Below are 288,358 nucleotides of genomic sequence, written 5' to 3'. Positions count from 1 at the left end.
TTTTTAGTTAAATGCAGACCGTCCGCGGGCTGCCCGTCCATCACCGGTTTTATTTTCACAACTGAAAAATATAGAAAACAGTAACACACATACAAGTATAATAACATCTTCTCACATCGGGAGGTACTCTTACTTAAACGTTACTTAACGGTTACTTAACGGTTACGGCTTCCGCTCTCTCCCACCCAAGCAACCTGGCCCTGATGCTGCCCCTAAGCAAACAGGCAGCACCCCTTGACCCCAGTCCAGCACAAATTGCCCGAGCGGGTTCTGTCCTTTTCAGGGGACCCACGTCCATGGGGAGCCCCTAAAACCCCCAGAGGATCGCCACCGGTTCCGGTGGTGGCTGGGCCCCAGCCTGCTCCACTGTGGGCCCTTCCTCCAATCTGCCTCTCCGGAGGCGGTAACGGTAGAAGCCACAACAACACATTTATTTACATGCCACAAGTTTGTGGTTGCCCTGCTAGTTCTCGGGCCTGTTCATAAGGAGTTCCTTATGCAAAATGGTGAAGGGGGTCCCAACGGGGACCAGTTGCCGGCAACGACCAGTTCTAAATCACATTGCAAATCAGGTGACTTTTCATTAATTATTCATTCTTTTCATTTTCAAACTTTCAAACTTTAAACACTGGTGGTCCCAACGGGGATGGTGACAACGGCATTCCGCTGCCCTTACTCCGACTCTTCGGTGTCTGCTGGGGGAGGGGACGCGGTGGACACCTGGGCCTCTTGGCTGCCCCTCAGCTTGGCATCCAGCGCAAACCACCCCCTCTCCCCACAGTGCCGGGTGTACTGCACCAGGTCGCCCGGCATCAGGTTATGGCCTGGGTGCTCCTCCGGCAGGTGGGCATTAACATCCCACCGGGCTATGAATACTTCGGCCTCCAGGCCCGGTTCGTATATGAAGCCATAGCCCCGGCGGACATCAAACCGCCTCACCTGCCCTTCATACAGGGGGCCCCGGACACGGAAGGTCGCTTGGCGGAGACTCTCCTTCTCCCGGATTGCACGGGCCACCAACTCCGCCTTCTTCCTTTCCCTTTCCTCTATTTCTGGGCCCAACGGTACCGGCTCCCTATCCCAGTACGGTGCTGCTGCGAGCTCCGGCGCACGGGTCGGGCCCTGCGAGACCTTTTGGACACTGCCCACTGCTGGTGATCTGGGCAGAAGGTCCCGCGGTGACTTGGCCTTGAACGCCGCCTTGCAGCGACAACCCGGCGCAACCTCAGCCGAGGTGTGGGGGATGGGCACAGGGGCTTTCCTCCGCTGGGCCTTCGGCATGGAGCGGTCTGTCGGCTCCGGCTCGGGGAATCTCTCAGGGGATGCCTCCGGTTCAGGCTTCGGGGCTTTCCAAGGTAGCACCTCCGGTCGGCTACGGGCTACGGCTACAGGTCGGTCCGCATGGGCGGACATGCGGGGTATCGCTACCGGTTGCGGGGGTAGCGGGCCTAGTGGCGGGGTCACGGCAGCCAGGACGGGTGGCGAGGGAGGCAGTAGGGTGAGGGGGTTCAGACTGTGTCCCGCAGCCGCGATGACCGACCCACTAGGGGTATCGGGGCGTGGGTCACTCACCCTCCCTTCCGCAACTTCCTCCTCGCGTCTCCGCACGGTCGCTATGACCTCCGCCATGTCAGTCTCCCACTCCTCCAAGAGGAGCTGCATTTTGACCTGCAGCCGTTGTTGGAGCTGCGCGGTCCGGATCTCCACCCACGCCGCGGTTCCAGGCGCGGGGGCTACGGTGCTTCGAGACGGCATGTACATCTTGCTGGCGGCCTCTCCCAGGAACAAGATGGCCGCAGGGTCCTGGCGTCCCAGCTTTTATAGCTGCGCTCACATGCGACCAGCCGCCATTTCGTCCCCCTAGGTCTCTTTTTGGTTCCTCCTCTATAGGGGCGGGGTTTTGGCCTTCGCGCCTCCACTACTTGAGGAGACGCTCGAGCGGGAATTTTTTGCGCCCAAGATGGCGGCTTTTCAAATTTTCCGGCCGGACACCTCCGGCGGTCACAAGGCGCCCCTCTACCGGACGGCAGAGTGGTAAGATCCTGTTCGTGACGCCAAGTTGTCGCGGGTGGAGGAGGGGACGCTGCGCTCTCTCACTGCTCGGGTCCGGCTGCTGATGCTGCTGCTCGGTGGTGGCTCGAGCGGTGGGCCGGATCCCGGGGACTCGAGCGGCATTCCTCGCCCGTGAGTGAAAAGGGGATTTGATGGTGGGGGTTTTGATTATTGTCCGTGACGCCACCCACGGTTGTGGTGATATTGGTGACACCACCGCTGCTCTAGACGGGAATCCCGGGAGCGGTGACAGGGAGCAGCTTTGTTGTTAGTTCTCTCCTCCGTGGGTAGGGGGTTGGTTGTCCCGGGGCCCGGTGATGGGGTAGGGATGGATGGCAGGCGGGTTACGGGGCCTGGAGAGGTGCAGGGTTGCGGGGGCAGCGCTGTGCCGCACGGTACGGTGGTACTCACTCAGCCAATGATGAGGACACAGTTCTCGGTAAAACACACGGCTGGATGGACGGGTCCCACAGACAGCTGCGGTGGTTTCTGCTCCCGGCAGGTTGATTGTGACTGCCTTTCCCTGCACCTAGATACGGTAGATGGTTCCAATGGGTTCCCACCGGTAACCCGCTCCCCAGCTTGGATATGAGCCGGAGGAGCCCCTTTTGCCCGCAGGCTCTGGCCCTGAGAAATGGTTGCCTTGGCAGTGGCGGTGTCTCCCTCACTTTGGTTGGACTGTTGCCTTCTGTCGGGACTTGGCTGTTGGGAAACCCAGGAGGTTCCCTTCACTAACGAATTTGGCAAATTCACGGCGACTCCTAGCCTTGCCGGGGTCCATAAGCCCCTGCCAGATGGTGCTGGCTTCTCTTTGCGTACCGGTCCGGTACCGCCGGGCCACCGCCCGTCCACGGTCCTTACAGTAGACTCCGATAGGCCACTCCTGCAGACGGTCACCACCGTCTGCCAACCTTGCTGATCTGTCCGGGCCACACACCCGGACCAACTTCAGGCTGCTTAACTGCCACTTTCCTCCTTCTACTTCAAACTCCACAACGAATCTGCCTGGTTTTCCCGCCTCCAGGACTGTGAACTCCTCGGTGGGCGGGACCAACCGCCTGGCCCACCCCCTGGTGTGAACATCAGCCCCTTGAGGAAGGCAACAAGGGTTTTATGTCTGACTTCGGTGTGCCTGCTGGGAGTGTGGGGTGTGTGGATGTTGTGCTCTGTGGCCCCTGGCTTTTCCAGGGCGCCACATAAGTATTATTGAGTATATTTAATTGAGTTAGGTATCTCATTAATTCAACAAAAGATATAAGAATTATCTATATTAAACGTTAGAACTCACATAACTGACTGAGACTAAATAGATTATAGTTATAATACATTATAACTGAGATTGACTGAACTAAATAGAAAAACTCATATAATAAATGAATACAATAATATCCCTTACCAATATATCCAGTGCATTGTACATATATACCGCAGTTAGTTTACTTTATTACAAAGAGGTTAATATTGTACTATTAGATCATGTCTGTTGTTCCAGCCTGCTTATACACAGCTTTCCAACAGAAATATCCAGTATTTTCCCTGTTAAGTAATTTACGACTGATATTATTTTATAACAGATTTTATCATAATATTCATTGCTTTTATCAACAACTTATATTTAAATCTATCATATACATATACAGTATATACAGTTAGGTCCAGAAATATTTGGACAGTGACACAAGTTTTGTTATTTTAGCTGTTTACAAAAACATGTTCAGAAATACAATTATATATATAATATGGGCTGAAAGTGCACACTCCCAGCTGCAATATGAGAGTTTTCACATCCAAATCGGAGAAAGGGTTTAGGAATCATAGCTCTGTAATGCATAGCCTCCTCTTTTTCAAGGGACCAAAAGTAATTGGACAAGGGACTCTAAGGGCTGCAATTAACTCTGAAGGCGTCTCCCTCGTTAACCTGTAATCAATGAAGTAGTTAAAAGGTCTGGGGTTGATTACAGGTGTGTGGTTTTGCATTTGGAAGCTGTTGCTGTGACCAGACAAGATGCGGTCTAAGGAACTCTCAATTGAGGTGAAGCAGAACATCCTGAGGCTGAAAAAAAAGAAATAATCCATCAGAGAGATAGCAGACATGCTTGGAGTAGCAAAATCAACAGTCGGGTACATTCTGAGAAAAAAGGAATTGACTGGTGAGCTTGGGAACTCAAAAAGGCCTGGGCGTCCACGGATGACAACAGTGGTGGATGATCGCCGCATACTTTCTTTGATGAAGAAGAACCCGTTCACAACATCAACTGAAGTCCAGAACACTCTCAGTGAAGTAGGTGTATCTGTCTCTAAGTCAACAGTAAAGAGAAGACTCTATGAAAGTAAATACAAAGGGTTCATATCTAGATGCAAGCCATTCATCAATTCCAAAAATAGACAGGCCAGAGTTAAATTTGCTGAAAAACACCTCATGAAGCCAGCTCAGTTCTGGAAAAGTATTCTATGGACAGATGAGACCAAGATCAACCTGTACCAGAATGATGGGAAGAAAAAAGTTTGGAGAAGAAAGGGAACGGCACATGATCCAAGGCACACCACATCCTCTGTAAAACATGGTGGAGGCAACGTGATGGCATGGGCATGCATGGCTTTCAATGGAACTGGGTCACTTGTGTTTATTGATGACATAACAGCAGACAAGAGTAGCTGGATGAATTCTGAAGTGTACCGTGATATACTTTCAGCCCAGATTCACCCAAATGCCGCAAAGTTGATCGGACGGCGCTTCATAGTACAGATGGACAATGACCCCAAGCATACAGCCAAAGCTACCCAGGAGTTCATGAGTGCAAAAAAGTGGAACATTCTGCAATGGCCAAGTCAATCACCAGATCTTAACCCAATTGAGCATGCATTTCACTTGCTCAAATCCAGACTTAAGACGGAAAGACCCACAAACAAGCAAGACCTGAAGGCTGCGGCTGTAAAGGCCTGGCAAAGCATTAAGGAGGAAACCCAGCGTTTGGTGATGTCCATGGGTTCCAGACTTAAGGCAGTGATTGCCTCCAAAGGATTCGCAACAAAATATTGAAAATAAAAATTTTTTTTTTGGGTTTGGTTTATTTGTCCAATTACTTTTGACCTCCTAAAATGTGGAGTGTTTGTAAAGAAATGTGTACAATTCCTACAATTTCTATCAGATATTTTTGTTCAAACCTTCAAATTAAACGTTACAATCTGCACTTGAATTCTGTTGTAGAGATTTCATTTCAAATCCAATGTGGTGGCATGCAGAGCCCAACTCGCGAAAATTGTGTCACTGTCCAAATATTTCTGGACCTAACTGTATTTTGTCTACAATGACATCCTTGTGACATAGTATTTTCTTTATTCCCAACTAGAGATGAGCGAACCGGTCGTGGTTCGGCTCGAGTTCGGTTCGTCAAACGGAGGTCCCGTTCGAGTTCAGTTCGTCGAACGTTCGACGAACCGAGCTCGAACCGCATAGGAAACAATGGCAGGCATTCACAAACACATAAAAACACCTAGAAAACACCCTCAAAGATGTCCAAAAGGTGACAAACAACTCACAACACAACACAAACACATGGGAAAGTGACAAGGACATATACTCATGCGAAAACAAGTAAAAAAGAGGAGGAGACACAGATATAGGCATGGCACGCCCTTCTAAAATCATGTAAAACACCGCAAGGTGACTCCAAGCGGAGTCTCCCTTTTTTCCAAAAATTGGGCCCCACACACACCCACCCCTTCAGTGGCAGCAGTTGTGCCCCAGTTGTACACTTCACAGCTAGATTTGCATCAAGCACATTCAAAAATACGCCATTCTTAACCGTCCCCAGGATGACACCAGGGTAGGTAGCAAAGTCTTTCCTGATCCCAGCTCTGTTCATCTTGGCTCCTTTTTAAAAACACTGTAAGCAAGGGTTACTCCAAGCAGAGTCTCCCTTTTTTCCAAAAATTGGGCCCCACACACACCCACCCATTCAGTGGCAGCAGTTGTGCCCCAGTTGTACACTTCACAGCTAGATTTGCATCAAGCACATTCAAAAATACGCCATTCTTAACCGTCCCCAGGATGACACCGGGGTAGGTAGCAAAGTCTTAGCTGATCCCAGCTCTGTTCATCTTGGCTCCTTTTTAAAAACACTGTAAGCAAGGGTTACTCCAAGCGGAGTCTCCCTTTTTTTAAAAAATTGGGCCCCACACACACCCACCCCTTCAGTGGCAGCAGTTGTGCCCTAGTTGTACACTTCACAGCTAGATTTGCATCAAGCACATTCAAAAATACGCCATAATTAACCGTCTCCAGCATGACACCGGGGTAGGTAGATAAAGTCTTTGCTGAACCATGACTTGTTCATCTTGGATCACTTTTAAAAACAATGTAAGGAAGGGTTACTCCAAGCGGACTCTCCCTTTTTTTAAAAAATTGGGCCACACAGACACCCCATCAGTGGCAGCACTTGTGCCCTAGTTGCAAACAGGATGTTTTGATTTGCATCAAGCACATTCCAAATCCACAAGCATTTACTCTCCCCAGGATGACACAGGGGTAGTAAATTCCTTGTGGATCCATGACTTGTTCATTTTGATAAACGTTAGTCTGTCCACATTGTCACTGGACAGACGCGTGCGCTTATCTGTCAGCACACACCCAGCAGCACTGAAGACACGTTCAGAGACAACGCTGGCAGCTGGACACGACAAAATCTCCAAGGCGTAACTGGAGAGCTCTGGCCATTTTTCAAGATTTGAAGCCCAAAATGAGCAAGGCTCCATTTGCAAAGTCATGGCATCAATGTTCATTTGGAGATACTCCTGTATCATCCTCTCCAGCCATTGACTATGTGTCAGACTTGTTGTCTCTGGTGGCCTTGCAAAGGACGGTCTAAAAAAATTATGAAAAGATTCCATAAAATTGCTGTTACCAGCACCAGATACGATGCTACTAGTACGGGTAGACTGTTGAAGATGACGAGACTGTCCCATGTTTGTCAAGTTACAACTGGGAGATTCACTTCCTGCACCTGCACGGTTGTTTGGTGGAAAAGCCGAGCTAAGATCGAGTAACAGCTTCTGCTGATACTCCTGCATATGTGCGTCCCTTTCTATGGCTGGAATTATGTCACAAAATTTGGACTTGTACCGGGGATCTAATAGTGTGGCAAGCCAGTAGTCATCATCACTTCTAATTTTGACAATACGAGGGTCATGTTGGAGGTAGTGCAGCAAGAAGGCGCTCATGTGTCTTGCGCAGCCATGCGGACCAAGTCCACGCTGTGTTTGTGGCATAGAGGTGCTAACCGTTCTTTCTTCCTCTGACATCTCCCCCCAACCTCTTTCAACTGAAATTTGACCAAGGTCTCCCTCATCCGCTGAGTCTTTAATATCCATGGACAGTTAGTCATCCATTTCTTCATGTTCTCCTGCACCTTCCTCAACATTTCGCCTGCTACCATGCGCCCTTGTTGATCCCTGTCCCCCATGGTCCCATGCCTGCCGCGTTGGTGATGATGAACGTCTGGACCTTGGTGATGTTGTTGTCCCTTGCGCATATGAATCCTCCTGTAGTTACTCCCCTTCCTGTTGTCCCACCCCTTGACTCCGAATAGTGTTTAGCGTGTGCTCCAGCATGTAAATGACTGGAATTGTCATGCTGATAATGGCATTGTCAGTGCTAAACATATTCGTCGCCATGTCGAAACTGTGCAGAAGGGTGCATAGGTCCTTGATCTGAGACGACTCCATCAGGGTGATCTTCCCCACCTCTGCATCTCGTTGGCCCAGGCTATACGTCATGACTCGCTCGGCGGTGCTGCCACAGTCGCTGTAACATGTGGAGAGTCGAATTCCAGCGTGTCGCCACATCGCATTTCAGGCGATGAACCGGCAGGCCGAAAGACTTCTGGAGCAATGCAAGTCGCTGAGCTGCGGCGGTTGAACGGCGGAGGTGAGCAGACAGTTTTCGTGCCCTGGTCAGAAGGCCATCTAGGCCAGGATAGTGTGTTAAAAATTGCTGGACAACAAGGTTTAACACGTGAGCCATACAAGGCACGTGTGTCACCTTGCTCAGGCGAAGGGCCGCACCCAGGTTTGCAGCATTGTCGCACACGGCCTTACCAGGCTGCAGGTTGAGTGGAGACAACCATTTATTAAACTCTGACCGCAGAGCTGACCACAACTCCTCAGCTGTGTGACTCCTATTCCCAAGACATGTCAAGCTAAAGACCGCCTGATGCCGTTGCGCTCTGCTGCCAGCATAGTAATGAGGGGTGCGTGATTCCTTCTGTGCAGTGAGAACGCTGGTGGCCTGACCAGGCAGGCTTGGGGCGGAGGTGAAGGACCCAGATGAGGTGGAGGAAGCAGAAGCAGTGGCGGAACTTGGACAGACAGAGGATTGACACACAAGTCGTGGGGACGGCAAGACTTGTGCAGCAGACCTTTCACTATCTATCACCATAGTTACCCAGTGCCCAGTCAGCGACATGTAACATCCCTGTCCATGCTTACTGGTCCAAGTATCGGTGGTGAAATGCATCCGTTCACACAAAGAGTTTCTCAAGGAAGGGGTGATGTTGTGTGCGACATGCTGGTGTAGCGCGGGCACACCTTTCTTAGAGAAGTAGTGGCGACTGGGCATCTGGTACTGGGGCACAGCGACAAACATAAGGTCTCTAAAATCCTGTGTGTCCACCAGGCGGAAAGGCAGCATTTCGGTAGCCAAGACCTTACAAAGGGATAAAGTCAACCTCTTAGCTTTGTCATGGGTCGCAGGAAATGGCCTTTTATTTGTCCACATCTGAGGGACAGAGATCTGGCTGCTGTGTGTAGACGGTGTTGAGTAGGGTGTCCCTGGAAAAATGCAGCTTTGTGAGGAAAGTGCAGGCATAGACATGATGTTGCCTTCATCCAACGTTGGTGCTATCGATGTCTGAGAGAGCTGTACACACGCACTTGTTTCCCCTTCCAAACCAACTGACGACCTACCAAGCAAACTGCCTGTTGCGGTTACAGTGGTGGAAGTTGTGCGTGGAAAACCAGGTGTGACAGCTGTCCCCACAGTCCTAGAAGATGAAGAGCGCGCGGATACACTAGAAGCGGCAGGCGGTGGATGGTTCGCTCCGCTAGGCCGCATTGCAGCACGGTGAGCTTCCCACCGGGACATATGATATTTATTCATGTGACGATTCATGTAAGAAGTTGTCAAACTGCTGAGGTTTTGACCTCTACTAACAGAATCATGACAAATTTTACAGATCACATAATTTGGGCGATCTTTTGCTATGTCAAAAAAGGACCAGGCTTGGCAAGGCTTAGAGGGCATGCGACCTGTTGATCCACCCCGACTAGTGCTCAGAGGCAGAGTGGTGGCTGAGGATGCAGTTGTAGACGCGCTACCAATACTCCGACTTTTTCCAGGAAGGCGGAAGGTAACTTCGTCATCAGTTGCATCCTCCTCCACCACCTCTGTTGACCTCCTCGAGTGCCTGACTGTGGGTTGACAGTAGGTGGGATCTAGAACTTCCTCATCAATTGTTGTGTTTGCACTCCCCTCACCTTCAGACCGAGCCTCTTCTTGCCCTGACAGAATATTTAAGTTGTCATCCCAATCTGGTATCTGTGTCTCATCGTCATCAGTATGTTCCTCATTGTCTATAACAACAGGTGTTACAGTTGGTGAAAAAGGGTCAACATTATGCTTAGAAACTTGGTCCTCACGGACTGAATCAGAGTCACAAAGGTTCTGGGCATCACTGCAGACCATTTCCTGGTCTGTACTCACTGTAGCGTGGGAGCAGACCTCTGATTCCCAGGCTATAGTGTGACTGAACAGCTCTGCAGACTCAGCCATCTCAGTTCCACCATACTGTGCAGGGCGGATGGAGACTTCAGAGCTGGGAGAAAGCAAGTTTGATTGGGATGACAACTCAGAGGAATGGTGTTTTTTGGATGCGGTAGTTGAGGTGGCGGAGAGGGCACTTGTTGGACCACTTGAGATCCATTCAAGCATTTTCCTTTTTTGGCCATCATCTACCTTTGTTCCAGTTGTCCGTGTCTGTAAAAAAGGGAGCACATCGGATTGTCCATGGTAAGTAGTAGACATCTTACTTTTGCTGGAAGATGGTCTATCTTCAGCAGATGTTAATGGAGCTTTGCCACCTTCCCCACACACAAATCCTTTTTTTCCTTTTCCAACACGCCTCTTACCCTTTCCACCAGCATCTGTCATTTTGCCACTCATTATGATTGCGACAAGATTGTCAACTTAAAATGTGGTAGTAAAAATTGAGAGGTGGTGTAGACTGCAGCGGTGGTCTAGCTTTATTAACAGCAGAATAAACAACAATAATTATCACTGACAATGCAACTACGGCCCTTAAACTGGCAGCAGTGTTTGCTAGTATAATGGCTTAGTTACAATGAGTTTCAGTGTGCATTGCAGGCAGACGTGCTGCAAATATCTTTGCACTTGTGGGACGATACAGAAGTCCAACAGCCACGTTTAGGATGCCACTAAAGCTGGTGTCACACTAAGCGACAGCGACAACGACGTCGCTGTTACGTCACCATTTTCGGTGACGTAACAGCGACCTTGTAAGTCGCTGTTATGATCGCTGCTTAGCTGTCAAACACAGCAGAAGCAGCGATCATAACGTCGCTGTGCTACATGTGCAGAGAGCAGGGAGCCGCGCTTAGCGCTGGCTCCTTGCTCTCCTAGGTACAGTACACATCGGGTTAATTAACCCGATGTGTGCTGCAGCTACATGTCAGTGCAGAGAGCAGGGAGCCGTGCGCACTGCTTAGCGCTGGCTCCTTGCTCTCCTTGCTACAGTATACATCGGGTTAATTACCCGATGCATACTGCAGCCACATGTCACAGTGCAGGAGCCGGCACTGGCAGCAAGAGCGGAGGCTGGTAACCAGCGTAAACATCGGGTAACCAGGGAAAGGTCTTCCCTTGGTTACCCGATGTTTACGCTGGTTACAGCTTACCGCAGCTGCCAGTGCCGGCTCCTGATCGCTTCATTTCGTCGCTCTCTCGCTGTCACACACAGCGATGTGTGTGTCACAGCGGGAGAGTGACGACCAAAAAATGAAGCTGGACATTCAGCAACGACCGGCGACCTCACAGCAGGGGCCAGGTCGTTGCTGGATGTCACACACAGCGACAGCGACGGGACGTCGCTGCAACGTCACAGAAAATGGTGACGTAGCAGCGACGTCGTTGTCGTCGTCGTTATGTGTGACACCAGCTTTAGTTCACTCAGTGTTTGCTAGTATAATGGCTTAGTAACAATGAGTTTGAGTGTGCAATGCAGGCAGACGTGCTGCAAATATCTTTGCACTTGTGGGACGATACAGAAGTCCAACAGCCACGTTTAGGATGCCACTAAGTTCACTCAGTGTTTGCTAGTATAATGGCTTAGTAACAATGAGTTTGAGTGTGCAAAGGGCAGGAGGGTACAGTAGCAGGGTTGTGGGTCTCTGGGTAGAGGAAAGGAAGCCTGCCTTTCTATCCCTCCTAATGGGGAAATGCAGCGAGGAAATCCCTGACCTTAGCTACACAGACGCTGTCATCTTGTGTAGCTGTTAAACTCTGTTTTCACGAACCTGTCACCTATGGCTCTGACCCTGCCGGTATGAGCCCTTAAAAGGACTGATAGAAAGTGCTATCCCTATGCTGTACAGCGCTGTGTATGGAGCGTACACAGCAGTATCGGCGATAGGAGCTGCGCCAGTGATGACTGACACCAAGTACGCAGAAGGCAGATAATGGCGTGCTGGAGGAAAATGTCCGGTTTTATAATGCAGGTACATGTGACATGGACATCCTATCACACATGCCGTTGCTTCTCTGGCTAAAAGTCCACTTAGCTGTGTGTGTGTCTGGGATTGGCTGATATGCTGGCCCGCCCCACTTCACGCGCGCGCTTAGGGAAGGAAGACAAGGAAAAAAAAAAAATGGCGATTATCCATACAGCAGTGATCGGAATGCGCTGTTCCCGCACACTATACACTGAAATGTCATAATAGTGTGAGTCACAGAGTGACTTACACTATTACAGCGGAAAGCCAGCTAGTAATTAGCTGGTCTTTTTGCTGCTAGAACCGTTCTCGAACGTATCTAGAACTATCGAGCTTTAGCAAAAAGCTGGAGTTCTAGTTCTATCTAGAACAGCCCCCAAAATCACTCGAGCCGCGAACTGGAGAACCTCGAACCACGAACTGCGCTCAACTCTATTCCCAACATACAATGTGGGTTTTTCTTTTGTCTATGGTAGCATGTGAATGGTGTCAGCAAAGTCCAGTGACACACATGAACCGACTGATTCATTCTGTTCTTCATTAACCCCTCCTCTTCCTGTTTCCTTCCCCCATACCTTGCAATTTTTGGTAATGCTTTCTATTTTATATAGTTCTGGATTTTAAAGACATTAGGTGTCCTGATTAAGGGCTGGCAGAAACGCGTCGACAGGACCTAGGACCTAGTGTCTATGGATTGATTTTTATCATTGCTGATTTTAATCGTGGAAATAAAGATGATGGTTTTATTCTAATCTTCAATGGATCAGCTATACATTGATGCTGTCTGACTTTGTTTTCTATATTATACTGTCTTCGGCAGCACGGGAACCGGCCTGGCCTTTTCCGAGCACCTCGGAATGGATTAGAACATTTCCCTAAACAGTGAGCTGATGAGATGATCTCTTTGCCAATAACAATGGACTTTCCCACACTTTACCAGCCCCAGTTGTCAGCTTTACCTTGGCTGGTTATCAAAAATGAGGGGGACCTCACATTGTTTTTTTATTATTTATGTAAATCATTTAAAAAATGGAGTGAGATCCCCTCTATTTTATGATACCCAGCCGAGGTAAAGCAGACAGCTGGGGGTTGCAGTCCATAGTTGTCTGTTTTCCCTTCTATTTTTGATAACCGTCCAAGGTAAAGCAGACAGCTGGGGATTGCAGTCCATAGTTGTCTGTTTTAACCACACTAGATATCAAAATTAGGGCGGGAGCCTCCTCATTTTTATATTATTTTTTTTTTCCACGTGGTGTTCCGGCCAATCACAGCCATGTCAATACTTGACGTTACGGAAGTGCCCACACCGGTTAAGCTTGCTGACTGACTTCTCTGTTGCCTTTCAATGTGCTTTATTTGGATGACAAACCTGAACAAGATCTGGATGTACAGGTAAAGGACCATGTTTGGGTCTATGAACTTGAAACTCAGTGTTCGGTACGAACCCCAAACTTTACAGTTTGGGTTCACTCATCCCTACACCTAGACTGAGAAGTATTGCAGTTGAGTGCCATTACTTGCTATGTTCTCTTTAGTCTCTAATTGTTGCATATATTTGAATAATAAATAGTTCTATCCCATTGTAAATTGTTTAAACTGTTTGTCAAAGGTATAAGTGGACACAAACTGCTGCACTCATCTTGTTAAGTGTCTTGTAACTTCTATATTTGTGAGGAACATGTGAGTCACATAATCCTCTCTCTAACAAGAAGCATTACAATAATGAATAATGATAGCTGGAGACCACCGCTGGCGTCAAGCCAAGGACCTATTGTTTACAGCTACCTGCCTTATGCATTATACATCATGCGCTCCTTCCAAATGCTGGCTGGCTCTAAAATATCTTACAGTCTGCTCTTAACCCTTCCCTACACAGCCAATTTTTTTTCCTGTTTTTTTTTTCCCTTTCATCCAAGAGACATAACTTTTTTATGTTTCCATTCTAATATTTATATGACGGTTCTTTTTTTTCAAGACAAATTATATTTTTAAATGAATGTTTATTCAGTTTTCTGTACAATTTACTGAATTACAATTTTACAAAAAACAAATAAACACAATTCTGACTTTGTTTTTATGGAGTTCATTGTGAGTTAAAAATGACCTAGAAACATCATTCACTATAGCAGTAAAATTATAGCCTCTAATTTTATTTTATTATTTTAGAGGTAAAAAAGTGTAAAGTTGTAAAAAACAATTATTTTGTTTGTTTCACCATTTTGGGGGACCTGTTCCTTTTTTATGATCCCGTTGATCTGAAAATGCAGTTGTCAGAGATTCATAGTGGCATTTAAGTGGTTAACAACAGTTATTGAGCTACCTCCATACATAAGTGGACATTAAAAAAGGGCAACAGATGGAAATTCAAAAATATGTAAATGGCCACTCAATATAATGATGCAAAGAAGGAGGAAACTGAGTTTCATATGGCCACACATAATAAGAAACATGAATAATGCACCCAAATATGTATACAAATATTTATTACAACAATAATTGTACAAATAGGGGCACTGTTATAAACATGGATTATAAAATTATAACAGTAGTTGGAATGCAGAAAAATCAGAGATATCCTAAACTAGGACCTCAACAGCAACATGATTATTAGGGTAGTCCCAACATTAACAAGAATGATACACAGTACAAAAGTTAATATATAAAGAAAGCCCTACAAGGCATATATAAGGAACAAGGTCCATATCCTGTGTAAAATTTGGAACGAGTGCTTACCCATATTAAAGTGCTAGTGCAGCCGCCGTATCAGAGGTCCAGTGAAAAAAGAGGGGAAGCCCCGACGCGCTGCCTGCAGTCTCGCGCGCACTGAGGAGCTCCGTACGACGTGAGTTGACGTCCCCTTTGTGAACGTCACTTCCGCCGGGAGACCCGGAAGTGACGCGCGGGACGCAGGTATCTTCACAGCGCATGTGGCGCTTAGACGGCGGCAATTGTGAATGATTGTCTATGAGTATATATATATATATATATATGGGGATCACAATGCAGGGTCACACTGCCCCCCGAGGAAGCACTTCTGCGAAACGTGTCGGGGCTTCCCCTCTTTTTTCACTGGACCTCTGATATGGCGGCTGCACTAGCACTTTAATATGGGTAAGCACTCGTTCCAAATTTTACACAGGATATGGACCTTGTTCCTTATATATGCCTTGTAGGGCTTTCTTTATATATTAACTTTTGTACTGTGTATCATTCTTGTTAATGTTGGGACTACCCTGATAATCATGTTGCTGTTGAGGTCCTAGTTTTGTATATCTCTGATTTTTCTGCATTCCAACTACTGTTATAATTTTATAATCCATGTTTATAACAGTGCCCCTATTTGTACAATTATTGTTGTAATAAATATTTACGGAGCTGGCAGTGAAATATAACATTGTAGGTGATAATATCACTCCCTACATCCCAGCAGCAATCATTGATTTAATGTGGATAATTGGGTATGGGGAAGAGATGAATAGTATGATATCTACCTCATGTGTAAATTGATCTAACCCTAATCCTGGCAAGGGAATGACCATTAAAGTGCATAATCCCTGATACCTTTTATATACATTTTAGAAGGCTTAATAATAATAGGGATATTGTGGGACCCAGTAAGTGTTAATCGACTTCGGGAGACAATAGATCCCTATTTAGTATATTAATGAGAGCCATTGGGACTCTTTTCCCTGTCATCATGAGGTATATTAAACATTAATATACTAGCCTCCAAATAGGTACAACAGGCAAGAGGGATCTATATAGCCTGTAACAGTGGGCACATTTGGTTTTCCTTATAGTACCAGGATAAAATTTAGATTTATGTGTCCTGATTGACAATGCAGTGATTTATATGAGTCTGCATAAGAGTAATTACTCATTTAGGTTTGGACACCCTTTTTATATTAAATTATAGCAGTTTTGACTGAAGTGATAATTGCCAGTCTACCTGCTAATCTAGTATCTGAACCCAGTTATTTTTAGCTGTGTGGTTCAGATAGGCTTCAAATATAAGTGTGGAATTGACTATCTAAGTTTTAAAGAATTCATTAATAAAGGTTCAATTTTATATACTGTCCACACAGCCAGTGATTTTTACTATTAGTAGTCACATCAATAGGTCGCTACAGTGATAGAGTATCTGCAGGCTGCTATTTTTATCCTGGGGGGGCAATATGCATGGGTCTCCTCAGCCTACGAATACCAGCTCCCAGCTGCCTGGCTTTATCTTGGCTGTGTATCAAAATTGGGGGTGGACCACACATCAATTTTTAGAATGATTAATTTCATTTTTTAAAAAAAAAGCCTCATGTGGACCCTCTTATACACAGCCAAGATAAGCACACAGCTCGGGATTGCAGCCTGCATGAATATGCTTTATAAGTGCTGGGTATCATGATATGAGGTTTTTATTTATTTATTTATTTATTTATTTATTTTTACACCACTATAGGGTCTGTGATTGAAAGCAATCAGACACTATCACACAGGCTGGGGGCACATCTGACTGAAACCAATCACAGACATCAGGACTGCCAGTGGGCGGGGGGAGCAGTGAATATGTATGAAGCTAATGAGCGGCCCCGGAAGTAGAATTAGCAGCTCGGAAGCAGTTACAGCTGTGTCAGAGACTTGGTTGCCTGCTTTATTCTTCTTTTTTTTATTTTTCCTTTATTTATTTTTTTATTACCTGATTTGCGAGACCTGGTTCACTACCTGGAGTTCCCTGAGAACTCTGGGACTGATGCATAGGTACTTTTGAACCCGCGAAGATCCGGACTTTCCAAGTCCGCCCATCTCTATTTTTTTTTTATTTTTTATTTTTTTTTATTTTTTTTGGTTTGCATCTTCTTATTAACATTTTACAAATTTTAATACAAGAAATAGAAGGAATAAGTTTTGACTGAACCAGTGTTGAACTCTCAGCTATTGCAGGTATATGTCTACCTTTACACACACACATTTAATTCATGAATTGTCTGTATGGCTCTTCCCTAAGAGGTCAGGAATGTTGGGAAGAATATTACAGCACTCCTCCCATTTGACCCAGGGATTTTCAAATTAGTAGGACACTGCAAGAGGGGGTCCACATCATTTGCTCCCAGCTCACAGTCTGAGAACATGTGGAAAAAGAGGGTTTTTTATAACTCTTCACTTGGTGTTCATGATGTGTGGTGACCATTGTTTCTGCGTGCTGTACTTGTGGGGTGGTGCAGCCTGGAGTTATGGGGACTTGGCATTGCAGCATGGGTGCTGTGGTGCACCAGGTCACCGCCATGCTGGGGCATTGTCACTGTGACACTGGTTGCCTTTTTGGCTAGGGATCACTGTCACTTTGTAGTGGACTTCATACAGTCTGATGACAAATTTAAACTAAGAATTTATTCAGTTTGGTACATTTTTGCTTAGCGGCATTACATTATTGTATAATTTTTAGATGTGTGTTCCATTTTTGTTTAGTACAGTTCTGGCAGAGTCATGTAGAACCTTTTCTGTATGTATAGTGTAGCTTTACCAAGGCCTCGAGCAAAAACCTGTCATTCAAAACCACGTCTTTGACTGATCCTGACCTAGTCTAAAGAGTAAAGGCTACTTTACACGCTGCGATATCGGTACCGATATCGCTAGCGTGGGTACCCGCCCCCATCTGTTGTGCGACACGGGCAAATCGCTGCCCGTGCCGGACAACATCGCCCAGACCCGTCACACATACTTACCTGCCCGGCGACGTCGCTGTGACCGGCGAACCACCTCCTTTCTAAGGGGGCAGTCCGTGCGGCGTCACAGCGACGTCACTGAGTGGCCGCCCAATAGAAGCGGAGGGGCAGAGATGAGCGGGCGGAACATCCCGCCCACCTCCTTCCTTCCTCATAGCGGCCAGGAGGCAGGTAAGGAGAGCTTCCTCGTTCCTGCGGTGTCACACGAAGCGATGTGTGCTGCCGCAGGAACGAAGAATAACATCGTTACCGCTGCAGTAACGATAATTGAGATTGGACCCCCATGTCACCGATGAGCGATTTTGCACGTTTTTGCGACGATGCAAAATCGCTCATCGGTGTCACACGCAACAACATCGCTAATGCGGCCGGATGTGCGTCCGCATTAGCGATATCGTAGCATGTTAAGCCCCCTTAACCTGACAAGTGAGCTGCAGAAAGCAAGAACTGATCATTTATTTTATGTTCGAATGGACTGTATGAAAACTGGAATATTTCCAGATACTTTATATTATACTTTTTCATTTCATTTCACATTCATAATACAATTTTTATGTGAGTATTTTCTTGATATTTTTTAAAAATTCTTAATATTTGTTACAGTTTTATGTAAATTAAAAAAAGATCCAATACAAGGATATACCCATGCTTGAGACAAAAGATCATTCATATGATGAAAATGAAATACTCATTCCCATTGAAGACATGCGGAGTGAAGGTCATTTAGAAAACAAAATGAGCAACAAAATATATTTGTATAGGAGATATTCTTTCACCCTTAGGATATGTTTACACAGAGGTTTTATTATGGACTTTACACACTAAAATCCATGTGAAATATTCCAATAGAAATACTGTGTGGCCAGGGATCCAACTCGCTTCATTAAGTGATGTTGTTTCTGGGCTGAACACTGCATCCAGTGATGGCACATGCAATTGTCTCATGGAATTGGGCTAATTTTTAGTCAGACCTATGGCAGATTACATGGCAAAACCACAGAAGAAGCCAAAGAATCCACCTCATAATTCTATTGTGGGTTCCAGAGTAAATACATGCTGCATTTTCCCATTAATTTACTTTGTGTGGATTTACATTTAGATATGCACCTAACATTTCTTTTTATGGTGACCTAATGGATCATGAATCAGTAGGTCTAGTAGATCTTTCTGGGGCTGATTTGCTAAAGCTGTCTAACCTTCAGTGCTCATTAAGATGTCCATTTTTCATGTACATGTTCCTCACAGATAGAACATGTGCTCATAGTTTGTGGTGCTATCCGATTTTGATTTGAATCACGGATTAAATCCACCCATTCAAGCAGTGACATATTGGCTGGCAATTCTGGCAAATACCACATGGGCCCGGTCTGATTGCAACATTTTAAGTGTATCTGTTTCCTCAGGATACTGTTATCAACTATACACACGTGGTCAAAATTGCTGGAACCTCTCATTTAATGAAAGAAAAACCCACAATGGTCACAGAAATAACTTGAATCTGACAAAAGTAATAATAAATAAAAAAAAAAATCTATGAAAATGAACAAATGAATGTCATTTGCTTTTCTGCTTCCACAGAATTTTTAAAAAATAAAACTCATGAAATCGGCCTGGACAGAAATGATGGTTTCCTCCTTAACTTAATAGTTTGTTGCACATCCTTTTGAGGCAATCACTGCAAACAATTTCTGTAACTGACAATGAGACTTCTGAACCTCTTGACAGGTATTTTGGCCACTCCTCAAGAGCAAACTGCTCCAGTTGTCTCATGTTTGCAGACTGCCTTTTCCAGATGATATGTTTCAGCTCTTTCCAAAGATCCTCAGTAGGATTTAGGTCAGGGCTCATAGAAGGCCACTTCAGAATAGTCCAAAGTTTGCCTCTTAGCCATTCTTGGGTGTTTTTAGCTGTGTGTTTTGGGTCATTATTCTGTTGTAAGACCCATGACCTGTGACTGTGACCATGCTTTCTGACACTGGGCAGCGCATTTCTCTCTAGAATCCCTTGATAGTCTTAAGATTTCATTGTACCCAGCACATATTCAAGACACCCTTTGCCAGATGCAGCAAAGCAGCCCCAGAACATTACTGAGCCTCCTCCATGTTTCACAGTAGGGACAGTGTTCTTTTCTTGATATGCTTCGTTTTTTCGTCTGTGAACATAGAGCTAATTTGCCTTGCCAAAAAGTTCCATTTTTGTCTCACCTGTCCATAGGACATTCTCCCAGAAGACTTGTGGCTTGTCAGCATGTAGTTTGGCAAATTCCAGTCTGGCTTTTTTATGTTTTTTTTCAACAATGGTGTCCTCCTTGGTCGTCTCCCATGAAGTCCACTTTGGCTCAAACAACGACGGATGGTGCGATGGTGCGTTCCTTGAACTTATAATTCATCTTTAACCCCTTAGTGACGGAGCTAATTTTCACCTTAATGACCAGACCAAATTTTGCAATTCTGACCAGTGTCACTTCATGAGGTTATAACTCTGGAACGCTTCAACGGATCCCGGTGATTCTGAGATTGTTTTTTCGTCACATATTGGACTTCATGTTAGTACCAAATTTAGGACAATATTTTTTGCGTTTATTGAAGAAAAAAATTGAATATTGGCAAAAATTTTGAAAATTTAGCAATTTTCAACTTTTGAATTTTTATACCGTTAAACCAGAGATTTCTGTGACACAAAATAGTTAATAAATAACATTTCCCACATGTCTACTTTACATCAGCACAATTTTGGAAACAAAATTTTTTTTTGTTAGGAAGTTAGAGGGGTTCAAAGTTTATCAGCGATTTCTCATTTTTACATCAAAATTTACAAAACCATTTTTTTAGGGACCACATCACATTTGAAGTGACTTCAATAGGCCTAGATGACAGAAAATACCCAAAAGTGACACCATTATAAAAACTGCACCCCCCAAAGTACTCAAAACCACATTCAAGAAGTTTATTAACCCTTCAGGTGCTTCACATGAACAAAAGCAATGTGGAATGAAAAAAAGCAAAAATTAAATTTTACCTAAAAATGTTGCTCTAACCCAAATTTATTCACTTTTAGAAGAATTAACACAACAAAATGGACCCCAAAACTTGTTCCCCACTTTCTTATGAGTGCGCCGATACCCCACATGTGGTCAGAAACCTCTGTTTGGACAAATGGGAGGGCTCGGAACAGAAGGAGCAATATTTGAATTTTGGAAAGCAAATTTGGCTGAAATAGATTGCGAGCACCATGTTGCATTTACAGGTCCGCTAAGGTACCTAAACAGAAGAAACCCCTCACAAGTGACACCATTTTGGAAACTAGACCCCTCAAGGCTTCTATCTAGGGGTATAGTGAGCATTTTAGATCCACAGGTACTTCACAGATTTTGTTAACGTTACGTTGTCATATTGAAAATTTTAATAATTTTCTCAAAAATGTTGCTTTAGCATCAATTTTCTCACTTTTTCAAGAGGTAATTCCAAAAATTTGACCTCAAGGTTTGTTAACCACTTTTTTATGAGCGCGGTGATACCTCACATGTGGTCTGAAACCTTTGTTTGGACAAATGGGAGGGCTTGGAACGAAAGGAGCAATATTTGAATTTTGGAAAGGAAATTTGGCTGAAAAAGATTGCGGGCACCATGTCACATTTGGAGGACCCCTAAGGTACCTAAACAGCAGAAACCCCACACAAGTGACCCCATTTTGGAAACTAGGCCCCTCAAGGAATTTATCTAGATGTTTGGTGAGTACCCTGAACCCCCAGGTGCTTCACAGAATTTTATAACGTTGAGCCATGAAAATAAAAAAATAAAATTTTACCACAAAATTGTTATTTCAACCAGGTAGCTTTTTTTTTTACAAGAGTAAAAGGAAAAAATTCAGCATAACATTTATTGTGCAATTTCTCCTGAGTTTGGCGATACCTTATATGTGGTGGAAATCAACTGTTTGGGCGCATGGCAGGGCTCGGAAGGGAAGGAGTGCCATTTGACTGCAAAATTGGCTGGAATCAATAGCGGACGCCAGGTTGCATTTGGAGAGCCCCTGAGGTGCCTAAACAGTGGAGGTCCCCCACAAGTGACTCCATTCTGGAAACAAGACACCTCAAGGCTTTTATCTAGGTGTATAGTGAGCAGTATGAATCCACGAATACTTCACAGAATTTGATAAGCTTAGGTTGCCATATTGAAAATTTTCATTTTTTTCACAAAAATGTTGCTTCAGCATCAAATTTCTCACTTTTTCAAGAGACAACAACAAACCGTGGACCCAACAGGTTGTTATCCAATGTCTTATGAGCACAGGGATACCCCACATGTGGCCAAAAACCTCTGTTTGGATAAATGGGAGGGCTTGGAATGGAAGCAGCACCATTTGAATTCTGGAAAAGTTGAAATAAATTGCGGGCACCATGTCACATTTGCAGGGCCCCTTGGGTACCTATACATTAGAAACCCCCACAAGTGACCCCATTTTGGAAACTGGATTTTATTCAGGAGTATAATAAGCATTTTGAATCCACAGGTACTTCACAAAAATGTTGCTGTAGCAACCAATGTCTCACTTTTAGGCTATGTGGCCATGAGCCAGCGACACGGCGTCTAGTACACAGTGTCAGCCTCCTGCAGAGATGTGAGTGTTGTCCACGGGAGAACGCAGCTGCCCATGCCCACGATTTGGGTTCAGGCCGCTGTGGAGCTCTATGCTACCTGCAGAGAACACTCATCTCCGCAGCATAAATTGACATGCTGAGGCTCGGGAAGCTGCGCCACAGGTCAGTTTATGTGGCGGAGAAAAGAAGCACATTGGGCAAGCACATTGGGCATGGGATTTCTAAAAATCCTTCCACTGTGCTTCTACTGCACAATGCAGCGTTATGGACGCAGGGAAAACACTCTGCGCCCAAAACGCTGCAAATCCTGATTGTGGGCGCACAGCCTAAAATGCTACAATGGATGAATGGATACATGTCAAACATATATAACGTCCCACCCCCTGCATATTCTAAGCTGGCGCCCTTTAGTGCCTTTCATGTGGCACTAAAGGGTGCCTAGCCTTGTATTTAGCCCCCCAAAAAAATAATAATTAAAATAAACGACGTGGGGTCCCCCCCATTTTTGATAGCCAGCTAGGGTAAAGCAGACAGCTGTAGCCTGCAAACCACAGCTGACAGCTTCACCTTGTCTGGTGATCAATTTGAAAGGCTCCCCAGGCGTTTTTTTTAAAAAAAAAAAAACGTGGGGTCCCCCCCAAATTAGATCACCAGCCAAGGTGAAGCGGACAGCTGGGGTCTGGTATTCTCAGGGTGGGAAGAGCCATGGTTATTGGACTCTTCCCAGCCTAAAAATAGCAGGCCGCAGCCGCCCCAGAAGTGGCGCATCCATTAGATGCGCCAATCCTGGCGCTTCGCCCCAGCTCATCCCGCGCCCTGCTGCGGTGGCAGACGGGGTAATATATGGGGTTGATACCAGCTGTAATGTCACCTGGCATCAAGCCCTGGGGTTAGTGATGTCACGGCATCTAAACAGATACCCGACATCACTAACCCAGTCAAGTAATAGACAAAAAAAAAAGACAAAAAAAAATGTATTTGAAAAAAAGCTCCCCGAAACATTCCTCTTTCCCCAATTTATTGAAAATAAAGAAATTACGGTCGCTGTAATCCGCTGTAATCCGTGAGGTCCCACGCCGACTCTGGATCTTCTAGAATATGGGGGGCACGTTCAGGGAACGTATCCCCCATTTTCTGGAAGAGCAAGCTCTCCATGAGCAGTGTGGGTGCAGTAATCTGAGAATACTGCACTCACACTGCCCCGGTCCAACTTAGGGCAGAGTGACCTGCAGTAACATCATTCCAGAATATGAGGGGCACGCTCACAGAACGTACCCCCCATTTTCTGGAACAGCAGTCTCTCCATGTGAGGACCACACTCCTCACATGGAGAGACTGCTGATTACTGCACTCACTCTCCCCCGGTCCACAGTGGAGCAGCCTGTGCATCAGCGACGTCAGCGTCCCTGCAAGACTGACGTCGCTGATGCACAGGCTGCTCCACTGTGGACCGGGGGAGGAATCCAGCTGACAGCCGCTGTCTGCGCATGCGCCGTCAGCATTCAAGAAGGAGGCGGCGTGATCGCGGGACGGATCACCAGACAGGTAACGTATGACCGGGGGCTCGGGGGCTCGGGGGCTCGGGGGCTGGGGGGGGTGATGGGGGGTGACCTAGTGGGACCTGGGGGGACCTGGGGACACCTTTCTGCCGCATGTGACGTGTCACATGCGGCAGAAAGAGCAGAATGAATGCGGGGGAGGGGGGGTGGCTCTGGAGACCCGGAGGGGGCTCCGGTGACCAGAGGGCTCCGGTGGACCGGAGGAGGGGTCAGGGGGAGGACATTTCCCTCCGATCTGAAATGTTTGATCATTTCAGATCGGAGGGAAATGAATGCAGAGCCGGCGGCGGCAGTTTTCAGCGCGCGTTGGCGCCATCTTGCACGCTCCGGAGGGGGGCTCTGAAGAACTGGAGGGGGCTCCAGGGACCAAAGAGCTCCGGTGTACCGGAGGAGAGGTCAGGAGGGGGACATTTCCCTCCGATCTGAAATGTTTGATCATTTCAGATCGGAGGGAAATGAATGCAGAGCCGGCGGCGGCGGGAGTTTTCAGCGCGCGTCGGCGCCATCTTGGATTTTCCGGAGGGGGGGGGGGTTGGATGGATTTCTCCGGTACCGGGGGCTTTGGGGGCACTAAGGGCTCACATTTATTTCTCATCTGACATGTTTGATCACGTCAGATGAGAAATAAATAAATTTTACCAGCCATTTTTTTTTTTTTTATGTTGTCGCCGGTATACGGTGTATACCGGCGATCGCATTAACGGGGTGCATACAAAACACCCCGATTCATAATCTGGGGGGTCTCAGCTACCCCCGGTAGCTGAAACCCCCGAGATTTTTCGTCACTGGGGGGCGCTACAGGGTTTTTCCGGCCTGACGTCTCAAGACGTCGGAACAGAATAAGTACCCTGTTTTTCCGACGTCTTGAGACGTTAGGCCGTCGCTATGGGGTTAATCTGTTTGTAAGTTTTTCTGGGCTCTTTTGTTATCATTCTTATTATCCATCTCTTTGATTTGTCATCAATTTTTCTCCTGCAGCCACATCCACGGAGATTCGCTACAGTCCCATGGATCTTCAATTTATGAATGAATAATATGTTCAACTGTAGTCAGAGGAACATCAAGCTGCTTGGAGATAGTCTTATAACCTTTACCTTTAACATGCTTTTCTATCATTTTCTTTTCAATCTCCTGAGACATCTCTTTCCTTCGCTTCCTCTGGTCCATGTTGAGTATGGTACACACCATGTCCCCAAACAGCACAGTGAGTATCTGTAGCCCTATATACAGGCCCACTGACTGATTACAAGATTGTAGACACCTGTGATGCTAATTAGTAGACATACCTTGATTAAACATGTCCCTTTGATCACATTATTTTCAGTTGTACCATCATTTCTGTCCGGGCCTGTTTCATGAGTTTTATTTTTTTTTAAATTCTGTGGAAGCATGGTTGAAAAGCAATGTCAGACTTTCATTTGTTCATTGTCATAGATTTTTTTTATATATTACTACTTTTCTCAGATTCAAGTTATTTCTGTGATCATTTTGGGTTTTTCTTTCATTAAACGAGGGGTACCAACAATTTTGACCACGTGTGTAGCAGAGCAGAAAGTCATAAGCTCCCTGCTCCGCCACCTACCCAAACAGACCACAGGCCCCCTATAGCTTATGGCCTGCAAGAGGCTGGCACCATGCAAGGGATGCCAGGGTGGCGTAATGACATCACTCCTGTGAGAAGGAGCACATCACTGCTCAGTGTTGGAGCAATGTGACAATGTGAGGTGAATATTAGTTTATTTTAATTCTTTGCCAAGAACAAGGTAAGTATATTATTGTGAAAGAAGAACACAATCAGATCACCTGTCTAGTGCATGGAACTAATACTCTTTATGCAAATGGGAATTCACAAAATTAGCCAACACTATCAATAAAAGAAATGCTTCATTAAATCTTCCTAAAAGCATAGGTGGTTGAAAACAGCAGCTTAACAATATATGCATAATGGCAATAAAGAAGAAAAGCCCACACTCCCCCAGGCATCGCGTTTCTGACGTGTGCGGACCTTATACATAGAAAATGGGAACGTTAATCTCAGTCTGTGAGTAATAGTACTGTATATAAATTCCAGTGATAGGGAGGCGCTGGACCTGCAGAGTCTGTGTGACTATGAATTGATTGATTGACTCCTTTATAAAACGTTTTCTAGCTGCCTGTGAAATTAGTGAGAAAGAAGAGCAGAAGTGTGCAAACAGGAGGGATACACCAATTTATATAAAAAGGCAATCTTTATTACAAAAATGGACACGGGATCACACACAGTTAAAATCATTTAAAAGGCATACAGCCACATATATCTACCAATCCAATCCTCTGTTGAGGTTTGAAAAACCCCTGCTCACCAAAGGGAAAAAGACAATGGTGTGACACAAGGCAGTATAATATATGTACGGGAAACACCAAACAGTTTTGAGTATAAATATACATATACACCATGCAAGGTCATACAAAATTGCAAAATAAAGATGGTACATAAGGCATATAAATATGCAGTAGTGTTATGTTATACAGAGCCACCATTAAACCACAAGGGACTCTGCAAAGGATACAAATCCCCAAACAAGGTTCCCCATAAGAGTAACCTATAGGTATAAGGATGTTATGCCCTAATCACCAGCCATTGCCAAGTTACCCATCAAAAGAGTAGCAGAGGGTATAGTCCCCACGCGTATCGTCACCAGCTAGGGTGACTTCATCAGGGGTGGGTTCCCTGTGTCCACCAGATACAGGTTTTAAATACCTGAAGATCCAGATATCAGCTGTGTTGATGTTTTCAAAATGCGCGCCTCAGAAGCACCCGGCGTCCTGGAAATAGCAACTGCGCATGCGCGAAATCGTTTAGAGAGGAAGTACTGAATAACGGAGTACCGCGCATGCGCGGGACACCGAAAAGATGGCGGCCGCCATAGGAAGAGACATATTTTATCGAGAACAACATATCACAATCGTCCGAAGATACAGAGTGAATTTGATAGAACTATCACATATAGGGCAAAACGGATCCAAGTTTAAGGATAGGAGGGTAGTTCACATATTGTAAGTTACATATCTTAGGGGCCCAGCTGCATGCATATTAGGATGCAACACATCCGCATAAGGAACCGCATATATATACACGTGCACACATATATGTGTGCACATACATGCAAACCCCCATAGAATGCGTACATATATATATCATCACTCAGGGCAACAAATCCACCAACCTACCCATAATAGGGCATATTGAGTAGAATTCATAATGCATATACAGCTGGAAAGTATAGCTATAACCACTCATTATACACAAAATCCCTACGATAAGTACACATAATTTTACAGATATACAACATAGATAAACAGACCAATTATAAACGAGGTTTAAGTGTATTACCCTACATATTACATGTTACATCCCAATATGCATACAACTAGAGGGTGGCTTCTCATCACAAATCCTCGTGATAGACACTCCCATGCAAACTACATGGATAGGGGAAACCCCCCCCCCTCCCTTAATATGGTACAATATTAAAAGCCTAGAATATTATAAAAAACTGGGCATTGTACCAAGAGGATTAATGGTTCAAATCTTCCCTGCATGGGAGGTTGACCCAGTTTTTAAAAAAACCTTGGAATCTGGTCTGTTAAAATGCTCATCAATTATTTTGGATATGTTGTTGGCACATGATCGAGAATTACTTATTACCACCAGGGATGAAATCAAAGATAGGGAGTCTAAATTGAAAGACTTTGATCAAACTCGGGTGCTGGCGCCATTTCAGACTAAATTGAAGGGAATCATTGATCTCTTTGAGAAGGAGGTTATTAAACGTAAACGCAGTAAACTCCTTAGAGACAAAAAGGATTTCCAGATGGGGGAAACCTTTAGATGGAACCATAGGGGTAATGTAAGATCTAAACAGAATATGAAAAATAGACCTCAAGCGTCCTTACCAACCAATCCCAATAGGGAGAATCAAGCGTCCTCTAGCGAGGATTTTTTATCATCAGATCCAAGCGATCAAGAAAGCGATGCAGGAGGGGTAGAAGGAAACGGCCGATTTCTGAGAAGCGGACTAAGGAGAACGGGATGGTCACCCCATCACAAGGGGAGCAATTGGAGGAAGAAATAGGTGGAGATCGGGAGCTTGGAGGTAATCTGAGTGTTATTAATCTTTCGGATTATGTACTTGATGAGGTAGAAAGGAGGGTCCTCTCAAAGGGCCTATCCTTTTCCCCTATGAATACTCTAAATAAGTTTACTTTCATTAAGGATGTTTATTTGTTTTGTAGACAGATTACCTTCAAGCTCTTATACCATAAACCCCAATTGATTGACACCCTCCCCCAGGATGAGAGACTGGCCTTCCAAACCCTGTTGGATTTGATGGACGAACAAGCTACCATTGGTAAGAAAACGTTTCCGGGTAGATTACCCTCACAGGCCACCCCTAACCTCTCACTATTTCCAGTGGTTCAGGTCTTTTTTGATGCTATATGCAGAGATATCCAGTCCTTAAAACTGGATAATAATAAACAGGACAATATTTCAACTGTGGAAAGAAGGGCATTACAACGTTTGAAGGAAAATGGGGATTTGATAATCAAAGAAGCAGATAAGGGGGGAAATATTGTGTTATGGCCCGTGAAACTATACCTTGAGGAAGCACAACGCCAGCTATCTAACAGGACGATTTACCAACCCCTCCCCTCCGAACCCACCAGTATTTTTAAATCTAAAGTGGATCGCTTATTGACGGATGCACATCTGAGGGGGATTATCACCAAAAAAGAACTGGAATTCCTCACTGTGAAAAGTCCTATAGTACCTATATTTTATATGCTCCCGAAGGTGTACAAGTCTCTCCTAAAACCACCTGGGAGACCAATTGTGGCGGGGATCGGGAGCATATTTGAACAGTTATGTTCTTACTTGGACTTTTATTTACAGCCTCTCGCCCCCCGTCTTGAATCATATGTCAGAGACTCCACGGACCTCATCTTACAACTTGAGGAATTGAACATCCCCGAAGGTACCATTCTAGTCACTATGGATATAGAATCACTTTATACCAGCATATCACATGACTTGGGTATGGGGGCAGTCTCTTACTTTTTGTTTGGACAGAGCACAGGTACCAGGGACCATGATGAATTTCTTATGAATTTGCTCTCCCTTGTCCTCAACCTGAATTATTTTGTTTTTGACAGAACCTTTTACAAACAGGTGTCAGGAACTGTAATGGGGGCACGCTGTGCCCCATCTTATGCCAACATTTATTTGGGTTGGTGGGAGGAGACCAAAGTGAGGAACATGCCCGCCTACAAAAAACATGCTTTTCAATGGTTCCGGTACCTGGACGATGTTCTAATGTTATGGACAGGTTCGTGGGAAGAGTGTGAGGAGTTTATCTCCGAACTAAATAACAATATGTTTAACATCTACTTACCATCATACTTGTCACTTACCTCGGTAGATTTTTTGGATCTAAAACTTTCCCTGGAGGGATCAAGGATTGCCACGGACTTGTTTAGAAAACCGACTTCAACAAACAGCTTTTTACATTACAGCAGTTTCCACCCAGAACACCTTCGAAAGGGGATCCCGAAGGGCCAATTTTTGCGTCTCCGAAGAAACTGTAGCAAAAATGTGGAATTTCATGAACAATCAAAAGAGCTGACGAGACGCTTCCAAGCAAGGGGATACCCCAGAAAGGTAATTTCTCGGGCCTTTCAATCTGCAACTGTGAAAGAGAGAAAGGAGATCCTGACTAAGGGTAGAGAGCAGAAGACCATATATAGTGATATTGGAGTGGTCACAACCTTCAATAATCAATGGTCGGATTTACGAGGGATCTTGAAGAAAAATTGGGGGATTCTGCGGAGTGAATTGGCTTTACAGCCACATATTGCAGATGCCCCATGGATAATTGCCAGGCGGGCTAGAAACCTCAGGGATGTACTCTCTTCTAGTCATTTTTATAGACCTTCTAGAAGAACGGAGGGGGGCTGCCTTCTGGAGGGGTCCTTCCCCTGTGGTAATTGCAATATCTGTCCTCTGATGTTGGCAAAAGACCCTATCTTTCATAATATGTTCTCATCCCTACAGAAACCCAAAGGATACTTCAATTGCCGGACCAAAAATCTAATTTATGGCTTAATCTGCAGTTGCCCCAAGATATACGTAGGGCAGACTGGACAGGAACTGAGAAGAAGAACCCAACAGCATATCTCCACTATCAACACAGCCAGAACAGACCTTGAGAAAGGCAGGACCCTCTCCTCGGTAGCAGCACATTTTTTACAACATCACAATGGAAAAACATCTGGGATTAAGATCCTTGGACTAGAAGATCTAAAGACTAATGTTAGGGGAGGGAATCTGACATTGGGTTTACTCAGACGGGAATCCACTTGGATATATAATCTAAATAGTCTGGCACCCAGGGGATTAAATGAGGAACTGCTGTTTACGGGTTTCTATAAACAGAGACAGTGCCTGCATGTATAGCCTTGATTGGCTATGTATGTATGTTTTGGGTTCCTCTTCTTGGATTATAGTATATGTGGGGGATAGGGAGGGAGGAGAAAAAAGAAAAAAGAGAAGGGGGGGAGACCCCCCCTTTGGAAGGGAGGGGGGGGGTTTCCCCTATCCATGTAGTTTGCATGGGAGTGTCTATCACGAGGATTTGTGATGAGAAGCCACCCTCTAGTTGTATGCATATTGGGATGTAACATGTAATATGTAGGGTAATACACTTAAACCTCGTTTATAATTGGTCTGTATATCTATGTTGTATATCTGTAAAATTATGTGTACTTATCGTAGGGATTTTGTGTATAATGAGTGGTTATAGCTATACTTTCCAGCTGTATATGCATTATGAATTCTACTCAATATGCCCTATTATGGGTAGGTTGGTGGATTTGTTGCCCTGAGTGATGATATATATATGTATATGTACGCATTCTATGGGGGTTTGCATGTATGTGCACACATATATGTGTGCACGTGTATATATATGCGGTTCCTTATGCGGATGTGTTGCATCCTAATATGCATGCAGCTGGGCCCCTAAGATATGTAACTTACAATATGTGAACTACCCTCCTATCCTTAAACTTGGATCCGTTTTGCCCTATATGTGATAGTTCTATCAAATTCACTCTGTATCTTCAGACGATTGTGATATGTTGTTCTCGATAAAATATGTCTCTTCCTATGGCGGCCGCCATCTTTTCGGTGTCCCGCGCATGCGCGGTACTCCGTTATTCAGTACTTCCTCTCTAAGCGATTTCGCGCATGCGCAGTTGCTATTTCCGGGACGTCGGGTGCTTCTGAGGCGCGCATTTTGAAAACATCAACACAGCTGATATCTGGATCTTCAGGTATTTAAAACCTGTATCTGGTGGACACAGGGAACCCACCCCTGATGAAGTCACCCTAGCTGGTGACGATACGCGTGGGGACTATACCCTCTGCTACTCTTTTGATGGGTAACTTGGCAATGGCTGGTGATTACGGCATAACATCCTTATACCTATAGGTTATTCTTATGGGGAACCTTGTTTGGGGATTTGTATCCTTTGCAGAGTCCTTTGTGGTTTAATGGTGGCTCTGTATAACCTAACACTACTGCATATTTATATGCCTTATGTACCATCTTTATTTTGCAATTTTGTATGACCTTGCATGGTGTATATGTATATTTATACTCAAAACTGTTTGGTGTTTCCCGTACATATATTATATTGCCTTGTGTCACACCATTGTCTTTTTCCCTTTGGTGAGCAGGGGTTTTTCAAACCTCAACAGAGGATTGGATTGGTAGATATATGTGGCTGTATGCCTTTTAAATGATTTTAACTGTGTGTGATCCCGTGTCCATTTTTGTAATAAAGATTGCCTTTTTATATAAATTGGTGTATCCCTCCTGTTTGCACACTTCTGCTCTTCTTTCTCACTAATGTTGTATTAAGTGTGCTGAGGTGAACCCATTGACCCATTTAGGGTATAACTAATCCTGTTAGGTGGTGCCCTCCCCACTCTTTACTACTGCCTGTGAAATTAATTTCAATTTTTTTTTCATTATTGACACACTACAAACCAATAAGGCTGTTAAGAGGGAACTTATCACATCCCCAAACACAATAACCTGCAGATATGGGGTTAATCTACAGGCTAATAGCATTCCAAAGATGCCCTGCTGCTGCACTCAAAGACTGACTACCGGGAGGAAATTAACTTTATTCCTCCCAGTAGCCTTCGTCTTTCAGACATAGAGGCATGGCTAGTGTGACTTTAATCACCGATTAGTACACAATGAGTGTTTGCAGTAATCATGACCAGTTACTTACTGACAGCCGACTCAGCCGGGGCGGAGTTACAGCCAAGACTCACTATGCCTCTACGACTGAAAGCCCAAGGCTGCCGAGTTGAATAAACTTCACTTCCTCCCTTGAGCCTGGCTTTGAGTGTGCTGACCACACGACCTTAGAATGCTATTAACATACAGATTACCCTCATATCTGCAAATTAATAGCATTTGATGGCATGAAAGATTCCCTTTAAGTCCCCTCATCTCTACTCTAATTTTTTTCAACTGAAGAAAAATAATACTGAAACTAAGGCTAGATTGTTTGAAAAAGAGAATGTCATGGCCTGTGACATTGACAAGTCATATGCAACATCTTTTTGCATCTCTTTTGCATTTTTTTTATTTTTTTAAGACAAAAGACATTGCCCAATATTACAGAAATGTAAATCCAGCCATTTTTATTTAAAAAGTTTAAATGGTTTTGCCCATTTGTTTTATCATTCTGATATAACACAAATACACACCATTCAAATATAATGGCTTGTTGTAGTTGTTGGTTATTGGGACATGTTCCAATGTAGGATTTATTGTAACTTCCTTCCTATAAAAGGGTGTTGTTTATTTAGCTCACCAAAATAAAAAAAAATATTTAAAAAAGTACATTTTTTTTCTTTTTAAATACCTGTTTTACAAGTTCTATTAAGCAATCTCACAGCCCACAACAATATTTCATGCTGTTGTCGTATGCTCCATTCTGGGTGTGTACCTACCTATGAAGGTAGATTTCATTGGTTATAGATTTTTTTGTGAAGAAAGCAAGAATTTACAATAAGAAAAAAGTAAAAGAAACAAAAGTGAAATAAAGACTATGCAAAGACTACAGTTCTTCATCAGCATGTGATGCAACATTACCAGCTCATTTGTAAAAATCAAAAAGCATAAAGCTTCAAAATGTCTTCCTTTTCTTAATGCTCATCTTTCTGTCAGTCAGGCCAATTTCTCCAGTTGTACCTGGTTAGTGTCATTATCACCATCACAGTCATCCGCCACTACTGCAAATTGTACTATGAGTGCCGTTCTTGCTTCTCCTTCGCACCACCACATACCCAACCCTAATTGTATGTTGAGGAAATGCGTATGCTACCAGTCTTTCATTTGTACGCAAACTAAACTCTAACCCGGTCAAGTTGCTGGTGATGCAATTGCAGCCATTACCAGCTGGTGGAGTCGGTTGGCTTTGGGGGAAAAGTGTCTTGTGCTCAGCCTCACTGTAAAATAATCATCCACCATTATTTCTTACAGAGAAGGGTCATGTCCAGGAGAATGTGGGCTATTCTTTAGACTTGTCTTTTAGCTCCAAAGTGAACTCCACCTTGAATACCTGGAACAGCAACTATGGGCAGAGACCATACTTGAGTTTCATAGTCCACTGAGTAAATGTTTGGAGCACCAGGATTCCCCTCAAGCCTTTCAAAGAGGCTACTAAATTTGTAAGTACACAACTCTGGCATCAACACTATAATTCCCTTCATATTTATCTTGGAAACAAATACTCATTAGGATGCAAAATGGGGTGGAGAAAGAACAGCAGAGAGAACAGCAACTTATAAATATTCATCACCACTCTGTGGTTGTTGGGGACCCTAAAGCCCACTTTACACGTTGCAATTAGTTGTACAATCGCATTTGCGATGTGACACGCCCAGGTTGCATACGGGATCTATGAGACTTCACGTTGGTCGTTCATTTGCTGTCACACGAGCGTTAGTAGTCTATGTTAAATTGGTCAATTTTGTGTGCGATCCTTTAGATCATGTGTTCTGTGACGTATGCATTGAGCACCTTTTTTTTTTTTTATTTATTGACTTGCCAAGCGTGTGTAATGTGTAGGGATGCGTTTTTACTATGTCATCTGCCATTCAGCTCTGCTACATGGCCGCTGACAGCAGACACAGACAGCCATGTAGCAGCGGTGAATGGCAGATGACAGCAGACACAGACAGAGCCGCACTGTCAGAATGAACTCGGCAATTCTGGGCGGCTGTTGGCTGATATTGTTAGGGTGGGGGGCTCCCCATAACGTCGAGCTCCCCATCCTGAGAATACCAGCCTTCAGCCGTATGGCTTTATCTGGCTGGTTTTAAAAATGGGGGGAACCGCACGCCGTTTTTTTTAATTATTTAATTATTTATTTCACTACACAGTATAGACACGCCCACCGGCTGCTGTGATTGGGTGCAGTGTGACACCTGTCACTCAGAGTGGGGGCGTGTCTCACTGTAACCAATCATAGGCGCTGGTGGGCGGGGAAAGCAGGGAATACGAAATTGTTTAATGGGCGGCCGGCTTTTTCAAAACAGTAAAAGCCGCCGGAGCAGTGTGAATGCCGTGCAGCGCCAGGGATCGGGGATCGGTGAGTATATGAGAGAGGGGGATAGATTGACATGGACTGAGAGTGAGGGACAGAGATAGTGATGGACTGACAGAGATTAGTGCATGACAGACATTGTGAGGCGCTTCAGAACGCAGCTTTTCAGCTGCGCTCTGAAGCAGACCTTTTTTAAGCTGCGGTGCAGAGCGCACACTTGCGCACATAGCATCAGACAACAAAATCGTATGAGGGATGTCACACGTTACAATTGACTAGGTTCGTGCAACAAAACGCTCAATTCTAGAGAATGATACGATGTGTTTGCGATCAACGGTTTTGCGTTCAATCCTGATCGCATGTAGCTGTCACACGCAGATACCTCACAAACGATGCCGGATGTGCGTCACTTACAACTTGACCCCAACGACGGATTGTGAGATATATTGAAGCGTGTGTAGCGGGCTTAAAGGTTCATGTTACATGCAACAGGAAGAAAGAAGAAGAGCAGACGCAGGTTGATGTGGAGGAGGACATTAAGTTCCCAGATAAAGGCGGGAGATGAGGCTGACCGAGGGAAAAGGACAACTACTATGTGACTCTGGCTATGACGCCCAACATTTGTAGCAGCATGCAAAAAGTATACCAACAGCACCCATAGTTGTGCTGCGAACATGTCAAGTTTTATATTGAAATGCTTGTGAAATGGCTGGCATATTGTTACCATCAAGTAAAGGTATAACTGTTGGATAGCTAGCTATCTGTTTTTGACACTCACTCCTTTTTGACAGTCACTATCAAAACACAATGGGGAAAAAAAATTCTGGCTTCTGAAAAAGAGTCCTAATTGGCACATTACCTGGATCAATTGTGTTCTATGTTTGGCAAAGCTTTCGCCGAGCAGATGCCTGTTGACAGCCTGGCTCTTAGATTCCCACAGGGGCAACACTCCCCTAATTATGCCAGTGCTAGGGTAACGCCCCTGAAGCAATCAGGAGCTACAAGGAACTGCATCCTGTCAAAGATGCAGGGCCTACCCCCAGGGACCCGGAAGACCAGTGCCGGTAACACCAAAACACACATATAATCCCTGTTTTTCCCTTCCCCAAGGACTGGTGACAGGCTAGGATTGGACCCAATGGATGGCCACCTAGAGGTGGAGCCGATCCAGTCCACTAGACGACAACCAGGGGAGGAGAGGTCAGAGAGTCAGTAGGAGTCAGTAAGTGGAAGTGAGAGGAGATGGACATACCATACTGATGGGAGTGTGTAACAGTGACCTGTCTGGCGCAGACGTGTGGTTGCCGAAGGAGTACTGTGGAGTACTCTCGGAACTATAGCACCAATGGGGTACAGAGCCCTAGATCAGGCAAACGCTTCAGGCAGACCTGATAAAATCTGCACGGTTTCCCATACTGGCCATCGATTGTGCTCCTATCACACAGAGAAGTTTCTTCACAAGTCGCGGAAAATGTGAACTTGCGCACAGGGACACTTCACAAGGAAATTCTTTGCTGCTACGTCTTGAAGAGTCTACCCACTCTCATTGTTTTGAGGTTTCCCTGGCTGATGAAACACAATCCTGTGATTAATATGATTAATGTTTGGTCTAGAGAAGTTGTCAGTTTGGGCAGTTTTTGTGAAAGCAACTGCTTGCATACGACTATCTCTACCATCGTTATACAGTCTACAATCTTTTTTCCGTCCAAAGGGTCTAAGGAACTTTTGGAGAGAAAAGGCGGTTTTCTGCTTTCACGTCAAGTTAAATTCGAGACTTGGTGTCCCCAGGGAGAGGTGGCCAAGGGAGGGAGGTCGTTCCCACTGAATGTCTGTCTTGTTCCTGAGAGTTAGATTTTGAAGGTGCGTGGGTGCCTCTGTTATCTGTCCTTTAGGAAGTTTTTCCATTCCTATCAAACTCATGGCTGGTAGTAAACGTTCAGGTATGGACCTGTGTGGGAATGACTACGCATGGATGTCCACTAAAGAGATCAAGTGGAAGTGTTCATCTGGGGTTCTGGGCTCAAGGTTTATCAGTCCTTATAGAGTAACAGACGTTATTAACCTTATGATCTACCCCTGTCCTTAATGTCCATAACATTTTCCACAGGTTGTCGCTCAAGAGATTTGTCATGTCTCAGGAGCCTACTTTATTACCGTCATCCTCCAATTTGCATTTATGATAATCTGGAAGGTCAGGTGACAACAGAAGTGATCACAAGTATGTTGGTGTGTTCCTTACGCTTGTCTTATCCTGACAAGTTTGGTCTTGAGAATCCTGAGGAGCCTTGTACAAAGGGGATACTGTCACAAGGCTCTCCCATCCTTGGGAGTTATGTGACAGGTTTGGGATCGAAATCTCTCATTGCCTTTTGAGACTCTGGGTTTTAAACGTGTTTTCTTTCTTTTGGTGCTGCATGGGTTAATGACTCGTTACTTGCTTGTAGTTCCTTGTCAGTTCAATCTCAGGTGCAGCCGGTTTGTGACCAGTGCCTTTCCCTTTAAATAGTCACACATTCCATCACCTGATGGCAAGTATAGAATATCATCATGCTGAACTGACTACCGTGGAGGTAGGAAGTCTCTTGATGACGTTGCTGAAGCTAATATCTTGCAGCCCTGGAGTTTGGCTGCAATGGTTGATGTATATCCTTTTTGTCCATGTTACCCTGTTTGTCTTCCTTTCCCTGTGTCTTATTATTGTAGTGGTGAAGTCCAGTGCACTCCCAACCTTGGTACTATTCAGGGTGAGTGGAGTGACAGTTAGGGACTAGGCACGTTATAGGCGACGAGGGGAAGGACTCATATAGGGAAGTTAGGGGAGCTCAGTCTTCAAACACAAGTTAGTGTCAGGAGTTAACCTGTCCCCAGCTCCCTATGGTTTGGGCCTTCCTCTACCTTTCCATGCCCGTTGTAAACTCTGTGTTATGCCGTGCACTGGATGTTCCTTTGGCCGAGCATGACATTAGCTTTCTCAACTCTGCTTCATCCTACATCTAAAACTTTGTGTCAAACTACTTTACCCAATACACTAAGTGATATGTTTGTTAGAATCAGGGTTTCTTTTCCTACATTATGTTGTTCAAAGACAAAAAGACAAAAAGAAAATGTTGGGCACTGCTGCACTGTGCTGTTTGGCTATGCCGTACTCACGGAATCAGTCGATCAGCTGTTCCAGAACTCTTGTATGCAGCAATTCCAGGTGGTGCTCTGCTGAAAGCACGCCAAGATAATCCAAGAAGGAGAACGAAGCGGCGACTCAACCTGGTGGTTGGCAAACCTTTAATCTGTATTTACAGCATACAACATAAACGGGGAGTGGAGGGGGGGTACGGGGACTGCAGACGGACGCCAGCCGTTTTGCGTCAAAGCACTAACCACAGCGCGAAATCTGCCGTCCCCGCTTCATCTCCTTCTTGGACTACATTATGTTGTTCTCAGATGAGGTAGCAAAAATATGCTCATAGATTCCCCTTAAAAGACTGTTTGTAATAAAGAGCTCGAAAGAGGTTCAATACAGTTCTACTAAAACTTAGAGTGTTGCGTATTGTTTCTGCCGAAATAAAGTCTTACCTGTACATGCAATTTGCAAAAACATTTTTGGAAAAATACGTCAAAGCTGGCAAATTTGTACTTCAAAAGATTTCATCATCTGTAACTACTATGTAATTATTGTTAAACTAGAAATAGGCCAGATGCTATCACATCGGGAGTACAGTGAAATGAACATCTGTCTGTGCTTAGTGGTGCTGAGAGGAGCAGTGGACATGTGTCACACTGTTTGCGCTTTCCAATATATTTGTTGTATGTCATCCCTCTACATTTGTGTATTGTATGTGTTGCGTCATTTGACCTCTTTCACCCCTGTGCACTGTCTCTTCCTTGTTGTGTGCTGTATATTGGTATCTGGTGCTGTGTTTCTTGAGCTGTGTTCACTATGTGGTGTCTCCCCTGTGTGCTGTGTGTGTGTTTATGCAGCACCCTGGGATATGCTACCCCAGTGATCTGCAGGATCCTAAGGATTTCTGGAACACCCTATGCTGACAACCCACACCTCACACACAGGTAGGGGCACATTCCCTGAGACCTGGGCGCAGCATGTAGAGGGTTAACAGTGGTCAGATGTGAGAACCAATCCCTTAGCTGTTAGCCTGGGAAAGGGGTGTGGCTTGTGGTGACTTCCAGGGTACCACACCCCTCATAGGCTCAGGGACACAGCCTCATATATAGGACCCGGGAGAGGGCACAGAGAAGTAGCCTACCCCACAAGAGACCGCAAGGCCTGTCATACTGGGCCTGGAAAGACAAAGGAGCGGAGCGCCGCAGGTCACTAACAGCTTCAGGCAAGGGGACCATCAACTCTGCATGTGCACGGAGGGCTCAACTGGGACTCACGTCAACAGCGGGACAATGGAAAGTCGGTTGACCAGCCGTACCAAACTGCACTTGCAACATCAGTGAGTAAATACCAGTTAATCTGCAAGAACTGTGTTGTGTTTATTACTGGCGCACCACAAGGCGCAGCACACCTACATGGGACTTAAGCCCCTACTGGCGGAGGGTGCGAACACACTTGCTGCTATACCATCTGTCCCTAAAACCACAGCAGCGGCGGCACATCTTATTACCACAACTCGCCAGTGGCGTCACAAGTGACATACAAAATTACCCTGTTACCGAGCGCCCCCAGGTAACGGAACCGGGCACGGCTACCTGTGACGGTGATCCCCATTATCCACCACCCGGAACCGAGTATCCCAAGGGCCTGGGGTGTGGCAGTGCTCTACAAATTGGCGTCACGAACAGGATACAAACTAGGCCCAGCAACCCTGGGTGCAGTGTGCCTTAAACCGTTTAAAATTGAATATAGACTTTTGTCGCCATTTTGCCTCAGTAAAAACTACTGCGCCATCACTCTGGCTGTAAAAGAGTGCAAAGTTTGAAAAAGTGCGCAGGAAAACCTGGCTCCGCCCCCCCACAGGGAATCTGCAGTGAAGCCAAACACCGAGCAGTAGCCTGACTTCAGGAGCTCCTGAGCCGCTCGGGATCCCCATAGAGAAGGTTGCTGAAATTAACCAAGGGAGACTAAAATGGAAGCGCAAGAGAACGGAGACGCTGCCGGACCGAGTCGGAGCGCAGACGCTGCGGCGGTGGCACCGATCATGCCGCTCATGCTACACTACCTCCCAGGCGCGACCTGGATGCCACAGTACAATGGCAAATCGGATACCTTAGCCGGGTTCAAAAAGAAAATAACTACTTCAATGGACATGTATCCCTTAACCGGCAAGCAAAGGGCGTCCATTATACTGGGTCAGCTTAAAGGGGCAGCGGAGCTAGAAGCAGAAACTTGGTCAGATGCTGAACGCGAGTCAGTAACCACCATCTTTGACAAATTGAAACTTGCATTTGAGACCCGCACTGAGGCAGAACTGCGGATGGAGTTCTACAACTGCAGGCAGAAACCGCAGGATAACATCAGGGAGTATGCCCTGAGACTCCAAGCAGCAATAAGGACATTAAAACATGTCGATCCTCTCAGTGCCAGAGAGGAAAACCGGATGCTAACGGAGCAGTTCATACAGGGCCTGTTGTCATCAGAGGACCGCAAGCAACTGCGCCTGTGGTCCCTTGAACATGCTGATGCAGACTTTGCAACTCTAAAAGACTGGGCAATCAAGGCGTTGCAGCCCCCGGCAACCTCAGACTCTACCCTGATGGTGCTACCTGCCAGTGTCCCTTCCTTGGAAGTGGAACCTGCCTCCTCTACTCCAGCAAAGGCCAACGGGCAGGTTGCGACCCCTAGTGCACCAGAGGACCTGCGTTCCCAAGTGCAGTGACTCAGCGAGGATGTAGCAAAGATCCTCAAAGCCATGCAGCTTGCTCCAGAGCCCAAGCCACCAGACCGTATCCTGCTTGCTGACTGCCCTGAGGACGTCCCATGGATGAGCAACCGGAGGAGTCCCCCACTGCGAGGAAGACCCACCGATCGCTATTGTTCTTCAGGACAACCCATCTGCCGGCATTGCGGTAAAACAGGCCATCTTGCAAGAAGGTGTCCTTTAAATATGCAACCCCTGGGGCCAAGGGCCAATCCCCAGGTGTAAGTCGACAAGGCCCAATGGAATGGCGTGACCGGTATGTGGGTGGACGTCTGATTCTGTCCATTACCTTGGACGGGATCCCCACTTCTGCACTGTTGGACACCGGTTCACAGGTAACCACCATTCCCTATGAGTTGTACTGCCGATTCTGGTGTGATGAAGAACTCACCCGACCTGATCCAAGCCTCACCATATATGCTGTAAACGGGTTACCGGTAGAGCAGATAGGATTTAAAGAAGTAACCATAAAGGTGGGGAGGGTGGAGCTTAATGGTCAGGGATTGATTGTTGTTAAAACTGATGCAAACGATAGAAATCCCCATGTGATCCTAGGTACCAATGTAATCGAAAATTGTTTGGGAGAAGTATTGTTCTTGCTCTAACAGATCGCCAAGACTGCCGATGCCAGGCAGCAGAGGGTCCTGCAGAAGGAGATTAAAGCCCTCTTGCGAAAACAACAGGTAAACCAGTCTGGTGGAGAAGTGAGTAGTGTGCGGGTAATGGATTCTAACCCCATTGTGTTACCTCCAAGAAGTGAAATGATGGTGTGGTGTCGGGCATCCATAGGTCCTAGAGGGTGAAATTACCAGGCAGTGGTAGAGCCTGTGTACTCAGGGGACTGGTCCACAATCCTGACAGCCAGGGGGGTAGTCAATGTACACAAAGGGAGAGTTCCTGTACGTATATTAAATTGTGGGGACGAGGAAGCCAAATTGCCCAGGTATGCTACCATTGGTAAATTGTTTACCGTCACTGAAAATGCCATTCAAGCAGCAGAAAAACTTGCCCCAACAGACCTGGAAGATGAGCAATTAGCAAACTGGTGCCAGGAACTCCATGTTGGTACAGACTCCACGCCTTCTTACCAGAAGCAAGGAGTATGCCGGGTTGTGCAGGAATAAGAACCAGTCTTCAGTAAGCATCCATTGGATTTTGGGAGAATTAAAGGGGTACAACACCATATCCCCACTGGGAACCATCCTCCCATCAGAGAGCGATACAGACCTGTTCCACCAAAACACTATCAGAGGGCTAAAGAAATGCTACATGACATGAAGGAGGCTGGGGTTATCCGAGATAGTTGTAGCCCTTGGGCAGCTCCACTAGTCTTAGTGAGAAAAAAAGATGGCACCATGCGGATGTGTGTAGATTACAGGCAGATAAATCGCATTACACATAAGGATGCTTACCCATTACCCCGCATAGAAGAGTCACTAGCTGCACTCAAGACTGCTAACTACTTTTCCACCTTAGACCTTACTAGTGGGTATTGGCAGGTCTCTGTAGCAGAGGAAGACTGGGAGAAGAATGCGTTTGCCACCCCGATGGGCCTGTGCGAGTAACAGTATGCCGTTTTGACTCTGTAACGCACCTGGAACCTTCCTGCGCCTGATGGACTGTTGTCTGGGGCATCTGAACTTTGAAACTGTACTACTTTATTTAGATGACATCATTGTGTTCTCCAAGTCCTACGAAGACCATCTGGAACATCTGGCAGCGGTGTTTGAAGCACTCTCCAAGTACGGCATGAAGCTGAAACCATCCAAGTGCCATCTACTTAAACCCAAGGTTCAGTATCTGGGACACGTAGTCAGTGCTGAGGGAGTCGCGCCAGATCCAGACAAGATAACAGTTATCAAGAGCTGGCCAAGACCAAGTACTATCAAAGAGGTACATCAGTTCCTGGGCCTGGTAGGACACTACCGAAGATTTATCAAAGGTTACACCAAGATGGCTGCCCCCTTGCAAGACCTCCTGGTTGGTCAACCCAAGAAAGGCAAGAAGTCTGATCCTCCATTCGAATGGGGCGAAAAAGAAGAAAGTTCCTACAAACAAATGAAGTGGGCTCTGACGGGGGAAGAAATTCTTGCTTACCCAGACTACAGCTTACCCTTTGTGCTGTACACAGACGCCAGCAATGTGGGATTAGGAGCAGTGTTGTCACAGGTCCAGAATGGGAGAGAGCGAGTAATTTCCTACGCTAGTAGGAAGCTTCGGCCTACTGAGAGAAATCCGGAAAATTGCAGCTCCTTCAAGTTGGAGTTGCTGGCCATGGTCTGGGCTATCACTGAGAGGTTCAAGCACTATCTAGCAGCTACTAAGTTTACAGTCTTCACTGACAACAATCCTCTTACCCATCTAGACACAGAAAAGTTGGGTGCATTAGAACAACGTTGGGCAGCTCGGTTATCCAACTATGACTTTACCATCAAATACAGAGCTGGACGTAAGAACGCAAATGCAGATGCGCTGTCAAGAATGCCCTATTTGCAAGAAGAGGGAGAAGACATAGATGAGCTAGAAGAAATAGAGTTACCTGCCTTCCATCGCAAGAGAACATGCCAATGTCAACAAACTGGTTCTAGACCAAAAGAGGCAACCTTGAAACCCTTATTACATTTTAGTTGGAAAGAGACACAGGACAGTGATCCCGCTGTCAGCTTAATCAAGAGACTGGTAAGCCAAACCGATACTCGTCTTGCACCAGAGGCTCCACAAGAAGCCCAACATCTGTGGAAAAACAGAAATAAGTTGTTTCTCCACCGGGGAACACTCTGTAGACGATTCATCAATCCAAAAACTCACGAGATGAGGTGGCAAGTGATAATACCAAAAAGAGACGTCCCAATAGTGTTAGAAGCGTACCACAACGACGCCGGTCACTTTGATTGGAAGAAACTTGAGATATTACTCCGTGAAAGATTCTACTGGGTTGGAATGAGATCTTCTATCGAAGACTGGTGTAGAAATTGTGGTCCATGTGCTTTAAGAAGAAAAGACAGAGATAGTCAAAGAGCACCACTGCAGCCTATTGTTAACAAACAGCCTCTAGAACTAGTCGCCTTAGACCATGTGAAGTTAACACCAAGTACCAAAGGTTATACTTATGCCCTTACCATTGTAGACCACTATTCAAGATTCCTTGTAGTAGTACCAATCAAGGACCTAACAACACAAACAGCAGCAAAAGCGTTTCAAGCCTACTTTTGCAGACCTCATGGTTATCCAGAGCAAGTAATTGCAGATCAAGGACCAGCGTTTGAAGCAGACGATTTTCAAGAGTTCTGTAATATGTATGGTTGTAAAAAGATTCGTACAACATCCTATCACCCTCAAGGAAATGGAATGTGTGAGAAAATGAATCAGATCATCATTAATATGCTAAAGACCCTACCACTGGAAGATAGGAACAAATGGCCAGAAAAATTGCCTGACCTAGTGGATATGTATAACAACATCCCCGTAGGGTCTACAAACTTCACCCCTGCTTATCTTATGCGAGCAAGACCAGGAAAATTACCCGTCGACTTAGACATGGGAGTCCTAAACCCTGAAGACCATCCACAATGTGATTGGAATACAGCTCATCAAGCTCAATACATGAAGGTTCAAGAATGTGTTGAAAGGAATTTAGACCAAAGTAGAGAAAAACAAGAAAGAGATTACAACAAAAACGCAAAAGCTGTACCATTGACACCTGGAGAAAAGGTACTAAAAAGAAAAAGAAGACTGCACAAACTTGATGATCAATGGGAAGAAGAACCTTACATTGTCCAAACATCTAACTTTGACAACAAAAAAATCTGTATTATTAGCAAAGATGAAGGAAAAACATCAACAACTGTTTTTAGAGACCATTTAAAGAAATGCCCAGAACAGTTAGACCAAAAGAAAGTACAGAAAGAATTGTAAATCTACCTCAACCTGAGCCAAAGAAGAAAATGATCCATACTGTATTAGGAGATTTCCCAGAAGATTGGCCGCAATACAATGGAGCCATAGTCATACCTTGTATCAACTTTCCACAAGTACCAGAAGAACCTGTACCACGACAAGAAGAACTTGTACCAGTACAAGACCCAGAAGAAATCTCAGGGGAAGTTGAACCAGAACGTTCTGCAAACATTGACCTTGTCAATCCTACAGTAAGGGTAAGAACACGTAGATACTTACCAAGTCAACCTACCGTACCAAGTGTAGTACAAAACACAGACAACATTGACACACCAGAGTTGCGTAGGTCAAACAGAAGCAACATTGGTCATCCCCCATCCAGACTAGGCGAGTGGGAATACTACTAAAGATGGTCATTAAATACATATTAACTGTATGAAAAATGAAAATAATGTATATTAAGCATGTTGACCCTACAGAGACTGACCTGTATGGACTTTTGGGTCACTAACAACTGTTCGTAATGTTTGTTTAAGAACTGTGCCTCCCTTTGAGAATAATCCAGGTTTTCCCCCATCCTTTGTTTTTATGGACCTAAGCCACAGGACTGGCGTGGCACAAAAACATTTGTATATAGTTGCACACGTGGTGCTTTTCATTGGTATTACCCAGGAACTGAACTTTTGTTGCCAACACCCTAAAAGGAGATCTGGAAGTCGCAGGGAGGGTCTGCAGTGGAGCAGGCTGAGACCCCCATCACCATCATAACCAGTGATGTGCTCCCTAGGACAGTCCCCACAGGGAACAGTCACCAGGATGTTCGGAGAAGTCCACCGGATAGTGGCCTCAGAGACTGTGGGTGGTGGGAAGAAAACTGTACGGAGTACTAACCTGTTACAAATGTATATTTGTTATTTATTGCCGTTTTAAAAATAATATATATTTTGCAGATTTTCTTGTTTTGCAGCCCGCGGACGTGCTGGTCTTAACCAAGGGGGAATGCAGCACCCTGGGATATGTTACCCCAGTGATCTGCAGGATCCTAAGGCTTTCTGGAACACCCTATGCTGACAACCCACACCTTACACACAGGTAGGGGCACATTCCCTGAGACCTGGGCGCAGCATGTAGAGGGTTAACAGTGGTCAGATGTGAGAACCAATCCCTTAGCTGTTAGCCTGGGAAAGGGGTGTGGCTTGTGGGAAGCAACAGGTGTTGCTAGGCAGAGTTGGGAGAGAGGAAAAACGACAGTTGAAGGAGCGACAGTTGAAAGGAGCAAGTGAGTGAGAGGAGTGTGAGGATTGTGAGGAGACCCCCAAAAGGCAACTAGGAGGTAGTAGCCTGAGGGTAGACAGATCCCAGGCACTACGCACGAGGGGGTACTGGACCCCAGAGTAGATGACAGCTGCAGGCAGTCTGCTGATCCAGCCGTGTGTGGTGACTTCCAGGGTACCACTCCACCTATAGGCTCAGGGACACAGCCTCATATATAGGACCCGGGAGAGGGCACAGAGAAGTAGCCTACCCCACAAGGGACCGCGAGGCCTGTCATACTGGGCCTGGAAAGACAAAGGAGCGGAGCGCTGCAGGTCACCAACAGCTTCAGGAAAGGGGACCATCAGCTCTGCATGTGCACGGAGGGCTCAACTGGGACTCACGTCAGCAGCGGAACAAAGGAAAGTCGGTTGACCAGCCGTACCAAACTGCACTTGCAACATCAGTGAGTAAATACCAGTTAATCTGCAAGAACTGTGTCGTGTTTATTACTGGTGCACCACAAGGCGCAGCACACCTACATGGGACTTAAGCCCCTACTGGCAGAGGGTGCGAACACACTTGCTGCTATACCATCTGTCCCTAAAACCATAGCAGCGGCGGCACATCTTATTACCGCAACCCGCCAGTGGCGTCACAAGTGACATAACCCTGTTACCGAGCGCCCCCAGGTAACGGAACCGGGCACGGCTACCTGTGACGGTGATCCCCATTATCCACCACCCAGAACCGAGTATCCCAAGGGCCTGGGGTGTGGCAGCGCTCTACATTTACACTATATGGTCTCTCCCTCTCTTCAAGAGGTTGTAGCAGATCATGGCCTGCTCTAAATTATCCACAGATATTTTTTGGGGGCTAATTAAATGTGTAAAAGGCTGTGTGTATTTTTATTGTAAATAACATAATGTGTATGTATTTTTTTTCTTTCTCTCTCTCTCTTGTCAGTGCCGCCATGTCTCGTCAGTGCCGCGCCATGTCTCGTCGCTCGCTGCAACATCGGTCAAGGCATGGCGATGTCAGGCAAGGGCGGACAGACCCGGCCATGTCTCCTTACTGCTCCATGACATCGCAAATATGTAATTTAAAACACCAACACCTCATTATACCTGGATGTGGTATAGTTAGCACAATGTTGGACTGGGAACAGAATTGTGCTTACTCAGCCGGCAATTTGGGTTCCGCCTGCACTGTTGTCCCTGGTTACCATGGCTATGATGTGGGCGCACACTGCAGCTGCGCAACTGACAGTGCTGCAGTGTATTGTGGGATACAGTTACATCCGCAACTAGCAATTATGTATGTAGATATTAAAGAGGACACACCTATCATGTTCTCCCTAATAATATCTTATATATCTTTGTACACAAAATTTGTTTTCAATATACTGCAATCATTTCCTTTTTTCTCCCTAAACAGATATATGTATACCTCTGCACTTATTAAAGAAAGTGCAAGATTCCCATCTAAAATTAATAATATTCCAGTTCCAAGCATGTGCTTACTGCAGTACACTTATGTTTTGGTCAGATTTCTTTTACCAACATATTGCTTTCCTTGACTCATCTTTAATCTGCAAACCACAACAGACTGAGTATCACTGGCAGTCATCTTCATCCTTTAATGTGATTGGTTACTGGATTACAGAAATATCATGTGACCATTTAAAATGATCAGGGTAATCCCCATTTCACCTTCACTATTAGTGGAATAATGCTGGCCTTGCTAAGAATCATCTTACACGAATGCATCCAAATCAGGCTTACAGCTCAGAGCAAGGAGATGGCAAGAGCTCGTTCTGACCCCCTGAAGGAGAAATACCCAGGGGATATCTGAATTTCCCTGGGTTTCCATAAGCTTCTAAGTTTTTTTTTATCTTAATGTGTTGGATTCAGAGGCATTCCTTGAAAGGTGCAGTCTGATCCGTAAGTACTGTACTCAACATGAGTGCCCTCACGGAGGAAGCAGTGGAGAAGTATTTAGACTCCAATCCAACCTTTGCCAAAGATTACTATGATAGTAAATTTAGATCTGGTGTTATATTTGAGCTTCTGAGCTCCGACAACACCAATGTGGACTTCAAGACATATCATGACCTGAGCAGTGTGGAGGAAAGTGAAATAGTCTTTGACCTCATTAGAGGATTCCAGGAGAACATCAATGTTGAAAGATGTGTTTTCAATGTCCTCAAGAGGATATCCTTTATTATTCAAGCAGACCGTATGAGCTTGTTTATGTACCGCATGAGAAATGGTACTGCTGAATTGGCCACCCGACTCTTTAATGTCAATAAGGATGCTGTCATGGAAGAATGCTTGGTACAACCAGACTCTGAAATTGTATTTCCTTTGGATACTGGAGTATTGGGATTTGTGGCACAGTCGAAAAAATTAGTTAATGTTTCAAATGTCTTAGAGGTGAGTAAAACATAAGTAAAATACTTGAAATTGTGTTACTTATTTTTTTGACCCTGTAATTTCTTTATTAACTATGTTTACTATTGTTTCTTTTATAACTGAGCCTGCATACTAAAGACAATAATAATTCAGTGCAGAAGTTCAAGCAGGTCATGTACAATTCACAAAGATATTTAATCCGGGATTAAATCCTTCCTTTGAAATGTGGTTGCACCTTCCAAGATAAGCTGACATTCAGTATTATCATGTAACATGAAAATGCTTTGATTACAGATAGTAAGAGCTTGTATTTTTCCTGCTTTGTAAAATAGCCCGATATCTCCTGACCCAATTAGATCTGTCACAAGTAATAGATTTCACAATATTATAAATGTACTAAACACACTAACTAAACATTTACTCATAGAACGTGAAGGCATTCCTTCAGAATTCTTTTGTGTCTGAGAGGATAATCCTATTAAGATGATATAGGTGGAAGACATGTCAAGGAGAGAGATATATTTTGTATGTATTTGTAAACTTTGTTAGTTATATATAGTGATGAGCAAGCACTATCATGCTCGGATGCTTGGTGGTCCTAATGAGCAGACGGGTTTGACTCGAGTAGCCAAATATAATTGAAGTCAATGGCGAACTCAAGCACTTTTGCGGAAAGTCTTATAGAAAAATGCTCAAGTTGTCTTATGATTTCTATTATATTTGATACACGAGTCAAGCCCATCCGAGCGTCCAACCTGCAGAAACGCCTCATCCTACTGCCAACTCAATTCTTTGCCTTTTTGGATCCCAGTAACATCAGAGTGTTGATACAGTGGGGGAGAGGTTGTGTGACCTCAGGATTTTTCTATATCAGAAGTGCTGGTATATATTAGGGTTTTTTACAGCTGCAGACAGTTGCTCCTTCCTATCCTTTTCTATAAAGATAGTTTGGGCCTCACCTTTGCTGAATCTGTCTTTTCTAGCTTTGTACAGTGTTTTTCTATATCACTGTAGGTCCGTAGCCTTTACATGTGGGGGCTATCTATCTTTGGGGACTGCTCTGAGGCAGATTAGCTTTCTTATATCTCTATCTGTGAGAATATTTAGTTCTCTGGCTGTGTCGAGACAACAAGGTCATCGTAGGCTCGTCCCACGGCTACTTCTAGTTGTGTGTCAGGATTAGGTCTGCAATCCATTAAGGTTCCAGCCACTCTGTTACCATTTGGGATTCCGCATTTTTTGATCCTCCTCGGTCCCTGAATCATAACAGTAGCACCGGCCAAAACGTATTCACAACAGCTTTCATTTTTTCCACTAGGAAGTATCAATGCTTCCTATGTTCCAGTTTGACAACTACAACACCCTAAGTGCCTCTATAATGTAATAATGTCCCCTAAAAGCAATATGTGAGCAGAAACTTGCAATGTAAGATGAGGACAACATGCTGCAAGGGTTAAAAAAAGAAAAAACAACTGTGCTTCTCTTATCTATGTGTGAGCTATTGTTCACATATAATAAAGGGTTTATTACCTTGTGATTAACATTACAGTCTCCTTCCACTTTGTCTGACATGCCCCCTGCTGTGACTGACATCTCACAGTGAGTGCACAATCTCTATTGAGAGCCTGGTGTGGGTGGGACAGCTTTCCCAGCTCAGATAAACTCATTTCTTTGATAATGTCAGAAGGGCTGAACTCAGTAATCTAAGTTAAACATGGTTAGTTTCAGAATCTCTTTGCCTACAACATACTGCTCTCAGATGAAGTAGCAAAAACCTGCTGACAGATTCCCTTTAAGTGCCCACTTAAAATGTAATATTGTCTTGTGAGTGGCCCTAAAAAGTAATATTGTTCACTGATGACCTCAAAGCTTCACACACATAGTGTGACAGCCCCAACAGCCCTCTACAATATGATGATTGCCATGGTCCCACCATACAGTATTATGCCCCTAAAACACAACACAAAATATGATTTCCCCACAGCTTCCACACAATAAGATGGTCCCCACACCCTCCTATACCTAAAATGATGCCTCCACACAGTTAACACACCACAGGCAGTATGATGACCTCCACAGATCCTGACACAAAATGATGACTACATAATTGCCACACAGTATAAAGACCCCCACAGTCCTGCATACACAATATGATGATACCTACAGTCCCCTCACATAGTATGATGCTCACCACAGTCCCCACACAAAAGAATGACCCCACAGTTTAAGACAGTGTGATGTTCCTACAACCCTCTGAACAGTAGGATGCCCCTACAGTCCCTACATGTATTGACTAAAGTAAAAAAATAAATACTATATTCCCACCTATGCCTGGATCCTGAGTTAATGTCTTAACTCTGACGCCCAGCTATTCTGCAGGTTGACTTGTGGCCTACAAAACAAAGTGTGGTAAGGCAAAAAGACCATGTTTTTTTAACTTTGCAGGCCAATATAGTTCAGCAATCACTCCAGATAGGCCCCACCTTGTGAGTGGGCCTGGAGCGATCATCTCCTCTGCCCATCCAGTAAGCTAAATTACTGCTTAGATGACAAGTAAATATCTGACAATTTCTAAAACTTTACACATGTTAGCTCATTATACCGTCATAAGTATACAAAATGATAGTAATTTATCAAAGGCAATCACTGGTGCCACTGGTATATTGTTTACATTGGCTGCAAATTTTATATTCTGCTTAACACATCTGTTCACTGCAGCCAATCACTAATCTCAGCAGTATTTTGCTATTTCCCCCTATGGCCAGTTATTACCAGCAGTGATATATAGACTATGATGTCTTCAGATAATGTAAACAGTATACCAACAGGAAGCATTGGGGACACAGATCAAATTAGAGGTTGGGTATATATTTTTTACATTTTTATTTATTTTTTTTTTTTTTTAACTTCCATGCCACTAATGTTGTAATTGGGATGGAGTTTGCATGTGCACTGTGATTGTATTGATGGTCTTCAATAAAATGGCACTAGAGGTAGCACATGCGCAGATAGAGAAATCTATTGAGCTGAAGTCTCCTCTGCTCATGCGCCACCTCTAGCACCATTTTATTGAAGACCTTCAGGCCAGCCATAGGATTACACTGCATATGCACCATCCACCCTAATGATGGTGGCGACGGAGAGGAATTTTAAAAAGCAGGCAGGTCCCTGACGAGCGGAGAAGCAGAAGACCCTACCCCCAAGTCTCGCCTGATGCACAGTATACGTCATTAGAGAAAGATTATTCAGCAGCCACAGATCAGATTCCTTCACCGCAGATATCAGTTTAATCAGCATCACAGTGCTATCATGGACGTGGATTTACTTTATATTGTTAAATCCTGCCGACAGGTTCTGCAAAATTGAGTTCTTCATGGATTGAATTTTCATATATCATATCCAAGTCAGAGATCATGATCTGCAAAACATGAAGATTAGAGTAGTTTAAAGCTAATGGAGTCTTCTCTGGCTGATGATGCACACTTCACCACCCTCTAGCTGAATAACAATGAATGATACCTGTAGAACACTTAGTGGATATTCACATGTAACCGAAATTTCTGGTTGAACACTCGATCCAATCGTCTGAGTGGGGTTGTTTTGGTGACAAGTACATGAGTTTCTGCAAGGCCCATTTAGAAAAATGGAACTGATGCAAATGTTTTCACAACAAATATTCAGATTGCTATTGGCACCTAAAAAGATTGGAATAAAAAGATTTTTGGCTAATTCTTTGCAGCTGTTTTATATAGTATTGGATAGACACACTAGTTCAACTGAAGAGTAATCTTAATGCTACTGCTTCCAAAACCCTTAAGAATGATGTGATTTATGATTTGTATATTCAGTTTTTGAAGTGTCCTTTTCATTTTCGAAAACTTAACACAACAAACTTTCACATCCAAACAACTAAACATTATCCAGGCCAATTGCCAGCAGAAGCCAATTTTATTGACTTCCACAATCCATACCACGCTTTCTCCAGGATTCGCATTCTTGACAGAGTCCTCTGAAACTTCTATGATGCCCCTTGACTATCAGGTCATCACAGGGTACTGCACGCTCTCTCTCTTTAGTGCAGTATTCAAATCCTTCATGGTTCTGGGTCCCCATCTTATAGTGCTGCCTCCAACAGCAAATAAAATCCTAGATACACCCTGCACCACACCCACACCAGTGGGCGGCTTGAGTGGAATAGGGTCGTCCACCTAGGGGTTAGGAAGGGGAGGTGAGGAATGTAGAGTAGTGAAGTGGAGTAGTAAAGTGGAGGAGGTGAAGTGAGGTAGCCCTCGTGCTTTGAGATGCTCAGAGGAGGCTGGGAGTAGTGGCTTCCAGGAGAAGCTGACTAGGTTGCAGACGGTGGTCTGGACCTAGAGGAGTCGGACCCCCAGTTGCAGGGGATTTAGGCTAGGTACCTGGACCTAAATTCAGCATATAAAATACACCTTTATTCCTAAACTTGTAGGAGCAACAGATTCACTCCAAAACACACAAGTCAGGTACTGAAAGCCATCACTAAGAGAGGTGAGTTAACACCCTGGTCATGTAAGTTAGCCCACAAAGGCAAGCGCCCAGAGGGGTCGCATATAGTGATGGCCACTAGAATAACAAACACATGAAAAAAACCAAACAAACATAAAGGAAAATCAATGTTGCTGTATGCAAAGGACAGTGGTCCAATTGACAAAAAAACACAACATACAAAATAATACCTAAAAAAACAATCAAGGTGCAATGCACTCCATTGACTGACAATGGTCAGTCATACAAATACATGAAATGCAATAAATTTTAGGCATTAAAAAAGGAATGGTTTCACCCAATCCCTTTTGATGGAGGGACACGCAGTCTCTTGATCCTGAGTAGTGGATACGTCCGCCATAAGCTGGCCCTACCACCTACCAGATGTAAAATAACAAATGACTGCTGCCCCAGACTCCCGTCCTAACAAGGACGGACCACAACTAGGTCTCAAGCTGGACCCCTATGCTGACCCTGATGACATCCCGGCGTCCCGACGCGTTTCGTCACTAAGACTCCTCAGGGGACATGATAGTCTTCAGTCAGGTCCTTGCTGCCAGCCCTCACCAAACCATAGTGTCAGGATCAAGAGACTGCGTGTCCCTCCATCAAAAGGGATTGGGTGAGACCATTCCTTTTTTAATGCCTAAAATTTATTGCATTTCATGTATTTGTATGACTGACCATTGTCAGTCAATGGAGTGCATTGCACCTTGATTGTTTTTTTAGGTATTATTTTGTATGTTGTGTTTTTTTGTCAATTGGACCACTGGCCTTTGCATACAGAAACATTGATTTTCCTTTATGTTTGTTTGTTTTTTTTCATGTGTTTGTTATTCTAGTGGCCATCACTATATGCGACCCCTCTGGGCGCTTGCCTTTGTGGGCTAACTTACATGACCAGGGTGTTAACTCACCTCTCTTAGTGATGGCTTTCAGTACCTGACTTGTGTGTTTTGGAGTGAATCTGTTGCTCCTACAAGTTTAGGAATAAAGGTGTATTTTATATGCTGAATTTGTACCCTTGATAATTGGATTGCTATTTTACTAGGTACCTGGACCTGTCAAAGAGGACGGTCAGCAGCCTGGTCCTATCACCGGTCCGGGACCGAAGAACGGCGGGGTACACGGACCCTAGGTCGGGGAGAAGCTTCAGGCAACAAGGCAATTAACCTGCGGAGAACGGAGCCTTTATGGACTGTTCCCACTAGCTCCAGAATTGGGGAACTAACGCAACGAGGAGGCTAGGGCCTTTCATACAAGCAGCCCACTAAAATCCCAAGCGTGAGCCCTGAGAGCAGGCTCCCAAACTTAGCCACAGTGGGGAGCGGGGCCCAGCAAGTTCCAGACTACTGGGCCACTACGGTGAATTTAAACTTTGTGCCAGGAGGCAGGTCACGGATCACCAGGAAGCACTGCAGGGGACGGGCTCCGACGAGCTCCACTTTGAGAGGCAATGGCACCCAGAGACTTGGTTTAGCCGGTTGTCAGCGTCTGCTTATTGGCTGAGTGAGTATCTGAGTGATTTCCCTTTCATGGCACCCAGTAGCACTATCCAGAGTCCCGGGGCCTACCCCTACCCGTGGAGGGCAACGACACCTTGCTGCCCCACTCCATCACCCTGGGTACTCAAAACGGCAGCACGGGTGGCGTCACGAACTATAGCTCCCCTGTAAATATCCCCCTTTTACTTTAGAGTGTGGCCCCTGAGCCACCGGGTCCGGAGACCCTCGAGCCACGAACGGACACTACCCCCGGATTCGAGCGGTTCAATCCGCTGCTGGGGCGGCACACTTCCTTAAAAGTATCTATGGGTATGCTCCTTCTACTCTCTATACCGTACAATGGACTTCTACCAACTCACATCCTGGAAATAGGTGTACAGAGAGCTAGAATTAAACATATCAGTAAACAGTCACATTGGTAAGAGTTGGTAAGACATACCGTATTTTTCGGATTATTTGACACACTTTTCTTCCCAAAAATTTGGGAGGAGAATGAGGGGTGCATCTTAAAATCCAAATGTAGCTTATCGGGGGGTGATGGAGAGAGGTCACAGGAGGCAGGGGCTCTGAACGGCGGCAGATCTTCCAAAAGATCTTGGAATAATAATAATTTCTACAATTATATGGGTTTAATAAAATGTTCCTGTGCCTAGGCCATGTCTGACTGTACAGGGACATGGTCTGACCACACCACATCTCCTAGACAGGGGAGGAAGTAAACAAGAGTATACAGATAGCACAGCATGGGATCACAGCTGTTTTTTTTGTGAGGTAAAACATTTCCCTGCCTGTTTTTTTACAATTTTTTTACCACAAAAAAATAATAAATTGCAATTGTGTGCTGTCCAGTCTGTATATTTTTTTACTTTCTCCTGTGCCCAGGAGATTTGGTATGATCAGATCATGCCCCTGTATGGTCAGACACAGACATTACACAGTACAAAGCAGGGAGACACATACATAAGATTATCTCAGCACAAGAACATTTTTTTATAAAACACATCTGTGGCGCCCCTCCAGCATTAGGGCGTAGTACTTATCCTGGGTCCAGGGAAGGTTGGTGCCAGTTTCCACCTACACAAACATACAGTAAGGGTGGCGTCACACACTACGATATATCGGGCAATATGTCGTCGGGGTCATGGATTCTGTGACGCACATCCGGCATCGTTAGAGATATCGTAGCGTGTGACAGCTACGAACGACTGTGAACGAGCAAAAATACTCACCTTATCATTGCTCGTTGACACGTCGTTCATTTTCATAAAGTCGTTCCTCCTTCTGCGCGACGGTTGTTCGTCGTTCCCGAAGCAGCACACATCGCTCCGTGTGACACCCCGGGAACGACTAACACAGCTTACTTGCGTCCCGCCGGCAATGCGGAAGGAAGGAGGTGGGCGGGATGTTACGTCCCGCTCATCTCCGCCCCTCCGCTTCTATTGGGCGGCCGCTGTGTGATGTCGCTGTGACGCCGAATGTCCCTCCTCCTTCAGAAAGAGGATGTTCGCCGCCCACAGCAAGGTCGTTCAGGAGGTAAATACGTGTGACGGGGGTTAACGACTTTGTGCGCTACGGGCAATAAATTGCCTGTGACGCACAAACGACGGGGGCGGGTGCGATCGCACTATATATCGTCCCGTTTAACGCCGCCCTAACACTGGGTTGCCCTCCCCAATGGGGACCGGGCCAGGATCGGAGCACAATAGGGGGTCACTACAGCGGTGGGTTTACAGGATGCCACCGCACCAGGGGCCCCCCAGATCCGCTGGACTGGGGACTCAGGGTCAAGGAGAAGCAACCACCAGGGGGAGTCAGGAGAACACAGTGGGAAGAGCAGGTTGACCTGGTGAGAGCAGTGAACCAGCGGGTGGCAGCGGCTGGGGGCAACAGCTCAGAACACACAACTACCACAAGAGGAGAACAGCTTCAGACACAGAGCAGAGTGGATGTGCTGCGAGCCCCTGCCTCTTCTTTACCAGCACCGTCGCCCAGCGCTGCGGCGCCAACGGGGACTACCATCACCCCCATCATCCTCCCCGGGGTAATCCCACACTGCCTGTGGGGAGCGACACCATCCCGGCTGCACCCAACATCTGCCCTGGTGAGAGACCCTGCAGCGGTGGCCCCCATCCCTGGCCGCATACCACAGGTGGCGTCACAATCCTAATAGACTTTCCTAACCATCACTACCACCCCCATTCTCCATCCTGCCTCCTTACCACCCTGCAACCCTCCAGTCTGTACGCCTCGGGGTAACGGAACCGGGCCAGGCCATCCTGTGACAACCCAGAGAATCTGCACCCCCGGCCCAGCAATGAGTAGGTTAAAACACCTGCCCTGTGGGGCGCTACACATCTAATTGTGGAATTTGTTATTATTCCAAGATCTATTGATTAAAATGAGTTTTGTTCATGTGAAAACCCATTTAATGTCACAATCAAAGCAGAATCCATTCAGAAGTTGTTTTTTTACACTTACATAGTGCTATTAATTCCATAGCGCTTTACAGATGTAATTAGCACTATCCCCATTTGGACTCACAATCTAAGGTCTTTATCAGTATGTCTTTGATGTGTGGGAGGAAACCAGGGTATGCAGAGGAAACCCATGCAAACAAGGGGAGAACATACAAATTCCTTGTAGATGTTGTCCTTGGTGGGATTTGAACCCAGGACCCCAGTGCTGCAAGATTGCCATGTTAACCACTGAGCGACCGTGCTCTTATAAACCTCTTAGCAGTAGAACCAGAACTTCCAACAATATCTCCTCAACATCAACTCTCTTATACAGTAGATGCCTTAGTATCTGGATGACAAGTTACAGCAGGATGTACTCTTTGATACAGCAGCTCTCTGGTCACACTGGCTATCAGCTTCTGGCTGCAGGGGTCAGATACCTTGGAACACATGGTGTGCGGGCAGGATTTTTCTCTGGGATAGCCCAGGCAGCGGTGGACATCTCCTGGTAACCTGGCGTGTCTATAGATGTGGTTCAGCCCCAGGATTATTTTTTACTCTCACACACTGAGCTGCGGGGCCATTAGCACTATGCCTGTCTTCTCTGCTCTGCAGTGTTGGGCTCTCACCAGTCTGCAATGGAGGATCACAGATATTTCCTTGTGCCCAGCTAGCTTCTTCTTTCTTCTCTCACTTGCCCAGCCAATCAGTCTATTCCTCTCCTACTCCTCTATCAGGAAGTAAAGAGTAGCAAAGTCTGGGGAGCTGAAGTCCAGGACAGTGCAGCAAAAGAAGCATTAACATCTGATGCTGTGAATGTTTGTTTAAAGGGAACCTGTCAGGTACAATATGCACCCAGGACCAGGAGCAGTTCTGTGTACATATTACTAATCCCTGCCTAACCGTCCCTGTATACACTAGCATAGATAAAGAGATCTTTAGAAAAGTATTTCTAAAGATCCTTTATTATATGCTAATAAGCACAGACACTAGTCACAAGGGCCTTAGCTCCTGCTCTCCTTACACTCTCTTAGCATGTTGGCATGCTATTCATTGCCCTTGGCCCAGCGTGATCATCGGCAGTGATGCGCATACCTGTGTCCATTGCACCATCTCAGACGCCGATCTTAGGGTCAATGCACATGAGAATGCCCCACACTTCCGGTCATGCCCACTATGAAGCCAGATGTACGCTTCCCGGCTTCAGAGAGGTCTACTGCGTATGACCAGAAGTGCGGAGACTTCTGATCCATGAGCAATCACCCTAAGCTCGGTGTCTGAGGTGGTGCAACGGATACAGGTACGCACGTCACTACCGATGACGATGCTGGGCTATGGGCATTGAATAGCATGTTAGCGCACCCCTGTGGGCATGTTAACATGCTAAGAGAGGGGAATGAGCTCAGGAACTAAAGCCCTGGCGACTAGTCCCTGCACAGCATCGCTGCTAAGTCGCCATTTTTTGTGACGTAGCAACGACCTCAACAGCGACGTAGCTGTGTGTGACACATAACAACGATCAGACCCCTGCTGCGAGATCGCTGCTCGCGCTTGAATATTCCAGGTCATTTTTTGATCGCTGCTATCCCGCTGCGCCACATGCATCCTTGTGTTTGACACTGAAGCAGCGACGGTCGTGACGACACTGAAGGCAGTGACGTAGGACTGAAGGCAGGACAAGGGCGTGTTTTTGTGGTGTATTTTACAACGCCCCCTCTACTCCGATTGGTGGTCACAACAGTGTTCCGATTGAGTAACTTACTGAAGGCATTACAGTGATTTCATTCTTTAAGTTCCATTCTTTGTTCCACGTAGTAGAGTCTCTGTCTGGTGTCGCTAGTGTTTCGTTCATTGTGTCTTCCTTTGTTTGACACGGTCACCCAATCAGGCGCCGCTGTAGTGATCACCAATCGGAACAGAAGGGCGTGAAAAAGGCAACGCAAAGGCGCTGTAGCGATCACCAATCAAAACAGAGGGGCGTGAAAAGAGGCAACGCAAAACATGTCTAGGGGTAAACACCACGCCTCTATCAAGGTCTGAGTCGTCGCACAGCGATGCATGTGACACGTCCCAACGACCGTCGAGGTCGCTATGATCACTGCTTCGTCGCTGCTTAAAATTACATGTTTGACAGCTAACTAGCGATCATGTAAGGTCGCTGTTACGTCACAGGAAATGGTGACGTAATAGCGACGTCGATGTCGCTGTCGTTGTGCGTGAACCCAGGATAAGTGTTATACATAAATTCAAAGTCCTCAGAATTCTTCAGAATAAAGCAGAATATTTTTTAGTACTGCAAAAAAGAGTTAAAATTGTATGTTATGAGGCAGTCTATATGGGCTTAAAGTCATTAAAGTTGAATAACATGATAACTTGCCTTGATATCTACAGTCTGATGTTTTATTTCAGAGAAAGTCATGATGTTCCTAATATCTAAATGAGCCGTTAAGATCTATGGGCTGGACACAAACGTCCCTGAGAATCTGCTTCACCTTAAGAACTTATTTTATATAAATGTTTGTTACCAGTGTGAAACCCGTAATGACTGAGAGTCCGCTCGTCTGACTTCATTGCAGAGCTGGGTGCAATTACAACACAGTACAGCACAGCTGAGCTTTGTCTCATTATAAACACATCTGAAGATGCAGCTCTAGTCTCATATTACTATTAGCTAAATATAAATCTGTGCTTTATTACAACTAACACTACATTAGCTTTAATCTCACAAAACCAGAAAAAAACACTTTACAGCAGAAGTTTGTCGTTACAAATATATCTGCAGTTGTAGTTCTCATCTCACATTGTTGTCAGCTCGACTGTACTGCTCCTTCCACCACAAGTGCTGTGTCAGATGGAAGCTGAAAAAATGTTAGTTGTAATCAGACACAGCTCTGCAGTGAGATCAGACTCTTTTGTGACATGAAATAACAGTCTGCTCTCCTCACTGAGCTTTGTCTCATCACTCATGCTTCTAGCAACTGAACTCTTAAGGTGGTGTCACACATAGCAACGCAGCAGCAATCACGACCAGCGATCTGACCTTATCAGGATCGCTGCTGCGTCGTTACATGGTCGCTGGTGAGCTGTCAAACAGGCAGATCTCACCAGCGACCAGTGACCAGCCCCCAGCCAGCAGCGACGAGTGGGAGCGTAACTAAGGTAAATATCGGGTAACCAAGGAAAGTACTTCTACATAGCGACGACGACAACAACATCGCTGCTAAGTCACCATTTTCTGTGACGTAGGAGCAACGTCCCATCGCTGTCGCTGTGTGTGACATCCAGCAACGACCTGGCCCTGGTGTGAGGTCGCTGGTTGTTGCTGAATGTCCTGCTTCATTTTTTGGACGTTGCTCTCCCGCTGTGAAGCACACATCGCTGTGTGTGACAGCGAGAGAGTGACGAACTGAAGCGAGCAGGGAGCAGGGAGCCGGCGTCTGGAGCCTGCTGTAAGCTGTAACCACAGTAAACATCGGGTAACCAAGAAGCCCTTTCCTTGGTTACCCGATATTTACCTTAGTTACTAGTGTCCGCCGCTCTCACGCTGCCAGTGCCGGCTTCCTGCTCCCTGCATACGTAGCTGGAGTACACATCGGGTAATTAACCCGATGTGTACTCTGGCTTGGAGTGTAGGAAGCCAGCGCTAAGCGGTGTGCCCTCACGCTGCCAGTGCTGGCTCCCTGCTCCCTACACACGTAGCTGGAGTACACATCGGGTAATTAACCCGATGTGTACTCTGGCTAGGAGTGCAGGGAATAGGGAGCCGGCACTGGCAGCGCGAGAGCGGCGGACGCTAGTAACTAAGGTAAATATCGGGTAACCAAGAGAAGTGCTTTCCTTGGTTACCCGATATTTACCTTAGTTACGCTTCCACGCATCGCTGCTGGCTGGGGGCTGGTCACTGGTCGCTGGTGAGATCTGCCTGTTTGACAGCTCACCAGCGACCATGTAACGACACAGCAGCGATCCTGATAAGGTCAGATCACTGGTCGTGATCGCTGCTGCGTCGCTATGTGTGACACCACCCTTAGTTCTGTTGGAGATGAAAGCTAAAGAAGTGTTTGTAATTACACTTATATCTCCTCTATTCTGAGCACATAGCTTAGCAGTGAGGTCAGGAGAGCAGATTGTTAGTCATTACATGTCTCACACTGGTAATGCCCCCTTTAAATTAAAATAAGCTCTGGAGTCAGATTCTCTATGACCTGCATTGCTCATATAGACAGCTTAGGAAGTTTATTCTTCTGACAGATTCCCATTAAGGAGGATTACTTTTGTCACCTTCCATAGGCCTATTCTGCCAATAGATCTAATTTTACTTGTCTAAATTTTCTGCTTTCTCCTCCATGATTACCCTCCATGTATCAAACAATTCCATTTTACGTTAAAACCATGGTCACCAGGAAATAAAAAAAAATTACTTAAGAAGGCTGGAGAGAATATTTCTTTTTGGATTGTGTTGTGAGAGTGTACCGCCCCCGTGCGAGCAGCCGGGCTGCTGCCGCCGCTCGGATCCGGATCCGCAGTGGCTCGAGGGGTTTCCGGACCCGGGGGTCGCGCGGCCACTCGATTAAAAGAAGGGGGGAGATATGTAAAGGGGGATTTTGGAAAGTTTGTGACGCCCCCACAGTGCGCGGCAATGTGAGGGACCACCGCTGCCATTGGGGAGCCCGGTGACGATGGTATGGCAGCCTGATGTTTAACCCCTCCATGGGTAGGGGGTTTGTGTCCCGGGGCCCATTGGTGATGGATGGTGTTTTGGTGCCGTTGGGGGATAGGTGCAGGGGGTTTCCAATGTACTCACTAAGTCCCAGAATAACTATACCGACAACTTGTAAACCAAAGTTCTGAGCACCACTGTAGTCTGTGAAGAGCACACCTGGATCCGTGCCCCTGGTGTTGTTGTTGGTCTGTAGCCCTATCCCTGGCACCTTGGTCTTGATTGGACCCGTTGGTATGAAACTCTCCGGGTCCCGCTCACCCGTATGGCCAATGGAGTGAGCCTGCTCTCAGGGTTCACGCGTAGGATCTCTTTGGACTGTAGTGGGAAAGTCCTATCCTATCGGTGCACTAGTACCCCGATTTTGGAGTGGGTTGGGGATGACACTTGAAGTCTTCACCCCCGTCGGGTAAATTACCGGAACGCGTGAAGACACTTTTCGGCCTGGGGTCCATGCACCCCGTCATGCCCTGGCCCCTGCCCGGAGATAGCTCAAGGCTGCCGGCTGCCCTCCTCGGCAGTCAGTGCCCCTTAACACTGTCCCCTGCGACCGGGTTCCAGCTCCTACCAGGCCCAGACCAACGTCTGCCACCTAGTATACAGGAGCTCTCCTCCGTGGCCTCTCCTCACAAGAGCCACTTCACCTCCTTTCTCCTTCACTCTCAACTCTCAACTCTCAGCTGTCACTGTCCTCACTTTCTCCTCACCAACCCCCCATGTGGGCGGCCCTATTCCCTTCAGGCCCCCAATGGTGTGTCTGGTAGGTTCAAGTGGGAAGTGTTCCTAGGATTTTGATTGGACTAGCTGTTAACAACACCAGAGGACTGGGATCCGTTAACCAAGGAGGGTGAATACTGTGCAGAAGGGCAGATTGCACAATACCCTGTGATGACCTGATAGGCCAGGGCGTCACAAGAGCACCACTGAAACACATAGCTCGACCATGGCATAACTTCAAAAGTTTTATAGGACTTGGGGTTGGGGTACTAATTAATTTATTTAATGATTGTATTTTAGATTCATAGTAGACTACTTAGTAGTAATATAAAGTATAAGGCAACAATAATTTAGTAGATAGTATTATTCTTTAGGGACAAAAAGGGGTATCGGGGTTTTTGGACACACTGTACCACACAAATTAATTTATGGGGCAGATGGGACAACACGGAGACAAATAGTTCTACCAGCAGGATGGGGAGTTTGTCTGAGCTACCAAAATAGGTAGAAAGAGTGCTGGAAAAATGAGAAACCAAATAGTAAGGGATCTAAACTCTGCAAACAGGTTGATGCCACAAGCAGTCTTCATAGTGGTCTGTATGGATAGAGAATAAAAGGAAAAAGAACATCCATATTCAGAAGTGAAGTCAATTATTATGTGATTTTACTGTAATCAGTTTTATGACCTGCAGAGTGCCCATAGAGCTGGTATTTGATGTTGGTATGGTTGTCATATTGATGTGTGTATTCAATAACTGTCTGGTGGTAATATTGAATGGTAATTTGTATAGTGATTGTAACTAGAGATGAGCGAACCGGTCGCGGTTCGGCTCGAGGTTGGTTCGCCGAACGGACCTCCCGTTCGAGTTCGGTTCGTCGAACGTTCGACGAACCGAACTCGAACTGCATAGGAAACAATGGCAGGCAATCACAAACACAGAAAAACACCTAGAAAACACCCTCAAAGGTGTCCTAAAGGTGACAAACAACTCAAACACATTGGAAAGTGACAAGGACATATACTCATGCGAAAACAAAACAGCTGGACAAGGAAAAAGAGGAGGACACACAGATATAGGCATGGCACGCCCTTCTAAAATCATGTAAAACACCGCAAGGTGACTCCAAGCGGAGTCTCCCTTTTTTCCAAAAATTGGGCCACACACACACCCACCCCTTCAGTGGCAGCACTTGTGCCCCAGTTGTACACTTCACAGCTACATTTGCATCAAGCACATTCAAAAATACGCCATTCTTATCCGTCCCCAGGATGACACCGGGGTAGGTAGCAAAGTCTTTCCTGATCCCAGCTCTGTTCATCTTGGCTTCTTTTAAAAACACAGCAAGCAAGGGTTACTCCAAGCGGAGTCTCCCTTTTTTCCAAAAATTGGGCCACACAGACACCCACCCCATCAGTGGCAGCACTTGGGCCCTAGTTGCAAACAGGATGTTTTGATTTGCATCAAGCACATTCAAAAATACGCCATTCTTATCCGTCCCCAGGATGACACCGGGGTACGTAGATAAAGTCTTTGCTGATCCATGACTTGTTCATCTTGGCTTCTTTTAAAAACAATGTAAGCAAGGGTTACTCCAAGCGGAGTCTCCCTTTTTTTCCAAAAATTGGGCCACACAGACACCCACCCCATCAGTGGCAGCACTTGGGCCCTAGTTGCAAACAGGATGTTTTGATTTGCATCAAGCACATTCAAAAATACGCCATTCTTATCCGTCCCCAGGATGACACCGGGGTAGGTAGCAAAGTCTTTCCTGATCCCAGCTCTGTTCATCTTGGCTTCTTTTAAAAACACAGCAAGCAAGGGTTACTCCAAGCGGAGTCTCCCTTTTTTCCAAAAATTGGGCCCACACACACCCACCCCTTCAGTGGCAGCAGTTGTGCCCCAGTTGTACACTTCACAGCTAGATTTGCATCAAGCACATTCAAAAATACGCCATTCTTATCCGTCCCCAGGATGACACCAGGGTAGGTAGCAAAGTCTTTCCTGATCCCAGCTCTGTTCATCTTGGCTTCTTTTAAAAACACAGCAAGCAAGGGTTACTCCAAGCGGAGTCTCCCTTTTTTCCAAAAATTGGGCCCACACACACCCACCCCTTCAGTGGCAGCAGTTGTGCCCCAGTTGTACACTTCACAGCTAGATTTGCATCAAGCACATTCAAAAATACGCCATTCTTATCCGTCCCCAGGATGACACCGGGGTAGGTAGCAAAGTCTTTCCTGATCCCAGCTCTGTTCATCTTGGCTTCTTTTAAAAACACAGCAAGCAAGGGTTACTCCAAGCGGAGTCTCCCTTTTTTCCAAAAATTGGGCCACACAGACACCCACCCCATCAGTGGCAGCACTTGGGCCCTAGTTGCAAACAGGATGTTTTGATTTGCATCAAGCACATTCAAAAATACGCCATTCTTATCCGTCCCCAGGATGACACCGGGGTACGTAGATAAAGTCTTTGCTGATCCATGACTTGTTCATCTTGGCTTCTTTTAAAAACAATGTAAGCAAGGGTTACTCCAAGCGGAGTCTCCCTTTTTTTCCAAAAAATTGGGCCACACAGACACCCACCCCATCAGTGGCAGCACTTGGGCCCTAGTTGCAAACAGGATGTTTTGATTTGCATCAAGCACATTCAAAAATACGCCATTCTTATCCGTCCCCAGGATGACACCGGGGTAGGTAGCAAAGTCTTTCCTGATCCCAGCTCTGTTCATCTTGGCTTCTTTTAAAAACACAGCAAGCAAGGGTTACTCCAAGCGGAGTCTCCCTTTTTTCCAAAAATTGGGCCCACACACACCCACCCCTTCAGTGGCAGCAGTTGTGCCCCAGTTGTACACTTCACAGCTAGATTTGCATCAAGCACATTCAAAAATACGCCATTCTTATCCGTCCCCAGGATGACACCGGGGTAGGTAGCAAAGTCTTTCCTGATCCCAGCTCTGTTCATCTTGGCTTCTTTTAAAAACACAGCAAGCAAGGGTTACTCCAAGCGGAGTCTCCCTTTTTTCCAAAAATTGGGCCCACACACACCCACCCCTTCAGTGGCAGCACTTGGGCCCTAGTTGCAAACAGGATGTTTTGATTTGCATCAAGCACATTCCAAATCCACAAGCATTTACTCTCCCCAGGATGACACAGGGGTAGTAAATTCCTTCTGGATCCATGACTTGTTCATTTTGATGAACGTCAGTCTGTCCACATTGTCACTGGACAGACGCGTGCGCTTATCTGTCAGCACACACCCAGCAGTACTGAATACACGTTCAGAGACAACGCTGGCAGCTGGACACGACAAAATCTCCAAGGCGTAACTGGAGAGCTCTGGCCATTTTTCTATGTTTGAAGCCCAAAAGGAGCAAGGCTCCAGTTGCACAGTCATGGCATCGATGTTCATTTGGAGATACTCCTGTATCATCCTCTCCAGCCGTTGAGTATGTGTCAGACTTGTTGTCTCTGGTGGCCTTGCAAAAGAGGGTCTAAAAAAATTATGAAAAGATTCCATAAAATTGCTGTTACCGGCACCAGATACGGTCCTACTGGTACGGGTAGACTGGTGAAGATGACGAGACCGTCCCATGTTTGTCAAGTTACAACTGGGAGATTCCCTCCCTGCACCTGCACGGTTGTTTGGTGGAAAAGCCGAGCTAAGATCGAGTAACAGCTTCTGCTGATACTCCTGCATACGTGCGTCCCTTTCTATGGCTGGAATTATGTCACAAAATTTGGACTTGTACCGGGGATCTAATAGTGTGGCAATCCAGTAGTCATCATCACTTCTAATTTTGACAATACGACTGTCATGTTGGAGGTAGTGCAACAAGAAGGCACTCATGTGTCTTGCGCAGCCATGCGGACCAAGTCCACGCTGTGTTTGTGGCATAGAGGTGCTAACCGTTCTTTCTTCCTCTGACATCTCCCCCCAACCTCTTTCAACTGAAATTTGACCAAGGTCTCCCTCATCCGCTGAGTCTTCCATGTCCATGGACAGTTCGTCCTCCATTTCTTCATGTTCTCCTGCACCTTGCTCAACATTTCGCCTGCTACTATGCGCCCTTGTCGATCCCTGTTCCCCATGGTCCCATGCCTGCTGCGTTGGTGATGATGAACGTCTGGATCTTGGTGATGTTGTTGTCCCTTGCACATATGAATCCTCCTGTAGTTCCTCCCCTTCATGTTGTCCCACCCCCTGACTCCGAATAGTGTTTAGCGTGTGCTCCAGCATGTAAATGACTGGAATCGTCATGCTGATAATGGCATTGTCAGAGCTAAACATATTCGTCGCCATGTCGAAACTGTGCAGAAGGGTGCATAGGTCCTTGATCTGAGACCACTCCATCAGGGTGATCTGCCCCACCTCTGCATCTCGTTGGCCCAGGCTATACGTCATGACGTATTGCACCAGGGCTCTGCGGTGCTGCCACAGTCGCTGTAACATGTGTAGAGTTGAATTCCAGCGTGTCGCCACATCGCATTTCAGGCGATGAACCGGCAGGCCGAAAGACTTCTGGAGCGATGCAAGTCGCTCAGCTGCGGCGCTTGAACGCCGGAAGTGAGCAGACAGTTTTCGTGCCCTGTTCAGAAGGCCATCTAGGCCGGGATAGTGTGTTAAAAATTGCTGCACGACAAGGTTCAACACGTGAGCCATACAAGGTACGTGTGTCACCTTGCCCAGGCGAAGGGCCGCACCCAGGTTTGCAGCATTGTCGCACACGGCCTTACCAGGCTGCAGGTTGAGTGGAGACAACCATTTATTAAACTCGGACCGCAGAGCTGACCACAACTCCTCAGCTGTGTGACTCTTATTACCAAGACATGTCAAGCTAAAGACCGCCTGATGCCGTTGCGCTCGGCTGCCAGCATAGTAATGAGGCGTGCGTGATTCCTTCTGCGCAGTGAGAACGCTGGTGGCCTGACCAGGCAGGCTTGGGGCGGAGGTGGAGGACCCAGATGAGGTGGAGGATGCAGAAGCTGTGGCGGAACTTGGACAGACAGAGGATTGACACACAAGTCGTGGGGACGGCAAGACTTGTGCAGCAGACCCTTCACCATCTATCACCATAGTTACCCAGTGCCCAGTCAGCGACATGTAACGTCCCTGTCCATGCTTACTGGTCCAAGTATCGGTGGTGAAATGCACCCGTTCACACACAGAGTTTCTCAAGGAAGCGGTGATGTTGTGTGCGACATGCTGGTGTAGCGCGGGCACACCTTTCTTAGAGAAGTAGTGGCGACTAGGCATCTGGTACTGGGGCACAGCGACAGACATAAGGTCTCTAAAATCCTGTGTGTCCACTAGGCGGAAAGGCAGCATTTCGGTAGCCAACAGCTTACAGAGGGATAGAGTCAACCTCTTAGCTTTGTCATGGGTCGGAGGAAGTGGCCTTTTATTTGACCACATCTGAGGGACAGAGATCTGGCTGCTGTGTGTAGACGGTGTTGAGTAGGGTGTCCCTGGAAAAATGCAGGTTTGTGAGGAAAGTGCAGGCGGAGACATGATGTTGCCTTCATCCAACGTTGGTGCTATCGATGTCTGAGAGAGCTGTACACACTCACTTGTTTCCCCTTCCAAACCAACTGACGACCTTACAAGCAAACTGCCTGTTGCGGTTACAGTGGTGGAAGTTTTGCGTGGAAAAACAGGTGTGACAGCTGTCCCCACAGTCCTAGAAGATGAAGAGCGCGCGGATGCACTGGAAGGGGCGGGCGGTGGATGGTTCGCTCCGCTAGCCGGCATTGCAGCACGGTGAGCTTCCCACCGGGACTTATGATATTTATTCATGTGACGATTCATGGAAGAAGTTGTCAAACTGCTGAGGTTTTGACCTCTACTAACAGAATCATGACAAATGTTACATATCACATGAGTTGGGCGATCTTTTTCGATGTGAAAAAAGGCCCAGGCTAGGCAAGGCTTAGAGGCCATGCGACCTGTTGATCCACCCCGAATAATGCTCATAGGCAGAGTGGTGGCTGAGGATGCAGTTGTAGACGTGCTACCAGTGCTCCGACTCTGTCCAGGAAGGCGCAAGGTAACTTCGTCGTCGGTTGCATCCTCCTCCACCGCCTCTGTTGACCTCCTCGAGTGCCTGACTGGGGGTTGACAGTAGGTGGGATCTAGAACGTCATCATCAATTGTTGTGTTTGCACTCCCCTCCCCCTCAGACCGAGCCTCTTCTTGCCCTGACCGAATATTTAAGTTGTCATCCCAATCGGGTATCTGCGTCTCATCTTCATCAGTATGTTCCTCATTGTCTATAACCACAGGTGTTACAGTTTGTGACAAAGGGTCAACATTATGCTCAGAAACTTGGTCCTCACGGCCTGAATCTGAGTCACAAAGGTTCTGGGCATCACTGCAGACCATTTCCTGTTCTGTACTCACTGTAGCTTGGGAGCAGACCTCTGATTCCCAGGCTATAGTGTGACTGAACAGCTCTGCAGACTCAGCCATCTCAGTTCCACCATACTGTGCAGGGCTGATGGAGACTTCAGAGCTGGGAGAAATCAAGTGTGATTGGGATGACAACTCAGAGGAATGGTGTTTTTTGGATGCGGTACTTGAAGTGGCTGAGAGGGCACTTGTTGGACCACTTGAGATCCATTCAAGCATTTTCCTTTTTTGCCCATCATCTACCTTTGTTCCTCTTGTTCGTGTCCGTAAAAAAGGGAGCACATCGGATTGTCCACAATAAGTAGTAGACATCTTACTTTTGCTAGTAGATGGTCTATCTTCAGCAGATGATAATGGAGCTTTGCCACCTTCCCCACTGACAAAACATTTTTTGCCTTTTCCACCACGCCTCTTCCCCTTTCCACCAGCATCTGTCATTTTGCCACTCATGTTGATTGCGACAAGATTGTGGACTGAAAATGTGGTAGTAAAAATTGAGAGGTGGTGAAGATTGCAGTGGTGGTCTAGCTTTATTAACAGCAGAATAATAAAGAATAAATATCCCTGACAATGTAACTTAGTTATAATTCGTTGGAGTGTGCAACGCAGGCAGACGTGCTGCAAATGTCTTGGCACTAGTGGGACTATAGCAAAGTCCAATAGCCACGTACAGGATGCCACTAGGTACACTGAGTGTTTGCTAGTATAATGGCTTCGTTATAATTTGTTGTAGTGTGCAACGCAGGCAGATGCGCTCTGCAAATGTCTTGGCACTAGTGGGACTATAGCAAAGTCCAATAGCCACGTATAGGATGCCACTAGGTACACTGAGTGTTTGCTAGTATAATGGCTTCGTTATAATTAGTTGTAGTGTGCAACGCAGGCAGATGCGCTCTGCAAATGTCTTGGCACTAGTGGGACTATAGCAAAGTCCAATAGCCACGTATAGGATGCCACTAGGTACACTGAGTGTTTGCTAGTATAATGGCTTCGTTATAATTAGTTGGAGTGTGCAACGCAGGCAGATGCGCTCTGCAAATGTCTTGGCACTAGTGGGACTATAGCAAAGTCCAATAGCCACGTATAGGATGCCACTAGGTACACTGAGTGTTTGCTAGTATAATGGCTGAGTTTAAAAAACTTGGAGTGTGCAATGCAGGCAGATGTGCTCTGCTAATGTCTTTGCACTAGTGGGACTATAGCAAAGTCCAATAGCCACGTATAGGATGCCACTAGGTACACTGAGTGTTTGCTAGTATAATGGCTGAGTTTAAAAAACTTGGAGTGTGCAATGCAGGCAGATGTGCTCTGCTAATGTCTTTGCACTAGTGGGACTATAGCAAAGTCCAATAGCCACGTATAGGATGCCACTAGGTACACTGAGTGTTTGCTAGTAAAATTGCTTAGTTTAAAAAACTTGGAGTGTGCAATGCAGGCAGATGTGCTCTGCAAATGTCTTGGCCCTAGTGGGACTATAGCAAAGTCCAATAGCCACGTATAGGATGCCACTAGGTACACTGAGTGTGTGCTAGTATAATTGCTTCGTTATAATTAGTTGGAGTGTGCAACGCAGGCAGATGCGCTCTGCAAATGTCTTGGCACTAGTGGGACTATAGCAAAGTCCAATAGCCACGTATAGGATGCCACTAGGTACACTGAGTGTTTGCTAGTATAATGGCTTCGTTATAATTTGTTGTAGTGTGCAACGCAGGCAGATGCGCTCTGCAAATGTCTTGGCACTAGTGGGACTATAGCAAAGTCCAATAGCCACGTATAGGATGCCACTAGGTACACTGAGTGTGTGCTAGTATAATGGCTTCGTTATAATTAGTTGGAGTGTGCAACGCAGGCAGATGCGCTCTGCAAATGTCTTGGCACTAGTGGGACTATAGCAAAGTCCAATAGCCACGTATAGGATGCCACTAGGTACACTGAGTGTTTGCTAGTAAAATTGCTTAGTTTAAAAAACTTGGAGTGTGCAATGCAGGCAGATGTGCTCTGCAAATGTCTTGGCCCTAGTGGGACTATAGCAAAGTCCAATAGCCACGTATAGGATGCCACTAGGTACACTGAGTGTGTGCTAGTATAATTGCTTCGTTATAATTAGTTGGAGTGTGCAACGCAGGCAGATGCGCTCTGCAAATGTCTTGGCACTAGTGGGACTATAGCAAAGTCCAATAGCCACGTATAGGATGCCACTAGGTACACTGAGTGTTTGCTAGTATAATGGCTTCGTTATAATTTGTTGTAGTGTGCAACGCAGGCAGATGCGCTCTGCAAATGTCTTGGCACTAGTGGGACTATAGCAAAGTCCAATAGCCACGTATAGGATGCCACTAGGTACACTGAGTGTGTGCTAGTATAATGGCTTCGTTATAATTAGTTGGAGTGTGCAACGCAGGCAGATGCGCTCTGCAAATGTCTTGGCACTAGTGGGACTATAGCAAAGTCCAATAGCCACGTATAGGATGCCACTAGGTACACTGAGTGTTTGCTAGTATAATGGCTTCGTTATAATTTGTTGTAGTGTGCAACGCAGGCAGATGCGCTCTGCAAATGTCTTGGCACTAGTGGGACTATAGCAAAGTCCAATAGCCACGTATAGGATGCCACTAGGTACACTGAGTGTGTGCTAGTATAATGGCTTCGTTATAATTAGTTGGAGTGTGCAACGCAGGCAGATGCGCTCTGCAAATGTCTTGGCACTAGTGGGACTATAGCAAAGTCCAATAGCCACGTATAGGATGCCACTAGGTACACTGAGTGTTTGCTAGTATAATGGCTTCGTTATAATTAGTTGGAGTGTGCAACGCAGGCAGATGCGCTCTGCAAATGTCTTGGCACTAGTGGGACTATAGCAAAGTCCAATAGCCACGTATAGGATGCCACTAGGTACACTGAGTGTTTGCTAGTATAATGGCTTCGTTATAATTTGTTGTAGTGTGCAACGCAGGCAGATGCGCTCTGCAAATGTCTTGGCACTAGTGGGACTATAGCAAAGTCCAATAGCCACGTATAGGATGCCACTAGGTACACTGAGTGTGTGCTAGTATAATGGCTTCGTTATAATTAGTTGGAGTGTGCAACGCAGGCAGATGCGCTCTGCAAATGTCTTGGCACTAGTGGGACTATAGCAAAGTCCAATAGCCACGTATAGGATGCCACTAGGTACACTGAGTGTTTGCTAGTATAATGGCTTCGTTATAATTAGTTGGAGTGTGCAACGCAGGCAGATGCGCTCTGCAAATGTCTTGGCACTAGAGGGACTATAGCAAAGTCCAATAGCCACGTATAGGATGCCACTAGGTACACTGAGTGTGTGCTAGTATAATGGCTTCGTTATAATTAGTTGGAGTGTGCAACGCAGGCAGATGCGCTCTGCAAATGTCTTGGCACTAGAGGGACTATAGCAAAGTCCAATAGCCACGTATAGGATGCCACTAGGTACACTGAGTGTGTGCTAGTATAATGGCTTCGTTATAATTAGTTGGAGTGTGCAACGCAGGCAGATGCGCTCTGCAAATGTCTTGGCACTAGTGGGACTATAGCAAAGTCCAATAGCCACGTATAGGATGCCACTAGGTACACTGAGTGTTTGCTAGTATAATGGCTTCGTTATAATTAGTTGGAGTGTGCAACGCAGGCAGATGCGCTCTGCAAATGTCTTGGCACTAGTGGGACTATAGCAAAGTCCAATAGCCACGTATAGGATGCCACTAGGTACACTGAGTGTTTGCTAGTATAATGGCTTCGTTATAATTAGTTGGAGTGTGCAACGCAGGCAGATGCGCTCTGCAAATGTCTTGGCACTAGTGGGACTATAGCAAAGTCCAATAGCCACGTATAGGATGCCACTAGGTACACTGAGTGTTTGCTAGTATAATGGCTTCGTTATAATTAGTTGGAGTGTGCAACGCAGGCAGATGCGCTCTGCAAATGTCTTGGCACTAGTGGGACTATAGCAAAGTCCAATAGCCACGTATAGGATGCCACTAGGTACACTGAGTGTGTGCTAGTATAATGGCTTCGTTATAATTAGTTGGAGTGTGCAACGCAGGCAGATGCGCTCTGCAAATGTCTTGGCACTAGTGGGACTATAGCAAAGTCCAATAGCCACGTATAGGATGCCACTAGGTACACTGAGTGTTTGCTAGTATAATGGCTTCGTTATAATTAGTTGGAGTGTGCAACGCAGGCAGATGCGCTCTGCAAATGTCTTGGCACTAGTGGGACTATAGCAAAGTCCAATAGCCACGTATAGGATGCCACTAGGTACACTGAGTGTTTGCTAGTATAATGGCTGAGTTTAAAAAACTTGGAGTGTGCAATGCAGGCAGATGTGCTCTGCTAATGTCTTTGCACTAGTGGGACTATAGCAAAGTCCAATAGCCACGTATAGGATGCCACTAGGTACACTGAGTGTTTGCTAGTAAAATTGCTTAGTTGAAAAAACTTGGAGTGTGCAATGCAGGCAGATGTGCTCTGCAAATGTCTTGGCCCTAGTGGGACTATAGCAAAGTCCAATAGCCACGTATAGGATGCCACTAGGTACACTGAGTGTGTGCTAGTATAATGGCTTCGTTATAATTAGTTGGAGTGTGCAACGCAGGCAGATGCGCTCTGCAAATGTCTTGGCACTAGTGGGACTTTAGCAAAGTCCAATAGCCACGTATAGGATGCCACTAGGTACACTGAGTGTGTGCTAGTATAATGGCTTCGTTATAATTAGTTGGAGTGTGCAACGCAGGCAGATGCGCTCTGCAAATGTCTTGGCACTAGTGGGACTATAGCAAAGTCCAATAGCCACGTATAGGATGCCACTAGGTACACTGAGTGTTTGCTAGTATAATGGCTTCGTTATAATTAGTTGGAGTGTGCAACGCAGGCAGATGCGCTCTGCAAATGTCTTGGCACTAGTGGGACTATAGCAAAGTCCAATAGCCACGAATAGGATGCCACTAGGTACACTGAGTGTTTGCTAGTATAATGGCTTCGTTATAATTTGTTGTAGTGTGCAACGCAGGCAGATGCGCTCTGCAAATGTCTTGGCACTAGTGGGACTATAGCAAAGTCCAATAGCCACGTATAGGATGCCACTAGGTACACTGAGTGTGTGCTAGTATAATGGCTTCGTTATAATTAGTTGGAGTGTGCAACGCAGGCAGATGCGCTCTGCAAATGTCTTGGAACTAGTGGGACTATAGCAAAGTCCAATAGCCACGTATAGGATGCCACTAGGTACACTGAGTGTTTGCTAGTATAATGGCTTCGTTATAATTAGTTGGAGTGTGCAACGCAGGCAGATGCGCTCTGCAAATGTCTTGGCACTAGTGGGACTATAGCAAAGTCCAATAGCCACGTATAGGATGCCAATAGGTACACTGTGTGTTTGCTAGTATAATGGCTGAGTTTAAAAAACTTGGAGTGTGCAATGCAGGCAGATGTGCTCTGCTAATGTCTTTGCACTAGTGGGACTATAGCAAAGTCCAATAGCCACGTATAGGATGCCACTAGGTACACTGAGTGTTTGCTAGTAAAATTGCTTAGTTTAAAAAACTTGGAGTGTGCAATGCAGGCAGATGTGCTCTGCAAATGTCTTGGCACTAGTGGGACTATAGCAAAGTCCAATAGCCACGTATAGGATGCCACTAGGTACACTGAGTGTTTGCTAGTAAAATGGCTTCGTTATAATTTGTTGGAGTGTGCAACGCAGGCAGATGCGCTCTGCAAATGTCTTGGCCCTAGTGGGACTATAGCAAAGTCCAATAGCCACGTATAGGATGCCACTAGGTACACTGAGTGTTTGCTAGTATAATGGCTGAGTTTAAAAAACTTGGAGTGTGCAATGCAGGCAGATGTGCTCTGCTAATGTCTTTGCACTAGTGGGACTATAGCAAAGTCCAATAGCCACGTATAGGATGCCACTAGGTACACTGAGTGTTTGCTAGTAATATTGCTTAGTTTAAAAAACTTGGAGTGTGCAATGCAGGCAGATGTGCTCTGCAAATGTCTTTGCACTAGTGGGACTATAGCAAAGTCCAATAGCCACAGATAGGATGCCACTAGGTACACTGAGTGTTTGCTAGTATAATGGCTTAGTTAGAATGAGTTGGAGTGTGCAGAGGACAAGAGGGTACAGTGGCAGGATTGTGGTGCTCTGGGTAGAGGAATGGAAGCCTGCCTTTCTATTCCCTCCTAATGGTGAAATGCAGGGAGGAAATCCCTGACCTGGGCTACACAGATGCTGTTGCTGTTTGCAGGACCTGTCACCTATGGCTCTCTGACCCTGCCGGTACGAGCCCTTAAAAGGACTGCTAGAATGTGCTCTCCCTAAGCTGTCTAACGCTGTGTATGCAGCGCATACAGCTGTATCGGCGATAGGACAAAGGACGGAACTGCGACAGTGATGTCTGACACCAAAGACGCAGAAGGCAGATAATGGCGATCGTGAAGAAAATGTCCGGTTTTATAATGCAGGGACATGTGACATGCAGATCCTATCACACATGCCGTTGCTTCTCTGCCTCAAAGTCCACTTAGGTGTGTGTGTGTCTGTGATTGGCTGACATGCTGGCCAGCCCCACAAGACGCGCGCGCTTAGGGAAGGAAGACAAGAAAAAAAAAAAAAAAATGGCGATCGCCATTATAGAAACAGCAGTGATCTGAAGGCGCTGTTCACGCACACTATACACTGAAATGTGATAATAGTTTGATTCACAGAGTGACTTACACTATTACAGCAGAAACTAAGCTAAGATTTAGCTGTTTTTTGGCTGCTAGAACCGTTCTCGAACGTTTCTAGAACTATCGAGCTTTTGCAAAAAGCTCGAGTTCTAGTTCGATCTAGAACATGCCCCAAAATCACTCGAGCCTAGAACTGGAGAACCACGAACCACGAACCGCGCTCAACTCTAATTGTAACTACAGAATCTAGAAAATTATAATGTTGCTGATGTGATATACCTGCATGTAGGGCTCCAAATTTAATTTTGTCCAAGGGCTACATTTTGTCTAAATGTCCCTGTTCCTGCTGATAGGTTGTAAGTAGTGACAAGCAAGCACTACCATAAAAAAGCAGTCGGGCGCTCGGATGGAGGTGACTTGCATACTAACTATAATGGAAGTCAATGGCAAACTCGAGTATTTTCCAGAAGATCGTCAGAAAAAATGCTCGTTTCCCATTGACTTCCATTATGCTTGGTTATACTTGCATGCTTTCTTTATAATAAATCTTTACTCATTCTTTTAATTACTTTGCCTCATTTAAATCTTTGATGCACTACCCTTACCAATATCACTATATTTGTCAATGAAAAGAAAACCAAACACACCCATTAAGGCGGGCTTTGCACGTTGCGACATCGCAAGCCGATCCTGCGATGTCGCACGCGATAGTCCCCGCCCCCGTCGCAGGTACGATATCGTGTGATAGCTGGCGTAGCAAAAATTATCGCTACGCCAGCTTCACACGCACTCACCTGTCCTGCGATCGTCGCTCTGGCCGTCGCCCCGCCTCCTTCTTAAGGGGGCGGGTCGTGCGGCGTCATAGCGACGTCACACGGCAGGCGACCAATAGCGGTGGAGGGGCGGAGATGAGCAGGATGTAAACATCCTGCCCACCTCCTTCCTTCCGCATATCCTACGGAAGCCGCGGTGACGCCGGTAGGAGATGTTCCTTGCTCCTGCGGCTTCACACACAGCGATGTGTGCTGCCGCAGGAACGAGGAACCACATCGGACCGTCGCGTCAGCATAATTATGGATTACGCCGACGCTGCAGTGAAGATACGATTACGACGATTTTGCGCTCGTAAATCGTATCATCTAGGCTTTACACACTACGATGTCGCATGCGATGCCGGATGTGCGTCACTTTCAATTTGACCCCACCGACATCGCACCTGCGATGTCGTAGTGTGCAAAGCCGCCCTAAGAATAGAAATTGTACCCATTTCTGCCAGTAGGCTCCAGCATACAGTGCCTATTCCTGAATCTGCCCCTGAATCTGCCAGTCTTTTAAATCTATTGTAAATGTATGTTTATTGTGATATATATGTTAAGACATAAGGGCACTTTACACGCTGCGATATCGCTATCAATATCGCAAGCGAGTGTACCCGCCCCTGTTGGTTGTGCATCACGGACAAATCGCTGCCTGTGGCGCACAACATAGCTTACACACGTCACACGGACTTACCTTCCCTGCGACGTCGCTGTGGCCAGCGAACCGCCTCCTTTCTAAGGGGGCGGTTCGTTCGGCGTCACAGCGACGTCACACGGCAGCCATCCAATAGAAGCAGAGGGGCGGAGATGAGCGGGTGGAATATCCCGCCCACCTCCTTCCTTCCTCATTGCCGGTGGACGCAGGTAAGGAGATGTTCATCGTTCCTGGGGTGTCACACATAGCGATGTGTGATGCCGCAGGAACGACGAACAACCAGCGGCATGCACCACCAACGATATTATGAAAAGGAGCGACGTGTCAATGATTAACGATTTTTGACGTTTTTGCGATCGTTGATCAACGCTCCTAGCTGTCACACGCTTTGATGTCGCTAACAACGCCGGATTTGCATCACAAACACCGTGACCCCGACGATATATCGTTAACGATGTTGCAGCGTGTAATGCACCCTATAGTCATGCAAAAATAGCATATCACTAAAATATCTGTGTAGTTTTGTTCCTCTATTGTATGGCTATCTGTTTTCATTCTGACTGCTAGGCTGATTCATTGGTTCACAGCTAAGATTAGTGTCTGCTGTATAAATGCTCAAAATTATTAGGTATCTTTATAAAGCTTTGAGTGTATAATGGTGTCCTGCTGTGAAAGCGTATTTGATCTGATTGGCTTAAAGGGAATCTGCCAACAGGTTTTTGCTATGTAAGCTGAAGACAGCATCTTGCAAGGGTTAAAACATAGAATTCAGGGATGCTTGTCTTGTCGAGGTCCAATCTGTTGTTTATTCGCTGTTTGTCTAACCAGCAGGACTTTTCATTGTTCACACTATAATATCACATGCACAGCGGTTCGGCACGCCCCCTCTGACACCTCATTATCAATATACAATCTCTATAGAGAGCCTTGTGTGGGCAGGGACAGCTCTCTCAGCTCTGCTAGATGGCTAACTCTAACAATTCTAATTATGTCAGAACGGCTGCATCCAGTAATCTAAGTGATACATCGATGGATTCAGGCTCTCTTTGCCTACATCAAGCTGTGCTCAGATGAGTTAGCAAAAATCTGCTGACAGATTGCCTATAATAATACTTTATACCCTCCCGTTAGTTAGATGTGCTTCTAGCCTTTATGCTGTCTGAAGAACAGTTTAAGGGGTCTATCAGCTACTTACCCTTCTTAAATGCAACAGTCCCGCAAGTAAAATAAAGAAAAAAAACATATATTTTACAATTTTTATATAAATTGTAATTTGATATTACAATATACATTGTTATATCACAAGAGCAGTGCAACCCATCAGTGCTGTGCATGGGCTGCAGTGTTCACCCTTCCCTAAAAAATGCTACAGATTATCAGGGGCCACAGATGGGGTACATCAGTGGCCAGTGAAAAACTGTAGCACTCGAGACATAACTGTCACGCTGGGTGTGGGGAGAGACACCCAGCAAGTGGACTCCTGGGAAGAAGGAAGGCTGAAACACAAAGAGGGGGGGTAACCACGGGCTCCTGCGCTGACCCTGAAACCGGGGAGCCCTGCGCTTGCCCTCAAACCACAGGTACCTATAAGGTTAGGAGGCATGGCCCGCCAACGTGCCCCTGTCTCCTAGCCAGACCCTAGGACTAGATCCCACCACCCACCAATCCAAGGAGGGAAAAACAAACACAAAAATAAACAGCAAAAAGGGGAAAAAGGAAAATCAATAACTTATCTTGAGAGGGAATCTTCAGAATATACAGCAACAGTAGTCTGAAGCCCCATGCACTCCTGAGCAAGCAACTTCTCCAAGTGAAGAGTATAACCCGTACTGGAGGAGTGAGAGGCCTCACGTTATAAAGGCCCTTAATTACCAGCTCAAGGAAAGGGTCCTCCATCCTGGCAAGGAAACAGAAAAAAAAAAAAAATCAAGCCCTTAAAGGGACAGCGGCCATTAACGTCTGGACGATCGCTGGGCCCTTCTGCACCTGGTCCCAGCAGCAGCACCTGAAGGTCCAGACACATCTATGACAATAACAATGTCACTCAAGTGCAGGCAGACACAGCGCCAACATTGTTGGAATGGCACCAGTGATTTTATATATATATATATATATATATATATATATATATATACAGTGCCTACAAGTAGTATTCAACCCCCTGCAGATTTAGCAGGTTTACACATTCGGAATTAACTTGGCATTGTGACATTTGGACTGTAGATCAGCCTGGAAGTGTGAGATGCACTGCAGCAAAAAAGAATGTTATTTCTTTCTTTTTTTTTTTTAAAATTGTGAAAAGTTTATTCAGAGGGTCATTTATTATTCAACCCCTCAAACCACCAGAATTCTGTTTGGTTCCCCTAAAGCATTAAGAAGTATTTCAGGCACAAAGAACAATGAGCTTCACGTTTGGATTAATTATCTCTTTTTCCAGCCTTTTCTGACTAATTAAGACCCTCCCCAAACTTGTGAACGGCACTCATACTTGGTCAACATGGGAAAGACAAAGGAGCATTCCAAGGCCATCAGAGACAAGATCGTGGAGGGTCACAAGGCTGGCAAGGGGTACAAAACCATTTCCAAGGAGTTGGGCCTACCTGTCTCCACTGTTGGGAGCATCATCCGGAAGTGGAAGGCTTATGTAACTACTGTTAGCCTTCCACGGCCTGGACAACCTTTGAAAGTTTCCACCCGTGCCGAGGCCAGGCTTGTCCGAAGAGTCAAGGCTAACCCAAGGACAACAAGGAAGGAGCTCCGGGAAGATCTCATGGCAGTGGGGACATTGGTTTCAGTCAATACCATAAGTAACGTACTCCACCGCAATAGTCTCCGTTCCAGACGAGCCCGTAAGGTACATTTACTTTCAAAGCGTCATGTCAAGGCTCGTCTACAGTTTGCTCATGATCACTTGGAGGACTCTGAGACAGACTGGTTCAAGGTTCTCTGGTCTGATGAGACCAAGATCGAGATCTTTGGTGCCAACCACACACGTGACGTTTGGAGACTGGATGGCACTGCATACGACCCCAAGAATACCATCCCTACAGTCAAGCATGGTGGTGGCAGCATCATGCTGTGGGGCTGTTTCTCAGCCAAGGGGCCTGGCCATCTGGTCCGCATCCATGGGAAGATGGATAGCACGGCCTACCTGGAGATTTTGGCCAAGAACCTCCGCTCCTCCATCAAGGATCTTAAGATGGGTCGTCATTTCATCTTCCAACAAGACAACGACCCAAAGCACACAGCCAAGAAAACCAAGGCCTGGTTCAAGAGGGAAAAAATCAAGGTGTTGCAGTGGCCTAGTCAGTCTCCTGACCTTTAACCAATTGAAAGCTTGTGGAAGGAGCTCAAGATTAAAGTCCACATGAGACACCCAAAGAACCTAGATAACTTGGAGAAGATCTGCATGGAGGAGTGGGCCAAGATAACTCCAGAGACTTGTGCCGGCCTGATCAGGTCTTATAAAAGACGATTATTAGCTGTAATTGCAAACAAGGGTTATTCCACAAAATATTAAACCTAGGGGTTGAATAATAATTGACCCACACTTTTATGTTGAAAATTTATTAAAATTTAACTGAGCAACATAACTTGTTGGTTTGTAAGATTTATGCATCTGTTAATAAATCCTGCTCTTGTTTGAAGTTTGCAGGCTCTAACTTATTTGCATCTTATCAAACCTGCTAAATCTGCAGGGGGTTGAATACTACTTGTAGGCACTGTATATATATATATATATATATATATATATATATACAATATATGGGTCTAAAGCATTTAAACCCCGATCTGAAGAATCTAACCTGAAACGCGTATCAGTGGTGATCTGTTGTGCACCTTGTCTCCTTTTTGGTATTATGAAGTATATATTGCTTTTCTTCAATTCTGCTTGGCTTAGGTGGGATATCCTATTATTATGCCATTCATTCCTATGCATCATACTTTTTATGTGATGATTTAAGGACTTTCTCCCTCTTGTACTTGCACTTTGATTTTAAAACGACTAATCATACATTTTGGATGTATACATCCACTGAGAACGGTATATGTAGTTGTGCACTCACAGCAATGACATTTTGATAATATTATTCGTTTGCCACCATACTTTATCCTGTATCATGTTATCCTTGCCTTCTATTTTATGTCTTTTTATTGGAGTTGTTTTAATGTAATTATGACTGAATAAAGATTTTTTTTGTAGCATTTTTAGTTTGAGTCTCCTTGTTTTATAGGAGTGCATTTAAGAAGAGTTTGTTAAACATTGGACAACTTAATTGTGTTGTATGTGAGATTATATGTACAGATCAAGGGAAGAATCCAGGAAATTAAAACAAAATATGAGATCAAAGAACAGAATAAACAGATAGGTAAAATGGCAAATAACGCTCAAGAATTAGACTGGTTACAAATGGGCCTAATTATGCAGTGTTTTACATTTATTTAGAAATATATTATAATCTATTCATTCACATTTAGGGGCACTTTGCACACAATGACATCACAAGCCGATGCTGCGATGCCGAGCACGATAGTCCCCGCCCCCGTCGCAGCAGCGATATCTTGTGATAGTAGCCGTAGCATTATCGCTACGGCAGCTTCACATGGACTCACCTGCGTTGCGACGTCGATTTGGCCGACGACCCGCCTCCTTATTAAGGGGGCGGGTCGTGCGGCGTCATAGCGACGTCACACGGCAGGCGGCCAATAGAAGCGGAGGGGCGGAGATAAGCGGGACTTAAACATCCCGCCCACCTCTGACCTTCTGCATAGCCGGCGTGAGCTGCAGGACGCAGGTAGGAGATGTTCCTCGCTCCTGCGGCTTCACACACAGCGATGTGTGCTGCCGCAGGAGCGAGGAACAACATCGTACCTGTCGCAGTCACGTAATTATGGGATTCCCAGACACTACACCGATGATACGATTACGACTATTTTGCGCTCGTTAATCGTATCATCTAGGATTTACACACTACGATGTTGAGTGCGACGCCGGAAGTGCGTCACTTTCGACATGACCCCTCCGGCATAGCACCTGCGATGTCGTAGTGTGCAAAGTGCCCCGAAGACTACATAGGCTCCTATAGAGCTATTGTTATTGAAAAATTCCTCAGGACACAAGGACGTCAGTGCAATTGCATTTTGGACCAAGGATTTTTTTTTTCTAAGCGTGAAAGGGAGACCTCTCACTAGCTTTAGGACATTAATCTGACCAAATTATGCAACAGTGGCTGCAGACCTGAATAAAACCCATTTTTTTATTTATCATCTCTGTTGTGGAGATATTAGCTTGTAAACTTTAGATTCCAATTCTTGCTAAGAGCATTACTGAGATTTGTCTTTGGGACAACTACTTTTATCCAGGAGGTATTGGGTAGGGGTAATAAAAATTGTGATTACAAGCAGGGAGGAGAGTAGAGCAGAGGTTTGTGTAATTATAAATGCCTCTGCATCTCATCTCACAGCAGTGATCTCTGCCATACTCCTCTCCCTCTAAGCTAATACTGCCCTGAGAGCTGCAGATGCAGGTGTTTGCAATGATACACAGCTCTCCACTACTCCCCTCCCCAACCCTAAAACTTCCCTGAGAGCTACAGATGCAGGTGTTTGCAATGATACACAGCTCTGCACTACTCCCCTCCCCCAACCCTAATACTTCCCTGAAAGCTACAGATGCAGGTGTTTGTAATGACACACAACTCTACACTACTCCCCTCATCCAACCCTAATACTTACCTGAAAGCTGCAGATGCAGGTACTTGCAATGACACACAGCTCTGCACTACTCCCCTCACCCAATCCTAATACTTCCCTGAAAGCTGCAGATGCAGGTGTTTGCAATGATACACAGCTGTGCACTACTCCCCTCCCCCAACCCTAATACTTCCCTGAAAGCTGCAGATACAGGTGTTTGCAATGATACAGAGATGTGCACTGCTCCACTCACCCAACACTGATACTGCAGGTGTTTGTAATGACACACACGCTCAATTTCCCTCCCTTAATACTAATACTGTCCTCAAAGCTGCATATGCAGGTGTTTGTAAAGACAAACAACTTTATTCTACTTAACTCCCAAAACAATGATACTGCACTGAGAGCTGCAGATGCAGTTTTTCTAATGACACACAGCTCTGCTCTTCTTTCCTCCCATTGTTGTAATCAAAGTAGATGCCAGCAATCAAATCAGTGAAGTGAGTAGGGCTGTGTGTCATTACGTTTGAAAAATCAGGGTCTGCCCATCTCTTGGGGTGTGTTCATTGGTTGAAACTTTCTACCTATGTCAGCTATAGAAAAGCCAAAATAAGAATAATATTAAGATATACCCTACTGTAACTAATAAATAAAAGCATAGCACATATAAATAAACATAGGGTACTTAGTAAACCCAATTTTGATCAAAAAAGCATAAAGCAATCCCACCACAACAAGGTGTACCCAAATTGGGACGGTACCTACACTCTCTAATATTAAAACCTCACCATTTGTCAACAGATATCAATCTGAAGGGCAGAGAATGGCTGGGTTTCGACTATAGACTGCCATGGGATACAATGGATGAAATGCTCAGCTCACTGGAAATGGGGGCCATACCTTATTTGTACTAAGTACAAAACATGAAAGAAAACAAAAAAAAAAAAGTCTTTGTTTTATGGCCAGTGTGAATATGCACTTATAATGTGCAGTATACCAACTCACACTCCAGCCCATTTTTTTTTGTTTTTTCTTTAGTGTTTTAGTGTTTTGTACTTAGTACAAATAGGGTGTGGCACCCATTTGCAGTGAGCTGAGCATTTCATCCATTGCATCCCATAGCTGTGTGCCTATAGTCAGGACCCAGTCACTCTCTGCCCTTATTCAGATTGATGTCTGTTGACACATGGTGAGGTTTTAATATTAGAGAGTGTAGGTACTGTCCCGATTTGGGTACACCTTGTTGTGGTGGGATGGCGTCACGCTTTTTTGATCACAATTGTGTTTACTAAGTCCCCTATGTTTATTTATATGCACTATGCTTTTATAAGTTACATTAGGGTATATGTTAATATTATTCAAATTTTGGCTTTTCTTTGTCTTATGGCCAGTGTGAACATGCACTTCTAATGTGCAGTATACCAACTCACACTCCGGCTCATTTTTTTTGTTTTTTCTATATTAGCTATAGTATATTCTAAGTTGGTGTGTGAGGTGTAGTGTCCCAGAATTAAGGCCACGTCACACTAAGCAACATCGCTAGCAACATCGCTGCTAAGGAACAACTTTTGTGACGTAGCAGCGATGTTGCTACCTATGTCGCTGTGTGTGACATCCAGCAACAACCTGGCCCCTGCTGTGAGGTCGTTGGTTGTTGCTGAATGTCCTGGACCATTTTTTAGTTGTTGCTCTCCCGCTGTGAAGCACACATCGCTGTGTGTGACAGCGAGAGAGCAACAGCTGAATGTGCAGGCAGCAGCAGCCGGCTTCTGCAGACGCTGGTAACCACGGTAAACATCGGGTAACCAAGAAGCCCTTACCTTGGTTACCCGATATTTACCTTCGTTACCAGCGTCCGCCGCTTTCACGCTGTCAGTGCCGGCTCCCTGCTCTATGCACACGTAGCTGGACTACACATCGGGTAATTAACCCGATGTGTACTGTGGCTAGGAGTGCAGGGAACAGGGAGCCGGCACTGGCAGTGTGAGAGCGGCGGACGCTGGTAACGAAGGTAAATATCGGGTAACCAAGGTAAGAGCTTCTTGGTTACCCGATGTTTACCATGGTTATCAGCGTCCGCAGAAGCCGGCTCCTGCTGCCTGCACACGTAGCAGAGTACACATCGGGTAATTAACCTGATGTGTACTGTGGCTAAGTGTGCAGGGAGCCAGCGCTAAGCGGTGTGCGCTGGTAACCAAGGTAAATATCGGGTTGGTTACCCGATATTACCTTAGTTACCAAGCGCAGCATCGCTTCCACGCGGCGCTGGGGGCTGGTCACTGGTTGCTGGTGAGATCTGCCTGTGTGACAGCTCACCAGCAACCCGTGTAGCGACGCTCCAGCGATCCCTACTAGGTCAGGTTGCTGGTGGGATCGCTGGAGCGTCACTTAGTGTGACATCTCACCAGCGACCTCCTAGCAACTTACCAGCGATCCCTATCAAGTTGTATCATTGTTGGGATCGCTGGTAAGTTGTTTAGTGTGACTGGGCCTTTACGGGTGAAAGTTGTGCTCATTGCTTGGTGCAGTTGTGGAGTTTACCCCTGTTGTTTTGTAGCTTGCCTCCTGTTCTTGTTTATCCTCTTGAATCTCTTATTGTCTTTGTGTGTGCGTGCTGTGTGACAGTTTAGGTTTTCCCTTGTCTGGCTTTATCTCTGAGTTTCATCACACACTTGTCCCCTCCCTCCTAAAGGGGAAGGGGAATCAGATCAGGACTGCTTAGGAACAGGGCCAGAAAGGAAACTCAGGCCTCTCCACCATCAGGAGTATCACTGAGGTAAGGGATAGCATAGGGCCCCCTAGCTTGAGGATCAGCTTAGGAGCCTTGGTTCCCTGCTATCCCATAGTCATCATAACAATTAGTATTTAAATTTCTCAAGATAATATTTTTACAACCAATATGAAATGAAAAAAAACTAAATTTTCTTCATCTCAGAAGAACCTGGTGAAAGGTCTTGTTTAACTAGTAATGTTTATTTTGTGCAGCAGGGGTGCTTTTTTCTCTCTTCAAACATGTGCCTAGTATAGTAAAATGTTTACACAGGAGGGGTGGTAATCTTTAGTGGAAGCTTTGCCATATGGCCTGAGGTTCATATTAGTATATGTCATATTTTAAATGTCACCTTACAACTATGAGGCAAGAGCAGTGAAAGCAAAGAAGTGAACTTTAAGGTGTTGGCCACTTTCTCTTGTGAGTGCAACTTTCCTCACAAACTGACATCACTTCTGACCATAAAATGGCTGTTGGTGGAAGGTCATGTGATTGTCCCTCAGCAGCCATCAAGAAAGAAGCAGCTTTCCCATGAGGCGTTTTACAATTGGAGGAGGCAGATGGACCAGTCTGGTCACCCGCTCCTTCACCTGCAGCCATTTTATAAACAGAAGTGTTGGTCAATTTTTGAGCAAAGCTGCACCTTCTTAAAGGTATTGTCCACTACTCAGAGACCTCTTTCTCAATCTGTATGTTCGCTTAAGCTAAAGCTCACTTCCTCCAGATGTATTTGATTTGTCTGAAGATGGGGAGAGGGAATCGGATGCTGATTGGCTGCAGGAATAGTGGGCTAAAAAACATCAATAGAATATAACTTGCAATCGTGTGATCAATATATGCAGTGTAAACTGCAGAAGTGCTGCTGATAACATGATACTGTAGCGGACAGATTGATCTGTTAGTGATCGTCCTGTGCCCATCATTCTTTGTCAACCTATCTTAACAGGCAAGGAAACAAGTACCGAACGACTTCAATATTGTTGATCGCACTGAGGGATACTTTGCACACTACGACATCGCAGGTGCGATGTCGGTGGGGTCAAATTGAAAGTGACGCACATCCGGCATCGCATGCGACATCGTAGTGTGTAAAGCCTAGATGATACGATTAACGAGCACAAAAGCATCGTAATCGTATCATCAGTGTAGCGTCGGCGTAATCCATAATTACGCTGACGCGATGGTCCGATGTTGTTCCTCGCTCCAGCAGCAGCGCACATCGCTGTGTGTGAAGCCGCAGGAGCGAGGAACATCTCCTACCGGCGTCACTGTGGCTCCCGTAGGATATGCGGAAGGAAGAAGGTGGGCGGGATGTTTACATCCCGCTCATCTCCGCCCCTCCGCTCCTATTGGCCGCCTGCCGTGTGACGTCACAGTGACGCTGTACGACCTGCCCCCTTATTAAGGAGGCGGGTCGCCGGCCAGAGCGACGTCCCAGGACAGGTAAGACCATAAGAAGCTGCCGTAGCGATAATGTTTGCTACGGCAGCTATCAAAAGGATATCGCAGCTGCGACGGGGGCGGGGACTATCGCGCTCGGCATCGCAGAATCGGCTTGCGATGTCGCAGCGTGCAAAGTACCCCTGAGTGTCGGACTAGCTACCGGAGGAACCGCCAGTAATAGCAGTCCTGGCTACGGTTACCTGGGTTGAACTCCGGAGCTCTCACCTGAGGCCGGAGTTCAGCCCGGCCTGTCCGCAGCTGTGACATGAACTGAACCGCAATCGCCGTGGAATCATGCGGCGATCGCAGTTCAGTCCTGCAAACCCTGAGTTCAGTCCAGGCTGCACTCCAGAGCTCAGGTGAGAGCTACGGAGTTCAGTATAGGTAACCGTAGCCAGGACTGGTATTACTTGCGGTTCCTCCGGTAGCCAGTCTGATTCTGGTCACATTCATTTACTCAGTCTGAACTCAACGCATGTAAATGCAACTTAAATGTTTGAGTGTGATGGTGTGTGTGTTTGCAAATAGGACACCACTTTAATCTTTTGCCCAGGGTACACCTTTGTCTAAAACTGTCCCTGATCACACAACAAAAGCCTACCTCAGGTATAAAATATGTAAGATTTGTGGTGTAATGTACATCACAGGTCATCATGAATTATAAAACAGACATCACCAAGCCCCATGCAATCCCCAGCTCTGCTCTTACCTGGGTGCAAATTCTGCTTTAGGTTAAATACCTTTTTGCTGTACAATAGGACCATGCGGGTGACTTTAAACATACTTGCGACCTTTAACTGGTTTTACAAGTAGCCCACTATTCACTTTTCTTTTAAAAATCTTTCTGTATGGCTGTGAATCTGTTTGGTTGTAATTCAAATAGCTAATGTGATGCGCCTTGGCCAGTTTTTGCATGAAAATTGGCCATCTTTATCTTTGGCGCCTTCTTTAACATATGCACTGTATACTTGTGCGCCGTCCCTGTGCCAGCAGCCGGCGCTGCTCAGATCCAGGCCTGCTGAGGTAGTGGCTCGAGGGTCTCCGGACCTGGGGGTCGAGCGGACACGCCGAATAAATGGGGTGACGTAGATGTACAGGCTAGGCCGTAGTAGGTTTGTGACGCCACCCATGGTGTGTGGTGAAGTGGGACACCACCGCTGCTGTTGCAGGGCACCCGGGGGAGATGTTGTGCAGCCAGTTGTTAACCCCTCCGTGGGTAGGGATGGTGGTCCTGGGACCCAGTGACTCTGTGCAGGGGATAGCGACCGCAGGGAGTGTTTGTGTACTCATTGTTAATAAACCACACAAGTCTTTGGTAAACCAAGGTGATGGTGGCCGGTGCCGCGGCCGGTTGCATTCGGGTCCCCCACCCGGCTGGTGGTCTCTATCCTTTTCTCGGCACGGTTTTGTGTAAGGTGGACTTCCTAGCGTGAAACTCAGGAGTCCGCTCCTGGCTGGATGTGGCCTAAGGAGCCGTGCCCGCAGACGCTGGCCCGTGGGATCTATGGGCCCTGGCGGTGACCTCTTATCCCTATCGGTGGGCTGTGGTCTTCTATGAGGGACTTTGGGTGGGACAGGACCTCTAGTCCTGGCCTCAATCAGTGAATAACCAGTCCTCTTGGTTCCGGTTCTGGCTTCAGGGTCTGAGTACCCCCCTTTGTGCTACGGTTTCCAGGTCAGTTCCCCGTGTCGGTACCGGCGGGCTACAACCCTGTCCTGGTCCACCTCGGATCTGCCGAGCCGTCTTCCCATCTCCTGCTGACGGAGACCACCGTCTGCCTTCTAGCCAGTGGCACCAGGGCTCCTACCCTGGTACCGTTCAACTTGAACTTTGCTGCTGGAGCTATACTTAGCTCTGGTCCACACTCCTGAACCACAAACTAATCTGCTTGTTTTCCCACCCCGGGCTGTCTAGACCCCTGGGTGGGCGTGTCCCAATGGCCTGGTCACGCCCACTGGTGTGTATATCTTTCCCTAAGGGGGGGTGACTAGGGTTTCTGGTCGGCTGTGTGTTTCCTAGTGAGGGAAGGTGTTATGCGGGGGCCTAACTGTGACTACCTGGTTTTGCCAGGGCATCACACTTGCAGCATGTAAAGCCAGCTTTACACGCTGCAATGTATCTTACAATATGTCGGCGGGGTCACGTCATAAGTGACGCACATCCGGCATCGTAAGGTACAGTTAGGTCCAGAACTATTTGGACAGTGACACAAGTTTTGTTATTTTAGCTGTTTACAAAAACATGTTCAGAAATACAATTATATATATAATATGGGCTGAAAGTGCACACTCCCAGCTGCAATATGAGAGTTTTCACATCCAAATCGGAGAAAGGGTTTAGGAATCATAGCTCTGTAATGCATAGCCTCCTCTTTTTCAAGGGACCAAAAGTAATTGGACAAGGGACTCTAAGGGCTGCAATTAACTCTGAAGGCGTCTCCCTCGTTAACCTGTAATCAATGAAGTAGTTAAAAGGTCTGGGGTTGATTACAGGTGTGTGGTTTTGCATTTGGAAGCTGTTGCTGTGACCAGACAACATGCGGTCTAAGGAACTCTCAATTGAGGTGAAGCAGAACATCCTGAGGCTGAAAAAAAGAAAAAATCCATCAGAGAGATAGCAGACATGCTTGGAGTAGCAAAATCAACAGTCGGGTACATTCTGAGAAAAAAGGAATTGACTGGTGAGCTTGGGAACTCAAAAAGGCCAGGGCGTCCACGGATGACAATAGTGGTGGATGATCGCCGCATACTTTCTTTGGTGAAGAAGAACCCGTTCACAACATCAACTGAAGTCCAGAACACTCTCAGTGAAGTAGGTGTATCTGTCTCTAAGTCAACAGTAAAGAGAAGACTCCATGAAAGTAAATACAAAGGGTTCACATCTAGATGCAAACCATTCATCAATTCCAAAAATAGACAGGCCAGAGTTAAATTTGCTGAAAAACACCTCATGAAGCCAGCTCAGTTCTGGAAAAGTATTCTATGGACAGATGAGAAAAAGATCAACCTGTACCAGAATGATGGGAAGAAAAAAGTTTGGAGAAGAAAGGGAACGGCACATGATCCAAGGCACACCACATCCTCTGTAAAACATGGTGGAGGCAACGTGATGGCATGGGCATGCATGGCTTTCAATGGCACTGGGTCACTTGTGTTTATTGATGACATAACAGCATACAAGAGTAGCCGGATGAATTCTGAAGTGTACCGGGATATACTTTCAGCCCAGATTCAGCCAAATGCCGCAAAGTTGATCGGACGGCGCTTCATAGTACAGATGGACAATGACCCCAAGCATACAGCCAAAGCTACCCAGGAGTTCATGAGTGCAAAAAAGTGGAACATTCTGCAATGGCCAAGTCAATCACCAGATCTTAACCCAATTGAGCATGCATTTCACTTGCTCAAATCCAGACTTAAGACGGAAAGACCCACAAACAAGCAAGACCTGAAGGCTGCGGCTGTAAAGGCCTGGCAAAGCATTAAGAAGGAGGAAACCCAGCGTTTGGTGATGTCCATGGGTTCCAGACTTAAGGCAGTGATTGCCTCCAAAGGATTCGCAACAAAATATTGAAAATAAAAATATTTTGTTTGGGTTTGGTTTATTTGTCCAATTACTTTTGACCTCCTAAAATGTGGAGTGTTTGTAAAGAAATGTGTACAATTCCTACAATTTCTATCAGATATTTTTGTTCAAACCTTCAAATTAAACGTTACAATCTGCACTTGAATTCTGTTGTCGAGATTTCATTTCAAATCCAATGGGGTGGCATGCAGAGCCCAACTCGCGAAAATTGTGTCACTGTCCAAATATTTCTGGACCTAACTGTACATTGTAGTGTGTGACAGGTACGTGCGATTGCGATTGAACGAAAATCCGTTCATTGCATGCACGTCGTCCATTCCTCATGAATTGAATGTGAGGTTGTTCAATGTTCCCGAGTCAGCAAACATTGCAGTGTGTGACACCCCGGGAACATTGAACAGATCTTACCTGTGTCCTGCGGCTCCCGGCCGGTAATGCGGAAGGAAAGAGGTGGGCGGGATGTTTACGTCCCGCTCATCTCCGCCCCTCTGCTTCTATTGGCCGGCTGCCGCGTGACATCGATGTGATGCCGAACATCCCTCCCACTCCAGGAAGTGGACGTTCGCCGCCCACATCGAGGTCGTATGGACGGGTAAGTACGTCTGACTGGGGTTAATCGTTTGTACGGCACGATCAAATAATTGAACGTGCCACACATACGATGGGGGCGTTGCAAATCGCATACGATATTGTATGCGAAATTGCAACGTGTAAAGCAGGCTTAATACGTGAACATAGCGCTGGCACAACGACAGTATGGCGCAGGAGCTGTAGATACCTCTCTTCACTGTAGAGTTTCCTCACCATGGCTACGCACGTGTGCAGCTAGTGAGCATACTTCTCGTGTACTTGCGCATTTGAACTCTGTGTAACACTGCTGCGCCTCCCCCTTCTCCACAAACTTACTGGTTATCATCGGCAACCAATTTCCAATAATATGACCCTTTTTATATGACTCATGCTATGTTTGGAAGATACACGTCTCCCTGACAAAGCCACGCCATGCAGCGACATGCATTGGGTGTCTTTCTCTTCTGACAGACTGGCCTCTGCCTACCCCTGTTTTGTCACTTACCTGGGTATCTTATTTCATTGTAGTGTAGGAAGCTTATGCCTGCAACCATATTTTTGGTTCTTGGATGCTATTTCATGCCTTTGGTCTTTATCAGGTATGACATATCATATATTTATTTATCTTACCTGGCTATGTTTTCACTTGAGGACACAGTTTGTCCTTAATGTGTCCCTTTCTTTGTTTTATTAGCTAAAGATAATAGAGATATGTTTTACCATAGGAACCTTAAGGTTCTCTTAATGGGACTCTGTTACCTATGTTAATTGTTACATCTGTATGGCACTATTTATTATATGCCAGGTCACACATTACATGTTAATAGTGATATACTGATAGGGGTATGTGAGAATATAATTTTGTGTTTGTGTTATTACACACTTTTCTGTCACCCTTTACTGTGATGTTAATGGTTTTTAAAAATTGTGTATTTTTTTAGATCAATAAAACTAATTGTTTATATCATTGTGTGCAAAACAAACAATTTTCTAGATATGGCTATATAGGAGGACACTGTGTGATGTGGGAGCCAGGGAGGGTGAGTATAATGTGGGGGTTTTTTTGTGTTTGCCAGAACGGAGACATTTTTACCAGGATCGGGACAGTATATACTAGGAGGGCCCCATGAGAAGGATAGTAGATACCAGAAGGGGGACAATATATATCAAGAGGTGGATAGTATATTCTAGGAGGGGCCAAGGAGGAAGACAGTATATACCAGGAGGGTCACAGAAAAGGGACAGTATATACCAGGAGGGGCCCAGGATGAAGGACATATATACCAGGATGGGGATATATATACCAGGATGGGGAAATATATACCAGGATTGGGAATTTTTTACCAGAAGAAGACTATATATATACCAGGATGTGACACAAAAATTCCAAAAAGTGCATAGTCAAGTAAAGCTGTGTGTGAACAATCTCAAACACTTACAGCTACAGTACATGTAAGACCACTCCATGAAAATTGTAAACCAGTAGGACAAGGAGTTATAAAGTCAATAAAAAATACAAACTTTATTGGAACAATATCATAAAAAGTCCCAAAGGACTGACCAAGACTGACCAAGGCAATCACAAACAATACGTATACAATAAAATGCATGGGAAAATGTAATCAGTACAAGTACCCATGCAACACACTACAAGGAGGACAAAAGCACTTAACAAGTCTGAATCTTTTGTAAACAGTAATACCCTTGTAATGGGAATAGTGACTAAATAGATGGACAAGTCCAGGGATATCGGAAAGTATAATACATACCAATAAAGTGCTAAGTGCTATAAAGTGCAAGCAGTCCGTCTCAGAAGTGGACCCAAGGGTGCTTGAGAATTCTCCAGTGAATAGACCTCGACATACGTTTTTCAGGTCATCGCTGAATCATGAGTGAAGGGGTTAATACTTTTTAAGTGCTTTTGTCCTCCTCGTAGTGTGTTTCCTGGGTACTTGTACCCATTATATTTTCCCATGCATTGTACTCTATATAAAAGAACATTTTCACAAAAAAACACAAAAAGGTCAATCTAATATTACATAGAATTTGTATTGGTATGTATAAATATATATATTAGGGATGATCAAATACCTTAAAAATTCGGCTTGTGAAGTTGAACGAATTTATTGCTTATTTTAAACTTTTTTAAAGAATAAATAACTGAAAATTGGGGCGTGCAATATTATTCATCCCCTTTAAGTTAATACTTTATAGTGCCACCTTTTGCTGCAATTACAGCTTCAAGTCGCTTGGGGTATGTCTCTATCAGTTTTCCACATCGAGAGACTGAAATTCTTGCCCATTCTTCATTTGCAAACAGCTCGAGCTGAGTGAGGTTGGATGGAGAGCGTTTGTGAACAGCAGTTTTCAGCTCTTTCCACAGATTCTCGATTGGATTCAGGTCTGGACTGTGACTTGGCCATTCTAACACCTGGATACGTTTATTTGTGAACCATTCCATTGTAGATTTACTTTATGTTTTGGATCATTGTCTTGTTGGAAGACAAATCTCCATCCCAGTCTCAGGTCTTTTGCAGACTCCAACAGGTTTTCTTCAAGAATGGTCCTGTATTTGGCTCCATTCATCTTCCCATCAATTTTAACCGCCTTCCCTGTCCCTGCTGAAGAAAAGCAGGCCCAAACCATGATGCTGCCACCATCATTTCTGACAGTGGGGATGGTGTGTTCAGGGTGATGAGCTGTGTTGCTTTTATGTCAAACATATCATTTGGCATTGTGCCCGAATAGTTTGATTTTGGTTTAATCTTCCCAGAGCACCTTCTTCCACATGTATGGTGTGTCTATGGATATCTTTGAGAAATGGCTTTCTCCTTGCCACTCTTCCATAAAGGCCAGATTTGTGCAGTGTACGACTGATTGTTGTCCTATGGATAGACTCTCCCACCTCAGCTGTAGATCTTTGCAGTTCTTCCAGAGTGATCATGAGCCTCTTGTCTGCATCTCTGATCAGTCTTCTCCTTGTTTGAAATGAAAGTTTGGATGGACGGCCGGGTCTTGGTAGATTTGCAGTGGTATGATACTCCTTCCATTTCAATATGATTGCTTGCACAGTGCTCCTTGGGATGTTTAATGTTTTGGAAATCTTTTTGTAACAAAATCTGGCTTTAAATTTCTCCACAACAGTATCCCGGACCTGCCTTTTGTGTTCCTTGGTCTTCATGATGCTCTCTGTGCTTTAAACAGAAAACTGAGACTATCACAGAGCAGGTACATTTATATGGAGACTTGATTACACACAGGTGACTTATATTTATCATCATCAGTCATTTAGGACAACATTGGATCATTCAGAGATACTCAATGAACTTCTGGAGTGAGTTTGCTGCACTGAAACTAAAGGGGATGAATAATATTGCACTCCCCAATTTTCAGTTATTTATTTTTTAAAAAAGTTTAAAACAAGCAATAAATTTCGTTCAACTTCACAATTGTGTCCCACTTGTTGTTGACTCTTCACCATAACATTAAAATGTTTATCTTTATGTTTGAAGATTGACCTTTTTTGTCGTTTTTTTGTGAAAACGTTTTTTTCTTGTGCCTTCGATGGTCACTATAGTGATGGTTTTATTACATCCCTGTACTTGTTCTTGAATATATTTATTAATATTACTAGTTATCATTATTTATTATTGAACAGGGCTACTTTTATATTGCTTTATTTTATCCATTGTATTCTATATGTATTGTTTGTGATTGTCTTGGTCAGTCCTTTTGGACTTTTTATCCTATTGTTCCAATAAAGTTTGCATCTTTTATTGACCTTATAACTCCTTGCCCTCCTTGTTTACATAAACCAAGATGTGGCCCAGAATGGGGAACATATATAACAGGATGGGGACATATATGCCAGGATGCGGGACATATACATCAGGATGGGGAACATATATATATCAGAATGGGGGGCATATATACCAGGTTGTGGGACATATTTGCCAGGAAGGAGCCGAGGATAGAGAACATTAGAACAGGATGGGGGACATTACTACATAATGGGGAGGTAGGGCAACTCGTATGTCTATAGGCTTTAAAACTCTTAATGTATACATACATCTGGCCACCATCTGGGGTGGAGGCCAGGTCCAAATTTTGCTCTGGAGCCCATCGAACTTTAGTTATGCCATTTGGTAGGGCATTGTAGATCATCATACTTTGCTGGGTGGCATCATATAGAATGGATGCCGTGTAAGTGGTATTGTAGTAGTTAATAACACTAAGGGGTACTTTGCACGCTGCGACATCGCTAGCCGATTGTAGCGATGCAGAGCACAATAGTCCCCGCCCCCATCGCAGATGCGATATCTTGTGATAGCTGCCGTAGTGAACATTATCGCTGCGGCAACTTCACACGCACTTACCTGCTCTGCGACGTTGCTCTGGCCGATGACCCGCCTCCTTCCTAAGGGAGCGGGTCGTGCGGCATCACAGCGACGTCACACGGCAGGCGGCCAATAGAAGCGGAGGGGCGGAGATGAGCGGATGTAAACATCCCGCCCACCTCCTTCCTTAATGCAGGCGGGACGCAGGTAAGGAGATGTTCCTCGCTCCTGCGGCTTCATACACAGCGATGTGTGCTACCGCAGGAACGAGGAACAACATCGTATCTGACGCAGCAGCGAAATTATGGAAATGACCGACACTACACAGATCACTGATTTTCGATGCTTTTGCGATCGTTTATCGGTGCTTCTAGGCTTTACACGTTGCGACATCGTTACCGGCGCCAGATGTGCGTCCCTTTCGATTTGACCCCGACGAGATCGCAGTAGCGATGTCGCAACGTGAAAAGTACCCCTAAGGCACTATTTCTGTGTGGGACCACAAATAGACCTGCACAGGGTTAGATATATCACTTTTAAAAATTGGAGCACCCTACACTAGGTATCCCTATAAATATTTCTGTTGCAAAGTACATCTGAGCTGCAAAATATTCATGTATTCATGGAAATTGTATTACTTGTCAGACAAATAATCATTTTCCTTATGAAGTAAAGCTCCTGAGGAAAATGTTTGACTGAATTGTATTAGGGATGATCGAATATCACAAATATTCGGCAATATTCGGCTTCGCGAATATTTGATGAGTAGGTCGCCGCTATGCGAATATCTGATGCACAATGTAAGTCTATGGGAAGCCTGAATAGTTGCTATTTGGCAACTATTCGGGTTTCCCATAGACTTACATTGCGCATCAAATATTCCAAATAGTCGAATAGCGGCGACCTATTCGTCGAATATGGGCATTAGCCGAATATTTGAAGTATTCGGTCATCCCTAATAATGATCAATTTATGGTCATCATTCCAAGCTGAAAACAGACCAGTGCATAAGGAAAAGAAAGGGATTCAAAACCCATACCTCTCTCAGCGTAAACCACAGCACATGTGATGCCCACCAGATTTCTTTATTGATATGATAAATCAATTAAACCAACAATAAATTGTACTTTCTTGAATCCAATGTATTGATATAGATTCAAGCAGTCATAATACTTTAACATTCCACCAAGTTTACAGCCTCCGACATTTATCACGGTGGTATCCTGTCAATAAGAAATTAAAATGGAACCTGTCACTAGATTTATGATGCCTGAACTATGGGAGGCATGAATCAGAGCTTGGCTGCGCCTCTCACTGCAGCCAGGTATGTTTATTCTGAAGTGCTATGGCTTTTCAGAGAAAACATGGCCAATCATGGACAATATTGAGAGGTGTGACTATAGAAGGATTAGGTAAGGACTATGGGCAAAATCCTGTCCAGTCTGGAAAGACCTGTCAATGCTGTAGGGTTTCAGGCTATGTTCGCACGTTGCATTTTTTCCCACGTTTCCGCAGCGTTTTTAGCGACAGCGTTTTTGCGCTAAAACGCATGCGTTTTTGTTTTCCAGCAAAGTCTATGGAAAAAGATGAAATCCAGTCTGCACTTTGCTTTTTTTTCTGCAGCATTTAATTTGCATATTTTGGGTCAAAAACCATGCTGAAAAAGAAGCAGCATGTCAGTTGTTTTTGCCATTTCTGCAGCGTTTCCTTAACATTGGAGTCAATGAGAAAAGGCAAAATGCAACCAAAAGCACAATTCCTGCGTTTTTCATGCTTTTTACCTGCTTTTCCACTGCGTTTTTGGCTCCAAAAACGCATGCTTTTCTGGCAAAAAAATTAAAGGGTTCTAATGTTCCTTTACACACACACAATAACCGAAAATTTAAATGTTATAAAATAATAAATTTCACCAATTTTTCGGTTAAAATGTGAATAACCGCTATAATTTCATTATAATTGTTGATTTTACATATAGTTATATTAAAAGTGAATATAATTTTTTTTTCCTCTTTTTTCATTCTTTTTGACTAATCAAACTTTATTTCTCAGTGTCTTGATCAACAAAACGCATCTGCAGAAACGCAGGTGAAAAAGCAGGTAAAAAGCGCTGAAAACGCACTAAAAACGCGGTAAATACGCATGCGTTTTTAGTGCTAAAAAATGGGCAAAAGCCATTTGGTCAAAAACCAAAGGGCAGGAAAACGTGCAGAATAAACTGCAGGTACTACGACGCAACGTGCGGACATAGCCTCAGAGTAGAACATTCCCACCTGCAATCATTCAACGGACTCTGATTTATGCTGCAAGTTGTTCAGGCAACATAAATCTAGTACCAGGCTCCCTTTAAGGCTGCTGTCACACATCCATTTTTTGCCGTGCGGCACAATCTGGAAAAATCGGAAAGAACGGATCCGGCTTGTGTTGCCGCCGGATTCGTTCTTTCCCCCATAGACTTTTATTAGCGCCGGATTATGCCGCATGGCCTTGCGTTGCATCCGGCTTTTGCCAGATCCGGCGTAAATAGCTGATTCGGCGGACAGGATGGAACGCTACTTGCAACGTTTTTTGTCTCTGGCACCGGATCTGGCACCGTGCAGCGTGAGTTAAAATGAAAGCCCATGGGCGCAGGATCCGTCATCATCCGGCATATGACGGAATCCAACAACGAATCCGTTTTTTTGAACTGCGCATGCTCAGTAGCACAACAGATCCGTCAAAAAACGTAAGGAGCACATGGAAAAAAACTGATGCAACAGATCCGTTTTTTTGCCGGATCTGTTGCATCAGTTTTTTGCAGGATTGTGTCGGACGGCAAAAAACGGATGTGTGAAAGCAGCCTAAGAGGAGAAGGCAAACTAGAACACCCAGTGCCACAGAATACACGGTAGTCTTTAGGGTTGTGTGTTTCTCTTCTCCTCCTAAAGGAATTGTCTGGGCTGAAATAAGATATCTGCACTCCTTCTATGTGACTGAAAACTGCCGAGTCATGATTTACACACAAATATCCTTTCTCCACCAGTTATGCATTCTCTATATCTAAATCGAGAGAAATAGGAGATTTTGTGGGTAAAATACAAAATAAACTATTGTTTACAAAAAAAAATAAACACTTAAAAAACATATGCAAAGACAGACACCACTACTTCTGGCAACCATAAAAAGGCATAGTTAAGGTACATACAGTTTAGTGCAAACAAATTCTAGTGTGAACATGTACCATGCTGGCTCCACTCATATATCTATTTTGAAGAGACAACCTCTATATATGACACTGAGCACATGCGCTCAACTTCTTTGGTCAACCATGGAGAGGCCGGTTCTGAGTGGAACCTGTTGTTATACCACTGTATGGTCTTGGCCACTGTGCTGCAGCTCAATTTCATGGTTTTGGCAATCTTCTTATAGCCTAGGCCATCTTCATGTAAAGCAACAATTCTTTATTTCAGATCCTCAGAGAATTCTTTGCCATGAGGAGCCATGTTGAACTTCCAGTGACCAGTATGAGTATAAACCACAGAAAGAGACAGACAAGGGAAAAACCAAATGTCATGCAGCACGCACACACACAGGATAAGACAAAAAGAGATTTTGGAGGAACACAAGAGCACATAGGAAGTATAAAGCATAAAGCAACAGGGGTACACGTCACAACCGCACCAAACAAAAAGCATCACTAAACACAGCTTTCACCAGAAAGAGTATGGGAGACCACACCTCACAGACTAACACAGAATAAACTATAGCTGGCAAAGGTAGAAATATTCCAACAGTATAAATAGGAGGTAAGGAGATGTGATTGGTCTCCCCACATCATGTGATTTAAAGAGCAAGCAGATTTGCAGAGATTAAGGGGTGCTTTACACGTTGCGACATCGCTAGCGATTGCTAGCGATGTCGCGAGCGATAGCACCCGCCCCCATCGTTCCAGCGATATCTGGTGCTCGCTACCATAGCGAACATTATTGCTATGGCAGCGTCACATGCACATACCTGTGACCGCCGAACAATCCCTCCCTCAAGTGGGAGGTGCGTTCGGCATCATAGCGACGCCACTGCGGAGTCACTAAGTAGCCGGCCAATAGAAGCGGAGGGGCGGAGATGAGTGGGACGTAACATCCCGCCCACCTTCTTCCTTCCTCATTGCCAGCGGATGCAGGTAAGGACATGTTTGTCGTTCCTGCGGTGTCACACACAGCGATGTGTGCGGCCACAGGAACAACAGACAACATCATACCGGTGGCAGCAGCGATATTATGGAAATGAGCGACGTGTCAACGATCACCGTTTTGGAATGATTTTGCGATCGTTGATCGTCGCTCATTAGTGTTACACGCTGCAATGTCGCTACCGACGCCGGATGTGGGTCCGTAACGACGTGACCCCCGACGATATATCGGTAGCGATGTCGCAGCATGTAAAGTACCCTTAACTCTTCCTAGCCTGTCTATCTATGAATCAGCATACAGTACACTGTGCAGAGTTATTGGGCAAATGAGTACTTTGATCACATGATAGTTTTTATACATATTGTTGTACTCCAAGCTGTATAGGCTTGAGAGCCAACTACCAATTAAGTAAATCAGGTGATGGGCATCTCTGTAATGATGAGGGGTGTGGTGTAATGACATCAACACCCTATATAAGTTGTGCTTAATTATTAGGCAACTTCCTTTCCTTTGGCCAAATGGGTCAGAAGAGAGATTTGACGGGCTCTGAAAAGTCCAAAATTGTGAGATGTCTTGCAGAGGGATACAGCAGTCTTGAAATTGCCACACTTTTAAAGTGTACAATCACCGTGACACCGAACAATTAAGCGTTTCATGGCAAATAGCCAACAGAATCGCAAGAAGCGTGTTAGGCAAAAAAGGCGCAAAATAACTGCCCATGAATTAAGGAAAATCAAGCGTGAACCTGCCAAGATGCAATTTGCCACCAGTTTGGCCATAATTCAGAGCTGCAACATTACTGGAGTATCAAAAAGCACAAGGTGTGCCATACTCAAGGACATGGCCAAGGTAACGAAGGCTGAAAAATGACCACCTTTGAACAAGAAATGTGCCGCCCCCGTGTCAGCAGCTGGGCTGCTCGGATCCAGATCCGCGGTGGCTCGAGGCGCGTCCGGACCCGGGGGTTGTGCGGCCACTCAAATGAAGGGGGTAATTACAGGAGATTGTATATTTAGAGTTTGTGACGCCACCCGTGGTGTGTGGTAATGTGGAGTACCACCGCTGCAGTTGGGAGTACCTGGGGGCGATGGAGTGGGGCAGCCGGATGTTAGAACCCTCCACGGGTAGGAGGGATACCCCGGGACTCGGTGATGGGAGCTGGTGAGTGCCATGGGGAGCGAAGATGGACACTTTCGTACTCACACAGTCCACAGAGCTGACACCGACAACTGGATAAACCAAAGTTCTAGACACCGCTGCCACTGAGAGGAGCTAGTTTGGGTCCCGTCCCTGATGGTGTTGCCTGGTGATCTGTGACCTTCCTCCTGGCACTTAGTTCTCTTTTTAGTTGGCCCCAGTAGCATAAAACTAGTCGGGTCCCGCTCCCCAGTGTGAATAACTGTGGGATCTTGCTCTCAGGTTTCACGCTGGGGATTTTCTGGACCGTTTTAGTGGAAAGTCCTATCCCCCTCATTGCACCAGTACCTCGATTTTGGAGCGGGTGGAGAACGGATCGTGAAGGCTCTGTCCTCATCGGGTAAATTGTCAGGTTGCCTGAAGCTACTCCCTGACCTAGGGTCCACATACCCCATCATGCCCTGGTCCCAGCCCGGTGATGGTACAAGGCCGCCGACTGTCCTTCTTGACAGTTCTGTGCCCCTTGTCACAATCCACTGCGACCGGAGGTCCAGCTCCTACTTGGCCCAGGCCACCGTCTGCCACCTAGTTACTTTCAAGAAGCCCGGTTCCTGACCTACTCTCTCCTTCACTCCTTACACTTCACTCTCCACTCTCCAACTGAACTACTCCTGACGCTCCTGACCTCCCCTTAACCAACCCCCCAAGTGGGCGACCCTATTCCACTCAGGCCGTTCACTGGTGTGTCTGGTGGGTATGGTGCAGAGTGTACCTAGGATTTTATTGACTGATGTAGGGAAGACCGTATAGCTGGGGACCCATAACCAAGGAGGAGGTGAATATTGCACAGAAGGGCAGATTGCACAATACCCTGTGACGACCTGATAGTCCAGGGGCATGACATTCCCCCTTGGTTAAACGTAGCTCGTCCTCGAGCTACAGAACATCAGAGGTTTATTTATTTATTTTTTTTAACTAGCAAAGTAGAAAAGGAGGAACATTTTTATTTACAAATACTTCCCACATTAGGGAGGCTGGACATTTGAACGTTACGTAACTTTATAGAGTTCATCGTTCCAACGATGGAACGCTACCGGTTTAGTTAGTAGCGGAGGCTCAACCTGCTCTGTTGCAGCCTCTTCCTGCAATAGTCCAGTCCCAATGTCCCGGCTCCCATTAACCCGCCACCTAAACAACCTGACCCGCTGCAAACCTATTGTGGGTCCGTGACCAGGTTAAGGTCCCGGGTGTTGTACTAGACAACTCTGCACAGGAGGTGCAATAATTGCACAGGGGGTGCAATTATTTACAATAACACAAGCATGTGTTGGTCACAACCATTCCTATGCCTTTCCTGTTCTGGTTCTTCCACAGGTTGTGGGAATGTAAACACAGGGACTATTACTGCTCCATTTTGCATATGCCAATCTTCCGGAAAGTCTCCCAGAATAGTATGGATCATTCTCTTCCTTCTTTGCACCACTTGAGGTTGGGGTTGAGGCTCATCTGCTACTCGTAAGGGATCTTGACATCTTTTCAGGTGGTCTCGGGAGACAGTAGCCATGGTCCTTCCCTGGTCCTTGCTGATGAGGCAGGTCTTCTGGTTGTCGAAGTCGGATGGTTGCACCACATATGGCTCCTTTTCCCATTGGTCATCTAATTTGTGCAGCTTTCTTTTTCTTTTTAGCACAATCTCGCCTGATGAGAAGGGGGTTGCTTTGCTTGCTTATTAAAATTCCTCTCTTGCCGTTCCCTGGTTTGATTAAAACTGTCTTCAACACACTTCTGAATCTGTTTGTACTGGATCTGGCGGCGTGAGTCCCAATCTACTCCGGGCAAGTAGGTTTCAGGCAATTCAACCTCCATCTCTAAGCCCACAGGAAGTCTTCCAGGTCTAGCCCTCATCAGGTAAGCCGGAGTACACTTGGTGGATCCCACTGGAATGTTGTTATAGATGTCCACAAGGTCTGGCAGCTTTTCAGGCCACTGGTTCTGCTCCTCAAGGGGAAGAGTTTTCAGCAAATTGATCACTAGGTGGTTCATCTTCTCACACATCCCATTTGTCTGCGCATGCGTGGCGCCCTGGCCTAGCCAGGTCGTCACAGATAACATACAAACACCCCCTACCCCCACTAGACAGGGGCATCAGCCAAACAAAAACCCTTGTTGCCTCCCTCCAGTGTCTGATGTCCACACCAGGTGGGGCGGAGCCAAGAGGTTGGCCCCACCCACCGAGGCGTTCACAGGTCTGGAGGCGGGAAAAGTGACAGTTTAGTCCAGGAGGTGGAAGAGTGAGGAGTAAACACTTGGGTGTCTGGGTTTGTGGCCCAGGCACTGACAGCAAGGTTGGAAGGGGGTGGTGGCCGTCTGCAGGAGTGGTGGAGCAACGCGGAACCGTAGGACCGGGGACGGGCGATGGCCCGCCAGTACCGACCGGGGAGCGAAGTGAAGCCAGCACACACAGGCAGGGCCATTGGACCCCGACCAGGCTTGGAGCCGCTGACAATAGTCAGATCCGAATGTGACTGGAACCCCAGGGGTTTCACAACAGCAAAAGTCCCGATTGAAGGCAACTGCCCACACCGTGAGGGTATACAGCTACCGCCTAAGGCTAGAGACCCAAGGGCCAGCGTCTGCGGGCAAACGGGCTCCTCCGGTACTCATACACCGGGGAGCGTACTACTGTTGGGAATCCATAGTAGTCAGAAAGAGAACATCAAGGTGCAGGGAAAGACAGCCGCCATCACCTGTCCGGGGAGAAGCACTGCAGCCGGCTGCGGGACCCGTCCATCCAGCCGTTTGGTTTACCGAGGACTTTGTACCTTTCTTGCTGAGTGACTACACCCGTGCCATCCGGCACCGCGCCGCGCTGTCCCTGCAACCCTGCACCTCACCGACCCTGCTTACCTGTCACAACATAACCGGGCCCCGGGACAACCGACCCCTACCCACAGCGGGGGAAAACAACATCCCAGCTGCTCCTTACCATCGCTCCCGGGATCCCCGTCATCAACAGCGGTGGTGCATATCTTCACCACGACCCGTGGGTGGCGTCACAGACTAAATCTCCCAAACCAACCACCCCTTTCACTCACGGGCGAGGAGCGCCGCTCGAGTCCCTGGATCCGGCCCACCGCTCGAGCCACCGAGCAGCAGCAGCGCCGGACCCGAGCGTTAGCGAGAGCGCAGCAGCGACGGCGTCCTCCCCGCCCGCGACACATGATAGGGTGTGGTGCGTATCTTTTTGTGCCCGTACAGACTGCAGAACTCCTGGAAGATTTCAGCCTTGAATGAGGGACTTTGATCAGTAAGGACTCGATCGGGATACCCATGCGGCCTACAAAAGTGTGCTTGGAATGCCTTTGCCGCGGTGCTGGCAGTCAAATCTTTAACGGGTACCACTACTAAGAACCGTAAATAGTGGTCGACTATCGTGACCGCATATGCATACCCACTCCTGCTGGGGGTTAACTTGAGATGATCTAGGGCCACTATCTCCAGGGGCTGTTTGGTGACAATCGGCTGAAGTGGTGCTCGCTGGCTGGTGCCATCCTACCTTCTCAAGGTACAGGGACCGCAATTCCTACACCAGGCTTCTATTTAGTCTCTCAATCCTATCCAGTAAAAGCGACTTCTCAGCAACATTTCCAGCTTCTTCCATCCGAAGTGCCCAGCTCCATCATGATACGCTTCCAGCACCACCGGGACATACGCCCGAGGTATCACGATCTGGCAGATCCTCTCATGGGTCTTGGGGTTGGTTAAGCTTCTGCACAATTTGCTTTAGTGGAGATAAAGCCAACTTCGGTTTTGCCAAAGCTTCTTGGCTTCTTCCGGGGCGCCCGGCTCAAGGCGAGCACCAGTTCTGCCCAGCAGTGCCTTAACACTAGAAGTCCCAGAAATTTCGAGCTCCATAGTGTTTCAATGGTAGAAATGTTAAATGACCCCTCTCTGGGACTTCTAGTGTTAACCAATCTGATTGCAGGGTCCCCATCCTGGGCTTCCTGCCAACCATGATGAGGCAAGGGATCACAAGTCATTTCTTGTTGATGGGCATATGGTCGAGGCCGCTCCGTGGGCATGGGCTGATGAAAGGCAGATAGTTCAATCTCCTCCAGGTCATCTTCGTCTCTCCCGTCATCAAACAGATGGGGCATTTTTGACAGTGCGTTAGCATTAGTGTTCTTGAGGCCAGCCCTGTATTTTCTGATAAAATCATAATTTGCTAACCTTGCGACCCATCGTTGTTCCAAGGCTCCCAGCTTCGCCATATCCAGGTGAGTCAATGGGTTATTGTCCGTGTACACAATAAACTTCGCGGCAGCAAGGTAGTGCTTAAACCTTTCCGTCACAGCCCATACAAGTGCCAAGACCTCTAGTTTAAAAGAACTATAGTTTTCTGGGTTCCTCTCCGTGGGCCTAAGCTTCAGGCTGGCGTAGGCTATCACCTTCTCCTTGCCCTTCTGCACCTGTAACAGGACAGCTCCAAGTCCCACGTTATTAGCATCCGTGTACAGGATGAACGGGAGGCCGTACTCAGGATACGCCACAATTTCATCCCCTGTCAGGACAGACTTCATCTTCTCAAAAGATTCTTTTTGTTCTTTGCCCCATTGGAATGGCAGGCCTGAGGATTTGCCATGCACGGTTTGTCCCACTAGAAGGTCCTGCAAGGGAGCCGCCATCTGTGTGTATCCCTTGACAAACCTTCGATAGTACCCCATCAAGCCCAGGAACTGCCGCACCTCTCTGACGGTTTTGGGCTTTGGCCAGTTTTGGATAGCTGTAATTTTCTCTGGATCTGGTGCCACACCTTAAGCACTGACCACATGCCCCAAGTACTGTACCTTCGGCTTTAGCAGGTGGCACTTGGATGGCTTGAGCTTCATCCCATACTTAGACAGTGCCTCAAATACCTCTGACAAATGTTCCAGGTGCGCCTCATACGTCTTCGAGTATACAATGACATCATCCAGTTACAGCAAGACTGTCTCGAAATTGCAGTGGCCCAAGCAGCACTCCATGAGCCTCTGGAACGTTCCTGGTGCGTTGCACAGCCCGAATAGCATGCTATTAAATTCACATAGTCCCATCGGGGTAACGAATGCGGTCTTCTCTCGGTCTTCCTCGGCAACAACCACTTGCCAGTATCCGCTAGTGAGATCAAGGGTAGGAAAGTATCTAGCAGATTTTAAGGCAGCTAATGATTCCTCAATTCGGGTTTAAGGGGTGAGCATCTTTGTGCGTGATCTTATTAATTTGTCCGTAATCTACACACATTCTCATGGTATCATCCTTTTTCTTCACAATTACCAGAGGGGCAGCCCAGGGACTGCAGCTGTCACGAATTACTCCAGCTTCCTTCATACTCATGAGCATATCTTTAGCGCATTGGTAATGGGCAGGTGGTATGGGCCTATACCTCTCTTTGATAGGTGGGTTAGTGCCTGTGGGTATGTGATGTTGTACCCCTTTTATCCGCCCAAAATCCAATGGATGTTTACTGAAGACCTGCTCATACTCCTGGACAACCCTGTAGACCCCCTGTTTATGATGTGCGGGTGTAAAGTCGGTCCCCACGTGTAGCTCCACTGTTCTAATGGTTCCTGGGGACTGGCACTGAAGGACTGATGTGGGGAACCCGCTGCGTGGATGGCATTTGCATTAACTACAAATAGCTTGGCAAAAGTAGCATACCTGGGTAATGTGATCTCCTCTTCCCCACAATTCAACACTCGCACGGGCACTCTACCCTTCTGGATGTCAACTACCCCCCTGGCCGTAAACACGGTGGGCCAATGCTCTGAGGGCAGGGGCTCTACCACTGCCTGGTAATCCTGTCCACGGGAGCCTACAGCTGCCCTGCACCATATCATCATTTCACTTCGCGGGGGCACTATAAGAGGGGCCACATCCATTACCCGCACACTACCTATCTCACCTCCAGAGAGATTTACCTGTTGCCGCTGCAGAAGGGTTCAGATTTCACGTTGCAGGACCCTCTTTCGCCCTGCTCCTGCAGTCTCAGACAGCTGTTGAAGCAAAAACAATACTTCTGCCATAAAGTTTTCAATCACATTAGTGCCTAAAATGATCTTAGGGTTCCGATCACTAGGGTCATTTTGTACGACTATAAGGCCTTGCCTCTCCAACTTTACTCGGCCCACCTTAATGGTCACCTCCTTGAACCCGATTTGAGTCACTGGTAACCAGTTGATGGCGTAGATGGTAATGCTGTCGCCTGGTGGGGTGAGTTCATCATCAAGCCAAAATTTCTTATACAGTACATAGGGAATAGTTGTTACCTGGGAGCTGGTATCAAGGAGTGCAGAGATTGGGATCCCATCCAAGGTGATGGAAACGATGGGCTGTCCTCCTACATACCACTCCCACCAGTCTGCTGGGCCTTGAGAGTTTATTCCTGGGGATTGGCCCTTGGCCCCAGGGGTTGCCCGTGTAAAGGACCGCTCCTCGCGTAGTGGACAGTCTTGTTACATTTATAACAGACACGTGGTCACAACCGGTCACTGCTCCATCCTTTGTACCCCGGGGTCCTCTTCCGCATCCAGGGGACGTCCTCCGGACAGTCAGCTAGTTGGATCTCTCTGGGCGGGATGTCCTTGGATTTGAGCTGCATCTCTTCCAGGATTCTTGCAACGTCGTTACTCAGTTGCTGTACTTGGGCAGATGAATCACTTGCTCCTCTCCCGGGTGCTATGGTAGGGATCAGTTCTGGCAGCGCTAATGCAGGGGGCTTCGCATGCAACAGAGATGTACCAGCTTGCCAGGACGGGAGCGGAGAGTCAGGAGTCTCCAGGGGCTGCAGGGCTTTGATTGCCCGCTCTTTTAATGTGGCAAAGTCCAAAGCAGGATGTTCCAGGGCCCACAGCCGGAGCTGCTTATGGTCCTCCACTGACCCTAGGCCTTGCAGAAATTGCTCCACCAGGATCTTGGTCCCCTCCGGCACTTCAATATCGTTGGTCAGTCTCAGGGTCCGCAGCGTCGCTTGTAACTTCAAGGCATAATCCCTAATGCTGTCTTGGGGCCGATGTTTGCAACTATAGAATCTCATCTGCAACTCAGCCTCAGTGTGCGTCTCAAATGCAGCTCCCAGTCTCTTAAAGATGGCGGCTACCGAGACCCGATGCTCATCAGTCCATGTCTCCACTTCCAATTTGGCAGCGTCGGTCAACTGCCCCAGGACTACAAACGCCCGCTGCCGTCCAGTCAGGGCGTACATACCGAGGACGTTACATATCTTCCTCTTGAATCCCTGCAGCGCATCTGGTCGGCCATCATACTGCGGGAGCCAGGTGGCGCCAGGCACGTAGGGCAGGGTTATCGGCATTATTGGCGCCGTCCGCCGCATCGGCATTACCCTGATCAGGTGGAAGCAGCACCGCCATGCTTCCATCGTCTGGCGCAGACATTCTCGCATTCCCCCTCGGTTTTTACTCAGTGCTCCTCTTGATGCTGTGGCCCTCTGGGAACTTCCAGCTCAGGACTCACTCTAAGGACGAGGGGCGGGGCTTCTGCTTCATGCACTTTTGGAGAGAAGACAGTGTTTTGGCACCAAAAGATGGCGGAAGATGGCGGAATTGGCGGGAAACGAGGGTTTTAACTCGCGGTTTCTGTCTTCAAGGCACACGTCACCCAGGTAAGTGGGTCCTGCTCGTATCCTGTTCGTAACGCCAGGAATTTGAAGTGTGCTGCCCCCGTGTTAGCAGCCGGGCTGCTCGGATCCGGATCCGCGGTAGCTCGAGGGGCGTCCGAACCCGGGCGTTATGCGGCCACTCAAATGAAGGGGGTATTTACAGGGGATTGTATGGAGTTTGTGACGCCACCCATGGTGTGTGGTAATGTGGAGTACCACCGCTGCAGTTGGGAGTACCTGGAGGCGATGGAGTGGGGCAGCCGGATGTTAGAACCCTCCACGGGTAGGGAGGATACCACGGGACTCGGTGATGGGAGCTGGGGAGTGCCGTGGGGAGCGAAGAGGGACACTTTCGTACTCACACAGTACACAAAGCTGACACCGACAACTGGATAAACCAAAGTTCTGGACACCGCTGCCGCTGAGAGGAGCTAGTTTGGGTCCCGTCCCCGATGGTGTTGCCTGGTGATCTGTGACCTTCCTCCTGGCACTTAGTTCTCTTCTTAGTTGGCCCCGGTAACAATAAACTAGTCGGGTCCCGCTCCCCAGTGTGGCTAACTGTGGGAGCTTGCTCTCAGGGTTCACGCTTGGGATTTTCTGGACCGTTTTAGTGGAAAGTCCTATCCCCCTCTTTGCGCTAGTACCCCGATTTTGGAGCGGGTGGAGAACGGATCTTGAAGGCTCCGTCCTCGTTGGGTAAATTGTCATTGGCACTTATTCACATTAGAATTTTGTCTTCGACATGCAGTATTATGGAATATTTAATGCCTTTTTGATTAATGTGACTATTTTGTCTTTATGTTAAGGCTTATTATTCTTCTTCCATACCATTCACACGCTTTAATTCAGTAAATATTCATGTACGAGCTGGGGCCATTCTATGTCCATCTAAATCTGATTATTTAAATATACTTAATTGGTGTATATTCACACCTGGACATTTCTTACTTCTTAGTAAATTGTATCAGCCTTACTATGATACATGTTCAGGTGGTGCGCCTGAGGCTCTGGTCGCCACAGGGTACTGCACCTCAGTTAAAGTGTGGTATCCATCTCAGGTAAATGGGGGTTAATCAACGATGTTCAACATTCACACTCTACATACAGATTAGGAGCCTTCACACAAGGTGGGATGGCTCAGGGTAGGCAGGGGGGGTGGCCATCATGATGCATGGGATTTCACTGAAGGAAGCCACCTGGGGGGCAACACACTCACATCAACAGAGATGAGTCGGGACCATCGTTCTAAAAGAGACACCTCTGGAATCCTTTGACTTTACTAGGCTCAGGGCTTGGAGTGGGAGCTCAGCCCGGGTACTTTTACCTCTGGGGGAGCATCCTAGGAAAAGGACATTCTCTCTCTCTTTTTCTCTCTCTTTTACACACCGGTGGTGGCCCCTTACTTGATTGGGATTCACCAGAGCCCACGACGGCAGAGTCCATCCAGCACCTGGGTTCAGCTTTAAATCAGTGAGTAAAAGAATATGGAACCAACTCAGACTCTGATTAGTGACGCCGTTGCCCCGCGCTTTGGCGCCTCCAAGGAACTGCCATTTCCCCGTCACCCACCCGTGGCCTGCTCCGCCTGTGGGGAGCGATACCATCCCGGCTGCCTTAACACCTGCCCCGGTGAGGAATTCAGCAGCGGCGGCTAATCCCTGGCCGCATACCACAGGTGGCGTCACGACAAACTCTCCCAAACATCCCACGACAAACTATCCCAACCACTTGCCCCATGGGGTGCTACATTCACACTAGAAATTTTTGTATTAAACTGTAGGTACCTTAACTATGCCTTTTCTTGGTCACCAGAAGTAGGGAGTCTATTTTTGTATATGTTTCTTAAGTGTTTTTTTCTTTGTAATCATTAGCAGTTTTTTGTATTTTAGCCACAAAAACTCCTATTTCTCCTGATTTTTCATTCATATTTTATTGAGTGGCTTATATGGGTTTAGAAATATACTGTTATTGTATTTGTAATACCCATTCCTGATAATTCAATATGTACCTGTTGGAATTATGTTTTTTCATTCTTTTTATGGGGGAGTCTGCTGCATCCTGCTAGTTCTTTGGTAGTCTGCCCTTGTATTGATAAGGTTGTATATTTTCTGTGAGATTTTTTTTTTTTTAAATGAGGACCCCAAAACTGGATCCTATATTCAAGATGTGGCCTTACAAGTGATTTATAGAGGGGTAATACATTTGGATCAGAGGATTTTCTCTTTCTTTTTCTTTCTTTCTTTTTTTTAACTCCCTAAAATCTTTCCTTTAGCAGCTGCTGCTTGACATTGAGTGCTGCTGCTCAGCTTATTTGTAAACAAAATCCCCAAGTCCTTCTCCAGTTCTGTAGTCCCGAGTTTACTTCAAGAATATCATTAATAAAGAGATTAAAAAGAATTATTCCTAAGGGTACATTCACACTGACATATGACTCGCACGAGTGCAGTGAGAAAATTTTGCATTGCACTCGTCCCCATGTTAGACAAGGCTGCAGCTCAGATCTGCGAGATTTTCCTCAGCCCTAAATGGACTGAGGAAAATATCACAGCATGCTGTGATTGCGAGAGCCGTGTCACTCGCACCCCTACAAGTCTATGGGTGCGAGAGAAACATCAGACTGCACTCGGATGTCATTCGAGTACAGTGCAATATACGCAGAGGCTGACAATGGAGTAGATAGGGATATTAATCCCCCCTCTCCTCTGCAGCTGTGATCTATTCTCAGGAATGGATCACAGTTGCATGACACTTAGCTCACTCTCGCACCAGAGCCTGAGCTGAGGGTCATTAGCACATTGCAGCCTATGCTCTTGCATCTGTAGCGCCCCTGAAGCCACCAGGGAGCTAAAAAGTACTGCATTCCCACCAGGATGCAGGGCTTACTCCCTAGGGACCCAGAAGACCAGTTCCGGGAACAACCAAACACTCCAGATAATCCCTGTTTTCCCTTACATATCCTCCATAGAATGGTACCAGGTTAGGGTTGGACCAATGGATGGCCGCCTAGAGGTGGAGCCAGTCCAGTCCACTAGACAACCAGATGTAAAGGGCAGACAGTGGTCAGACAGTGGAGAAGAGAGTAGTGTGTCAGTGACAATGAAAGAGAAAGGAAGTATAGGGACCCCAACGTAGAGAAATACTTTGGCATAGTGTTGGGGCTCTGTTGCATTGATCAATTCAGTAGCTAAATTTCTCTTGATTCATATGTTCATGGCAGTATTGCAGATTCCATTTTTCACATATTCACTCTTGCATATAGCTATTGGATTTTTCAAGTAAGTATTCACACAGCAGTTTCTGCTATTTCATGTATTCCCCTTACATAGTCACTGGTGTGCATACCTTATCTCCCCATAGTGATGTTTTTTTAGGTTTTTGCACCCAGTTCGGACTTAGAATGGTGTTCCAAACGTTATTCCTATTTGTTAGTATTTTTTCGTTTGTGAACCCTCCCCAACCACACCTATTGCCAATCCATATCATACGCATAAATAGCCTGGGTCTCAGCTTCCCATACACGGTAGGTTTTTTAACTGCATGAGAGGACACACACAAGCTAGGGATCCCAACGTAGAGAAATACTTTGGCGTAGTGTTGGGGCTCTATCGCATTGATCAATTCAGTAGCTAAATTTCTCTTGATTCATATGTTCATGGCAGTAATGCAGATTCCATTTTTCACATATTCACTCTTGCATATAGCTATTGGATTTTTCAAGTCAGTATTCACACAGCAGTTTCTGCTATTTCATGTATTCCCCTTACATAGTCACTGGTGTGCATACCTTATCTCCCCATAGTGATGTTTTTTTAGGTTTTTGCACCCAGTTCGGACTTAGAATGGTGTTTCAAACGTTATTCCTATTTGTAAAGAGAAAGGAAGGACTGTCCATAATGTAACAGTGACCTGAGGGCCCAGGCGGTTAGTTGACAGAGGAGTACGGTGGAGTACTCCCGGAACTACACACCAACGAGGTACAGAATCCTAGGTCAGGAAAACGCTCCAGGCAGACCTGATAAAATCTGCACAGTGAGGGGACCATCAAGGACCTCACTGACCTTGAAGTTCGGGACACAGTAGCAACGGGAGAACTGGGGACAGGACCAGAGATTCCAACCCCACAGGGTTCGCGCTACCGTCATACGGACTAGTATAGAAGACAACCAGAAGGGGACCCCCAGCTGCTCCAAGCCACGGGGATCCACCAACCAAAGACAGGTGCAGGGGAAAGAAGCCACCAGGTCACTAAACCGGCACTGGAACAAAGGGGACCTGCGTTTAAGACCAGCCAGCCTCGGGTGACTAGTTACCAGCTCACTGTGAGAAAAGGATCCAATTACACTGCAACCCCTTGTGTGGCCTACTTTCTTTCAACACTCATCTACCTCACCTATCCTCTGGGGCCTGGCCCTGCTTGTGGAGGGCCTAATGTACCGCCCCCGTGCCAGCGGCCGAGTTGCTCCGACCCGGAACCAAGGTGGCTCGAGGGGTCTCATGCGGTCACTCGAGTTTGAAAAGGGGGGTATATACAGGGGAGTTAGAAGTTTGTGACGCCACCCACAGTGCGTGGTAAGATGGAGTACCACCGCTGCTGTTGGTGGGGGAGCCCGGTGACGGTGGTATGGCAGCAAGGTGTTTAATCCCTCCGTGTGTAGGGGGTGTGGAAACACGGGGGTCAGTGGGTGCTCTCGTCCGCTGGCCCGGCTGCCTTTAGAAAGACAGCACTGCCCAGGGCTCATCCCAACTAAACGCCCGACTTCCTTAACCGTGGGCGGAACACTACTCAGACAACACAGGGTGAGGGCATCACAATTTTAAGACTTTATTGGATCCCCAAAAAATTAACGGCACATAGCACATAACCAGCAAAACACACAAATGTAACAGGCAACAGAGTCTCATCCTTCCGCTGGCTCACCAGGGATTTAGAATGTCCATGCCTCATAGCTTCCAGGGCTACTTACTCCAATCCAGCAGCACCCCGCTTTCGGCGGGCACCCACCGAGAATGGGATAACGCCAGATTTAGGAAGCTGGCTGAGGTCCGCAAACTCTGTAGTCAGATGACTGGGTTGTCCCAAGCTGGATTCCTTCCTTATGTAGTCCTTGATATCAAAGCCGAATCCTTGCATTCGATGCTGAAGTCCATATAGTATTATAATACAGGTTTGGTTATGGCTTGCCAATCGGATCCGCAGGTCTTAGATTGGTAGTATGTAGCAAGAGTCTCACTGGGTAATGGACAGTCCTCCTTCTTATACCCCTGAGCTCTCCATTCAGACCATTGGGGTCTTCACGATTGGTGGATAAGAATGGGCTCTTATTGGCTAGATTTCAAGTCGTATACAGAATATTCCAGTAATGATGGTCAATGGCATCGCATCCAGCAAACACATCTTAATACAATGGGTGTCGGGCCTTCAGTGGCCAAAACAATTACATGAGTCAACAAAAACATCAATACTAAACTCCCAAGAGTCTTGTAGAACAATGAGGGATTATCCCCCATCTATAAACAAACTGTCTTCATGTCTGGCTGAATTTTAAGAAAGTTAACCCATGCTAGGCAGTGAGTGTCCATGTCGTCACAGGGGGTTTGTGCCCCGAGGCCCGGTGGTGGTGCAGGGGGGTGCCGTTGGGACTCCCCAACTCCGTTGGGAGTACTCACTCAGTCCAAGAATACTGACACTGACAGCTTGTAAACCAGAGTTCTGAGCACCGTTGCAGCAAGGGAGCACACTTGGATCCATGCCCTTGGTGTTGCTTGTTAGCCTGTGGCCTTTTCTGTGGCACCTTCTCACTTGTTGGACCCTATAGTCTGGAACTAATTGGGTCCCGCTCACCCGTATGGCTAATGGAGTGAGCTTGGTCTCAGGGTTCACGCTTGGGATTTGGTGGACTGTACTTTGGGAAAAGTCCTATCCCCTCGTTGCGCTAGTACCCCGATTTTGGAGCGGGTGAGGGATGAATCTTGAAGACTACACCCCCATCGGGTAAATTACCAGGACGCTTAAAGCTACTTCCCGGCCTAGGGTCCACATACCCCGTCGTGCCCTGGCCCCTGCCCGGAGATGGCTCAAGTCCGCCGGTTGTCCTCCTCAGCAAGTCCGTGCCCCTTGACATGATCCCCTGCGACTGGGGTTCCAGCTCCTCCAAGGCTCAAACCAACGTCTGCCACCTAGGATTCTACTCGGAGCCCAGCTCCTCACTCTTCGCTCTCCACTTCACACTCTGCTCCCCTTTTACACTTCTCACCTCCCCCTACCAACCCCCAAGTGGGCGGCCCTATTCCCATCAGGCCCCCCAATGGTGTGTCTGGTGGGTATGGTGTAAAGTGTTCCTAGGGTTTTGACTGGCTCTGATCTTAGCAACACCAAAGAACAGAGATCCGTAACCAAGGAGGATGCGGATACTGTGCAGAAGGGAAGATTGCACAATACCCTGTGATGACCTGATAGGCTAGGGCATCACATTCCCCCTTGGTTAAACGTAGCTTGTCCCCGAGCTACAGGACACCAGAGGTTTATTTTTGTTTTGTAACTGTAGACGAAAAGGAACATTTTAAACATTTCACACTTTTATTAATGGGTTCCATCCCACACAGGGGAGGCACTTTACTTAAACGTTACTAACATTTTAAGAGTTCATCGTCCAACAGTGGGACGCTACCGGTTTCAATGGTAACAGAGGCTCAACCTACTCCATTGCAGCCCCTTCCTGCGACAGTCCAGTCTCAACGTCCCGGACCCAGTAACCCGCCACCCAAACAACCTGTTCCCCCTGGAAACCTATGGTGGGTCCGTGACCAGGTTAAGGTCCCGGGTGTTATATTTAGACAACTCTGGTTGGCACAGGAGGTGCAACTATGTACTATACACAAGTTCTTGTTGGTCACGCCAGTCCTGTGACCATGGTCCATGTTTAACTATATATAAAACGTTAACAGAGTCCATGTACCGGTTGTACACATTTTAACAATCTTCTTGCAAATCTGGTAAAGCCTGCTTTACACGCTGCAATTAATCGTGTGATCGCATTTGCGATCGCACCCGCCCCCATCGTTTGTGCGGCACGGGCAATTTGTTGCCTGTGTCGTACAATATTGTAACCCCCCGTCACACGTACTTACCTTCCAAACGTCCTCGCTGTGGGCGGCGAACATCCACTTCCTGAAGGGGGAGGGACGTTCAGCGTCACAGTGACGTCACACAGCGGCCGGCCAATAGAAGCGGAGGGGCGGAGATGAGCGGGACATAAACATCCCACCCACCTCCTTCCTTCAGTATTGCCGGCGGGACACAGGTAAGCTGCAGTTCATCATTCCCGGGGTGTCACACGGAGCTGTGTCGCCCTGGGCAAGCCAGGGGACACAGGTCACAACACCACCACACCCCACACTCCAGGTAGGCACATCTGCTAACCAGAAATCCTTGTTGCCTTCCTCCAAGAGTCTGTTGATGCACACCAGGGGGTGGGCCAGGCGGTTGGCTCCACCCACCAAGGAGCTCACAACTCTGGAGGCAGGAAGTTACCAGGCAGAAAAGCTCAGGGAGGAGGAAGTGGAAGGAGTGGGAAGGCCCAGGCAGGGCAAGTGTGAGGAGCAAAAGTAAGAGTAAACAACAAGAAGTGAAAGTAGGAGAAGTGAAAAAGGAGGAAAGCAAGAAGTGGTGACAGCGCAGAGAGAGTGCAAAGCCTGAGAGCCCAGCTGTGTGTAGGGCTAGAACAGCAAGGTCAGCGACGGCGGTGACTGTCCGGAGGGGGACCGTTTGGAAGTTCCTGGAAGGACCCCGTTGGCTGTGTGCCCGGTGGTCTGGAGCAGTGTTCCGAAGGACAGTCAGCACCAGGGCAGGGGCCTCTCGGACCCCGGCAAGGCTAGGAGTCGCCCAATTTGCCGAATCCGTCAGTGAAGGGGACGTAGATCCCCCAGCAACCAAGTCCCGATTGACGGCAACAGCCCGACCATTACAGGGGAGACACCGCCACCGCCAGGGCACCAGTTTCCCCAGGGCCAGCGCCTGCGGGCAAAGTGTAGAGCTCCTCCGGCCCAGATTGCAGTCGGGGAGCGGGTAACCGGAGGGAATCCACCGCTACCATCAGTCAACACAGGTGCAAGGAAGAGAGACATCACCGTCACCTACCGGGAGTGCAGGTGCAGCCGTCTGTGGGACCGTCCTACCAGCCGTTTGGTTTACCGTACAAACTGTGTCCAAGTCTCAGGCTGAGTGAGTACCACAGTGCCGCAAGGCACCGCGCTGCCCCCGCGTCCCTGCGCCCTCCAGGCCCTACACTTCACATCTCTTCACTGGGCCCCGGGATCACCAACCCCTACCCACGGAGGGGCAACACAACACCTGGCTGCTCCGCATCACCATCCCCGGGACCCCCACACCGAGCAGCGGTGGTGCAATCACCACAACCGTGGGTGGCGTCACGAACTATAACCATCCCCACACCCAACAAACATCCCCCTTTCACTCACGGGCGAGGAGTGTCGCTCGAGAAACCCCGGGATCCGGCCCACCGCTCGAGCCACCACTGAGCAGCTGCCGGACCCGAGCAGAAGGGGTGAGCGCGGTGTGCTGACACCCTCCTCCCCGCCCGCGACAGAGCGATGTGTGCTGCCTCGGGAACGATGAACAACCGGAGCACAGAAGGACGTTCGATATTCGAAAATGAGCGACGTGTCAACGAGCAACGATAAGGTGAGTATTTTTGCTCGTTCACAGTCGTTCGTAGCTGTTACACGCTACGATATATCAAACGATGCCAGTTGTGCGTCACTAACGACGTGACCCCGACGACATATCGCATGATATATCGTAGCGTGCAAAGCCCGCTTTACTTTCACATTTTCATTAAAACTGGTTGATTAGACACTTATTTACTAACAGTTTTATATGAAAAATAACAAACTATGAAAAACAATAATCGAAAGCACCGATACCTAACAATTCTATGGCATCGCAAAACTATTGGTATTATAACATTTTTCAACATTCTTCTCTGTACCTCTCACTGGGAGGCCGGTAGTTGACGGCGGCGGCTGGTACCACTGGTTCATCAACCATAGCGAGCCGCTTCCCTTCCAGGCCGTACCAGCCCCGTTCACCCCAGTGCCGGGTGTAGCTGACCACTTCTCCGGCCTCCAGGTTGCGACCTGGATGGCCACTTGGGAGATGTTGCTCGATATCTCTTTGCGTGACAAACACCTCCTCTGAGAGATCTGCTTCCCAGAGGAAACCCCATCCTTTTTTGTGGTTCAACCGCCTGACGTACCCCCTGTGCCGCCGCCCACGGACATGGAATGTAGCTTTCCTCAGATACTCTTTCTCTTTCCAGGTTCGGGCAAGCATCTCTTGTCGTTGTCGTTCTTGTGTGGTCCTCGCTAGCATCATCTGTTGCTGGTGTTGTTGTTGTTCCCAGTAGGGGGCATCAGCGTACAGCTTCAGCTCCTTATCTGGCTCTGGCTTTATTTGAACTCTGGTGGCCCCAACAGCCGTCGGGATGCCGCGAGATAGCGAGATAGGTGAACTCCTTGGTTCCGCTTCTGTGGTTGTTAGTAGATAAACCGACTGCTCCGCAGCTGGGGTTGCAGGGTCCGGGTGCTCCGCATCTGAGGATGGGCCCGATGAGGTGTCTGGTCTGGCCGGTGTCTGGATGACCGCTGCCGTGACTGGAATGAGGGTCGTGGTCGGGATCTCCACAGCTGGGACGTTCTGTAAATGCACCGAAGGTTCCGCTGCCGGGGTTGGTGTGGGCAGCTCGGTGTCTGCTGAGGAAGGGGTAGGTGATGGTGGAGTGCTCACCGCGTGTGGTGGCGGTCCGGATCCCTCAGCCGCTGTGGCTGGATTTGAGCAATCAGTAGGGACTGGGTAACCGCTTACCCTCTCTTCATGTGGGATTTCGATCTCACGGGCTCGCACCGCCACCGCCAGGCTCCGCATCTATTCCCTCCAGTGGTTCAGTATAAACAGGAACTGCGTCCGCATTCTCCTCCACAGCTTCTCCGTCTCCTCCTTGATCCATGTCGTGGTCCCGGAAACAGCACGTTTCGGTGACCAGTCTCACTCTGCCATCTTGCCACTGCGTCTTCCAGGAACGTTGTGACAGAGTCCTGGCATCCATGTTCCACTTCCGCTGGTATTACATTTCGGCACGCCCCCTTGGTCTTTTCTCAACACTTTTTCGTGCGCTGTGGCCCTCTGGGAACTTTTGGTTCTGGCCTCAGACGCAAGACGAAGGGCGGGGCTTAGGCTTCACGCGCTTTCTCGTAGAAGACAGTGTTTTGGTGCGAAAAGATGGTGGACAATGGCGGAATTGGCGGGAAAAGGATTCTTGACTCGCAGTTTTCGGCTTTCAAGGCGCAAGTCACCCAGGTAAGTGGGTTCTGCTCATACCCTGTTCATGACGCCAAGTTTTTCGAGGTGTACCGCCTCTGTGCCAGCGGCTGAACCGCTCGGATCCGGAACCGCGGTGGCTCGAGGGGTCTCCGGACCCGGGGGTTCGCGCGGTCACTCAAGTTTGAAAAGGGGGGTATATACAGGGGAGTTAGAAGTTTGTGATGCCACCCGCGGTGCGTGGTAAGATGGAGTACCATTACTGCTGTTGGTGGAGGCCCCCGGTGGCGGTGGTATGGCAGCAAGGTGTTTAACCCCTCCGTGGGTAGGGGGTTTGTGCTCCGGGGCCCGGTGGTGGAGCAGGGGCGTACCATTGGGAAAAGAAAGGGTCACTGCGTACTCACTCAGTCTAAGAATACTGATACCGACAGCTTGTAAACCAGAGTTCTGAGCACCGCTGCAGCAAGGAGGGAGCACACTTGGATCCGTACCCTTGGTGTTGCTTGTTAGCCTGTGGCCTTTTCCGTGGCACCTTCTCACTTGTTTGACCCTATAGTCTGGAAGTAATCGGGTCCCGATCACCCATATGGCTAACGGTGTGAGCTTGGTCTCAGGGTTCACGCTTGGGATTTGGTGGACTGCATTTTGGAAAAAGTCCTATCCCCTCGTTGCGCTAGTACCCCGATTTTGAAGCGGATGAGGGATGAATCTTGAAGACTTCACCCCCGTCGGGCAAATTACCAGGAGGCATGGACTGAGTAATATTTCTGGATTGAAATGAGGTTTATTGTACTAACAGAAAATGTGCAATCCGCATTTAAAAAAAATTTGACCGGTGCAAAAGTATGGGCACCTCAACATAAAAGTGACATTAATATCTTGTAGATTCTCCTTTTACAAAAATAACAACCTCTAGTCGCTTCCTGTAGCTTTTAATAAGTTCCTGGATCCTGGATGAAGGTATATTTGACCATTCCTGTTTACAAAACAATTCCAATTCAGTTAAGTTTGATGGTTGCCGAGCATGGACAGCACACTTCAAATCATCCCACAGATTTTCAATGATATTCAGGTCTGGGGACTAGGATGGTCATTCCAGAACATTGTAATTGTTCCTCTGCATGAATGCCTGAGTAGATTTGGAGCGATGTTTTGGATCATTGTCTTGCTGAAATATCCATCCCCTGCGTAACTTCAACTTCGTCACTGATTCTTGCACATTATTGTCAAGAATCTGCTGATACTGAGTTGAATCCATGCGACCCTCAACTTTAACAAGATTGCCGGTGGCGGCATTGGCCACACAGCCCCAAAGCATGATGGAACCTCCACCAAATTTTACTGTGGGTAGCAAGTTCTTTTCTTGGAATGCCGTGTTTTTTTGCGTCCATGCATAACGCCTTTTTGTATGACCAAACAACTCAATCTTTGTTTCATCAGTCCACAGGACCTTCTTCCAAAATGTAACTGGCTTGTCCAAATGTGCTTTTGCATACCTCAGGCGACTCTGTTTGTGGTGTGCTTGCAGAAACGGCTTCTTTCGCATCACTCTCCCATACAGCTTCTCCTTGTGCAACATGCGCTGTATTGTTGACCGATGCACATTGACACCATCTGCAGCAAGATGAAGCTGCTGGTCTTTGGAGGTGGTCTGTGGATTGTCCTTGACTGTTCTCACCATTCTTCTTCTCTGCCTTTCTGATATTTTTCTTGGCCTGCCACTTCTGGTCTTAACAAGAACTGTACCTGTGTTCTTCCATTTCCTTACTATGTTCCTCACAGTGGAAACTGACAGTTTAAATCTCTGAGACAACTTTTTGTATCCTTCCCCTGAACAACTATGTTGAATAATCTTTGTTTTCAGATCATTTGAGAGTTGTTTTTAGGAGCCCATGATGCCACTCTTCATAGGAGATTCAAATAGGAGAACAACTTGCAAGTGGCCACCTTAAATACCTTTTCTCATGATTGGATACACCTGCCTATGAAGTTCAAAGCTCAATGAGGTTACAAAACCAATTTAGTGCTTCAGTAAGTCAGTAAAAAGTAGTTAGGAGTGTTCAAATCAAGAAAGTGATAAGGGTGCCCATACTTTTGCACCGGTCAAATTTTGTTTAAATATGGATCGCACATTTTCTGTTAGTACAATAAACTTCATTTCAATCCAGAAATATTACTCAGTCCATCAGTTATTAGATATATGAAACAGAAATAGCTGTTGCAAAAACCCAAATTGTTATAAAGAAAAAAGGTTAACATTAATAGGGGTGCCCAAACTTTTTCATATGACTGTATCTTTCATGAATCCAGACTGGTTGTTATTTACTATATTATTCTCTGATACATATTTTTGCAAGTCAGCTCTGATTGTGCTCTACAAAAAAATAACCTCCAGTGATGTCAAACTTACATTTTTCATAATTCCCCTGTATTTCCTGTGTGGGTGGGTAGTCACGTGACCCCATGTATGTGGTTTGCAGAGTTACCAAACTTCTTTCACTATTGAGCTTAGCCGGTGAGACTAGTCGGCATGTGACTACAAGTATACAAATCGCATATATGAAATCAAGTGATCAGTCAATTGTAGAGGGAATACAAGGGAATCGTTGACAATGCAGGCCAAGTTGCCCTACAAGATGATGCCCCTAGTTTACAGTGGAGTTTTGCAATTGCACACTTTACTTGTATACCTTCAGAAACATTGCACTGTAGATGGAAGGTTCACAAGGTGGACAATGTTGCCACCTTCTGGTAATACATTATAAAGACAGTCATTTATACTTCAATATAGCAAGCGTCACATAGCCTGTGCTTGTTTGACTACAAGAAAGTTATGGAAGAGCACAGTTCTTAATCATATCATGAACTATATCAATTTTGAGCTAAGTTGGTCTCATTAAACCCCTTCACACCCGCGCGATTTTCCGTTTTTCATTTTCGTTTTTTAATTCCCTTCTTCCAAGAACCATAACTTTTTTATTTCTCCGTCAATCTTGCTATATGGGGGCTTTGTTTTTGCGGGATGAGTTGTACTTTTGAATAAAACTTTTAGTTTTACCATATAGTATACTGGAAAATGAGAAACAAATTCCAAGTGTGGTGAAATTGCACGATTGTTTTGGGGTATTTTATATATGATTTTAATTTCCAGATAGCATTCTAAAGCTGTTTGGCCACCACATTAAGAGCCTGGCTACCAAAAAGAAACAACCTTTATTTTTCTCAGTTTTCAGTCATAGAGCCGCAGACAGTGCGGCGTTAGTCATTGCTCAGTACATAGAGTGAATGTCAGTAACCATACCCCAGCACTGACTGACAGCTGTTTCAGCATTGCATCAGTGCTGAGCAGACTATCAGTTGCTGCCATGGTGTGGTTGCAGCCGCCACTTACTATGTACTGAGTGATGACTACTGAGCCAAGTGTTTCACAGGAATTAGAACAATATGGAAGAAAAAATGAAAATGTTACTTTTCCCCCACAAAAATGTTGCTATAGCCTCAAATTTTGCATTTTCACAAGGGTAACAGGAGAAAATGTGATGCCCCTGCATCCTCTCTTTCTATGATGCAGGACCTACCCCCCCATGGTTCCAGGTTCCTGAAAACCGGTATCACTCCCAGCAGCACAACAAATCCCAACCACACCTTACATCTTGACCTGTCAGACACATCAGTGGGTTGGTCTAGCTGGAAAAGGGCCACCCACCTAGGGGTCAGGCAATCTGGTGGGAGGGACATAGTCAGAACAGTGAGAGCTCCCAAAGAGTGAGAAGCTGGGAGTTGTAGCTCCCTGGAGTGACCTAGGTTGGGTCGCAGATGGTGGTCCGGGACCAGAGGAGTCGGAGACCCGGTCGCAGGGTATTGGGAGAGGGTGCCCAGACTTAGGGGTATTTTGCACACTACGACATCGCAGCTGCGATGTCGGTGGAGTCAAATCGAAAGTGACGCACATCCGGCGTCGTTGTCAACATCAGAGTATGTGAATCGTTTTTACTACGATTAACGAGCGCAAAAGTGTCGAAATTGTATGATCGGTGTAGTGTTGTGCATTTCCATAATGTCGCTGCAGCGACAGGTACAATGTTATTCCTCGTTCCTGCGCCAGCACACATTGCTGTGTATGAATCCGCAGGAGCGAGGAACATCTCCTTACCTGCGTCCCGGCAGCAATGAGGAAGGAAGAAGGTGGGCGGGATGTTTACATCCCACTCATCTCCACCCCTCTGCTTCTATTGGCCGCCTGCCATGTGACGTCGCTCTGACGCCGCACGACCCGCCCCCTTACAAAGGAGGTGGTTCGCCGGCCAGAGCGACATTGCAGGGCAGGTAAGTGCATGTGAAGCTGCCCTGCGACGTCGCTCTGGCACACAAGATATCGCATGTGCGACGGGGGCGGGGACTATCACGCTCGGCATCGCTGCAATCGGCTTGCGATGTCGTAGTGTGCAAAGTACCCCTTAGTCTTGGAGGACGGTCGGCACCGGAGAGTCCAGTAACCAGACCGGTATCGTGCACGGCGGGGTACAGGACCCTAGATCAGGGAGTAGCTTCACGCAACCTGATAATTAACCTGTGGAAGACAGTCTCTTTATGAACTTTCCCCAAGAGCTCAGAAATCGAAGGCACCAGCACAACGAGGGGGATAGGGTTTTCCAGATTATGCAACCCACTGAGATCTCAAGTGCCATCCATCGAGAGCACAGCTCCACTACATATAGGGAGAGAGACCCTGACAGCTTCAGGCCAAGAGGTCACAAGAACAACTAAATTTGTTCATGGAGGCAGGCTCCGGACCATTAAATTGATACCGGTGGGAGCAGACACCCAGACGGGCTCCCCAAAGTGGCAGTGGTACCCAGAGACTTTGGTTTACTACAGTGTGTGAGTCTGCTTCACTAGCTGCATCTTACATCACAACAACCTGAGTGAGTACACTACCCCTCTCCCTGCATTCTGCCTGCCCAGCAAGCCTGCACAGCAACAATCCACCAACCCTGTGGAGTCCTGGGGCCTCCCTACCTGCGGAGGGAACTGTAACCTAGCTTCCCTCACGTCATCCGCCCCGGTTCTCCCCTTGGCAGCGGTGGAACTCCCTTCTTACCACAACCCGCAGGTGGCGTCACAAACTAATCCCCTGTAAATATCCTCCCCTTTCAATCAAGTGGCCGCTGAGCCCCGGGTCCAGGGACCCTCGAGCCACAGCAATCCCGGATCCTAGCAGTTCGCCTGCTTAGGGGCGGCACAAAAATACATCCTAAATTTTGTTGTGCAATTTGTCCTGAGTATGCTAATACCCCATATGTTGTGAAAAACTACTGTTTGGGCAAATGGCTTCCACAGTCACGCCATTTTACTTTTGGAATGGAAAATCAGATGGAATTGATAGAAGACACTATGTAGCGTTTGCAGAGACCCTGAGATGCCTAAACAGTAGAATCCACACAAGTGACCCCAGTTTGGAAACTAGACCACGCAAGGAATTAACTACATATGTGGTGAGCACCTTAAACGCCCAGATATTTCATAGAAGTTTATAACGGTGAGCCAGCAAAATAACCAAATCACATTTTCCCTACAAAAAACTGTTTTAGCTGCAAAAAATTTTTTCACAAGTGTAACAGGAGAAAAAAATACAGTACAATTTGTTGTGCAACTTTTGAGCATGCTGATACTGCATATGTGGTGGGAAGCTACAGTTTAAGTGCAGGGCAGTGCTCAGAAAGGAAGAATCACCATTTGACTTTTGGAACATGAAAACGGCTGGAATCGATAGTGCCCCTGATGAACCTAAAAAGTAGAATCCCCCAACAAGTGACCCCATTTCGGAAACTAGATATCTCAAGGAATTAAACTAAAGGTGTGGTGAGCACCTTAAAGTGAGAGGTGCTTCACAGAACGTTATAACGTTGAGCCATGAAAATAAAAAAATCACATTTTCCCCAAATTGATCATTTTCAGAAGAGTAAAGGGTACTTTACACGCTGCAATATCGGTACCGATATCGCTAGCGAGCGTACCCACCCACGTCGGTTGTGCGTCATGGGCAAATCTTTGCCCGTGGCACACAACATCGCTAACACCCATCACACTACTTACCTGCCTAGCGACGTCGCTGTGACCAGCAAACCGCCTCCTTTCTAAGGGGGGCGGTTTGTTCTGCATCATAGCGACTTCACTAAGTGGCCGCCCGATAGGAGCGGAGATGAGCGGGCCAAACATCCTGCCCACCTCCTTCCTTCCTCATTGCCGGTGGGACGCAGGTATGGTGAGTTTCCTCATTCCTGCGGTGTCACACATAGCGATGTGTGCTGCCGCAGGAACGACAAACAACCTCGCTACTCACCTGTCAAGGATTTTTGGTGTTGGAGCGACCTCTCCAATACCAACGATTTTTACCTCTTTTGCGATCGTTTTAGGTCGCTCAGAGGTGTTACATGCTGCGATGTCGCTAACGGCGCCGGATGTGCGTCACAAAAACCGTGACCCCGACGATATATCGTTAGCGATGTCGCAGTGTGTAAAGCACCCTTTACAGGAGAACGTTGGCCACATAATTTGTTATGCAATTTCTCCTGCACACCAATGTCCTATATGTGGTGGAAGGCTACCGCTTGGTCTCACAGCAGGGCTTGGAAGGGAAGGAGTATTATTCAAAGAACAGGCAGGAATTGACTACAGTAGGCACCATGTGGCATTTGAAGAGCCGCTATGGTGCCAAGACAGCAAAAACCACCTACATGTATCCCAATTTGGAAAGTAAATCTCTTGAGGAATTTGTGTAGGGAGCATTTTACACCTACAAATGATTCACAGAATTGTGTAACATTGGGCTGCATAAATTAAAAATTATTTTTTTCCCATTAAAACTGTGTTTTGGCTCCAAGTTTTTAAATTTCAAGATTAAAAGGAAATGGACCTCATAATTTATGTAATTTTTTCTGTGTTCACTAATTTCCTATATGGGGGTTAAAAACAAACTTTTCAGGCACAGCGCAAGGCTCTGAAGGGAAGGAGCACCATATTGGAATCCATATTTTGCTCCAATGGTCATGTCAATTTGGAAGACCCCTGAGCTGCCAGAACATCAGAACCATGTATAAGCGACCACATTTTGAAAACTGCAGCCCTCAGTGAATACATCTAGTCATGCATTGAGGATATTGACACCACAGGTGTGTCAAGGAAGTCAATGAATATTATACCATTCTGTGGTTAAGAGCTAATAATTACATTTTTATACCTAAAATACTGTTGCAGTCTTAGATATTTTTATTTTTACAAGGTAAAATGGCTAAAAAAGGCCCCATAATTTGTTATACAATTTCTCCTGAACATGGCAATACCCCATATAGGGCTGTACAGTACTGTTTGGCCACAGGGCAGGCTCGAGAGGATAGGGGCACAATTTGACTCTTGCTGCGCAGATTTTTCTAGAATAGTTTGTAGACTCAATTTCCAGAGCCCCTGATGTGCCTAAACAGTGTAAACAACCCTCTCAAGTGACCCTTTCTTAGAATCTACACCCTCTGGGTATTCATCTATGGGTGTAGTGACCCTTTTTATGCTATGGGCATTTTCTTGTAACAAATATGCAGTGGAAGTTGCAGAGTGAAAATTGCAAATATGCCAATGTAGTGCCCAATACATTGTAGTACCCAATAATTTGTGCCCAGCTTGTGCTCTGGAACCATACACCCGTAAAATAAGTTGGCTCTCCTAACTACAAAATGTCAAACATCTGGATATGAACTGCGGTAAGGCACATTGTCGAACTCAGAAGGGATGAGGAAATTTGGATTTAGGATATTTTTAATGGAGCCTTGTCGTTTTCCAAAGCCTTTTTGCTACTAGAAAATTGGACACTCCCTATATTTCTGTTAACCGGTCATGGACTCAAGTGGGGACCTGTTTTTATGTGGGTTCAGTTGAAGATTTTATTGGTGGCATTTTGGGGTACAAAAATTTTGTATCAGTTCACATGTATATGGTGCTTTACGCTGAGCACTTACATCTAAGTTTCCATCTAAACATCTGAAATATGTGATACAGATGAAGCCCTTGATGGATCCATTCACTAAAGTGGTAGACAGAGTTTCTGTTTAGTGATGTTTGGCTTTTCAGAGGTGCACAAGCTTTTCGCCGATCACGCTTTTGTGCATGCCAAAAAAAAGGGACACCACTGGATCACAGGCCAGACAGTCCACAGTGACTCTCTCTGCCTCATTATAGGCAATCTTCCATCAGGGATTCTGTTTGAATCACATATTTTAGAGATTTACACGGAAACCCTGGTGTAAGCCGGTGCTGCTCGGATCCGGATCTACGGTGAGGCTCGAAGGGTTCTCCGGACCCGGGGATCGCGCGGACACTCCGAATAAAAGGGGGACATATTTATACGGGATTGTTTGTAAGATGTCTTTGACACCACCCACGGTGTGTGGTGAGATGTAGCACCACCGCTGCCGTTGCAGGGCTCCCGGGGACGTTGGGCTGGCAGCTAAATGTTAAACCCTCCGTGGGTAGGGATGGATGTCCCGGGGCCCAGTGTCTCTGTGCGGAGGATGATGATTGCAGGGGCTGACGCACCTGGCCAGGCCGGGGATGTTACTCACGGTCGAATAAAGCACACGAGTCCCGTGGTAAACCAAGGGGATGGTGGCCGGCTGCCGCACACGGGTGTATCTGATCGCACACCCGGGTTGATAGTCAAAGCCTCTCTCCTCTGCACTTGATGTGTTGTAGATAGGACATCCCGGTGTGAAACACGGGAGTCCTCTCCTGGTCCTTTGGTTGGGAGCCGTATTCGTCTGACGCTGACCCTTGGGATTTACGGACCCTGGCGGTTGCCCTATCCCTCTCGGTGGGTGGTTGTCTACTTTTCAGGACTTAGGTTGGGGCAGGACCTAAAATCCTGCCCTCAAGTGGTTAATTAGCTAGGTCGTCAGTGCCGGTCCTGGCTTCAGGGTCCAAGTACCCCCTCTGTGCACACAGTTTCCTGGTCGGTTCTCCGGTGTCGGTACCGGCGGGCTACAACCCTGTCCCAGTCCACCTAGGATCCCCAACTTCGTCTTCCCATCTCCTGCAGGCTCTGGCTACCGTCTGCCACTTAGCCAAGGTGTCAGGGCTCCGACCCTGGCACCTGTCAGACTTCACCTCCAGACTTGAACTCAACCTCCACTTATCTGACTAAGAACTCACTGTTTTCCAACCCCGGGCTCTCTAGACCCCTAGGTGGGCGTTTCCTAACCGCCTGGTCCCGCCCACTGGTGTGTCTGTCCTTCCCTGAGGGGGGTGATTAGGGTTTCAGGTCGGCTGATTTAACCCTTCATGGGATTGGTGTAATGCGGGGGCCTATATGTGCAACTACCTGGTTTTCTAGGGCTCTACATAAGCGATCAGCATAGCACGCAGGATAAATGTGAGCCTTAATGCAATCTTTTGGAGGAAGAATGGAAAAATCAATCAACCGCAAGCAAAAAATTGATGTACCTAGAATAGCCTGGGCCTATGCCTCTACCAGACATTGATCTTCTATTCCTTAGATAGGTGACAAATGTCTAATGTGGGAACACCCCTTTAATTCAGGAAAGTTTTAATTTTGCTGCTAAGGAGCAAATGAGAAGCAGTTACAAGAAAGATGACAAATCCCTTAGAATCTAATGTTGAGTATTTTGCATGTCTTTTGGTTCTTGTATTGTTCACATAGTTATGTAAAGAGCAAACATAGGCACTGTTAATCTGTTAATCCTAATTTAATTAGAACAGTCCTAGATTAACCTAGGGGTACAAGTTGATTTAACAGTTTCTTTAGCTTGTTAGAATCTGGTTACAAAGCTTAATTTATTTTCTTATTTTTATCAATAGCATGCTGTATATTGTACAGTGATATACATGAAACATTTCTTAACCATAATATCCTGGAAAATAACACAAGGAATGTCTAATATTTATCACAAACGCAAGCATGGGGTAAATTGAACACGTCTCACTTTGTGCTACATCTTTTAACATTTAGGTCACATTTTACATTATACCTTCTTTGACCTCACACATTTCTGAGATGAATGGTAGATCAAGGCATCTTGTTCTTATTATTGTAATTGACTTACATTAGATTGTCAGATCCAGAGTTATGTGACAACACAAGATTTATTTTCACCTGTCATCATGTGCTAGGTATAAATCGTTTTGTATTTAGGATATTATACCCTGTTAACAATGCAAAATACAATTTCTATGTTGGACTGGCCAAGTACCAGGGACTGATCTAGAAGACCTAGGTTATGACATAGTGATGGGCACTAAAAATCCAGCAGAAGACAACCTTAACTGACGCTGATTGGAGACCAATTGGTTAATTCTTAAAGTTGCTGTATATTTTGGATTATAAAATGCACTTTTCGTCTCAAAAAATTTGGGAGGAAAATGAGGGGTGTGTCTTATAATCCAAATGTAGCTTACCGGGGGGGGGTGGAGCGGGGTCGGAGGAGGCAGAGGCAATGCTGCGGGCTGTGCGGCAGGGGCTGCCATTCTGAAAATGTGGCTCCCAGAGTTGTCTCCCAAATAATGGCTCCCAGAGTCGGCGTTTGCGCAGATGGAGCTTTCGGCTCAGGATCTCATCTGTGGACGGACTGTCTCCATCCCATTGATCTCCCTGCAGCGAACTTAAGGAAAATGGCACCCGAAGGTAGTGCATGCGTAGACAAGATCTCGGCTTGTCATTGAGCCGATAGCTCAATCGGCGCATGCGCTGACTCTGGGCACAATTTCTTTGAAGCCCGCACCGCCAAAGGTTTCTGGATGTTCCTTCCGCCTCAGCACCCACAGCAAGCATCTGTGACACCCACTGCAACGCCCGCAACATCACCCCACTCCACCATTGCCCCTGCCTCCTGTGACCCCACTCCACCACTGCTGCCATCCCCCTTCAAGGTAAGATACCACCAGATTATAAGACTGACCCTAGATTTTTTTCCCCTTTTTTTCTCTAAATTTGGGGTGTGTCATATAATCCGGTGCGTTTTATAAAACGAAAAATACAGTAATTTACAAATAACCCAAATAGAATTTATTGAGTGTGAACAGTCATACTAACATAATATGAAAAAGAACTGAAAGTGGTTAGGCGAATAAAATTAATTGATAAAAAGGATGGCAACCAGCCATGGCCAGTGATTGACTTAGTAGGCATCCCAGATATTTTAATGTGTTTTAACAGAAATAGAAAGTAGAGCCTGTGGGGAAATAAAAAAATAAAAAATAAAAAAAATAAAAAAATCAATTTCGGCAGCCAATCTTTGCCCAATCTTGACCCTGGACAAAGAATCCCATACAAGTCAATGGAGAAGAGAATTTCTGGGCTGTAAAATTTCCATAGTAAGCGATAGGGGGCTGTGGTGGAAGTTAAATGGTAGTAAGAGCAGGATAGTTATACATACTGTGTTTCCCGGAAGCTCACACTTCAGTCAGACTCTCTTCTGGGCCCACTAATGGTCATCAATATGCACTGCTTCCCCTGCCCACCCTTTGTGCCAGTGTCTTTGATTGGTTGCAGACTGCTATACATGCCCCCCCATCCTTTGTCCGCGTCTGTAATTGGTTGCAGTCAGTTTGCTGTATGGTAGTGGTAGTGTAAAAAGATATAAATAAATAATTTAAAAAAAATGTCTTGTGCTTCCACCCTATTTTGATAGCTAGTGTGGGTAAAACAACAGATACATGCTGTAGCATCAATTTTGATATCCAGCCATGGTAAAGCTCAGGTGAGGACCTGTGAGCTTTTCCATGGCTGGATATCAAAATTGAGGGGATCCTACAGCTGTTTTTTTTTTGTTTTTTTTTTTTAAATTATTTTAATAAATAATTCTGTTAAAAAGTCATAGGGTTCCCCACATTTTTGATAACCAGCAACGGTAAAGCAGACTGGTGGGGGCTGATATTATTTGGACGGCAGGAGCCATGGATATTGACCCCCCCCAGCCTACAAATAGCAGCCTGCAGGTGCATAGATTTGGCACATCATATTAGATTTACAAATCCTGGTGCTTTACCTGCCTCATCCCAATTGCCCTGGATGCGGTGACAATTGGGGTAATATAAGGGGTTAATGACAGCTGTAATTTTTTCAAAAACTTACAGCTGTCATCAAGCCCTGGATTAGTAATGGGAGGCGTCTATAAGACACCCCCATTACTAATCCTGCAAGTGAAAAAAAAATAAAATACGAACACCAAAAAAATCCTGTATTTGAAATCAAAATCGCACACCCTTTTCTTAACCCCCAAAACACCCCTGCAGATCCGACATAATCCATACAAAGTCCCACGATGATCTTCAGCTCTGATACATTTAGAGGCTGCAGAGAGAAAAAACACGTCTGCTCCCTGCAAGCTCCGGGAATCACTGACAGCCGATGGGGACACGGCTGTGAGTCCATGTTGTTGATCATTAAGATAATAGTAGGTGTATGTCCTAAGTATTCTTCCACAATGTATAAGGGCTAATGATTCTGCTGAAATCTATAATCTGCAACAGCAGAATGTTGAACATGTTTTCCATTTAAAATTGTGCGGAACCCTCGCACAAGATAAAAAACAACTAAAGCATATTCTCTAATACAATGGGAGTATATGGATAATTCTGGTGTGCTGCTGGTCAAAAAGGACATCCAGTGGAGAGGACTGAGAATTAAAAGATCAGTTATATTAATCTACACAAGGGAAAAATGTCACACATTGACTTGTAACAATGGTGGCATCTTATTACTTTACCAGATGCAATTCAGTGAGCTTTTTAAAAAGGTCCATTCTTTCACCAATGTTTGTAAAGGCATACTACATGGATTGGGGCTAGATTTTATACACCTGTATTAATGCGAAATCTGAATTTAATGATTCCGAGATGTATCCCAATACTTTTGTCCGAATAGTTTAAATGCAAGTTATGAACTGATCTTAGTTCTTCTATTTGTTTTATAAGACACACCGGATTATAAAATGGACCCCAAATTTGAAGGAGGAAATTAGAAATAAAATAATTTTTACTGTTAAAATGAGGGTCCGTCTTCTAATCATGGTGCCTCTTATATTAGCTCACCAGGGGGAGCGTCTATGGTGGAGCGGCTCAGGAAGGTCACAGAGGCAGGGTAGGCGATGCTGTGGGCTTGGAGAAGGGGTAGTTGCGGCTCAAGAGGGTCAGTGTACGGAGGGTTGGCAATACTGCGGGCTCGTGCGGTGTCACGATGACAGGTGTGCAGCAGCGGACAGTCGGCAATATTGCGGGCTCGGAGGAGTCTCAGCGACGAGCCCCATTGATCTTCCAGCAGAATGCAGGATCCATTCAATCGCCGTCGGACTTCAAGAAAATGGTCGCGGAGGCAGCATTTGTGCAGATTGACAAATTGGACTTAAAGAAAATTGCCCGCAGTTGACGAGATGGACTTCAAGAAAATGGCCACGAAGGTGTCACTTGTGCAGATAGGACTCTGCGGCCATTTTCTTGAAGTCCATCTCATCAACTGCGGGCGATTCAAAACAGCCTGCAGATCAATGGTGCCCGCCACAGTGACACCCCACGGGCTAGCAGTATCGCCAACCCTCTGCTGCCACAAATTGACCCTCTTGTGCTGCTACACTCTCTCCTCCGAACCCGCCGGCAGATCAATGGTGCCCGCAGTATCGTCGACCCTGCGTCACCACTGCCGCCCTGCTAAGCTATATGCGGTTTGTAAGACACACCCCCATTCTCCCCCCCCCATTTTGGGGGGAAAATGGTGCGTCATACAAACCAAAAAATATGGTAAATCAGAAATCCCACTACTACAAGACATTTCCCCAATAGTATGGGGTGCAAGATAGACGGCAGGTTGTGTCACTTGGTAAGATTCCTATTGCAGCAGTAGTGTTTTTATGTGTATAAAGGTGATGTTTATACTGGTGTGACATTAAACTGTCCTTTAAGAATGCTGAAATAAGGTCACTGTTTGTATAGCAACAAAGTGCTGTCTTAAAATGACTATTTATTACTTATCTGCTTATACTGCGCAAACCATTTACCTAGAATTTACATAATAAGTTGAGTTAAATTAGTTAACAACTTATAAACTACTTATTAAAAAAATATCAATTGCATAGTGGTGTAACTTGGTGTGTGGTCGAGCCTGCACTTTCTAGATTCTAGACAATGGAGGAGATTTATACTTGTTTGACATAAATCAGTCTATGTATTGTAAAGTGGATGGAGTCTGCTACCTGCTGGTAACAAATGGTATTGCAATAAGTGACAGGTTTAGATTTGTAGTAACTTGTGTTGAGCGGACCCGGATCTGAAAAATCCAGATCCGCACGGTTCGAGGTTCCGATCCGAGTCCGACCAGTCCCCGGGATCCGGAGTGCACGATCCGAATCCGTTTTTTTATTTTTCTCTCTCTCTCTCTAACATTTCTTTTTTAGGCAATACATACCCACTCATACAGGGTTGATGTCCCTTCAGCAACCATGAAAAGACAAGTAATTAGAATAGACGCAATTAATTAAAGCACACTGCTGTAACAGCCTAAACCAGGGGTGGGAAATTAATTTTCCCCAGGGGCCACATAAGAGACCATGACAGTTGTGGAGGGCTGAACCATTAAGCTGACATTAATTTTGCTCAATATTTAAATTTTAATTATATTTCATATTAATATTAGTTGTATCACTTATTATTGAGCTGAATTAAAGAGGTTATCGAGTCTAAATCCATACGTTTGCAGTCACTGTATGTAACTGCAGACTTATGATTTCTTACATCGTGCGCACTGTGTACTGTGAGGATTCACCAGTTCTAAAGCTGGGAACGGCAGTTACTTGGCCGAAAGTGTGCAATATGAATACTCTAAGGCAAAAAATGACCAGATGAATTGAGCGAGGTCTGTGCCTATCTAGTTGGAATGTGGTGGGACGTAATTCGTGGCCACATGACCGCTATTCCAGGCTCTATCACCAACAACTTCTCATAGAGTGACTGCAGTCATGTGGATTTAAACCGGACAACTTCTTTAAGTATGCTGACTGCCCCCTATATACCGCATGAGCCCACACATAGCCCCCTATATATAGTATGAGCCACCACACAGGTCCCTACATACAGTATGATCCCCCATATAGGCCCTCTATATACAGCATGAACCTTACACACAGCTACCCTATTTTCATCATGAGCTCCTACAGAGCCCCTCTATATATAGCATGATCCTCCACACAGTCCCACTATGTACTACTATGTGAATCCTCACATATCTTCTTAATACATAATATGAGCCCCCACATAGCTTTCCTATATAGATAATGAACCCCCACACAGTCCCTTTATATAGAGTATGAGTCTCCAATTAGTCTCCTTATCACAGTATGAGGCCCCACAAAGCCCCTTAAATTTAGTATGAGTCCCCACATAGCCCTCCACTATACAGTATGAGCCCCCACATAGTCCCCTATATACACACAATGAGTTCCCACATAACTCTCCAATATACAGCATGATCCCCTCAAATAGTCCATATATACAGTATGATCCCCCACATAACCCTTATTTTGCATAGCCACACATCTCATATGTATAGGAAAAAAACAAAAATGACAATACATACTCACCTCGCTCCCATTGCGCCTGTAATGCATTCTTCTCTAGTTTCGAGTGCACTCCAGTGATTCCAATTGCACATGGTAATTGGTGGAAGAAGTAGCTGATGGCTCTGTCCTCCAACATTGTATTTGTGCCGCCCCTGCAGCGGTCAAACCGCTCGGATCCGGGGGTGACTACTCGTGGCTCGACGGTCTCCGGACCTGGGGGCTAGGGGCCACACTCAAATGAAGAAGGAGCTATTTACAGGGGAGATATAGTTCGTGACGCCACCCGTGGTGTGCGGTAATAGGGAGTACCGACGCTGCTCTTGGGAGTACTGGGGGCAGCTAGATGACGTTACCCTCCACGGGTATGAAAAGGCCCCGGGACTCTGGATGGTGGGATGCAGGGGAGCGCAGGCTCGCTGGTTGCAGGGGTTAATCAGGTACGCACTCAAAAAGAAAGCAGATGCTGACAACGTGGTAAACCAAGTCTCTGGGTGCCACTGCCCTCTTGGGGGAGCGCGTCCGGGTCCCGTCCCCTGCAACACTACCTGGTGGTCTGTGGCCTGCCTCCGGGCACAGTATTTTAGAGTGTCCAAGTGGCCCGTAACCTTGGAGCTTTCCGGGCCCCTCTCCCTACTAAGAGTAGCAGAGGAGCTTGCTCTCAGGAGATCATGCTTGGGATTTCAGTGGGCTGCTTTGATTGGAAAGCCCTATCCCCCTCATTGCACTAGTGCCCCCGATCTCTGAGCTTCGTGGGAACAATCCATATAGGCCCTGTCTTCCGCAGGTTAATTGCCGGGTTGCTTGAAGCTTCTCCCCGACCTAGGGTCCATGTACCCCGACGTGCCTTCAGTCCCAGCCCGGCTATTGAACTGCGGCTGCTGGCTATACTCCAAGACTAGCCAGGCACCCAGTCCCAATCTCCCGCGACCGGGTCTCCGATTCCTCCGGGTCTAGACCACTGTTTGCGACCTAATCTGCTTCTCCCCTTGGAGCTCCAACTTCCAGCTTCCTCCGAGCTCCTCACAGCTCAAGAGCTACCACTCAACTTCCTCTCACTTTGCTCCCCTGGAGCCGACTGACTTGTCACCTCCCACCTCCCTGCCTGACCCCTAGGTGGGCAGCCCTATTCCAGCTTAGCAGCCCACTGGTGTGCCTGACAGGGTGTTGTGCGAGGTGTGACTAGGATTTGTAGATGCTGGTGGAGGCAGTACTGCAAGATGGGAACTCAGAACCATGGGGGGTTGAGTCCTGCACTGGGAGATAAAGAGCGTGCAGTACCCTGTGACAACCTGACTAGTCCAGGGGCGTCACATATTCATGCAGGATTCATGTAGCGAGTGGCGGGCGGCCCTGTTTGTTTTCAGCCCTCTGGTTATCTCGGTCCATGGGCCAGACACTAACAGTCAGATGGCCAGATGTCGCACTGTTAACAAGTCTGGCCTAGACTATTTATTAAATCTTTAGGTAAAACACAGGTTTTTAAGGGGTTAGCCACTACTTGGACATAAGATTCTCAATCTGAATGTTTGCCCCCATTAAAATAACAACTCTTACACTTGCCTCTGTTTTTGGTGCCATCCTGCGGTGTCAGTACTCGCTCTCCCATTGCTCATGTGAGGTTGTTATGTCATGCTTGCCCTAGGTCCATTCAGTGTTGGCTTCCCTCTCTCCGCCTTCGAATGTATAAAAGATCAAAAAGAAGTGAGCACCCAATCACAGCTCTGAGTTCCGCTCTATGTTCAATTAGTATGAAGGCAGGGACCATAAAGCCAGCACTGATTAGGTGCAGGGCTCACATGATGAAACAACTACACGTGAGTACCGGAAGAGTAAGTTTCGACATTGATAGCATGGCGCCGTCACTGGAAGTGAGTATAAGTGTTTTTATTAAATGGGGCAAACACAGATTGAGAAGGCATTTTCAATGTAGTAGACAACTCCTTTAGGTGGCTACAGAATAATAGAATACATTTAGTTAGCTTTAAAGGGTTATTACCAAAATAATAAAATTATACCATGTCAATAGGGTTTGAAATAAGTTGCTGAATAATGAAAGTCCGACCACTGGGACCACATGAGCCTTAAGATCGGGGCTTTAGAATACCAGAAACAGGACCCTGCAGCTTCATCCTGAGTAAAGCAGAGGTGTTTATTCCTGATCTCTGCTTTAAGTTTTCTTGTACCCAGATCGAAAATTCCCTTTGAAGTCTACTGCATAGATTAAGTAGTTTGAGTAGTTGTCATGTGACTGCTCGTATGTGATTTGTAAACTTACCATCATGTGGCGAATAGCTACTTTTCCTAATTTTCTCAATGCTATGTGTAAAACAACAGCCCCTGTTTCATTGAAAGAAGCAGGAAGAGAAGAGAGTTGTACACAAATTCAGAACCACCAACAGTACAGCACCAGAACCACTGTGAGTACATGAATACAGAACCACCAACAGTACAAAAATTCATTACAATCACCATCAGTATAGCAAGACATCACCAAAACCACCAACAGTACAGAAACACAGCACCAAAACTACCATCAGTACAGGAATACATTACCAGAACCAACAATATTACAGAAATAAATATCCAGAACCATAATTAGTACATGATTCCATCACCAGAAGCATAATCAGTACATGAATACATCACCATAACCACCATCAGTACAGAAAATCATCAAAAATACAACAGTACAGAATATATCACCAGAACATCCAACAGTACAGAAATACAGCAACACAATTACATTCAGTACAGAAATATGTCAACTAAATTCCCATCAGTACATGAATACTTCACCAGAATCATAATTAGTACATGAATACATCACTAAGCCTAGTGTCAGATCAGTCCCATACACAGTTAAATCACATGAACCTATAACTCTCACTATTTCCTTAACAATGGTAAGGAGATACTGGCAGTTGTTGATAGCTGTCATGATCAGTCTGTGGATCATACAAGAACAACAGCATTGATGAGTCAAAGTCAGTATCAAAAATAAACATTTTCATACCAGTACCTAATAGATTGCATATTTTCTCATTGAACTTGTTCTCTTTCTTTTCTTCACCATCTCATCCAGATGCCATAATGAGTTTTGAAATCATTCATCTTCTCTGGTCTTCTGCATCACATCCTAACCCAGTGCCCTTAAAATAGAAGTGGGACAATAATGCTCCTGAATAAAAACATCTGCCCTAAAATGTGTATCTGAATCAATATTTGCCTCTTACTGTATTCCCTACACCAAAATGTGACTTTACAATGTCCCTCTTATGATATATGCACCCACACCGCTCTCTCCTATAAAATATTGTCTGCAAACTTCACCCTTATGAACTATAACAGTCACAGTCTGCCTTTTTAGCTATTACAACCGCACAGTCCCTGTCTTAAGTGTCCCCACCACACTTCCCCCTATCAATACTGAGCCCCTTCTTTACACTGTGCCCTCACACTGTCTCCCTTAATTGGTTAGTCTCTATACTGTGCCCCCTCCTCACACTTCCTCCTGTACTTCATTTTCAATCCTTGCTGTACCCTCACATTGTGTCCCACACTTTTTCCAATAATATTATCCCCTCACACGTTTACCTCCATTCTGATCTGCACACTTCCCCCACATTCTGTCCCCCTCACCCTCCACACTACAATTTTTTCCTACCATACTGTCTCCTCACATTTTTCTTTCACCATACTGTCCTCTCACACTCTTATTCCCTCACAATGTCCCTACCCTTCAATAAAACATCTCTGTATCTTCATCTCCATTGGAGCACTGATCTTATTGCCGAATGTCCTTCTCTACACCACAGAAGTGAAGTCAACTGTGATAATATTACCTAATCATGCTGCTCACATCGCCTTGATCCTAGACGTACCATTGGTGAGGTTCTTCCATTGTACTCCCGCCTAAAAGACGCCTGTACAATAGATTGCAAGGAGACAATGTCTTAAATGTTCTCCCTGCTGGATCTTAGTCTGACGACCAGCTGAAGAATGGCTGAATCCTACTCCTGGGGTGGCAAAAAGCTACTACCTTGGAGATATCACAGGCTGCTGCATTAGGGAGCAGATGACGCCTCTATGCTGACTTTGCAAGAGCAAATGGCCAACCTGCCTATATACTTAATGATACACCCCAGAGTGGATGTACAATATTGCATGTGCATTTACTAAAAGACTATACAATTAGCCATTAAAATATCGATTTTATTGAAATAAATTAAAAACAAGGTGTAACAAGGTGATTGAAAACACCAACATAGACAGCAGGGGGAGGGAATGAATAGTGAATAGTCTAACGGTACAAAATTATGAATAGCACTGCTCCATATTGTCAGGGAATTAAACTATGATAAGGTAAATGTATGAATCAAAGAATTCCAATAGAAAAAGCAGGCAAAGTTACAAAGAGTACAATCAGCAAAGGATATGAATAGTGATGAGAGGAATAACAAAACATCAGATCCAAAGCAAAGTGACAGGTGAATGACCTAATGGCATCTCCTCCTGCTGGTGCTGGCGTCCGTCCGTCAGGAATTACATATACAGTTGTGCGCAAAATAATAGCAGCGTGTTCAAAAACATGAGTTAAGCCCAAAATCTTTCTAATTTTCTTTCTTTAAAATCTTTCTAATAGTTTTTATTTCCATGCATTGGGAATATTGCACACTGTTTTCTGAATCAAAATATGCAGAGAAATGTATATAATGTTTAACTGCTTCACAGAAAATCTAAAAAAATGGACATTGGGATGTTCCAAAAAATAGCAGTGTCTGTATTTGTCTTTACATACTCAGAATCTGTCCTCTTTTTATTTAGGGTTTAGCAGTCTTGTGAATCACTGATCTAATATTTAGTTGTATAACCACAGTTTTTTAGAACTGCTTCACATCTATGTTGCATAGAGTCAACAACTTCTGGCGTCTGTCAATTCTTTCCAGGCCAGGATGCTTTGACTACAACCCACAATTTATTTGCATTTGTTGGCTTTGCCTCAGAAATGACATTTTTATGTTACCCCACAAGTGTTCTATTGGATTAAGGTCCGGGGATTGGGCTGGCCACTCCACAACCTCAATTTTGTTGAACTGGAACCAAGATTTAACTCGTTTACTGTTGCGTTTAGGGTCATTGTTTTGTCGACACACCCATTTCAAGGGCATTTTCTCTTCAGCGTAAAGCAACATGACCTCTTCAAGTATTTTGTTATATGCAAACTGGTCCATGATCATTGGTATGTGGTAAATAGGCACAGAGCCATAGTAAGAGAAACCTGCCCATATCATGATGCTTACACCACCATGCTACACTGTTTCCAGAGTGTACTATGGCTTGAATCAGAGTTGGACCCAAAAAGAACAATTTTTCTTTCATCAGTCCATAAAATATTTCTCCATTTCTCTTTAGGCCAGTTGATGTGTTCTCTGGCAAATTGTATCTGCTTCAGTATATGTCTTTTTTTAACAGTGGGACTTTGCGAGAACTTTGCTAATAGATCAGCTTCATACAGGCGTATTCTAACTGTCACAGTACTCACAGGTAACTTGAGACGTCTTTGATCATCCTGGAGCTGATCATTGGCTGAGCCTTTGCCATTCTGGCTATCCTCCCATTCATTCGAATGGTCGTCTTCCATTTTCTTCCACGTCTCTCTGGTTTTGCTTTCCATTTTAAAGCACTGGACATCATTTTAGCTGAACAGCATTGTCTGCACACACTTGTCACAGAATGATTGACCTCACTACTGTAATTCCACACTGCTATTATTTTGAACATACCCCCTTTAAATTAATTATTCAAATAGAAAGACACAAAACCTGTAGCTCATGAATGCCGATTCTGGGGGGTTTCTAAGAATCTACTCCAGCAACTGGTAAATTGTTTGACTTGTGGTAATATAATTTATACCAAAAACAGTGAATAATCTGGTTAGTCATATTGGGCTGCTATTATTTTGAACACAACTGTACCACAGCTCTGTTATGTTATGGCCCATGCTTACTGCAGGTTGTAGATGGCTTCCAAATTCTATTTTAATATCCCACTGCCTGTATTTTATTCAAAAGTTGCTGGAGTTGCAGGTAGAACTTGTTCTTTAAACTTGCTATCTTTAAGTCATCTGGACCAAACACACTCTCTATTTGTGGCCTTTTTCTAACAGAAAAGCTTCTTTCACCTTCAGAAACTTCTATTCAACTCTCCTGCAAAATGCTGACTGAGTAGAAGCAAAAATTAAGTTCTTCTTGCCTCCCAAACCATGGGCTGGCCCCTAATAGTTAAAGGAAACCGGTCAGCTCATACATGTTGCCCAAACCATGGGTAGTATGTATAAGCCACTGGCTGTATGATCACAGCCGGGAATGGTTGACTCTGAAATACAGTGATTACAGAGAAAAACATACTTTAACCATTAACCCTGCCAGTAACAGGCTAACTAAGTGCTACAACACTGATCACCACATATAAAACAGGTCAATACATCATGTTAATACAAAGTCTTCAGAAGGCGTGCCATATAGCTTTCCATTCCATTACTGCTGCACAGGGCCAGGCTGAAGACATCGGCCCAAGAAGCAAAATCTGAAGTGTGAAGGGTGCCCATAAAAACTGTATGGTGTGGTAAGACACCATTATCTAATATCTCAGCTCCACTAGAGATAAATAGGGTCTGAGCCAGCCCAACAGAGGACCTGACTGAAGGGCAACTTATATTTTGAGAAAGATTTTAAGACAGGTAGGGGAGTGCTCACAGATTGAAGCTCAACAGACATACTGGATCATTACAGCCATATTTTCAGTGTTGAACACTGCTAAGATCAGAGACTGTTGTTTTGCAAGTGCGTTGACTATTTATTAACTACTGTCTCTCTAAACAAGAATTATAAAGCCACTGTGCCTCATCATAATGTACGCCTCCTTGTGAGAAAGTGAAAGCTTCATGTTAGAATGAAAACTGAATTTTGTCCATGACTTCTTCCGGCAATTTAACCCTTCAGAACATTACAAGCTGTTTTGACTTTTTTTCAAATAAAACTAAAAAGACAAAGATGTATATGTTTACATGCATTTTTTTTTCCTAGGACACCCACTTTTGCAGTTTCGTAGATGACCTTACAGAATATACAACAAAGTCCATATTGGCTGCTCCTGTAATGAACGGTAAAGATATAGTGGCTGTAATAATGGCTGTTAACAAAAATAATGGCAGCAATTTTACCAAGCAAGATGAAGAGGTAAGAACTATCAGTTATATACCTGTGCATAGAATACCACAATCCACAATCTTTGTGTATGTATGTTTGTATGTGTGTGTGTGTGTGTGTGTGTGTGTGTGTATGTTTGTGTATGTTCATGTAGGAGGATATGGACCGCAGGCCATGGGGGCTCCGCAATCCTATGCCAGAGAAAGTTAGTAGGTGTGTAGGTCTTCGGGCAGCGTGTGTGTCAATTACTATCATCTTTGGGTTGGTGTCCATCACCCCACAACCAACCCCCCTCGTTTGATGCAGTAGACAAACACGTGACACTGAGGTTCTCTTGGTAAACCAAAAGTGAACAGTTTATTTTCCTTTTCAGCATTATGATAGACATAGTCTCACTCCTATGGTTCTGTTGACTCTTTAGTCTGGGGTACGCCCTCTTCACCTATCCACACTATCTTGGACCACTCATCTGCCTGTGCCTCTGTTCCCCCACTCTTCTTCATCACTGTCCGTTTCTTTGCCCCGACGGCTGTCTAGTCGCTTGACTCTCTAAACCTGTCAAAGTGAGCCGTAGGCTCCGGACCTTTAGGAGGTTACCTCAGGGTTCCCTGACTAGCCCTTACTTCATGCTGCATCTTTAGTCCTTGAACCCTTCTGCAGAACTGACTCTCAGCAATCTCTGTTACCAGGAAGTGACTTCTCGGCTCATCAATAGTTCCACCCCCCAAGTGAGCTGAACCTGACATTAACTGTTTCTGGTATTAATAAAATTTATCTACATAACATTACTATACTTTACATCACTTCTTATAAATGACATCCTAACCTTTTACCTCACACTACATGCTATTTAACATTCTCAACTCTGCTATATGTGACTAATACACATTGTTAACATATTTACAGCACATAACATATTACACTTTACATAACTATACACTTTACATTGTAGGGTGCATAACCTCCTCTACATGTGTGTGCACAAGTATGTATGTCCAAAAACAGACAGAAAGGGTCGCACTCAAAAGATCAGGATAAAAGGTTCTCTTTAATCCATGTTCGTATCAAGGGTACAGGTGGTGGGGGAGGGTGAAGACATGCAGCGCCGGATGACATACAAGTATGTATGTGTATATTGGTATGTGAGCATGTTTGTATGTGTTTGTGTATATGTGTCTGTATGAGCGTGTATGTGTGTGTACATGTGTCTACTATGAGTATGGTATTAATATGAAATAACATCAAAACCAAATATTTAAATAATACTGAGCTACATGACAACGTCAGTTGCATAATGTATTGCAATAAACTTTACAACTGTTTTCTTCTTTTTAACTTTTTGTAAGCGTGACTCAATAATTTGATATAAAAAGTGTCACTGTGTCCATGGAGGTGGCACTACCTACTTCTGGCCAGGATGTTGACTGGCCATGCTGAACCCATTGTGCATGCCCTCGTCAGATTGCAGATATAGACTGATAATAAAGACTAGATCTGTAAGCTTAGAAGTATAGATTTCCAGTTCAACCATCAGCTGGGATAGCAAGTACTTCATACTTATCCTAAAGAAAAAAAGAAAAGCAGAGAAGGAGCAGCTCAATCTTCCCTCTTCCCAACCCATAAAATGTGAAGTTCTAAGCCAAACTTGGCATTGGTATGTTAGGAGGATGCTGGAGAAATTACATTTTTGTTTGAAGCACCTGTCATTTGGAAATATACATGGTGGATACACAGCAAATGGTTCACATTGCTAGGAAATATTGCTTGTATATCTTCTGTGACAGGATAACATTGTAGTAGACTACAGCCTGCAGATGGCATGTCTTCGCAACCCTACAAGAGAAACGTGCACAGTAACAAAAAAATTTCAACAACATTTTTGACCCAAAGGCCATCAACTAGGCTTGGCCAGGCATTTTAGTTTCTAAATTACCGACAAGCAGTAAGATTTAAAGGGGTTGTTTCATCTTATTAAACAGGTAAATTTGGACAAAGCTTGTAAAAACAACCAACTTAGCCATTTACCATTATTAGTCATTGACAATAAAGGAATCTTGTAGTCTATAGTTTACAGATAATTGCAAAGATTTGTGGCCACCTTTGCAGTATGTCTGAGGTGACTGGTTTCTAGTCGAAGAGTTTTCTATACAGCTCTGAAGCTGGCCAGATTGCTGGAATTGGCCAGCTTCAATGTTCCTGCACTGTTCCGATGTTGCAGAGGCAAAGCTGCCTCTTCTATATTCATTGGGGAATGCCAATTTAGGTCAGTGGTTACGCCATGCTGCTGATCTGAACTGTCAATGATCATCAGCAGGTTACTATTAGAGTTGAGCGCGGTTCGTGGTTCGTGGTTCTCCAGTTCTAGGCTCGAGTGATTTTGGGGCCTGTTCTAGATCGAACTAGAACTCGAGCTTTTTGCAAAAGCTCGATAGTTCTAGAAACGTTCGAGAACGGTTCTAGCAGCAAAAAAACAGCTAAATCATAGCTTGGTTTCTGCTGTAATAGTGTAAGTCACTCTGTGAATCACACTATTATGACATTTCAGTGTATAGTGTGCGGGAACAGCGCCTTCAGATCACTGCTGTTTCTATAATGGCGATCGCCATTTTTTTTTTTTTTCTTGTCTTCCTTCCCTAAGCGCGCGCGTCTTGTGGGGCGGGCCAGCATGTCAGCCAATCCCAGACACACACACAGCTAAGTGGACTTTGAGCCAGAGAAGCAACGGCATGTATGATAGGATGTTCATGTCACATGTCCCTGCATTATAAAAACGGACATTTCTTCCAGGACGCCATTATCTGCCTTCTGCGTCTTTGGTGTCAGACATCACTGTCGCAGCTCCGTCCTCTGAGTCCTGAGTCCTATCGCCGATACAGCTGTATGCGCTGCATACACAGCGTTAGACAGCTTAGGGAGAGCACTTTATAGCAGTCCTTTTAAGGGCTCAAACCGGCAGGGTCAGAGAGCCATAGGTGACAGGTCCTGCAAACAGCAACAGCATCTGTGTAGCCAAGGTCAGGGATTTCCTCCCTGCATTTCACCATTGGGAGGGAATAGAAAGGCAGGCTTCCATTCCTCTACCCAGAGCACCACAATCCTGCCACTGTACCCTCTTGTCCTCTGCACACTCCAACTCATTATAACTAAGCCATTATACTAGCAAACACTCAGTGTACCTAGTGGCATCCTAAACGTGGCTATTGGACTTTGCTATAGTCCCACTAGTGCAAAGACATTTGCAGAGCACGTCTGCCTGCATTGCACACTCCAACTTTTTTAAACTAAGCAATTTTACTAGCAAACACTCAGTGTACCTAGTGGCATCCTAAACGTGGCTATTGGACTTTGCTATAGTCCCACTAGTGCAAAGACATTTGCAGAGCACGTCTGCCTGCATTGCAGACTCCAACTCTTTTTAACTAAGCCATTATACTAGCAAACAGTCAGTGTACCTAGTGGCATCCTAAACGTGGCTATAGGACTTTGCTATAGTCCCACTAGTGCAAAGACATTTGCAGAGCACGTCTGCCTGCATTGCACACTCCAACTTTTTTAAACTAAGCCATTATACTAGCAAACACTCAGTGTACCTATTGGCATCCTAAACGTGGCTATTGTACTTTTGTCTATTCACACTATTGTAACGATATTTGCAGCACGTCTGCCTGCATTGCACACTCAAACTTTTTTAAACTCAGCCATTATACTAGCAAACACTCAGTGTACCTATTGGCATCCTAAACGTGGCTATTGTACTTTTGTCTATTCACACTATTGTAAACATATTTGCAGCACGTCTGCCTGCATTGCACACTCAAACTTTTTTAAACTCAGCCATTATACTAGCAAACACTCAGTGTACCTAGTGGCATCCTAAACGTGGCTATTGTACTTTTGTCTATTCACACTATTGTAACGATATTTGCAGCACGCCTGCCTGCATTGCACACTCAAACTTTTTTAAACTAAGCCATTATACTAGCAAACACTCAGTGTACCTAGTGGCATCCTAAACGTGGCTATTGGACTTTGCTATAGTCCCACTAGTGCAAAGACATTTGCAGAGCACGTCTGCCTGCATTGCAGACTCCAACTCTTTTTAACTAAGCCATTATACTAGCAAACAGTCAGTGTACCTAGTGGCATCCTAAACGTGGCTATAGGACTTTGCTATAGTCCCACTAGTGCAAAGACATTTGCAGAGCACGTCTGCCTGCATTGCACACTCCAACTTTTTTAAACTAAGCCATTATACTAGCAAACACTCAGTGTACCTATTGGCATCCTAAACGTGGCTATTGTACTTTTGTCTATTCACACTATTGTAAACATATTTGCAGCACGTCTGCCTGCATTGCACACTCAAACTTTTTTAAACTCAGCCATTATACTAGCAAACACTCAGTGTACCTATTGGCATCCTAAACGTGGCTATTGTACTTTTGTCTATTCACACTATTGTAAACATATTTGCAGCACGTCTGCCTGCATTGCACACTCAAACTTTTTTAAACTCAGCCATTATACTAGCAAACACTCAGTGTACCTAGTGGCATCCTAAACGTGGCTATTGTACTTTTGTCTATTCACACTATTGTAACGATATTTGCAGCACGCCTGCCTGCATTGCACACTCAAACTTTTTTAAACTAAGCCATTATACTAGCAAACACTCAGTGTACCTAGTGGCATCCTAAACGTGGCTATTGGACTTTGCTATAGTCCCACTAGTGCAAAGACATTTGCAGAGCACGTCTGCCTGCATTGCAGACTCCAACTCTTTTTAACTAAGCCATTATACTAGCAAACAGTCAGTGTACCTAGTGGCATCCTAAACGTGGCTATTGGACTTTGCTATAGTCCCACTAGTGCAAAGACATTTGCAGAGCACGTCTGCCTGCATTGCACACTCCAACTTTTTTAAACTAAGCAATTTTACTAGCAAACACTCAGTGTACCTAGTGGCATCCTAAACGTGGCTATAGGACTTTGCTATAGTCCCACTAGTGCAAAGACATTTGCAGAGCACGTCTGCCTGCATTGCACACTCAAACTTTTTTAAACTCAGCCATTATACTAGCAAACACTCAGTGTACCTATTGGCATCCTAAACGTGGCTATTGTACTTTTGTCTATTCACACTATTGTAAACATATTTGCAGCACGTCTGCCTGCATTGCACACTCAAACTTTTTTAAACTCAGCCATTATACTAGCAAACACTCAGTGTACCTAGTGGCATCCTAAACGTGGCTATTGTACTTTTGTCTATTCACACTATTGTAAACATATTTGCAGCACGTCTGCCTGCATTGCACACTCAAACTTTTTTAAACTCAGCCATTATACTAGCAAACACTCAGTGTACCTAGTGGCATCCTAAACGTGGCTATTGTACTTTTGTCTATTCACACTATTGTAACGATATTTGCAGCACGTCTGCCTGCATTCCACACTCAAACTTTTTTAAACTCAGCCATTATACTAGCAAACACTCAGTGTACCTATTGGCATCCTAAACGTGGCTATTGTACTTTTGTCTATTCACACTATTGTAAACATATTTGCAGCACGTCTGCCTGCATTGCACACTCAAACTTTTTTAAACTCAGCCATTATACTAGCAAACACTCAGTGTACCTAGTGGCATCCTAAACGTGGCTATTGTACTTTTGTCTATTCACACTATTGTAACGATATTTGCAGCACGTCTGCCTGCATTGCACACTCAAACTTTTTTAAACTCAGCCATTATACTAGCAAACACTCAGTGTACCTAGTGGCATCCTAAACGTGGCTATTGTACTTTTGTCTATTCACACTATTGTAACGATATTTGCAGCACGCCTGCCTGCATTGCACACTCAAACTTTTTTAAACTAAGCCATTATACTAGCAAACACTCAGTGTACCTAGTGGCATCCTAAACGTGGCTATTGGACTTTGCTATAGTCCCACTAGTGCAAAGACATTTGCAGAGCACGTCTGCCTGCATTGCAGACTCCAACTCTTTTTAACTAAGCCATTATACTAGCAAACAGTCAGTGTACCTAGTGGCATCCTAAACGTGGCTATAGGACTTTGCTATAGTCCCACTAGTGCAAAGACATTTGCAGAGCACGTCTGCCTGCATTGCACACTCCAACTTTTTTAAACTAAGCCATTATACTAGCAAACACTCAGTGTACCTATTGGCATCCTAAACGTGGCTATTGTACTTTTGTCTATTCACACTATTGTAAACATATTTGCAGCACGTCTGCCTGCATTGCACACTCAAACTTTTTTAAACTCAGCCATTATACTAGCAAACACTCAGTGTACCTATTGGCATCCTAAACGTGGCTATTGTACTTTTGTCTATTCACACTATTGTAAACATATTTGCAGCACGTCTGCCTGCATTGCACACTCAAACTTTTTTAAACTCAGCCATTATACTAGCAAACACTCAGTGTACCTAGTGGCATCCTAAACGTGGCTATTGTACTTTTGTCTATTCACACTATTGTAACGATATTTGCAGCACGCCTGCCTGCATTGCACGCTCAAACTTTTTTAAACTAAGCCATTATACTAGCAAACACTCAGTGTACCTAGTGGCATCCTAAACGTGGCTATTGGACTTTGCTATAGTCCCACTAGTGCAAAGACATTTGCAGAGCATGTCTGCCTGCATTGCAGACTCCAACTCTTTTTAACTAAGCCATTATACTAGCAAACAGTCAGTGTACCTAGTGGCATCCTAAACGTGGCTATAGGACTTTGCTATAGTCCCACTAGTGCAAAGACATTTGCAGAGCACGTCTGCCTGCATTGCACACTCCAACTTTTTTAAACTAAGCCATTATACTAGCAAACACTCAGTGTACCTATTGGCATCCTAAACGTGGATATTGTACTTTTGTCTATTCACACTATTGTAAACATATTTGCAGCACGTCTGCCTGCATTGCACACTCAAACTTTTTTAAACTCAGCCATTATACTAGCAAACACTCAGTGTACCTATTGGCATCCTAAACGTGGCTATTGTACTTTTGTCTATTCACACTATTGTAAACATATTTGCAGCACGTCTGCCTGCATTGCACACTCAAACTTTTTTAAACTCAGCCATTATACTAGCAAACACTCAGTGTACCTAGTGGCATCCTAAACGTGGCTATTGTACTTTTGTCTATTCACACTATTGTAACGATATTTGCAGCACGCCTGCCTGCATTGCACACTCAAACTTTTTTAAACTAAGCCATTATACTAGCAAACACTCAGTGTACCTAGTGGCATCCTAAACGTGGCTATTGGACTTTGCTATAGTCCCACTAGTGCAAAGACATTTGCAGAGCACGTCTGCCTGCATTGCAGACTCCAACTCTTTTTAACTAAGCCATTATACTAGCAAACAGTCAGTGTACCTAGTGGCATCCTAAACGTGGCTATTGGACTTTGCTATAGTCCCACTAGTGCAAAGACATTTGCAGAGCACGTCTGCCTGCATTGCACACTCCAACTTTTTTAAACTAAGCAATTTTACTAGCAAACACTCAGTGTACCTAGTGGCATCCTAAACGTGGCTATAGGACTTTGCTATAGTCCCACTAGTGCAAAGACATTTGCAGAGCACGTCTGCCTGCATTGCACACTCAAACTTTTTTAAACTCAGCCATTATACTAGCAAACACTCAGTGTACCTATTGGCATCCTAAACGTGGCTATTGTACTTTTGTCTATTCACACTATTGTAAACATATTTGCAGCACGTCTGCCTGCATTGCACACTCAAACTTTTTTAAACTCAGCCATTATACTAGCAAACACTCAGTGTACCTAGTGGCATCCTAAACTTGGCTATTGCACTTTTGTCTATTCACACTATTGTAAACATATTTGCAGCACGTCTGCCTGCATTGCACACTCAAACTTTTTTAAACTCAGCCATTATACTAGCAAACACTCAGTGTACCTAGTGGCATCCTAAACGTGGCTATTGTACTTTTGTCTATTCACACTATTGTAACGATATTTGCAGCACGTCTGCCTGCATTGCACACTCAAACTTTTTTAAACTCAGCCATTATACTAGCAAACACTCAGTGTACCTAGTGGCATCCTAAACGTGGCTATTGTACTTTTGTCTATTCACACTATTGTAAACATATTTGCAGCACGTCTGCCTGCATTGCACACTCAAACTTTTTTAAACTCAGCCATTATACTAGCAAACACTCAGTGTACCTATTGGCATCCTAAACGTGGCTATTGTACTTTTGTCTATTCACACTATTGTAAACATATTTGCAGCACGTCTGCCTGCATTGCACACTCAAACTTTTTTAAACTCAGCCATTATACTAGCAAACACTCAGTGTACCTAGTGGCATCCTAAACGTGGCTATTGTACTTTTGTCTATTCACACTATTGTAAACATATTTGCAGCACGTCTGCCTGCATTGCACACTCAAACTTTTTTAAACTCAGCCATTATACTAGCAAACACTCAGTGTACCTAGTGGCATCCTAAACGTGGCTATTGTACTTTTGTCTATTCACACTATTGTAAACATATTTGCAGCACGTCTGCCTGCATTGCACACTCAAACTTTTTTAAACTCAGCCATTATACTAGCAAACACTCAGTGTACCTAGTGGCATCCTAAACGTGGCTATTGTACTTTTGTCTATTCACACTATTGTAACGATATTTGCAGCACGTCTGCCTGCATTGCACACTCAAACTTTTTTAAACTCAGCCATTATACTGGCAAACACTCAGTGTACCTAGTGGCATCCTAAACGTGGCTATTGGACTTTTGTCTATTCACACTACTGCAAATCTATGTGCAGCACCTCTGCATGACAACCTCCTGCTCTGTTTTTAATAAGCTATAATGATAGCACAAAATACTGCCATTTAGTGGCATCATAGAACTGGCTGTTGTATTCCATTAGTGCCCCACTGGTGACAAGCTATTTCTAGCACCTCTACATCACACCCTCATGCACATTTTGCTACGCTAATGTTATAGCAAACTCATGGAATTCATTGCTGCATTTCATAATTCGGAGGGATAGAAAGTCAGGCTTCCTTTAGCTTTTCCTTCTGTTCATAGACAACATCTCCAAGACCAATTTCCCCTCCACGTCTAAGTGTGGAGAGGCAGCTAGTGCGCATGCGTGTGTCGATGTACCCCAGCTGCAGCATAATTACAGTGTTTCGCGTAGTGATTATGCTCAGCCTGACTGTGTTATTCCTGACGCTAAGTCTTCTTTTCGGGATACAGCGCATGCTCCCACACTAAGTGTGAAAAGCCTCTTTGCACAGGTGCTTGCATTCCGTGCCGGGTCTAAGTCCTGTTTTGTGCCTAGACACCATGCTAAAGCTGATAGTCTTTTTTCAGAGACTGTATTTCATGCTACTGAGCATGCTCAGGCACTTCCTGCATCAGAGACTAGGTCCGGTAATGAACTCTTTGGCCCTGGCCCTGATGTGGGGGTCCCATATAGACCACAGGGCATCAGGTGTCCTCCCAAATGGCTTGCAGAGGCCCACACCTATGACTTGTCACCGCATTAATGATGGTCAGACGATGACTGGTGAGGTGTTTGGGTCATGGCAGCCATGAGGTCATCATTGAAGTTGCGTTTCCAAATAGGACGCTAGTTATGCCACTCATGACGTGTCACTCTACTTTTGTCTCCAGGAGGTGCATTGTGGTTCACCCTGGTTTGGGGCGGACCCAGGTTATAAAAGGGGCTGGAGCCAACAAGGAGGTGTGCAGTCTTCTATTATGCTCCGAAAGAGCACACCTCCATGTGTTGAACCCATTGCGGCTTTAGGCCAGAGGTAGGCAGGGATAGGGTGGTGGATGCAGGCCACCACCACAGTTGGTAACGCAGAACGGTTAAGACCAGCTCCTGTCCTACCAGTCCTGCTTGTGCAGCCCAGTGGCATTAACAGGCCTGCTGCTGCTGATGCGCCTGCTGTCCACAGGTGTGGCCCCTACGCACACGGTCAGCGTACTCAATGGCCCCTGTGTTGTTAACAGGGAGTTCCTGGGCTGGGTGGGCATGTGGACCCTGTGACGCTAACAGGGCTCACAGTCTCCAGATCCGAATGGCGTCTAACTCGGTTCAGGCTACTATTAGTTTCATAGCCACACAGCTCTGTATCCTCCACCAAACCTTCAAGTTGCCAACCTCTCCTTTTCCAACTGGGAGCACGGCGGACACTGACTGCTGATGGGGATATATACCTTTCTCTTTCTTTTCTTATTAATTTTCGTTATATAGCGGTCACAGATTATATACCACTTTATCCAAATCTGCCAGTCCCACTGTAACAGATGGTGTTTCTTCAGCAAATGTTACAGTTGCTTAACCACCAAATCCACGGACCAAAACTTTTTTCCCCTTTCCAACACACCTGTTCCCCTTTCCAACAGCATCTGTCCTTTTTCAACTCATTTTGGGATATGACCAAAAGTGCAACTGTGCAGGGACACCGTACTCAACGCCATCTCAGCACAGCAGCCATCCCTCGGTCCCTCCGATGTGGACAAGTAAAAGACCATTTCCTCCTATCCATGACAAAGCGTTGAGATTCACTCTGTGCAGCACTGGTGTTTAGTGGAAAAGTAGATCTAAGATTGCGTACCACTTTCTGCAGATACTCCTGTATACGTGCGTACATTTCTATGGCAGGAATTAGTTCGCCAAATTTTGTCTTGTACCGGGGATCTAACAGTGTGGCAACCCAGTATTCAGGATTACTTCAAATTCATACAATCCGAGGGTCATGTAGGTAGTGCAGCAAGAAGGCGCTCATGTGTCTTGTGCATCCAGGAGGACCAAGTCCTTGGTGTGTTGGTGGCAGAGAGGTGAGAATCGTGCATCCTTCCTCTGCCCTCTCCCCACAACCTCGCACAACCGAAATGTGAGCAAGCTCTCACTCATCTGCTGAGTCTTCCATGCCCATCGCCAGTTCGTCCTCCATTTCTTCATGGGCTCCTGCACTTTCATCAACACTTTTTGCTGATACTATGCGCCCTTGTTAATCCCTCTCCCTCACCATGACTGCCGCATAGGTGCCGCTGACCATCTGGACCTCGTAGATCTTGTTATCCCTTCCGCATATGACTCCTCCTGTACTTCCTCCCCTTCCTCTTGTCCCAACACCTGACTCCGAATAATAATTACAGTGTGCTCCATCATGTAGATGACCAGAATTGTCACGCTGAGAATGACATTGCCAGTGCTAAACATCTTCGTCGACATTTGTGAACTGTGTAGCAGGGTGCATAGGTCCTTGATCTGACACCACTCCAGCAGCGTGATCTGCACCACCTCTTGATCAAGTTATCCCAGGCTATATGTCATACCGTATTTCAGCAGGGCTCTGCGGTGCTGCCACACACGCTGCAACATGTGCAGATTCCAATTCCTGCGTGTCGGAACATCGCATTTCCGGCGTTTAACTGCCAGACCCTAAGACTTCCGGAGTGATGAAAGTTGTTGAGCTGCTGTGTGCGCACGATGGAAGTGAGCACATAGCGAGCGTGCCCGCTGCACAAGGCCATGTAGGCCGTGATGGTGTTTTAAAAATTGCTGGAGAATTCGGTTCAACACGTGAGCCATAAAAGGCACGTGTGTCACATTGCCCTGAGGATGGCCCGCAGCCAGGTTTGCATCATTGCCGCACACGGCTGTTAAGTCACCAACGGAGTCCGCTCCGTCAATTTGTACTCCGGTCGCCAGGTGACAACGTGTTCCTTTCATGAATAGTGCTGATGATGGGAGAGTAGTCGATGCCAGCGGCGCAGGTGGACGCAGGTTATGCTCACCCACTGGGCTGCATTACCTTGACAGATGCAGAATCTCTGGCTGAATGTAGCTGGTGGGTATCTCACAGATGAAATACCATCATTCAGCTACAACCAATGGGAAGACACCACACCCTTTTTTATGCCCATCCTGTCTGCAGACCACTGCCAGACATAGCTATGAACCTCTGGTTAATTTTACCCCCAGTTCAGTTTTATGATTTTGTGTGCTTGTTACCTGACTACTTTTCCTGCTTGCTGTTTATGTACCTTGTTGGCCGATCCGCATTTCACCTCTGCTTGTTTTCTGATTAAGTCCTGGCCGTCCCATTCTGTTCCTGTTCCTCAATTATTGTTTTGACCCTGCCTGACTACTATTCTCTGTAATAGCGGTGTGACTCACATTTCCCATACATTTCAAAGTAAAACTTTGACCGCTTGATGGCATTGAGCTCTGCTGCCAGCATTGTAAGGAGGTGTGTGGTAGTCCTTGTGCGCAGTTGCAAGGAAGGGTGGCCTGACCACACAGGGTTTGCGCCAAGCTGGAGGACCCACACGAGGTTGAAGAGGCAGAAGCAGTGTATTAACTTCTACATACAGAAGAAGGATTGAAACAACTCGTGGGGACGGCAAGACTTGTACAGCAGACCCTTCTCCATCTCTCACCATAGTTTGCCAGTGCCCAGTCAGTGACATGTAATGACCCTGTCTATGCTTACTGGTCCAAGTATCTGTGTTGAAATGCACCCTGTCGCACACAGATTTTCTCAAGGAAGTGGTGATGTTGTGTGTGACATGCTGGTGTAGCGCGGGCATGCTTTTCTTGGAGAAGCAGTGGTGATTGGGCATCTGGTACTGGGGCACAGCGACAGACATAAGGTCTGTAAAATCCTGTGTGTCCACTACGCGTAAAGGCAGCATTTCGGTAGCCAACAGCTTACAGAGGGATAGAGTCAACCACTTAACTTTGTCATGGGTCGCAGTAAGTGGCCTTTTATTTGACCACATCTGAGGGACAGAGATCTGGCTGCTGTCTGTAGACGGTGTTGAGTAGGGTGTCCCTGGAAAAATGCAGGTTTGTGAGGAAAGTGCAGGCGGAGACATGATGTTGCCTTCATCTTGCCTTCAGATCTGTTCATCTTGTATCATTTTTAAAAAACACAGCAAGCAAGGGTTACTCCAAGCGGAGTCTACCTTTTTTCCAAAAATTGGGCACACAGACACCCCATCAGTGGCAGCACTTGTGCCCTAGTTGCAAACAGGATGTTTTGATTTGCATCAAGCACATTCAAAAATACGCCATAATTAACCGTCCCCAGCATGACACCGGGGTAGGTAGATAAAGTCTTTGCTGAACCATGACTTGGTCATCTTGGCTCCTTTTAAAAACAATGTAAGCAAGGGTTACTCCAAGCGGAGCCTCCCTTTTTTCAAAAAATTGTGCCCCACACACACCCACCCATTCAGTGGCAGCAGTTGTGCCATAGTTGTACACTTCACAGCTAGATTTGCATCAAGCACATTCCAAATCCACAAGCATTTACTCTCCCCAGGATGACACAGGGGTTGTAAATTCCTTCTGGATCCATGACTTGTTAATTTTGATGAACGTCAGTCTGTCCACATTGTCACTGGACAGACGCGTGCGCTTATCTGTCAGCACACACCCAGCAGCACTGAAGACACGTTCAGAGACAACGCTGGCAGCTGTACACGACAAAATCTCCAAGGCGTAACTGGATAGCTCTGGCCATTTTTCTAGATTTGAAGCCCAAAATGAGCAAGGCTCTATTTGCAAAGTCATGGCATCGATGTTCATTTGTAGATACTCCTGTATCATCCTCTCCAGCCGTTGACTATGTGTCAGACTTGTTGTCTCTGGTGGCCTTGCAAAGGAGGGTCTAAAAAAATTATGAAAAGATTCCATTAAATTGCTGTTACCAGCACCAGATACGGTCCTACTGGTACGTGTAGACTGTTGAAGATGACGAGACCGTCCCATGTTTGTCAAGTTACAACTGGGAGATTCCCTCCCTGCACCTGCACGGTTGTTTGGTGGAAAAGCGGATCTAAGATCGAGTAACAGCTTCTGCTGATACTCCTGCATAAGTGCGTCCCTTTCTATGGCTGGAATTATGTAACAAAATTTGGACTTGTACCAAGGATCTAATAGTGTGGCAAGCCAGTAGTCATCATCACTTCTAATTTTGACAATACGAGGGTCATGTTGGAGGTAGTGCAACAAGAAGGCACTCATGTGTCTTGCGCAGCCATGCGGACCAAGTCCACGCTGTGTTTGTGGCATAGAGGTGCTAACCGTTCTTTCTTCCTCTGACATCTCCCCCCAACCTCTTTCAACTGAAATTTGACCAAGGTCCCCCTCATCTGCTGAGTCTTCCATGTCCATGGACAGTTCGTCCTCCATATCTTCATGTCCTCCTGCACCTTCCTCAACATCTCGCCTGCTACCATGCGCCCTTGTTGATCCCTGTCCCCCATGGTCCCATGCCTGCCGCGTTGGTGATGATGAACGTCTGGACCTTGGTGATGTTGTTGTCCCTTGCGCATATGAATCCTCCTGTAGTTCCTCCCCTTCCTGTTGTCCCACCCCCTGACTCCGAATAGTGTTTAGCGTGTGCTCCAGCATGTAAATGACTGGAATTGTCATGCTGATAATGGCATTGTCAGCGCTAAACATATTCGTCGCCATGTCGAAACTGTGCAGAAGGGTGCATAGGTCCTTGATCTGAGACCACTCCATCAGGGTGATCTGCCCCACCTCTGCATCTCGTTGGCCCAGGCTATACGTCATGACGTATTGCACCAGGGCTCGGCGGTGCTGCCACAGTCGCTGTAACATGTGGAGAGTTGAATTCCAGCGTGTCGCCACATCGCATTTCAGGCGATGAACCGGCAGGCCGAAAGACTTCTGGAGCGATGCAAGTCGCTCAGCTGCGGCGCTTGAACGGCGGAAGTGAGCAGACAGTTTTCGTGCCCTGTTCAGAAGGCCATCTAGGCCCGGATAGTGTGTTAAAAATTGCTGGACGACAAGGTTCAACACGTGAGCCATACAAGGCACGTGTGTCACCTTGCCCAGGCCAAGGGCCGCACCCAGGTTTGCAGCATTGTCGCACACAGCCTTACCAGGCTGCAGGTTGAGTGGAGACAACCATTTATTAAACTCGGACCGCAGAGCTGACCACAACTCCTCAGCTGTGTGACTCTTATTCCCAAGACATGTCAAGCTAAAGACCGCCTGATGCCGTTGCGCTCTGCTGCCAGCATAGTAATGAGGGGTGCGTGATTCCTTCTGCGCAGTGAGAACGCTGGTGGCCTGACCAGGCAGGCTTGGGGCGGAGGTGGAGGACCCAGATGAGGTGGAGGATGCAGAAGCAGTGGCGGAACTTGGACAGACAGAGGATTGACACACAAGTCGTGGGGACGGCAAGACTTGTGCAGCAGACCCTTCACCATCTATCACCATAGTTACCCAGTGGCCAGTCAGCGACATGTAACGTCCCTATCCATGCTTACTGGTCCAAGTATCGGTGGTGAAATGCACCCGTTCACACACAGAGTTTCTCAAGGAAGCGGTGATGTTGTGTGTGACATGCTGGTGTAGCGTGGGCACACCTTTCTTAGAGAAGTAGTGGCGACTAGGCATCTGGTACTGGGGCACAGCGACAGACATAAGGTCTCTAAAATCCTGTGTGTCCACTAGGCGGAAAGGCAGCATTTCGGTAGCCAACAGCTTACAGAGGGATAGAGTCAACCTCTTAGCTTTGTCATGGGTCGCAGGAAGTGGCCTTTTATTTGACCACATCTGAGGGACAGAGATCTGGCTGCTGTGTGTAGACGGTGTTGAGTAGGGTGTCCCTGGAAAAATGCAGGTTTGTGAGGAAAGTGCAGGCGGAGACATGATGTTGCCTTCATCCAATGTTGGTGTTATCGATGTTTGAGAGAGCTGTACACAATCACTTGTTTCCCCTTCCAAACCAACTGACGACCTACCAAGCAAACTGCCTGTTGCGGTTACAGTGGTGGAAGTTGTGGGTGGAAAAACAGGTGTGACAGCTGTCCCCACAGTCCTAGAAGATGACGAGCGCGCGGATGCACTGGAAGGGGCAGGCGGTGGATGGTTGGCTCCGCTAGGCCGCATTGCAGCACGGTGAGCTTCCCACCAGGCCATATGATATTTATTCATGTGACGATTCATGGAAGAAGTTGTCAAACTGCTGAGGTTTTGACCTCTACTAAGATAACCATGCCAAATGTTACAGATCACATAATTTGGGCGATCTTTTTTTATGTCAAAAAAGGACCAGGCTAGGCAAGGCTTAGAGGCCATGCGACCTGTTGATCCACCCCGAATAATGCTCAGAGGCAGAGTGGTGGCTGAGGATGCAGTTGTAGACGTGCTACCAGTGCTCCGACTGTGTCCAGGAAGGCGCAAGGTTACTTCGACGTCGGTTGCATCCTCCTCCACCGCCTCTGTTGACCTCCTCGAGTGTCTGACTGTGGGTTGACAGTAGGTGGGATCTAGAACTTCATCATCAATTGTTGTGTTTGCACTCCCCTCCCCCTCAGACCGAGCCTCTTCTTGCCCTGACCGAATATTTAAGTTGTCATCCCAATCGGGTATATGCGTCTCATCTTCATCAGTATGTTCCTCATTGTCTATAACCACAGTTGTTGGAAAGGCAGCATTTTGGTAGCCAACAGTTTGCAGATGATGAAAGTCAACCTCCAAGCCATGTCATGGCCTTCTAAAAGCATGTAAAACACAGCGAGGGGACTCCAACCACAGTCTCCCTCGTTTCCACTAACTGGGCCACACACACCCCACTTGACTGGCATCGGTTGAGCCCCCTTTTGAAAAAGAAAAAGATGCTTTGCATGAAGCACTCTCAAAAATACGCGTGCCTTTCCCGTCCCCTGGCTGACCCAGGGGAAGAAAAGTCCTCTGAAAGCCATGACTTGTTCATCTTGGTTCTTTTAGAGACACAGCGAGGGGACTCCAACCACAGTCTCCCTCATTTCCACTAACTGGGCCACACACACCCCACTTGACTGGCATCGGTTGAGCCCCCTTTTGAAAAAGAAAAAGATGCTTTGCATGAAGCACTCTCAAAAATACGCGTGCCTTTCCCGTCCCCTGGCTGACCCAGGGGAAGAAAAGTCCTCTGAGAGACATGACTTGTTCATCTTGGTTCTTTTAGAGACACAGCGAGGGGACTCCAACCACAGTCTCCCTCGTTTCCACTAACTGGGCCACACACACCCCACTTGACTGGCATCGGTTGAGCCCCCTTTTGAAAAAGAAAAAGATGCTTTGCATGAAGCACTCTCAAAAATACGCGTGCCTTTCCCGTCCCCTGGCTGACCCAGGGGAAGAAAAGTCCTCTGAGAGCCATGACTTGTTCATCTTGGTTCTTTTAGAGACACAGCGAGGGGACTCCAACCACAGTCTCCCTCGTTTCCACTAACTGGACCACACACACCCCTCTTGACTGACATCAGTTGATGCCCCTTTTCAAAATGAAAAAGATGCTTTGCATGAAGCACTCTCAAAAATACGCGTGCCTTTCCCGTCCCCTGGCTGACCCAGGGGAAGAAAAGTCCTCTGAGAGCCATGTCCACATTGTCAGTTGACAGACACGTGTGCTTATCTGCCAGCAGACCCCCAGCAGCACTGAAGACAGGTTCCGAGAGAACGCTGGCTGCAGGACACGACAAGATCCCCAAGGCGTACGTGGCGAGCTCAGGCAATTTATCCAGATTGGAAGCCTAAAATGAGCAGGGCTCAAGTTGCACATTAATGGAATCGATGTTTCCTTGCATATACTCATATATCTGTGTGTCCTCCTCTTTTTCCTTGTCCAGCTCTTTTGTTTTCGCATGAGTATATGTCCTTGTCACTTTCCCATGTGTTGTGAGTTGTTTGTCACCTTTTGGACACCTTTGAGGGTGTTTTCTAGGTGTTTTTCTGTGTTTGTGATTGCCTGCCATTGTTTCCTATTGGCTCGAGTTCGGTTCGTCGAACGTTCGACGAGCCGAACTCGAACGGGACCTCCGTTCGGCGAACCGACCTCGAGCCGAACCGGGACCGGTTCGCTCATCTCTAGTTACTACACCTTTCAAACAAGTAGGAACCAGTGTGCTCCTGAGACAGCAGGGTATGTGCATATGATGTGTCAATTCTGACTGCAGAATGCCAAGGTTTTCTTAGGCAAAACCGCTTCATAAAAAAGGGATGTTCTTTTTTCTGAAGCGGCTTCGTTGTCGGTTTTGCCGACTTATTTCTGTAGTCTTTCAACTATAAAGAGCAGGCAATTTCTTTTCTAAACACCCAAGAATGAAAAAGTTACTTCTTTTAACCTTTTTATTGTTTCTGAAACCTGAAGCTGTTAAAAGAAGTAACCAAAGACCACACAAATGCACAGCAATGTTATTTTTACATTTCTGTAAAAATCCAAAATCCACCTGAAAAATATGTCATGTGCACACACTCTAGGGGGGACTTTACACGCTGCGACATCACTTCCTTCCGCATTGCCAGTGGACGCAGGTAAGGAGATGTTCGTTGCTCCCGTGGTGTCACACATAGCGATGTGTGATGCCGTAGGAACGACGAACAACATCGTACTGGTGGCAGCAGCGATATTAAGGAAAAGAACGATGTGTCAACGATCACCGTTTTGGAACGATTTTGCGATCGTTGATCGTCGCTCCTTGGTGTTACACGCTGCGATGTCGCTACCAGCGCCAGATGTGCATCATTAACGTCGTGACCCCGACGATATATCAGTAGCGATGTCGCAGCGTGTAAAGTACCCCTAAGGGTAATAAAGTTCCATATGATGCAAAAGCTAAAATAAATATCATATTTTATACAAAATAACTATATTTAACAAAGATTTTTTATTTTTTTTAGATGTTCCTTAAGTACCTCAATTTTGCCAATTTGATACTCAAGGTGTATCATCTATCTTACCTTCACAATTGTGAAACAAGAAGAGGCCAGGTATGTGAATATAAGACTAATGTAATGCGCATAATAAGCATTACAACTGTTATGTACTAAAGCACAAGGCATATAACATAGTTGTCTCTCTAACAGTCCCTGTTCAATATGTCTTCTAATGTTATAAGGACATCATACAACTCCGCTGCATACCTCTTTTTGCCACAGTGAAGACCTGCAATAAATGAGCAATTCTTGCTTCAACAGTATTAATCCAGTATTTTGAAGGGACCACGTGTAATATTATTATTATTATTATTATTATTACTAGCTGTAGTACCCGGGCGTTGCTACGCCCAGGTACTAACTGTGTTTCTGTCTCTCTCCCAGTCTCTGTCTGTTTGTCTCTTTCTGTCTCTGTTTGTATCTGTCTGTCTGTCTGTCTCTGTCTGTCTGTGTGTCTGTTTGTCTCTGTTTCTCTGTCTCTCTCTGTCTGTCTCTGTGTGTGTCTCTGTGTGTCTCTGTGTGTCTGTCTCTGTGTGTCTGTCTCTGTGAGTTTGTCTCTGTGAGTTTGTCTCTGTCTGTCTGTCTGTCCCTGTCTGTCTCTATCCATGTGTGTCTCTGTCTCTATCCATGTGTGTCTCTGTCTCTATCCATGTCTGTCTCTGTCTATCTCTCTGTGTCTATTTCTCTGTCTGTCTCTCTCTATCTTTGTGTCTGTCTGTTTCTCTCTCTGTTTGTCTGTCTCTCTCTCTCTGTCTGTCTCTATCTCTATGTCTGTCTTTGTCTGTCTCTCTCTATCTCTGTGTATGTCTAGCTCTTTTGTATCTCTTTCCTCATCTGTCTCTTTCCCCGTTTGTCTTTCCCCATCTGTCCCTTTCCCCGTCTGTCTCTTTCCCCATCTTTCTCCATCTCTTTCCATGTCTCTTTCCTTGTCTCTGTCTCTTTTCATGACTCTCTCCCTGTTTTTGTCTCTTTCCCTGTCTGTCTCTTTCACTATCTTTCTCTTTCCCTGTCTTCCTGTCTCTTTCCCTGTCTGTCTTTGTCTATCTGTCTGTGTCTGTGTCTTTGACTTTCTGTCTCTCTCTCTCTCCCTGTCTGTCTCTGTCTGCCTCTGTCTCTTTGACTGTCTCTCTCTTTCCCTGTCTGCCTCTTAAGCGGGCTTTACACGCTCTGATATATCTAACGAGATGTCGGTGGGGTCACGTCGTAAGTGACGCACATCCGGCATCGTTAGTGATATCGTAGCGTGTGACACCTACGTTCGACGATGAACGAGCAGAAATACTCACCTTCTCGTTCATCGTTGACACGTCGCTCATTTTCTAAAAATCGAATGTCCTGTTGTTCATCGTTCCCGAGGCAGCAGATATCGCTCCGTGTGATACCTCGGGAACGATGAACACAGCTTACCTGCATCCCGCCGGCAATGCGGAAGGAAGGAGGTGGGCGGGATGTTTACGTCCCGCTCATCTCCGCCCCTCTGCTTCTATTGGCCGGCCGCTGTGTGACGTCGCTGTGACACCAAACGTCCCTCCCCCTTGAAGTGGATGTTCGCCGCCCACAGCGAGGTAGTTTGGAAGGTAAGTACGTGTGACGGGGGGTTCCAGCATTGTGCGACACGAGCAACAAATTACCCGTGCTGCACAAGCGATGGGGGTGGGTGCGATCGCAAATACGATCGCACGAGAAATTGAAGCATGAAAAGCATCCTTTACTGTCTCTGTCTGTCTCTTTCTGACTCTTTCTCTCTATTCGTCTCCCCACCGACATCTTATTACCTCACGCATAAGCTTCTTATACTAACAATTTACTTTGTTCCTATAGCAACCACTCACAGCTGCTATTAATAACCTATAGCTCGCAGCTCCATTGACTTTAATGGAGGCAGGGTTTTTGGAGAGTAACTGTAAAGCGTGGAGTTAAATTTTCCTTTCAGAACATAGTCTATGACGTTCCCTGAGTCACACGGGGTGTCTGTGCAAAATTTCATGATTGTAAATGCGACGGTGCGGATTCCTTTAGCAGACATACATACACACATACATACATACACACATACACTCAGCTTCATATATTAGATTATTATTTATTTATAGAGCACCATTGATACCATGGTGCTGTACATGAGCAGGGGTTACCTACAAAGTATAGATATAAATTACAATAGACAAACTGAGAATGGGCTCTGCATTTGTGGGCTTACACTCTGAAGGATAATGGGGAGGAGACAGTAGGTTGGGATGGGATTTGTGGCAAATCTAATGTTGAGATGGCAGTGGGGTCATTGCAGGAGATAAGCTTTCTTGAAGAAATGTGTTTTCAAATTCCATGTGAAGTTTTTGAGTGTAGCAGATAATCGGACATTTTGGGGTGCAGAATTACACAAGATGGGGACACTCGTGAGACGTCTCGGAAGAGATTGGGTGAGGAACGGATAAGTGTGAAAATGAGAAGAAGGTCTTGAGAGCACAGGAGATTATGTGCTGGAGTATATTGGGAGATTAGTTCAGAGATATACGGAGGAGATAGATTATGGATGGATTTTTAGGTCAGTGTTAGCAGTTTGAATTGGGTACACAGGTAAATTGGGAGCCAATGATGGGATTTGCAGATCGAAGAATCAGAGTAGTAGCAAGGAAAAAGGGGGATAAGTCGAGCAGCAGAGTTAAAGGGAGTCTGTTAGCAAATTTTTGCTAATTAAGCTGAGGACAGCATGCTGTAAGAGTTAACAAGCAAAAAACAACTGTGCTTCTCTTATCAGTGTGTGTGTAATTATTTATATAAAATAAAAGGTTTATTACCCTGTGATTACAATTACAGAACTAGTGACTCACATGCATTGCAGTTCCACACACTCTCTTCTGTGATTGACACCTCACAGTCAATGTACAATCTCTATTGGGAGCTTGTTTTGGGCAGGGCAGCTATCTAAGCCCTGCTGTGTTGCTGAATCTAAATTCTTTGTTTGCTTCAGAAAGGCTTCAGCCAGTATTCTATGTGATACACCACTGGATTCAAAATCTCCTTGCCTACATTATAATGCTCTCAAATGAGGTAGGAAAAATCTGCTGACAAATTCCCTTTACGGATGGACTGGAGAGATATGAGAATATTAAATTGAAGGCCACAAAGCAGAGATATTGGAGTAGTTGAGGCACGAGATGATGAGGGCATGTATTATCATTTTCGTAGATTGTGAGTTAAGGAAAGTACAGATTCTGGAAATATTTTTGAATTTGAAACAGCAGGGGGTGGTGAGAGTTTGAATGGGCAGTTTGTAGGACAAAACAGCGGACATTGGGTACTGGGGAGAGTGTGGTGTCATTTATTGTAATACATTGATTAGGTAAATAAGTGAGATGGGGGAAAGATGATGAGTTCAGTTTTGTCCACATTGATTTTTAGGAACCAAGAGAAGGAGAAGGATATGGTCAATTGACACTTAAGGATTCTGGACAGCAGAGAGGTGGTGTCTGAGCCAGAGAGGTAGATCTGAGTGTCATCATCATATATATGGTACTGGAAGCCATGGGACTTTATGAATTATCCCAGGCCAAATGTAAAAATTGGGAGGAGTAAGGGTCCCAGGCCAAAGCCTTTAGGGACACCAAGAGAGGGAGGGCAGGGTGAGGAGGTAGTGTGTGAGTGGGAGACACTAAAAGTATGGTTGGAGAGGTATGAGGAGATCTAGGAGAGGGCAAGGTTTCTGACATGAAGGGAAAAGAGGATCTGTATTAGGATGGCGTGTTCAACTGTGTCGAAGGCAGAGAAAAGGTCTAGAAGGAGGAGTATAGAGAATTGTCTTTTAGCTTTAGCAGTACGTTATTAACAATTTTGGTTAGGGCAGTTTAGATGGAATGGTTGGGGCAGAATAATAGGAAGAAAGTTCTACATGGATCTGCTGTACATGGAATTTTGAAGTGAATGAAAGGAGTGATATGCGGTGATAGCGGGGAGTAGAGGTCAGATAGAGGTATGGTTTCTTTAGGATAGGTGTGATTATTAGTGTTGAGCGAGTATGCTTGTCACTACTCGGTACTCGCACGAGTATCACTGTACTCGGGCTACTCGGCGGGGACCAAGTAATCTCGCGGTACTCGTGCTGTACTCGTGGTCTTCATCCCTGCATGTTGGCGCTCTTTTGAGAGCCAGCCCTCATGCAGGGATTGGCTGGCAGACCACTGCAATGCCACAGCCCTGTTAGTTGTGGAATTGCAGTGATTGGCCGGCCTGCACAGCGTGACCGAGCCTTTATACCGGCGGGCGTGCTGTGCTCTGCACACAGCCATCCAGACAGTCAGTGCAGGGAGAGTGTTGCTGCTTCAGGGAAAGGTTTGCGGCCCTTTATAGTTATTTCCGTAGCAGGGCTGCAAACAGTGTGACCAGAAGTCCTTCTCAGGACTATTGTAGTTGTATACAGGCAGGCAGGGTATAGCCAGGTCGGACTACAGGAGCAGAGTCCTTCTCAAGACTATTGTTGCTGTATACAGGCAGGGCAGGCAGGGTATAGCCAGGTCGGAATACAGGCTAGTGACCAGAAGAGTCCTTCTCAGGACTATTGTAGCAGTATACAGGCAGGCAGGCAGGCAGGCAGGGTATATAGCCATTCCTAGTGGTGACCGTATACCAGCCTTCATCATATCTGGGGCTGGTGTACACAGTCTAAAACAGTCCTGATAGTGTCAGACTTCTCAGTAATTGTCGCTCCTAAAAAGCTGTTAGGTTCTTAGTGCGTCCGTGCGTGCATTTAAAAACCGCACGTGTGTGCCTGTCGGTGGCAGCGTACAGGTGCACTTGTGTGCGTTTTTCACAAACTAGTATATAACGCACAAGTCTAGTGAATAATACACGTCAGTCAGCAGTGTCTGATAGTGTCAAACTTCTCAGTAATTGTCGCTCCTAAAAACCTGTTAGGTTCTTATTGCGTCCGTGTTTGCATTTAAAAACCGCACGTGTGTGGCAGTCGGTGGCAGCGTCAGGCTCCACATTGTCCCTGGATAGAGACGTGCATTGTAAGGAGGTGGGTCTATTGTAGTATAGCCCTTTAGCAGGGCAGCCAAAAATTGGAAGGCTCTACATTGTCCCTGGATAGAGATGTGCATGAGGGCCTCAAAACATTGTTCCCATTGCAAAGGAGCGGGTCTCCTGTCGTTGTAATGCCCATTCTGAAAGAATGGGCGAAAAAATTTACCACTGGGGGTATACCTGAAACAACGGCTTAACTATTGTAACGGTCATCATGGTGGCGCATGAGGAGATGGAGGAGCAGTCCAGCGATTAGCCAAAGTCCAGAAGTGTGTTACCATGGGTGAGTGGATAACCCTTGATCATGCTACCAAAACTAGCAGCCTGACCACCACTAGCATGATCAGGCACATGTCAGCCAAGCACCCAACTTTGTGGGATGTACAACAGAGTCAAGGAGCAGTGCTTGCTGATGTCACTGCTACGTATTCGCTTGTTGTGCATGCGAGCCAATCCCCTGTCCATGCTGCCCGCGAACAAGCCTCCTCCGGCCCTGCACCTGCAGTTGCCCACGCAGAAATAACACCATCATCAAGCACGTCCTTGTCCCAGCGCAGCGTTCAGTTATCCATTCAGCAAACCTTTGAACGCAGGCGCAAATACACTGCCAACGCCCCACATGCCACACTTCTAAATGCTAACATTTCGCGACTGCTTGCGCTGGAAATGTTGCCTTTTAGGCTGGTGGAGACAGAAGCATTCTGCGACCTGATGGCGGCAGCTGTCCCACGTTACTCGGTCCCCAGCCGCCACTATTTCTCCTGGTGTGCCGTCCCCGCATTGCATAACCACGTGTCACAAAACATCACACGTGCCCTGAACAATGCTGTTTCAGCTAAAGTCCACCTAACCACAGACACGTGGACAAGTGCTTGTGGGCAAGGCCGCTACATCTCGTTGACGGCACACTGGGTTAATATTGTGGAAGCTGGGACCCAGTCTGAGCGAGGGACGGAACACGTCCTTCCCACACCAAGGTTTGCAGGCCCTACCTCAGTCAGGGTTTCACCCACACTCTACAGCTCCGGAATGTCATGCTCCTCAGCCTCCTCCTCCTCCTGCGCATCCTCATCCACTTTACCCTCCACACCAGTCCTAAGCTGGAAGCACTGCAGCACTGCCTCGGCGAAGCGGCAACAGGCTGTGCTGAAGCTAATCTGCATAGGTGACAAACACCACAATGCAGAAGAGGTGTGGACAGCTCTGAAACAGCAGGCAGATCACTGGCTCACACCTCTGAACCTAAAGCCAGTAAAGGTCGTGTGTGACAATGGCCGGTGCTGATGCTGGCATGGCAGGTGTTGCAAATGGCCTTTTTAGAATCATCTGAAGCCAACTTAAAAAACTGCCAGACTCGGGAAGACCTAACATTTGTACAGGCACCTTGTGTCGTGTTGTTGTTCCGGGGAACGGTTGCCTGACTTCTGCCTGGGGCCACCACCCTGCTTCTTACTGCCTGTTGGGATGCTACGCCTCCCTCCCCCTGTGCACTGCTGTCCTCGCTCTGCATATCCTCCTGCCAGGTTGGGTCAGTTACTGGATCATCCACCACGTCGTCTTCCTCTTCCGCACCCTGCTCCTCCTCCTGACTTCCTGACAATTGTGTCTCATCATCGTCCACCCCTTGTTGAGACACGTTGCCAACTTCGTGAGAATGTGGCTGCTCAAATATTTGGGCATCTGTACATACAATCTCGTCATGACCCACTTCAACAGGAGCTGGCGAGAGGCCAGAATGTGTGAATGGAAACGTGAACAGCTCTTCCGAGTGTCCAAGTGGGGGATCAGTAATGTCCGTGGACGTGTACTCGGCCTGGTGGTAGGAAGGAGGATCAGGTTCTGAAATGTGCGGTGCAGTATCACGGCTACTGACACTTGACCGTGTGGAAGACAGAGTGTTTGTGGTGGTGCCAATCTGACTGGAAGCATTATCCGCTATCCAACTAACAACCTGTTGACTGTCTTGGTTCAAGAGCGGTGTACTGCTGCGGTCCCCAAGAATTTGGGACAGGATGTGCGAGCGAGTAGATGTGGCCCTTTGTTGTGGCGAAATTAGAGCTTGCACACGACCTCGGTCTCTGCCTGCACCACCATCACGTCCACTTCCTTGTTCGTTGCCAACGCCCTTGCGAATTTTGCAATGCTGTGCTGATGTGTATTCACTAGACTTGTGCGTTATATCCAAGTTTGTGCAAAACACACACAAGTGCACCTGAACGCTGCCACCAACAGGCACACACGTGCGGTTTTTAAATGCAAGCACGGACGCACTAAGAACCTAACAGGTCTCTATCCAGGAACAATGTGGAGCCTCACAATTTTTGGCTGCCCTGCCTAAGGGCTATACTACAATAGACCCACTTCCTTACAGTGGGCACTTCAGGTTTACAGGCCCTCATGCACGTCTCTATCCAGGAACAATGTGGAGCCTCACAATTTTTGGCTGCCCTGCCTAAGGGCTATACTACAATAGACCCACTTCCTTACAGTGGGCACTTCAGGTTTACAGGCCCTCATGCACGTCTCTATCCAGGGACAACGTGGAGCCTCCCAATTTTTGGCTGCCCTGCCTAAGGGCTATACTACAATAGACCCACTTCCTTACAGTGGGCACTTCAGGTTTACAGGCCCTCATGCACGTCTGTATGCAGGGGCATTGGTGAACCTCACAATTTTGGACTGCCCTGCCAAAGGGCTATACTACAATAGACCCACTTCCTTACAATGGGCACTTCAGGTTTACAGCCCATCATGAACGTCTCTATCCAGGGACAATGTGGAGCCTCCCAATTTTTGGCTGCCCTGCCAAAGGGCTATACTACAATAGACCCACTTCCTTACAATGGACACTTCAGGTTTACAGGCCCTCATGCACGTCTCTATACAGGGACAACGTGGAGCCTCCCAATTTTTGGCTGCCCTGCCAAAGGGCTATACTACAATAGACCCACTTCCTTCCAATGGGCACTTCAGGTTTACAGGCCCTCATGCACGTCTCTATCCAGGGACAATGTGGAGCCTCCCAATTTTTGGCTGCCCTGCCAAAGGGTTATACTACAATAGACCCACTTCCTTACAATGGGCACTTCAGGTTTACAGGCCCTCATGCACGTCTGTATGCAGGGGCATTGGTGAACCTCACAATTTTGGACTGCCCTGCCAAAGGGCTATACTACAATAGACCCACTTCCTTACAATGGGCACTTCAGGTTTACAGGCCATCATGCACGTCTCTATCCAGGGACAATGTGGAGCCTCCCAATTTTTGGCTGCCCTGCCAAAGGGCTATACTACAATAGACCCACTTCCTTACAATGGGCACTTCAGGTTTACAGCCCATCATGAACGTCTCTATCCAGGGACAATGTGGAGCCTCCCAATTTTTGGCTGCCCTGCCAAAGGGCTATACTACAACAGACCCACTTCCTTACAATGGACACTTCAGGTTTACAGGCCATCATGCACGTCTCTATCCAGGGACAATGTGGAGCCTCCCAATTTTTGGTTGCCCTGCCAAAGGGCTATACTACAATAGACCCACTTCCTTACAATGGGCACTTCAGGTTTACAGCCCATCATGAACGTCTCTATCCAGGGACAATGTGGAGCCTCCCAATTTTTGGCTGCCCTGCCAAAGGGCTATACTACAATAGACCCACTTCCTTACAATGGACACTTCAGGTTTACAGGCCATCATGCACGTCTCTATCCAGGGACAATGTGGAGCCTCCCAATTTTTGGCTGCCCTGCCAAAGGGCTATACTACAATAGACCCACTTCCTTACAATGGGCACTTCAGGTTTACAGGCCCTCATGCACGTCTCTATCCAGGGACAACGTGGAGCCTCCCAATTTTTGGCTGCCCTGCCAAAGGGCTATACTACAATAGACCCACTTCCTTACAATGGGCACTTCAGGTTTACAGGCCCTCATGCACGTCTCTATCCAGGGACAATGTGGAGCCTCCCAATTTTTGGCTGCCCTGCCAAAGGGCTATACTACAATAGACCCACTTCCTTACAATGGGCACTTCAGGTTTACAGGCCATCATGCACGTCTGTATGCAGGGGCATTGGTGAACCTCACAATTTTGGACTTCCCTGGCAAAGGAAAATACTACAAAGACTCACTTCCTCAAAATGGGCACATTAGACTCAAGAGGCCTTCATGTACGTCTCTTCTCAGGGACATCGGAGTGCCACACAATGTTTTCACTTAAAATCTTTTATGTAATCTCAAAAAGTAACATACACCAGCTCTATCTCACTATTGGGTATGTGCCCTTAACATTTCCGCCATGAAAATTCATTTTGGTGTCATTTTGGAAGGTTTTCTGGCGAGTCTGTAAAAATGGCATAAAACTCGGATAAAATTGTTCACAGCTGTGACTTTTGAGTGATAAATGCATCAAGGGGTCTTCCCCATGCTGTTGCCATGTCATTTGAGCACTCTTCTGAGACTTTTGTGACATTTTTAGGGTTTCTACATGCTGCCGGGGGGTCATTTCATAAAAATACTTGGGTTTCCCATAGGATAACATTGGGCTCGGTGCTCGGGCCGAGTACACGAGTATCTTGGGATGCTCGGCCCGAGCCTCGAGCACCCAAGCTTTTTAGTACTCGCTCATCACTAGTGATTATTCCATGTTTCAAAACATAAGGGAAGGTATCAAGGGTTAATGATAGGTTGAAAAGATGGGTTAAGAATGAGATAAGTGCAGTGGTAAGGTGGGGGAGGAGCTGGGATGCGATTGTACCGCCCCGCGCTCGACTGCAGCCGAGCCGCTCGGATCCGGGCTCGTTGGTGGGTGGCTCGAGCGCCTCCGGACCCGGGGTCACTTCGCTCTGAAAGGGTGCTGGCGCTACTTAGGGGGGTGGTAGGTAGGTGTATGGCCGGAGCCGTGTTTAAGTTCGTGACGCCACCCACGGGTTGTGGTGAAGGTGGACACCACCGCTGCGGTTACTGGGTACCCGGGGCAGATGGTGATGCAGCAAGGTGTTAACCCCTCCGTGGGCAGGGGTGGTGACACCGGGACCCGTTGGGGAGAGCTGGGTGGTGCAGGGCGGTGCGCGCGGCCGGATGGCACTGTTGTACTCACTGTTATTGACACACACAAGTCTCCGGTAAACAAAGTTGATAGTGGTCGGTGCCCGCAGCCGACTGCGTATGGTCCCCCACCCGGTTCGGTGGTCTTTGCCTTTCTGCTGCAATGTGTAGTGTATGTGTAGACTGCCTGCGCTTCAGCGACGGGAGTCCGCTCCCCAGCTTTATCTATGTCGGGAGAGCCCTTTTGCCCGCAGACGCTGGCCCGTGGGATCTCTCTGCCTGTGCGGTGGCTTTCTATCCCCCTCGGTGGGCTGTTGTCTTCAGTCGGGACTTGGGTGGGAAAGCACCTATAGTCCAGACCGCAATAAGTCAATTAACTCAGTCCAGTGGATTCTGGACCTCGTTTCAGGGTCTGAGTACCCCCCTGTGTGCTCCGGTTTCCAGTCGGTTCCCCGGGTTGTTACCGGTGGGCCACTACCCTGTCCTGGACCACCAAGGTTCCACCGAGCCGTCTTCCCGGCTCCTGCAGGCTAAGGCCACCATCTGCCTCCTAGCCAAAGGTGCCCGGGCTCCAAGCCCGGCACCTGTCAGACTCCTTCACTCCTCACTCACTCCTGTCACTAATCAGAGTCTGTATTTCCTGCCTCAGGCCCTCTGAACTCCTCGGTGGGCGTGGCCAACCACCTGGCTCTGCCCCCATTGTGTGTCCATCAAGCTCTGAGGGAGGTGACTAGGGTTTATGGTTTGGCTGGTGTTACCTAGTGAGGGACTGGTGTTGTGCAGGGTGCTATCTGTGACTATCTGGCTAGTTCAGGGCGTCACATGATGAGGTCAAGTGCACAAGTGATGAGATGCGATTTGGAGAGAAGGTGAGTAATTTCTCCTTCAGTGATGGATGGACAAATGTTATGGGGAAGGGCAATGGTCTGATATATGGAGCAGATGTAGTGACTGAGCAGAAATGACTTGCCTTGGGATAGCCATAGAATATGCCTTAAATATCTGATTCAACAAAAGAGTCGCAGGCGCCACCTGGGTCAAATAAATTGATAGCATGCTAAAGATGTCTGCATAACGTTATCAGTAATAAATACACAGAAACATAGCAAACACTTAAAAACAGATAGCTTTGACTCACAGAAATTTCCCCTCAGGTCCCCTAACAAATCTGGCGCAGAATAGGGTAACCCACACCCAGTGAAGGAACCCTAAATGAAAATCTAGTCCGCTCAAAAAAGTGTTTAAGTGGCAACTGCTCAAACCTTACTGAATAAAACAACATGTAAAATAAATGTCTACCAAAGATTTCTATCCTAATTATGTTAACAATACATTACAATATGGCAGCTAAACCCACTGGTTTTATTCTTTTGGATGGAGCAGATTTACAGATTTCTTCATCAGCCTCAGCACTTCTGGTCTATAACAGCTAGTTGGTGTTGGTGCTTTGTACTGGAGCCCATGACAACAAATTTGAAGAGCTTAATGTTGCTGGGCAAGCAGAGCAGTGCAGTAAGATAGAGTCCCCATGCTATTGCTTTGAAATGCAGCTTCCTCCCATAACAGATGATGCATCATGCAAGTCTCAATTTGAAGTAGCTAAGTTATCTGATTGCAGTAAGTACCATGTGTTAATAATTTTTTTAGACCCACCTAGATTTGAACGTAGAGAGCTGCTCTTGTGCAATCACTACGAGACTGTGTCCTGTTCTCAAGATAGATGCACATCCCAGGATTTACAGCATATCCTGTGGATGTGTCTAATATAGGAGTACCCCTTTAAATACTGATAACTGAGTCTTAGCTACCCCATACACATTAGATTATCATCAACTGACCCACTGACCAACACTCTATCTGTATGGGGCTCTGGACAGATGATTGTTGGGGAAGAAAAATATCTAATGTATGATTTTGGACTGCTGATTAGAGTTGAGCGCGGTTCGAGGTTCTCCAGTTCGCGGTTCGAGTGATATTTGGGGGTGTTCAAGATAGAACTAGAACTCGAGCTTTTTGCTAACGCTCAATAGTTCTAGATACGTTCGAGAACGGTTCTAGCAGCAAAAAGCAGGGCTTTTTACAGCTACAGTGTGCAGGAGCCATCGCTGGCAGCCTGCCAGAAGCTGGTAACCAAGATAAACATCGGGTATCCAAGCAAAGCGCTTTGATTTGTAACCCGATGTTTATCCTAGTTACGTGCAGGAAGTCCACACTTCCCCACTCAGCTCACTCCGCCCCCTCCTGCACGCGGCATGTACACATACATACACACACACACACACACACACGTCCCAGGCCATGCAGTCCACGATACTGACATCCTCCTGTCACTCTGCACACATGGTCCCGCTCGGCTTACCTTCGGTGATGAAGTCCCGACCTCAGCGCTGTCACTGTCCTCCATGGCCGCCGCTTGTCACATCACCTTCTCTCGCTTCCGACCCGAGACTGACTAGCGGTGACGTCACGGGCCTCTCGCGATACTTGGCTGTGAAGGTCATTGAACTCAGTGACAGGTGCTGTCGGCAGTGCAGGAGATCAGCGCAAGTAATGTACCTCGCTGACAGCAGCACTTGTCATGCCCTGCAGTGACCTGGGCTAAACCATTCAGGTCACTGCACTGCTCTCCCAGCCAATGGGGAACATCCTGCTCTTCATTGACTGGGACAGTGTGGATCGTCATGGAAACCCCTTGGATTACACCAGACCTGGATTTGTTTTTCTTTCTAATAAATTGGTTAAAGAGGGAATGTATTGGGGAGTATTTTTTCAAATAAAAATGTGTTTGTCAGGTGAGTGCTGCTGAGAGCAGTTCTGCTATTTATATGTGAGGCTGCATGGCACATTTTATAAAAATATTTTAGTGTAGGACTGCTTCAAATGAGATTTGCCGTGACGTGGCGAAGCAGCTCAAGAAATTGCAATTTTTTGCCAAAAATCTCAAAAAAATTTTTATAATGCAGTTTGGAATATTTGATGCCTTAGTGCACATTGGTGCTGGCTCTTTGTTGTTTCTTTGTAAAAATGTGTTTGTCGTCTATTTTTTTTATTACTGACTGGGTTGGTGATGTCGGGTATCTGATAGACGCCTGACCTCACCAACCCCAGGGCTTGATGCCAGGATATAATTACACATCTGGTATTAACCCCATATATTACCCCGTTTGCCACCGCACCAGGGCGCGGGATGAGCTGGGGCGAAGCACCAGGATTGGCACATCTAATGGACATCTAATGGATGCGCCACTTCTAGGGCGGCTGCGGCCTGCTATTTTTAGGCTGGGGAGAGTCCAATAACCATGGACCTCCCTAGTCTGAGAATATCAGACCACAGCTGTCTGCTTTACCTTGGCTGGTGAGCCAATTTTGGGGGGACCCCTACGTGTTTTTTTTTGTTTAATTATTTATTTAATTTAAAATAACAGCGTGGGGTGCCCTCAGTTTTGGATTACCAGCCAAGGTGAGGTTGCCAGCTGTGGTCTGCAGGCTGCAGCCGTCTGCTTTACCCTAGCTGGCTACAAAAATAGGGGGAACCCTACGTCATTTTTTTTTTCATTTTTTTGGCTAAATACAAAGCTAAGCACCCCTTAGTGCCACATGAAAGGCACCAAAGGGTGCAAAATTACAAAATGCAGGAGAGTGGGACATTATGTGTCTTTCTGCCATTATAATGACAGAAAAGACTGATATGAAGTGCACAAGCACAAGAAAATCACCAGAGCGCTCTACGCTGTGAAAAGCAGTAGAAAATGGCACTGGAGTGAACATGTGACCGCCTCATGTAGGATGAAGCTATGGATCCTGGGTAAATTTATGCATTTACCCTCCTTCAGTTTTTTTGCAGTACACAAAAAAAACGGAAGGCACACGGATGACAAACAGATGACATACGGACCGTCTACGGAACGGAAACGGATGCCACACGGATGCACCCGTGAAAAAAAAGGACTGTTTTTTGCAGACCCCAAAAATGGATCGGTAGTGTTAATGTAGCCTTATTCTGATCTGCCGTTTATAAACAGCAGGCAGAAATAAGTAAATAACGCCCCCCGGCGTCAGAAAATCTCCGGGGTTTCAGGGCTAGCTGAGACCCTGGAGATCATGATTCAGGACGGTTTTTACGGTCCCCGCTCACGTGATCACAGGTATACACCGTACACCGATGATCACGTTACAGTAAATGACAGCGCCGGTAAAAAATTATTTATCTCCCATCTGGCATGAACAAACATGATTAATCTCCTCCCCGGTCCCCTCCGGTCCCCCGGTGTCGCCAAAGTGTCCCCCCTGATGCCCTCCCAGAAATCCAAGATGGCCGCGCGCACAGCAGCGCGCCGGCCGCATTCACCCTACTCCTCTGATTTCTGTCGCATGTGTCCTCATGTGTCCTGATTTCTGTCGCAAACTCCTCCCCAGGCCCTGCAAGGTCACCCCCTATAACCCCACCGGTGTTCCCCGGTGTCCCACGGTACCTGTGCAGCGTTGATCCCCCCACGGCCCTCTCCTTCACAATAGACGCTGCCGCATGCACAGAGCGGCTGTCAGCTCAGCTTCCTGTGTTCAGACACAGTGAATGGTGGTTATGCATCTGTAAGCTAAATGGGCGGCACGGAGGCTCAGTGGTTAGCACTGCAGTCTGGCAGCGCTGAGGTCCGGGATCAATTCTCACCAAGGACACCATCTGCAAGGAGTTTGTATGTTCTCCCCGTGTTTGCGTGGGTTTCCTCCGGGTACTCCGGTTTCCCCCCACACTCCAAAGACATACAGCGCTATGGAATTAATAACGCTATATAAATGAATAAATTATTATTATTACTGCAATGCCCTGCTCATGAGGTAAGGAACATAATTGATCAGGAGAGCTATATACTACATTTCCAAATGGAGGGATTTGCTTTTATAGTTTCCCTGCTGAACGACTACCAAACATGAGAGTCCGTTATATGCCACAAGAAACCACATCTAAATAGCGAGCTCTGTTGTTAAGTATTCATTCAGCTGGATAACTGGACTTAAAGGGGTATTCCATCTCTAAGATCCTATCCCCAATATATAGTAGGTGAATAGCAATAATATCAGCAAATACCAATATTTGGAAATGTAGAATAGTTCTCCTGATTAGGCATGCCCTTACCTCATGAGCAGGGCATTGCAGCTTTGGTAGCAACCATTACGACATGGACTCTGCTGCTGTGGACCCGGGGAGAGTGAGTGCAGATTCATTGCACCCACACTCCTCACATGAAGGGTCCGCACTCCTAGAAAATGGGGGATACGTTCCCTGAGTGTCTCCCCCCCATATTCTAGACGGTCCAGAGTCGTCGTGGGACCCCTTTATTTTTTTTCTTACAATAAATTGGTGAAAGAGGAAATGTTTTGGGGACTGTTTTTTCAAATAAATTTCTTTTGTCGATTTTTTTTTGTTAGTACTGACAGTTTATGATGTTGGGTATCTAATAGACGCCATGACATCACAAACTGCTGGGCTTGATCTCAGGTGACTTTACAGCTAGTATCAACCCGATTTATTACCCCGTTTGCCACTGCACCAGGGCACGGGATGAGCTGGGGTGAAGCGCCAGGATTGGCGCATCTAGTGGATGCGCCACGTCTGGGGTGCCTGCGGCCTGCTATTTTTAGGCTGTGAAGGCCCAATAACTATGGACCTTCCCACCCTGAGAATACCAGACCACAGCTGTCCGCTTTACCTTGGCTGGTGATCCAATTTGGGGGGGACCCTACTTTTATTGTGTAATTATTAATATTTATAAAATAATTATAAAAAAAGAGCCTGAGGGGACCTCCACATTGGATCCCCAACCACGGTAAACCTGCCAGCTGTGGTTTTCAGGCTACAGCCGTCTGCTTTACCCTAGCTGGCTATCAAAAATGGGGGGACCCAACGTCATTTTTTTTTTAACTATTCTTAAATAGAAAAAATTAATGGGCTTCCCTGTATTTTGATTGCCAACCAAGGTAACGGCAGGCAGATGTGGGTGGCAACCCATAGCTGTCTGCTTTATCTGCGCTGAGAATCAAAAATACCGTGGAGCGCTACGTTATTTTTTTTAAAGATTTATTTTTACAGCACTGTGATGTCCAGCAATCAAAATACAGGGAAGCCCATTTTGTTTTTAGTTATTTAAATAAATAATTAAAAAAAATATATATGGGCTCCCGCTGCATTTTTTGTATTGCTAGCTAAGTGTAATCCAAGCAGCTACTGGCTGCTAACCCCCACTGCTTGGTGTTACCTTCACTGGCAATGGAAAATCCAGGGAAGCATTTTTTATTTTTTTTGCCAAAAAACTACAAAAAAAGGACGTGAGCTTCGCCATATTTTTGTATGCTAGCCAGGTATAGCAGGCAGGTGCTGGAAGAGTTGGATACAGCGCCAGAAGATGGCGCTTCTATGAAAATGCCATTTTCTGAGGCGGCTGCAGACTGCAATTCGCAGCAGTGGGGCCCAGAAAGCTCAGGCCAACCTGTGCTGCGGATTCCAATCCCCAGCTGCCTAGTTGTACCTGGCTGGACACAAAAATGGGGCGAAGCCTACGTCATTTGTTTTCTAATTATTTCATGAAATTCATGAAATAATAAAAAAAGGGCTTCCCTTTATTTTTGGTTCCCAGCCGGGTGCAAATAGGCAACTGGGGGTTGGGGGCAGCCATACCTGCCTGCTGTACCTGGCTAGCATACAAAAATATGGCGAAGCCCACATAATTTTTTCAGGGGGCAAAAAACTTCTGCATACAGTCCTGGATGGAGTATGCTGAGCCTTGTAGTTCTGCAGCTGCTGTCTGTCTGTATGGAGAAGAGCAGACAGCAGCTGCAGAACTACAAGGCTCAGCATACTCCATCCAGGACTGTATGCAGAAGTTTTTTGCCCACTAAAAAAATGACGTGGGCTTCGCCATATTTTTGTATGCTAGCCAGGTACAGCAGGCAGCCACGGGCTGCCTCCAACCCCCAGTTGCCTATTTGTACCCGGCTGGGAACCAAAAATATAGGGAAGCCCGTTTTTTTTAATTATTTCATGAAATAATTAAAAAACAAATGACGTGGGCTTTGCCCCATTTTTGTGTCCAGCCGGGTACAACTAGGCAGCTGGGGATTGGAATCCGCAGCACAGGTTAGCCCGAGGTTTCTGGGCACCACTGTTGCGAATTTCAGTCCGCAGCCGTCCCAGAAAATGGCGCTCTAATAGAAGCGCCATCATCTGGCGCTGTATCCAACTCTTCCAACAGCCCTGGTCGGGTGGCTTGTTGGGTAATCATGAGTTAATACTGGCTTTGTTTTACTAGCCAGTATTAAGCCAGAGATTCTTAATGTCAGGCACGTTTGACCCGGCCATTAAGAATCTCCAATAAAGGGTTAAAAAAAAGACACCACACAGAGAAAAAATACTTTAATAGAAATAAATACACAGACACATTAGAGACTCCATCTTTATTACCCCCTGTCAGCCCTCCACGATCCATGGTCTTCTGTCTTTCTCGTTCAACAAATGCAGCTCTGCTACATCACTGCTGCATGGGGGAAGACGCTGCTTCCCGTGGAGCCTTCACTCCGTGAAAGCTGCACGGGAAGCAGCGTGCAGCCTTCACTCCGTGAGAGATCAGTGCTGCTAGCGGTAACAGCGGTAACGCTGACAGACGCGTTACCATAGCAACGGTGCTCCCGGAGCCGCGGTTAGCGGTGACGTCACCGCTAACTGCGTTGCTATGGCAACGGTGATCTCCGTTAATGACCGGCTGTATCAGCCGGTCCCTAACGGAACGGGGAGTCGACCGTGTGCTAGAGCATGTCGCCGGTACACGGCGATACACAAATGTGCACCGTGTACCGGAGAGATGCACTCGCAGGTCCTACATGATGCGTCATAGTCATGTGACCAGTCTGTAGCCAATGAGATAATAGCCACGTGACTGGTCACATGGCTATTTTGACGTCACGATAGGTCCTGCATCACTGCTGGCAGTGCTAGTCACCGGGAGGATTCAGCGATCATCGGATGGAATAGCGGCAGGAGACAGAGTGCAGGAGGGATCGCGGGGACCGGTAAGTGTTATGGCAATGTTTATTAACTGTTTGTGTACATTTATCATGCATTTTTATGTGTTTGTAATTGCCTCCCATTATATCCTATAGGTTCGAGTTTGGTTCGTCGAATGTTCGACGAACCGAACTCGAACGAGACCTCCGTTCGGCGAACCGAACTCGAGCCGAACCACGGCCGGTTCGCTCATCTCTACTGCTGATGCTTTGTTCTTCCTGAGATAAATTTCACGGGTGTATCATGCTTGACAGACAGTTCTATAGTTTCCGGCGGTAGAAGGTCGCAGCATTTGTCTACACAAGCTGTTCTCTGACTTTTCCTTTTTCCTTGCTTGGGGTTTATTCCTTTATCTTTACTGATTTACTCACCTTTTCAGCTGTTAATCTTCAGCACTTCCCTTTGTGTCTTTTGTGTCAGCACTTCCCTTTGTGTCCCTCATTCCCCTTTTAAGGCCCCTTTACACACTGCAACATTGCTAACGACATCGCCGTAACGTCACCGTTTTTGTGACATAATAACGACCTTCCCAGCGACATTGTAGTGTGTGAAATGCATCAGTGACCTGGCCCCCGCTGTGAAATTGCTGATCGCTACAAATCTTTCAGGACCATTTTTTGGTCCTTTGTTTCCCGCTGAGCAGCATGCATCAGTGTGTTTGACACCGTTACAACGACTTCGTTAGTGACTTCCATTTCAAATAGCTGCTTTAAGGCTAAGACCCCACTTTGCTTTTTACCTGCCTTTTACCTGCTTTTTATCTGCTTTTTCAACTGCAGCGTTTAATGCCAAAATTGATGTGTTCTGCTTTTCAAGCCTAGTCTATGGGAATTTGGGTTTATAAACCCCACTATGCAGTTCAAACTGCAGCCTTTTTGTGCCAGAAATGTGGGCAAAAACTCAGCTTTGCAGTGCAAAACCCAAATGGCAAGAACAATTGACAGACTTTGTGCTGGCGATAGGCCTAATACCTTTAACAAGTCTTCAGTGCAAGCAGTCTGCTTGTATTCATCCTTCAGAAACTTTGTTGTTGCTGTAGTTCCTCTCTCCTGAATCATCTGGAGATAAATAATTTGTTTACTTCCCCCTGCTTATGCTCCCTGTGTGTTGATTAGCACTCATCCCATCAATTCTGTACCTAGGGCTTATTTCTGAGTCAGCCAGGGTCTAGATATCCAGCTTGGTGCATAGTTGAGGAACCTATCTAGGGTGTGAGGGAAGCCATGGGCCAGTTGTAGGTTTGGTCAAGGGTCACCATCTTCCCTTTCCCTAGACACAGGGTTTCTCTTCCCTTTCACCGTTCGCTTGGTAGTTTCCTGTACCTAGCTTGACAATAAGTCACCATCAGAGATGTTTACTACCTGGACAATCCCTTTTTAATTAAACAACCCCCCATATAGAATAAAAAATAACAGATACTCACACAAGCATGTGTTCCGTTCCAGTGATGGTAGCGCTGGGTCTCCCTTAGCTCATGTGACAATGCTATGCCATGTCATTTCCCTTTAATGAATGTCTGACAAGCAGCAGTCGCAAAAGTGCAGCTGCTTAAAAGCATCATTATTGACATAACAATGTCATGTGAGCCATGGGAGGCTCAATGCGACGATGTCCTAAAATACTTCACATGTAGTTTTCGGTTGCAAATGGCATTACTGATTTAAAACATGGGGCCTATAATTGTGTTGTTATTTAAATTACAAGGAATAGTTTTGAAAAAAATGTTTTTCCTTTTTTTCCCCTAGATATTGCTGTGGTCAGCCAACAAGGTCTTTGAAGAGCTTACTGACATTGAAAGACAATTTCACAAAGCCCTTTATACAGTCCGCGCCTTCCTTAACTGTGATAGATACTCCGTGGGGCTTCTTGACATGACAAAGACAAAGGTATTATTGACAAACAATTCTGAATATTTGAGAACACATCTTCATATAGACTGGTGAAACCTTAATCTCGAAGGTGTTCGAAGTGTTCATGGTGGCCAGCGGAGGATGGATGCGCACTGCGCATGATCCAGAGTACCCACCACTTTTGGTCATGTGCACTATACCTGACTGAAGCCGGGAAGCTTACACCCGGCATCAATTTAGTGCGCATGATCTGAAGCCTTGGGTACTCTGGATCATGCACAGTGTGCATCCATCCTCCGCCGTCCACCATGAACAGTGAGGTATGTGAGGCATCATTGCATATTCATTAGCATGTTACTATGCTCACAGGGGTGTGCTATCATGCTATGCGGGCCGACTAGCTAAGGGGACAAACGCCCTTGGGACTAGTTCCCACGTTGATTAGCATAAGATAAAAGATCTTTAGAAATACTTTTTCTAAAGCTCTCTTCATCTATGCTAGTGGATACAGGGACGGTTAGGCAGGAAATAGCAATATGCACTCAGAACTGCTCAGGGTCTTGGGTGCATATTGGACCTGACAGGTTCACATTAAAGGGAATCTGTCACCCTAATTCAGTGTTTCTCAACTCCAGTCCTCAAGACCCACCAACAGATCATGTTTTCAGATTTTCCTTAATCAGGTTTTCAAGATGTCCTTAACATTGCACAGGTGATGGAATTATTCCCTGTCTAATATTGAGGAAAACCTGAAAACATGATCTGTTGGTGGGTCTTGAGGACTGGAGTTGAGAAACACTGCCCTAATTGAAGTATGTAACCTATTAATGTGGATATACAGATAATAGAGTGAAGAATATAATCATACCTGTATGCCTCATATCCAATGCCTTCTTGTGTAAAAATCATCTTTTATCCATCTATATAAATTAGGTCTTACAGGCTGTGGGGCGGATGCTGTATGGAAGATAGCACTGCCTCCTTGTTACATTAAAGTATTTGTCACTACTCATCAGTGTCGCAGTATCTCTGTGATGCCTAGTTGTAGTCCTGAAATCCCCGGCCTGCACACCGCAATTGCTGATGATCCATTGTAGTGTTACACGCTTCTTTGGGCATTGGCTTCATAATTCTTCTGCCCAGGTACTAGAGAGTCACTTCTACTTCTGTTCCAGTGATGTGGCACCTGTGCAGAAGAAGCTTGACGCCACTGCCCAAAGTAGGGCAGAACACTCCAAAAGGTTTGTCTGCATACTTCTAAATCTTTACAGTGTACTTTACGGATCCTCCAGTATTACCAGTGAGATAAGGCGGTCAAGAGACCGCAAGTATGCAATTTGCATGCATGCAGTAACCTGCCAACTAGACTTGCTCAGCCTTGCTCAATACAAATGAATTGAGCAAAGCAATGCAAGTCTAGTCAGAATGTGGCCATAAGTATGCAAACTGCTTACTTGCAGCCAAGTGACCACCCACTCTCATTGGCAATATCGGAGGATTCTGACAGTGTTGGGCGTGCGCTGTAGATTCAGAAGTATGCAGTAACATCTTGTGACTACAGACTTCAATTAGAAGACTGGACAACCTTTTTGAAATGGAAATTAAAATTATAATATCATTTGAACTATCTCATATGGTTATATGTAAGGTTTCTTATTATGCAAAAATGGTGTGCCCTTGTTAACATTGTTATAAAGTTTTCTGTTTCCTGCAAGAAAGTGTCAAGGAAAAATGTAAGGACACCTCATGTATAGTTTTATATTTTTCAATACATGTATATGTTACCATTTAATTATCACTTACTCTTCACATTGCTATAGGCATTACTTGGATGATCTGATTCCTTAGTTGTTCACCATTATTTAATTTATCTGTTAGTATAATGAGGCAGATTTATTACTGGTATTAATGTCATTATTTTTTTTTTGCCACATTCAAAAACAGAAAATTTGAGGTTAATACATGGTTTTGAATATGATTTTGCTTTTTGAGGGATGACAGCACCATCTTTTGTATTAACTGGTATAATAATATATATTTTGTATGGCTTTAGTAGTGCTTTGTAGTATTATTATTATTATTATTATTAATAATAATTATGATAGCGCCATTTATTCCATGGTGCTTTACAAGTGAAAAGGGTATATATAACAAACAAGTACAACAATCATGAACATTACAAAAACAGACTGGTATAGGAGGAGAGAGGACGCTGCCCGTGAGGGCTCCCAGTCTACAGGGAATGGGTGATGGTACAATAGGTGAGGACAGAGCTGGTTGCACAGTGGTGTACTGGACTGAGGGTTATTGTAGGTTGTAGGCTTGTTGGAAGAGATGGGTCTTCAGGTTCCTTTTGAAGCTTTCCACGGTAGGTGAGAGTCTGATATATTGGGGTAGAGCATTCCAGAGTATGGGGGAGGCACAGGAGAAATCTTGTATGCGATTGTGGGAAGAGAAGATAAGAGAGGAGTAGAGAAGGAGATCTTGTGAGGATCTAAGGTTGCGTGCAGGTAGGTACCGGGAGACTAGGTCACATATATGTATGGCTTTAGCAGTGCATTTTAGACTAGCACTATTAGGATGTTATTTTTGGGACTCCTTTTAGCCATTTCCCATTTTCAAGATACTTTTCAGAACTGTGTATTGAGGGGGAAAAAATATGATGTAAAATGTATAGTAAATGTTGCACATGTGTGACAGTTTTTGACACAATTTGAGCTATATTTTTGGTTCATTTAGCATCATTTTTCTATGGGAATGTGAGAAATATAAAAATGTGGCACTGCTGATTATAGAACCAGATAAGTATTTTCCTCTAATGTGTGACCAGAACAATCTTGCTGATACTGTGCTCTTTTTACAGGAATTCTTTGATCAGTGGCCGGTTCTAATGGGTGAAGTGCCCCCATATTCTGGACCAAGGACACCAGATGGCAGAGTACGGCATCAAGCCCTGATTTATGCTTTTGTCCAATTTCCATTACTGCCCCTTCTGTAATTCTACTCCTCATAAATCTAAAATATTAAAGTGATCAGTTTTAAGTAAGAGAGTTGTAGAGTAATTAACAAGATGTACATTTACAAAATAAAATGTCTGAGAACAGTAATAGCAGTAGATTAAAATGGACAATCCCTCTATGTGAGGGCAGTTTTGTGATAATGATAAAATAGTGGATAGGCTTGTAATTACTCTCTCAGGGTGCTACTCTGGTGGCTCATGCCTCCTACCTCAAAAGAGTCAAATAAGTAAGTTTAGCATAAAGCAGCTTGACCCACTGTTTCCACTGTAATGGGGTTCTGAAGTGCTCACCTGGCAGCTCTAAAAATGGCTTCCACAGACAGCCCTAGCCATAGCCACTTTATTTACCAGATCCCATAGGTTGCCCCTACTTTCTCCTTTTAACCATTGTTCAGGAATCTGCACAACTGGGGCCACAGAGAACGTCGCTGGGGCCTCACTTCTAAGGATGAAAACTCGCGCCTGCCAGGAGGAATAAAGTTAATTTCCTCCCGGTAGCCTGGCTTTTAATGTCGCAGCTGGGCAGTTTTACTATGCTATTAACCTGCAGATTAATCCAACATCGGTAGGTTAATAGTGTTTTTTGACCCAACAGGTTCTATTTAAGAGCAATATTTCAGGCACTGTTGCAGCATCTACTTCTGCAAATTTAATCACTTTACCATTGTTCACAGATTACTACATGAAATGCACAAATAACCCAGGGGTGAATCTAGGTTTTCTAGCACCTGGAGCAAGAATTATGTTTGGTGCCATCCCACAGGCAGTTTGAGTAGTTGTAATGGGACTTGTTCATATGCTATTTGCACACTTACAGTCACACGCCAATGAACTGCTCTTAATAATTTTCTCAATACAGTGGAACCTTGGCTAACGAGGACAATCTGTTCTGGGAGTGTGCTTGTTAACCAAGTTACTCGTTCAGCAAAGCAAGATTTCCCATAGGAAATCATTGCAATGCAGACAATTCGTTCCACAACTTGTTAAATGTCCCATCTTGGTCCCCTATTGTGCCATTCCACACACGTACAAACACACACAAACATGTACAAACACACACAAACTAACAAACACACACAAGCACGCATGCACACGCACATATAATGCTCACCTTACCTTCTGTTCCATCGCCGGCCTCCTGGGATTTGCTGTTCGCTAGTATGGGCTGTGTATCGGGTAACCATGACGACGAGGGAGGAACTTCCGCCACCAGAGCGCTGACATCAAAGGCAAGAGCCGCTTGCCTCTGGTTGGTCAGCGCGCTGCCTTTGAGTAGCGGCTGACAGGGGAAGTTCCTGCCTCGTCGCGATGCTTGCCGATACACATCATGGAGCGGCTAACTAATAGATCCAGGAGACCGGCGTTGGAACGGAAGGTACACATATTATGCTCACCTTATCTTCCGTTCCATCTGCGGCCTCCTGGGTCTTGTAATTCGCCACGAGGATTCCTCCCTTGTCGCGATGTACCGACAAACTACAAGAACCATGAGGCCGGTGATGGAACGGAAGGTAAGGTGAACATAATACTGTATGTGTGTGCGTGCGTGTTTGTTTGTGTGTGTTTTGTGCGTGCTTGTGTGTGTTTGTGTGGACTGCAAGAGCGGGTTAGAGCGCGGTGGATGTATTGAACTGGAAGTGTGTGAAGTGAGTATTTTGCTCGTACAGCAAAGCTTGCTCGTAAACTGAGTTACAAATTTACAGAAAGCTTTGCTTGTTAAAGGGAACCAAACATCAGGATTTTCGTGTATAAGGTGCAGCCAGTGCAGTACACGATGCAGGCACGGTCTGTACATACCATTAGTGGGCATATCGGATGTTTAGGCTGTGAAATCCAAGTTTATAAAGTTTGAAAATTCATCCACTTTTTGATTGACGTGTACACCTCTGCCGATAATATCCGGGTTGGTTATGCACATGTTCCCGCCCCTCCCGCCGCCTGTTCCTCCCTCTCTCTGGCTGTATATAAATTTCTCTATACAGAAACACGGCGTTGAAGTTGGCGCCTGCGTGTAGCGCTTATCTCCGGCGCCATGTTTCTGAAGCCCACAGTACCTTGTATTGTGCATGAGAGGGAGGCGCATGCGCCCTCGCTCCTTCAGATCTCGTTGTGACCGCGGGAGCGCGCACGGTCACAACAGGACTGGAGAACAGCTAATCTTACCGATTAGCTGCAGCAGACGATATCGTAGCTGCAGCTAATCGAGGTAAGATTAGCTGTTCTCCAGTCCTGTTGTGACCGCGCGCGCTCACGCGGTCACAGCGACATCTGAAGAAGCGAGGGCGCATGCGCCGCCCTCTCATGCACAATACTAGGTACTGCGGGCTTCAGAAACACGGCGCCGTAGATAAGCGCTATGCGCAGGCGCCAACTCTGACGCCGTGTAACTGAAGAGAGAAATTTACATACAGCCAGAGAGAGGGAGGGACAGGTGGCAGGGGGGTTGAATCATGTGCATAACCCGCCCGAATATTATCAGCAGAGGTGCACACATCAATCAAAAAGTGGATGAATTTTCAAACTTTATAAACTTGGATTTCACAGCCTAAACATCCGAGCTGCCCACTAATGGTATGTACACAATGTGCCTGATAGTGCCAGTACTGCACTGGCTGCACCTTATACACGAAAATCCTGATGTTTGGTTCCCTTTAAGCGAAATTCTCGTTAACTGGGTTACTCGTTAAGGGTGGTTCCACTGTATTCAGTGGAATCTTCAGCTCCTGCTTCATAGAGAGAAGCAGAGAGAACAAGTAAATGTCATGTGATCATAAGTATCAAAATCACATATGACTGGAGTAGCCATGTGTGATGACTGCTGGAGCCAGTAAGCAAAGCTGAATCCTTACAGTGAGTATATTACATGCTGTTAGAATTGGGCATACTACAGTGCTTAATTTTATACTTAAATGACTTGTCCAGCTTTGTCATGAAAGTCTGCATGCACTGCACACTTTGCGGCAAGAGTGGATGTTCAGGTGAGCATAAGAATGTGATTTGCATACTTCCGGCCACATTCCGAATAGACATGTCCAACCTCACTGAATTCACTTATATTGCGTGAGACCAGGCATGTCTAGTTGGCATGTAACCGCATGTATGTAAGTTGCATAGGTGTGGTTTGATGATCTCCCACTCCCACTGGCAGCAGAGAGTCCTGACAGTGTGCAGTGTGCGAGCTGTGAGAATTCAGAAGTCTGCAGTCACATAGAGTGACTGGAGACTTTCATCAAAAACTTATACAACCCCTTTAATGCTCCTAAGATAAATAAAAACATAGCAACCCTTAACTTGTCAGACTGCACAATACTTTATTAACATAACCGTGTATAATGTAATCTTACAAGTTATGGATTGTTACATGTGCACAGGATCAGAACTAATAACAGCACCAGAATACACCAGAACTACCAGCAGTAGAGAAACACAGCAGCAGGGAACGTGTCATGCTGTTTTTTTATATTAAACCACCGCCAATAGTTTTTAAATGATGCAATGTGCTACATTAACATGGTTTTAAAAAAAATAAATTCGATATATTTATCTTAAATAAACTGATGTTACGAGTATGTGATTGCAATGGGAGGAGCTCTCATGATCATGTGACCGTAATGGGCCTAGCTCAGCAGAGATGTGATGTTGAAGGCCCTGTGGTGTAGTCAATTACATTGCTGGGGCGTGACTAAGTTAAAACAATTATCTTGCCTGAATTTGCTTGAAAGTGACTGATCCCAGCAAACGCTTTGCCCTTATAAGTGAAACTGAAGGTATTTACTGCATTCACCAAAGCATATAAAGTCTTTTTTAACCCCCTCATGACCGGCCGATTTTTCGCTGTCCGTTTTTTTTTTTCGCCATTCTTTTTCTGAGAGGCGTAACTTTTTATTTTTCAGTCAATACGGTCATGTGAGGGCTCATTTTTTGTGGAACGAGCTGTACTTTTAAATGAAACCACCAGTTTTACCATATAGTGTACTAGAAAACGGCAAAAAAATTCCAAATGCTGAAAAATTGCAAAAAAAGTGCGATAGCACTATGGTTTTTGAGATATTTTATTCACTGTGTTCACTATATGGTAAAACTGATGTGTGGGTGTGATGCCTCAGGTCAGTGCGAGTTCGTAGACACGAAACATGTATAGGTTTACTTTTATATAAGGGGTTAAAAAAAATCGGAAGTTTGTCCGAAAAAAGTGGCGCACGTTTTACGCCATATTCCGTGACCCGTAGCGTTTTCATTTTTCGGGATCTATGGCTCAATGATGGCTTATTTTTTGCGTCTTGAGCTGATGTTTTTAACGGTACCATTTTTGCGCAGATGCTACGTTTTGATCGCCTTTTATTGCATTTTGCGCAAAAGTTGTGGCGACAAAAAACCATCATTTTGGCGTTTGGAATTTTTTTGCCGCTACGCCGTATACTGATCAGATTAATTGATTGATTTCTGAACGCGGAGATACCAAATGTGTGTATATTTTTTATTTTTTAACCCTTTAATTTTCAATGGGGCGAATGGGGGGTGATTTGAACTTTTAGGTTTTTTTGTTTTTTTTTTAATTTTTAAAAACTTTGTTTTTTAACTTCTTTTTTTTATTTTACTAGTCCCCCTAGGGGGCTACTGCGATCAGCATTCCGATCGCTCTGCAGTATCTGCTGATCACAGCTACAAGGCTGTAAACAGCAGATACGCTCTCTTTCTCTTTTGCTGTGCCGCTGGCACAGCGAAAGTGAAACCAAGTCAGGTGTAGTACAGGAGTCATCACATGACCCTGTTCTACCATGACAACTATAGGGAGTCACGTGATCGTGTCATGTGACTTCCGGTATCGGGCGGTAAGTAAAACATTACCGCAATTGCGCTTATAATGGCGCTGTCACATATTGACACCACCATATAAGGGGTTAATCGGCACGAGCAGATAACGATTCTGCTCGTGCCTAGCAGGCACACATCTCAGCTGTGAAAATCAGCTGAGATGTGCGCCGATCGCAGCATGCTGCCGCCGGAGGACCGCGGGCAGTAACATTATGACATTTAGGACGTAATTTTACTGCCCGCGGTCGTTAAGGGGTTAAGAAAAACACATGGATTTTTTTTTTTTTTTAAACCATGTTAGTGATGCACATTGTATCATTTAAAACACATTGGGGGCAGTTTAATATAAAAAAACAACATGACAGGTTCCCTTTAACAATGATAAGGAGATGCTAGAAGTTGTTATCAGTCGTCATTAGACTGCGAACCATACATGAACCATAGTGCTGATGAGAATTAGCCGGGAGTCACACTAGCATATAGCATCTGATGAAAGAGCATTGGATCCAATATCCTGACACTCAGCTCAAACTCTGCTGTCATTCGTGAGCCGAATGTCATTCTCTTAAATGCGAGAATCTCTCCACCTTCTCCATTGCCTGTCTCTGTGTATATCGGATTACAATCAAGTGCAGTCCGATGTTTCACTCACACCCATAGACTTGCATAGGTGTGCATGATTTGATTTGTTAAGGCACTCGCAGCATGAGAAATAAATCGCAGGTCTGCTCTGCCTCTTTGAATAACATGGGTCCGAGTGCAATTATGAAATTTTCTCACATTGCACTTGTTCAATTTATACCCTCGTGTGAGCAAAGCTATAGTCAGTATCACAAATAAACATCTACATTTAGATACCTTATAGATGACATTGCGTCTGATTGGAGTCATTCTCTTTCCTTTCTTCATCTTGTCCAGACATCATGGTGACTTTTCACATCCACAGTTTGTCTCTGCAGACTTCCATCTTCTCCTGTCTTCTACAGCACATCCCGACAATTTGCCCTTAAAAATAGCAGCATGATTATAATGTTCTTAAATAAAAAACATCTGCCCTATGCTTTACCCCTGAATAATTGCCTCTCACTGTGTTCCCTGCACAAAATATGGCAGACATTCTGTCCCTCGTACAGTTCATGCCATCCCCACTACAATCTCCTTTCCATACTGAGCTCCCTCTTCACACTGTCCTTTATACTGTTTTCCCCTATACTGCCCAGTCTTATACTTAGCCCCCTCATCACATCCCCCTTACTGTCACCTCCTGGCTCTGGCCTTACACTGTCCCTCCATACTATTTCCTCTCTATATCACCCTCCACACACACTATCCAGCTTCTATTCTGTACCCCCTAACACTTTCCTCCCGCTATACTGTCTCTCCATACTAGTCCCCACAAAAGGCTCCTCCCACATTTCCCCTCCTTCCTCATACTGTCTCCTCTCCATCCCCGCTAACCATACTGTCTCCTCACATATTTACCTCTTGCTCTCCATACTGTTTTGTCAACATACTTGCCAAACTGTATGTGCTCCCATCCCACCCCCTTGCTCTCTCCATACTGTGTCCACATACATTCCCTCTCTCGCCCACCCATCCACTCTTCCCTCCCCATATTGTGTCTGTACCCATTCCCCCCTCATTCTTCATACACCCCCTCGTTCCCTATACTGTGTTCTCATACACTTCGCCCTCACTCCCCATACTGTTCGCACCCATTCACCCTTCACTCCCCATATTGTGTCTGCATCCATTCCCCCCTCACTCCTCATACACCCCCTCGTTCCCTATACTTTGTTCTTATACACTTCGCCCTCACTCCCCATACTGTCCGCAGTCCGCACCCATCCCCCCTTGCTCTCCATGCTGTGCCCTCATCTATCTGCCCTCACTCCCCATACTATGTCCTCAAATATCCCCTCTCATACATGTCCCGCCTGCCTCCCCTAGATATGTTGCTGAATACCCTATTTAAAATATAAAACTTATAAAGAAAAGTCCAGTAATTCTGAATCTACTTATAATTGAACACAAGGTATTGAACTATAAGCATTGGACATTATGTACTAATTATTCTAAAGCCTTAATTTCAATTTTGAAGTAAATCCTTAATTTTAAATCCAGCAGTTATTAGTTTATCTCTGTCTAGTAGTTTTATCAATCATAACTGTTAATGGGAGGATTATTATTAAAAGTGTCTTTTCTTTTTCAACAAAATTGTAATAATTTGCTCTCCATTTTTTGCAGGAAATATCATTTTATAAAGTGATTGATTATATATTGCATGGAAAGGAAGAAATTAAAGTTATTCCGTAAGTTTTAAAGGGATTTGCATCAATAATTTTAATAATTACTAAAATGTTTTACAGCACAGCAGTACATTTCACTTGGCATAGCTATGCACAATGGTATTCATATAGCATTAAAGAATTTCTACTCAAGCCTGTTGGATAATTTAAAAGGACAAGGGATCTTAGAAGAAAGTCAGTATGTCAATATTCCACCCTCTTGTTATACATACTGTATATGGTAGGACATTAGGCAAAATCTGCACTATTCTTTTGATAGTCTTCCCATTTTGTCTGGATAGCAAGATTTAGGGAACAGCTCTTACCGCATCTCATCATTTTTTGCAATTTGGTATTATTTTGTATTTTTATTATAATAGTTAAAGGAGTTGTCCAATTTTGAAAACCCATTTTCTTATAACCTAATATTGAATTCTGATTTGATATGGGAAGGGTGATCTGTCCAGGATCCACTTTTCTTGGACATATTGGATCTTGATTACCGAGTGCATTTCCTGCTCTGAAGGACCTGCCCTGTCGTGCAATACAGATACAACTCATTGGTATGAATACACCTATGCCACATCTCATAAGTGGGGGCTTAATTCATATAACGATAACATGCACAACACTAAGGCAATGGCTCACATTGTCGGCCTCGACATCGTCGGCATGTGGATCCTTAAGTTTGGATCTATAAGTGTGCAGAAACTGAATTAGCCCGAATTTGCCCGGAAGGGACCAGAAGGTAACTGGAAACATAGTCATAGTAAACAATGTTTGTGTGTGTTGTCACTTTCACCTCTATAATGCTTCACTTTCTACTTTCTCCTCTAATCCCTACACCCAGTAATGAACTATACATCTCTCCCTCCATGCTCCCCACCCATCTCACCTTCCCCTCAGATCTGTTCCTCTATTTTACACCCTGTGTCTCTCCAGACACACGACGGCCACCTCATGGCCTCTCCTACTCTCACCTACTAACACTCTCTCTGCTTCTCCTCACTGCTGGGGATGTGTCTCCAAATCCTGGTGCTCCTCACCACATCCCCATTGTCACATCTAACTGCCAGCCACACTCTAACACCAATTTTCGCAACCTCTCTAACCTCATACCCATTTACCCAGCCCCCGCTCCCCCAGTCTCTTTAACAGGAGCTCTATGGAATGCTCGCTCTGTCTGCAATAAACTTCCCTACATTCATGATCTTTTCATCACTAATAAACTTTCCATTCTTGGTATCATTGAAACCTGGCTCACCCCCTCTGACACCGTCTCTCCTGCTGCACTTTCTTATGGTGGTCTTCAACTCTCTCACACCCCCCGCCCCAATAACAAGCATGGTGGAGGAGTTGGTTTGCTCCAGTCCGACCAATGCTCCTTTACACCAATTCCACTACCACCCTCGGTCACTCTCCCCTCTTTTGAGGTGCACTCCGTACAACTCTACATCCCTTCCAACCTCCAACTGGCTGTCATTTATCGCCCTCCAGGGCCAGCCACTACCTTTTTTAACCATTTCACCACCTGGCTACTACATTTCCTTTCCACCGACATCTCCACCATCATCATGGGTGACTTTTACATCCCCATTACACTTCTCACTCATCTGTCTCTAAACTTCTAACACTCGCTTCCTCCTTTGGCCTCACCCAATGGTCCTCTGCAGCTACTCACAAAGATAGCCACACGCTGGACCTCATCTTCACTCGCCTCTGTTCCCTATCTACCCTCTCTAACTCGCCGCTCCCTCTATCTGACCACAACATACTCACATTCTCTTCCCTCTCTTCTCTAAGTACACAACCCCCCCTCCAAAAACTTTCACACCCCCACAGAAATCTCAATCACCTTGACATACACTCTCTTTCTCAGTCACTTTTCCCTCTTTTAGACATTGCTTCTTCACACGATGCAGATGCTGCTGCGACTTTATACAATACCACCATCTCTGCAGCTCTCGAATCAGCTGCCACTCTCACACACACCAAAACCAACAGGCAACCCTTGCACACGAACCAGACTAAAGAATTGAGACGGGCTTCCAGAATTGCTGAGCGCAGATGGAAGAGGTCTCATTCCACTGAGAACTTTGTTACATACAAACAAGCTCTCACCACTTTCAAGTCTGCACTCACTGCTGCAAAACAAACCTACTTCTCATCACTCATATCCTCTCTATCCCACAACCCTAAACAGCTATTCAACACTTTCAACTCACTCTTCCGTCCCCCGGCACCACCTCCCTTTCCTCTCATCTCAGCTGAAGACTTTGCCTCTTTCTTCAAGCAGAAGATTGACAACATCAGAGCAAGCTTTGGCCCACAATCACCACAGCCACTCCTCACAACTACTCAGCCTTCTTCCTCCAAATCCAGCTTCTCCACCATGACGGAAGATCATCTTTCCACTCTACTCTCAAGATCACATCTCACAACCTGCCTGCTTGATCCACTCCCATTCCACCTCATCCCCAATCTCACCACAGTCTTCATCCCAACCCTAACCCATCTCTTCAACCTATCACTAAGAACTGGTGGATTCCCTTCATGCTTTAAACATGCCTCCATCACACCCATCCTCAAAAAGCCCTCCCTTGACCCTTCCTCTGTGTCAAACTATCGCCCCATATCACTTCTCCCCTATGCCTCAAAACTACTGGAACAGCATGTCCATCTTGAACTGTCCTCATACCTCTCTTCCTGCTCCCTCTTTGACCGATTACAATCTGGCTTCTGACCCTATCATTCCACTGAAACTGCCCTAACCAAAGTCACTAACGACCTACTAACCGCAAAATCCAAGCGACACTACTCTGTCCTCCTCCTTCTGGACCTGTCCTCTGCCTTTGACACAGTAGACCACTCCCTTTTACTACAAATTCTCTTGTCTCTGGGCATCACAGACTTGGCGCTATCTTGGATCTCCTCATACTTAACCGACCGAACTTTCAGAGTCTCCTACTCTCACACCACTTCCTCATCTCGCCCCTATCTGTCGGTGTCCCCAAAGGTTCAGTTCTTGGACCCCTGCTGTTTTCCATTTACACCCTTGGCCTGGGACAGCTCATAGAGTCCCACGGCTTTCAGTATCATCTCTACGCAGATGAAACGCACATCTACCTCTCTGGACCTGACATCACCTCCCTACTAACCAGAATCCCACAATGTCTGTTTGCTATTTCATCTTTTTTTTCTGCTTGATTCTTAAAATTGAACATGGACAAAACAGAATTTATTGTCTTTCCCCCCCTTTCCTCCTCCTCACTCAACTCCCCCACCTCACATATCCATCAATGTCAATGGCTGCTCACTTTCCCCAGTGCCATGTGCTCGCTGTCTGGGAGTAATACTGGACTCTGATCTCTCTTTCAAGCCACACATCCAAGCCCTCTTCACCTCCTGCTGCCTCCTGGTCAAAAATATTTCACGGATCCGAACATTCCTTTCCCAAGAAGCTGCAAAAACCCTAGTACATGCCCTTATTATCTCCCGCCTGGATTATTGCAACCTCCTGCTCTGTGGCCTCCCTTCTAACAGTCTCACATGCCTACAATCTATTCTAAACTATGCTGCCCGCCTAATCCACCTGTCCCCCCGCTACTCCCTGACCTCTCCTCTCTGCCAATCCCTTCACTGGCTTCCCATTGCCCAATGACTCCAGTTCAAAACCCTACCATGACATACAAAGCCATCCACAACCTGTCTCCTCCCTACATCTCTGACCTAGTCTCCCGGTACTTACCTGCACGTAACCTTCGATCCTCACAAGATCTCCTTCTCTACTCCCCTCTCATCTCCTCTTCCCACCATCGCATCCAAGATTTCTCCTGTGCCTCCCGCATACTCTGGAATGCTCTGCCACAACACATCAGACTCTTGCCTACCTTGACAAGCTTCAAAAGGAACCTGAAGACCCACCTCTTCCGACAAGCCTACAACCTGCCGTAACCCTCAGTCTGATGCAGCGCCGCACAATCAGCTCTACCCTCACCTACTGTATCCTCACCTATCCCTTGTAGACTGTGAGCCCTCGTGGGCAGGGACCTCTATCCTCCTGTACCAGTCTGTGCCTTGTATTGTTTATGATTATTGTACTTGTCCCTATTATGTATACCCCTTTCAAATGTAAAGTGCCATGGAATTGATGGCGCTATAATAATAAATAATAGTAATAACATATATAAGCCAGTAAGATAATAGATTTAATTAAATAATATGTAAAATATACTATAAAAATGAATGACATCACCCTTAAGGGCAGGCAATAGTAATTGGGGGCACCTGGCAATCTTAGTAATATCTACACAAGGACTATTGTAGGTAGGTATCCAAAGGCAGTACAGAATGAAAAAAAACTCTAAATAAATAATTAAAAAAAACAAAAACACAACCTTCTCACCCCCTGTGGCTCGTTATTTTTCCTTCCTCATTCTCGGGTCCCAGAGGCCTGGGAGTTTGAGGGTTCTGCACAGGATCTTAGTTGTTCCCAGCACTGCGCTTTCCTGGACAGAGAGTTCAGATGTTGCTTCTCATATAAATATATATTTTTTATATATATATATATATATATATATATATATATATATATATAAAACAGAATGAAAACAGTGGTTCCCTTGCCGATTACCCATGCTGGTACTAACCTGACACTTCAAACTGGACTGGCAGCACCTTTACAAATGTGAACAGGTGCATATCTGTACGTAATGTGAAATATATGAGAAAAAAAGGAATAGTCGCACACTTCAAACCCACAATACATTCTACCTAATAAATATTTTTGGAGGTATTTTAGAATATTAAAATGGCCATCCCATTTCTAAAGGTGCTGCCAGTCCAGTTTAAAGTCAGGTTAGTACCAGCATGGGAAACCGGCAAGGCAACCCCTGTTTTCATTCTATTTTCTTTGTATATTGCATGTAACAGGCAGTGATGCTCTGTTTTGCTGTATTTGCACTCTAGCCCTTGCCACTTCATTAGCCTTTTTTATGGTCACCTGCTGATCTTGTAGGTTTTTAAAACCCAGAAAAGATGCAGTTTAGCGTAGGACCCAGCAAAGGAGGGTGCCATGAAGGGGCGCTGGGCTAGTATTACAATGGCCATTATAATATTCTAAATACCGTATTTTTCGGACCATAAGACGCACTTTTTTCCCCCAAATGTTGGGGGAAAGTTGGGGGTGCGTCTTATGGTCTGACTATAGGGCTGCGGCTGGGAATGAGGGTGCTGCGGGTCATCGGGGGCACGAGCAGGCAGCAGCAGCGCCTGCCGTGACCACGTGGGCCCGCTCATTACATATGCACGCCCATCCTCCCGCCCATCTCTCAGCGCTGAAGCCGGCACTGACAGGTGGGCGGGAGGACGAGCGGGGACGCGCGCATAGCAAAGAGCCGGCCGCATGATCACCCCTGGCAATTACAGCCTGGAGTGATCATGTGCGGCTGTATTCACTGCTCCCCGCGCGTCATTACCAGCGCGGGGTGCAGTGAATCAGTATACTCACCCGTCCCCGGTGTGTGGAGCCGCCCCCCTGCTGCACGCGATGTCTTCCTGTCTGTGCCGGTCAGCTGATCGGCACAGACAGGAAGACATCGCGTGCAGCAGGGGAACGGCTCCACACACACAGGTCAGCGTGCCAGAGAGGAAGATGTGATCGGTGCTGCAGGGAGTGAGGAAAAGGTGAGTATAAACGTTTATTTTTTTCTCTGTGCTATAGGATACAGGCCATATACCAGGATGGTATATGAGCACGATGGGGGCATATAGCAGGATGGGAGTATATGAGCAGGAGGGATGGGGGGGTATGTGAGCAGGCTGGATGGGGGGGGGTATGTGAACAGGCTGGATGGGGGGGGGTATGTGAACAGGCTGGATGGGGGGGGGTATGTGAACAGGCTGGATGGGGGGGGTATGTGAACAGGCTGGATGGGGGGGGGGTATGTGAACAGGCTGGATGGGGGGGGGTATGTGAACAGGCTGGATGGGGGGGTACGTGAACAGGCTGGATGGGGGGGTATGTGAACAGGCTGGAGGGGGGGGTATGTGAACAGGCTGGATGGGGGGGGTATGTGAACAGGCTGGATGGGGGGGTATGTGAACAGGCTGGAGGGGGGGGTATGTGAAGAGGCTGGAGGGGGGGGGTATGTGAACAGGCTGGATGGGGGGGGCATGTGAACAGGCTGGATGGGGGGGGTATGTGAACAGGCTGGATGGGGGGGGTATGTGAACAGGCTGGATGGGGGGGTATGTGAACAGGCTGGATGGGGGGGTATGTGAACAGGCTGGATGGGGGGGTATGTGAACAGGCTGGATGGGGGGGTATGTGAACAGGCTGGATGGGGGGGGTATGTGAACAGGCTGGATGGGGGGGTATGTGAACAGGCTGGATGGGGGGGTATGTGAACAGGCTGGATGGGGGGGTATGTGAACAGGCTGGATGGGGGGGTATGTGAACAGGCTGGATGGGGGGGTATGTGAACAGGCTGGATGGGGGGGTATGTGAACAGGCTGGATGGGGGGGGTATGTGAACAGGCTGGATGGGGGGGGTATGTGAACAGGCTGGATGGGGGGGTATGTGAACAGGCTGGATGGGGGGGGTATGTGAACAGGCTGGATGGGGGGGGTATGTGAACAGGCTGGATGGGGGGGGTATGTGAACAGGCTGGATGGGGGGGGGGGTATGTGAACAGGCTGGATGTGGGGGGGGGGTATGTGAACAGGCTGGATGGGGGGGTATGTGAACAGGCTAGATGGGGGGGTATGTGAACAGGCTGGATGGGGGGGGTATGTGAACAGGCTGGATGGGGGGGGTTATGTGAACAGGCTGGATGGGGGGGGGTATGTGAACAGGCTGGATGGGGGGGGTATGTGAACAGGCTGGATGGGGGGGGTATGTGAACAGGCTGGATGGGGGGGGTATGTGAACAGGCTGGATGGGGGGGGTATGTGAACAGGCTGGATGGGGGGGGTATGTGAACAGGCTGGATGGGGGGGTATGTGAACAGGCTGGATGGGGGGGGTATGTGAACAGGCTGGATGGGGGGGGTATGTGAACAGGATGGATGGGGGTTTATAGCGGGATCATATACAAGGCAGGAGGATCATTACCAGGATGGGGTACCTTAGTAGAGAATTTGGGGACATTACCCCCATAAGTGTCAGCAGCAGATCCTCGCCCCATAACAGTGTGTCATGACCACATTTTTTGCTTAAAGTTTTATTTTCCCATTTTCCTCCTCTAAAACCAGTGTGCGTCTTATAGTCCGGTGCGTCTTATAGTCCGAAAAATACGGGTACCTCCAAAAATATTTATTAGGTAGAATTTATTGTGGTTTTGCAGTGTGCAGCTGTTAATATTTTTCTCATATATATATATATACATACAGAACAGACCAAAAGTTTGGACACGCCTTCTCATCTCTAGAACAGCTATTAAGAGGAGACTTTGTTCAGCAGGCCTTCATGGTAAAATTTAAATATCAATCGTCCATATTAAATATACACTTCAAGCTAACCCAAAACAACAGCCTAACCAAAATATTGATTAGGTATGAAGTGAAAGCGTATACATATGTTTTTTATAAAAGTAGAAACTTTATTGATATTAATTCAAAAACCATTAAAAAACAGGAAGGACCCACAAAGTAGAGAACAAGATCCCAAGATGGCATCCGTAATTAATCACACGTATTCTCTATTACAATTGATTTTTATCCACAGGTAAAATATCACAATCTCATTCCCATGTAGCGGAAAAACCCACGTTTAATTGCCTACGGGGCTTGTTTAGCCATTTGCCCGCTAGTGTCAAGAAACCTATAGGCTTGCTTGTAAATTATATAATAAAAATTCAAACACCATTGGTTTCTGCACCAGCAGGAAAACAGCAACAGCCTCCTATACAGATAAACACCCCGCAGTTCAGATAGAGTCAGATGGTATACATAGGATAATACAGGCTATAGTTGTTTAATTACTGCTTATAAATATAATGCAAACGCCTGTAAGGGATAATAACACTAACTCACATATCACTGCTGCTAAAGTGGAAACAAAGTGGATAGTAGATATTTACCTAGTGTAAACGGATCACCTGGCCATGTGCTCCACCACTTCTGACGCCGTTTCGCCTCACTTCTTCAAAAGGGGCGTGTCAGGGTGGGGAGATGTTTATAAACTAGATGAACAGCCAATGACGGAGGCGGACTGGACGTGCCTCCAAACCACCCCCATCACGTGACATCGGCATCATCGGCGCATGGGGCAGTCCCAGCCTACCTCCGTGTAAAGAACTTCCGTGGTTGCGCGCGCTGGACCGCAGCGTGGAACGCATCAGCTCATATAATGCGCACACCAGGAAGTTTGAGAAGCTGGGACCGTCGCATGCGCACTACCAATGGGCTGAATTTCAGTGCGTCTATAAGGATAATGCATTGTAAAGCGCCCACATGCAGTACTCAACCATACCTCTTACAGATAAAAAATCACCACCATCGGGCTGATTATCCGTACATTAATCAAGACAATACTTTACACAATTATACATATTCAGAGAGGAACACTATGATACATGCAAAAATGTTAACTATAGATTGATAGTTCATTTTTACTACATTTCATTTTTACTACATCATTTAACTGTAAAAACAAGCAAAATTGATAGGTGCCAAAAAACTGGGCCATACAGAGATCGGAACCAAAACACTGCCATATACCCCAAGATATATATTCGCATCAAATCATCAATTTAGATATTAGCGTGTTAGAGTACCAATCTCGGCATAACACCACTACTATTCCAACACTGCTATAGGACATAAAGTCCTACAAATTCCCACATCATAGAAAAAAAAAAACTCATTAAATAACATTGTGTTCATGTATATAAAATCCAGATCTTTTTTATCCTTTTTCTCTTTTGCATGTACTGTCATCACAAATCCAGGCTCAGCTCTTATCACTTGTAGAGAATGAGTGCAGGCCGGTTAATACATATATGGTCCCGTCATGAGAAACCGATTATAACTGCTCATCTAGAACTAAAACAACAGATAAATATTAAAATCAAAAACAACCAGACTAAAACCATACCCACCCATAAAAAAAACCTGTTTTAGACAATATAGAGGACTCAGTTTGTCGGATGTTTCCTAATCATTACAAGAAAGAACCAAAGCCAATACTTTCATTTAGTCCTGCGGGACCAAAGATCCCAACCTGTAGATCCATCTACACTCCAATCTAGCCAAGGCCTGACTTAGATCGCCTCCCCTTTGTCCAAGACATATTTGATCTATGACCCGAAATTTCAAGCCATTTGGATTGCAATCGTGATATCTTTTAAAATGCCTTGGTATGGTTTTTAATAGAGATGGATCTTCTATCGTACGAGCATTTCTGATGTCTTTCAGGTGTTCTAAGGCTCTCACTTTAAATTCCCGTGTTGTTAGGCCAATATAAATTTTGGCACAGGGGCATTTGGCCTGGTATATTACTCCACTTGAGGAACAGTTAAGTATTTTCCAAATAACAAATGTACGTGTTCCACCATGATTTTTGAAGGATTTTGTTTTAATACAATTACTGCAGGCCTTACACAGGCCACACAGGTAAAAAGCCATTCAGGGAATTTGAAACTTCTCTACTCCTGTTCTTTTGATGGACCTCATAGTGGCTATGCACAAGAATATCCCGCAAGTTGCGGGAACGTCTTGCCACCATATATGGCTTGGATGTAATATAATTTTTTAAGATAGGGTCCATCTGTAGAACGTTTCAATGTTTCTCTAATATAGCCTTTAAATTTTTCCACTGTGAATTATAGGTCGTAATTACCCTTGTTACATCAGACTTTGCTTTCTGTTCTTCTCTAGAGGCAAAGAGGAGATCGTTTCTATCACTATTTTTAGCTCGTTTGTATCCATTTCTAACTCTCCTATTGCTGTAACCGCGTTCAATGAATCTACAAGCGATATCCTTTGATTGTGATTCGAAACTCACCTCGCTGGAACAAATTCCTTTGGCCCTTAAAAATTGGCCAATGGGAATCCCACGGATTAGTGAGGGCAGATGAGATGAGGTTGCGTGCAGTAAAGAATTTGTTGCAGTTGGCTTACGGAACATGTCCGTCTGAATAAAGCCATCATCAGACACCTCAATTTTTAAGTCAAATAACTCCAGCCTTTTGCCATACTTATAAGTCATTTTGATATTCAAATAATTTTTTTTGAGCTCAGTCATGAACTCAATAAGATCCCGTTCAGACCCCGATCATATAAACCAAATGTCGTCAATGTAACGCATCCATTCCTGAACTCCTGACACTGCTGGTTATAATATCGCCTGAAAACAGTTGGCACTCCCAATAACCTAAAAATAAATTGGCATACGAGAGGGCACATGAGGCCCCCATCGCAGTGCCTTGTTGCTGTAAATAAATCCTTTTGTTAAAAACAAAAAAATTGTGATACAAAAGAAATTACAACAGCGTCAAAAGGAGTTCAGAAATGGATGCGCCGACATTGCTGGTCTGCAGGAGCCACCTTGTAGCTCGGAGTCCGTCCACATGTTTTATTGACGTGTATAGTGACTCCAAGTCTGCTGTCACTATGACCATTTCCCCCTCCACTTGGATGTGGTTAATTCTCCGTAGAGCTGAAGTGGTGTCTTCAATATATGATGGCAAAGTTGACACTATGGGCTTAAGAAAATGGTCGATGGTGAACTCATGGTAAAATTGCTGCTAGGAAGGCACTACTAAGGACAGACAACAGGCAGAAGAGACTTGTTTGGGCTAAAGAACACAAGGAATGGACATTAGACCAGTGGAAATCTGTGCTTTGGTCTGATGAGTTCAAATTTGAGATCTTTGGATCCAACCACTGTGTGTGTTTGTAGAAAAGGTGAACGGATAGACTCTATATGCATGGTTCCCACCATGAAGCATGGAGGAGGAGGTGTGATGGTGTGGGGGTGCTTTTCTGGTGACACTGTTGGGGATTTATTCAAAATTGAAGGCATACAGAACCAGCATGCCTACCACAGCATCTTGCAGCGGCGTGCTATTCAATCCGGTTTGCGTTTAGTTGGACCATTATTTATTTTTCAACAGGACAATGACCCCAAACACACCTCCAGGCTGTGTAAGGGCTGTTTGACTAAGAAGGAGAGTGATGGGGTGCTACGCCAGATGACTTGGTCTCCACAGTCACCAGACCTGAACCCAATCGAGATGGTTTGGAGTGAGATGGACCGCAGAGTGAAGGCAAAAGGGCCAACAAATGCTAAGCTTCTCTGGGAACTCCTTCAAGACTGTTGGAAAACCATTTCCGGTGACTAGCTCTTGAAGCTCTTCAAGAGAGTGCCAAGAGTGTGCAAAGTAGTAATGAAAGCAAAAGGTGGCTACTTTGAAGATCCTATAATATAAGACATATTTTCAGTTGTTTCACACTTTTTTAAGTATTTCATTCCACATGTTTTAATTCATAGTTTTGATGCCTTCAGTGTGAATCTACAATTTTTAGAGTCATGAAAATAAAGAAAACTCTTTGAATGAGGAGGTGTGTCCAAACTTTTGGTCTGTACTGTATATATATATAGTATATATAGATATATATATATATATATATATATGTAATTTACAAAGGTCTTCAAAAATATTACAGAGAAGTGAACGTAAATACTACATCTGCGGAAAACAATTGTGTCAACAAATCATATTATGTCTTGGAATGCATAGATCAGTATGCTAAATGCAAGTCCACAAGTTGTTACATGGATCCAAAGTTCAGCATGTCCATAGTACCTACACATGGAGCCTAGAGAGGTAAGAGCAGGCAGGGTCCCCATACACCCGACGCGTGTTTTGCATCAACAATGATTGGTCCAGGAGTCTCCTGGATGAAGCATTGTTGATGTGAGATGCACGTTGGGTGTACGGGGACCCTGCCTGCACTATATATATATGTATATATGGCCTTCATCAGCAAAAGGTACACTCCTTTGATTTTGCAACTACAGTATACCCAAATAATCAACATGAGGAGTTTGGATATCTTAATAAAGAAGCAATGCCAGAAAAAATATATTTCATGATCCATTGATCCATTTGTTGCTAGAAAGAAATGTTGTAGCACAGTACATTTGAGAAAACAGTAGTGACAATAATCCAATTAAAGTTGCTAAAGTGTTATTCTTAAGTTCCTGAGCAAAATTGCACAAACTGTAAGACAAAACTAAAAGCAACTTTGCAATATACTTTCTATTAAAGATCCTCTCCATGGAAAGAACAGTGAAATAATTAATTTTATATTTTGCTGCTCATTTCCAAAGTTTATTGGCAGTGGCCACAGTCAAGGTGCCAGCACTTACAAACTTTTTGCTATAGTGCTTGTAAGCGCTGTTCTGAAACTTGCCAGATAGATGGTACTGACTGGCCAGCTTCAGTGCCCCTGTGCTCCTCTGATGCTGTATAGGCAAAGCTGCCTTTTTTTGTATGATCATAGAGTGCACATTTCGGCCAGTGGTTCAACCTTGGCACTGGACTAAACTGTCTGTCATTCAGGATAGTCCTCTCCCCTGACAAATGGGAAGCCTTGAGACTGGGGAACGGTGCACTTCTGAAAATCAATAAGAGACAACCCCTTTAATAAACACTTCTTTATTGTTTGCATGGAGGAAATCCATAACTTCTTGGCTTTAGAAAATTTGTTTCACGTTACCAGTGCCTAATCTGAAGCGTAAGAACCTTCATCTCATTTACGTCTAATTCAATAGCGCTCATCAAATTAAGAGTAGCTTGGTGGGTTGGTAATTCCAAGTCTTAAGGCCGCTTTACATGCAATGACATCGCTAACGAGAAATCGCTGGGGTCACGGAATTCGTGACCCACATCCGGCCTCATTAGCAACGTCGTTGAGTGTGACACCTACAAGCAACCGCTAGCGATCTGAAAAACAGTAAAAATTGTTGATTGTTGACACGTCGTTCCTTTCCCAAATATTGTTGCTCATTTTGGACGCAGGTTGTTCGTTGTTCCTGAGGTAGCACACATCGCTACATGTGACATCGGGAACGACGAGCAACAGCGTTTCTGCGTCCTCCAGCAACGAGGTTGGAGTGACGTTAATGTGGCTGCTCTCCGCCCCTCCACTTCTATTGGTGGCCCGCTGTGTGACGTCAATGTGACGCCGCACGAACCTCCCCCTTAAAAAAGAGTTTGTTCACCAGCCACAGCGACCTTGTTAGGAAGGTATATGTGTGTGACGCGTACTAGCGATATTGTTTGCCACGGGCAGCGATTTGCCCGTGACACTCGCACGATGGGGGTGGGTACGATCGCTAGCGACATCGCTAGCGATCTCGCAGCGTGTAAAGCGGCCTTTACTCTTTGGGAGTGCCATTTACTTGAGTAGAACTGTTCATATTAATACATGGAAACAAATCAGAAATTAGTTCATCTCATTACAGTTTTATTATTTTCAAATATAGCGACACATCGGAATAACACTAAACTTTAGCATCATGTTTTAACAGGAACCCACCTGCAGATCATTGGGCCTTGGCTAGTAAACTTCCCACATACGTTGCAGAAAATGGTCTTGTAAGTATAACGCACAATACACATACAGTTTATCTTTAATATATCTAAGTGCAGAAGCCAGATAGAATATTGATCATACAGTTAAAGCAAACCTGTCACCTCCAAAAATGCTATATACTTGAAAAGTGGTAATTTAAAGGCAAATGACATTTAAACCATGTCCATCAGCTTTACTGGAACAGCAGCTACAGGGTGAAAATGAAGCTTTATTGTCCCTGCAGCTGTTGACTTCCATCATTAGGGCAAAATAGGAAAAATAATAAAGTTTATTAAATAAGTCCAAATCGCTGTTTTTAGCCCAGCCCCAGTAAAAAAAGAAAAAACAAAAAACAACTTTTCGGATACATAAAAATAGTGTTAGTGTCCTTTGTATTAATAAAAAAAGTAAATTAAATGTGTGTAAATTGTTTACATTTTCCCCTGAAATTGGCAAAAAAATGCGTGAAAATTACATAAAAATTAGGCCCCAAATATCACTGGAAGAAAAAGAAGCAAAATTTATTTGAACATATGAAAGTAAAAAAGCAACGCTCTTAAATTCACATATATAAAAAGAAGTACAAATATGTGGCTAGCCACAAATATAATTAAATGGCCCTGTCTGGAGCTGATTACATTTCTAAGTTGAAATGAGTTACGGTAAATAGCTGTTAACCTCTTCATTGCAGTGACAGTTCTGCATTACTATTTGCAAAATGTGTTTCCAATATATGAATTTGCTTCTTTTAGATTTGTAATATTATGAACACGGCAGCTGACGAATACTTTGGGTTTCAGGTAAGGACTTGAGAGGCTTTAGACATAATTTGAAAAGTAGTCAAATAGTCAAAAAGTATCTTCACATGTTACTCTTGGTTTTTTGTATATACAGTATTATTGTGAAAAAAACTGCTATATTGATTTTCTCTAGCTCGCTATGTGCGCACGTTGCGTACTGTCCCTGCAGAAATTTCTGCAGCGATTTGAACAGCACACGTGCGCTTCAAATCACTGCAGAAACAGTCCGTAATGAAAAAAAAAAGCCGATTTCATGCGCTCTGACTGCAGCCCCTCCCATAGACAGAGCAGGGACTGCATGCAGAACGCACGAAAGAAGTAACATGTCACTTCTTAGAACGCGCGCTTCGGGCAGCAGCCGAAGTGCTGCGCTCTAATACGCCACGTGCACACGGCTCCTGCATAATCTTCATAGATTATGCAGGGGACGCAGGACGCATGCAGTTACGCTGCGGTGCAGATCGCACTTAACTGCATGCAATTACGCAACGCGCACACATAGCCTAAAGGTTCCAATGTAACACTTATCTACTGGTTAAACTACCTTGTGCAATAATGAACCATTTCTTGGGGTTTTATGGAATATACATGCTAAATATTTTATGACTCTTATCAAACCATAGAAAGGTCCAGTTGATGAATCTGGATGGATGATTAAAAATGTCCTTTCACTGCCCATTGTCAACAAAAAGGAAGAAATTGTTGGGGTTGCTACATTTTACAACAGAAAGGATGGAAAACCATTTGATGAAATGGATGAAGTTTTAACTGAAGTGAGTACACAATACATTTTCTGGAAATCTTATTAAAGAGGTAGTAGTTGTCTCCTGAGCTACTCAGAGCTATGCAGTCTCTTTATTCTCTCCTTAATTCCTGGTTTCTGGCAGGGCAAGCAATTCTACTTGAATGGCAGTTCTGGTGACAGCAGAGCTGTAGAATTAGAAGAACTGAAGTATAAAGCTCAGCACAAGTTCTGCTTTAACACATTCAGCTGCCAGTAATTTGTTCTAAAGTCTACACTGCAATCACTGTATTCACATATAGAGATGAGAGAGCATTTGGACTCTGGAAATAGAGAGCGAGGCCAGATGAGATTATTAACCTGCTCTGACAGCTGTTGGTTGGGGCTGGTGATTTGTAACAGGAGCTCCTCAGGATTTGAGCAGGAGGGGTTGTGATGTGGGAAACTAAGTAATGAATAGAATAGAAATCAATGGGTGGGAAAGAGGTGGCTGGTATGTTAGGAGTTAACTTCTCTCAAATGTAACTACGGTGCATTTTCAGTCAGGGTCTAGGCAGGCTCTACTGGCCGAGCTGCATGGAAACCAACTGTACACTTTCATAGATAAAAGTTCTCATTGCACGAGAATTACAGCAGATAAAAAAGCAAATAGATTACAAACTTGCCCATTTTCATGACGTCAAACTAACTAAAGCTAATGGTTTAATCATGTAGTGAGATCGCTATTGTACAATATGCTGTATATTTGTATGCCACATATTTTGAATAGCACAAATTATTTAAATCATGCTTCAACCTTAATAAGTAGACAGTCTCATGGCTTCCTTTTATAACAAAATCTGCAACATTAATATCACACTGTACTAAGGGAGACGCTGAAGCTACAAACAATGTAGCTACAGAGTGCAGTTAGCAGGCAAACCACCAGAGGGAGGGTAGTAGACTAGTAAGTAAACCAGGTCAGCAGCAGGAGGTTTCCTCAGTAGCACAGGGATAATCAAATCGTGGTCAGGGGATAGCTGAGGGTCAGAAGCCGGGAAGTCATGTATGCAACAGAGGGGAAAGACAGAGCTGAAGTTAGGAACGAGGATACAGGTCCGATGCCGGCAAGTCCAAATACAAACAAGGGAGGAGGACAAACAGGTCGGGACCGGGATAAGACAGACAGGGAAGGGTACACATTGGACAGGAGCAAGTAGTCAGGGACCGGGACAGACGGACGAACGAGGAGAGTATGGGTCAGAACAAGCAAGCTGGGAGGCAGGAAAGATCAGGTAACTCACCAGAGCCAGTAACACATGTTGCAGAGCATAAACTATCACGGGCACTGAACCAGAGGTGCAGCACCAGGATATAGTGTCACAGAAACCAGAGTGAGGCACGGATGAGTTAACCCCTGACATGATATGAGCTGGGTGAAATAATCAAACTACAGTGGCCAATACAGACCTTGATCATGACAATTCTCTGCTATATCAATCCAGTCAATAACTAGAGTGACCTATAGTCACCATTAACTTATCATAAATCCCATTATGATGCCGCCAAGGTCTATGATTTTGATGAATCCAGAAGAGCCTTTGATGGAATTTGAAATGGAGGCTCCAACATCAACAGAGTGTAACAAAAGAACCATAAGATTTTGTAATGTACTCTGCATAATTTATTTATATAGCACATATAAATTATATATTTGGGAACATAAAACATAAACCTGATAACATATTAAGCGCTGGGTAAATCTGAAAATGAAAGAGACTTTAGAATACTGATTGACAGTTAACTTTTCTCAAGCAATAGCACCATTCTGCTACTGCTAAAGATGGGGTGCATCAAAAACAGCCCTGTAAATGCCCATATTTAATTGCTACCTCTTCTTGGTATAGCAATGCCCCTGCTAATTCTTTCTCCTTTATTTTACTTTACTCATATTGTGCTTAAAACTTCCTTCTTGCAGTCTTTGACACAGTTTCTTGGTTGGTCTGTTCTGAATACTGACACTTATGACAAGATGAACAAGCTTGAGAATAGAAAAGATATCTATCAAGACATGGTCAGTTACCATGTGAAATGCTCAAATGATGAATTGCAGATTCTCCTGGTAAGAAAACATCACATAAAGTGTATGTAATATCTAATTATGTGCTTCATCATTTAAATAGTTAATCTCAATGTGTGTGTTCAGGAACACATTGCACCCTAGCTTCCTTGCTTCCATGTTGCTGGGAGGGAACAGATACTCTTCCTTGAGTGACAGTTCTGTCCTGCTGCTGAGCGGAACGTGCTTCATGTGACTTTCAGTGCGCTTGTTCTAAGATCTGCACTGTGATCTATATAATTATTGTGTGCACGGCTCACAGATTTATGATAAAAGTGTTTGTGATAAAAGTGATAAAAGTGATACTGTTTGCAGTATAGATATCAGGAACTACGAAACAGGAGCTAAAAGGAGAGGCAGGTGAGCAACACTCAATCTGCTGTAAAGAAATTAATGGGATGGTGAGAGGTGGACGGCAAATCAAATCCCAGCCTTGAATATAGCTGCTGCGCATGTTTTGCCATTCTGTGTTAGTTGGTCTCCTTAGCAACGACCTATAAACTATGTAAGACAAAAGTTCTAAAGTAGAATTACAAAAGCAAGTCAAGTGCAAACATGCTATGTAATTAAGTATACTAATTTAATAACATGAACATAGCCCTTTAACATCCACTCATTATTAGGGGAACTTTCAAATTATGTATTTAGAATTATTTAAAAGGTGATCTTGAAATATTGGTTTGGTCACATCTGCACTTTATCCATGCTATATATCCACTTACCCCTTCCATTTTCCGTTTTGGGTTTTTTGCTCCACTTCTTCCGAGAGCCGTAACTTTTTTAATTTTCCATCAATCCATATGAGGGCTTGTTTTTTGCGGTGTCTTGTTCAGTGGAGCACAGTGAAGTACTCCCGGGACCATAGCACCAACGGGGTACAGAGCCCTAGGTCAGGCAAACGCTCCAGGCAGACTTGATAAAATCTGCCAAGTGAGGGGACCATCCAGGACCTCACTGACATTAAAAGTTCGGGACACAGTAACAACGGGAGAACTGTGGAACAGGACCAGAGAAACCGACCCCCAAGGGTTCAAGCTACCTGTTATGTGGACTAAGACTGAGAGACTACCAGGAGGGGACCCCCAGAGGCTCCTAGCCACGGGGACCCACCAACCAGAGACAGGTGCAGGGAAAGACAGCCATCAGGCCATCACACCGGCACTGTAACTAAGGGGACCAGCGGTGAGGACCAGCGTTCATCGGGTTGCCAGCCATAACAACGCTGTGAATAAAAGGAACGAGTTACACTGCAATCCCTTGTGTCGCCTACATTCTTTCCGCACCCAACAACATCATCAATCCCCTGGCGCCTGGCCATACTTGCGGAGGGCCCAACATCCAGGCTGCCACTAACACTAGCACCAGTAGTGAGAACCGTGCAGCGGCGGCTCCACTAAATAGCCGCAACCCGCAAGTGGCGTCACGACAAAAACATTTATTACAATTCCCCTGTAAATAACCCCCTTTTTAAAGCGACCCCCAGGGTCACGGAAGCGGGCAATGGCCACCCAGTGAACTGTCCCAACGTCACCAGGCCCAGGACCAAGTACCCCATAGCCCTGGGGCGAGTCATTAGCATTATAAACTAAAGCTATAGCCATAATAGCGCTGTGATGTGATTAACTGAATACCTGCAGTGAAGCAATCCAATCTGTGGTTGTTGAATAATCATCCTGTAAAGTTTTCATCTAATGATGTCTGCTATGCACCGATGTGCATCAGAGTGGGACTTCAGGGTAGGGTCTTCTTCTGCTTCTCCGCCCCTCTGCCTGCCTCCACTGTTTATTTTACAGCTTTTATTGAAGACTGTGTGAAATGTGATTCTACAGACTGTCTTCAATAAAATGACTCTAGGGAAGGCACAGGCGCAGATAAAAATTTCAACTCAATTCATTGAATTGAAATCTTGATTTGCGCATGCGCCGCCCCGACACCATTTTATTGAAGACCTACAGACAGGCCATAGAATCACACTGAGCCTCCCTTGACCACCACAATGATGGTGGCAGCTCAGTGTTTCAAAAAGGAGGCAGGTTACTGAATAATCAGTGACCTGTAAAAGAAACAGAGTAGTCTGGCGGAGAGGGGAGAAGAAGACCCTACCCCCATGTCCCGCCCTGATACACACTGATGCATAGAAAACATCATTGGATGAAACTTTACAGGATGATTATTAAACAACCACAGATCGGATTTCTTCACCGTAGGTATCAGGTTAATCAGCACCACAGCGCTATTATGGCCATGGCTTTACTCTATACTGCTAAATCCTGCTGACAGGATCTCTTTAAATGTAAGGACCCTGTATAATATAGTGACTAACTCTGCACAAGAGGAAGTAATTATGAACCACAAATTCCCAATTCTCACCCCCATAACCCCACCACCCTATCCCGCTTTACCCTCCCACTTCTCTACTCAAAGCATACTAAATCCTTGTATAATAACAATTTTATAAGGCTAAGGTGAAATACTGTATGTAATGTCATATAGATTAAGTAATAATATCTATAATTTTTCAAACCTGTTTATATAGGCTTTACTGTAGAATGTAGACATGTTCTACGTGTTAATTATGTTTTTTTATATATATAGAAAACCAATGAATTACTAGATCGACCGCCAGATGAATGTGAAGAAGAGGAACTGTATGAAATATTGGTAAATCAGAAATAACTTTTTTCCCCTAATTTCAGAGTAATAATAGATAAACAGAATCAAACATCCAAATGATCATAATGAAAAAATATCCAATTGTGCTTGTCATTATATAGTAGAAAATTGATTATGTATACTTTTATGGCATTAGCAATGTCACCAAGTTTACGGTACTTAGTGTACTATTGAAAATTCTCAGAAGTATTCTTTATCTGAAGAAGTTATAAATCAAAGTTTAATGAACTTCATGTATATAAATTTAATCCTATAAAAATGGTAAGGAAAATATATGGGCATAAATTGATCTGCATAGAACCGAGTGTTCCATGGCCTATTTCAAATAAATAAGAGGAGACTAACTGAACTTTCCTTCATTAAATAAAAAGGTACAGACTAGTTCTTATTAGGCCCAGAATCAAAGGGATCCTCAATTATTTTAATTCATTAAATTGGAGAGGGCATTATGCATGATTTCCATGTGTACATTACTTTGAGCAGTCTTTCTCTATTCTACACAACCTTTTCTTGTCCAAGGGTCACACTGCCAAATTATACAACTTCCAAGGACCACAAGAAAAATTAAAGGATATCTGACAGTAGGTTTTTGCTATGTAATCTGAGAACAGCATGAGGTAGGGGCTAAGACCCTGATTCCAGTGATTAATCACTTACTGGACTGGGTGTCACTGTTTCAATATGATCAATGTTTCATCAGTTACAGGACATGCTGTCCTCATGACTCCTAGTACAACCACGGCCCCAGCGCTGATTAGCAACTCTCTGTGATTATACAATGTACACAAAAGTCTATGGTGTTAGTGTGGTTTTACACAGCGTTGCTTGATCTGCAGCAGAGAAAACTGTGACTTTATCATAACGTCTGCACCCAGAAAACTAAGTGGTACATCGCTGGAATCAAAATCTCTATCCATTCCTCTTGGTGCTGTCAGTTTACATAGCTAAAATCTGTTGAAAGATTACCTTTAAGGGGGTATTCTTATGTCAGATAATTATAGCAAATTAACAATACCTGCTGTTGCTGTAAGGATGTTTGGTGTTTCTGAGAATAGATAAGATAACCATATGTGTGCTGTTATCTCCATTGTAATTTACAGGCGTTATGGATATGGCAGATCAGTTTTCACAATTCCTTAAACTGAAGGAGCCGCCAGGGGTTCCGCCGAGGGCAACATGAGTAGTCACGCCCCCAACCGTCTCTCTCCATGAAACAGGAATGGGTTAAATACTGACGTTAGCGTGAGGCCTGATCTCAGAAATCGTGTTCTCATTACCATCAGTGTAGCTCCTTCTCCCACTGAATTAAATTCAGGCTCACGGTGTTCTTTCAACATTTGGTCTTTATTCACTTTAAATACTTCTTCTGTTCCAGAGGAAAGGCACAATTTCTTCACCGAGCGAGTCATACACTCCCTCCCGATTCCCACTACCACGGCTGCCAGAGACCCCCGTCGGTTTCCTTAATTACCGGCCCTTCTCCCTGCGGGTTTGGATATTCTGGCCATGCTGATCCCCACTTCAGGAGTCCCATAGCAAACACTACATGGTTTCGGTCCCTAGGACTTATCCCCATGCTTTCTGCGTCCATGCTTTTCCACGCCAGTCCACAAGCCACAGGAGCGGCCTTCTATTCTTCAGGAATCGGTGTCTCTCCAACAAGTCTGCACAACCTTTTTCTCCCTTGTCTTCTTCACTACACCCTCCTAAGCTACACCTCCTCTTTTTTCTACTCTCTGCTGGGCTCATCCACTTCCCCCCAACCGAACTATAAGGGTACTGTGCCACCTTATGGTGGATGGCGAAACTACACCTCAACCCAGCCATTGCATACTGTTCATTATCCGGTGCCCTCTATATCCCTTACATCACCGAGGCCAGGTCGTTGGGGAGATTAATGGGCCTCCTGTCACCCCCTTACAAAACTACAATGGAAAGAGGCACAAACATGCTCAGCTGCTTCTTCTGATGTACCCCTATCTGTTATGTCAAACCTATGACTTATATTAAATTTTGTGGAAGTTCCATAATTGTCCCACATGGCAATACCACATTTGTGAATGGGAAAGCACCTTGTTTTATTAATTATAATGCACACAAATACAAGTCCATTATGGTCATAGAAGTATGAATTTACACTTGTGGTATTTTAGAGGGGGTTAATATATTTTTTCCTGGTGGTCTGGTGTAAAATATCATTTCTCATTGCCCCCCAACATCATTCCCTTACACTTTTACTCTGTATGGAATATACTCTATTTAGGTGAAGTAAACACCCCATATATAATTACTTATTATTGCAAGTATCATTCCTGTGAATACTTGTTTGTATATCTCTGCATCTCCAATAACTTGTTTCTATTCTCCCAGCAAGAAGAACTGCCTGATCCAGAGGAAGCAGACATTTACGAGTTCCACTTCAGTGATCTACCCCAAACAGAGCTATTCCTAGTAAAATGTGCAATTCAGATGTACTATGAGTTAGAAGTGGTTGACAAATTTCATATACCTCAAGAGGTAAGCTGATTGTTAGTGTTGTTACCTGAAGGACCACAGATTCATTGCTTTCCCTCTTCCTGGGCAGCATTAATGCCTCCCAAACTACCATATGAAGTATTCTCCCATCCCACCTCATCCCCGATCTCACCACAGTCTTCCTCCCGACCCTAACCCATCTCTTCAACCTATCACTAACAACTGGTGTATTCCCTTCATGCTTTAAACATGCCTCTGTCGCGGGCGGAGGAGGGGACGCTGCGCTCTCCCACTGCTCGGGTCCGGCTGCCGCGGCTGCTGCTGCTCGGTGGTGGCTCGAGCGGTGGGCCGGATCCCGGGGACTCGAGCGGCGCTCCTCGCCCGGGAGTGAAAAGGGGATTTTGATTGTGGGGGTTTTGATTATTGTCCGTGACGCCACCCACGGTTGTGGTGATTTTGGTGATACCACCGCTGCTCTGGATGGGGATCCCGGGAGCGGTGACAGGGAGCAGCTTGGTTGTTAGTTCTCCCCTCCGTGGGTAGGGGGTTGGTTGTCCCGGGACCCGGTGATGGGGTAGGGATGATGACAGGCGGGTTGCGGGGCCTGATGAGGTGCAGGGTCGCAGGGGCAGCGCTGTGCCGCACGGCACGGTGGCACTCACTCAGCCCAATGATGAGGACACAGTTCACGGTAAAACAAGCGGCTGGATGGACGGGTCCCTCGGACGGCTGCGGTATTGTTGCTCCCGGCAGGTTAGCGGTGACTGTCTTTTCCCTGCACCTACGCTGTCTGTACGGTTCCAATGGGTTCCCACAGGTAACCCGCTCCCCGGCTTGGATATGGGCCGGAGGAGCCCCTTTTGCCCACAGGCGCTGGCCCTGAGAAACGGTTGCCTTGGCGGGGGCGGTGTCTCCCTCACTCGGTTGGACTGTTGCCTTCTGTCGGGACTTGACTGTTTGGAAACCCAGGAGGTCCCCTGTGAAGATGTAATTTACCCTCTAACTGTATATGCTGTGGTACTATGTCATGATATGTATATTTCCCTAGTTGTATTAGTTGTAATTCATGTATTTTCTTGGGGGAGCTACTGGCCTCAATGTGTCTCTCTCATACAATTGTAATCTTGGCATCTAATGTGATTATGTAAATAGCCTGTCATCTTCTATCCAGAGTTGTGTATCTAGTCTGTAATTGCATTGCCAGTGAAGGAATAGTCTTTGCTCTGCACAGCAGGGGATCCCTTCATCTACTGTGGCTGGCAGACATATCGGAGCCCTGTGATGGACCAAACCATTGATGATAGGATGTGTGACCCCCACCCCCTGAACATGGTGGGCTGGTCAAGGAGCCCAGACAATGCATTTCCCTTTTTGTAACTTCAGAGTGAGCTGAAACTTGGAAAGAGAAGGAGCCCCAGCCTGCGTGGCTGTGGACACGGACAGAGCTAGGCCTGTGTGGCGGCCCGTGGGATTGTGTGGAACTCTTTGGACTACTGTAAGGACGATTGCTTTGTTATCCGGTCCGAGGATTGTCGGGAAGGGCCCCCGAATCTGTTTTATGTGGACTTATCGTGTGCTGTTCCAGTGTTCTTGTGAATAAACCTGTTGGATCGTCCCTCGGCCTCGTCCATCCTTTGCTCTGTTGTATACTCCCATCACATCCCCTTCACTAACGGATTCGGCAAATTCACGGCGACTCCTAGCCTTGCTGGGGTCCGAAAAGCCCCTGCCACTGGTGCTGGCTTATCTTTGCGTACCGGTCCGGTACCGCCGGGCCACCACCCGTCCACGGTCCTTACGGTAGACTCCAATCGGCCACTCCTGCAGACGGTCACCACCGTCTGCCAACCTTGCTGTCTCGCCCGGGCCACACACCCGGACACTGTCAGTCAGTTGCTCTGTTACTGTACTTTCCTCCTTCCTCTGTCACTGTCCAAACTGCACTCCTCCACTTCCTCAACTCAACTGTCTGTTTTCCCGCCTCCAGGACTGTGAACTCTTCGGTGGGCGGGACCAACCGCCTGGCCCACCCCCTGGTGTGAACATCAGCCCCTGGAGGAGGGCAACAAGGGTTTTGTGTCTGACTTCGATGTGCCTGCTGGGAGTGTGGGGTGTTGTGGTGTTGTTCTCTGTGGCCCCTGGCTTGTCCAGGGCGCCACACCTCCATCCCACCCATCCTCAAAAAGCCCTCCCTTGACCCATTCTCTGTGTCAAACTATTGCCCCCATATCACTCCTCCCCTATGCCTCAAAACTACTGGAACAGCATGTCCATCTTGAACTGTCCTCACACCTCTCTTCCTGCTCTCTCTTTGACCAGTTACAATCTGGCTTCTGACCCCATCATTTTACTGGAACTGCCCTGACCAAAGTCACTAACGACCTACTCACAGCAAAAGCCAAGCGACACTACTCTGTCCTCCTCCTCCTGGACCTGTCCTCTGCCTTTGACACAGTAGATCACTTCATTCTACTACAAATTCTCTCGTCTCTGGGCATCACAGACTTGGCACTATCTTGGATCTCCTCATACTTAACCAACCGAACTTTCAGCGTCTCCCACTCTCACACCACTTCCTCATCTCGCCCCCTATCTGTCGGGGTCCCCCAAGGTTCAGTTCTTGGACCCCTGCTGTTCTCCATCTCCACCTTTGGCCTGGGATAGCTCATAGAGTCCCACGGCTTTCAGTGTCATCTCTACGCTGATGATACGCAGATCTACCTCTCTGGACCTGACATCACCTCCCTACTAACCAGAATCCCACAATGTCTGTCTGCTATTTCATCCTTTTTCTCTGCTCGATTCCCAAAACTGAACATGGACAAAACAGAATTCATTGTCTTTTCTTTTTCTCACTCAACCCTCCCACCTGACATATCCATCAATGTCAATGGCTGCTCACTTTCCCCAGTGCCATGTGCTCGCTGTCTGGGAGTAATACTGGACTCTGATCTCTCTTTCAAGCCACACATCCAAGCCCTCTTCACCTCCTGCCGCCTCCAACTCAAAAATATTTCCCGGATCTGTACATTCCTTTCCAAGAAGCTGCAAAAACCCTAGTACATGCCCTTATTATCTCCCGCCAGGATTATTGCAACCTCCTGCTCTGTGGCCTCCCGTCTAACAGTCTCGCACCCCTACAATCTCTTCTAAACTATGCTGCCCGGCTAATCCACCTGTCCCCCCACTACTCCCCGACCTCTCCTCTCTGCCAATCCCTTCACTGGCTTCCCATTGCCCAACGACTCCAGTTTAAAACACTAACCATGACATACAAAGCCATCCACAACCTGTCTCCTCCCTACATCTGTGACCTAGTCTCCCGATACTTACCTGCACGTAACCTTCGATCCTCACAAGATCTCCTTCTCTACTCCCCTCTCATCTCCTCTTCCCACCATTGCATCCAAGATTTCTCCCGTACCTCCCCCATACTCTGGAATGCTCTGCCACAACACATCAGACTCTGACCTACCTTGACAAGCTTCAAAAGGAACCTGAAGACCCACCTCTTCCGACAAGCCTACAACCTGCTGTAACCCTCAATCTGATATAGCGCCACACAACCAGTTCTACCCTAACCTACTGTATTCTCACCTATCCCTTGTAGACTGTGAGCCCTCGCGGGCAGGGACCTCTATCCTCCTGTACCAGTCTGTGCCTTGTATTGTTTATAAATATTGTACTTGTGTGTCTTGGCAGGCCTTATATAGGCTTAGTTAGAAGATCACATGGGAGCACATCAGGCTACTTGCAATGTTCAATGCGGAGCACGAGAGAGTTTAGCGGACCAGGATGAAGGGGGCAGATACCTGACCTGGGACAGATGTGTAACACATGCAAGTTTGGTTATTTAAATCCCCATGTGACACTTGTAATTTGCTGTTGTATTGTATATACAGTACAGACCAAAAGATTGAACACACCTTCTCATTCAAAGAGTTTTCTTTATTTTCAGGACTCTGAAAAGTGTAGATTCACATTGGAGGCATCAAAACTATGAATTAAAACATGTGGAATGAAATACTTAAAAAATTGTGAAACAACTGAAGTGCTTAGCACTTGTTGGCCCTTATGCCTTCACTCTGCGGTCCAGCTCACCCCAAACCATCTCGATTGGGTTCAGGTCTGGTGACTGTTGAGACCAGGTCATCTGGCATAGCACCCCATCACTCTCCTTCTTAGTCAAATAGCCCTTACACAGCCTGGAGGTGTGTTTGGGGTCATTGTCCTGTTGAAAAATAAATGATGGTCCAACTAAATGCAAACCAGATAGAATAGCATGCTGCTGCAAGATGCTGTGGTAGGCATGCTGGTTCTGTATGCCTTCAATTTTGAATAAATCCCCAACAGTGTCAGCAGCAAAGCACACCCACACCATCACACCTCCTCCTCCATGCTTCACGGTGGGAACCAGGCATGTAGAGTCCATCCGTTCACTTTTTCTACAAAGACACGGTGGTTGGATCCAAAGATCTCAAATTTGGACTCATCAGACGAAAGCACAGATTTCCACTGGTCTAATGTCCATTCCTTGTGTTCTCTAGCCCAAACAAGTCTCTTCTGCTTGTTGCCTGTCCTTTGCAGTAGTTTCCTAGCAGCTATTTTACCATGAAGGCCTGCTGCACAAAGTCTCCTCTTAACAGTTGTTGTAGAGATGTGAAGGTGTGTCCAAACTTTTGGTCTGCACTGTACATGTAGGTGCACCATTTTTATTCTTACCCAACTTTATTCTTTGTTTAATTCCTGAATACCCTTCAGGATTTAACCACTGGACTGTCTGTTGCCCAATGTTTATACCTGACCCTCTGGGCTTGCAGCAGACTATGCTTTTAGTATCCTATATTGTCTTTGTTCTCACTTTTCCGGTTCTTACGCAGCTTGCTGACACCCCTTTATTCAACTCTTTTCATCAAGCAACTCTGTGACTGCACAAAAGGAGTTTCTGAAATGAAGGTCACATGGCTACATATGTGTAAAAAATTTAACATCTGGGTATCATTGGGACCTACCAATTGCAGTGGCTCTCACTAAGTCTGCCTATGGTAGCCTAATTGAGTTGATATAAAACAGTTCTAAAATATAATGATAAAAGTTTCTTCTCATGAGTCTGAATATTACATAAAAAAAAATCACAAATTCTGTTTCATACAGGTTTTAGTGAGATTCCTATTCTCAGTAAGCAAAGGGTACAGAAAAATCACCTATCACAACTGGCGGCATGGCTTCAACGTGGGACAAACCATGTTCACCCTGCTCATGGTAAGGAAGGTGTTATACTTTATGTAGAACAATTAGTAACAATTTGAAAGTCTTTATATGGATTTTACTCTATAACTACCGTATATCATATATCTTAGAAATGAATGACTAGACAGTAGCACCCTTGTGGACTCTCAAGAAAACTATGCAGAAGCAGCATAGTACATACAAACTACACTGTTCAACTCACAGAAAAGACAAAACTGAAAATTGTAGCGCACCTGCAATATATCTAATATATAAAGTTGAGTGTATGTATGTATGTGTGTACCTATGTATGTATGTGTGTATGTATATATGTGTGTGTGTGTGTGTATGTCCGCTAAAGGAATCCGCACCGTCACAGTTACAATCACAAAATTTTGCACAGCCACTTCATGTGACGCAAGGAACCTCATAGACTATGTTTTGAGGGGAAAGTTTAACCCTGCGCTCTATAGTTATTCGCCAAAAAACCTACTTACATTAAAATCAATGGCGCTGGAAGCTACAGGTCATTAATAGGAGCTGTGATTGGTTGCTATATAAACGAAGGATATTCTTAGTATAAGAAGCTTATTTGTGAGGTAATCTGATATCGGTAGAGAAACGGATAGAGAGACAGATGGGGAGATACAGAGACAGACAGACAGACAGAGAAATAGAGAGAGACAGACAGAGAAGCAGAGACATAGAGACAGACAGAGAGGTGGATAGAGACAGACATAGAGAGAGAGAGAGACAGATACAGGCAAACAGGGAGAGAGACAGAGAGACAGATAGAGAAACAGACAGAGAGACAGACAGAGAAACAGAGAGAGAGATAGAAAGACAGAGAGACAGACAGAGACCGAGAAAGAGACAAAGAGAGACAAAGAGAGATTCAGACAGGGAGAGAGACAGATGGAGAGAGAGACCGACAGAGAGAGAAAGACAGAGAGATGGATAGAAAGAGAGACACAGAGAGAGAGAGAGACAAAAAGACAAACAGAGAGAAACAGAGAGACAAATAGAGAGATAGAGGCAGACAGGGAGAGACACAGAGACCGAAAAAGACATACAGAGAGAGAGGCAGGCAGAAAAATAGACAGAGACAGAAGAGAGAGAGAAACAGACAGAGAGGGAGACAAACAGAGAGCGATGGATAGAGAGAGACAGTTACTATCCTAGGCAACGCCAGGTACTACAGCTACTATATATATGTGTATATATATATATATATATATATATATATCTATAGTACAGACTAAAATTTTGGACACACCTCCTCATTCAAAGAGTGTTCTTTATTTTCATGACTCTAGAAATTGTAGATTCACATTGAAGGCATCAAAACTATGAATTAAAACATGTGGAAGGAAATACTTAAAAGAGTGTGAAACAACTGAAAATATGTCTTATATTCTAGGTTCTTCAAAGTAGCCACCTTTTGCTTTGATTACTGCTTTGCACACTCTTGGCTTCTCTTGATGAGCTTCAAGAGGTAGTCACCGGCAATGGTTTTCCAACAGTCTTGAAAGAGTTCCCAGAGATGCTTAGCACTTGTTGGCGCTTTTGCCTTCACTCTGTGGTCCAGCTCTCTCCAAATCATCTCGATTGGGTCCAGGTCTGGTGACTGTGGAGACCAGGTCATCTGGTCACCCCATCACTCTCCTTCTTAGTCAAATAGCCCTTACACAGCCTGGAGGTGTGTTTGGGGTCATTGTCCTGTTGAAAAATAAATGATGGTCCAACTAAACGCAAACCGGATGGAATAGCACGCCGCTGCAAGATGCTGTGGTAGGCATGCTGGTTCAGTATGCCTTCAATTTTGATTAAATCCCCAACAGTATCACCAGCAAAGCACCCCCACACCATCACACCTCCTCCGCCATGCTTCACGGTGGGAACCAGGCATGTAGAGTCCATCCGTTCACCTTTTCTACAAAAACATGGTGGTTGGATCCAAAGATCTCAAATATGGACTCATCAGACCAAAGCACAGATTTCCGCTGGTCTAATGTCCATTCCTTGCGTTCTTTAGCCCGAACAAGTCTCTTCTGCTTGTTAACTGTCCTTAGTAGTGCTTTCCTAGCAGCTATTTTACCATGAAGGCCTGCTGCACAAAGTCTCTTCTTAATAGTTGTTCTAAAGATCTAGAGATCTGAAGGTGTGTCCACTTTTGGTCTGTATGGTATATATATATATATATATATATATATGTATATATATATAAAATATATATATATATATATATATATATATATATATATATATATATATATAAAATATATATATATATATATATATATATATATATATATATATATAAGCCTTTACTTCTTCTACAGGAATAGTTACATTTTTCTTCTTTTTCAGACCGGAAACTTGAAACGTTATTATACGGACCTGGAGGCCATGGCAATGGTGACTGCTGCTTTCTGCCATGATATTGACCACCGAGGCACTAACAATCTGTACCAGATGAAGTACGTTTTTTCTCACACCATCTATAGATGTGTTGTTTTATACATTGGCTATTAGACATTTCTCTCTAAATGTAGCCCTTTTTGTTGATATCATTTGCACCTTCAGTTCCACCATATTGGAAATTCAGAGTCACTGACTACCTCTCTGTTTTACATCACATCAACACATTTTAGAAAGCCAGCACTTCTTGGTTAATCACATATTACGTATTGCAGGACGATGGTTGATAGAGCTTAAGCAACTGGTGCCTTGTCTAAAAAAAGGCAGTGTTAATTGAAAGCTGAAAGGTGGTTATTGAAAGGGACAGAGGTGCGTGTTGTATAACAGCAATTGCTAGATACTGCCTAGTCATTCTAAGGTCAAAGGCCAACTTAAAGGGAATCTGTCAGCAGGTTTTTGCCCATCTGAGAGCAGCATGATATAGGCAAAGAGAACCTGAAACAATGTATCGCTTAGATTACTGGAGGCAGCCATTTTTAGCTTTAGTCATGTAACAGAGTCCAGAGGGCTGCCCCCACCCACACCAGGCTCTGTATAGAGATTGTACATTGACAGTGAGGAGTGAATCAAAGGGGGCGTGCTGGACTGCCGTGCTTGTGATTGTGTAGTCCGAACAATGATAAGGGTCCTGTTGCTTAAACAAACAAATAAGCAACAGATTGGACTATGACAAGACAGGCAGCCCTGAATTTTCTCTGTTAACCCTTGCAGCATTGTGGCTTCAGCTTACAAAGCAAGAACCTGCTGACAGATTCCCTTTAAGGTTCTAGTCTGTGCTATGGACTGTGGACATTTCATACAGGTCATCCTCACCAATTAAGTTGAAAAATTTTAAATAAAATGTATGATACTAACTTACCTGGTTCTTACCAATCTACAGTTTAGCATTTGGCTCAGTATATTGCCAGATTGCAATTGACATATCAATGCATAATGCATGTAGAGTAATATATTTACTATAAATTTACCTTCCCTTCCTCATATAATGGATTGCTATGTAAGCTTAGAGCCCTATTTTATCTGTTCTTTTTAGATCAGGACATCCATTAGCAAAACTTCATGGATCATCTATCCTAGAAAGACATCATTTGGAATTCAGCAAGACACTACTTAAAGATGAGGTAACGTTACTTGCTGACATTTCATTTTTCCATAGGTTGCCATGGTTACATAATAAATATATGCTTGAATGGTAAACTATCTAAGATGAGCCATCTTTGTATTTGCTGCACATCTAGAGAGGTAGCCGCTGTAGCCCATGTGCGGGAAGTAGTAAAGATGGAGTCTGCTGGTATGGATCTGCATAATTTGGGGATCGTACTTAAAACTTTGCCACGTTTAGCCATGTTTTTGAAACCTCTGTCAATGTCATTTGTGAATACCATCCAGTCTGATGCTGGTTATTTGTTATGTCTTTCCAAGTTTAACTACCACTGATGTTAACGATAATGGTCACTCCTGCTTTCTTGCTCGTTCCTTTCACCACTCTGTCTTTATCTTATGATTTCTCTTTCTAAATCTTCCACAGTAGATTGTCACCTCACAATCCACCCATGACATCTGCCTGGGACCACAGACTCAGGATGACTGTCACAGACAGACTAGAGGCTAGCTGCCCATTCAGCAGAATACCGAGAATCCCAAAACCCTTTAACCCCTGTACAGGGATCTGGAATTACCACAAGGTCTAGGAGATCGCTGCCTATGTAAAGGCTGCAATCCAAAAAAGAGTAGTCATCAGGCAGGGTCCAAACCAGGAGGTACAAAAAGGGACAAAATCGGCAGGCAAGAGTGTAGTTAGGATATCAGGCTAAGGTCAAACCAGAGATGGCAGCGAAGAACAAAACACAACAGGCAGGAGAGTCATCATTGAACAGGCAAAGGTCAAAAACACAGGGATCAAAGGTCAAGAGCAGGGTGTGAACCAGAGGCACAGCAGTATACTGCAAGACTATATCTTTTGGCGACCAGCAGACAGGAAGAGGAATAGAAGGTTGTGGTGCCTTCCCATTGACTGTGTCTGAAAGGTGGTAACTTCAGCTGGAAGGCACATGCAACCACAGTCAACCAGTGGTACTGCAGTGTTACATCTCGTGGCTCTCCTGAGGCAAGGACTGAGGCAGTCTCCCATTCCTTGCCTGCCACGAGCACTCCTGCTCAGCAGCGCCGAAGGTCTGCCAGACTGCGCAGTGTGCAGGAGATACCTTCTCAGAGAGGCAGCAGAAGGGTGACGCCTAGTGGTTCTCCTGTTACAATGAGTGAAGCGGTCTCCCATTCCTGGCCTGCCGCAGACTCTCCTGCTCAGCGGCCCCGAAGGTCTGCGAGGCTGCGCAATGTGCAGAGGTTTACTGCTCAGGGAAGCAGTGAGATTCCCGTTATCTCTGCACATTGTGAGACCGAGGATCCCGCCTCTATTTCCCAGAGGCAGGAGGGTGAGCATGTGCAATGCGTGGTGGGTCCTGATTCGCTCACTGACGTCACACGGCTTGATGACAAGGCTGGTGACGTGGTGAATCCTGACTGGCCAGGCTGGGACGTATTGTACCCTGATTGGGTCAAGTCCGTCATCTCCGCCTCGCGCCCGCCCTCGGGTGGAGCTGCACCGCCTTAAAAGCTCCCCCTGCCATCATGGCGGCGCGCGACCGTCCTTCTATGTTTGGATGTCTGGCAGCGTGCTGCCACGCCACTGCTCAGGCATTACTGTCTCTTGTGGGCTTGGCCCTTGCTGCTCCGGCAGTAGCTCGTTTGCAGGCCGTGTTCCTGCCTTGCTGCTCCGGCAGTACCCCCGTCAACAGGCCGTGTTCCTGTCCCAGGTGAGCTCCTCAAGTCTCCATTGGACTCACCTGGTTATTGAAAGCACACGTGCGTGGGCACCTCTGTGCTACCCTCATGCCATATTCTCATGACTTCAACTGGCACACGTGCGTGTGCACCTCTGTGCTTCCCCGTGCAACAGGTACACCGAGCTGTGAGATCTGTGCCATACAACCCTCACGGGTTAGGGCAGATCGGTGTACATAGATCGTCTGTGACATTCCAGACGATCGCTAGCAGCAACCCGCTCACTCTTCACCCACCATAGCGGCGGTCCCTTACACCGCACAGTGGACCTTGACCGGCGGAAGCAGTCCATTTCCCATCTTGGCACGCTTCCCCGGGTCCCCCTCGTAACATTACGGTCGCGCCCAAAGGTCTGGCTATGGCTGAAGAGCAGCAGCAGTTGCTGCGTTATGTGTAGCAGTTGGAGTCACGATTGGCAGCAGTGGAGCAGTCTTCCTCCGATAAGACTACTCTGACGACAGTCGCCACCCAGGCGGCTACCCAGGCTGTGCTATTGGGCGGAAGGTCTCCTCGCCTTGCGCTTCCAGAGCGCTTTAGCGGCAACAGCTCTGAGTGCCGTGGTTTTATAAACCAGGTTACCACCTACTTAGAGCTGTCCGCGACTCTTTACGCTACCGAGAAGGCGAAGGTAGCCTTCGTCCAGTCCCTGCTCACAGGGAGAGCGCTGAAGTGGTCCACGCCGTTGTGGGAGCGCGGAGATCGTGTGGTGAATAACTTAGCAGCTTATCTTGGGGCCATGAGAATGGTGTTCCTCGGGCCTCAAGTCACCCACGATTCCGCGCTGCGCCTCCTACGACTTCGGCAAGGGTCTGCTTCAGTCGGGGACTTTGCTGTACACTTTAGGACACTGGCCGCAGAGCTGGACTGGCCGGATAAGGTCCTTGTCCCTGTGTTTTGGGAGGGCCTGGCAGGGTTTGTCAAAGACGCACTGGCCACACGTGAGGTGCCTGCCACTTTAGAGTCCTTGATTCAGGTTGCCTCTCGCATAGACATCCGCCAGGCGGAGCGAAGGCTCGAGGTCTCTTCAGCACCCACGTCTTCTCGGCCTAAAAAGCGTCTGACTCCCGTCTTCCATCAGACAGGTCCCCCAGCCAGTCCTGTAGGTGACTCCGTGGAGTCAATGGAGGTGTCCAAGGTGGTCTCCTCTGCCCCAGGTTCTCGGTCTTGTGTCATCTGCTTTTCCTGTGGGCAGAGGGGACACATAGCTACCCTATGTCCCAAACCGTCGGGAAAAGACAGCGTCTAGTTTCTATCAGAGGGGGGACTCTAGACGCTACTTCTCCCTCTAGGTTGACTATCAGCGCCCAGTTGCAGTTCGGCACTACTCTCTTCTCTGCCCTGGCTTGCTTGGACTCAGGCGCTGAAGGCAATTTCATCTCGACCTCCCTGGCAACCCGATACTCAGTTCCCCTGGTTCTGTTGCCCAAGCCACTCAGGGTCCGGGTAGTCGACGGGTCCATACTACTCGATCCTATCACCCAGATCACCATCCCTCTCAGGATGGATGTACCACCGGGACACCATGAGCAGGTGTCCTTCCTGGTGCTTCCAGGGGGGACGGATGAGATCCTACTGGGCCTTCCCTGGTTGAGACAGCATGCTCCTATACTCAACTGGGCAACAGGGGAGATCTCATCCTGGGCAGGATCCTGTAGAGAGCACCTCGTGACTACCGAACCACCCGCTACCATTAGGTCGGTTGGGTCCTCAGGGAATACTGAGGGGCCGGGTTTACCAACACCTTATGAGGCCTACAGGGATGTCTTTTCCAAAAGGGCCGCAGATACTCTTCCTCCCCACCGGCCATATGATTGCCGAATAGACCTGAAGCCAGGCTCCGAGCCCCCTAGGGGCAGAGTGTATCCACTCTCTGCTCCAGAGACGGAGGCTATGTCCAAATATATTCAGGACAGCCTGGCGAAGGGGTTCATTCGCAAGTCTATTTCACCGGCTGGTGCAGGGTTCTTTTTTGTGCAGAAGAAGGAAGGGGATCTGCGCCCCTGTATCGATTACAGGGGATTAAATGCAATCACAATCAAGAACAAATACCCTTTGCCCCTCATTACTGAGCTATTTGATCGATTCCGCGGGGCAAAGGTCTTCACAAAGCTGGATCTACGCGGGGCGTATAATCTAGTGCGAGTCCGAAAGGGCGATGAGTGGAAGACCGCCTTTAACACCAGGGACGGTCACTACGAGTATCTAGTAATGCCCTTCGGACTCTGCAATGCCCCCGCCGTATTTCAAGACTTTGTGAATGACATTTTCCGGGATTTGTATCTTTCCGTGGTTGCATACCTGGATGACATTCTTATCTTCTCCCCCGATCTTACCACCCATCGGAGGGATGTCATCCGAGTACTTAAGAGGCTCCGCACCCATTAGTTATATGCTAAGCTGGAAAAGTGCGTTTTTGAACAGGAATCCTTGCCGTTCCTGGGGTACATAGTGTCCAGTCAGGGGTTAGCAATGGATCCGGGGAAGTTGGAGATAGTGATGAACTGGCCTGAGCCCAGCTCGCTGAAGGCGATCCAGCGATTCTTGGGGTTTATCAATTATTATCGCCAGTTCATTCCCAACTTCTCGACGGTGGCAGCACCCATCATTGCCCTTACCCGCAAGGGCGCTAATCCCAAAGCATGGACACGGGAAACGGTAGAGGCATTTCACACTCTCAAAACTCACTTCTCCAGAGCTCCCATCCTTCATCGTCCAGACATCTCCAAACCCTTCCTACTGGAGGTAGACGCCTCTTCGGTCGGTGCAGGTGCAGTCCTGTACCAGAAAAACGAACGAGGAAGGAAACATCCGTGTTTCTTTTTCTCCAAGACCTTTTCTCCGGCCGAGAGGAACTACTCCATAGGGGATAGGGAGTTACTGGCGATGAAACTAGCATTCCAGGAATGGCGGCATCTCCTGGAGGGTGCGAAGCATCCATTTGAGGTTTTTTCTGACCACAAAAACCTCACATACCTCCAGACAGCACAACGCCTGAACCCAAGGCAGGCCCGTTGGTCTTTATTCTTCTCCCGGTTCCGCTTTATTATCCGCCACCTGGCCGGTGAGAAGAACGTATGGGCCGATGCCTTGTCACGTTGTATGGTTGTGTTGGAGGAGGACGAGGAGGAGCCTCGTCTTATACTACCCCCGGACAGCTTGAGGATGGTCACTCCCACTTCTTTGGACCAGGTGCCACCAGGCAAAACCCTCGTTCCCCCTGAACTACGGAACGAGGTGCTATCGTGGGCCCATGCCTCCAAGGTCGGGGGTCACTTCGGGGTCAAAAGGACCAGAGACCTGGTGACCAGGCATTATTGGTGGCCGAGACTACCCCAGGACATACAGGAATATGTGGGAGCCTGTATGTCGTGTGCTCGGAATAAGCCGTCCCGGCAGAGACCGGCAGGTCTTCTTCACCCACTGCCAGTGCCGGATCGTCCCTGGGAAGTGGTGGGGATGGACTTCCTGGGAGATCTGCCCAAGTCAGCAGGGCACAGGGTCGTATGGGTCATCACGGACCACTTCTCTAAAATGGTCCACTTGGTGCCTCTCCCACGACTCCCGACGTCACGTGCTCTCGCCACCTTGTTCATTCGGCATGTATTTAGGTTGCATGGCATGCCTGACAAGGTGGTGAGCGACCGGGGTCCCCAGTTCGCGTCTCGCTTCTGGAGAGAGCTCTGTAAGCTCCTGCAGATAGAGCTGAACATCTCCGCATACCATCCCGAGACCAATGGACTAGTGGAGAGGACTAATCAGACCTTGGTAACTTACCTCCGCCATTTTATATCCGCGCACCACGACAACTGGGCTAACCTCCTTCCTTGGGCCGAATTTGCCATTAACAATTCGGTCCATGAATCCTCTGGCCAGACTCCGTTCCTACTCAATAACGGACAACATCCCAGAATCCCGGTTCCGATGCCAATTACGTCACCCGATACTAGAGTGGAGGATTGGGCGACCAAGGCCCGGGAGATCTGGGATGACACCCAAAAGGCTCTTAAAAGGGCTAAAGACCGGATGGTGACAACGGCTGATGTTCGCCGCCGCCCTGCACCATCCTTCGCCCCTGGTGACCTAGTATGGCTGTCCTCTAAGAATGTTAACCTACGGGTACAGGCAGCCAAATTCGCCCCTAGGTATCTGGGTCCGTTTAAAGTACTACAGCAGGTAAACCCAGTGGCATATCGACTCCAGCTCCCTCCACGCTGGGCTATAGCCAACACCTTTCACGTGTCCCTCCTGAAACCCGTACGACTTAATAAATTCTCGGGGTCCCTGCCGGCTCAAACCGACTCCCCGTCCGACGACCCTGAGGTGGCAAAACTTGCGGAGACAAAAGTCATACAGGGCAAGAGGTACTACCTCGTGGAGTGGGCCGGCCGTGACCCGGAGCATAGATCCTGGGAGTTGGAGGATCATATCCGCGCCCCGGGTTTGATAGCGGCCTTCGAGCACGGACAGGGGGGGGGGCCTAGACAGGGGGGTAATGTTACATCTCGTGGCTCTCCTGAGGCAAGGACTGAGGCAGTCTCCCATTCCTTGCCTGCCACGAGCACTCCTGCTCAGCAGCACCAAAGGTCTGCCAGACTGCGCAGTGTGCAGGAGATACCTTCTCAGAGAGGCAGCAGAAGGGTGACACCTAGTGGTTCTCCTGTTACAAGGAGTGAAGCGGTCTCCCATTCCTGGCCTGCCGCAGACTCTCCTGCTCAGCGGCCCCGAAGGTCTGCGAGGCTGCGCAATGTGCAGAGGTTTACTGCTCAGGGAAGCAGTGAGATTCCCGTTATCTCTGCACATTGTGAGACCGAGGATCCCGCCTCTATTTCCCAGAGGCAGGAGGGTGAGCATGTGCAATTCGTGGTGGGTCCTGATTCGCTCACTGACGTCACACGGCTTGATGACAAGGCTGGTGACGTGGTGAATCCTGACTGGCCAGGCTGGGACGTCGTGGACCCTGATTGGGTCAAGTCCGTCATCTCCGCCTCGCGCCCGCCCTCGGGTGGAGCTGCACCTCCTTAAAAGCTCCCCCTGCCATCATGGCGGCGCGCGACCGTCCTTCTATGTTTGGATGTCTGGCAGCGTGCTGCCACGCCACTGCTCAGGCATTACTGTCTCTTGTGGGCTTGGCCCTTGCTGCTCCGGCAGTAGCTCGTTTGCAGGCCGTGTTCCTGCCTTGCTGCTCCGGCAGTACCCCCGTCAACAGGCCGTGTTCCTGTCCCAGGTGAGCTCCTCAAGTCTCCATTGGACTCACCTGGTTATTGAAAGCACACGTGCGTGGGCACCTCTGTGCTACCCTCGTGCCATATTCTCGTGACTTCCACTGGCACACGTGCGTGGGCACCTCTGTGCTTCCCCGTGCAACAGGTACACCGAGCCGTGAGATCTGTGCCATACAACCCTCACGGGTTAGGGCAGATCGGTGTACATAGATCGTCTGTGACATTCCAGACGATCGCTAGCAGCAACCCGCTCACTCTTCACCCACCATAGCGGCGGTCCCTTACACCGCACAGTGGACCTTGACCGGCGGAAGCAGTCCATTTCCCATCTTGGCACGCTTCCCCGGGTCCCCCTCGTAACACTGCAGGTCTCAGCAAAACCCAGCTTAGTGGTTGAGCAGAGATTGCGCTAACCAGAGCCACTGATACTGACTCCAGCATTGCCCATGGTGGGAATACGGTGGTGCCGGGTGATCAAAGAAGAAGTCACAGGAGCGGATTCTGGTGGAGATGTGACACCACCTCTGTTACAAGGCGAAAATATCCAACCCTCAATAGTCTCAAGACTTCCAGTAGCTCTCCTCCCCTGTTGTTCCCAATTATTCTCCCATTTGGGCCTTTCCCAGCCTCCCACTAAGCTATACTCACTTCTAGGATAATCCTTTTGTCACTTTTCGAGATTTCTGCTCTGGTATAATTTGTGGTCTTACTGGCTGATACTTACTGTGCTGTCACTACAGGAAATATTGCATACTAGGTCTCTACAGCCTCTCATATTTCTAAAGTCATTCCCTGAGCTTCCCACTAATTGCTAACCCATTGTTACCCCAAACTCCTTATGCTAGCATTAGTTTACACAGAACACTATAAATCAATGCAACTACTAAGAAATTTCTAAACATAACACCTTACATTCATTAAAACATCTTCAGGAGGTGCTGAGCACCGTTCCACTAACACTGAGGCAAGGTTAAAGACGTTGTCAAAGTCAACCCATGTCTATATATCCTGTTAAGCCATATAGATGTCATTGGATTTGCTTAGTATCCCTCAAATGAGCCACAGCAGTAAGCATCTCGCTCAAAGCATCTCTTGCCCTGGTAGACTTGAGCCATTTATTTATTAGTCATCCTTTGCTAGAGAAAGAAATGGGTATTCACAGCTTCCGTAGGCCATAACAGCCAGATCCGCTGAGATCTGTTATTCGGTGATTGTTTTTATCATTATTGTTTTTTACTGGAGTTAATAAAGTGTGACAAGATAAAGAATACAATACTAATAGTATGTCAACAAAAAAATATTAATTTCTATATGGCCAATTGATTTACTGGTTATGAAATATTTATGAACGTAGGTTTTTAAAAAATACAGAATAAGTGTAAGGAAAGGAAAGATAAAGGAAAATATGTGAGATCTCAAATAAATGTTATAATTACAACAAAGTATAACTTTTAATAAATAATTTAAAATATTGTGTTAGTTTAAGATAAGTCTAGTCCATAACTGACCCACTTAAAATGTGAGATGGTGCCCCATGTTTAAGTGAATCTACCATGGAGATTCTACTTGACTATATAGTTTATGTTGCACTCCGGAATTAGTCAAACCCCTATTTAATATAACCCAAAAATCATCAGAACAGTGACCACTTACTTCTAGAAAGCCTAAGGTGCTATATGGTGTCTGTCTTGATCTCTATCAAGTTCAATATGAATCACAATAGCAGAAATTTACATTACAAAGGTGAACCTACAAATAAGAAAATAGATAATGTACAATATCAATGGTGAAAATACTTTTGAGTAATATTAAACCGGGATTTTCAATCATTACTACTGGTCAACATTAGGGATGATCGAATACCTCAAATATTCGGCTTTGCGAATATCCGAAGAATAGGTCGCCGATATGCGAATATTCGATGCACAATGTAAGTCTATGGGAAGCTCGAATAGTTCTGAATAGTTGTTATTCGGGTTTACCATAGACTTACATTGGACATTTAATATTCACGAATAGTCAAATAGCGGCGACCTATTGGGCAAATATCCGCGAAGCCGAATATTTGAGGTATTCGATCATCCCTAGTCAACATAAACTTTCTTCCCTACTATAAGCTGCATGGCTTATCCATTTAAGCACACAGGATTAATTTATATTTTAATTTAGTGGGTCAAACCTGTGGCATGCTGCTAATAGTGACAGACTATGAGACCACTATGCGTCCTGTGATTCCTAGATGCTGCCAGCTCCTCAATCATTTTCCCTATGTATCTGAGCTCTGAAGTCTCGGCGCATCGGGTGCAATGACTTCACTACATCGCGCTTGGTGTGCAAAGCTTCACAATACACACTGCAGAGATTGTAGCTGCATGGGAACAAGGAGAGATGATTAGTTTTCTTTTTTTAATTAAAAGGTACAGTTAGGTCCAGAAATATTTGGACAGTGACACAATTTTCGCGACTTGGGCTCTGCATGCCACCACATTGGATTTGAAATGAAACCTCTACAACAGAATTCAAGTGCAGATTGTAACGTTTAATTTGAAGGTTTGAACAAAAATATCTGATAGAAATTGTAGGAATTGTACACATTTCTTTACAAACACTCCACATTTTAGAAGGTCAAAAGTAATTGGACAAATAAACCAAACCCAAACAAAATATTTTTATTTTCAATATTTTGTTGCGAATCCTTTGGAGGCAATCACTGCCTTAAGTCTGGAACCCATGGACATCACCAAACGCTGGGTTTCCTCCTTCTTAATGCTTTGCCAGGCCTTTACAGCCGCAGCCTTCAGGTCTTGCTTGTTTGTGGGTCTTTCCGTCTTAAGTCTGGATTTGAGCAAGTGAAATGCATGCTCAATTGGGTTAAGATCTGATGATTGACTTGGCCATTGCAGAATGTTCCACTCTTTTGCACTCATGAACTCCTGGGTAGCTTTGGCTGTATGCTTGGTGTCATTGTCCATCTGTACTATGAAGCGCCGTCCGATCAACTTTGCGGCATTTGGCTGAATCTGAGCTGAAAGTATATCCCGGTACACTTCAGAATTCATCCGGTTACTCTTGTCTGCTGTAATGTCATCAATAAACACAAGTGCCTCCACCATGTTTTACAGAGGATGTGGTGTGCCTTGGATCATGTGCCGTTCCCTTTCTTCTCCAAACTTTTTTCTTCCCATCATTCTGGTACAGGTTGATCTTTGTCTCATCTGTCCATAGAATACTTTTCCAGAACTGAGCTGGCTTCATGAGGTGTTTTTCAGCAAATTTAACTCTGGCCTGTCTATTTTTGGAATTGATGAATGGGTTGCATCTAGATGTGAACCCTTTGTATTTACTTTCATGGAGTCTTCTCTTTACTGTTGATTTAGAGACAGATACACCTACTTCACTGAAAGTGTTCTGGACTTCAGTTGATGTTGTGAACGGGTTCTTCTTCACCAAAGAAAGTATGCGTCGATCATCCACCACTGTTGTCATCCGTGGACGCCCAGGCCTTTTTGAGTTCCCAAGCTCACCAGTCAATTCCTTTTTTCTCAGAATGTACCCGACTGTTGATTTTGCTACTCCAAGCATGTCTGCTATCTCTCTGATGGATTTTTTCTTTTTTTTCAGCCTCAGGATGTTCTGCTTCACCTCAATTGAGAGTTCCTTAGACCGCATGTTGTCTGGTCACAGCAAAAGCTTCCAAATGCAAAACCACACACCTGTAATCAACCCCAGACCTTTTAACTACTTCATTGATTACAGGTTAACGAGGGAGACGCCTTCAGAGTTAATTGCAGCCCTTAGAGTCCCTTGTCCAATTACTTTTGGTCCCTTGAAAAAGAGGAGGCTATGCATTAAAGAGCTATGATTCCTAAACCCTTTCTACGATTTGGATGTGAAAACTCTCATATTGCAGCTGGGAGTGTGCACTTTCAGCCCATATTATATATATAATTGTATTTCTGAACATGTTTTTGTAAACAGCTAAAATAACAAAACTTGTGTCACTGTCCAAATATTTCTGGCCCTGACTGTACATTGTACTCATTGGAGTTATCATACTGTTTGGAGGGCTATGCAGGATTATTATACTTTTTGGAGAGTTATGTGACGGCCATTATTTTGTCTGAAGGGCTTTGTGGGTATATTATACTATGTAGAGGATTATGTGGATGGCTATTATACAGTGTAGAAGGCTATGGGGTGGCTATTATACTGTGTGGGGGATTTTATACTGTATAAGAGCCATTATACAATCTGGCGTCATCCCAATGTGTGTAGGGCTGTGTGATGGACATTATACTGTATGGAGAGCCATTATTGTGTTTCAGGGCTATATGATGGCCATTATTCTGTCAAAAGGGCTATGTGGGGGCCATTATACAGTGTGGTTATGTGGATGGCTATTATACTGTGTGGAGGGCTATGTGGTGGTTATCATAATGTGTGGGGCTTTTATACTTTATGGGGGCCATTATACAATACAGTGTGGGGGTCATTATACTGTATGAAGGATCACTATACTATATGAAGGGCTATGTGATGGCCATAATTCTGTGTGAAGGGCTATGTGGGGGCCATTTTACTGTGTGGAGGGTCATGTGGATGGCTATTATACTGTGTGGTAGGCTATGCGTTAGCCATTATAGTGTGGGGGGCATTTGTACTGTATGGTGGCCATTATACAGTACAGTGTGGGGTCTTTCATACTGTGTGTAGGGCGAACTGGGGGTCATAATAATGTATAAAGTATCATTATGCTGTATGGAAGCTGTTGCAGCCTTTATACTCTGTGTGTAGCATTGTGAAGGTCATTATACTGTATTGGTGTCACTGTGGGGTGTCATACTTTGCAAGGGGGTACTGTGGTGTAATCATACTGTATGGATAGAGGCTACTATGCCTGAATTCCCTGTGGGGGTATCATACTCTGTTTGGGGGCACTTTTATTGGCATCATACTGTATGAAGACCATGAAAGGGGTTTCTTAGAGTGTTGGAACAATAAGGATCCCCAATAGTGGCAAAATTCTATAACCGTGCCAAACATTTTAATACTCTTTTAGGTGGATGTTAGGGAGCGTGAGCAATTAGGACTTTTGCTATGAGGCCCCATGAAATCTATCTACTCCCCTGGTTTGGACATAGAATTAATATGAGATCATACATGTTTTCCTCTAATTACCTCCCATTTATTATATATTTTTTCTAGTTTTGTCTTAATGGTGCACATCAGTATGATCTGTATCTATGATTGAAAAACTACAAATTCAGGTGGTCACAACAGATAACTCCTTAGTATATCAAGCATAGATAGGGTGACTCGGTGGTTAGCACCTCAGGCTTGCAGTGCTGGGGTCCTGGGTTTATATCCCACTAAGGACAATTTCTGTAAGGTTCTCCCTGTGTTTGTGTGGATTTATTCTCACACTCCAAATACATATTGATGGGGAATTTAGATTGTGATCCCCAGTGGGGTCAGTAATAATAATGTCTGTAAAGCGCTGTGGAATTAATAGCGCTATATAAATGAGTGAAATAAATAGATTTCCAAATTTAACATTTTCTATATATGATTCACATATTTTAGACTATTTGCTTTACACCACATTCTCAAATTTTTTATCAATTATTAGTCAAAAATCACAAAAATCACTATTAGAATAATGGTACAATGTCATAATCAGGTTATTGGAGCTTTAAATAATAATTACGGTTTATATAAGTATGGTATTTCTCCACCTGTAGATCAACAAATTGATATTTGGGCCTTTATGTTTGTCTTAAAAATATTTTTATAGTTTACATTAAAAATATCAACTTAAGAAAATGAGAAACTGTATTAATACATTGATTAACTTGTCTTATATTGACCATTAGACCTCATTCATACATCTATTTTTTTTCGCTTACTTACAGATTACTTACAAATTGTTATCAGTGTTTGGTCACTGTATGGCCACGTTCACATGTTCAGTATTTGGCCAGTATTTTACATATGATATGTATTTGTAAGACTAAACCAGGAGTGGGACAAATCAGAGGAAAAGTATAATTGAAACACGGCACCACTTCTGTATTTATTACCCACTCCTGGTCTTGTCTTACAAATACTGACCAAATACTGAATGTGTTTTCACCATCCTTGTTTCATTACTTTTTCATATATGCAAAAAAAAAGTGAGAAAAAAAAGTATTTTCAAGCCAAGCTTCTGTGCCGCCCCCGCGTCAGCAGCCGGGCTGCTTGGATCCGGATCTGCGGTGGCTCGAGGGATCTCCAGACCCAGGGGTCGGGGTCGCACGGTCACTTGGATAAAAAGGGGGAGTATTTACAGGGGATGATGGTGTAAACAGCTATAATAACAAAACTTGTGTCACTGTCCAAATATTTCTGGCCCTGACTGTATAATATTTACATGACCACACACACATCTATTTAGAGAATTAATCCCAACATTTCAAATTTTTACATGTATTTCACATTTTCTTGTTAAAGGAAGTCTGTCTGTGTGAACAACCCTCCTGAGCTGTCTATATGGGCATATAGGTCATAGGAAGCTGAATAAAATGATACTTTGTTATCCATGATCTGATGTCTTATTCTAGAGAAATCTATGTTTTTCTTATATGTAAATGAGTTGTTCCAGGCTATGGGCTGGACACTGATCTATCTGCAGAGCTTATCTTAAATAAAAGGGAACATTACCAGTGTGATGTGTGATGGCCGCTCTCTGCTCTCCTGATCTCACTGCACAGCTGTGTGTGATTATAACTGACACATCTGCAGGGTCCTCTCAGCTTCAGCCTCCATCTCACAGGCAGCCAATGTTGCAATCTGGCTGCATTACAGCAGAGCTGTGAGAGCTGCAGCTAATAATATGTTTGTTATGAGACAAAGCTCAGTTTCTCTGTTGTGTGTTTGTTACATTTCTCATACTGGTAACGCCCCCTTTTATTTAAAGTAAGCCCTGGAGGCAGGTTCTCATGCACATCAGTGTCCGGCCCATACATGGGACAGCTCATTTACATATATGAAAAATATGGATTTCTCTAGAATAAGATATCAGATTGCAGATATCAAGATGTCATTTTATTCATCTTCCTATGATGTATATGCTCCTATAGATGACTTAGGATGTTTGATCCTACTAACTAACAAATTCACTTTAAATATATCCAGCTGATGTCTTGTGTCTTGCTATTCACAGTCAATAAACATTTACCAAAACCTGAACCGAAGACAATATGATCATGTCATCCATATGATGGATATTGCAATTATTGCAACAGACTTGGCTTTGTATTTCAAGTAAGTATCCATCAGATTTTTTACCTTGTGTTGAAGGATAATATGCATAAGCGTTTTTTTTCTACAGTTAAGCCTGCTTTACACGGGACGACCGATTGTGCGATTTCACAATCGATCATACCCGCCCCCGTCATTTTTGCGTCACGGGCAAATCACTGCCCATGGCATACAAACTCGTTTAACTCCCGTCACACGCACTTACCTTCCGGACGACCTCGCTGTGGGCGACGAACGTCCACTTCCTGCAGTGGGAGAAACGTTCGACGTCACAGCGACGTCACACGGCAGCCGGCCAATAGAAGCGGAGGGGCGGAGATGAGCGGAATGTAAACATCCCGCCCACCTCCTTCCTTCCATTAAGCCGGCGGGTGCCGTGGGACGCAGGTACGCTGTGTCCATCGTTCCCGTAGTGTCACACGGAGCAACGTGTGATGCCACGGAAACGATGAACAACCTGCACCCATGAAAATAAACGAGATTATGAAAGTTAACAACGAGTACACGACTCACGATTTGTGGGCGATACTGCATCGCTCAGAGGTGTCACACGAGACGACGTCATGCGCTATGCCGGATGTGTGTCACGAAAACCGTGACCCCCGACGACATATCGCACAATCTATCGTCTCGTGTAAAGCCCGCATTAGAGTAGTCAAACAATTTAATGCCACAACTTAGGATGTAATAGTGGCAGATACTATGAATTGCCATGTGAAAAATGGTATTAGCATTATTTTGATGGGGTTCTTGAAGAATAGAAAAATGATAGATGCTGCTATGTCACCAACTTTTTCATTCTTTGTCTAAAAAACTTGATGCTGTTGTAATAAAACTTACATTATTATTCTTATATTCATGCTTTGGGTTAAAAAAATGTTTTATGAAAACTGTCTTGTCAAAGTTTGGGAATGAGAGATTGATTAACATCTAATTTTTCAAAGAGGGCATATGTGACGCCCCTGCGGTAACCAGAGGTCACAAAACAAGGTAACATCACAGCATAACTGTGCCAGTCAGTACACACACTAGCACACCAGGACACATACACTCCAAAATCAGGGCGGGAGACTCCCATAGAGCCAGGTGACATGGCTGGGCACTGTGAGCTAACAGGCAGCCAACTGGTGAGGGAGAGAGCGGGTGGCCTGGAAGGTGTGGATAGACAGCGGAACAGTGAGTTTAGAAAAAGTGAATGAAGTTGGAGGAAGAGAGTGAGGGGGGAGTTAAGTGAAGTAGGTGAAAGTGAGCAGTCGTAAGAAAGGTGTCAAGACAGACAAAGGAATCTTGAGACACAGAGAAAGAAGAGTAGAAAGACCCCACCAGGACCTGAGGAGAAACAGCAGCCACTCAGGGGAGAAAGTAGCTGGAGAGTGAGTGATCAAGCTTCAGGGACAGTGGAACCCCTTGGGGCGACATCCAGGGCTCCCAGTACTTTGCACGCACGGGGTGCAGATCCCAGAACAGACCGGGACTTCAAGCCATCTGTTAACTCTGCCAGGCGGGTGGGTTTCCAGGACTCATCTGCCACCACTAACGTCCGAGGCATCAGCAGCAAAGGGAGGACTGGGATATATTCTCTTAAATAGTCCAAGCTGCCTGCGGCAGGATCCAGACACCAGGAGGACCGCCAAGTGCTCCATGCCAGGGAGGACCCACACACACACAAGTGCATCGGTGGGCGAGTGGCACCAGGTCGGCTGGCACAGGGACACAGGAGTTGGGCGCACCTGGGATTCAGCACGTCCACAGGGTGCGAACCCAGCTGTAAGTAAAGCGACCAAACTGCACTCCCCTGTCTGGACTGTTATTTCCCTGCACCTCCATCTTAACCCTTACCTACCCCTGGGGAAATGCCCTGCTCACGAAGGGCTCCACCATTCACGCTACCCCATCTGTCACCCCAGGGAAGACTGGCAGCGGCGGCCCTACTATCCCTGGCCTCGCACCGCGAGTGGCATAGTCGGACTATTTTTTTTTTCCCTTTTCATTTAAAAACTGTTCAACGGTGCTCCTGGGTCTGGGATCCCTCGAGCCACGGACCATCCGGATAGGAGCAGCTCGGCTGCCCCAGGGAGCGACACATACATATTTATGCTGAGCACAGTGCATAGTCTCAAAATTTAACAAGCACAATGTATGCGGGATTGCGTAATTAGGGTTAACAGGAAAATGCAAAAATCCATTAAAATCCATAATCGATGAGGAACGGGAGCGCCAGACTAAGTTAGGGTGTCAGACCCTCCGTTGCAAGGTAGGAGCGAGTACTAGGGTATCAATAGGGCTATTAATATCCACAGCCCCAATCAAGGGTCTGTGCTTGCATATATAACTGCTTTCTGTTTCTACTGCTACCCGCTGCCTACTAGATCCGAGGCCCTGTTTGTAGTCCCTGTGTCTAACTACCCTTGATTAAAAAATTTTTGCTATGGTGTTTTGTTCACTTGGGTGATTTTAATCTATCAATAAATAAAATTTAGGATTTTTGAGTTTTCCTTTTAACCCTAAGGCTATGTGCGCACGTCGCGTAAAAACATGCAGTTACGCTGCGCTTTGTAGCGCAGCATAACTGCATGCGTCCTGCGTCCCCTGCACAGTCTATGGAGATTGTGCAGGGGCCGTGCGCACGTGGCGTTTAAGAGCGCAGCGCTTCGGCTACTGCCGAAGCGCTGCGCAAAAAGAAGTGACATGTCACTTCTTTCCTGCGCTTTGCCGGCAGCTCCTGCACGGTCTATGGCAGGAGCTGCAGGCAGAGCGCATGGAATCGGCGCTCACTACGGACATTTCTGCAGCGATCTAAAGCGCACATGTGCTCTTCAGATCGCTGCAGAAATTTCTGCAGGGCTTGTACGCAACGTGCGCACATAGCCTAACAGTGCATAGTCTCCAAACAAATAAAGTTCTATCTGTAGAATTAATGTTTTAGAATTCCCATTACTGTACTTTTATGTTTTCTTTTTTAAAGATATACAGATTTAATTATGTTGATGATTTTAGTTTCAAAATACCAATCTCTTTAGATTTCTTAAGGTTCTGAACATTGTCTTCACCGGATTTGTAAGGATCTGAATGTGGTAGAATTTTTCCTAATTAAAAAGTAGTAAACTTTCTAGAACTTTCACTTTTTCAATCCGCCATGAATCGACTTTGAATGGACTTTCAGGAAATTTGCATGTCTCAGTGAATTTCAAACAACTTGTGATTCAATTAATGTGAATCGCAAAAAATTGCGCATTACTATATCTGCATCACTCACAGAAAGCTCACATGACCACAGATGCGAGTGTGGGGGCTCCCCTAATGACTTTCAGCCATTACATCACATAGTATAATGCAGCCAATCAAGAGGAACTATCGCAGCCTGTATAAAAGCCTACAAAAGAAGCAATTTAAGGGTTATTTTTGGGTAGTGAGAGGATGGTAGAGCTCAGCAACATGAACACTCCAGCTAATAATATGTAGAATACCTGCAAGATGAAAGTAGTAATTTGCAATACAGAATTGTGATCAGTAAAGAGAGCACCGCTCTAGCGTAAATGATTAATAATATGGTTTATCTATCTTTTTGTGCAATATTTGTATTCAAATTAAACTATTTTTCATCCTTCATGTAGTAAAAACCAGTACAATAATTTGGAAAGTAAAATCATAATATCAGTGTCAGATGACGTGTTAGAGACTCTTACTTTTCCTCATAAAAAAATCAGATTAGATTTTAAAATTGATTATGCTTTGCATGTATACCACCATCTTATTCCACAGCACTTTAAAGACATTATCATCAGTGTCCCCTTTGAAGTTTGAAATCTAACTAAGCGGCTTAGCAAGAAGAGGTTCCACTCAGAACAGGCCTTTCCATGGTTGACCAAAGAAGTTGAGTGCGCATGCTCAGCATCATATCCAAAGAATGTCTTTTCAAAATAGACAAATGAGTACTGCTAGCAATGCTGCAAAGGTTAAAGGGGTGGGAGGTCCACCTATCGGTGCTCAGACCATACGGCGCACACTGCATCAAATTGGTCTGAATGGCTGTCGTACAAGAAAGAAGCATCAGAAGGATGCACAAAAATAAAACAGTGTATGTAAACAAGCAGATTAAGGACATGGATTACTGAAACATTGTCCTGTGGTCTGATGAGACCAAGATAAACTGACTTAAGGCCCAGTCACACTAAACAACTTACCAGCGATTCCAACAACGATACAACCTGATAGGGATCGCTGGTAAGTTGCTAGGAGGTCGCTGGTGAGATGTCACACTAAGTGACGCTCCAGCAATTCCACCAGCAACCTGACCTGGCAGGGATCGCTGGAGCGTCACTACACAGGTTGCTGGTGAGCTGTCACACAGGCAGATCTCACCAGCAACCAGTGACCAGCCCCCAGCTGCGTGGAAGCGATGCTGCGCTTGGTAACTAAGGTAAATATCGGGTAACCAACCCGATATTTACCTTGGTTACCAGCGCACACCACTTAGCGCTGGCTCCCTGCACACCTAGCCACAGTACACATCGGGTTAATTACCCGATGTGTACTGTGGCTACGTGTGCAGAGAGCAGTGAGCCGGCACTGACAGTGTGAGAGCGGCGGACGCTGATAACGAAGGTAAATATCGGGTAACCAAGGTACGGGCTTCTTGGTTACCCGATATTTACATTGGTTACCAGCATCCGCAGAAGCCGGCTCCTGCTGCCTGCACATTTAGTTGTTGCTCTGCCGCTGTCACACACAGCGATGTGTGCTTCACAGCGGGAGAGCAACAACTAAAAAATGGTCCAGGACATTCAGCAACAACCACCGACCTCACAGCAGGGGCTGGGTTGTTGCTGGATGTCACACACAGTGACATCACTAGCAATATCGCTGCTACGTCACAAAAGTTGTTCCTTAGCAGCGATGTTGCTAGCGATGTTGCTTAGTGTGACGTGGCTTTTAGTTCAGATGGTGTCAAATGTGTGTGACAACAACCAGATAAGGAGTACAAAGACAAGTGTGTCTTGCCAACAGCCAAGCATGGGGATGGGAGTTTCAGGGTTTGGGGTGCATGAGTGCTGCCGGTATTGGGGAGCGACAGTTCAATGAGGGAACCATGAATGCCAACATGTACTCTGACATACCGAAGCAGAGCATGATCCCCAGGATTTGGAAACTGTGCTGCAGGACAGTATTCCAACATGATAATAACCCCAAACACACCTTCAAGATGACCACTGCCTTGCTAAATAAACTGAGGGTAAAGGTGCTGGATGGGCCAATCATGATAATACCGGTGGCCACACAAAATATTGACACTAGGCACAATTTGGCCATTTTCCCTTAGGGGCATACTCACTTTTGTTGCCAGTAGTTTAGACCTTAATGACTGTGTGTTGAGTTATGTAGAGGGCACACCAAATTTACACTGTTATACAAGCTGTACACTGACTACTTTCTATTGTGTCACTCACCAAAATGCATGTGTTTTTTTGGTGCGTTTTTCTGCCAGAAGGTGCAGATTTCATGCAGAAAATTTCTGGGCCAAATCTGCAGCGTGTGCACATACTCTAACACTTGAAAAAAAATAAGACTTCATTCACACATCGTGGTCATGTTAATATGTACGGTTTAGATGAAGGTGATTCTTTGATTAGTATTACATTTTTCATCTGGGACATATCTTTGAAATTAAAATGTAAAAAACATTTAAAGAATTTTCTCTATTTTTTCTTACAGGAAGAGGGCTATGTTCCAGAAGATTGTAGACCAGTCCAAAACATATGACAGTGAGGAGTCTTGGACGGAGTATCTGATGCTAGAACAGACCCGCAAAGAAATTGTAATGTATGTTACATCATTATCAATTTTTGTGATTTAGCTATTATTCAAACACATATTTTGCTTTATGGTTTTATATATTTTTTATCATTCCTGTCAAAACAATAAGTAATTATGATGGGCTCAGTTCAATGAATATCCCATCTACATGCAATTTCTATGCTGAAAACGTCCCCCCTCGGCTTATACTTGAGTGAGATTCCCAGAAAAAGATATTCTCACCTGTCCTCTATTCCTGCGGTGTCCTCTTACTTGTTTCTTGTAAAGTGGATTCAACTGATGTAAAGCACAGACGGGGACGCCGCAAAGCATTCAACTAAAGTGAAGTGACGATGACAGCAGCAGCCCCGTACACTGGCAGCCATCACCTTAGGGGTCTATGCGCCTGCAGGTAACAGGTAAGAGGGCACCACAGGAACGGAGGGCAGGTGAGAATATTTTGTGTGTATGTGAACAATGGCATAATAGGGAACAAGAAGGAGACCGGAGTGAGGACATTACTAAAGGATGGGCACATTACTACAGGGGGTATGCATGGAGCACATTACTACAGGAAGGGGACAAGGATGAGCACATTACTACAGGATGGGGCACAAGGATGGTCACATTAATACAGAATGAGGCACATTACTATAAGATGGGCACATTACTACAGGCTAGGCACAAGAATGGGCACATTATTACAGGATGGGCACATTACTACAGGATGGGGCACATTACACAGGGGACATGCATGGGGCACATTACTACAAGGGACATGCATGGGACACATTACTACAGGATGGGGCACAAGGATGGGCACATTACTACAGGATGGGGACATTACTACAGAATGGGCACAAAGATGGGCACATTATTACAAGATGGGCACAAAGATGGGCACATTATTACAAGATGGGACACATTACTACAAGGGATATGCATGGGGCACATTACTACAGGATGGGGCACATTACTACTGGGGACATTACTACAGGTGACATGGATGGGGCACATTACTACAGGATAAGGCACAAGGATGAGCACATTACTACAGGGTACAAGGATGGGCACATTACTACAAGAGACAAAGATGAGACACATTTCTAGAAGGAGTGACAAGGATGGGCACATTACATTTTATTGGTATCTATTTTTATTTTTTAAATTTACCAGTAGCTGCTGCATTTCACACCCAAGGCTTATACTCAAGTCAATAAGTTTTCCCAGTTTTTTGCGGTAAAATTATTGGCCTCGGCTTATACTCAGGTCAGCTTATACTCGAGTATATGTGGTATTTAATGATGATATACTATATTTTAATATTTTATTAGGACACCATTCTAGTTCTAAGTAAAAATTCAGCTTATCATCTACTAAGCTACGAATATGATGCATGTTGTGCAATATAATAAAGCAGCACTTCATGATCAGGAGAAATTATTTGATTTTTCTTTTTTGTTAGGGCAATGATGATGACCGCATGTGACCTGTCAGCCATTGCAAAACCCTGGGAGATTCAGAGCAAGGTATAATAACCTAATCTATGTAAACATACATTTTTAAGTATCTATTAAAAGGTATCTGTCACAAGGTTTTTATTATGTAATCTGAGAGCACCATAATGTAGGAGCATAGAACCTGATTCAAGTAATATTACTTATTGTGGTGCTATTGCAAAAAGGTATTTTAAAAAAACACAAAGAATAAAAAAATTACACCAATAAATACGAATATTTATATAAAAAAATAATAAAGTACACATATTATGTATTGCAACATCCCAGAACAACACAAGCTATAAAACTGTCACACTATTTAACCCCTATAATGAACACGGTAAAAAAAATAGATAAAAAACGTGGCCAAAAAAATGCTTTTTTATCATATGTCCAAAATAAAAGTGGAACAAAATGTGATCAAGAAGACAAATGAAAATAATTAATAAATAGTAAATATAAATAGTATAGCTGAAAATGTCATCTAGTCCCTCAAAAAAACAAGCTATCACTCAGCGACATCAGTAAAAAAATAAAAAAGCTATAGCTCTGAGAATACAGCAATGCAAAAACTGTTTTATACTTTTTCAATAAAGTTATTTTTATTGTTGTTAAGGCAGGAAAACATAAAAAAAACCAATATATATGTAGTATCACTGTAATTGTACTGACTGGAAACATAAAGCTGCTTTATCACTTTTACCACATGGTGAACAACATAAAAAAAAACTATTTCTGAATTGTTGTTTTTTATTCATTCTGCCTCCTAAAATTCTGAATATAAAACAAAGAAAATATATTATATACCCAAAAATTGTACCAGTAAAATCATCATCTCATCCAGCAAAAAAAGCCCTCACATGACTCTGTCTGCAGAAATATAGAAAAATTATAGCTTTCAAAATAAAAACAATAGAAATCTGGTATCGCTGTAATTGTACTGCCCGAAAGACTGAGGCCGCCTAAATACAATACATATACCGCATGGTGAACAGTGTAAAAAAAAAAATGAAACCTGTCTTCCCGTGGGGGTGGTGCAGGGCAGTAGTGACAGGTGAGGGGTCAGCAGTCCTCCTGTGGTTCGTATCTCGGCCACCTCAACAGAACAAGGGAGAAGGGATTGGTTGCTATGTTCCTGGCTGAATGTATGGTCTTTGCATGTGGAAGTTATACCTATAAATAGGCCACTGTGCTGACCAGGATTCTTCCACCAGGATGTCACAGACAAAGATACTTGTTTCTTTTTCAACAGTCTTTTATTAACAGTTACACTCCGTACTTTCAACACATCGATACTGCAAGCACAATACTTGAACACGTTCTTTACAATATATTTGACTCTACAGTGTTAAGCGGGCTTTACACGCTACAACATATCTAACGATGTGTCGGCGGGGTCACGTCGTAAGTGACGCACATCGTTAGTGACATAGCTGCGTGACAGCTACGTGCGATTGCGATTGAACGTAAAACCATTCATCGCATACACATCGTTCATTTGCTAAAAATTGCACGTCGGGTTGTTCAATGTTCCCGAGGCAGCACACATCGCAGTGTGTGACACTCCGGTAACGATTAACAGATCTTAACCTGAGTCCCATGGCTCCTGCCGGCAATGCGGAAGGAAGGAGGTGGGCGGGATGGTTATGACCCACTCATCTCCGCCCCTCCGCTTCTATTGGCCGGCTGCCATGTGACGTCGCTGTGACGCCGAACGTCCCTCCCACTCCAGGAAGTGGATGTTCGCCGCCCACATCGAGGTCATATGGAAGGGTAAGTACGTGTGACGGCAAATAATCGTTTGTGCGACGCGGTCAACAAATTGAACGTATCGCACATACGATGGAGGCGTGTCACATCGCATATGATATCGTATGCTTAATTGTAAGGTGTAAAGCAGGCTTTACTGTAGGCTGCTCCATCATTCTTGGTACTACTGCTACTGTTTGTCCATCCTCCTCCTTACTACCTGGCACAACAGTTCCACACGATAAAGTCATATAGTCCTCCCTGGCCAGTGTCTCATCCCTTTCATAGTAACCCATTGCCTATAATGTTGTCGACTGCCATGAGACTCGTCTCATCTATTGTGGGTTTGATGCCAATCTGTTTGCCCAGGTCAAGCCTCCACTACCACTGGATTCAGTCCATTGACTAGGAAACCTCTCTAGAGTTCGGGACTGATACTCACGACTGCGGGACGGAGGTGACCCTCTACCTGTCCCCGACTGGAGTCCTTCTTGTGTGCACTGTTCTCAGCTTGACCCTGAGGGTTAGGTCTCAATTTCCCACTTTCTTTAGCCTAAGGTATCCGACTGGCTTGCACACTTCTTTTGCTCACTATACTACCCACTAGTTCAGCTTTCTACACTCTAACTACTGCTGACTATACCAGGATTGAGTCAGGCTGTTCCCTGCAGCTGGCTCCTCCTCCCGTGGGCACCCACAGAGATTAACTGTTCCCTGCCTATAGTCCTCCTGTCGCTAGGCAGAACCTACTCTTTACACCAGGGAGCAGTTATACTTATACTTTATGCATAAACACATTGAATACACAATAATCACAAATACACAGTTCATAATACTACAACGGCAATCAATGTGTTCAGGCCTTGTCTGCCCTCTTACATTCCAAAGATTTCAGTAAGGCTCCATTCACATTTATCCTGCGCTCTACGTTGAACGCTTACATCGATGTTTTCATGTAAATCTCTAAAATACGTGATTCAAGCACTTAAGAAAATGTACTATAATGAAGCACATGTTGACACTATGGACTCTCTTTGGCTTATGAGCTAACCATGCCCATCTTTTAAGGCGTGCATACAAGGGCAGTTGATAACCTCTTTTGTGCACAAATTAAAAGCCGGATAGCATCGAACAGAAGCCACAAAAAGTCCAGTGTATCTGCTGCCTCATTAGAAAATTGATCCATAGGGAGTTTTATCTGAATCATGTATATTGTAGATTTCGATAGAAACTCAGATGTAAGTGCTCAGCATAGAGCACGGAGTAAATGTGAATTGATCCAAATTGTTCTCTACCCCAAAATGCCACAAATAAAAGTTTCTACACAACCCACAATAAAACAAGCCCCCACTCAGCTTCATTATCTGTTAACAGAAATATAGCGAGTTTTCACATTACTGGTAGCACAAAGGCTCTGAACACATGCTATGGCTCCCCCCCCCCCAAAGAAATCCAGTAAAATCTGCGTTCCCAAATCCCCCCTCAAATCTGAGCCCCACAGTGTGCCTTAACTACAGTTAGCATTCACATTTTTGGCATTTCTGTAGTGAGGAGAGCCCAAATTTACAGGGTGCAGATCTCCAGAAGCTCAAGCTTGGCACAATGTATTGGGCACTACAATGTATTGGGCACTACAGTGGCAGATTTACATTTTTACTCTGCAACCTCCAATGCTGCTTCTTTCTGAAAAACACCCATGGAGTCAAAGTCATTACTACACCCATAGATTCATTCCCAGAAGGGATTAATTCCAAATTCGGGTCACTTGAGGAAGGTTACTGCTCTTCTGGCAGTCTGGAGCTCAGTATATGGAGTCCACAAACTATTCTAGGAAACTATGTGCTCCAAAAGGCAAATATCTCTACATCCCTCCCGAGTCTCGCCATGTGGCTAAACGATGCTATACAATAACATATTGGGTATTGTCACATTCATGAGAAATTGTGTGACAATAATCAGTCATTTTTATCTATTCCCCCTTGTGAAAATATTAAATCTGAGGCTGAAACTTCATTTTTGTGGGTAAAAGTAACATGTTCATTGCTTTAATTCCTGTGAAGCACCTGAAGGGTTAATAAACTTCTTGAATGTGGTTTTGAGCAGTCTAAGAGGTACTTTGCACGCTGCGACATCGCTAGCCGATGATAGCGATGCAGAGCGTGATAGTACTCGCCCCCGTCGCACATGCAAAATCTTGTGATAGCTGTCGTAGCGAACATTATCGCTACGGCAGCTTCACACGCACTTACCTGCCCTGCGACGTCACTCTGGCCGGCGACCCGCCTCCTTCCTAAGGGGGCGGGTCGTGCGGCGTCACAGTGACGTCACACGGCAGGCAGCCAATAGAAGCGGAGGGGCGGAGATAAGCGGGACGTAAACATCCTGCCCACCTCCTTCCTTCCGCATAGTCGGTGGAGGCAGGTAAGGAGAAGTTCCTCACACATGCGGCTTCATACACAGCGACGTGTGCTGCCACAGGAACGAGGAACAACATCGTACCTGTCGCTGCAGCGAAATTATGAAAATGACCGACACTACACAGATCACCAATTAACAACGCTTTTGCGATCGTTTATCGGTGCATCTAGGCGTTACACGTTGCGACGTTGTTACTGGCGCCGGATGTGTGTCACTTTTGATTTGACCCCAACGACATCGCAGTAGCGATGTCGCAACGTGCAAAGTACCCCTAAGGGGTGCAGAATTTAGAATGATGTCACTTTTGGGTATTTTCTGTCACATAGGACACTCAAAGTCACTTGAAATGTGATGTAGTCCCTAAAAAATGGCTTTGTAAATTTTGTTGAAAAAAGGAGAAATTGCTTATAAACTTTTAACCCTTCTAATTTCCAAAACAAAAAAAATATGTTTCAAAAATGGTGCTGATATAAAGTAGACATGTGGGAAATGTTATTTATTAACTATTTTGTGGGTCTGGTAGAACTATCTGGATTAAGGGCATAACAATTAATAGTTTGACAATTGTGTAAATTTTAAATTTTTTGCAATTTTTTTATATTTTCATAAATAAATGCAAATAATATCATGTCAAATTTAACACTAACAAGGAGTACAAAATTTCATGGAAAATTACCTCAGAATCACATTGATATGTTAAAGGGTTTCCGAGTTATAACCTCATAAATTGACAGTGGTCAGAATTGTAAAATGAGGCTCGGTCATAACGTACAAAGTGGCTCGGTCCTGAAGGGGTTAATGTGTAAATGCTACTGTATCTCCTGGAATGTCTCAGATGTGTCAGAAGATCATTAACTACACTGATTTCCAGGATGAGTGTTCTATAGATAGGCTAAACTTGTTTGGCTTAGCTCAGAGGATTCTGCTACTGGAAATATAAATGTAAGGGAACCGTCACACTTTAGCGACGCTCCAGCAATCCCACCAGTGATATGACCTGGTCAGGATCGCTGGTACATCGCTACATGGTCGCTGGTGAGCTGTCAATTAGGCAGATCTCACCAGCGACCAGTGACCAGCCCCCAGCCAGCAGCGACACGTGGAAGCCATGCTGCGCTTGGTAACTAAGGTAAATATCGTGTAACTAATCAAAGCACTTTGCTTGGTTACCCGATATTTACCTTGGTTACCAGAGCACATGGCTTAGCGCTAGCTCCCTGCACTTCTAGCCAGAGTACACATCGGGTTAATAAGCACACCGCTTTGCTTATTTACCCGATGTGTACTCTGACTACGTGTGCAGGGAGCAGGGAGCCGGCACTGTCAGCCTGAGAGCGGCGGACGCTTGTAACCAAGGTAAAAATCGGGTAACCAAGAAAAGGGCTTTGTTTGGTTACCCGATATTTACCTTGGTTACAGCTTACCGCAGGCTGTTCCCTACACATTCAGATCGTTGCTCTCTCGCTGTCAAACATAGCGATGTGTGCTTCACAGCGGGAGAGCAACGTCCAAAAAATGAACCAGAGCAGTGTGTAACGAGCAGCGATGTCACAGCAGGGGCCAGATCGCTGCTCAGTGTCACACACAGCGAGATCGCTAATGAGGTCACTGGTGCGTCACAAAAACCGTGACTCAGCAGCGATCTCACTATGTGAGAAGTACCCCTAACTGAGTGTGAAAGATGGGGATAAACATTGGCGTAAAATAAAGTCTAATCTTTATTGCTATTAGCTGCAAAACATTTACAAGCTCAGATGTTCCCTTGCAACACCTATAAATTTTCATCTTGTCACCATATTTTGTCATTAGTTTGTATCTAAGAAAGAAACAAGGTGCAACCAACCAAACTTAGATGATCACTGTCCCGAACTTTTGGCATGTCAAATTGACTTGTTAGAAGTTTTGATCTGTTGGCTTCAACATACAGAGAAGGGAGTGAAGAATTACTCAGCCGAGTACTGTGCTGGTTCCCTTCTGAATGCCTTTTTTACTCTTTTAGGCCCCCTTCACACATCCGTGTCTCCAGTACATGTGACGTCTGTTTTCACACATACCCGAAACATGGGCACACGTTGACCCATTAAAATCAATGAGTTTGCACACACGTGCATGTTTTGCCATGGACTGTGTGTCCGTTTGGAGAATACGTGTGTCCTTGTGCTCCACACGTAGACATATCCGTTTTTCTTTGGCAGCACAGGTGTCACACAAACCACACGGATGCGATCCATGTGACATCAGTGTTACATGTACTGGAGAAAATACACGTGTCTGTGAAATAAAATGATTTCTATTCTCACCTGTCTCTGAAACGCCCACGCCGGGGCTTGCAGGGCTTGCACGGTCACCGGGCCGGTGGTATTTGGGGTCAGGCTGTGAGTGGCCCGACCCGGCTTCCGTGACCCCCGGCGGGTTTCAATAAAAGGAAAGTCCGATCGTCAGTCCGGTGTTACAAGGGGGACGGAAGGAGGGTAACGGGGTCCCTGGGGGGGGCTTGCAATCGCTCTCCCCCAGGGAACGGTACGGGACGGGGACGAGGGATGCTTGCAGCGCCACCCGTGGTTTGCGGCCAGGTGTTCAGCCGCCGCTGTGCGGTCTCTCTCTCCGTGGCAGGTGTTACGGGCAGCCGGATGGAATCGCTACCCACGGGTGGAGCAGCGGAGCCCCAGGAGGTTAATGAGACCCAGGGCAACAGTCCTCAGGGACACCAGGGGCACAGTGTGGCAGCATTACTCACAGCAGTCACAGTGTGCGGTTCCAGTTGTTCTTTATTTAAAGTCCATTTCACATCGCACCCGGGTGCTGGTCCTCGCCGCCTGTAGCCTTTGGTCGGTCCCGGGCAGGTAGGAGGAAGGGGTGTCCGGTGAGGTGTTCTGGGGGTCTCTCCCTTTCGGTGCATTAGTGCCGTCCCCGTGGCATAGAGTATCTTGGGAACTCGCCGCCTCTCTGTCTCTCTCATCCCCGGTAGCGGGCACTACACCAACCGCCACCGGGTACAACTTTCTCCAGGGAACCCCAGTCCTCAGCTCCATTCCCCTCCTCTAGGTGTTATCAGCCCTGGTCTGGTGGCATCTCCTCAACAGGAGCTGTTCTCTGGACGTCTGCACTCCCTTGCAGCCTCTGATGTTCTGCCTAAAACTTCTTTGTGCTCTGCACTAAACTCACTCCTTCAGGCCCCCCCTCCCCTTGGTTGTCATGGGGACCTGCCTGTGTCCAGCCACCTGCTCATTAAGGAGACAGGATGAGTCATGGACTCAGAACAAACTTCATGTTGCAGAAGCTATTAACTCCTTCCTGCCAGTGTGATGTGAGTGTGTGTTGTGGGGACTCTTCTTCCTCCTGCCCGAGAAAAATAGGGTAACATTTAATACCCTGTAACGACCCGTTTACAGGGGCGTTACATCTCCACCACTGATGTCTCCAGCACTGCTGTCACTTGCTTCCAACCTCCACTCATTATGCTCATCGCATATGCACGGCACAGAGGACCGGAAGCAGCAGGGAGGCGGCAGGGCCAGAGACCATAGATCAGCACCACAGACAGAAACGCCAGGAACAAGTGTGCAGAAAGTTCCTGTTCTCCATGTGTTATCACAGATAGTGTGACGCCCTGGGCAAGCCAGGGGTCACAGGTCACAACATCACATGTACCCCACATTCCCTGCAGGTACACCAAGCTAACCCAAAATCCTTGTTGCCTTCCTCCAGAGGCTGATGTCCACACCAGGGGGTGGGCCAGGCAGTTGGCTCCGCCCACCGAGGAGTTCACAGCCCTGGAGGCGGGAAAACCAGGCAGATCAGAGAGAGAGTTTGAAGTGTGAGGAGTAAACAGTGAAGTGGTAAAGGAGGACAGTAAGAGTGGCGACAGCAAAGAAACAGTTAAGAAAGCCTGAAGTTGGTCCGGGTGTGTGCCCCGGACTGTGACAGCAAGGTCAGCCGACGGCGGTGATAGTCTGCAGGGGGACTGTTTGGAGGTTGCTGGAAGGACCGCGGATGGGTGGTGACCCGGCGGTACTGGAGCAGTATACGAAGAACAGTCAGCACAAGGGCAGGGGCCTTTCGGATCCCGGCAAGGCTAGGAGTCGCCATAATTTGCCAAATCCATCAGTGAAGGGGACCTCTGTCTCCTAACAACCAAGTCCCGATTGAAGGCAACAGCCCGACCGTGAAGGGGAGACACCGCCACCGCCAGGGCACCAGTTTCCCAGGGCCAGCGCCTGTGGGCAAAGTAGGGCTCCTTTGGCCTAGATTGAAGCCGAGGAGTGGGTAACCGGTGGGGACCCATCGCTACCAAGAGACTTTACATAGGTGCAGGGAAGAAACCGTCACCGCTAACTGCAGGGAACCGCAGCACCGTAACCGTCCGAGGGACCCGTCCAACCAGCCGTTTGTTTACCGATAACTGTGTCGTGTTTACTGGCTGAGTGAGTACCTCCGTGCCATGCGGCACAGCGCTGCCCCTGCGCCCCTGCACCCCCACAGGCCCCATACCCTGCTGTCCACCATACCAACCCCTTCATTGGGCCCCGGGAGCACCAAGACCCCTACCCACAGAGGGGCAAATCAACAACTGGCTGCTCCGTACCATCATTCCCGGGCTCCCCAACCAGAGCAGCGGTGGTGCCCACTCAATCACCACAGCCGTGGGTGGCGTCACGGACAATAAACTATCCCAAAACCCAATCCCCTTTCACTCACGGGCGAGGAGCGACGCTTGAGTCCCCGGGATCCGGCCCATCGCTCGAGCCACCGAGCAGCAGCAGGCCGCAGCAGCCGCGGCAGCTGGACCCGAGCAGAGGGAGAGCGCGGCGTCCCCTCCTCTGCCCGCGACAACTTGGCATCACGAACAGGATCTTACCGCTCTGCCGTTGGGTAGAGGTGCGCCTTGTGACCGCCGGAGGTATCCGGCCGGAAAATTTCAGAAGTCGCCATCTTTGGCGCGAAAAGTTCCCGCTCGAGCGTCTTCTCGAGTAGCGGAGGCACGAAGGCCAAAACCCCGCCCCGATAGAGGAGGGGCCGGAAAGAGGCTAAGGGGGACGAAATGGCGACTGGTCGCATGTAGCCGCGGCTATAAAAGCAGGGATGCCAGGACTCTGCAGACATCTTGTTCCTGGGAGAAGCCGCCAGCAGCATGTGGATGCTGTCCTGCAACACCGTAGCCCCCGCGCCTGGAACCGCGGCGTGGGTGGAGATCCGGACCGCGCAGCTCTACCAAAGGCTGCAGGTCAAGATGCAGCTCCTCATGGAGGAGTGGGAAACCGACATGGCGGACGTCATAGCGACCGTGCGGAGACGCGAGGAGGAAGCGGAGGAAGGGAGGGTGAGTGACCCACGCCCCGATGCCATCAAAGGGCCGGTCATCGCGGCTGCGGGACCCGGTCCAAGCCCTCTCCCCCCGCTGCCTCCCTCGCCACCCGTCTCGGAAGCCGTGACCCCGCCATTAGGCCCGCTACCACCGCAACCGGTAGTGATACCCAGCATGCCCGCCCAGGCGGGCCGACCTGTAGCCGGAGCCCGTAGTCGACCGGAGGTGTTGCCCTGGAAAGCCCCGAAAACCGAACCAGAGGCGTCCCCGAGAAAGTGTCGGAGCCGGAGCCGATGACCCGCTCCGTGCTGAAGGCCCAACTGTGGAAAGCCCCTGTGCCCATCCCCCACACCTCGGCTGAGGTTGCGCCGGGTTGCCGATGTAAGGCAGCGTCTAAGGCCACGTCACCGCGGTACCTGTCGCCCAGAGTACCAGCAGTGGGCAATGTCAAACAGGTCTTGTGGGGCCCGACCCGTACGCCGGAGCTCGCAGCAGCGCCGTACTGGGACAGGGAGCCGGTACCGTTGGGCCCGGAGATCGGTGAGAGGGAGAGGAAGAAAGCAGAACTGGTGGCCCGTGCAGTCCGGGAAAAAGAGAGTCTCCGTCAGGCAACGTTCCGTGTCCAGGGGCCGCTGTACGAAGGGCAGGTGAGGCGATTTGATGTCCGCCGGGGCTATGGGTTTATATTTGAACCGGGCCTGGAGGCCGAAGTGTTTATAGCCCGGCAGGATGTGAATGCCCACCTGCCTGAGGAGCATCCTGGTTGTAACCTGATGCCGGGCGACATCGTGCAGTACACCCGGCACTGTGGGGAGAGGGGGTGGTTCGCGCTGGACGCTAAGCTAAGGGGCAGTCAGGAGTCCCGTGTGAGCGCCGCGCCCCCTCCCTCAGGTGATGCCGAAGAGTATGAGTAATGGCAGCGGAGCACCGTTGCCCAGTCCCCGTTGGGACCACCAGTGTGTTTGTTTGAAAGTTCTGCTGATAATGATAAGCAAAATGAAACCGTGAAGTTCCCCTGATTCAACCGTGATTGGAAACCGGCCGTTGCCGGCACCGTTGTCCCCGTGGGGACCGTTTGAAAAGTGTTTGCATGAGGAACTGCTTATAGACAAGCCCGTGAACTTGCAGGGCAACCACAAACATTAAGTGGCATGTAAATAAGTTGTGTTACCGGTACCGTTTCCGCATTTACCGCCTCCGGAGAGGCAGGTTGGAGGGAGGGCCCACAGCAGAGCAGGCTGGGGCCCAGCCACCACAAGAACCGGTGGCTACCCTCTGGAGGGGAAGGACAGATCCCGCTCGGGTAACTTGTGCTGGACTGGGGTCAAGGGGTGCTGCCTGGGTTTTAGGGGCAGCATCAGGGCCAGGTTGCTTGGGTGGGACAGAGCGGAGACCATAACCTTTAACCGTTTAAATGTTTGCAACGTTTAAGCACTGAACCTCCCGCTGTGGGATGATGTCATAACTTGTATATATGTTACCGTTTTCCCCATTTTTCAGAGAAAAAACAAAAGGAAAATAAAACCGGTGTTGGACGGGCAGCCTGAGGACGGTCTGCGTTTTGCTAAGGGGGAATGTGACGCCCTGGGCAAGCCAGGGGTCACAGGTCACAACATCACATGTACCCCACATTCCCTGCAGGTACACCAAGCTAACCCAAAATCCTTGTTGCCTTCCTCCAGGGGCTGATGTCCACACCAGGGGGTGGGCCAGGCGGTTGGCTCCGCCCACCGAGGAGTTCACAGCCCTGGAGGCGGGAAAACCAGGCAGATCAGAGAGAGAGTTTGAAGTGTGAGGAGTAAACAGTGAAGTGGTAAAGGAGGACAGTAAGAGTGGCGACAGCAAAGAAACAGTTAAGAAAGCCTGAAGTTGGTCCGGGTGTGTGCCCCGGACTGTGACAGCAAGGTCAGCAGACGGCGGTGATAGTCTGCAGGGGGACTGTTTAGAGGTTGCTGGATGGACCGCGGACGGGTGGTGACCCGGCGGTACTGGAGCAGTATACGAAGAACAGTCAGCACCAGGGCAGGGGCCTTTCGGATCCCGGCAAGGCTAGGAGTCGCCATAATTTGCCAAATCCGTCAGTGAAGGGGACCTCTGTCTCCTAACAACCAAGTCCCGATTGAAGGCAACAGCCCGACCGTGAAGGGGAGACACCGCCACCGCCAGGGCACCAGTTTCCCAGGGCCAGCGCCTGCGGGCAAAGTAGGGCTCCTTCGGCCCAGATTGAAGCCGAGGAGTGGGTAACTGGTGGGGACCCATCGCTACCAAGAGACTTTACATAGGTGCAAGGAAGAGACCGTCACCGCTAACTGCAGGGAACCGCAGCACCGTAACCGTCCGAGGGACCCGTCCAACCAGCCGTTTGTTTACCGAGAACTGTGTCGTGTTTACTGGCTGAGTGAGTACCTCCGTGCCGAGCGGCACAGCGCTGCCCCTGCGCCCCTGCACCCCCACAGGCCCCATACCCGCCTGTCCACCATACCAACCCCTTCATTGGGCCCCGGGAGCACCAAGACCCCCACCCACGGAGGGGCAAATCAACAACTGGCTGCTCCGTACCATCACTCCCGGGCTCCACCAACGAGAGCAGGGGTGGTGCCCACTCAATCACCACAGCCGTGGGTGGCGTCACGGACAATAAACTATCCCAAAACCCAATCCCCTTTCACTCACGGGCGAGCAGCGCCGCTCGAGTCCCCGGGATCCGGCCCATCGCTCGAGCCACCGAGCAGCAGCAGGCCGCAGCAGCCGTGGCAGCCGGACCCGAGCAGAGGGAGAGCGCGGCGTCCCCTCCTCCGCCCGCGACAATAGCACACACAGAGAATACACATGTGCCAAAATCACGGCACACGGAGGGCCATAGGCATCTTTTACATGTCCGTACAAAATGTGCATGGTTTTCACAGACGTGTGAAAGAGGCTTTAGGCTGAGTTCACACATCTAGTAACTTTATCCATTAGAGCGGATCCAGCAGCAATCCGATGGCAAAACAGTTGTACAAACACAATGTTTCTTTCCGTTTTTAAATAACTGTTTGCAGCTGGATCTGTTGGTTTTTTTTTAAAATTGGAGTCTATGGAAAATAGATTACTAGTTATCTTCACTTTGAAACTGATCTAGTAAGTGAAAATTGGATCTTTTCCAAATGAAAGAAAAATGAATGGCTAACTAATGGATCTGTTTTCTATAGATTCCAATGTTAAAAAAACCTTTAATGCTAGACAGGAGAAACAGGGTTAATGCTGTGATGCTGCTGACTGTTACTTGCATTGTTGATTTTTCCTTTGTCCTGATGAAGGAGGCTTTTGACCTCTGAAATGGGTAGACTTGTAAAATAAAGAATTGATTAAAATCAACAGTCTATTACTTTGGCAGCAGTGGGGCATTAACCCCGTTTCTCCTCTCCAGTATTGAAGTTTAACCCACGTGGGGCTGTGGCAGTCGCCATTATCACAGGCTTGCATAGGGGTTGTGACTTACACAACCTCTCTAGGTGAGTGTCATTCCTTGTACATCTCCCCTTAATAAGGACATCATCTGCAAGAAGTTTGTATGTTGTCTCCATGTTTGTGTGGGTTTCCTCCCACACTCCAAAGACATATAGATAGGGAATGTAGATTGTGAGCCCCAACGGGGACAGTGTTACCAATGTATATATAGCGCTATGGAATTAATAGCGCTATATAAATGAATAAATATTATTATTATTTTCTGGTAATACCCTATTGTGTGCTTTTTTCCTCAGCTTTTTAAATGTTAAAAAAAAACAGATCCAGATGAAATCAGTTATTTAAAAACTGGCAAAAATTTGTGTCTGCAAAACTTTTTTGCCAACAAATTGCTGCTATATCCATTCTAATCAATGATTACTGGACATGTGAACTCAGCCTTGTAAAGAGCGAATATTTGAGCTACTCTTCCTATCAGAGTAGATACTGTATATGTAAAGTTACATTTTTCTATATTCCATGACTGACTTGATGAATAAGCAAATATATGAACCGATGTTGTAATATTCTAATGAATGTCACACCATTAACTTGTAGGTTGCTCTCTTGGTTGCAGCCGAGTTTTGGGAACAAGGTGACCTGGAAAGAACTGTACTGCAACAAAACCCCATTGTAAGTTACTAAATGAAGGATTGTGAATAAGATTTTCTAAAATTAGATATAATAACATATCTGAAGTTGCCTGAATAAGATATTGTGAAGCAAGTCCCTGCATTGTCATTCTCACCGTAATATAACTGCAAGCAGTATACTCAAGATACAACACAGCTACAATGACTTTACTGTTTGATTCTGGACCAGGTTCTTAAAGGGAACCTGTCACCGGTTTTTCAGCATATAAGCTGCGGCCACCACCAGTGGGCTCTTATATACAGCATCCTAACATGTTGTATATAAGAGCCCAGGCTGCTGTGTAAAACATAAAAAAAACACTTTATAATACTCACTTAACGGTCGCGCTGCAGTGGAGTTGGGCCATATGGGCATGTCCGGTGCCGGCGCCTCCTCTTTTGGCCATCTTCATCCTCCTTCTGAAGCCTGTGTGCATGACGCGTCTATGTCATACACACCAGCCAGTTATGGGCGGGGGCACTATAATACTTTGATCTGCCCTACTCAGTGCAGATCAAAATGCGCCTGCGCAGGACGTAATTAAGTGTGTATGACGTAGATGCGTCATGCATCCCAGCTACAGAAGAAGGAGGATAAAGATGGCCGAAAGAGGCGGCGTCGGCACCGGACAATGGAGACACCCATCTAACTAAAATCCAGCTCAACAGTTAGGTAAGTATTATAAAGTGTTTTTTATGTTCTACACAGCGGCCTAGGTTCTTATATACAGCATGTTAGAATGCTGTATATAAGAGCCCACTGGTGGTGGCCACAGCTTACATGCCGAAAAAACGGTGACAGGTTCCCTTTAAAATACACGCAAGTGACCAGGTAGCAGCAGGTAGAGACTACCGTAAACCCTGTAGATAATGGTTTCCAGTGCTTTTATATTATCTGCTTTCACATATGGTATAAAGGCAGGAGAGGTATGACTTCTGGTCCTGGTGGTTACTTGGTTGCCAGAATGTTAGTCTAACTGGACGCAGCCCTAACAAATTGTCACTTTAACCACACATTTGTCCTGTCCCCCCATAGAGTGATTTTATATACTCCAGTAAATCTGTGCCATTTTTTGTGACATTTTGCTAAATGATTGCTCACAATTTATGAATCACTTGTGCAATTTTGATGAATTTGGCTGATTTTTTTTTCCAAATATTACAATACAAAAAATAAAAATTGATTTAGAATGGATTTGGAGACACAACAATAAATGGATTCACATACAGTATCTAAGGGACATAAAGTTGACTTAAATGATAATAAAAAAGTACATACAAGAGAATGTAAAAACATACAAACTAGCAAAAAATGTAGAAGAAATTGTCAACAGTCAAGAACTAAATAAACATATCGTATACTCCGTTTGTTACACAGTAGACTTATAAAATTCAGTTGAAAAAAGGTATATGGCCATCAAGTTCAACTGACAGATGAGAAAAGAAGGGGTGTAATCTCTATCAGACATTGAACAATGTTTTTTTTTTTTTAATGCAATTCTATAACACACATCATAATAAAGCCCATAACTAATTGTGTTTTCTTATAGCCAATGATGGACAGGAATAAAGCAGATGAGCTGCCTAAGCTGCAATGTGGTTTTATTGATTTTGTATGCACATTTGTATATAAGGTAAGTTTATATATACTGTGTGTATATATATATATATATATATATATATATATATATATATATATATATATAATTTATATATATAGATATATATATAGATATATATATATATATATATATATATATAGATATAGATATAGATATATAGATATATGAGATCTATATATGGTAGTAATAGAAACCTACAACCGATACAATAAAGTAAGCTCTTCCTTTCCCTGCCCATCCAATGCAGAAGTTTCAGTGGTCCTTCCGGTCTTTGTCTAAAAGTGTCCAGTACATAACTTCTACAATTGCAACATTAAAATTATACAATACCTCATTCTCATCAGCCATTTGTCATATTCTAGAAGGTTACATTGATACTTAGTATTAAAATAAAAATGTATTAATAGAAGTAACGGTTATAATTAGTATAGTTATACTTTTTTTTAAATCCATTACGGATGTCCTGAGGGAATTTACAAGAATTGCAGAAATATACAGAACATCTACCAGTACTTGTTTCCTTTAATTAGTTAGTCAACTAGTGTTGATCTCAGCTGGGATTGAGAACAGCCATCAATGGAGAATTTGTGGCACGATAAAAATGGTGTATTAGAGAACAATGGTATATTAGAGTACACCTAAAATTGGATTAATAATTCCATATTTTTTTTACATATATGGTAAATTTGTTGTTCCCATGAGCTGCCTTACTGTCCACTATTTAGAACACCTTGTGATGTCCTTAAGAAGAAATAAATCTTCATAGCAAAGATTGAAATCCACGGTACCACGTTTTCACACACAAGACAGAACAGCCTGATGCTTGTTTCCCCTTTCATACCCCTTTCCATGCATTTTGAGCCTATGCTCCATTCCTTTGCATGCTACCAATTCTGAAGATGGGTCTTCCAAACGTTATTGCCACGTAGTTTTAATGAAATCATGGGTCTCATAGTAGTTGCATGAAATACCTTTATGGTATGTACTTCTGTTACGACTGAGCTCTATCTGTCATGCGGTGTTCTGCTCTGCACTCGCTAGGTGTGGTATGGTCGTGTTGGACTCTGTTCACACAGCAGAGTTTGACAGGCAATCTGGTTTCTCTTAGTTTTTCAGCCAGAGCCGGGCGTCAGCTATTTCTTGTTCACTGCTAATCAGTCCAGCAGGAGTTAATTCCTGATGGCTTGTGAACTGCTGCTAGGAGGTCAGGTTGCTAATGACCACTCATAGCTACCTCCACCCTTTATAAAGTGCTAGATCTGGTTCCTCATCTCCGATTATAGCTCCAGCATTGCTCTAGCAATTCCAGGCTTTAGCATGTGATCCAGTGTCTGGTGATCAGTTGTATGATATCTGGTGCAGTGTGTAAATATCCCTGTTGTCAGTTTATTTCCTCTCTGTATCTTATTTCTTCATGCTCAAGTGTTGTCTCTCCCCTGTTTCTGATTGCAGTGTATATGTGTTTAAGTTCTCCCCTGTCTGAGTTATTTGTGGGGTTGTTACTAGTGATGAGCGAGCATGCTTGTTACTACTCGGTACTCGCACGAGTATCACTGTACTCGGTCTACTCGGCGGGGACCGAGTAATCTCGCGATACTCGTGCTGTACTCGTGGTCTTCATTTCTGCATGTTGGCGCTCTTTTGAGAGCCAGCCCTCATGCAGGGATTGGCTGGCAGACCACTGCAATGCCACAGCCCTGTTAGTTGTGGAATTGCAGTGATTGGCCGGCCTGCACAGCGTGACCGAGCCTTTATACCGGCCGGCGCGCTGTGCTCTGCTCACAGCTATCCAGACAGTGAGTGCAGGGAGAGTGTCGCTGCTTCAGGGAAAGGTTTGCGGCCCTTTATAGCTATTTCCGTAGCAGGGCTGCAAACAGTGTGACCAAAAGTCCTTCTCAGGACTATTCTAGTTGTATACAGGCAGGCAGGGTATAGCCAGGTCGGAGTACAGTAGCAGAGTCCTTCTCAGGACTATTGTTGCTGTATACAGGCAGGGTATAGCCAGGTTGGAATACAGGCTACTGACCAAAAGAGTCCTTGTCAGGACTATTGTAGCAGTATACAGGCAGGCAGGCAGGCAGGCAGGGTATATAGCCATTCCTAGTGGTGACCGTATACCAGCCTTCATCATATCTGGGGCTGGTGTATACAGTCTAAAACAGTCCAGATAGTGTCAGACTTCTCAGTAATTGTCGCTCCTAAAAACCTGTTAGGTTCTTATTGCGTCCGTGCTTGCATTTAAAAACCGCACGTGTGTGCCTGTCGGTGGCAGCGTACAGGTGCACGTTTTTCACAAACTATTATATAACGCACAAGTCTAGTGAATAATACACGTCAGTCAGCAGTGGCTGATAGTGTCAGACTTCTCAGTAATTGTCGCTCCTAAAAACCTGTTAGGTTCTTATTGCGTCCGTGCTTGCATTTAAAAACCGCACGTGTGTGCCTGTCGGTGGCAGCGTACAGGTGCACTTGTGTGCATTTTTCACAAACTATTATATAACGCAGAAGTCTAGTGAATAATACACGTCAGTCAGCAGTGTCTGATAGTGTCAGACTTCTCAGTAATTGTCGCTCCTAAAAACCTGTTAGGTTCTTATTGCGTCCGTGCTTGCATTTAAAAACCGCACGTGTGTGCCTGTCGGTGGCAGCGTACAGGTGCACGTTTTTCACAAACTATTATATAACGCACAAGTGTAGTGTATAATACACGTCAGTCAGCAGTGGCTGATAGTGTCAGACTTCTCAGTAATTGTCGCTCCTAAAAACCTGTTAGGTTCTTATTGCGTCCGTGCTTGCATTTAAAAACCGCACGTGTGTGCCTGTCGGTGGCAGCGTACAGGTGCACGTTTTTCACAAACTATTATATAACGCACAAGTGTAGTGTATAATACACGTCAGTCAGCAGTGGCTGATAGTGTCAGACTTCTCAGTAATTGTCGCTCCTAAAAACCTGTTAGGTTCTTATTGCGTCCGTGCTTGCATTTAAAAACCGCACGTGTGTGCCTGTCGGTGGCAGCGTACAGGTGCACGTTTTTCACAAACTATTATATAACGCACAAGTGTAGTGTATAATACACGTCAGTCAGCAGTGGCTGATAGTGTCAGACTTCTCAGTAATTGTCGCTCCTAAAAACCTGTTAGGTTCTTATTGCGTCCGTGCTTGCATTTAAAAACCGCATGTGTGTGCCTGTCGGTGGCAGCGTCAGGCTCCATATTGTCCCTGGATAGAGATGTGCATGAGGGCCTCAAAACATTGTTCCCATTGCAAAGGAGCGGGTCTCCTGTCGTTGTAATGCCCATTCTGAAAGAATGGGCGAAAAAATTTACCACTGGGGTATACCTGAAACAAAGGCCTAACTCTTGTAACGGTCATCATGATGGCGCATGAGGAGAAGGAGGAGCAGTCCAGCGATTAGCCAAAGTCCAGAAGTGTGTTACCATGGGTGAGTGGAGGTACATGGCAAAATCCCGTTACAAACTTTAAATTCCGCTGTCATTTGCTGGTGGTGTGGTGAAGTCTGGCCCAATCCAACCCTTGTTCATCTTGATCAGAGTCAGCCTGTCAGCATTTACAGTTGACAGGCAGGTGCGTTTATCTGTAATGATTCCACCTGCGGCACTAAAAACACGCTCTGACAAAACGCTAGCGGCAGGGCAGGCCAGGACTTCCAAGGCGTAGAGAGCCAATTCATGCCACGTGTCCAGCTTGGATACCCATTAATTGTAAGGCACAGAGGAATGTCAGAGTACAGTTGTTTGATCTGCAAGGTACTCCTTGAGCATCTGGGCAAACTTAGGATTTCTTGTGGCACTACCCCGCACCTCAGGGGCTGTGGTATGTGAGGGGCTGAGAAAACTGTCCCACATCTTAAAGACTGTTCCCCTACCTCTGGCGGATTGGACTTGTGCCCCTCTCGGCTGTACGCCTTGGTTGTCCACTGATTCCTGACCTATGCCGCTATCGTTTTGTGAGGGGAATGCTTTGCCTACTTCCGTGACTATGGCCTTCTGGAACTGCTGCATTTTTCCTGACCTCTCCGCCTCGGGAATAAGAGACATAAAGTTCTCCTTGTAGCGTGGGTCTAACAGTGTTACCAACCAGTAATGATTGTCGGCCAAGATGTTCTTAACGCGAGGGTCACGAGACAGGCAGCTTACCATAAAGTCAGCCATGTGTGCCAGACTCTTAACAGCCATCACTTCAGTATCCTGACCAACACGATGACTGAACATGCTGTCCTCCTCCTCCTCCTCATCATCATCATCATCTACCCTGTCCTCTGGCCAGCCACGCTGAACCGAGGATATGACTGCATGTCATATCCTCAATTTGGCCAGAGAGTTGCTCCATGTCTTCATCCTCCTCCTCGTCATAGTCCTCCACTGCACGTTGTGATGAGACGAGGCTGGGCTGTGTGTTATCACCCACACCCACTACTGTTTCTTGCTCAAACTCATCGCGCTCCGCCTGCAATGCATCATGGTTGTTTTTTGAGCAGAGACCATTTTAGAAGGCAGAGAAGCGGTATGGTGACGCTAATAATGTCGTCATCGCCGCTCACCATCTTGGTGGAGTCCTCAAAGTTTTGGCGGATGGTACATAGGTCGGACATCCATCTCCACTCCTCAGGTGTTATGTGTGGAGTTTGACCCATTTCCCTACGGCTTAGGTGATGCAGGTACTCAACAACTGCCCTCTTCTGCTCACATATCCTGACCAACATGTGCAGAGTTGAATTCCAACGCGTGGGGACATCACACACCAGTCTGTGAGCCGGAATATGCAAATGGCGCTGAAAGCCAGCAAGGCCGGCTGAAGCAGTAGGTGACTTTCGAAAATGTGCAGACAGGCGGCGAACTTTTACCAGCAGATCAGACAGCTCTGGGTATGACTTTAGAAACTGCTGAACCACGAGGTTGAGCACATGGGCCACGCATGGAACATGTGTCAGGTGGCCTCGCCTCAAAGCCGCCACCAGGTTCCGGCCATTGTCACACACGACCTTTCCTGGCTTTAGGTTCAGAGGTGTGAGCCAGTGATCTGCCTGCTGTTTCAGAGCTGTCCACACCTCTTCTGCATTGTGGGGTTTGTCACCTATGCAGATTAGCTTCAGCACAGCCTGTTGCCGCTTCGCCGAGGCAGTGCTGCAGTGCTTCTGTGTCGCCCTGGACAAGCCAGGGGCCACAGAGCACAACACTTACACACCCCACACTCCCTGCAGGCATATCATAGTCAAAACACAAAATCCTTGTTGCCTTCCCCAGGGGCTGTTGTCCACACCAGGGGGTGGAGCCAGGCGGTTGGTCTCCACCCACCAAGGAGGAGGGAAAAACAGGCAGTGAGAGTTAAGCTAAGGAAGTTGAAGGAGGAAAGTAGTAGAGAGGAGAAAAGTGACAGCAAAGAGCCTGAAGTTGGTCCGGGTGTGTGGCCCGGACAGGACAGCAAGGTTGGCAGGATGTGGGGCCGTCTGCAGTGGAGGCCGATTGGAGTCTGCCGTAAGGACCGTGGATGGGTGGTGACCCGGCCGTACCGGACCGGTATACAAAGAGAAGCCAGCACCATTGGCAGGGGCCTTTCGGATCCCGGCAAGGCTTGGTGTCGCCGTGAATTTGCCAAATCCGTTAGTGAAGGGGACCTCAGGGTTTCCAAACAGCCAAGTCACGATAGAAGGCAACCGTCCAACCGTGAAGGGGAGACACCGCCACCGCTAAGGGCAACCGTCTCCCAGGGCCAGCGCCTGTGGGCAAAAGGGGCTCCTCCGGCCCATATCCAGGTCGGGGAGCGGGTTACCGGTGGGAAACCATCACTACCAACACTGAACTTAGGTGCAGGGAGAGACAGTCATCACTAACCTGCAGGGAGGAACAACCGCAGCCGTCCGAGGGACCCGTCCATCCAGCCACTTGTTTTACCGTGAACTGTGTCATCATCATTGGGCTGAGTGAGTACCTCCGTGCCGTGCGGCACAGCGCTGCCCCTGCGACCTTGCACCTCATCAGGCCCCGCAACCCGCCTGTCATCCATCTCTACCCCATCACCGGGCCCTGGGACAACCAACCCCCCTACCCACGGCGTGGAGAAATAACAACAAAGCTGCTCCCTGTCACAGGCTCCCGGGATCCCCGTCCAGAGCAGCGGTGGTGTCCACACAATCACCACAACCGTGGATGGCGTCACGGACAATATCCCCAAAACCCAAACGACCCCTTTTCACTCACGGGCGATGAAAGCCGCTCGAGTCCCCGGGATCCGGCCATCGCTCGAGCCACCGAGCAGCAGCAGCCGTAGAGCAGCGGCAGCCGGACCCGAGCAGTGGGAGAGCGCAGCGTCCCCTCCTCCGCCCGCAACACTTCCAGCTTGGGACTGGTGTGTAGGGTAAAGTGGATGAGGATGCGCAGGAGGAGGAGGAGGCTGAGGAGCATGACATTCCGGAGCTGTAGAGTGTGGGTGAAACCCTGACTGAGGTAGGGCCTGCAAAACTTGGTGTGTGAAGGACGTGTTCCGTCCCTCGCTCAGACTGGGTCCCAGCTTCCACAATATTAACCCAGTGTGACGTCAACGAGATGTAGCGGCCTTGCCCACATGCACTTGTCCACGTGTCTGTGGTTAGGTGGACTTTGGCTGAAACAGCGTTGTTCAGGGCACGTGTGATGTTTTGTGACACGTGGTTAGCAATGCGGGGACGGCACACCGGGAGAAATAGTGGCGGCTGGGGACCGAGTAATGTGGGACAGCTGCCACCATCAGGTCGCGGAATGCTTCTGTCTCAACCAGCCTAAAAGGCAACATTTCCAGCGCAAGCAGTCGCGAAATGTTAGCATTTAGAAGTGTGGCATGTGGGTCGTTGGCAGTGTATTTGCGCCTGCGTTCAAAGGTTTGCTGAATGGATAACTGAACGCTGCGCTGGGACAAGGACGTGCTTGATGATGGTGTTATTTCTGCGTGGGAAACTGCAGGTGCAGGGCCGGAGGAGGCTTGTTCTCGGGCAGCATGGACAGGGGATTGGCTCGCATGCACAACAAGCGAAGACGAAGCAGTGACGTCAGCAAGCACTGCTCCTCGACTCTGTTGTACATCCCACAAAGTCGGGTGCTTGGCTGACATGTGCCTGATCATGCTGGTGGTGGTCAGGCTGCTAGTTTTGGTACCCCTGCTGATGCTGGCACGGCAGGTGTTGCAAATGGCCTTTTTAGAATCATCTGGAGCCAACTTAAAAAACTGCCAGACTCGGGAAGACCTAACATTTGTACAGGCACCTTGTGTCGTGTTGTTCCGGGGAACAGTTGCCTGACGTCTGCCTGGGGCCACCACCCTGCTTCTTACTGCCTGTTGGGATGCTACGCCTCCCTCCCCCTGTGCACTGCTGTCCTCGCTCTGCATATCCTCCTGCCAGGTTGGGTCAGTTACTGGATCATCCACCACGTCTTCCTCTTCCGCACCCTGCTCCTCCTCCTGACTTCCTGACAATTGTGTCTCATCATCGTCCACCCCTTGTTGAGACACGTTGCCAACTTCGTGAGAACGTGGCTGCTCAAATATTTGGGCATCTGTACATACAATCTCGTCATGGCCCACTTCAACAGGAGCTGGCGAGAGGCCAGAATGTGTGAATGGAAACGTGAACGAACAGCTCTTCCGAGTGTCCAAGTGTGGGATCAGTAATGTCCGTGGACGTGTACTCGGCCTGGTGGTAGGAAGGAGGATCAGGTTCTGAAATGTGCGGTGCAGTATCACGGCTACTGACACTTGACCGTGTGGAAGACAGAGTGTTTGTGGTGGTGCCAATCTGACTGGAAGCATTATCCGCTATCCAACTAACAACCTGTTGACACTGGTCTTGGTTCAAGAGCGGTGTACTGCTGCGGTCCCCAAGAATTTGGGACAGGACGTGCGAGCGACTAGATGTGGCCCTCTGTTGTGGCGAAATTAGAGCTTGCCCACGACCTCAGCCTCTGCCTGCACCACCATCACGTCCACTTCCTTGTTCCTTGCCAACGCCCTTGCGCATTTTGCAATGCTGTGCTGACGTGTATTCACTAGACTTGTGCGTTATATAATTGTGCTTCTTACTGCCTGTTGGGATGCTACGCCTCCCCCCCCGTGCACTGCTGTCCTCGCTCTGCATATCCTCCTGCCAGGTTGGGTCAGTTACTGGATCATCCACCACGTCGTCTTCCTCTTCCGCACCCTGCTCCTCCTCCTGACTTCCTGACAATTGTGTCTCATCATCGTCCACCCCTTGTTGAGACACGTTGCCAACTTCGTGAGAACGTGGCTGCTCAAATATTTGGGCATCTGTACATACGATCTCCTGATGACCCACTTCAACATGAGCTGGCGAGAGGCCAGAATGTGCGAATTGAAACGTGAACAGCTCTTCCGAGTGTCCAAGTGTGGGATCAGTAATGTCCGAGGACGTGTACTCGGCCTGGTGGTAGGAAGGAGGATCAGGTTCTGAAATGTGCGGTGCAGTATCACGGCTACTGACACTTGACCGTGTGGAAGACAGAGTGTTTGTGGTGGTGCCAATCTGACTGGAAGCATTATCCGCTATCCAACTAACAACCTGTTGACACTGGTCTTGGTTCAACAGCGGTGTACTGCTGCGGTCCCCAAGAATTTGGGACAGGACGTGCGAGCGAGTAGATGTGGCCCTTTGTTGTGGCGAAATTAGAGCTTGCACACGACCTCGGTCTCTGCCTGCACCACCATCACGTCCACTTCCTTGTTCGTTGACAACGCCCTTGCGCATTTTGCAATGCTGTGCTGATGTGTATTCACTAGACTTGTGCGTTATATCCAAGTTTTTGCAAAACGCACACAAGTGCAGCGGAAAGCTGCCACCAACAGGCACTCACGTGCGGTTTTTAAATGCAAGCACGGAGGCACTAAGAACCTAACAGGTCTCTATCCAGGGACAACGTGGAGCCTCCCAATTTTTGGCTGCCCTGCCTAAGGGCTATACTACAATAGACCCACTTCCTTACAATGGGCACTTCAGGTTTACAGGCCATCATGCACGTCTCTATCCAGGGACAACGTGGAGCCTCCCAATTTTTGGCTGCCCTGCCTAAGGGCTATACTACAATAGACCCACTTCCTTACAATGGGCACTTCAGGTTTACAGGCCATCATGCACGTCTCTATCCAGGGACAACGTGGAGCCTCCCAATTTTTGGCTGCCCTGCCTAAGGGCTATACTACAATAGACCCACTTCCTTACAACGGGCACTTCAGGTTTACAGGCCATCATGCACGTCTCTATCCAGGGACAACGTGGAGCCTCCCAATTTTTGGCTGCCCTGCCTAAGGGCTATACTACAATAGACCCACTTCCTTACAATGGGCACTTCAGGTTTACAGGCCATCATGCACGTCTCTATCCAGGGACAACGTGGAGCCTCCCAATTTTTGGCTGCCCTGCCTAAGGGCTATACTACAATAGACCCACTTCCTTACAATGGGCACTTCAGGTTTACAGGCCATCATGCACGTCTCTATCCAGGGACAACGTGGAGCCTCCCAATTTTTGGCTGCCCTGCCTAAGGGCTATACTACAATAGACCCACTTCCTTACAATGGGCACTTCAGGTTTACAGGCCATCATGCACGTCTGTATGCAGGGGTATTGGTGAACCTCACAATTTTGGACTGCCCTGGCAAAGGAAAATACTACAAAGACTCACTTCCTCAAAATGGGCATATTATACTCAGAGGCCTTTATGTACGTCTCTTCTCAGGGACATCGGAGTGCCACACAATGTTTTACGTAAAATCTTTCATGTATTGATCTCAAAAAGTAACATACATTAGCTCTATCTCACTATTGGGTATGTGCCCTTAACATTTCTGCCATGAAAAATCATTTTGGGGTCATTTTGGAAGGTTTTCTGGTGAGTCCGTAAAAATGGCATGAAACGCGGACAAAATTGTTCACAGCTGTGACTTTTGAGTGATAAATGGTTCAAGGGGTCTTCCCCATGCTGTTGCCATGTCATTTGAGCACTCTTCTGAGACTTTTGTGCCATTTTTAGGGTTTCTCCATGCTGCCGGGGGGTCATTTCACAAAAATACTCGGGTCTCTCATAGGATAACATTGGGCTCATTGCTCGGCCCGAGTACACGAGTATCTTGGGAGGCTCGGCCCGAGCTTCGAGCACCCGAGCTTTTTAGTACTCGCTCATCACTAGTTGTTACTTTGATCCCAGCCCTCCCCAGGGGTGGGGGAGAGGGGGTGATAAACCAGGGTTCAGACATGAGTTAAAGTTGCGCTGGCAGTCCAGACCTTGCCACCGTTGGGCGACCTCTGGGAAAAGGGATAGCGCAGGGTCCCCATTCTGAGGGCGAGCCCAGGTGCCCCTGCTTCTGTTACTCATCACTCCCATAACACTATCACTCACATGGGGATGAACAAACCAGGAGAGATGCAATACCTGTAATCAACTAGTCAGACTAGAAGAAGCCCTAAATCTGACCCTGATTTGTCCTGCCTGCCTGATCGCAGATGTTGCACCCTAAGATTTCGAAATGGCACCCCACTTGTTGTTAGCTGATCATGAGTGACCTCAATTGCACCCTCAACTATAAAGTACTACACTAAACATCAATTAGCAAAAATGAAGTGCATACAGGTAGAAGGTTAAAATCTTACAAACACAATCGTACAGGGAAGACAGAGGAAATCCAAAAGATTTATGGAATCCTCCCAAATCCCAAACATAAACGAAAGGTATGAATTCTGTTAAGGGAAACACACAAACAAACTGCAGGGAAAAGCAATAATCATTATTCAGCAAGATTATCCTTAAATGAAGAGCTGGGACTCCAAAGATCCATCTATCCAGAAATGTAGCCAGTAATGAATGCATGTTAATGGTGAGTATAATTAGCCCCCTCCAAAGAAGTTATAGGGCATACCAAACACACCTGAATAGAAATATAAGCAAAGGAAAAGAAAGACAAGAGTAATATCAGCAATAGGGCAAAGAAAAAATATGCAGTGGTTCAACAGAGATGGAAACCAATCACACAACTAGAGGTCACCAGATTAAGCTCCGGAATCGAGCCATGACAGCTTCTTTGCAGCTACTTACTTAGGTCCATAAATGCTCATACTAAAAATGTAAGATAACAATATACACCATGATCATCCAATATCATTTCCAGTGAACTTGGTCTATTTCATAGTTTTTTATCTCTAAAGAAAGAAGACAACACTGATCATGATTAAATTGGATAACAATAATATAAATTTTGATTGCTACGACATATTCAACTCTGATCTTCTTTGTACTCCTTCAGGAATTCTCAAGATTTCACCCAGAGATACAACCAATGTATGATCGTATTCTCAACAACAAGAAGGAATGGAAGGCATTGGCGGATGAGTACGAAGCAAAAATGAAAGCTCTAGAAGAAGAAAAGCAGAAGAGAGAAGGCATAAAGCCTGCAAAGCAAGGTAGAGATATACCGTAGCAAAGCATGATCATCAAACTTATTGATCAAAACAAGATCCGATCTAATCTAATATTACATTTTATTACCAGTGCCCATTGTTTTCTAAAATAAGCATCACAAATCTTTTTATAGCCTCATTCACTGGTCTTTGTTGTTCGTATGTGTTGTAGTCATCTTTTTCACGAATACCACATGTACAGTACGTATATTAACCTATGGTACTCTTCACATATCAATATTTTTACATGTACCTTATGTCCGTGCAAAACTCATAGAGCTATGTCCATTTATTTTCTGGTATCACAGATAAAAAGGCCCAATACAAGTCTATGGGTCCATGAAAAACATGTACAGCACATGGATGGCATCCGTGTGTCATCTGTATGCTGCACGTATTTAAGATTGCAAAGGATAGAAAAAGCTTTGTCATTTATTTATTTATCCATCCATGAAAAACACTGATGACACACTGATGGTAAAAATGGACACATTGATGACACCAGTACTATCTTTTACATATATGTGTTTAAATATTCACGTGTGAATCTTATGAACGTTGACCAGGCTACAATTAAGTAAGTTACTCCACAACTGTTTTTTTGTGTGATCACCATAACCAAAATGACTATAATTAAAGCGATTTTCCACTCCTTTAACATTGATGGCCTATCTTTAGAATAGGTCATCGATATCTGATTGGCTGGGGTCCGACACCCGGCACCCTGCCAATCAGCTGCTCTTGGTGCCTGTAGTGGCCGTAGGTAGCCGGAAATGCTCAGTTCCGGAGCTGCCCCATAGTGGATGTAGCCAGGTACTACACATTTGCTTCCTATTGATCTGATTGTAAGACGGATGTGCAGTACTCGGCCATGACTGATATCAGAAGATGGAGCAGCTCTAGAACTGAGCATTTCTGGCTGCATGCTGCCACCGCTAACACTGCCAACTGCTGGTCGGTGGGAGTGCTGGGTATCAGACTGTGGCCAATCAGATTTTGATGACCTATCCTAGAGATAGGCTATCAATGTTAAAGAGGTGGTTCACCCCTTTTCATTACTAGCCACATCTACATTATGTTGAGAAACAAGGTTTCTCTCAAATACCTTGTGTTGCCAATAGTGCCTGTGAGCAGAGCTATTACAGTCTGCTCAAACCCTTTGCGTGACCCCTGGGCTTCATGACCTCTGATGTCCGATGATGTCACATTAACTTCCTGTTGACCTGATATCACTGCAGCCGGTCCCAGTCTCCGTGAGTTACTGGGCTGCGGGAGGCATTTCACCGCTCATCACAGCCTAGTCTGTGGCGCTCTGCAGTGAAGGAGAGAGCAGGGAGATGATGGGCTGTGAGGCTAGGCTGTGAAGAGCGGTGAAATGCCACCCACAGCCCAGTCACTTAGGAAGACTGTGGCCCACCTCAGTTGACATGACATCACCGGACATCAGAGATCTCGGAGCCCGTTGGTCACGCGAATTGGGTAAGTGGACCACAATAGTGGCGCTCCCAGACACTATTGGCAACACAAGGTATTTGAGAGAAACCTTGTTTCTCAACATAATATCGATGTGGCCAGTAATGAAAAGGGGTGAACCACCTCTTTAAACAATTGAGCAACCTTTTAATTATAGCAATTTTAGTTATGATGATCATGCAAAGACCCCAGCCAATCAGACATTGATAACCTATCCTAAGTATAGGCCATTAATATTAAAGTAGTGGACAATCTCTTTAATGGTAATGGTAAAGACAGAGCTTTCATATTTTGATATGACAACATCCATATCATATTCTCTAAAATCAAGCCCAAACTATGCCCCTTGTCCATGGCTCTTATAGATTCAATTCTACTTATAGACACTAAATTGCGTGAATTCACTAAATGTCAAATAACTAGAAGAACATATTCATGCAACCAGTATCCCGATATTTCATATACTTATAAGTTATTCTTGTCTTTATAGGCCCTGCAGTGACAGCTAAAGAAAATGGAGGAAGCGTCCCAGTAGCTGATCAGGCACCTCAGTCAAAAAGTTGTTCTATCTTATAAGAGTGTAAATATTTTATGCTTTATTTTATTTTTTTTGTTTGTTTTTTTCTGATGCTTTTCCTTTTTTTTTTCATTTTTCAACTAGATTATAGATAATGTGTACTGTTAATCTAGTTCAAGCACTGCGAAGTTATAACAACATACATTTGTATTGTTAGTGCCCAATAATTATGCAATGTCCATTTTTGTAGCCTACAATAATGTCTCCTATGTTAACATTTCTTTTTGACTGAAATAAAAAATCGAGCGGTAATCAGAACAGTGTTGAGCACATACATACTGATTTATGCTGGTTATTAGTTATGTATTCCTGAAATCGTTAACAAAGGTGCATTTTACATATTTCTAACATGATTTCCCATAGTCTCTTTTACTAAAACCTTATAGTCATTCTGAAAAAATTTTGGACCGTATTTTTGAAAAATTCTGCATTGTGGCATTTTCTATGTATCCTTCTGTAAATGTGTATGATAAAATTTATGTTAGAGTTATCGAGTCCAGTCCAAAGTTTTGTCATTGACTCAGTCACCTCTTTCACCAGGGGTCATACAGTATTAGAGTGTGTACAGGGGCTGGAACTCCACACAGGGGGACTCCATTCGGAGCTCATTTTGTGTTATGTGCTCAAAGCACAAATGGTGTTAGGTGCAGCGCCCCACGAGGCAGGTGGTTAACCTACTCGTTGCCGGGCTGTTGAGGGTTGGGTCAGGCGATGTCATGGGTGGACTTGCCCAGTTGCCCTGAGGCATGCAGCAAATGAAGAGGAGTGGGGATGATTAGGAAAGTTTGTCGTGACGCCACCTGTGGTTTGTGGACAGGGAGTAGCCGCCGCTGCAGAATTCCTCACCGGAGCAGGTGTTATGGCAGCCGGGATAGTGTCACTCCCCAAAGGTGGTGCGGGCTTCAGGAGGATAATGGAGGGAGAGGTCAAGGCCGTCGGCGTCAAAGTGCTGGGCGGCGATGCTGGTAAGGACAAGCCAACACAGTCTTTGCAGGTTCAAGGGATCTTTTACTCACAACTTCAGTTGCCAGCCTAGTAGTGGCTCCAGCCGATCCCGGATCCACAGAAGGTCAGAACCAGTGCAGTAGTCTGTGGGCCCTTCCTTGCTGCGCTTTGTAGTGCGGGTCACTTTGGCTTGAAGCTACTAAGTGTCACTTCCGTACTAGGTAGAGTACTGTTCCCTATGCCAGTAGCTTGGATTCCCTTGAATCTAACCATGATCTAGGCCCCAGAATCATAGGTGCCACGTGGCTCTGGAAACTTGTAGTGATCAGAGAGGCATAAAACCCCACTGTCTGACAGAGTCTGATGGTGCACCTTGGAATTACACAACCCTAGAGTGTGCACCCTGAAATGCGCTGGCCCCGGGGGAGCTGACATGGTATCCCCACAGTGACCGTTAAAACTCCTATGTCACACAAGAGCTACCGGGAAGAACGTCCGCTCACTATCTGTCCTGCTGGAGACTCCTCTGCTGTGTGTCACTCCTCACTCCCCCCTGGAGGCTGCTCCTCCCTCCACCCAGGTCTTAAGCTACTGGATTGGGACCCCTGTTGTGATGGTGTCCGGTAAACGCCACACTGTAGGCAACCCCTTTAGTACCCAACCCTAGCCGGGCAACCCGTGTATGTGTGTGGATGTGTATGATGGAACATATGATCAGTACTACACCCCGATAAGGAGTGCAGTATCCTTTGGTGACCAGAGCCTCAGGGGCACCATATTAGGCTTCCCCTGGTTTTGTTATATAACCCTATTGTTGACTCAAAAGCCCAGGACATAATTAAATGGAGCTCTTACTGTAATGAACACTTTCTAGGGGACCTGTATCTCAGCAATATCCACTAATATTCCAGATTCTTTCTCAGAGTCTGGTGATGTGTTCTCTCTGAAGGGTTAAAAATTGAGAAAAGGGAGCGCAGATAACAAGGTTGTAAAAGTCACAACCCCTATCAAGGCTTGAAAGATAATGGCAGCCTTAAGGCCCCGTCACACTAAGCAACATCGCTAGCAACATCGCTGCTAACGAACAACTTTTGTGACGTTGCTAGCGATGTTGCTGTGTGTGACATCCAGCAACAACCTGGCCCCTGCTGTGAGGTCGTTGGTTGTTGCTGAATGTCCTGGGCCATTTTTTAGTTGTTGCTGTCCTGCTGTGAAGCACAGATCGCTGTGTGTGACAGCGAGACAGCAACAACTAAATGTGCAGGCAGCAGGAGCCGGCTTCTACGGAGGCTGGTAACCAATGTAAACATCGGGTAACCAAGAAGCCCTGTCCTTGGTTACCCGATATTTACCTTTGTTACCAGCCTCCGCCGCTCTCACTGTCAGTGCCGGCTCCTGCTCTGTGCACATGTAGCTGCAGGACACATCGGGTTAATTAACCCGATGTGTGCTGTAGCTAGGAGAGCAGGGAGCCAGCACTAAGCATTGTGCGCTGCTCCCTGCTCTGTGCACATTTAGCTGCAGCACACATCGGCTAATTAACCCGATGTGTGCTGTAACTAGGAGAGCAGGGAGCCAGCGCTCAGTGTGCGCTGCTCCCTGCTCTCTGCACGTGTAGCTGCGTGCGCTGGTAACCAAGGAAAATATCGGGTTGGTTACCCGATATTTACCTTAGTTACCAAGCGCAGCATCTTCCACGCGGCGCTGGGGGCTGGTCACTGGTTGCTGGTGAGCTCACCAGCAACTCGTGTAGCGACGCTCCAGCGATCCCTGCCAGGTCAGGTTGCTGGTGGGATCGCTGGAGCGTCGCAGTGTGACATCTCACCAGCAACCTCCTAGCAACTTACCAGCGATCCCTATCGTTGTTGGGATCGCTGGTAAGTTGCTTAGTGTGACTGGACCTTTAGGTGGGTTAATGTTCGGTGCAGGAGAGGAAAAGCGGGGTTAAACGCCGCACTACTGCCAAATGAGGAAACTTGTTGATTAAGAATAAATTATTTTATTTTATAGGTCAACTTGTTTCAGGGATCCAGTCCCCTACGTCAGGACCAAGGAAGAATGAACAATATGCGGACATACAACAAATGACAGTTATATATACAGTACATGTGATGAGATGGAGAACGCCCACTAGAGATTCAAAAATCGTCGGGCAAACAATATCTGCCTCAATGACGCAGTATTTTTACAATGAAAAATTACGAAAACATCATATTTTCACAAACAATAGTGCATTAATGCAGTAAAAAAATATATTAAATTACAAATTTTGAGAAAAATGATGAGAAAAAAAGAAGAAAAAAGGGGAAATTAAATAAATAGAGACATTAGAACACTGGAATACTACACATATGTCAGTATACCAGCATTGCAGTGATTAGCGAAACACTAGAGATTAAAGAATTTGGTTCTGAAAAAATATATATACGGGGTCTCTTGTATGTATGTATTACATTACATAATACATATATAATGACATAATACATACATTGTATGTATTGTACTATGATGAAAAAAGTGTTTTGTTATATGTGTGAAACATAAAAAAGGGTGAACATTGTATTCATGAAGAAAAAAATGTGACTAAAAAATTAATAAAGGCAACTATACAGTTAGGTCCAGAAATATTTGGACAGTGACACAAGTTTTGTTATTTTAGCTGTTTACAAAAACATGTTCAGAAATACAATTATATATAATATGGGCTGAAAGTGCACACTCCCAGCTGCAATATGAGAGTTTTCACATCCAAATCGGAGAAAGGGTTTAGGAATCATAGCTCTGTAATGCATAGCCTCCTCTTTTTCAAGGGACCAAAAGTAATTAGACAAGGGACTCTAAGGGCTGCAATTAACTCTGAAGGCGTCTCCCTCGTTAACCTGTAATCAATGAAGTAGTTAAAAGGTCTGGGGTTGATTACAGGTGTGTGGTTTTGCATTTGGAAGCTGTTGCTGTGACCAGACAACATGCAGTCTAAGGAACTCTCAATTGAGGTGAAGCAGAACATCCTGAGGCTGAAAAAAAAAGAAAAAATCCATCAGAGAGATAGCAGACATGCTTGGAGTAGCAAAATCAACAGTCGGGTACATTCTGAGAAAAACGGAATTGACTGGTGAGCTTGGGAACTCAAAAAGGCCTGGGCGTCCACGGATGACAACAGTGGTGGATGATCGCCGCATACTTTCTTTGGTGAAGAAGAACCCGTTCACAACATCAACTGAAGTCCAGAACACTCTCAGTGAAGTAGGTGTATCTGTCTCTAAGTCAACAGTAAAGAGAAGACTCCATGAAAGTAAACACAAAGGGTTCACATCTAGATGCAAACCATTCATCAATTCCAAAAATAGACAGGCCAGAGTTAAATTTGCTGAAAAACACCTCATGAAGCCAGCTCAGTTCTGGAAAAGTATTCTATGGACAGATGAGACCAAGATCAACCTGTACCAGAATGATGGGAAGAAAAAAGTTTGGAGAAGGGAACGGCACATGATCCAAGGCACACCACATCCTCTGTAAAACATGGTGGAGGCAACGTGATGGCATGGGCATGCATGGCTTTCAATGGCACTGGGTCACTTGTATTAATTGAACAAATTTTCATAGAGAAAAAGGGGTATAACGTGCTGTGATAATACATGTCACGCAACTGTCATCTGACTACAATAATCCCCATAGGTAGGATTTAAATATAGAAGGAACATTCCAATCTAACTTCAAAATATGTGAGACCACACAATGGAATATGATTTATCCAAAATTTTATTCATTAAATGTACACACAAAATAAAACAGGAGTGCACACACATACTCCTGGTTGCTAGTAATCATCAGTTATGAGGACATTAGAACCTCACCAACGTGGGGACCAAGACCGGACAAGAGGTGTATAAACTATGCCTGGGAAAATATAAGGCTGATTGCCACTCAAAATAACCCCTAGGTTATCCCCAAGCATAGCAAGTAAACTCCCTCCACCTGGCTACGATGCCGGGTAATGCAAATACTAACCCGGGATGCTCAAGGCAAAACCGAGTCAAAAACAGTGTTAAGGGTACATACCGGAGATCGAAGCAAGTAAGGGAGCCGGTCCAGGGTCCACGCCCGACGCGCGTTTCGGGTACCTTTTTCAGGGGCACCACACGCTGTCATGGACTCCTTTCCCTCTCCCTTAAGTACCCCGTAGCCTCCAGGTGATGTCCATCCGTCCGTCCGCCGTGCGCACGCGTACATCGCGTCATGGGGAAATCGTATGCAAGCCGGCGGTCAGCGGCGACCCAAATGCGCATGCGTTGGAGAAAATTCTCCGATGACGTCTTTGACGCATGCGCATGGCCGCCTAAGATGCCGCCGGGTGCATACACCCAAGACTCTCGTCTGGACGGTGCGCTGGGAGGGCCAGAAAGGACATCACAGATGGGCGGTCCAAGGTAACAGATACGTCACATATTACGCATAGTGTTGGTAACTCAGAATTCAGGCGTGCCTTATCCACAGTATAGGGCACAGCCTTCATCAAGTCACATAGATCACCTTATAAGGTTTATTACTAATTATGCATAACTATAGGCTGTACACGCAGCGGTTATAAACATATGTACGCTAATCACATGCAAGGTCTGTATCCATAATTAGACAGCCGTGTCACATCTCACATGATGAATGCATGCCGGCTCAGCTGAATGTCACAGTCACATCGGGGACACATCCACTCGGCTAAACCATATAAGAATCACGTCTCCACCATATGGGCATGTATACATTCGGATGGACCCATAAATATACTGGCAGTCCTTTCACCCTGTGCGTTGATGTTTGGTTGGATGTATGGGGGCGTGGCCATGTCGGGACTTCTTGGCTATGTCCGGGGGTGTCGGTATGTGGTCACGCCCACACGCATGCATGAGTTGTATATGGTCCTTATCACAGATGTTGATCTACAACCCAATATGGACGTGCAGCCTTTTCGTCTTGTGCCCTGATGTGGATGTGGCCATTTCGGGACTTCTGGCGGTGTCTGGGGGTTCCTGATTGTGGTCACGTCCACGTGCATGGACTTGATGTATAGGCACACTGACTCGTTAACATGACGAGTCTCTTTATTGTGTGACTATGTAGTTCCTTTGGTTAAAATAACTCTTTTCACATGCCAGTATATTTATGGGTCCATCCGAATGTATATATATATGTATATGAGGTTTTTCCCTCCTTCCCCATCCAGGAAGAGTGGTTTACTAATGCATGGGAGAAGTGTGCAGACACGTGCTCCAAACAGTTTATGGAGCTATTAATCAAATTAAATGAGGCTAATGTGGGGGAATTGGAGGTTGAGATTGAGACCATACAAGAAAAACTCAAAAAAGATCTAACGGAGGAGCAACTGACCAAATTCAATAAAGAAGTTGATGGGGAATTTGTAAAATGGGAGAACGAGATAAGGACAACTAAAACTAAGAAACTCCAAAGAGACATTAATGATCGGGCTAACAAGCAAATGTATAGATGGAGAAAAGGCCGGGCACACCAACCCAATTATAATAGACCCAGATCCATTTCTATTTCATCCCGTACTTCGGGGGATAGCACGGAGGTGGAGGAAAAAGAGGAGAACCATGTGTCTTTGAATAGCAATAATAAAAAATTTAATGGAGGCCCCAGACAGACCCGAGGAGCTACTCAGGGGAAGAGAAAGGGCATCTCTCCCACAACATCACAGGAACAACCGAAAAATAAAAAAAGTCCACTGGAGGTAATTAACCTGTCTACCCATTCTCTGACCAAAGCCCAGGTGCAGGTCCTTCAGCTGGGATTGTCATTTGTGCCCACGGGCACCTTTGACCTTTTTACTGCTGTTAAGGACCTCCACCTGTTCGCCCGAAAATTGGTTCTACATAAACTCCATCATAAGGTCGATAAAGGGGAGGAGTCACTGACAGAGAGGGAGAGGGAGGCTATCGCCACTTTGGAAGAGCTGGAGAGAGAGGCTGATGGCGGCTTATCTATGACTTTCCCGAGGGAAATATTGCCGAGATCAACCACATTTCCCCCTCTGTCCATCTGCCCGCAAATTGAGATCTTTGTCAGGCTAGTCACAAAGGAGTTTGAAAAGATCCCGAGGTATAGCTCTGGTGACAACCTGACTAGGCAGCAGCGTACTGCTATACAAGAACTACGCAGTATGACTGATATAGTAATAAAAAACGCGGACAAAGGGGGAAATGTAGTCCTTTGGCCTACAGTAAAATATGAACGTGAAGCGTTCAAACAGTTAAATAATCAGGAGACATATACGAAGCTTACCACAAATCCAACTCCTGTGTACAAAATGGAACTGATGTCCATTTTAGAGGAGGCCTTACTAGAGGGGATTATTACATCAAAAATTAGGGATGGTCTCCTGGTCAAAAATCCTCGATTACCAACTTTCTATTTGTTACCCAAGGTTCACAAGGATGCCGCCAATCCCCCGGGACGCCCTATCGTCTCGGGGATTGGTGGCCTTTGTGAACCTATCTGCACCTATGTGGATTTTTATTTAAAACCACTGGTGCAGAATTTACCATCATATCTACGGGACACAAATGACCTACTGAGGAAATTAGACGGGGTACATATGGAGGACGACATGTGGCTGGTCACAGCGGACGTAGAGTCCCTGTACACCTGCATCTCACACGAACAGGGTATTGAGGCATCCAGATATTTTCTGTCCTGTAGCTCATGGGGAGGACCTTTGTGTGGATTCATCTTAGCATTATTGGACTTCATCCTCCACCATAACGTTTTCCCTTTTAAAGACCGGTATTTCCTGCAGAGACGTGGTACCGCCATGGGGGCAGCATGTGCACCGTCGTATGCGGGGCTGTTTCTGGGCAGGTGGGAGCAGACGGTTTTACACGAGCTGCCACTTGCCCAGAATATAGTGTGCTGGTATAGGTACATCGACGACGTGCTGCTCCTGTGGCAGGGGACACGATCTCTGCTGGATGTGTTTATGGAGGAGGTAAACCGGAATGAGTTCAATATTAAATTGACTTATAAGGCAGATCAACACAAAATGGAATTTTTGGACGTTATGGTGGAGGTTGGAGAGGGGGGCATGATTGAGACGGATCTATTTAGAAAGACCACTTCCGTAAATGCATTGTTACATGCCTCGTCTGCTCACCAGAGGTCAACTATTCGAGCCATCCCTGCTGGCCAATTTTTGAGGGCCAAAAGGATATGCTCTACACCCCAAAAATTTGAATACCAGGCCAACGAGCTTCGTGTGAGATTCAGGGAGAGGGGGTACGGTACCCGCGGAATTAAGCAAGGGTATATGAGAGCTAAGCACACATCCAGAGAACATCTCCTGTACGGGCACAACATAAGGTCACTGGATGGTGGTGTGAATCATACTCGATTTATCTCCACTTACAACAGTCAGTGGAGACGGATCGGGGATGCACTATCCAGACACTGGCCCGTTTTACAGACGGACGCAGTTCTGGCTAGTGATCTGCCGGGGGTCCCGTTGCTAACCTCAAGGAGGGGTAGGAGTTTGCGGGACCTCCTGGTGGATAGCCATTACGTGACCAAGACATCTGGGGGCCTTTTTGGACACAATACCCCAAGGACGGGAAGTTTTACATGCGGCGATTGTATCACATGTAAGTCGGGCAACATCATCAGGGGCAAGGATTTTACCTCGGCTGATGGTAAACAACGTTTCCGTATTAAGAAGTATATTTCGTGCAGTAGCACGCACGTAATATACTATGCTAAGTGCCCCTGCGATTTAGTGTATGTGGGCCTGACCACAAGACAATTCCGCATTCGTATACGCGAGCATGTTCGCGACATTTTGAGGGCGCCTGCCGTGACGGACCTATCGCTGCTGAGGACTCTCCCCAGACACTTCAAGGTCCACCATAATTGTGACCCTGGTGGGCTGAGGGTGGTGGGGATAGACCTCGTCGGCGGTGGGATCCGTGGGGGTGACCTCAAGATGGCCCTCTTGAGATTGGAAAGTAGGTGGATCTTCTCCCTGGGGACCCTTGCTCCGGCAGGGTTGAATGAACAACTTAGTTTTGCTCCATTTTTGAATACCTAGACCCCCTGGATGGGGAACCTTTGCCATTTAATCTGTCATAAGGGTTAAGCTTTTCTAATTTCGTCCTATGGACGACTATGATGCATTATCTTCTGATTGTCGTGCTGCTTTTTAATTGCATGTTGTTTTATTCCAGTAATTGTTCATCTGAGGAATTGTGGACTCCCTGTTTCCCCCTCTCCTTTCTCGTGTGTCCTCCTGGCGATGGGATATGACCTTGGAACCAAGCATAAGGATGAAAAGACCTGATGGCTGCCTTATGAAGCACTATTGGACATTATTATTATACCCAATGTGGCTTCGCGTTGTTGCCTACCTATGCATCAGCATTTATGATGATAATTAAATTCGCAATTGATGTGTCAAGAAGATATTCATAATGTTGAATGCGAGTATTACCTTTAGAGGGCAAAGAGTGACCCATTTTCGCTAGTGATTGGAAGCCTAATATGGATTTGCGGCCGTTTCACTTTGGTTTGATGTAATTGGATGTGGCCATGTCGGGACCTCTGACTTTGTCTGGAGGTGTCTGACTGTGGCCGCGCCCACATATATGGATCAATATATATGGATCCAACTATGGATGTTGTTTTGTGATCCAACATGGACGTGCAGTCCTTTCACCCTGTGCGTTGATGTTTGGTTGGATGTATGGGGGCGTGGCCATGTCGGGACTTCTTGGCTATGTCCGGGGGTGTCGGTATGTGGTCACGCCCACACGCATGCATGAGTTGTATATGGCCCTTATCACGGATGTTGATCTACAACCCAATATGGACGTGCAGCCTTTTCGTCTTGTGCCCTGATGTGGATGTGGCCATTTCGGGACTTCTGGCGGTGTCTGGGGGTTCCTGATTGTGGTCACGTCCACGTGCATGGACTTGATGTATAGGCACACTGACTCGTTAACATGACGAGTCTCTTTATTGTGTGACTATGTAGTTCCTTTGGTTAAAATAACTCTTTTCACATGCCAGTATATTTATGGGTCCATCCGAATGTATACATGCCCATATGGTGGAGACGTGATTCTTATATGGTTTAGCCGAGTGGATGTGTCCCCGATGTGACTGTGACATTCAGCTGAGCCGGCATGCATTCATCATGTGAGATGTGACACGGCTGTCTAATTATGGATACAGACCTTGCATGTAATTAGCGTACATATGTTTATAACCGCTGCGTGTACAGCCTATAGTTAAACATAATTAATAAAAAACCTTATAAGGTGATCTATGTGACTTGATGAAGGCTGTGCCCTATACTGTGGATAAGGCACGCCTGAATTCTGAGTTACCAACACTATGCGTAATATGTGACGTATCTGTTACCTTGGACCGCCCATCTGTGATGTCCTTTCTGGCCCTCCCAGCGCACCGTCCAGACGAGAGTCTTGGGTGTATGCACCCGGCGGCATCTTAGGCGGCCATGCGCATGCGTCAAAGACGTCATCGGAGAATTTTCTCCAACGCATGCGCATTTGGGTCGCCGCTGACCGCCGGCTTGCATACGATTTCCCCATGACGTGATGTACGCGTGCGCACGGCGGACGGACGGATGGACATCACCTGGAGGCTACGGGGTACTTAAGGGAGAGGGAAAGGAGTCCATGACAGCGTGTGGTGCCCCTGAAAAAGGTACCCGAAACGCGCGTCGGGCGTGGACCCTGGACCGGCTCCCTTACTTGCTTCGATCTCCGGTATGTACCCTTAACACTGTTTTTGACTCGGTTTTGCCTTGAGTATCCCGGGTTAGTATTTGCATTACCCGGCATCGTAGCCAGGTGGAGGGAGTTTACTTGCTATGCTTGGGGATAACCTAGGGGTTATTTTGAGTGGCAATCAGCCTTATATTTTCCCAGGCATAGTTTATACACCTCTTGTCCGGTCTTGGTCCCCACGTTGGTGAGGTTCTAATGTCCTCATAACTGATGATTACTAGCAACCAGGAGTATGTGTGTGCACTCCTGTTTTATTTTGTGTGTACATTTAATGAATAAAATTTTGGATAAATCATATTCCATTGTGTGGTCTCACTTGTATTAATTGATGACATAACAGCAGACAAGAGTAGCCGGATGAATTCTGAAGTGTACCGGGATATACTTTCAGCCCAGATTCAGCCAAATGCCGCAAAGTTGATCGGACGGCGCTTCATAGTACAGATGGACAATGACCCCAAGCATACAGCCAAAGCTACCCAGGAGTTCATGAGTGCAAAAAAGTGGAACATTCTGCAATGGCCAAGTCAATCACCAGATCTTAACCCAATTGAGCATGCATTTCACTTGCTCAAATCCAGACTTAAGACGGAAAGACCCACAAACAAGCAAGACCTGAAGGCTGCGGCTGTAAAGGCCTGGCAAAGCATTAAGAAGGAGGAAACCCAGCGTTTGGTGATGTCCATGGGTTCCAGACTTAAGGCAGTGATTGCCTCCAAAAAATTCGCAACAAAATATTGAAAATAAAAAAAAATTTTCTGGGTTTGGTTTATTTGTCCAATTACTTTTGACCTCCTAAAATGTGGAGTGTTTGTAAAGAAATGTGTACAATTCCTACAATTTCTATCAGATATTTTTGTTCAAACCTTCAAATTAAACGTTACAATCTGCACTTGAATTCTGTTGTAGAAGTTTCATTTCAAATCCAATGTGGTGGCATGCAGAGCCCAACTCGCGAAAATTGTGTCACTGTCCAAATATTTCTGGACCTAACTGTATATTTTTAATCTCTAGTGTTGCGCTAATCGCTGCAATGCTGGTATATATGACATATGTGTAGTATTCCAGAGTTCTAAAGTCTCTATTTATTTCTTTTCCCCTTTTAGCTTTTTTTTTTCTCTTGTAATTTTTTTCAAAATTTGTAATTTAATATAATGTTTTCCTGCATTAATGCACCATTGTTTGTGAAAATATGATTGTTTTGTAATTTTTCATTGTAAAACTATTGTGTCATTGAGACAGATGTTGTTTGCCTGCCGATTTTTTGAATCTTTAGTGGGTAGTCTCTATCTTATCACATGTATATATAATTGTCATTTGCTGTATCTCCGCATGTTGTTGATTCTTCCTTGGTCCTGAAGAAGGGGACTGGATCCCTGAAACACGTTGACCTATGAAATAAAAGAATTTATTATTAATCAACAAGTTTACTCATTTGGCAGTAACGTGCTGTTTAACCCCGCTTCTCCTCTCCAGCACCTCTCAGAAGGGTTGTCAGGAGTTGCTGCAGCACAGACCTTATGACCGCAACATAAAGTTGAAGCCAGGGGACAAGTGTAGACTGTTTAATCAGTCCGGTCCTACTGAGAGACAAGCTCTCAAGGAGTATATAATGGAGAGTTTGGCTAATCATCACATTAGGCCATCTTCATCCCCTGTGGCTGTGAGCTTCTTCTTTGTCAAGAAGAAGGATAGTGGATTGCGTCTGTTTCCAAAAAAAAAAGTTTATTTCAATCAAGACTCCCCCACACTATCCCTCGTTCACCAATTTATTACCAAAAATGTTTCCACAAAGCTCCTCTACCATAGTCCATTTTCCCAACTGCAGCTACAGCTACAGTATATAGCAGTAAAATATAGCTATTCATACATACCTGGTAGTAACGACAACTCTCATCAGTGTCGCCAGGTCTAACTGAGCACAGCGGCTCTAATGAGAGTTGTAGTCACTATCTGGTGCTTGTGAATAGCTGTACTTTACTGCTATTCACAGTCATCGGAGCTGCATTCGTGGAACATGAACTACAACCGTACTTCATGGGGACAATTTTGATAATAAATTAGTGAACACAGAATAGTGCGGGGGAGGCTTTATTCAAATAAACTATTTTTTCGTGTGTGTGTGTTTCTTTTTGAATTACTGGGTTAGTAATGAGGATGACTGATAGACACCTCTCCATTACTAACCAGGGCTGTGGAGTCGGTAAGCCAAACCTTCGACTCCGACTCCGACTCCGACTCCTCAAATTCTCTTGCACCGACTCCGACTCCGGCTCCGACTCCGACTCCGGCTCCGACTCCGACTCCGGCTCCTACATATATTGCTTAGTTAGGTGAAAAATTTATTGTAGTACATGAATATGTGTATGTGAACATCAGACATTTAATAATTTTTATGATACGATAATCAAGATATTTGGATAGAACATAAAATATATTTATTGGAATACAACTTTAGAACACAAAAAACTGTAATAAATTGTAAATATGTAATACACTATGTAATATACAGTAGATTACATATATATCTTGTGTGTGTATATACACTGTGTGTATATATATATATATATATATATATATATATATTACATATTTACAATTTATTAGTTTTTTGTGTTCTAAAGTTGTATTCCAATAAATATTTTATGTTCTATCCAAATATCTTGATTATTGTATCATAAAAACAATTAAATGTCTGATGTTCACATTGTACTACAATAAATTTTTCACTTAAATATAAGCATTATACTAAATGTTATTATTTAGTAAAATATTCAGCACATTCTGCATTGCACTCCTGTCCCCAATTTATTATATATTTTAGGAGTCGGAGTCGGTGCATTTTATACCGACTCCGACTCCGACTCCGACTCCACCAAAATGAGCTCCGACTCCGACTCCGACTCCACGACTCCGACTCCGACTCCACAGCCCTGTTACTAACCCCCCAAAATATTACCCTTATTGCGAATGCATCAGGGCAATCGGGAAGACCCTGGCAAAGCGCCCGAATTACCTTCCCAGCCTGATAATACCTGCCCCGAGCTATCTGCTTTACTTTGGCTGGTTACCAAAAATAGGGAGCACCAATGATTCTGCTCTCCTCCTCCTCCTGCTTCCCTCATTTATAAACCTCTTCCCGGCCTCTTCCGGTCTCTCCCCACTTTGAGGGGCCCGGAAGCAGCTGTCCCATACTCCCTCCCTTTGTCAGCGTTGATGGTTTTTGGTGCAAAAGCTTACCTGCGCTGGGAGTCCAGCTGCAACAACATGATTTGTACTGGTTTAAGAATTCATAATGTTGTATTAAAGTCACAGCAGCAGTCAATTCAACAATGTTGGTGGTTTTTTGGCACAAAAGCTACCTGCACTGGGAGTGTGGCTGCGGCACAATGCTTTGTACTGGTTTACTGTGATTCTTTTCAGTGGTTTTATTTTGATATTTTGGGCTGTAACCGACCACCATCCACTAAAAGATGAGATTTGGATATTAAATCTCTAAATAAAGAGAGTCACCATATTTGACTGTATGTACCATGGCTGAACACAGATTGCAGATGGCTCCTGTGTGAGGAATGTGTTTGCCCCCACCCTCCCCCTGTTTTCATATCACAATGATGTTATCTAAAAACATAGAGATTTACAGTATAGGCCACAAGTATCAAACCTAAGAAATGAACAAGTTCCATATCTAACAGCAAAATATATCTCATAGCAGTCATGTAACTGAGATGTAATATTTACATGTAATTGTCAATCACTTAGTGGGGGCCTCGGAGCTCGGTGCTGAGGCAGTGGAAGTACTCTATCCCACCCAGAGCACTTGCAAACTCATTTGCATATCATTTCTAATTTACAGTGAGTACGGAAAGTATTCAGACCCCTTGAATTTTTTTCACTCTTTGTTTCATTATAGCCATTTGGTAAATTCAAAAAAGTTAATTTTTTTTCTCATTAATTTACACTCTGCACCCCATCTTGAAAGAAAAAAAACAGAAATGTAAACATTTTTGCAATTGTTTTAAAAAGCAAAAACTGAAATATCACATAGTCATAAGAATTCAGACCCTTTGCTCAGTAATGCGTAGAAGCACCCTCTTGAGCTAGTACAGCCATGAGTCTTTTTGAGAATTAGGCAACATGTTTTTCACACCCGGATTTGGGGATCCTCTGTCATTCTTCCTTGCAGGTCCTCTCCAGTTCTATCAGGTTGGATGGTGAACGTTGGTGGACAGCCATTTTCAGGTCTCTCCAGAGATGCTCAATTGGGTTTAGGTCAGACCCTGGCTGGGCCAGTCAAGAATGGTCACAGAGTTGTTCTGAAGCCACTCCTTTGTTATTTTAGCTGTGTGCTTAGGGTCATTGTCTTGTTAGAAGGTAAACTTTTGGCCAAGTCTAAGGTCAAGAGCACTCTAGAAGAGGTTTTCTTCCAGGATATCTCTGTACTTGGCCGCATTCATCATTCCTTCATTTGCAACCAGTCGTCCTGTTCCTGCAGCTGAAAAACACCCCCATAGCAAAATGCTGCCACCACCATGTTTCACTGTTGGGAATGTATTGAGCAGGTCATGAGCAGTGCCTTGTTTTCTCCGCACATACTGCTTAGAATTGTCACCAAAAAGTTCTTTCTTCATCTCCTCAGACCAGAGAATCTTATTTCCCATAGTCTGTGAGTCCTTCATGTGTTTTTTTGATAACTCTATGCGGGCTTTCATATGTCTTGCACGGAGGAGAGGCTTCCATCGCGCCACTCTGCCATAAAGGCCCAACTGTAGTGATAGTTGACTTTCTGCAACTTTCTCCCAACTTTCTTACTGCATCGCTGAAGCTCAGCCACAGTGATCTTTGGGTTCGTCTTTACCTCTCTCACCAAGGCTCTTCTCCCACAATTGCTCAGTTTGGCTGGACGGCCAGATCTAGGAAGAGTTCTGTTGGTCCCAAACTTTTTCCATTTAAGGATTATGGAGGCCATTGTGCTCTTAGGAACCTTGCGTACTGCAGAAATTCTTTTGTAACCTTGGCCAGATCTGTGCCTTGCCTTAATTCTGTCTCTGAGCTCTTTGGGCAGTTTCTTTGACCTCATGATTCTCATTTGGTCTGACATGCACTGTGACCTGTGAGGTCTTATATAGACAGGTGTGTGCCATTCAAATTCAAGTCCTATCAGTTTAATTAAACATAGCTTGACTGCAATGAAGGAGTAGAACCATTTCAAGGAAGATCACAAGGAAATGGAAAGCATGTGACTTAAATATGAGTGTCTGAGCAAAGAGTCTGAATACTTATGACCATGTGATATTTCCATTTTTCTTTTTTAAAAAATTTGCAAACATTTCTGTTTTTTTCTGTCAAGATGGTGTGCAGAGTGTACATAAATGAGAAAAAAAAGGAAATTTTTTGAATTTACCAAATGGCTGCAATAAAACAAAGAGTGAAAAATTTAAAGGAGTCTCAATATTTTCCGTACCCACTGCAGATTCCTCTGCAGCAGATGAGCACTTTTATTTACTAAGGGTAAGGATTAATTTGTATTATAACCAACACACGCCATTGTCAGAATGAGCTAATAGATTACCTTTAAAGGGGTTGTGTCTTAAAATGTTATAACATTATAAAGATGTAGAGGACTACAAAAACAAACAGAGCTGTTATGCCCCCAGCTGCTATGAAAGCCACCGACAGTATGCAGTCCTGTCACGAGGTCACCTCTCGGGTGGCATGATAGTTCCCTTCCTCTTTCTAGCCTCTTAGATGCTGAATGCCCAGTTGTGGTCATGACTCCCTGACCTATTAATAACAATTAAAAAAAAACCTATACTATCCATCCTCTGCAGCTTCCATCTTCTCTTCCAGCTTGTCTAGTAAAGCGGCTTCTCAGGTGACACAATGCAGTAACGTCTTTCTTCATTACTGTGATGTTTGCTGCATTCTTTTTGCACACTTCTGGCTGTACTTTCCTGCTATGAGTACGACTGATGCTGAATTTATATGTTATTTCCTATAAACTAGATTTAAAAAAAAAAAAACCGGCCTCCTCCTATATATAGTATGATGGTACCCACAGTACTTTCTTCAAATGATAAACATACACCTGACCCATTAATAACAGTTTAAAATAAGAATTATTCTTACCATTAATTCGGTTTCTAGGACCTTCCACGACAGCATAGGAGGTTGTCTCTCCATGCCCTAATTGGGACAGGAAGCACAAGAGAGGTTAAAAGGACCCTCCCACCTCCCATAGCCAGAGTCTTACAAAGAACCCATAGCATATGAGAAGTACAAACACATCCAGGAATATCGAGGATAAGGGAGGGAATTACGTGCTGTCGTGGAAGGTTCTAGAAACCGAATTAATGGTAAGAATAATTCTTATTTCTCTAGTCCCTTCCACGACAGCATAGGAGGAATACCAACAAATTGATACCTAGGGGGGGACCACA

General features: G+C 45.9%; 1 protein-coding gene across 1 annotated transcript; it reads left to right on the top strand.

The window, feature by feature from the left end:
• Positions 1–47,370: 47,370 nt before the first annotated feature.
• On the top strand, positions 47,371–271,160 carry PDE6A (phosphodiesterase 6A). The gene is made up of 22 exons (XM_075342357.1): positions 47,371–47,844; positions 140,693–140,845; positions 159,573–159,662; positions 179,478–179,618; positions 182,446–182,520; positions 189,664–189,728; positions 203,245–203,311; positions 204,041–204,088; positions 204,712–204,861; positions 206,788–206,931; positions 209,524–209,589; positions 211,972–212,118; positions 217,231–217,338; positions 219,676–219,785; positions 220,820–220,907; positions 235,051–235,151; positions 240,861–240,968; positions 242,407–242,470; positions 255,960–256,034; positions 257,584–257,667; positions 268,958–269,114; positions 271,075–271,160. The coding sequence occupies exons 1-22, from the start codon at positions 47,371–47,373 to the stop codon at positions 271,158–271,160; spliced, it is 2,601 nt and encodes an 866-aa protein (XP_075198472.1).
• Positions 271,161–288,358: the final 17,198 nt, after the last annotated feature.

This window comes from Anomaloglossus baeobatrachus, chromosome 4, assembly GCF_048569485.1.
Source record: "Anomaloglossus baeobatrachus isolate aAnoBae1 chromosome 4, aAnoBae1.hap1, whole genome shotgun sequence".
Lineage (NCBI taxonomy): Eukaryota > Metazoa > Chordata > Amphibia > Anura > Aromobatidae > Anomaloglossus > Anomaloglossus baeobatrachus.
This window is presented reverse-complemented; position numbering and strand designations above follow the sequence as displayed.

Coding starts and splice junctions, on each gene's coding strand:
- PDE6A (XM_075342357.1), top strand. CDS start 47,371: ATGAGTGCCCTCACGGAGGAAGCAGTGGAGAAGTATTTAGACTCCAAT. Junction 206,932..209,523: donor ATGAATTGCAGATTCTCCTG/GTAAGAAAACAT, acceptor TTATATATATAG/AAAACCAATGAATTACTAGA. Junction 269,115..271,074: donor CATAAAGCCTGCAAAGCAAG/GTAGAGATATAC, acceptor TTGTCTTTATAG/GCCCTGCAGTGACAGCTAAA.